The sequence below is a fragment of the Oreochromis aureus genome, linkage group 14 (genome assembly GCF_013358895.1).
Source record: "Oreochromis aureus strain Israel breed Guangdong linkage group 14, ZZ_aureus, whole genome shotgun sequence".
NCBI classification, from domain to species: domain Eukaryota; kingdom Metazoa; phylum Chordata; class Actinopteri; order Cichliformes; family Cichlidae; genus Oreochromis; species Oreochromis aureus.
In genome coordinates, this window is record NC_052955.1 from 18,862,727 (window position 1) to 19,114,447 (window position 251,721).

The following is a 251,721-nucleotide window of genomic DNA, read 5'->3' on the forward strand; positions in this document are numbered from 1 at the left end:
TATGTGGCAACAACCTCGACAAAACTGTGATTAGATAATCACTTATTACAATAATGTGCAGAACTATTTTCCTCTGACACAGTTAATCCTGATTTTCAGACTGATTTCAGTATTTGAACTGATAATCTGTATTACTACTAGTGAACAGTCATTGTTACTTAAAGACTTAAATGACTAAACTGCATTAAGTAAATCAGACATGCAATATGAATCTAAATTGCAGCCAGTTTGACCCCTTTGGTTTCCTAGACAGTGTATTATATATAATATCAGGAAATTACATTTGGTAAGTAGAGGAACTGTATAGCTCAATCCTTTAAATTTGGGACAAGGTTAGCAAGTTTTTTAGGCATGTGTGAGATTTAGTGCCTTTCTACATGCAGTTTTTGTGTATCAGTGACATTTAAAATTAAAGTTCACTAATGATGCTAAATAACCGCCCAAATAAATGCGTAGTGGTGAGATTTTCTTCTAGAAGTGCAATGCATTTGCCATTCTTTATTATGTCAGATCATAAAAGTATTTTTACCATTATACCAATATAAAAAAACTCCACTTAAAATACTCCACATGGTCAGCGGAGGCGGTCTCGGGTTTCCAGAGTGTGTATGCTGCACATCGCTAGTGCAGAGAGCAGATATATGTGTAATAATGACTCAGCAATATGTAGTGACATTGCATATTTCAAAAAGATAAAATGCATCAAGGGTAAGGCACCACCTACCCACAGCAATGCTGAAAAGAAGATGGAAAAAGCGGGATTAGAAAACAGATCAGTCACACAGTTGTTTATTCTTCAAGCCCATGTCATTATCTACACAAAAGAGCTAGTGAACAAGCACGGAGTAGGAGGTCAAAAACGAGACACGGCGAGAGAGTGGGCTGGTGAAAGAGAAAATTCAGAACGCTGTGTCATATGTATCGTATGACTTCTAAAGCAAGACCGTGCAAAGGAGCTGGGAAAGGGAGGCGTGACAAGAAGGGAGTGTTGATCTCAGCAAATCAGACCTCTCACTTGTTCAGTCTGGTTTGTACTGCCCAGACCTGGATGTTCCCTGCAGATGTCCTGTGGGAAGATTGGATTCTGCCTATGTTTTTAGTCTACAGGTTGGCTGCCCTTCTAGGACCTCGTATCTCATCTAGCTCTCTAACTTGAACCCCAATGTGACATTCTGACCAATGGTTAGAGAGACTCTGTCCCCTAAATGGAATGCTGCAGAGGAAAATCATCTATTTATACTTGTTCTTTTTAAAAATATAAGACACAACAGACCTGTTAAAGCTCTGATTTTTTTTAGATGTACATAAGAAAGAAATTTGCTTATAACGGTTACATTTTAATAAGCTGTACAAGGTCAGAAATATTCTATGACATCAACCTCCAGTCAGGACATTTTAACTGGGTGATCTAAATGACTTTGTATAACCTTATGTGTCTGTAAATGAATCAACTTGACTTATTCATTTACAGACATAGTCTTGTTTATGTATGAGAAGAATGTTCCTTCAGATTTTTCCTGCACATGATGTCTGGCACAGGAAAAATGATACGTGAGCTCGACTTGATCTGCTGTTTTCTGTGCCTTATTCTGATACGTGTGAGGTATGATCCCTGGGGCTGACCTTCAGTGCAGCCATCTGTAAGGGTAAGCATTGTGTAAATAGTCTTAATGTGTCTTCATTTCTCTTTTTTCCTGTTTGAAAACATCAGAATTGCCTCTAATGAGTTCTCAGAATGATTAAAGAATGAAAAGACTACAAGCTACATTGTCTTTGTTGCAGTAAAGCAGTGGTTCTCAAACTTTTCACAGTGAGTACCACCTCATAAAATATATGGCTCTTGAAGTACCACCCTTACAGTAGTATAAGCCTATTTAACACCACATACAGTTTACACGAGACAATTTTATTTCTCATATGAATGTCATTTATTTTAACTGTCATAAAAAGGACGAGTGATAATAATAACAACTGTACTGGCATCCAGGCGACAGTTCCCGACTCACCGATGACATCTCCCACACCTCCACCGATTCTCCCGGGGGCCTTCGACTCATCGATGGTGGCTGGGATCACGGCACAGCGGCACCATGGGAAAAGGGCTGTGTTTTTACCATCAGTGTGACGGTGCCGTGCTGCCTTTGCAGTTTTAAGGCCCAGGAAATTTCCCAGAATTTCCCAGAGGAACCCACCTGAGGGATTAATAAAGTTTTATCTTATCTTAAAACGAGCCCGCCAGTGCTCTGTAGCGGCGATAAGGAAAGGCTGCTCTTCATAGAGGACTCACCCTCGGGGAGACGTTTTCTGGTTGACTCCGGTTCCCAGAAGAGCCTCGGGAACTCTTGTGTCGTCTTTGCATACCTCCATAATAGTATATTATTTAATCTTTAAAAAAAAATTGGAGATTTCCTGCGTACTACCAGAGAGAGCCCAAGTACTACTAGTGATACCCGTACCACAGTTTGAGAACCACTGCAGTAGAGGAGCACTGCTGCAGTGGCAAAAACAGCTGCACTGTCCTCTGTGGGATATTGATTGATCTCAGCTCAACGTGGGTCATTTATTTAAATACTCATGGTGAAACAAACTTAAGTGGGCACAATGTGGTTATGCTATGTACGCACATGGCCTATGTAGTATAATTTGTTCTTGAACATTAGCATAAAAGGAATGCTTGTGTGGGTGCGAACAAACAATATGACCTTCCTCAGGTAACTCAGTGCACCTAAAACCAACTGACAGACGCAGAGAGAGAGACAGGGCATGCAGATAGATTAGATTACCGAGCTGTGAAGAGAGACAGTGCCAGAAAGCCTGCTACTGTATTCTTATCAGACGATAAAAAAACATGCAAGTTTGAAGAAGCACAGGTTTTCCAAAGGTATTTATGTAAGTAATGGTTAACAAGAACTCGCATGAGCACAGTGTTGAATTCTCCTTGTTGGCTGCCACAATCTATGGTTTAAAAAATCATCAATTAACTCAGCAAAACCTGTCAGACTCAGCTAGAATGCCTCACTTGCTAACAGCAATTCAAAGTACGCTTATTCTTTAAAACAAGTCTTAGCATAAAGGCAGGCAAAGGGGGAAAAGAGCCAAGGGAAGAGGAGTGCATGGTTAAACACTTAAAGCTAAAACACATGGAGTAAGACAACAGCTTTCCAACACATGGTGCATTTAAGTACAGCCCATGTGTGGATGCACACACTGTGTGGGTAATTAACTCAGAATGTAGCTTTATCTTATATAGAGGAACAACAAAATAAAAGCACAGCTATGTAATGAAATGCAGATGTGATGAATGAGCACCTTGGCCATTCAGCTTTGTAAAAAAAAAAGAAATGTTTAAAGGAAAAGCTGGAGCAGCGTATTTTGTTTCACAGGTGACAGAAAGTCAAACACAGTTTACTATCCGAGGACAAACTTGACCTCTGAAACTACTAATGTTAAAAGAAAGTGATTGGACTTCTACTGTTAGAAATATTTGTCGTCCCTTTAACAGCAAAGATAAGCAACTTTTTCATCAATACATCTGTGAGGACCAAAGACCTTTTAAATCACAAAAATCCCTCAGAAATTCTCGTTGGACTGTTCTCACATTCATTTTGCAGCAGTGACAACAAATGTCTTCAGTGACCAGGTGTCCACAGAACCCTGGTCACGGTGAAAGTAGAAAAGCAGCAGATTTTAATCAAACACCAAACTCCACCCATGAACCTAAACCTAATTCTTTATTGGTAAATGTTAAGAGATTTTTACATTTACTTACTTTGATAACTTTTATTTTGCTTAAGTATAATTTCTTGTGAGAACATGATGTGCCTGTAACCTACAGATTAAGGAACAGAAGCATGCGTGAGGAAGTTACAAAGTCACACACTCTCAGGCAGAGACAGTTCCAACCTGAAGCTGATATGACAAAAGATACTAGTTCCTCTTGTCTTATGGATAACGGCCACTCATGCGATAACCATATCTAGAGATGTTTTTCTATTACGTATGCTCCACCTAGAGATGCTGTGTAATCTATTCTCTGCTATAAAATAAAGAACGGACTGAGGCTCTGCGCGACTTGCCTGTGTCTTGCCACGCAGTAAGCCTCGCCCATGTACATCCCATAACTTGAGTTTGTGTTTCTTGCTTCTCTAAGGTTTTTTCCTTTGACAGTAAACCAGGTAATGTTAAAGGTTAAAATATTTAACAGCACATTATTTCCAAAATTACATCAAGATAATAATATTTTTATGTAAGATTATTTTTGTCCCTCAGGAAATGTCGTAGACTAACAGTCGGTCTAGAGAGTGAAACCACAAAAGGCTGAAAAAGGAAAAAGACGAGTTCTTTATCTGATGCTAAAGAGCTGATGAGCTCTTTGAGTTCTCTTTTCATTCGTAATGACTATGCTAACTGGCTCCCTTCGTCTATGTTTTGTCCTGCTACCTTTTCTTTTCTTTTTCCTTTTTTTTTCTTTCCCCTCACCCCCCTACTGTTCACAGCAGATGGCTGACCCACACAAGCCTGGTTCTGCCGTAGGCTTCTTCCTGTAAAGGCAAGCACTTTCCCACTGTTGCAAAGTGTTTGCTCACAGGGGTCGCTTGATTGCTGAGGTTTTCTCCAAAATACAATATGGTCTTTACCTTACAGTATAAAGTCGAGGCACTTTAATGACTGTCATTGTGATCTGGGAAGATCGAAATAAATCCTCTTTTATGCTGAATCCATCCAACCATTCATTCATTTTCTTCAACTTATCCAACCATCCAAAGCTGAGAGGTAGGATACACCCTGAACTGATCACCAATCTACCGCAAGGCTTTTGTCCCGAATGCTTCTCAAGTATATCATTTAGGATTAAATGTTAAGCAGTACACTCTTGTTGAATAATTGAAAGTATTTCACATTCAAATGGAAGTCCATTTGTCATACATGGAGGATGGCTCTAGGCACGGCATGTGAGGCTGACTGCACAGCGCATATCTGTAAATAAGTTGGGGAGGCCCCTTCTGATCACAGAAGGCTTTAAGAGATCAGACAGGCTTTAGGGGGCCCTCTCATCACTTTCGGGCTGCAGGGACAGTAGTGACAGCGAATCTACACATGGCACATGCATAAGGAGCTTTTTTGTAATGAAGTTTGCTTTGCAGCATTGTGAGGCTGGCCTTTGTCAAAGCAGCGCTTTGAGCCAAAATCTAATGTAGAACACGCACGCTAACACTTTTACTATGTTAGAAGTGTACAATCCTGAGGGTGACAGTCGAGATACTGTTTCACTGAAAACCACAACTTCAGTTTTCTTTGACGTAGGGTTCTCTAATAAACACTGGAGTATAAAATGCACGCTTCACTTTTTTTTTCTAACATAATAATGAACGTAGAGCTGTTCAGGAGTCAGGATCAAAGTGCCATTTCAACAGTGTTTTGTATCGCTGTGCACACACAGTGTATGATTGAACAACACACCTCACTTATCGCAAAGCAAGAAGCGTAAATGTTTGTCTCATAAACATTATGTTCTAGCAAACAAAGTTCGAGCCTAATGGCCTAATGGCATGGCTTTCCTCATCTCACTCTCTTTCTTGGTTCCTTTTTTCAAGTTTACCATAGTTTGCATGAGTATCATTCCTCATTCTCTTTGAATATTCAGTCTTGACATTTCCCCTCAAAGGTCTCAGTGAAAAAAAAAAAGATATTATTTCCAGACTTTTCCTCTGTCCAACATTCCTTTTAGATAAACATCCTGGAATATATTTTCATCATGACTCTGCGTCTTATCATAACTCAGTACCTTTCACCATGAGTCAGCACTTTGTCGACAGTGTAGTTTGTGAACAACTCCTCTTAATTTTGTATTTATTTATTTATCTTGCTGGAAAAACAGCTTGGATTGAGTGGAAGTGTTTTCATACTTCACCCTGATCCTGCTACATGACCGCAGCAGAGCAGGATAAAAGACAGGGCATTGCTGCACTGACACATTCAGGTGGAGGGGTATCAAGTTTCCTTTCAGCCTTTCTCATTTCTTTTCTCCCAGTCTCTCACTTGCTCTTCTCACGATACTTGAGACAGCAACGTTTTGTTGTTCACGTCCCCATTTCATAGGTCACATGAATTGCCCCTGTTTGTGCGCCGTGTCCTTATTCAGGCTTGACTATCAAGCATCAAACACACTGCATTTTGAACATTTCACTGTAGAAAAAGAGGGAACTAAACCTGGGGCCAGATGCCACATGATGATCAATGCTAATGTTTACAGCTGAAGTGGTGCTGAATTTGCCACTGCCTTGGTTTAATGTGTCAGTGTTGAAGTCCTTTTGATTCAGCTGAGGTTTTCTGAACATATCATAACATATTTATTCCATTTTTAAAAAATAAAAAATAAAACCACATCTCCAAATTAAGTCAGTTACAACTGGAAAAACATAAGACCGAAGTAAACACTCTTGGGCTCAATGAATATTTAAAAAAACACTGCAATTTTAAAGTGCCAAAGGAAGCCTTATCCTTATCACAACGCTGACTGAGATGTATAAAAAAAACCTCTCCAACAAATATTTACTAACCTAAGTGCTGCCTAATAAAAGTCTTATATAAGTCTTATAACAACGAGCCAAGGACACTGGTGCTATTGAACCTGTTCGAACAACTCTCCACTACAACTTTACTGAAACACAGATGTACAACAAAATGCTACATCGTTACAATGTACTCTACTTTCTTTATGTGGTCAGAGGGTAGTGAGTCATTTAAAAACGCCAGCCTTCACATTGAACTAAAGTTGAACTAATAGCTCTCACCCATACACGTGTTATCATAGCATTGCTGTTGTTCTTGCTCTAAAATATGTGCATTTAGAAGTCAGCCATTTAAGTTTTAATACATTAAATAACAGCAGAAACTCATCTTCACAGCATGTGCGCTGTGTGTTGTTATAGATGGGGCCATTTCAGCTCTTGCACGCTAGCTGGCTTAGACATTGAAGTTGTCCTTTCTCACAGGGTAATGCACTTTTCACAGAATCACGGTGATTCCTTCAATCATTCACACAGTCGGCGGGAGCAAAGCCTAAGCTTGAGATAACAAACTTGGGTCACAGAGGACAGCTTCCTACCAGCCTGAGATCTGGTCCTGTGGGCATTATTTGGTGTTAAAGGTGTTTTTCCCACAAGTTTCAGCCAGTGGGAGTCTTTAAAAAAAAGGACTTGAATTGTTGTTTGACTGTAAGCTATCCTCAGTATGTCCTGAACACTGACACATAAATTATAAGCAATCAGACTGTAGGCCTCTGTGGCCCAGACAATGAGTCTGTCTCTTATTACATCTTGGTGCACACCTAGCCAATGATTGGAAGTCAAGATACTAACATTTCGTGGAGGTTTTAAGCCTTTATTTTCATCTCAAAGTTGCTTTCTTACTCAAAACTTTCTTACTCAATTTCATTCTTAACTGCTGCCAACACATTTCCAAGAAAAACACACGGCCCGTTGCTTCACAGTCATTCTCTCATCACTACAACTGGGTGAGAAACAATTTGCAAAGGACATACTGCTCCTCAGTGGCCATTCTTTTCCATCCAGACACGCCAGATGTCAGATTAATGTTATTACTGCGCTTGTCGTTCCACGTGCGCTACCCTTTCATGTTATAAGAGGTTTCTTCTTCGTTGATTTGTGACTTGGGGAGAAAGCAAATAAACCCGCAGAGGAGGGAGGTCACATCAAAGCCTCAGTGGTTTCCTCCACAGCTGTAGAGACGAAGCCTGTACCTCTCCTCCGCTAATGTGCCCTAGTTTAACTGCTGCTCTAATGAAAAGAGGTAATCTGGGAAGGGATTAAAGTTGACAGATATTCCAGTGGATCTGCATCATTTTTAAATGTGCCACACCCTTATTTAAGAGCCCCAATACAAAGTAAATGTAAATAGTTGTTCTCACTGAAAGTTGGAGTCTTGAAACTGTATCGTCATGTGGGTGTCACTTTCAGTCCATGCCCTCAATGGAAGTGTTCTGATGTCACCGCATGATGCAATATATGTTGCTTGTTTCAATCTAGTGAACACCACACATCATAAAAGCATCTCATTATATAATATGAAAGTGCTGTTAATATCTACAGACTTTCTCTGTGCTGTAACCGATGTTAAAGCTACAAAAAGGTCTCCTTACAGAAGCACTGCTTTTTCACAATCATCCAGCCAGAGGCCCTTAAATATGAAGGATATTTTAGTAAAACAAAAAAGTGTAGGTTGAAGGTTTATATACATGTAGACGCCATACACTATGACAACAATCAGCATTGCATGTTGACTTGGGGGTGGGGGGGCGCCCTAAGCATATTCTTTATTCTTTCTTTCTTTTATTAATGTCATGGAACATGTCCCTGTTAAAACATGCCAAAATCTACGTCAATATAAAAAAGCAAGAACATTTTCTTTGTTGATGTCTGAGTTGATGAATGCAGCAGCAGGTTCCACACCCTGTGCCTCTTGTCAGCTCATGTGATCTAGTTGTTTAACTGATGAAAGGTAGTAATCTAGGAAGGGATTAGAGCTGGCAAATATTCCTGTAGCACTGCATCATTTTGAATGTACCACACCTTTAATTAAGAAACCCATTATAAAGTTAATTTAGACCTTTTTTATTTATTTGATAAAAGTTGGAGTCTTTTAAAAGTCTCCAACTTTAGCTTTTGCACGTGGTTGTTATTTTCAGTTCAGGTGGTTAGGGGAAATTTTAATGCTATCTTGCTTTTAACAATGCATGATGCAACGATCGTCTCTTGTTTCAGGGTAGTGAAGACATCGAGCATAAAAGGCCTTGCTGCTAAATCAGTGACGATTTTTTAAATAATTAAAATAATAATTTTAATTTTTAAACACGTTTCCATCCCAAAACACGGTTTTTCTCAATCGTTCAACTAGAAGTCATCACAGTGAAGAAAGATTTGCCCGTTCACCTTACATCTGCCCTTACAAGCAGCGGCAAAAACATGTTTCATTTTGGTCGTTATTAACGTACCGTTAATAACGACCAAAATGAAACGACAATCAAAAATTGGCAATAATTACATAAAAGAAAAGTAAATCAAATTAAAGCTGTATGTGTGTAGACTCAAGTCTACACACTCCACGTGGTACTGGAGGTCTTTGAGGCAGCAAATGTGGTATAAATTAATCTTACATAATCTCTGCACTCTGTAACCTAAAGGCTTAAAAGAAAAGCATTTTGATGTGAATAAAACCTAAAATACGAGAAAAAATACGAAAATTCGGTATTTCCTTTTTATAATGCTGTCACGGAACGTTGCAGCTTAGACACGCCCGCATTGCGTAAGAGGTGGGCGTGAAATACTTTCCCGGTAGATAAGAACCCATGCGGGACACGTGGAGCATCGTTCACTAATCGCAGGAGGAAAGTAGTATATTGTTGTCTTAATTTTAGAAACTTCTCCTGCCACGTTGCTGCTAGTTTTCAGAAACGTTTTCCTTCGTTAAGTTTTAGGGGAAGTTTAAACACGCGTCATGGCCTCGACGGTAGACATGATAGAGAGCAGGAAGGAATCCAACGGTGAGGCTCACCTCGACGAGCCCATGCCCAACGGGCTGGACATCCCCAAGAGGAGCACCCCGGAGACTTTGTCTCAGCGAGTGCTGAGGATCGTTAGGGCCAACCTGCTGGTGATTCTCACCGTGGCCGGGGTTATCGTTGGTGTTTTTATTGGACTTGGTGTGCGTAATGTAACACTAACGAGAACCCAGGTGATTTACGTCGGTTTCCCAGGTGAGATTCTCATCCGGTTGCTGAAGATGATCATCATTCCTCTGGTGGTCTGCAGTCTGGTGTCCGGAGCGGCCAGCATCGACCCTAAAGCCCTGGGCAAACTCGGCGGCTTGGCTATGCTCTTTTTCCTGATCACCACCTTGATTGCGTCCTCGATCGGGGTCGTGATGGCTTTCATCATATCGCCGGGGTCTGTGTCCGTCTCCAAGCCGCCCTACTTGGAAGAAGAAGTGCCTGCGCATAAAGAAGTTATAGACTCCTTCTTAGATTTGATAAGGTAAGAGAAACCCCAACTCTTGCTCACACACAGTCCGTCTAGAAAACTTTTTTTTACAGTATGTAACTCAACATGTTATTAGGCATGTATGTAATGACGCGCATAGGACGCTCCAAAGATCTAATAAGAGTAGCCAAGTTACAGTGAGTAACCTGTTGTACTTGTAGAAGTAATTGTAAGAACCAGATCGGGCACATGTCTCAGTTAGCCACTACAGCCGGACACCGGCAGAGCCGCAGTGCTGTAATGCCAACAGGCGGTTGCATCAGCTGTGTCCTCGCTGAGGGTTAACTCCCCGGCACAGTGCCGAGTGCCGGTTGTCCCTTTTCGGACGCTTTATGAAAAAATAAATAAATAATAATTTCAGGACAACTAAACCCATACAATGACCTATTTAATAATATTCCACATCTTGTCCAGTTTGACGTTTACACGTGGAGTCAGAAAACGTGCGTGAAACTTCTTCCTAATCGCAACTGTGGTTCAAACACTTCCTGCTGGGGGCTCGCGTTTGTACTGCTGCTACACGTGTTTTATCTTTAGTCTGACTCGCTTTACGCTCACAGGTTTTCTGTTCGCAACTTTTGTCAAAGTTTACTTTGAAACACATAGCGTGACACGGCGCCACCGAACATGGCACAATGTCGTTTAAACTTGTTGAACTTGTTAAGTAAAAATTACTTCCGTCTGTAGGTCTGTAGGTACCCATGCGCCCCTACCCGCCCGACATTTTTTTTTTTAAATCAATGCGTCATGTTCACAAGGCATTCATGACGCATGTGTCACCTCCATGGTGTGGGTGAGGGGGTACCCGGAAGGATCTATGATCATTGTAAACAAACAACTGCGTCAGAAGGACTTGGGGAGATGTTCCACGTCATCTAAAGAACTATTACATGTTACTATTGATGTTGGTCCACTGTGCACATGTTTCCCCTGTACCTGCTATGTTTTGGTCTGACACAAATTGAGCGTGGGGGCATTTCTTACATGTCAACAGCAATTCAGTAGAGGCTTAAGTTTTTATATTTTTGGATATTTTTTTTTTTAAATTTTAAAGACATTACTACACAGCATGATGCAACAGCGTGGTCTGAAATAAAGTATCGCGTCAATGTCTCTCATCATAGAGGTTAAAAACATGTTTAGAGTGTAAACAAGAAGACTTTGGGTTTACTGTTTGGATCTGTAATCTAAACCACGAATCAAGTTAAGCTTATTTGGTTTGCCTCAAGTAGATGAGATGGAACACAGACAGTATTAATACACCTGTAATTCTGTTTACATCCAGTCTTAATAATGCTTGCAACTATTGCATCATTATTCCTGGTTAGTTTGGCTGGTCTGTTCATGGTTTGCTCAGTCTGGCGCTCAGTGAATCATGGAATTGTGCGCTATGCAAACCAGAATATTCCACTCGCCACCCACCCCTTGCATCGTGACTTAGCCTTGGCAACGCATCCATAAAACAGTCCTTGTGCCCTGATGCAGATTAACATTTTTACCTGACGTTAATTAGGACGTTACATAACCACGATTTGATGGCACTGATGGGGGTGGGGGGGTAAAGACAAGAGATGATAAATATGAAACAAGGGTAATGTTTGTCTTGTATTGGACACATGCCACCGTTCCTCATGCGCACACATTATCCGAATAGAAGACCCGTGCCTCTCATCACAGTGAGCCTGGTCAGCCGGTGTCCTGGTTACTTTTGACAACAAAGGCAGCGCAGAACTTACTGGGTGGAACTGACTGTTCATTAAAGCAATGATGGCCTGGTCATTGTTTGCAGACGCACACTCATACAAAACAGAGCAGGGGAAAAAAAGACAACACACCAGCCTGAGGACAACTATGGTTGCAGCCACTCCTACACATCCTTGTTGACATATCTTATCGGATGCATTTTTTCCTCTTGACCTACAAAACCTGCAGGTGATGGCTATCAGTCTGTGAACCTAGAACATGTTTGGGTTGTTTTTTTTTTTGTTTTTTTTTTCTTCTTAGAAGATCTTCATATAACTAAGTTTGCTATCTTTGTCGTCCTGTCCTGAGCTCAACAGGCCTTTGAGATGCTGGGTTTCATTCCCATTCTTTAGAACCATGATCTATTTTTCAGCTTTTAAGTGTTTTGTCCATTTGTCCACCTTATTAAGAGTCCGGAGTTTCTCTTGTTGGGTTTAATACTAAACGTGTACTATTTTCCCAAAGCAGCTGAGGGATAGTTTAACAGGATAATGGGAAGACGTCAGAAGATCTGAGCACAAACAATTGTCAGCTTGACATAAAAGAGATCCACCTGCCTAATAGGCATGTGATGGCCCATTGTTTTCATACCAATATTCCAGTTATACAATAAAATCAAGTTTATTTACATTCAAGTCGCAAGTTCACCTCAGAGTGAACAGTTTCGAATGAGCATGACGTCCACATGTAGACTTGATTAGGATAATAAGGTGGAAAAAAAACCGAAACATTGTGTTCTTTTTGTTTTAAATTTCATTAGCACTGCGGTTTGTATATGTGCCAAGAATAAGTAACCACAGCAGAGAACAAGGAAGTGGAAGTGATCGAGTGAGTCAGGCTTGTACTCGGGATTGCCATCTCTGTGCAAATTTAGAGTACGTGTACATACAGTCAGGAGTCCTGCCTCCCATTGATACTATACAAGGAAGTGATGCCATGTAAGTTATAACAATGCTTGAAGTCTAGATTCTCTGTAGATTCTACACACAGATTATTATGCTGATCACTCTTGTTCTAGGAATGCTGATGAAACATGAAATACTTAAGCCTCTTTCCTCTCGTGATCTTACTACACTCAGACTATGCCAATCCATTTGAATATCCAAATGGTGTGAAAGCTTAGCTGCCGTTTAGTCCCTTTTCATGGCTGTTTGTAATGCAGCCGGTTTTCTAGTTCTGCCACGTCATGCAGTCACATGACGCTTAAGCTTGAAGCACTGCCGCGCCAGTGGAAGGGACTGAATGACCGGAAAGAGCTTGAGGAGTTAATGCCTTATTACTCTAAATCTGTTGCAGACAGCTGAGCACAGGGGTAACGGGAGCACTTTGGGTTTTCGTGTGTTCTTGGGAGATTTAATATGCAGCTGTACCTACTCTGTGGAAGCCAGTGTGTATGCATGCACTCGTTAGCAGGTGATGGATAAGGTCACGGCAACACGGGCTTAGAGGGGGAAAAAACAAGATTAACAGTTAAATTCTCTGAGCTGTTTTCACATGGCGAGCCTTGGGCTTCTGTTTGAGCTGTCACTGATAATTAGAAAGCACAACTGCTATCTCTTCAATGTCACAGGATCAGTAGTATCTATAGTAACTCAAACTCAGTAATGAGTCAAAGCAGGTCAGCCTGTGGTTCTTAAATTGATTTTCCACGCAGCTCATGTGACATTACTCAGTGTTCCTATTCTATGCTTTTTATTTTTATTTTTTTTATTTTGAGAACAAACCCAAACAGCCAAACCTGTTTTCTGCACTTTAGTTCCCCAAACTGTCGTTTCTCTGCTCTCGATTGCAGCCAGTAATCCACTTCACACTGAGCACAAGGATTTGAATGTATTGTATGTTTTTATCCACAGAAACATCTTTCCCTCCAACCTCGTGTCTGCTGCTTTTCAGTCTGTAAGTATTGGATTTGAATGTATTGTATTTTTTTACATAATCGTTCCTCTGAATTACGTAACAGAACTATGTAGATAAGCTGATTATGTGCTAATTAGTCTACTAAACTAGCAATTTCTTGCCTCCTGTACAGTATGCAACCTCCTATAAGCTGATGAAAAAGAATGGCACAGATGGAATCACCAATATCACGGTGGAGAAGGTGAGCACAGTGACTGGTTCGAAAATGAACTATGAACACATTCAAAACTATCTGACTGTATTCTTAAACTGAGGGCTGAATAAATGTCTTTTCTCACTCTGTGTTTGGTTTTTTGCTTTTCAGGTGCCTTTTGGAACAGACCAGGATGGCATGAATATTCTTGGTCTCGTAGTGTTTGCCATCGTGTTTGGGGTGGCTTTGCGGAAGCTGGGAGAGGAAGGAGAGATCCTGATCAAGTTCTTTAACGCCTTCAACGAGGCCACCATGGTGCTGGTGTCCTGGATCATGTGGTAAGGAAACCTGGATGCCTTTTGGGTTGGGGAAGGAATAAAATAACAGAAAATGTTCACGTGTGAAGAGCAAAATATCTAACTACAGCAAAGTGCTTTTTAAAGAGGACCACGCTGCTAATTTGAACCTGTTTATTTAAATGAACAGAAGCGTCTGCATCCTGCAGCTACTGTGCATGTGCACATGACGTTATGGCTTTATTAAAGGTGTCGACAAGATCCCCGTCTCTCCTAACATTAGAGCACTCAACAATATCCTTGCTAATTCTTATTATGGATGCAGTAAACCAAGACAAAATATTAAAAAACATTGTGCTACGTTTCTGGCTGGAGTTGTGTATTTAATGGACAGATATGAGAGGAATATTGATCTTTTAATCTAACTCTGCTTACTCAGTTTGCTCCGTTCTTTAAGTGTGCTTTTATCCAGAAGTGCTCTGTATCAGAAACTTAAACTACATCACTGTCTCGTCTCTTCCCTTGCAGGTATGCCCCAATCGGTATCATGTTTCTTGTAGCTGGGAAGATTGTGGAAATGGAAGATGTTGGAAGCCTGTTTGCCAGTTTGGGGAAATATATTGCCTGCTGCCTCATTGGACATGCCATCCATGGAATACTTGTGTTGCCAGGCATCTACTTTATCTTTACAAGGAAGAACCCTTACACCTTCCTCTGGGGGATATTCACGGCTCTAGCCACAGCCTTTGGAACAAGCTCCAGGTAATAAACGTGCCTCTCAGGTTGTTAAATACTTAATGACTGAGATTTCCCTCTTCCAAAGCATATCTACAAATCCTTTCTGCACGCTCACGGCCATCGTTTCTTGCTTCTTAGTTCTGCCACGCTGCCCCTCATGATGAAGTGCGTGGAGGAAAAGAACGGCGTATCCAAGCAAATCAGCCGCTTCATCCTGCCCATTGGAGCAACGGTCAACATGGACGGTGCGGCTCTCTTTCAGTGCGTGGCCGCAGTTTTCATTGCACAGCTGAACGACGTTTCCCTTAACTTCATCCAAGTCATTACCATCCTGTAAGTCCCAAAGCCACCGAAACACACCTTCAGTTACACAGTGACATGTAATAGTAAATCAACTGTACCACTGGCTTACTTGTCAAACAGTTACATAATAATAGAGGTGATTTCAGTGTCTTTTATAATGATGACAATAGATTTGTGTCTAACTGCTACTGTCCATGCTTTTTGTACGTTAGCGTTACAGCTACAGCATCCAGCGTTGGAGCAGCAGGAATTCCTGCAGGTGGTGTTCTGACTTTAGCTATTATCCTGGAGGCAATAGGACTCCCCACCAGCGACATTTCTCTTATCCTGGCTGTTGACTGGCTTGTGTGAGTATACAAACTTTGGACGATGTTTACCGTGATGCCCTAGATTCACAATAATGTAGGGCACACAGCTGGCTGTAAAATACCCTGACATTAAAATGGCGTGCCATCTGTTTTGTCTTTCTTCAGTGATCGTACCTGCACGGTGCTCAATGTGGAGGGTGATGCTTTCGGCGCGGGGATCTTGCAGTTCTTTGTGGACCGAGATGCCAAACGAAACGGAGCTGAGCTGACCGAGGTCCGGCTGGAGGCCGTGCCCGAGAGCTCGCCACTCATTAGTAAACGAAGCGATGCTCAGAAATCAGGTTCTGGTGAAAAAGAGTCAAGTATGTAATGCGACTGCCGATGTTTTCAAGAACTCCTGGCTCAGTTATTTGATACTTGTGGGGAAAAAAAAAAAAGAAGAAGAGAAAACTGAACGTCAAGCCCCTCGTTTCCGTTTTCTGCTCTGAAGAAAAGAGTATAGTGAGAGACTGGACAACGCCAAGAAAAGTTCTGACATCAACACTTTTCTAGAGGGGTAGCTGAAAATTCACATGGGGGCATTTAATGACTTTTTTTGTAGTGGGTTTTTTTTTTTGTGTGTGTGTGTGTGTGTGTGTGGATGAGACGGTATTGTACACTAGACTGGCTGCTTTCACTCCAGTCTGATGTTGCGCTCAATTGGTCCTCATCAGCTGTCATGTCTGAAATTATTATCATGTGACAGAACTATGGAGATAAGTTGATGGCAAACACTGTGTGTTTGTGTGTGAGCATTTTATCAGATTCTTTACTAAGGAGGAAAGAATCTGATTGGTGAGTAAGTTTGTGATGTGACCAGTGCATCCACCCACAAAAGCTGGACCAATGAACTTCTTCAAGACGCAATAGGCATGATATATAAATAATGAGGGAGCTTAAGTTACATGAATGCACTGGTCTGTCACTAAAGTTTTGCCCAATTTCATTTGTATCATTGAACCTGCGTCTTAGCAAATTACTGGCAAACACTCCACGAGACAACACAAAAAACCTCTGACTTTATAAGTAGAGGACCTCCATACTGTTTACTGCACCCACTGTGTCATATATATGTTGTTTATTGGGTTCTTTTTTTTTAATTATTGGAATTTGTCAACTTCAAACATGTTTTGGCTACTTTCATGCAGAATTCATCCAGTGTTGTGTTTTAAACTGCAAGTACTTTGTATTTGAGTTTAAGTGCATTCTTTACACTCTGCATGAAAGTAGCTCTGACAAAATCCAGTTGGTTTTTTTTTTTTTGTGTGTTTGTTTTGGTGGAAGAATCCGTTAATCTTTTATTGTGTTTAAGGTTATTATGTGAAATGACCTTCTCACCGTGAGGGGATGAAACGGCAGTCGATCTGTCCTAAGACTCAGTTCGTCTTCTGAAGCACACCAAATGAAAACACGTCCTCAGTAATCACCCAAACTTGAATGAAGGCCTCTTTGCTCATGGACCTGCTATATGTAATAAACCATGTGGAGAAAAATGCTGCGATTACCAACACATCCTCAGGTTTTGACTTTGGCTGGAAGACTTTCCTCTGCGTGCTCCTTAAAATACTCCAGGACCAAAAGTTAAATAGACTCGGCAACAGAGTTCTAGTCACAGTCTTGCTTTGCTCTTGTGCAGGTACAAGTGGTTTAACACACACTATGCAACAATGACTGTTTGATGTCATAAATTGTGTGGTGTCACTACATGTCATATATGAGCAACCAACTTCCTTACACTACAAGGATGTCTCTATTTTATAAGAAGAGAGAGGTGTACACACCTAAATAACTTGGGTAAAGGGAGGAATCTCATAATCTGTTTTGCCTATAGTGGGCATAAACACGCAGTAATAGTTAGGTGGCCTACACCCAACTAAGAACTTCTGGTAGTAATTTCTAAATTCATATTTATTTCTTTAAGCTTCAAAGACATTTGTCATATTTAACTTTGTAAATGCTAATAATTCCAAACTTCCTTTTTCCAGCTTCAACTCTTCTCTTAGCAACTTGTTGGATTTGGATATTTTTAGTTATCACAATCTCTTCTATTTGGTGTGAGCTACAGTTTTAAATGTATTTTTTTTTTTACTACTTCTTTTAAAAAATGTTTATATCAGTGGGGAAGACTTAAGGCTCTGGAGACAAGTCGTTAGATCATTGATGTTAAAGAGATACTGTCTGGTGTGGCGATGTATCAAAGAGAGCAAATACAAGTCCGGCTGGCCTGGAACTGACCCCCTTCCCTAATAAACGCCTGGCTATTGAAGTACCCAGATACGGTTTTTAAATTAATGAAAGTAATATAGCACAATATTATATTTTTCCATCCATATCAACTGTTAATCACTATCTTATATAGACCTGAGTAGGGCAAATACTGTTAAATCCAAAACCAGATATTTTTTTAAGCCCGCTTTCCTTGTCAGCCTTTTCATTAGCTTTACAGAATTTAAAAAGACAATCATTTAACTGCAAGCTTGAGGTCTTAGCATTTCTTATGTCATGAAAAAATTCTTCTTTTTTTTTTTCCCCGCTTGTTCCTTTTGTGGTGCAAGATTACTTCCTGAACTCTTCCATTATGTGGCTGTCTGGCTTTGTTTGTTTGTTTAAAGTGGGCTACGACTGTAAAATAACTTATTGTCTGAATGTACTGTCAGCAACCTTTCAGCAATAAATGTTTTTTATATATATAAATAAGAGGATGTGGCTTTTTGTTGACAATAAACCCTGTTTTTAACTCTTACTGCAGAGACTAGTCAGAAGCACACAGTAATACAAATCAATAAAGACACAAAATACTTTGTCTCTATGTTTAGAGATTGTAAAATAATGCAGCCTCTCACTGATACATAAGCCTACATTAACCAGGCCATATATGAATACTAGAAGCAACAAAACTATGTAAACACACCTCTAGGGATACAATATGTAGAGCAACAACATGGGAGAGGCTTGATTGTAATGCTAGTTTGCGTCACACGTTGGGTTTGTGATGAACATGTGAGCCGTGTTCCTGTAGAGTTGCATTCCTGCCTCTAGTGAAACACTCCACCCTTTGGTCAACACAGCACTTGGTGTTAATTTGGTGTGTTGCGCCATCTAGTGGCAACTGCTATTTACAAAATACATGAAACTGTTATTCTTTTATTGTAGAAGTACTTGAAATGATTTGACACCCTAATACATTAGATACAGGAAAAACTACAGAAATCATGTGGCAACCAGGGGAACTGAGTAGTATACTGAATTAAATTTCCTTTTCATAGTATTTATTAATATGTAATTATTTATTTGAATTCTAAGGCCTGGTAGAGCAAACGTCCATAACAGCATGAATGACACAGGTGTGCTTCTCATTTCACTAGATGGAAGTCTGCTCAGCTGCAGTTACCAGCTGGCTCTACTACAAACTAACATTCACTCATAAACTGAGACGTGCAAAACAAGGCAACAGAGTTCAAAAATCAGAAAATACCTGTTAGGCTAAAGCCACTTATTTAACACACATAAGTCTGTATAATACCTTAAATCCTGCTTAAGATAAAATACATTTTAGTTTTAAAAAATCGTTTTTTTCAGTTATCTACCTTTTTTTTTTTAATTACAGCAGTAGTAGTTCAATGTTTCTGTACAACACATACACACCACAGCCTTATGTCAGTACACTAGTGTATGGATTTAAACTTTTCAAGTGTGTCTTTCAAACAAAACGCTACCGCTCAGGCAAATAAATAACGTGTGTTCAACATTAGACTTTACATCCGAACCACAGGAAGAACAATCTAAGCATGCAATACACCGTCTTCTGATACACATGTGGTGAAGGTAACAGTAAATGCAGTCGTTTTGGCACCGTATTAAACCTTTTTTCACACATGAACTCCAGAAAATGTTGAGACGATTAGATGTGGATGTCACACAGACACGAGGTGCTCGACCATTTACGGTCAGATAAGACTGTGTCGGACATTTGTGCTCTCACGTGAATCTCAGTTTGGTAATGTCTCAAAGCATTCAGGGCTGCAGTGCATGTGTGAAAATGGCTTTACTTTCCAGACAATATCTTTCACAGAAAATTATTTGAGGCAAGATTTTCTTTGTATGTAGGTAAACCTAAATGGGTCTGTAGCCCTCCGGTATGACTCATAATTTGCTTCTGTCCAGTCTCTTTTTTGCAGGGTTGGGATACTGGGGGTTCTCAATCACCCCCTCTCCAAATTTAAGTTCCAAAAAGGCTCTGTGGTTGTTAGGGCCATAGGCAGTGATGCCAGCAAAAGGCATGGGTACCAGTGGCTGCAGGAAGTGTTCTGGGAACTCCACATCTTGTTTATGTTCAGTCCACGTATCTTTGGTCATGACGCCATTACGTGGATAGAACGGCCAAAGGTCAACGTGCAGGTGGTTAGCCTCACTGTACTGGACCCTGTAAAAGTCTCCTTCCACCGCACGCTCCCACACATAGCCATTAGCATCCACCAGAGAGCCTGAGTCCAGGTTCTTTAAATGATCGCAGTTGGGTACATCCTCCAGGTAGATACCAAGGTCTACATCATAGTCCCATGGGATGATATCTTGATGGCGAACGGCACCCAACAGAGTACCTCCCTCTAGCCAGTAGCGCACACCTGAGCTCTCCAAGATATTGATAACATACTTGGTGGTTTCCCTGAGTGCTCGCAGACAGCAGGGAGGTGTCCAGCGGTCCAGATAAAGATAGTCTGGAGTGTCATCCTGCACAGTGCCAAAGCAGCGTGGTGTCTCTTTGCTGCAGCCGTACCACTGTTCCCTCCCATCAGGCAGCAGAAGACGCTTCAGACCAAAGCTCCTCATTAGATTCCCCGTGGCCTCCTTCAGTCGAGTGTCAGCCTTCCACTGGTTGTGAGCAGAGCTGAAGAGAGGCCGATGGTTTGCAGAGAAACAGGGGCCTTCCAGGAGTTTGACCTTCCAGCCTCTCAAAGAAGTCTGGATGAAGAGTGAGGAGAAGAGAGGCCGTCCAAGAGGGACAGAGAGGTTAAAAAGATCCTCGGTCCGAATGAGTACGACTGCATCTCCCTGTAAAGCTGTACATACACTCCCACTGCTCCCTGATGCAGCTGTTGAATAGATAGCTGTCCACTCTCTGAGGTTCACCCGCAAGTGGAGACACTGCACAGCAGATCGAGCCAATACGGGCGCAGCTACTAACCTCACAGGCCCTCCACCCTCTCCTTCCAACTCTCTGATTAACCTCTCAATAGCCCTTGGTTGCTCCAGCTCCACTCCATCAGGCACTAGCAGCACAAACTCTGTTTGCACATGAAACTCAGGCCTGTGAGCTTGTGGTGGTTGGTCTGGGCTGGGGGACAGCACGAGAAGCCGAGCACCCTCCGGAAGCGCCAGTGGAGGGTACGGTGATGTGTCAGCTACAGCCAGGAAGGGAAGCTCTGGCCTCTGGTGAAGGAAGGAATTAGCAACATCCCCGACATAGTTTTCAAAATGTTCAAATTCCCGAAGAAGAACAGTTACACGTGGGCCTCGACTGTGTCCCTCCACTCCAACCACTCCAGGCTCACCTCCAGCTCCTGCAAGTAACCCTCCGAGACCAGAGGCTGGTAGGGCAGCCCTTCTTGTGCCCCTGCCAAGTTCTTTCCTCTTCTCCATCATTTGCTGCTGGGCTCGGGACACATAATAGAGAATGAGGAGGTTGAGGATGATGGCGACAGTTAACAAGCCTTGACAGAAACTGATCCGCATGGCAACTAATATTTGCTTTGCAGTTTATTTCAGGAGAATAACTTAAGTTTGAATCAAGAAATCCAGTGGCTGGTCTCGGACCCCCATCAGTGTAACCGAGAGTCGCATGCAACCTGTAAATGACAGAAAAATGTTGCGTTTTGGTTCCAATACCACAGGCTTACGTATAAATATAATGTATTGATCTGCATATGTATATCAAAATTCGCACACAGGATATTTAATTTAAACAAAGTAGTCAGTGAATGACCCAAGCCATAATCACATTCTTGTGGAATTAGGACATGACTGCCCCATGACAGGTTTTCTTTTATAAATAAAATGTGTCTAGTTGCATTAGAAATGAATGAAAATAGGATAGTAGCAACTCACCTTCATCTGAATGCATCTGTTTTATTTCATATGAGACAATCGTTTGCAGGGCCATCATATCATTCAGAAGTTAACAGAGGCTTTACCAACGTTAAGCCAATTATGCCCGTTATGCTCGCTATATGTGGATTTCATGATGATCTTTTGGAGCTGGTAGCGTAGTAGCTACCGAGGTTGAATCGGCAGTGGCAAACACAGATATTAACTTGAGTTTAGCTCATATTTGTACGGCTGTAGAAGAAATAGTCTCCAATATTTTTGGAAGAAACTCACACTTAATGGTCAAAAGAATATTTCAAAAGCGCAAGGCTTAACACAATCCCAAACAAGAAACCCTGCTGCACGAATTTAGCATGAAGCTATCACGCTGTTGCCCGCAGCAACAGGACAACTTCCGGTTGGAATCCTTCAGAATAAAGCTATCGTAGGGGGTGTCCAAATTTGGAAAAATCTATGGATTTAGCTATTCAATGAAAGGCACATATTTTACGCAATAACCGCTTCAGAGTTATCCCAGTTACCTGGCGTCTATACCTAATCTCTTACCTTTTAAAAGAAGATAAACATATTGCTATAATATAAAATATAAGATATAACTACAAATGTTATTGCATACGTTATAAGGATATAAGCAATATAAAAAATATAAATATAAATATGATATGAAGAAAAATTATAATTCACGTTAACTTGTTATATATTACAAATGTGTCCTCAAGGCTTTTTTATTGTTGTTTTTGGTCTATGGCTGTTTTCATTTCACAATTTATTCCCCCGCACCCACCCCCCAAAAAATCAAAGATAAAATCTCGACCGGAAATAGCATTGTTGATTATTGTAGCTAACTTTATCGTTCCCGAAACCATTCCTGCTCACAAAATGGCAGGAAATTCATTCCCCTAGCGACATATTCATTGTCTATTATAGAAAACATGGCCCTTTATTTGTCACCCGCACTGGGCATTTCACGAGGAGGAAACTGATCTGGGATCCGGGATATACAAAATAAGAGCAGCAAAAAAAAAAGGGAAAAAAAGTTAACGCTTATTTTCAGGTGCATCACATTTAATAAACGCTGTCTGTTGTTACTTTATTTTGATGTTAGTTTTAAGACTGGACGTAACACTTTTTGTGAAAAGGGATTTGTTACAAAATCAACGGGGCAACGATGTTACACTGCGGTTAGATTGTGTTTTGCGCTGAAGGTTTGGAAGCGGAAGTGTATTATTTTACCAACAGAATAGTAATTTTTCTCTGTGCGTGTGAGAAAGGAAGAAAGGAGGGTAGCTTATAGTGAAGTGGAGCTGGGTTTGGAAAAGGGCACGGGGTACTTTTTTATATTTTTATTCGTCCATTCTGTCCGTTCCCATCTCATTATCCTGGCGAAAGGTTGAATAGTTAAAATGGAGGCGGACAGAACCGGCGGAGGATCTAACCCGAACTCCGGAGGCGGCGGCGGCGGCGGCAGCAGTGGAGCGGGGCGCAACCCAAACGGGCCTAAAGCAGGACCGGGCCAGGCGACATCAGCTGGTGGGACCGGGGCAATGGCAGCGGCCGCAGCAGCAGCCGCCGGGGCCGTCTCTGGACCGTTGCAGCAGTCACGGGAGCCGCAAGACGGGGAGTCGGGGATGACGCTTCCTGGGATCCTGCACTTCATCCAGTACGAGTGGGGACGCTTCCAGGCCGAGAAATACCGCTGGGAGGCTGAGAGAGACGAACTCAGGGTAAACGTATTCATCATTAAACCCGGGTTTATGTAGCTGTAACGCCAAGAAAGGGCCTGGAAGGATTTCACCGGAGCTCCTCCGGTGTCGCTTCGCGGATGTACACATGCCCTGCTATCGGTCAGTTAGAGGATGACAAAATGCTAATAAGCTAGCATTACAGTTGACCAGGATGCGTTATTACTAGACAGTAGATGATAATGTGGGAGCTGTTTGACCTCCAGTTGAAAGAAGCCACCAATACTCTTTTAAACATAAAACATTTTTTGTGTTAAAAAAAAAATAGATATAGATATATATATAAAGATATATAAAAATATATGCCTCCTGGGCTTCTAAGGTCGATACAGTCAATACAGATACACACCACAAGATTAGATAATAGACTTTTATGTCTTCCCGGAATAGCAAGCAAGCTATCGTGCAAATAAAAAGGTAGGCAAACAGTTTAGGTGTGGCTATCTTGTCTTTCCATATTATTTCATGCAGGTACACATGGAACTCACGCTTTCTGTCACACGTTATTTTAAGATTTTTGGCATTTTACTAGGATGTGCAAATACACGTTAGTTTGTAAGGAGACACTTATCTGATTTTTCGTACCCCACAGAGACAACTCAAGTGATCTGTGGGTGTGTTGTTGTGGTTAAAAAAATGATAACAATGCTAACCAGCTGTGATTTCCCTTTGCAATTGCTGCATTCAAAATAATAAATGAGTAAGCATTCCTTAACTGCCCTTACTTAAGACAATTCTCCCTAAAACAGTAGTTTGATGGCTGTAATATGTATTCATAAAATAATTTGCACAATGAGACACAATGATCAGTTTGACCTTTGAACTTAGGCACACAACACAACTAAATCACACTGAGATGAAGTTCCTGAATGGATCATGCGTTGTGATCTGTAGTACCAATGCCTCCATACCTATGGCACACACACAAATTAGCATTTTGAGCTAGGACCAGTTACACACACACACACAGTCAATCAGTTGTGTGGTGTATCTGTGTCTATGTATATATGTATGGAGTAAAGTTGTATTTTCATTAACAATGATTAAAACATGAGTATTGATAAATAACAAGTGTTAGGATGAAAATTTGTAGTTGTCTATCTGCAGCCAAACTTGCGTTTGTATATTTTATCTTTACTTTGTATAGTGTGTTATTAGTGTGTATATAATGACCTTAAAAACAATATATCTGCCTATAGGCTAGAGAAGTGGACTATCATCCTTAAAGGTAAATGGTTTATAGCTGTAAAATGCCCCCCCTAAAAAAAAAAACAAACGAATGTGAGCTTGTGACTCTGTGCCATAGGAATTCCCATGAGCAATACCTGAGTTCCCTGAAGGTCCTAGTTATTCAGATGCCAACAGCAAAAGACAGACGTTGTACTATTCACCTCATCTGCATGCATAAAATTAAAAGGCAGAGCAATACTGGGCAAGTTTGTGCATACTCATCAGATTTTTCCAGGATTAAGAAAAGTTAGGAAAACATACAAACATATTTTAACTCTGCGTTTGGACAGTTCATCTTTTCATTTGTGGTTATCCCTCAAGTAACTACAGTGTTTTTGGTAATAAGAATGAACTCCCCTCTCGAGTTCATGAGTTTGACAAAACCACAGGAAAAAACCCCTCAAAAAACCATAAAATTTCCCTCTCCTCTGTCATTGTGCTTCTCACATTGCCCCTAACTCAAACATACATAGTTATAAATAGTGGCTTGATAAAATATGAATGAACAATAACAAATGGGCAGCGCTTGCTGCTTTTATAAAAACGAGGGATGAGTGGGAATGGAAAGCAGAAACAGCGGATCGCTGTGTCCAACATGCTATTAAGTGCTTGTTATGGAACTTTGTTTGCGTTTGTACATTGGCTGCACATGGTCTGGCTTCACGGGTACAATTAGCACCACGCTTGTGCTGAGAGAAAGAGAAGATAACTGGAGTGCCATGCTGAAAAACTGACCTAGCTTACATTTTAACACCCACAGGCCAAAGGCCTCTGGCTTTTGTTGCCAACTTGCTTGCAGCTCTCCTCTCACTGAGCCAGTTATTGTGCCCCCTGGTCATAACCTGAACAGTTAACATGCTGTAAATGTTTCCATAGTGTAGTTTGCTCACATGTTGCCTGCACATGGTATTTTACACACTTTATTTTCAAAGGCTTTACTGAGTCACATGCAAAATTAACTCACAATCACTTGAGATCTGTGTGACTTTGTGTGCAACCTAGTAGATCTCTTCATGTGGAGCTTAGCATGTCTCTGCGAGATCACGACACGTGTGCCGCTACTGTGACCGTGTTGGTGTGTAAAGCCACCTGTGGTGCTGTGTCTTCACTGACAGGTGGCAGTGGCTTTTGCCTGTCTATAATTCAATCACTTAAGAAGCCGCTCTGGCAGCAGTCTTGTTTCTAACTAGGCATTGTTTTTGCATGAGCACAATTCTAATTTAATCTAAAGACTATTCCTCAGATAGTCATATATTCTACAGGGAAAAGGGATGACCTCAACCTGTTCCTCTTTAAAGTGTTCTAATTTCCAGCCATTTCATTTTATTAAGCATGTCAGTAGACATGTAGAATAGATTACTGGTGACCCAATTTACATCACTTCCTGTTTGGTGTAAGTCTCGCAGTCCCTGGATACATATCTGTAATTAATAGCTCTGTGTACTCAGCCGTGACACACATATGACATCCATGTGTATTGTGTTGTTTCACAGCACTGCTCTTGCAATTGCAGTCTTCAACTTGCAGCGTTCATCTTTTATTTTCCTTATTTAAAAACTAGCATTCCCTTCTCATGAAATTTAAAAAAAAACACACACACACACACATATATATGTGTATATATATATATATATATATATATATATATATGTATATATGTATATATGTACTTATATACTGTTTGTCTATCAAGCATGTTGTAAGCTAATTGGGATGTCATTATCTGTCTAGCTATCACTCTTGTACTGCACACACACTCACTAGCACACTCCAAGCACACTGTCCCAGAAAAGTTTATTGCTCTACTTGTTTGCTCATGGATTCTCTCACGGGGGGCAAAGGGATAAAAAGATGGAGGATAGCCAGTGGAGGAGGAAAGCTGCCCTTGACCCTATTCTGCAGCTAGTAGAGAAGGACTGACAGAATAGGCTAAATGTGGATGTGCTCCATGCGACAGCAAACTGTGGAAAGGTCAGCGGCAGTCGGTCATATGGAGGAAAACCCACCCACAGGAAGGCTAGATCAGGTGGCGCGACAGGTTTGCTTGCCCCGTAGGCCCTTTGTACTTTAGCCTTTGTTAGTTTACCAACATATTATGAAGAAAGTAACCAAAGCATCTTTGTTAGCTGGGCTATGATAAATGACACCATCGTGGTTACCTGGTTACCAGATCGAAGCAGATAGTTCTTTAGCTTTTGATATTAAAAGCAGTGATAGGTTTCTATCTGCTGCTCCACATCTGTTGTTATTGTCTCAACAGCTTCTGTTCTGACGTTAAGTGACAGTCTTGCGATAAAAGCACCTTGACTAGTGGATGAATAGACGACCTTGTCTTAAAGTTTCTGCCCTCACATGGGTGAAAACAAGAATTTGAAGCAGGCAAAGGGCAGAATGACAGAGACAAATGAAAGTGAAAAACAGTGCAGTTATTACATCCCCTTATGTAAATGCACAGTCTGGTGTAGCAGTCCTATGGTACAGCTTTTGTTTTGTTTTTTCCTTGTAGAAGTTTTTAGTTTTAGGACCCTATTTTACTCACAAAGTCAGACATTGAAAGCAGCATTTGTTCTATTTTTAAAGTGAAACTGTAGAAAGGAAGAGCTGTTGGTAAGCCATGCATAAACACTTCCATATAACAATAAACCCTTTGAACCTGTATTTTGGTTACCTTTATGTATTAGAGAAAGGTTGCTCTGGCATTGTGCTTGGGGGTGTGTGTGCATAAATGCAGCCTAGTCTCTAACTTCGCCAACAAGACAGTGTCAAGGCTTTGAGGCATGAACCTGTCCTTCTAGGAGCACAGGGTGAGACTGGTACACAGGGGTGTGATGGTTATCTGTGTCCAAAGGCAAGCTGTAGCTCGTCTGTGTGTGAGTAAGAGTAGAAACATGTGTCTTTGCCCCGCGAGGGTGAAGTAAACACATTGATTTGATGCCTTATTTTTTTACACAACTGATCAAATTTACGCCATTAAAAAAGTTAAGTCATTATTCAAGAAGAGATTTACTGTTACTGTGTCTGTCTACAGGAGGCTGCTGCTGATTTAAGCACTTTTGTTCACTGAAGTACAAGTCTGGCTTATAATTAAGTTCACAAAATTCATCTTTCTGCATCTTCTGTTGTCTACATAATTTTTAGTCACAGTCTTTTAGTAGGTTTTTAAGTAGGACTTTGTGTGAAGACTGTTAAGAGTCACTACATTAAAAAAATCTGTCTGAACAACTTGTTTGCATACACAAAACCTTCCTCAAAATTCTTCAAATACTGACCTCTACTTAAATAATAGTACACAGAACTGCTGATGTAAAACAATAATAGTATTTAGATTTGAAGTTGGATTTTTTTTTTTTTTTTCCAAGTTCGGACTGCATTCCATCTGTGTTCAGCCATTTATAGTACACAGTATGCAGTGTAGATGCTGTGCCCACAACATGACATCGCCCAGCTTTGCCTATCTGGTAGTTTAGTTAGTTTATGCACATTTACATCTGATTATGTTGCTCTAAAACAAGTGTTTTTGCTTGCATGTAATGTGCAAAATACATCTTCTGCATCTTCTATTACAGAACCCAACTGCACAATTACTGCTTGCATGTGTGGGAATGCAAGCCACAGAAATAGAACAAATGCGTGAGACTGTGTCTTATGGATGGCTAAGCTAAACTGGTTTTCATTTCATCTCAGTTAATGGCTTAGATGTTATTTCAGATTAATTCATCTACTTGTGAAAAAAGACTTGAGATAATGTACATGTACCGACCTGCTCCTCTTAGTTTAGGCCAAGAATAACCACATAAAGTATCTGTATTTCATGCCCCTATTAGCCCATGTCTACAGTGTTCATGTACTAGCTTTGAGAGTTATCTCCAAAACTCTCAGATAAGCATATAAATTCACGTTGCATTAATCAGGATTACTCAGCAGCAGTAGCAGCAGTAGGAATGTTTGCTTGGCAGGTTATCCTGTGTTCCACTAGCCCTCCTAGCTGGTTACATGACTCTGTGTGTATGTGTGTCTGTTTGTGTGTGTCTGGATATATATGTGCGCTTTTTCTCAGAGATTGACTACCCTTCCAAGCAGACCAAGTGTCTGCCCCATGAGACGGCGTTTTTAGACTGTTCTAGTTTTATAGAATTGCGTATGTGTGTGGGAGCAGACTCGTGGACAGACAGGGGCGTGCAGAGGAGAAATGGGCTGTAAAACAAGCTGTATTAATGCTCCAGCACCACTTGGCACAGAGAGAGAAAATGCCTGTTGTGCTTGCAGTCACCATCCTGGGAGCAGAGACAGAGTTAGGGCTTTTTAACCTACTTCTCACAGGGATCACTGTTTAGTTAGTTAGTTGTTTGTTTGTTTGTGTTGTTTCTCCTCACTGGGGCATTTTTTTCTCCTTCCAAAAGCAGGCAGGATGTTTGTTGCCTGATGTTAAATGGGATTTGCACAAAAGTTGCATACTGTGAGCGGGCACAGCCGGGTTGAAACCTGCATTAGCAATCTTTGTCATTAGCTCTGGCAAGTATTTCACATTTTTGTCAATTCTTGCATTATGATGGCTTACTCAAGGGAAACCCTGTCTCGGTATAGTTCTTGGAAGCCGTGTCATCACTCTGTAGTCTCTTATTACCTTTCTATCTCTCAGAACTCATTGGTGAAAAGTCAGAACAGGCAGAACATTTCTTTCCTCAAGGTAAGAATTTTATCAGCAGTGAGGAAGGAAATGGACAGGAAATGAGAGAGGAAACACAGCAAAGGATGGGTCTTGAAAGAGGGTGTTTGAATTTGGCTGCTCCATGTCTTGTTTTTCCTCCTTTGCAGATGCGCAGTGAGGCCTTGGTTAGGAAAGTTAAAATAAGAGCCCTATTCCACAACCCTCTACTTATTGCTCTTGGCTTTCAGAAGTCTTTTTTTCTTTTTTCTTTTTTTTTGCACAGCTAGTCACATCAAACCTTTTTGTTCAGTCTCTCATTGCAATGTTTTGTTGATATTGAATGATTTACTTTTCAGCCCAAACCGAGACAGTGCATGCATTTTGTAACCAGTTCTTTTCCAGGTCCCAATTTATCTTACTTTTGTTTATGCTTATGGACAGATGTGGGGTGTGTGTATTTGTGTGTTCTCACCATGCTGTGCATATGTGTGTTTCAGGCTCAGGTGGCGTTTCTTCAGGGTGAGAGGAAAGGACAGGAGAATATGAAACAGGACCTGGTGAGGCGAATCAAAATGCTGGAGTACGCCCTCAAACAAGAGAGGTAAAACGAATGCCTGAAAAACCCCCCTTTTCTGTCCTAGTCTCCTTATGTCTGTTATTCTTTCAGTCTGTCCTGGCAGTTTGCATGCTCCAGGCATAATGATTCTGCTAGTGAAAGATTTATTTGTGGAAGCTCAAAATGTTGCCCTCAAGTGTTTCTTTGTTGCGTTACAGGGCTAAGCACCAAAAGCTGAAGACAGGAAATGACCAGAGTCCTGGGGACAAGAAACCAGAGACAGAGGCAGATCAACGTATGTTTGACCAAGTCCTTATGTGCTCTGTAATTTGGATCCATTATGTTGTCTGCTTACATTTAGATTCCTGTCGAACGTTGAGTGCAGTTCGAAGTTTCTGCTTCTCTCTTTTTCTTCTTTTCTTCTCATGCCTTACTGTTGCATCACTATTGAACAATCTATTTTCTGTAGTTCCCAATGGGCCGGCTGAGTCAGATTCAGAGCCAGCCAATCAGATGTCCTGGAAGGAGGGACGTCAGCTACTACGCAAGTAAGGCTTCATCGTCATCCGTTCCTTTTTATCTCAGTGCCATATTAATGTGTTCCATCAGAACTTTATCGTTGACATTAAAATTCTAATCTAGGCTTAAATGATTCATTTATATGACCATGTGTGTATGTGGATGTAGATATCTTGAGGAAGTGGGTTATTCAGACACCATCCTGGACATGCGTTCTAAGCGCGTGCGCTCCCTTCTTGGGCGGAGCAGCCCTGAAGCTAACGGGCCCCCACCCAGTGAAAGCTGTCCTGAGCCTGAGCCACGAGCAGGTGGAGAGTCCTTGTTGGTCAGACAAATAGAGGAACAGATAAAAAGGTGAGACAGTGGAAACACACGCCCCTCTTTGATCTTACACCACAGAAGAGCTCCAATGTGAACATTGATGACAGAGTAAACATTTGGTTTTTGCAGCACAAAAAGCCTTTTTCTTTTCTTCTTCTTCTTCTTTTTTTATAGATGTACTTGATGTAAAGCTACTCCTTAAAAACTGAACTTTTCACTGCTGCTTGTGAAAGGCTGCGACTTGTAAAAATTTGTCTTTCACAGAAAGCATTTACTTGCAGTCTCGTGCCAAACTTTACAGACAAAGTGTGATTTTTACATCACTTCATAACCAAACTAATTCACTAACATGGCAGACGTACATATGAAGCCATCCCTTAACCTTCCGACAAACACTTCTTACATAAAGTGTATCTGTGTTTGACCTCATATATCAGGATTTGACCTTTCTGACTATTTTCCAGTATGGTAGTAGTTCATGGTATCCTTTTATAAACAGTGGACATTATCCAAATTGTAAATCCATTTGCCTCTCGGAAATTTATTAAGCAATAGGTTGGTGTATGAGATAACTGTCACTGTATCATGAGACTGCTTAGTGAACAAGATTCATGTGGAATCTTTCTGCACAAGCAGAAACGTGAAGATGGTGAAACAAAAGCACAGCTTAAACTCCAAAACTGGCAAAATAACACATGACAGAAGAGGTCTAAAAGTGAGGGGATTCTTCATCATGCAAGTCAGGATTTTTAATGAGCACTGGAGGTAAAATTAAGATAGATGTCACTGAAGTGCGCAGAGAGGCTCAAAAGTAAATTTTATGGCTAAATGTGGCATGTTTCATTTTTATTTCATGATAAATAGGGAGTTAAAAGGTCTGGAGTTGATTCTAAGTATTAAATTTGCATTTGATGGCTGTTCATGGGACTCTCAACCTCCACTTTGAGTTAAGGAGGCCACCATTCAGCTGAAAATAAACTGTACCAAATAGCAGAGATTTTAGCACTAACCAAATCAACAAACTGGTACATTCTTAAGAAAGAATGCAGCATAAAATAGCCCACTGAAAACAACTAAAGTGGGTGATTGCAGAAATATTTCCAGCCAAGTCAAGAACACTGTGGAGAAGGTAGTTTTCAAATCTAGAAACACCACAAAAGGGTTTACCACAAGATGCAAACCAGTGGGAACACACAAGTACAAAAGAGCAGACTTTGAATGGAGAAAACCAACATGAACTTACACCAGAAGAATTGGAAGAGAAGGAAACAAAAGATCAAACCGTCTTCCGTTTAAATACTCTGTGGCTCGGATTGTGTTGTCCAGAGGCTACTGTGCTGCCCATAATTCACAGGTAGCTCACAGCTGTTGCAACTATGGGTTTTGAAATAATTTAAAAACAGTAAAACAATGTAAACAATAAATATATAAATAAGCAGTCCTTCTGTTGATCTTTGAGTGAAACATGTGGTCAAGATACTCAGCTGTGCATCTCTTTGTAGGAATGCGGGCAAAGAAAGCTCTAAGGAACGTGTGGGGGGTTCGGTGCTGGATAAGATCCCCTTCCTGCATGGCTGTGAGGACGATGATGAAGACGACAGTGACGAGGAAGATGAATTCCAAGGCATGGCCACCGATTGCATCGATGGCCCGCGCAAGAACAAAAAGTCTCGAGTGAAGGTACGGCAGGCTAAATAAAGAATGACCAAAAAAATGAATAAATAAACAACAACCTTGCTTCTGCTGTGTTCTCAGATGGGTTCGGAACCTATGACTACAGATCTGGACCCTGAAGACGAAGAGGACGAGGACGACTCGGAAGACGCCCTCAATGAGTTTGACTTCCTGGGCTCAGGGGAGGATGGGGAGGGGGCGGGAGAGGCCCGGATCTCGGGGGATGGACGGGAGTTAGGTACGCTGTTGCCTTAGCAACGTCATGAGCACAAGCACTGCCAGGATCACTGCCATAAATGTATCTGTCTTTATTGCCCCTATCCTTGCTCATCTTTTTTTTCCTTTACTTCTCATTGTGTCTTGACATCTCTTCTTGTCAATAAAACCAACCTCTTTTCCCAACCACCTGTCTCTCTGTCCTGTTTCACAAGCTGTCGGTCTGTGACTCCTCAGAGCTGTGTAGCTGTCATCTTTGTCTCTAGATGTACTTTCTGTGGTCCAGGGCCATTTCAGAGGTTACCACGCATGCTGCCTTCTTTTTTTTATGTGTTTGCATTTCATACTTTGAATCATATTTGCACTGTAGATGTGCTTTTGTAAATAAAATTGTACAAGTGTATGCTGTCATTATACGTAAAGAATGAAGTTTGCCTTTTAGCTTCTTTCTGCCTTTGTTTGTCTCTTATCTGTCCAACTGCTGACCTCACCGTCCTTCCTCGACCTCTCTGCATGACGGTATTGTGTCTCTCTCCTCTTGCTGGGTTCAGAAAACCGCAGGAACAAGTTACAAGGAATGATGTCAGATTTCCCCCCTAAACCTACCCCGCCCCCTTCTGTATCCGGACAGTCTCGCTCCGGGGAAGGTAAGACTTCCCTACAAAATATGCCAATAAAAACATAGATTATTCTCTGCCGAGCATTCTCTTTTTAGTCTTCCCCCGTGCAGTTGTAGCTTAGTTGCTGAATCTCAAATTTAGATGTTTGCGTAGGGGTAAGCTTGCAAGGTTTCTCCTGCAACTATAAATATTTCCTGTGGTACACAGTGTGGGAGTAGGGAAGTGGAATAAATGACACAGTTCTACAACTATCTAGGACTTATCACGATATTTTAAAGTGATCTCACCATCCTTTTCTAGATCCCTGACATTTGTCAAGATGAAATCATATCTCTTGTGCTTTTCCACTTACAACCTCCAGGTGGTGCCCTGGGTTTCTCCTCTGATGTCTTCATCATGGATGCCGTTGGCGGAGGTGACATGAACCTGGGAGAGCTGGCTGATCTCACTGTTGCCAATGACAATGATCTTTCCATGGATGTAATTGCATATTTTGTTCTGATCAATACAAACTATACAATACAAGCTACATGCGTACAATAAAAACATTTGAATGTTCCCTCTTTTCAAACGTTGTGTCTCGTCAGATGCAGGATAACAGAGAGGAGTTTAAAAAGACATGGAACCCCCGATTCACACTACGCAGCCACTTTGACGCCATCCGTGCTTTGACCTTTCACCCCAGCCAAGCAGTGCTGCTCACAGCCTCTGAGGATGGCACGCTAAAACTCTGGAACCTCAACAAGGCGATGCACTCCAAAAAGTAAGAATCCTACTGGTGACGAAGTTTTTGAATGAAGACGTGTTATTCTCTGCCATGCAAATATAAACTGAAATCCAGCTGAGGAAAAAAATCCTGATCTAATTTTAAAAGGGTGTCTCTCCACAGGAATGCCGCCTTGGACGTTGAGCCCATCTACACATTTAGAGCACACAGGTGAGTTCAGCCTGAGAACAATAAAGATGCTGCAATTTTTTATCTAAAAATGAATGATTAATGCAATCATTTTCAAATTAAATGCTGTGTTTTAAAAAAAAAAAAAAAAAAAGTATGAACACGATTTTGTTGTTGTTGTTGTTGTTGTTTTTTTAAACGGTGATGTCATTTATGCCTGCTTCTCTCTTGGTCTTGCTCTAGTGGAGCTGTTCTTTCACTGACGATGGGTGAAGATGGAGAGTCCTGCTACAGTGGAGGTCTAGATGGATCCATCAGGTGTTGGAAGATGCCGGACCTGAATGTGGATCCCTATGATAACTATGGTGAGTCATTCTTAACTGCTGATTATATAGCAGAATCGCAAAGGTTTTTTTTTGTTGTTGTTTTTTAATTATGTGATTCTTTATCCAGATCCTGGTATTGAAAGCAGTGTACTAGCAGGCCACGAGGACAGCGTGTGGGGTCTGACTTACTCTGCAGTTCACCATCGTCTTGCCTCATGCTCAGCAGATGGCACCATTCGTATCTGGGATCCTCAGAACTCCTCCCCCTGCATGTCTGTCTTCAATAAGGAGAGAGGTAGACATTTGTCTTGACTTTGTGGGTTTGTTTTGGCACTTTGTTGTCTGTTCAGATCCCACATCCTCATCACGTCCCATTGTTTGTTTGTTTTTTTTATGTGTGTGTGTTTTTTTGTTTTTTTTTCCTAGAGCATGGAACACCCACCTCAGTGGCATTTGTGGCCACTGATCCCAACCAGGTGGTGGTGTCATTTGATGGTGGTGAGACCCTCCTGTATGACCTCAACACAGAGCAGAGCGTCACTATGCTAGATACACAGACCAAAGATGGTATGTTCTGGACGCAGTCTCCAACACAATGTGCAACACTTTTTTTGCCACAAGTAATAATTTGGTGAAAAATCATTAAATTCTTCTATTAGACTGAATATGATGTCTTCCTTTGCAGGCAGTGAGCTGATCAACCGTGTTGTCAGTCACCCATCTGAGCCCATCTCCATCACTGCACACGAGAACCGCACCATCCGCTTCCTAGACAACAAGACAGGTATGTGCAGGAGGTGTACTGACGATCTGATGATTCCCTCTGGAGACTTACTGAAATGTGTTTTCTCACATGCATCTGAATAAACTTTGTTTGTGCAGGTAAAGTTGTCCACTCGATGGTGGCACACTTGGATGCGGTCACCTGTCTTACTACAGACCCTAAAGGCACTTACCTCATCTCTGGCAGTGAGTACTGGGCTTTATTGTGTGCTTACTTAGCCAAGTATCCCAGGCTTAATTTTTAAAATGCTCCTCTGTACACTGAGAAACGTCTGTTTAATATCACCTGAAATCTGTATATAAGTAGCTTTTTAAATCACAAATTAATTGATATTAATAGCAAATTTTAAACAGGGGAGTTAAATGAGTTGTTTTTTGTTTTGTTGTTTGTTTTTTTTGAAGAAGTAGGAGATTATTTATGGCTTATATGCAAAAAGTACCTTAAGAAATCCTATAAAATCTGTAGTAACTGCAAAAAATAACATATCACACTGTAGAAGAGGCGTGTAGGTTGTAAAAGGATTCCTTTACATTGTTCTCCGCAGTCATCTCTGCCCCTCGTAACACTGCTGTCTTTGCTTCCTCCCACTCCTCACCTCCTACAGGCCATGACTGCTCAGTGCGCTTATGGATGCTGGACAACAGGACATGCGTGCAGGAGATCACTGCCCACAGGAAGAAGCATGATGAGGCCATTCATGACGTGGCCTTCCACTCTTCCCAGCCCTTCATTGCCAGCGCCGGCGCAGATGCACTTGCCAAGATCTTTGTCTGACATCACTGTCGTTGTTCTGGTGAGATTGAGGGTGCCAGGAAAGAAGCAGTATGGGGCAAACAGGGAGCGGGTTTTTCAGGAGTGTTTTTTTGTGAGGATCCATAAATAATGAAAAACAGATGGCAATGTCCTCTTGTTATTTACGAACAAGAAAACATCCTTTTATAGATTGTTGGATTTTTAAAATCCTTTAAATACCAAATTGTGCTTCTGTTGTCCCCTTTTTTTATTGGTGTTTCGAGTAGTTCTGAAAAGCTGCTTTTTCCCCCCCCTTTCTACTTTTAGAGTCCTACATCAATAACTGGGCCAAAAGAGACTGAAGACTACAGTGGATACATTTCACCTGCTCATACACACACACACACACACACACACACACAATTAGTCCTGCACCCCACTGGCTGGGTCATCGACACAGGACGTCAACCAACAACTTCCTCCCCCTCCGCTCCGAAAACTCCTCACAGTTCTCTAATGCCTCAGTGACTTCTTGTAATACTAATCACATCTTGTAATGCTTTTTTATAACTTTAAAACTCTGGCTGCTCTGTTTTCAAGTAATCATATTTGGAGTAACACTTTTCTACACTACAATATTCTGTTCTTTTTTTTCCTTTCCTTTTCGCAAAGCACTTTGTGTGTACGCTTGTGCACTTCAAGTGCTCACACAATGCTTGCATTTATTTCACTGAGAGCCGAGGGGGAAACACTTGATTTTAAATCTTTTTTTTTTATTTTTAACAGTTGAAACATTGCTTGTGGCTAACACACATATGTAGGCTTGACTTAAAGGAATAACAGTTCTCGGCATTGACGGAAAACACCTGACCTAACCTCTGCATTGGGAATCAATGTGTTGCATTCCAAAGACTCGGTGTGGAGGATGTGTGTGTGGCGTTGGAGGATGTTTGACTTAGTCGTGTGTGCTGTGAGGAGGCACTAGAAAGCTGAATAGTGTTGATTGAACAACCTAGTTTCATTGTATGTCTGATTGTTATAGCGTCCCCATGATTCTGCCTCTACTTGTGCGTGCGTGTGTGTGTGCGTGAGATTAGATGTCACTTAGATAACTCTCACAAACTTATTTCTACAGATGTACAGTGCATATAGAGTCTCTCACACGGCATGAACCAGCTTAGGATGGATATCACTAAGCATAGTTAAAGTCTGTAGACTAGAGAGGTGCGAGGCTGGTCTGGTGCTTTTTACTGTACAGAGGAGTGTATGTGAGTGTGTGTGTGTTTGTATATGCACTAGTTCAACCACGGTGCTATGAAAGACTTCATCAGTCTTGAGTCAGAATCAGGGACATGTTTTGTGAGTGTTTCTCTCTCACTGGTCCGCACGTGTACGTTCAGTAAAATCCTCGTTCGCGTGACATTTCGCTGTTGGATCATTTCATTAACTGTGGTCAAATTTCAGAATCCATCCTAGTCATGTTTTTCATTAGAGGGATGTGCATATGGTCGGCTTTGATTGTCTCAGGCTCGAGCAGTGCATTGAGCTGGTAATTATTTTACAGTGGAGGAGCTCGGATGAGAGATTGTCTCTTTGAAGTCAGTGCCAGTTTTTTTGCAGGCTGCTCCCGTCTCCTGATTGTTTTTATTTATTCAGGCTTTCACAAAAGCCTGACATCACCTTTACTCGAGTGATGAGGTGAGGATTTCTTCTTCTTGAATGATGAACACAAGTGGTACATTAGCCACAGAACTAATATAGTGAAGCGCGTGTCATCTTGCTGAACAGGGATGCTGGAAGGGTTTAAAAAAAAAATCAAAAATACTCCATTTTAAATTCAGCCACACAAAAAAGCGTCGATTTAAGACGTGTGACTCTGTTTATGAGGTAACCTGTCCTGCTAATATGTTATAGTTCTGCTATTTTGAACAACCTTTGGCTCAGCTGGAAGCATTGTTATTTTGAGACCCATGTTTGTTGGTGTCCTGCATTTCTGCTGTTGAGTACAGGACAGTTTGTTTGCTTTAAGTTGCCTCTTCACAGCTGACCTCGCCCCAGATTATTTTCTCATTACCTTTAGAAAACCTCTAAAATCTGCACGTGGTTAGGCGTCAGCTCTTCAAGATTACACACTGTGTGTCACATTGTTGGTCAGATGACAGCTTAACTCTTTACCCCTTGAAAGCCTACTAGAGGTAACCCTTGAAGCGCTTTCCTGACTGAGCGGTCTGCTTATAGAACAAAATGACTGAGTTTGCATCAGAGGTTTATGAGGGTGGTCTCTGCCTATGCAGCTACCCTTGGAAAAACCCAGAACTATTCTAAAGGTCGTCAAATCACACCTGCATCGATATGTACTGAGGCGGCAAAGCTTCTCATTACAGGGGAGGTCGTCTGATGTTGTCTTTATGGGGGAAAGAGTTAAAGTAGGCTGGAGGTAAACACTTTTAATCACTGGTGACACTAGCATTCATAGTTCATTTATACATATATTTAGTGAGAGATTTTTTTTCTCTCCAAACAGGGTGGTGGACTGTTGTGTGAAATTAGACAAGATGTCACACTGCTGTTCCTTTGACACAAGTCTGTCAAAGAAAACAACACGGGGCAACTACATTATTATACTGCTGCTGGGCATAACGTCCTATTATCACGTATTAACTATTTGACCCCTTGTTGCACTATATCTAAAAGTGAATGCTTTACATTACAAGAGGATAGACAGGGTGCAGAAACGATGTATTTGATCTGAAGAGAATACTACAAACGTGGAACTGTTGCTGTTCACGGTTATATGACAGCGGGCGTTACTGACACTTTCTTCTCGCTCTGAGCTACTATGTCCCCTGTCTGAGAATGACGACAAATCAGTGTGACACATCAATAAAAGGAAAAAAAGAAGAAGAACTCGAAGCAGAGGTTGTAAATGATGGTTAGAGTTGCCATTATGTGCTGTAAATGTCCATCATTTCTTTGTTTTCTTTCATTTTTTTTCTCTCCTTTGGCTATGAATATGATTATTAAGATGTAAGAATACTGTAGTATCATAAGTGAATCATTCTTCCTTGCTAGGCATAGAACTTGCTTGTGATTGATAATGGCAATGTAAAACTTGTAAAAAAGCAAAACGATTAAAAAACACGAAAAACAGACAAAAAGACGATTTTAAAAAAACAAAATCTGTTACCAGTCGGAGGCCAAGGTAAAGGACTCATTTCTTTGTGTTTTTATTTTTTTATTAGCAATTTATCACTGTGTGATATTTTGTACATCATATTAAACTGTATTCAAACAATTTCCTCCAACTACAAGGGATAAGAGACCTGCTTTTTATTAATTTTGTTTTATGATATATTTTTGAACTGCATTTTAGCTTGTATCAAATGACTTTTCTCTTTTTGTTTACGGGTCCCCTGTTGTATGTCATTAAGGAAGAAAAGACAAAAAAATGAAAATTTTGTACAGTGAATTGAGAGTTGAGTTTTTTCTTGTCTGTCTGTCCGTCTTTCTTTCTACTAAAGAATGTCGTACTTGGAAAGACATGAAGATACATGAAGATGTGATCACCTACACTACAATACTTAATTACAATGATCCAGTATAGAAGTATGGTGCATGAATGACTACTTCAAGGCTATTCTCTAGGAATTTATTTCCCAGCTTTCACACAAGTTAAAGAATGGTCTAAAAATTTACATCAGAGAATTTCCTGACTTTCAGTCCTTATGTATACAAACTCCACATGTCCTATAAGCTTGCTTGATGTCGTCTTTCACGGGGCTCTCAGTGTAACCTCATAATGAGTTAACTCTTCCTGAAACTAGTGTATAAAAGAATTTGGGGTTAGTTTTAAATTGTAAAATCCTGCAGTTACAAATGCACTGAGTGAGTGTGACTGTTCATTATTACTTGTTCAACTGCATAGTAACACAAATATCTAAACAGCCAATCACGTGGCAGCAATTTACAGCATTTAGGCATACAAACATGGTGAAGATGGCCTCGTGTCAGCAGAAGGGAATAATAAAAGTGGTTTAAGTGACTTTGAGCAGTAAGTATTTCACAGATCAGTGATCCGCTGGGACTTTCCAACATAACCACACAACAGGATATACACACCACTTCATTAGGTACACCTCTCTAGTGCTGGGTTGGACCCCAGGACGGCCTTAATTCATCATGGCACAGATTTAACAAGGTGCTGGAAACATTCCTCAGAGATTTGGTTCATATTGACATGATAGCATAACACAGTTGCTGCACATTCATGATGTGGCTAGCAACAATACTCAGCTAGACTTTGGTGTTTAAAAGAATAATCAGTTGATAGTAAAGGGCCCAAAGTGTGCTAAGTAAATGTCTTCCACACCATTACAAGGCAGGATGGACCCAAGCTTTCACATTGTTCTCACTAAATCCTGACCCTACCATTTGAATATCATGGCAGAAATTGAGACTCCTCGGACCAAGAAATGTTTCCAATTTTCTTTTGTCCAGTTTTAGTGAAACCTTGCATGTTGTAGGCTCAGTTGTCAGCTGACAGGAGTGATACCCAGTGTGCTCCTCTGCTGCTGTAGTCCATCTTCAAGTTATGATCGTGTTTAGCATTCAGAGATGCTCTTCTGGTTGTAACAAGTGATTATTTGTGTTACTGCCTTCCTATCAGGTTGAAGCAGCCTAGCCATTCTCCTCTGACCTCTGGCAAAAGCTTTTTAACATAGGGAACTGCCACTCTCTGGATAGTTTCTCTTTGGACCATTATCTGTAAACCATAGAGACAGTTGTGTGGGAAAATCCCAGCAATGATGCCACTTCAAAGTCACTTAAACCGCTTTTCTTCCCCATTCTGATGCTTAGATTGAACTTAAGCAGTCTTGATGTTAACCATAACCCTAAGTGTACTGAGTTGTCTTGTGATTGGCTGGTTATTTGCACAAACAAGCATTTGAACAGGTGTGCATGTGTGTAATGAAGTGGATGGTGGGTATAAAAATAAATAGAAAGTATTTATTGTTTGGCTAACATGCAAACATGCACATATGCATTTGATGCATACTCATTGTGGGCTATAGCATGTTCTGGTCCATGGTGGTTTAGTTTCATGCCCTCATTCAGTGGTTCTAAAACTTGTTCTCGTAGTTCACACCTCCTGTCCCATATTTTTTAAATAATTGTTTTAAAAAGTGAAAAAAGATTGATTTAAACAACATCACGCTTCCTCCTAATCAGAGAGAAGGCGTGCAATTAATTGGGGAGCACTTGCCTTTTACGGAACATCCTTTAACATCATCACACACCTAATTATCAATTTCCCCTCAAGTCCCCATGTCATTTGTAACCTAAGATTCAACCTGCAGCTTAAATAATGCTTGGGAATCAAACGTTTTATATCCAAATCACTCATGGTTTGTAGGATCCGATTTTATCCAACACTGCCCCCTTGTGGTGGCAAATGGAATCAATTTAGCGTTTTGTTTTCTATCTTGTTTCAACCAAGTCTAACTCGTCTTATTTAATTTGTATGGAATGAACATCGAGAGATGCCTTCACAGATATAAGCGCGACAGTGGCCCTGTGAAAGAAACTGCACACACTTTTTTTTGCATAACCAATCAGAGCGGTTTATTATAACTTCAAGTAGGAAACCACAAATTACACAGGCATTCTTTCTGTGTTAAATGATTAGATTACCAGTGAGGAGTCACAGTCACGCTGATGACTTCAGTAACCAAACCTTTAAAAAAAAAAAAAAAAAATCTGCTACATACAGAGTGTCATTGTCCAAACCCACCCCAAGTCACCACTCAGGCCATTAAACTTCTCGATTTTTCTGAAACCTGCAGCATGGAAAGAACCTTCCATAGGTGCGGTCCTTTTTTTCTGCAGTTTATGAGAGGCGTGTCTCACCAAAAGCGCAAAGAGGTGAAAAAAAGTGCAGAGGAAAAATAAGGCAATTTTAGGAGAGACAGAAGGTGGCTTGTGAACTTAAAGGAAGGACGAGGCAGCGGTGGGAGGGGTTTTAAGCGTGAAGCAGCGCCCTGGGCCATGTATCTATGCTGTCTCCGGCTACAGGAGGGACCAAACTAGACAAATGACCCTAAACTAAGGAAGGGAGCCAGAAGAGGAAAGGGAGGAGGGGGAAGTTTGGGAGTCAGGACTTTCTGAATGCCTATTGGCTTCAGGGTGTGTCCGTCATTTCACTTCCTCCTTGTTTAGCGTAAGATGCGAAGGCAGGAGGGAGGGTAGAGGGAGGTACCCTCAGACAGCGCTTTTCGCTCTCTCGCTCTCTTCTTTTTCACAAAAAAGACCGAACAGGGGTTGAAACTGAAACAGGGCAAGGTCTCGTAAAAAGGAGTGCGGTCTCTAGCTCCCCTTCATTCTCACGGTTTCCTGTTTAAAGGAGGCCATTTTGTAAGTGAGCCTGGAGAAGAGCACAACAAAGTTTGGGCATTGTTGTTGTTTTCTTTCTCTCTCTCTCTGCCCGCGGCGGAGAGTTTCACAACCAAGTTTGGACTTTCTTCTCTGCAGAGCAGCGCCTTTTGGATGCGAGAAGTGAAGGAGGGGTGGAGGAGAGAAGGCTGGAGGTGTCGTGTTCTCAGTCTCTTTACTTTGTGAGTGTTTCTCTCTCACACACACACTCACAGGCGCACACCGCTCACGCCTGCCATGCCCGAACAATAAGAGAGAAAAGAAGTGCTCCTTCCTGGATAAGGATTTTCTTCCTTGAGCCGCTGGAAGGAAGCGGGTTTGACGCGGGACACGGAGGGAAGCGGAGTCGTCCACTCAGCGTGCGTGTGTGTGTGAGAGAGTGTGTGTGTATCCATGTTTCAGCGTGTGAAGCCCTCCGCTTGAATGAGTGTAGCTTTTCCGAAAACTTGAGACTGCACCTGTGTGTTTGTGAGAGCCAGCGGACTCTGAATGGCTAATGCTAGCCCTTGTATGCCCTCGGGGGCGACGATGGCTCAGGTCTTCTTCCCCCCAGGTGGCACCTTACCACCGAGCTCAGCTATGATCCAGCAGGGGACCCCCATCGCCATGCACTCTTTGCCCACACCGGGTGGCTTTCCTGTGATGGAGCTGACTCCAGGGCATGGTGGTGGTGGGGCTGTGATGCCCGTGATGCCCGTGATGCCCACGATGCCCCAAATTCCAGCAGGGGTGTCCTTCATCATCCAGATTGGTCTGACCAGAGAATCTGTCCTCATGCCCCAGGCTGCTGACCTGGCCTATGTGAAACAAATGGCCTGCTCCATTGTTGACACCAAGGTAAGAAGCGGGTGGGTGTATGTGGTTTGTGTTTTCTCCAGATGGAAACCTGTTTAGGTGCAAGCCCTTCGTGGCATGTGTAGTTTTCTTACCTGTCAGGTGAACAGTTTTTGTTATACCTTTCACTTTCAGCCTGTGTGTGTGTTGGTCTTGCAACAAACTCTTTGCGCGCAGTCCATTGTTGTCAAAGCGTAATGAAAGTGTTCCAACATTTATGCAGACAGAAGTCACTAGAACAAACAGCTCCGAGGACAGCGATTAGCATTTTTCCCCCCACACTGGTTAGACTTTAATGCCACATCTAGCAGCACACGTATGAGGCTGCTTGAGTGTCTAAGACGAGGAGACTTCACAGGAAAATTACCTGTTTAGTCTTCCCTTATTCAGCGTGTATGTGAATACAAAGAGGTGGAGTTTTGTCACTTTTATCAATTAGTTTCTTTTCCATTGCTTAAAAAGGCTGATTTAGTGCAGGTTGGTGAGATCTACATTTATACATTTAAAATTAGACTTCGCCCATCTACTGTGACCTAGGTTTGTAATGGTCAACGTTGCTTTCACTTCTCCTCAACGCAGCATCGCAAGTTTTGCATGTCATGGCATACGAACACATTTGGCCAATTTTAGTTCTGTGCCATACGCTTCAGTGATCTTTTTTTTCTTCTGCTGTCAGTGATCATTAACACTTGTTTTTGTCTTACCTTGCACGTACTGTTTTCACCTTAATGACCTTAATGTGATTTTTTTTTTTTTTTTTTTTTTTAAGGACTTGTAGCCTTCCCCTGTTTTGTTTTGGGGTTTTTTTAATGTTCAGTGGGAAAAGTGTAGATTTCTTGCACAAAACCCCAAAAAACACCCTTTTAACTGAAAGAGAAAACCTCAAAAAACACACGTGCAGAGAAATGACTTTGGGGGGGCGGGCAGTGACATCCTCTTTATAACAGGAAGCAACAAGTGTTATGGGAAATATGACATTTTTTTTTTTTTAAAATTGAGAACTCTGTGCTGATTTATTCAACCGTATAGTGTAGTTCCAGAAAACTGTTTACATTTTAGTGTGCATGTCCACACGCATACAGGAAATAACATTATCCATTCACTTAAGGTGGCAGTTTGAGCAGTTTATACGTTTATTTGCCAGCTAGGCTGTTGGGTGATTAGCAGATTTCCACAGCCTTCTCAGGGCCGTTCTGTAAAACTCTCCATTACTGAAAATGTTCCAGGAAGCAGTGGTAACTCTCTCCAGCCAGTTTACCCTCTTTCCTAATCTGTTCCTGTGCACAACAGTCTTTGTTCTCCCTGGTCATATGAGTGGCTCACCGCCATGCTCTTGGTATAATTTGGAGACAGATAATTCAGCAGTGCATCTGCATCTGATGCTTTATTTGTATCAGACACATTGTTAGTCCAACTGAAGAGCAATTTGATGGTAAAAGATGTGCTGAGTAATGTAAAGAGAGGCTGTTTCCTGTACTCTGTCTGCTATTTTCACACTCAGTTTAGCCCTCAGGTATTTATTTTCTTTGTCATGCTTTTGCCAATTTCCAAACTATTTCCAGGTTACGTGATTTTAAAAAACCCCTGCAGCTGTTTCACGGTACATCTTTCCTTGGAGTCGTTAACAGTTTTCTGTTGTTAAACCTGTTTAGTTGTTCCTCTAGCTGATTAGTCAGTTGCACAGATTATCTTGGTGTAGGGCAGTTAAAATGAGTTTGGATCAGAATACCAGTGAAAAACGTACTGCAAGGAGGGAATGCTGAGAGCTTGTCATTTCATGTGTGCTTGTAGCAAGGCTGAAACCTCATTTATTTTTCTATGTGAACTAGGTGGCACCTGTGTCCGTTTCTATGGGATTCTTCATGCGTGTTTCCCCTTGCATGTACTTTTTCTCTAACTCCAAAGTGACAAGCCGGGGAAGCAGCCAGATGTGAGACAGGAAGTAGTGAGGTGGGAGTCACGAGCATAATTTGCTTAAATGGTATATTTGGTTGATTAGGTTAATTGCCCTTAACTGAGCCTGGTACTGCTGGAGGTTTCTTCCTGTTAAAAGGGAGTTTTTCCATCACACGGTCACCCAGTTCTCGCTCCAAGCGGGTTTGATTGTTGGGGTTTCTCTCTTTTTATTGTAGGGCCTTGACCTTACAGTATAAAACACTTTGAGGTGACTGCTCTTGTGATTTGGTGCTATATAAATAAAATTGAATTACTGAAGAGGCTAACAAGGCACAGGAGCTGCAAATGAGGTGTTCTGCAGGGCCTGTGTGAAATAAATAAATTATGAAAATAATTTATCAGAGCTACATTTCCAGAGAGCTTTTCTAATATGGCGACTGGCAGCAAGGAATTGTGTCTGCTTTTTCTGACAGAGAGAGGAATGTTGTTTCCACAGCAGAATGATAAATACACATTTGGGTACCACTTTGTGGTTCTTGCTCCACAGCATAAACTTTAGAAAAAAAGTTCCCATTTAGTGCAAAAAAAAAAAAAAAAAAAGCAACTTGGCTTCATTTTTTGCTTTGCTTCAGTCTTGTTGTTTTCAACATCTTTTGTCAGGCTGTCTAGGCTGAAAGATGGCCAATGTTGAGAAGATGCATAAGCTTCAAAGCATCCTCCAAATGATTTAGTAAAAAGGTGCAGCCTTAAAAGAAGGTGTTATACTTTAAATATTTTCCCTGCTGTAAATGGGACATATTCTTTCAACAGGGCATTGGTTGATTTCAAGCTTATAACCCAAGCTTGATAAGCATGGTTTACTTTATTTACATACGGTAGTGATGTGTCATGTCAATTGTAATATAACTGCACCTCTGCTTAGATTGTACTCCCACACGGGGCTTTCCTGCGTTTCCTTTGGATTGTCCATTTCTTCCTCAGTTTACTCCTTAAAAGATAAAAGGTAGTGCATGAGGATGTTCCCGCCTTTCTTTTGACCAAGGCTCCAGCCTCAGCAAGCTGCTCCTTTCTTGTAAAAGTTGTAAAGATGTAGTATGAAAGAAACTCTGCTGTTCAAATGTCAGTGTAAGGGATGTTGTACAGTAATTGCTGGTGTTTCAGCCTCAAGTTTATATTAAAATTAATATGAATCTCTGATCGAGGGGGATCAGATGATGTGTGCATTGTAATGTGTTATTTCTCGTCTCTGCCTGATGTTTACTGTTTATTTTTATATAATAGAGAGAAAAAATCTGAAAATGTAACAGAAACAAAAAGGATCATGTAGCCTGATCTTTGTCAGACCTTATTAGTTGAGCCTCTCTCTCTGACACACACACATGCACACACTTAGAAATCCCTGAAATCCCCTAAGCACAAAATTCCTGTCCCGTTTGGAGCTGCTGCTTTAGGTGGGAAAGTTGGACAATGGGTGGTTTGTCTTGGCTTGGCCAACACCACCAGTGTAACACATGAGGTGGACTGCATGAATGCCTACAGTGGTGTGATTTGGGAGGTAGTGAAGGTAGTTTGGTACCCACACCGCCACCCCCACCCCCACCTACGGTCATCTCTCCCATCCCAGAAAGGGTGAGTCATAGACTCTGTTTATTCACAGGATCCCTCCTTGTGTTCCATTGACACATTTTTCCATTCACTTCTGACTGGAGAAGCACGCTGCGCTTCCAACACAACACCCCATCTTAATTACAATTCTACTGCTTTTTCTAGTCTCCAGATCGGAGCATTAACCTCAGCAGTAACACAATTCTGCCTTTAGTCACAAGCAGTATGTTGTCTCTAAACTTTTCCAAACAGTGCTATGGCTCTAAAATCCTATGTAGTGCAACTCCTCTACTCACTCCTGATGGAGCAAGAACTGATAATGTGGCCTGGAAATCAGAAGTCTGTCTTCATTCAGCCATACGGTGTGGTGGCACTCATGCATTTGCTCTTGTTGGACAGGCCTCAACCCCTTTCCTTTTTGATCTTTCATGATTTACTTTCCCTTTTCCCTGCATGTTTCTGCCATCTTTTTTAAAATTATAGACAGAACTACTTTCCTTTCGTAACAACAGCTGTTTCTGCTAACGATCTTCAGGGTACCAACCTCCTGGACTTCTTCCCTCTTTACCTTCTCTTTTCATCTTGTATTTCCTCTCTTATCCGCTCATCTTCACTCCCTGCCTTATCTTCAGCTTCCTGTCATGTTCAGCCTCCTCTTTCCCACTGCATCCCATCCACCATTCATTCACTGTAATCTCTTTGGGTCCACCTGCCACTGCCTCTACCTGCAGGCTGGTCTTTTTATTAGGGTTTTTGTTTGTTTTGTTTTGTTACGTTTTCTTTTTTCTTTTTTTTCTTTTTTTAACATTCTGTTTTGTCTGCAATAGGAGAATAGAGGTTTGAACATGCATTCTTTCTAGGAAATAATGAGTCAGATGTCCTACACTTAATCTTTAAAAAAACAAATCATAATCACAGAAACTGCATACAGTACGGTAAGGTCCTGTTACCCCCCCCATGCCTCCCTCATTCAGCTAGTTTGACAAAAGGCGTGTCGCAGTAGTTAAACGTGTCTTTTCTTCCAACGAAAACAATTTGTTGAATTTCGTCATTAAGTAGATGCAGTACAATCTGGCTTGACGTCACTGGGTGTGTAACAGTATGTCGTATGTCAGCATGGGAACACAAGCGAGAACCTGTTGAGCCCCGTCAGTGTCGACTGTGTCACATTACCGGATTGTTAAACACGTCTGTGATCTAATCCGCGGTGACACACTTAACACGCAGTGAACAATGTGGGATCCAGCAGTGTTTGCAAGGAATCGCGCTGCTGTGAAATCTTTTAGATTTGTAGGAATTACTGTTTACAAAATGCTAGACGGCAGCTCAGGGTGTCTGTAGGTGTGACAGGAAACAAGCTGATTAAATGTTTCTCTGAAGCGAAGTGAAAATATAGCAGAGATGTTGCTTTTATTTAGTTGGTGAGCGGGTCACCTACCAATCGATGGATTGATTCCCAGCTCCCGTCTGTGAGTTGAAGCGCTGTTAAAGTGGTACAGATAAAAGCAGTGCATGAATGTGTTTGAGATTGGGCGAACGAGACTTGTAGTAGAAATGGAAATGGCTTTGAGTGCTTAAATTGAGTAGAGAGTTGCTATTCAAGTACCAGTCCATTCCTTAAAAACAGAAAGTATATGGAAGTACATGCAGGCCTTGTGTGTCACACATAAAAAAATATACACACATACAGCTGCAACTGAGAGCCCCAGCCCTGGCCATTGTTTCCATCTCCGTTTTGGAAGGGGCTGCTGCTTTATCTCCCTCCCTGGAGAAGAAGTTTGGCCCTGGGAATGGGATCATACACACCACCTCCTGTTTACCTCACTTACTTATACAAGTATAACACACACACACACCAGTATAAAGTAACTCAACAGCTGGCCCTGATTTTCAAGATAAAGGTCCAGTGTGACAAACAAGGCCATATTGCTCATATGAAATGGCACAGTTCCTTGTTGAGCGTTGCTGAAGGTGAATGCAGTGACCAGCCTACAGTTACACGTTCATTCACTGTAGTGATCTAGTGTTGTGGGGGGTTTTTAGCTTGCTGCTTAGATTATTAAAAAGCCTCCCATATGTGTCTGAGCTACTGGGCAAATACACTCTGCTTATCAGAACAAACCTTTGTTGGTCTGTGAATAAATGCCTGTCAATTAGCAAGACACTGGCTGGTGGACGTGCAGGTGGAAGAACAAACCCGGCCTTACGACATTTAATGATTGAGTGAAAATAATGCAGCAGCTCACCAGTTTAAGCAGTTTTAGCCAAATGCTCTGATCTCACTGTGACCATTATCAGCTAAACCTTTATCGCTATGAAGGAGCTAGTGTTTTCAAAGGAGTTTACCTGCAGTAGTGACACATATAAAATTCACCTTACCTAAACCCATCGCTCTCACCCCCCTTGATTTGCGTAGTAGCGGAACAGCTTTGCATCACTGACCGTGCCTGGTGTCTCCTAGCTGTTGCTGGTGTAGGGGAAGCTTAGCCTGCACAGGAGCATTTGATTATTCAAAGCACATGCTTTTGCCCTGCAGTGCAGTGAGGAGGATAGTTATCAGAGGGAGAAGATGAGAGGTGGGATGAAAGATGGAGATTTTCTTTTTTTTTTTTCATGTGCGTTTGAAACCTGATTTTCTGCTGAGATTGTTCACATGAAAGAATAGACAATGGCCAAATAAAATCAAATCCATCTCCTGGTGCATGAGACAACAAATTCAGATTAGTAGGTGTGATTGTAATTGCGAAGGTTTTCTGTCTCTCTATATTAGCCCTTGATCAGATTGGTGATGGACACCAGCACCCCTATAACCCTCTTAAGAATGAGGGAAATAATTTCAGATTATTAGGAATATAGTTTCTTTTTGCCATAATATAAGAACGAGTTTGTTCTCAGTAATGAGTCCTGTCTCCAAAAGTAAATAAAATGCATTTGTATAACAATCACAAAGTGCTTCACAATAAAACACAAGAAGATATATAAAAGGTTAACATATCATACCATCGTAAAGCAATAAAACACAACAAAGTTCTACTGCCAGTAGTTTCCCAGTGCTGTTTCAAAAGAAAACTTCCTTTCTACTGGAACATGTATTTGCAAAGTTTCACAAACACATGTTCTTCCTTTTCTGTTGTAATTCAGTTTCAGGTAACAAATCATATATTAAATGGCCTTCTGGTAACCCTGAAAATGAAGGAGAAGCCTTTAACATGGTTTACTTTATGGAAGAGTCTAATTTAACCCAACCGTGATGTTTGGGTAAAGTCCTACCTCAGTAGGTAAACACATGACATCAGTACTGACGGGTTAGTGTCACTGTAAGAAGCACACAGTTCTTAACATGATATATATGGAGAATATACAGTATACACTGAATGCTTTATTTGTGCCCTTTATAATGATCACACCTCAATCATTAAATGGATATTTTAGAGACAGTAGCAAGCATTAATGATCATTTACAGGCCTTTGGCCTTTTCATGCACACACATGAATACTATAGTGGTATAAGAACTATTTGAAATAATGATAATAATCAGGATAATCATAGATTTATGAATTTGAGTTTGATAGATGTCATTGCAGTCATTTAGGGTGCAGAATAGCAGACTGACCCATTGCACGTGTCATGTGACAAGTAGTGTGCATACAGCATGTGGGCAGAGCAAATAAGGTTTAGTATGTTGAAGTGGATTCTTGATTTGTTTTATTCATTTTTATCAAAACATTTCAACAAAAACAGGCTTTGTAAGAGCAGAAGCAACACCAACTCATCTCTATAAATGTGTGGCCACACTTTTGTCATATGACTGGAGTTCAGTGTTTAGCCTCTGGCTTTTTCTTTCTTCTCCTCTTTCACTTCAGCACTAAAGCCGTGGAACACATGGGGAGAGGAAAATGGGAAAAGAAGAGAGGAGAGGGGACAGACAAAAAAAAAAAGAGGAGGGGGATGACTCAGAGCACAGTAATGTGGCCCATTGTGGCCCTCAGCATGCAGCTTTGTGTGTTTGTGTCCCCATGGCACTCTTGGCACATGGGGAATGTACAAACAGTCCTCACATGGGCCATTGCATGTGTGCTTTTCTCTGGAGAACTTCTTAAGGTGTTTTCAGATCAAGTTGAGTAATGATGATCAGCGAAACTGACTGTAAAGCGGAAAGAAAAGGAGAACAGAGGATCGCTGGTGTGTCAAGGACAGGCACAAGGTGGTGTTCGGCATCAGTTCTGTGACGCACCCTGATTTTACACAATACTGGGATGGGTCTCATTCCTGACATGGGGACGGTTGTAAAGGACCCCCAGCATACAGGGTTAATTATGCAAAGGGGCTGGTTAAACCCAAACCACGATCTTTTTCTAAACCTAACAAAGTAGTTTTTGGTGCTTAAACCTAACGAGAAATAAAAGTAAAAAGAGTGACAGAAAAAAACAAGTCGGTGAGTGTAAAATAAATTAAACGCAAGCCCAAGCCTTGGTTATGAAACTTATGACTTATTCTACCGCTACGCCTCTAACCTCCAAATGCGGACTTTGACCCACATTAAATATGAACTGTTACGTCTTGCTGTCCAGTAGCTACAGCCATTGTGACAAAGCAAAAAGCAAAAAAAAACAACAACAAAAAAACCCCACCTTGTGCGTGTCTCAGTGACGGTTCTGTTTGACACACTGGAGTGAGAATGCATCGTTTCTGTCAATATGATTCACACGTTTGCTGTTGGTGTTATGTTAGAGTTGGATTTAAAGGAGTTATCTTTTCCAGAACTTTGGGGGATTGTAGCACGCAGGGAGATGCTGGAGTGTCACACTGTAATTCAGAAGCAGTCATGCACAGAAATTCCCAGCTTTCCTCCTATTCCGACATGATTATCACTGTGAATGAGTCATTTCTTTCAGTTATGTGGAGACAATGTGTGACTTAACATATATGCAAGAGCTAGCTAAGCTAGTTTTTCGTGATGCTCAGAAAGGAATCTTCAGCTCTGTCCACTTTCAGTCTAACAATCTTAATCAGCATGTAGTTAAAATACAAACAAACGTTTGTTTGCATTTTCATTTTTATTTACTTATCTATTTTAAAATTTTTTGAGGCTCTTCCTTAATGAGTTAGAATTGGCTATTTGAGTCATACGAAGGCCTGTTTTCTGCCGCCCCGGCTTCTTGTCATGAATCAGTAAGTTGCACGCAGAGTGGATTGGGTCCGATGTTTCAATCAGCTTACCTTCCCAGACCTGTGCCAAGGAAAGAGACAGGAGGAGGAGGAGAAGGGTGGGGGTTGATGCAGACAGGAGCTGCTACCAACAAAAGACTGGTTCAGAAAGAGTAGGGTGCGCCTCCTTTATCCCCAGACCCCTCTCTCATGCCTGGTTACGGCTCTCATATTACCTCTCCATCCTCCGTGATGCTTGGAGCAGAATGAGATGCTTTGTCCCTGCGCTCCTGCTCGGGACTAAGCTTCTTCCATTTACTTACTAAGTACATACACACAGACACACACATTATACATAACCTTTTACCATTTTCGTTTATTTTAGCTTGATCTACATGCTGCTTGCACTTTTAATATCATGCACAAGAGTGCTTAACAACAATTTTTTGTGCGTCATTAGCTTAATGATTTTTCCGTTATGAATCTTTACGATTAAGTATTTTCTAACTTTATTGCTTGTATGTCATAAACTATGTGCTTGATGTGTGAATGTGATGATACGCACTCCCTCCCCTTCCAGTTTCTCTGGTTTACACAGAAATCTGTGGTATTTAGAAACCAGCACGCGGGGAATGTAAACTTGATGGCTTTGCTCTCCAGGACTACGGGTACACAAGAACACTTTACCAGAAAAGCATGAGTCAGGCAGTACAACCGAAGCTATACTAATTCAGAAGCTTACATTAAGTTTTTGTTGAAAATCCATGCTGGGAATCAGCATCTAATCAATCAGCAATCACCAGTAATTTTACAATGAATCAGCAGTAAGTCATAGCTGACCAAAAAGACTGCGTGAAGACTACTACTGCCTACTTAAAAATTCAATCTCACAGATGACTTAGTTTTCTAGTTTTTAAAAGTGAATTCAGTAAAAGTAAGAAAAGTATATGGACGTCTGTGCAGAACTTGTTACTTGGAAGAGATTTCTTCAGTCATTTGTTTGGCAAATCTCGCCCTACTTGTTTAAGCAGCCACTCAGACTGGCACAGATTCACTGCATTTTCCCTGTCTTGAATGTTCAGGTTCATGCAATAAATAAAGCAACTTTTGTTTGCCAGTAGATGTTTATTCATATTAGGTTACTCTATGCTCAAAAGGCTTTCCTAGTATCACGTTTCAAACAGGAAACTTATCAAATCCAGGAAGAAAGAAGCTTTTGCATCTGACCTTCAGTGCGCCTTTTGCAGAGATCGTGATAGTAAAACGATTTCCATTATTTCCACTGATAATCCTGATGCAAAATCTCTCGACTTGCTTTGAATCTTTTACGATGTGTGTGTATACAGTCACATTCACACTTTAACAGTTAAACAGACGAGACTTTCTAGAAGAAACCGGAAATTTCAGATAATCCGCCTCTGTTCACAAGTGATTTACTTGGACGTAATTCTAGTGACGGTATGAGGACATAGTTTACTTTACTGCGTTATTTACATTTCATTTGTGCTTCTTTCACTTATCCTCGTTTTGCTTTCCTTCTTTATGTCTGCCAAGCCCAGCGGTTAGCTGACGTCATGGGTTTTACTTAATTCCTTGTAGTCCTGGCACAGAGCTGTCAGTCACTCCTGCAATTTATTACGTGACGTATGTGTTTCAGAGACAACAGCTTTGTTTTCTTTAAATCCAGCATGGTGCACAGTACAGTCTTCGCAGGTGACCGAGGACACTGTAAAGGGCAGTGATGGTTATCGTATTTATTTATTTATTTTTTTTGTGGACTCAATCTTTTCACCAGCATGTGACCTCACTGGGGTTAAAAATAGAACAGCCAGCGCAGTAACGTGTTTGTTCCATCACGAACGCTGTCAGCACAAAAGGAAAAATTCCTGCGCTACACCAACTTGTTGTCAGGATCTAATGAGGGCAGTAACGTTGACGTCTTTACGCGCCCGTTACCATGGCAGCCCCTCATTAAACACCTCATCATTTTTAAAAAGGTGGGGTCCTTACAGAGTCCCGTGCCTGACATGTTAACAAAGATGGTGGGATTTATGGTGCAGCCTCAGGGTTGTGTCTGGCAGTCAGAGATAAAAAGCAGAAAGTGAAGTACAGGTGTACCTCCACCCATTATCATCCTCATCCTCAAGAGTGTGGCGTCCACGCACACGTGCACTTTTTTCTTGGGGGGGGTTACATAGCAAGATGTGGATGCTCAAACAATGTGTGTTGTTTGAAGGGATACAACATGTTTCCTGTCTGCTATAAAACGCCTGGATCGGGTTCCTGTTGTGATAGCCAGCTTCTGCTGCAGAAACGCATCACTGTGGAGGACCATGTAAGGCTATGGAGGTCACACTGTTTACAGAGCTCAGCGTGCGGTGTACACAGCAACGCTGACGTCCAAGTTCTTGTCACTGGAGATTGGCCCAGTTAATTCTGAAGAGCTGCAGTGTTTTTTTTTTTTTAATGTTGTGTGTGTTGCTTTTAATGCTGTTTTGAAAATTATTCATCCGTGTTGCCAAAAGGTCACAACTGGTGTTCTTTGCATACGCAGCTAGGGAAATTCGGTGGCTTTTATGAACTGGATGTCTATAAATGGTTAGTTTTTTTTAAATAAAATTGGAAACTTTTTGTTTTGTCTTTGACTTAATACTTTCATTCGGGAGGGAGTGTGTGTGTGTCTATGTGCATGCATACGTGCGCTTGTGTGTTCAGTGACAACTGTAAGTGCCTTATTTGAACATGTCTTACTCTCCTTCCTCAGGCCCGTATTTTATGTTTATACATATGTTCATTTACACCTTCCAAAAGCTATAAACCATATGCTCATGCCAAGTTTGCAATTTCCTGTTGTGGCGATAACAAAAAATTGAAATAAATGGATAATATTTCTATTATTGATCTTAAAACATTGCCACCTCTTATTCGTTTAATCCACCCAGTTAAGCTTACTTGGAAAAATCTGCAGTACTAATGTAAAATGATTGATGCAGAGCTCCCTGCCTTAAGGTAGTCAGAATAGTTTTTTTTTTCTTTGATTGTTTGTCTGAGGTTTTGCAGTTTCCCCATATTGTCTCACACAACATTAACAATCATCATTTCTCGCCAAGCAGCCGACAGAGTACAAGTTAGATCCAAAGCATCTTGCGCATTCAGTAAATTCACAACATCAAAGTTTTGTCAAATGCAGTAAAAGTGAGGAGGATAAAGATCGAAATTTGCTGCTTGTAAGCTACATAGCTATGGCTAGCTGGCACTGAAGAGGCTGCTGCATTCATTGTGCATGCCCGAGCATACATTCTTGCGTGGCTTGGTGGTCGATGATGGCTCGTGCAGAGCTTCAGGAGGGGAAGTGATGGGGAGGATGAAAAGCAGAAGCAACCAGCGAACTCAGCAGGACATAAAAGTCTCTGTTCTTCACACATGCAGTGCCTTTTATATAAAGAGGGTCTATATTTAGAAGCACTGTTCTGTAGCTGTTTGACATAACCTCAACTTTGAAATGGCGCTGACTGAACTGGACATCAGTGGTAATGATTTACACGTATGCAGTGATGCTTTGGTTAAATTGTAATGACCTGTAGCCGATGTGCTTACTCAAATAAAACAGGAAATAAAATCTACATTCTGCTGCTCCTACTGCTGTTTTAGCATTCCTTTAACTTCATCTTCTATTCTCTCTGAATAAATTTTAGCTCGTCATTCATTCATTCCTCAGAACAACTCATCATTACAGGAGGCTAAAGTAGCTGATGTGTACGAGGAGTATCAAGTTAAGCAAAATAAAGTTTTCCCTCCCTTCTAGAGTTTGAAAAAACTTGTAGAATATTTAAAAAAATGATCTAAACTGCCTGCACTTGTTTAATGTCAGATAAAAATCTCTCTCTTTACCACTGTGCATGTGACCTGCTTTATATGACCAAAGACTGAGGTGACAAGGAAATAAAGTAAGAGAGGAAATGGCAAGCATTGATGTGACCTCAAGTGTGCATGTTTTGTTTTGTTTTGTTTTTTTTTTCCCCCCCAAGCTAAAATTTCCCAAAAGCCAATACTTTGATGGTATCTGTGTGAGGGCACAAACGGAGATGATGTTTTGTGTATAAAGAGCACATCACTTGTTGTGTTTGAATCCGTTTGTGTGAGTCTGTGTTCCTGTGTAATCTGGTTTAAAAAATATATCTTGCTCTCATTAAAGTTGAAAGTTGCAACAGCACACAAAGGCCCACATCAACAAAAAAGTGGCACTTGTCATTGTTTAGGGTGACAATGGTGACGTTTGCTTGGGTTATGAATTTAGATACATGGCTGTTCACGATTGCCTTCTGAAACTTTAAAGTACTCGAACAGCTTCCTGTCAACCACATCTGTTCATGTATTGCCACCGCTTACATGAGAACAGCAATTGATCCGTCCGAGGTTGCCTGCTGTTAGTTTTTGATTGAAAAAAATGAAAACATTTTTTTTTTTCTTAAGACACTGTTTGTTATAACAACCTGTAATAACAATCTACAGATGTGCATCAGTAGCATGTTTTAGATGTTTTCAGTCAGTGACAGTTTAGGACTGCAAGGCAGCTTAGCACCAGACTTACCATGAAGCCATGTTTTTTTTCAAACATGCAGAATATAATTTGGCATTTTCTTGCAGAAACAAATATCTGTCATGACACCGTTTATTACTCAAAAGTCCTTGTTGCTCATTATTAATGGTGCCTCCGTAGAGTTGAGTTATGCGTGTGTGCTGAAGGCTTGAACATCACAGATATTCGGTATTTGTTTTTTGTCACCATTACGCATGTTCTTTGGATATTGTAACAATATCATGCAGGATAGACGTTAAAACACTCTTCTCTGAAGCCTGTATTGAGAAACTTGAAATTGTTTTTTTTTCCATTTAATTGTTACCATTGTGTAATGGAACAAGGGTTTTGCCTTCAGGGTAAAAAGAAAGTACACCCTTATTCAGTTGTAAGTAAACCTATATTTGTTTCATTAAGAGAATAATTAGTCACCAGGTCCTGCTAATCAAATGCACTTGATTGACTGACCATCAATAAATGTGAGGGTTATAACTCCATCGTTTTATAGTGAGAATGCCGTGAAGAGTGGAGAGCAGTCAGAGTGGTTGCCAATCTTTCCAGTGGACTGCTACTCCTTTTTTCTGCTGCTCTAGGAATAGTATAAGATGGAGGCAGTTGATCCGCTGTAGCGAACTCTTCCCAGGAGTGGACATCGCAGGAAATTCATTTCAAGGTTAGACCATGCATTTCTCAGAGGAATTGGCAAAAATCCTCAGATTCTACAGGGCTCATGAAAGTACAGTTATAACAACACTGACCAGATTTGGGGTTTTTTGGAAAGGTTTCCAAGAGAATATGGCAGCATAGTTTCAGTTTGCAAAATTGCATTTGAAAAAAACCACAAGACTTCTGGAACAATGAACTCTTTGAGCTGAGGAGACCAAATTGGAGATATTTGGCCAGAGCCATGTTTGGAGAAACCTAAACACAGCACATCAACACAAACATCCCACACCAACTGTCAAGCACAGTGCGGGAAGGGTGATGATTTGGACTTGTTTGGCAGCCACAGGACCTGGGGACCTTGCAGTCATCGATTTGATCATGAACTCCTTTGTATACCAAAGTATTCTACGGTCAGATGTGAGGCAATCGGTCTGACAGGTAAAGCTTGGCCTAGATTGGGTGACACAACAAGACAATGAAGCCAAGTATGACATCAAATCTACAAGAGAATGGCTGAAACAGAAAGAAATAAAGGTGTTATAATCGCCCAGTCAAGGTCCAGTCCTCAACCTGATCAAAGTCCTCTGGTGGGACATTAAGAGAGCTGTGAACAAACAAATGGCTGAATTGAAATGATGGCATAAAGAAGAGTGGGCCAAAATCCCTCCACAGTGTGAGAAACTGATTAAAATAAACAGAAAATTTATTACTTCAAGTTACTGCTGCTAAAAGTGATTCAAAAAGCTGTTGACCTGTAGGGTGTAGTTAGATTTTCACACACTGCTTCTGCATTTTTTGGCTTTCTTTTTGGTAAATAAATATGTGATTTTATTTCTTTTTTGTAGTTTATTTCAGGTTGTTTTTACTAACTTTTAAGACCTGTTAAGGACCAGATTATTTTTATTGTGTCCATAAAATCTTAGTATTGAAAAGTTATTTATTTTTTACCATAACTGTGTGCTATCATATAGTCTGTTATTTAATAATGTCCCGGTTAGATCGCGATCGCGAACAAAGTGATGAAGTGAGAGATCTATCTTCCAACTTTACCATGACATTACCTTGTGTGAGAGGGTGTGAACCACACTAAAGACAATGTTGGCCTTTATTAGTTTACTTTATAAGGCAGTTGCTGTCCTGTTTCTCATCAGTGTGTAGACAGGAAAAAAAGGAGGAAGGAAGACTAATCAATAAAAGAGGGCATTAGAGGACAGTTAGTATTGAAGAGGAAATTAAAGGTGACGGGAAAACAAAGGCAGGGGACATAAAGAAATACTAGTTCATAATTCATTTCACTCATAATGGCTTCATTGACCTGAATAGTAGAGGGAACACTGGGCAACCTGATCCCTGGTACCTCAGAGAAAGCAGCTACAGATCCACCCCTTTTGCAGGCAAACCTCATCACACTATACTACACCTAACTGATTATAAGACAAATGATTAAATTTCTCAGCATGCTGACATAGATGAAAATTATTTGTGGTACTTATTCTTATTCCACCATTACAAAAAAAACTAAATGAGTATTTTTCTTTTATGAGGTAGCAGTGGTTTTTCGGAGCTTGGATTTTGTGCTTTTCAGCCGAGCTGTAAAGACTTGTGGTGTGCAGAGACGTGGCAGCTGCAGTTATGATTATTGGATTGTGTATGTTTTGGACGGTAGAATGTGCAGAATAATATGACTAGCTGCCTTGAATTGCCTGCTAAGAGGCGAGCTGTGACATCAACAGCGTGAGGTTAATCGCAGAGAGGCTGGCATCAAATAGCGCCACGGGGCTCATAGAAGACGGCTGTCTGTGGATTTGGAAAGAGCTTGGAGTCTCCTCTGATCTGGGCTCTGTGGGTGTTTTGTAATTACTAATGGCTGCAGTTGGTCTTAGTTGTGGCAATCCCTGGTACCGATGCATGTAGCTATTACATGATTCACTCCCATCAGACATCAGTCTGTGTGTGATTGTGGGTTTTTAAGTCTGTACTTGGGAAAGGTTGGAGCCTCTGCTCATTTGTATCTGCAACGTCTGATTGACTCAAAACCAAAAACTGCTGTGCCAGAGCGTTGGGATTAAAGGGCCATTTAACTCAAACAAAAAACTGAACAAACAAAAACAGAACCATAAAAACATTAAGAACATTAAGATGGCTTTAATTTTATCTGGATATATTCTGAAATTTAATATTTGTTTTTCACAGAACTTTTTGCAACATTTGTTCTGTAATCTGCACGCTTAATAGACTCAGACTAACTGAACAGACATGAGATGTACTAGTAGTAGTGATATTAGTAGTAATGATGATGATATGGCTATGCTTCACTCTTTTTACTGAACCTCACATACAGCTATGCAGAAAGCTTCCTGCTTTCACCACTATTGTTGTTGTTCAAGTAGGGTCCCACCCTCACGCCAGCATCCACTTGGTTAGTTGACTAAAAAAAAGGACCTTTAATCCGACCCCTGGTAAAAGCTGCAAGCAGCTTCACAGCCTGTGAAACTCGTCTCTTCGTCGTTCTGAGGGCCCTGTGGTCAATTTCAGTCAAGCTTCCTCAGTTTGGTGAAGAGAAAAAATCCACACTGACCACACGCTGGTGGACATCTCTCAAAATTCTGTAGGTATTTACTTTTTTAAAAATCCACCGTTTCAGTGTATACATCAACACTGAAACTTTAGAAAAGGTTGCCCCATAAAAACCAAAACGACAGCCATGTGAAAAAGATTTTTTACATGCACATTTCTGTGAAAGCGAACTACCGGTAAATCCCATGATTTAGTCACTTATCGAAAGACCTTTAACAGCAATAACTTGAAGTAATAATTTTCTATGTGGCTTTTTGAGTCTCTCACATTGAGGAATTTTGGACCACTTTTCTTTCCAACGTTGCTTCAGTTCATTGAAATGCTTTGGCAGGACCTAAAGAAAGCATAAATGTGCATAAATGCCTGAAATCCTCAGTGGGGTTGAGGTGTGGGCTTTGACCAAGCCATTGCAACACCTTAAATCTTTTTTTTTTTAAATTTTTCTGCAGCCACTCCATTGTTTCAAGCTTTATAATAGTTTGGTATCAGAGAAGTTCATGGTCTGCAAGTCGTCCAGGTCCTTTGGCTGCAAAACAAGCCAAAATCATCACTCCCTCACCTCCGTGCTCAACAGTTGTTGAGTGCTGATATGCTGTGTTTGGTGGATCACGGCCACACAACTCCACTTTGGTCTCATCTATCTGGGGGACATTGCTCTGGAAGGTTCAGATGCACCTTTGTAAAACTAAGCTGTGCTGCCTTGTTCTTTATAGAGAGATGATGTTTTCTGATTGGTAACCCTTCAAAAAAAGCCATACTTGTTCAGTCTTGTTCTAACTGTACTATCTTGAACATTATTCTGATTTTAAGGCTTGTGGCTTTTTTGTTTTAGTTCACTCTCACCACTCTTATCACAAACAAAATCTTAAAAGCTCCTTGCCTAACATGAAAAGGCAGAATTACAGCTACTTTTTTTAATCAAGGGAAAAATGAGCTAAAACAGAGAGAACTTATATTTATCAGGTTGCCTGTAACAGCTTCAAGTGAGTGATGTGATAGTAGAATATCAAGTGCCATTTCACTTTCATAAGTAGATGGAGAGAGACAGATGCAATGCTGAGCAAGCTGGGTATTATTAAGGGTTTTATTGAAATGGCGACACTACCCTGATTTAGAGACACAGCACTATGTGTGTGCGTGCATGTGTTCATTTCTAATGTTAAAGCCCTTATACCTGTGACTTTTCTGGTTGCAGTGGATGCTGGAGACCTTTAAATGCCACTATATGTGCTTTTTGTGACTTTTTGTTGACTCTGTGGTCAGAAGCAGCAGGCCAACGTCTGGGCGTGGTGAACTCACTGTGTAGCTTGGCAGCAGTACAAACCAGGCCTGGATTTCAGATGTGGTGATGTGGAGTGGCTGTTGGGGAAACAGAGGCAGACTGTCTATGTGCAGAGGAGGGGAAAAAAAGGGAAATGAGGGGGAGAAGAGAGGGTGTGTCTGGTGGTGGTTTGTGTGTGTGTCATTGTGTTGTTTCAAGTTGGAGACCTGGGTTCCCTTTTCTATAAGCGATTAGAGCTTACCCAGAAGCGGGAAAGCTTATAAGAGTGTGTCTCTGTGTTTATTTTTTATACATTTGTTTCTCTTCATCTTTCTGGTTTCATTTATGCTTACTTAAAAAACAAATTATTATAAAAGCACACAAAGGTCCTGCTCCCTCTCTTTCTCTGTGGTGTCCTGTGTGGTGTGGCCACTGAAGTGAGCCAGACTGCATTAACTATTCAAGAGAGCAGGGTTTCCCTATGACAGCCTCCCTCGCTCTGCTGACTTCTGATTGACACGCTCATCTCTCATATCTCTGAAAGAACTTCATGGAAACACCTGTGCGCGCTTGTGTGTGCCATTGTACGACTGACAGGAAAAGGGGATAAAGTTTCTCCTTTGTCTTGCCTTCCACGTCGACCGACTTGCTTGATTTGTGGAAATCAGCTTGTGTTTCTTGTTTAACAGTGATAGCATCAGCATGCGTTTGCATGTTGGCGGTTATATATCCCTGCAGCGTTACATAGCAGAGCATGCGAGAATTAGTTGGAGACATACAGTAGAAGTTATGCTTGAGAACATGCATAGACATGTTCATACTTTATAATAGCGGGAGATTCTTATAACAGATCTTGTTACTGTTAATGGCAACTGGAATGAGGTGACTTAAGTTGTAATTTTAAATACATAATGGACTAAATTTGCATTGCTTGCAGAAACTGTAACAGCCATCCCTTAGATACTTTCTTTAGTAGCATTAAAAATACTACTGTTGAGTGGTCTGTGTTGGCAACCATGTTGGCAACCATGAGGCCTTCGCTGCTTGAAATTCAGTCGTCTGTCTTTAGAGGGGATCAAAGTGGACACAATGTTCAAGATTTGTTTTCCTTGAAGGGTCATAAAAATGCTATCCTTGTATATTATATTTAAAATTAATAAAATGGAATGAATAAATAAAGTTGGTCTTTTCCTACAGTAAATGTCCGTTCATCATCTTTCTAGTTTCAAGAGCTGAGTCATTTATTAGTCATTCATTATTTTCAATGAAATATGACATAATCAGACTTCTGCCTTGGCTGCAGTTGATTCTCCTAACCTCTGTTTTTTTATTTTCTAGTTCCCAGAGTGCGGCTTTTATGGCATTTATGACAAGATATTGCTGTTCAAGCATGACACATCTACCAACAACATACTACAACTAGTTAAAGCTGCCAGCGACATCCAGGAGGGAGATCTGGTGGAGGTAGTGCTCTCTGGTAAGCTCTTCTCTTCTCTTCTCTTCATAAGATAACCATATCAAAAACGAAATCATCTTTCCATTTGTCTTATCTATCTTTAATTACTTCATTGCTTTCATCCTTATCTGCTTATTTTACTACAGGTCCTACTTTACACTACCCTAATCTGTTCTTTCATTGTTTCAAACTGTAATTCCGCTCGTGTCCACGGTCAGAAACTTGATCTATTTTTCCATCTCGTTTGTATCTCATTCATCTAATCGTTTTCCATTTTGCTCCCTTACAATACCGTGATTGTATCTTGTCCTAATGTGACGTGTTATCTATTTTAGCGGCAGCTACGTTTGAAGATTTCCAGATTCGGCCCCACGCGCTCAATGTGCACTCTTACCGGGCCCCGGCTTTCTGCGATCACTGCGGAGAAATGCTGTTTGGGCTGGTTAGACAAGGACTCAAATGTGATGGTGAGGAAAAAATAGTGAGAAGAAGTGTGAATAGCACTTGACACTGATATGGTGAAACAAATTTGAACACTCAGTAAATATGCTCCATCTCTCTGCTCCCTCGTTCTTGGATGCATGCTGCCCCCTGCAGGTTGCGGGCTAAACTACCACAAACGCTGTGCATTCAGCATCCCGAACAACTGTAGTGGGGCTCGCAAACGCCGTCTGTCCACCACGTCCCTGAGCAGCAGCCAGTCCCTGCGCCTTTCCACCACTGAGTCAGTGTACAGCGTTGGGACAGCCTCCACCTGCGCAGAAGAAGCGAGTCTTATTCGCTCACACACTCAAATGGTACTGGTGCATTTATCCACACAATGCTGAAGTCACTTTTAGAATTCTTTTGACTGCCACATTTTCTGAAACACTGAGTAGTTTCCTCAGACATTCCTAATTCCCAAACAGTTTTCATTAAACTTCATTGAGCAGTATTTTTTTTCCTTCTCTGTGTACGCAAGTAGTCTTGTCGCGTTTGAGATATTCATCTGAAACTCTTCCTGTCTGACTGCATTCCACTAAAGGGGCATTGCACTGCAATTTCAGTGAACTTTAAGTAAACAGATTAGGTCCGTTGAGGCTATAATACTTACTGCTGCTGATTTCCCCTGTTCATCAACTCTATTTGCAAAGAAGATGTAGAAAAAACATTTAATTAGATGGGTAGTAACACTTATTACTGAGTGATTTCCCCTGGTTATTTGCTCCCAATTTAAAAAGAAGTAGGAAAGCCAACTAATTGGAGAGACCACACATGCACACACGTACATGCTGACACGGACACGCATATATATGATGTACCAGATAAAATCATAAACATATGAGGAGTTAATTATCACCCAAAACTACAGCTTCCTGTGGTGTTTTTTTTTTTTTTTTTTTTTTTTTTTAAGCCCTTTTCAGCTGGAAATTTAGTTACAATAGGAAGATGTTTTCAGAGAAGGAACTGAAAACAATGTAAACACTCCGTCCAACAACAAAGAACAGACTGATACACAGCGACTCGAAGGTGAACAAAGTTTCGCATTTAACAGCTAAGGAGTCACATATTTCCCTTGGGTGTTGTTTGAAAACAAAAACAGAGCAAAAAGAAAGTGATTATAAGGGACTTTTGTGAATAGGGAGAGCTAAAAAAACATAACAGTGTGGCTCTGTAATTTCTAGATGTGAGTAGCTGGATCATTCCATATACACCTGCAGCATCTGCTGATTTATTTTCTTTTTGGGGTTGTTTTTTTTCTTTTTTCTTAAGTTAGTGATTACAGGTCCTCAAAGTAATTAGTGCTGGCCTCACATTTGGCATCTGTTAAGTTGCCTTTTTTTTCCTCACCAGTTTTTTTTTTTTTTTTTTTTTTTTTTTTCCTAGCTAGCTAAATGAAATGACTGAAAGCTCATTTAGGGCCTCTTAGAACTGCAAACAAATCTGTTTTACAGCACAGCTTCAAGTGTCCAAATCTGGTAAACCTCACACACATTTTACCTCATGGCCACTTTAATACTGCTTCTACTGTTTACATAAATAATGTGGGCTGTAGGAGGGTAGATGGGATGGGATGAGTCACTCCACTGTTTGCTGACTAATTCACTGATCAAATCAACAGTTATTAATTAAGGTTAGGAGCCTATAAAGCAAAAATGAAGTAATTAATTACTTTGGCTACAGGGTGAATAGCTTCCAAAGGTTTTGATTTAAGCACCTCAGCAATCGTTAGTGTCACTAAAAATTTGTTTCCTTTTTATTCTGCCAGCCACGGACAGCTAGCGACGCCCGGCGTTTTTACACGGGGCGACCAGTTCATCTCGACAAGATGCTGATGAGCAAGGTAAAGGTGCCCCACACGTTCGCTGTTCACTCATACACTCGACCGACGGTGTGCCAGTACTGCAAGAGGCTTCTTAGAGGACTTTTCCGACAGGGTCTGCAGTGCAAAGGTGAGCGCAGCTGAAGAGAGTGTCTTCTTTGTATGAGCTTCAGTGAGATGCAGAATACTCACTGGTCTTACTGGTTTACCTAAACTGTTTCTGCAATCTTCTCAGATTGTAAATTCAACTGCCACAAACGATGTGCATACAAAGTTCCTAATGACTGCCTTGGGGAGACCATTGGAGGTGAGTAAAGATGAATGTACTAGCTTTTGTGGTGTGTGTGTGTATATAACTCTGTTAACCCTGCATGGATTTGATAACACGTTTCCATTGTCAGAATTAGATTACTTGAGAGTATTGAGAGTATTGAAACACTTTATCTAACGGCTCCGAAACTCACTATACTAATCTTTTTATCTTCTCAGAAAACAGAAGTAACTCTGGTAAGTATTCTTGGTGTTGGTTTGCATGAAAGTCAACTAGCTTCTATAGCATGTTAGAATTAGAAGTTACGGCAGAAGAATGATAATAGCATTTGTTTCATAGTATATTTAAGGCTAAGCTGCACTTAACCCCTTCTCTTGTTTGTTTTTTTGGCTCAGACATGTTGAGTCCCTCTGCGGACCCTGAGGTTCCAATGGACTTTAGCAGTGAATATGACGGCTCTGACAAGTCTTCAATAGATGACTCGGACGAGGCCTGCAGCATCCCTGGTTCCTTTTCACCTGACAACAATCAGGACGGAACTAGTGGAGATCAAAGGTGTGAGATGTTTTGGAGTCCTGTTAAAAATATTATAGACAGACTGATAAAAATGTAATTAAACTCATATTTTACCTGCTGACCACCTTAATGCTGTCCTTTTCCTTCTAGTGTTTACATCCCTTTAATGAGGGTGGTACAGTCTGTGAGACAAACAACCCGTCGATCCAGCACAGCTATAAAGGAAGGATGGATGGTTCACTACAGCAATAAAGACACACTGGTAAAAACACTACCCATGATTCCTGTACTGCCCTCTTTCTAAAACTATACATGAATCACTCTGCAATTCTGCTGAAAAGTAATGGAACACTTGGAGACTTAAGTAAATTTATTGTAGATGCATAAACTCACTTTCTTCACTTTCTCTTCTATGATTTATGGCAGTAAATTCCTTCTAGACATCTATTTTCTCCGTCTAGCAGCTTGTTTTGCAGCCATTTCCACCTTGATGAGGTCTCTGCTTTTATTGCTTCCTTTTCTGTAATATTTCTGTGTATGAGGCTGAAGCTCCTTGAAAACATTACAGCACTCAGCAGATGGAATAATTTCAACCTAAAATCCATTTCCTGCCTTCTTTCTCTTAAGATCTAAAGTCTATATTTGACTTTTTAGGACAATTTATTTGCCTTTTCATTACTTGTTTTGTTTTTTCCTTGTTTCTTTCCCCCCGGGCTGGCTGAACTAACACTCTTCGTGCACTTTTTTTTTTCTCTCGATTCCCACCTGTTCATCTGGTAGCTTAAATTCCTTCTCATCCTTCTTCTCCTTTGGCATTTGGTGACATCCCCTTTAATTCCTGAAATTTACCCCCGGTCCATGCCCTATCTATTATACTCTGTCCTCGCTACACCACGCTCATTTTTGTTGTCCCATCCCAACATCTCACCCTACTCCAACCCCCAACAGAGAAAGAGGCACTACTGGCGTCTGGACTGTAAGTGCATCATCCTTTTCCAGAATAACACCTCCAACAAATACTACAAGGTAATGACAGCTTTTGTCTTAACAAGCTAAGATTTATTTAAAGTGTGCAGCCCTTTTCTTTTGCTAACCCATTCATTTATTCACCTGCAGGAGATCCCTCTTTCTGAGATCCTGGAGTTGCGTCCTGCTTCTAACTTCAGTCTCGTCTCCCAAGGCACCAATCCCCACTGCTTTGAGTTTATCACAGCCACTATGTGCTACTTTGTAGGGGAGGATCCCAACACCCTCCCCTCTGTGACCCAAAGTCATCCCCAGACTGTCCCACAGACACCTCCCTCCCCAAGCCAGGTGGCGCCAAACAGTGGCATCGGACGTGAGGTGGCCAAAGCATGGGAGAGCGCCATTCGACAGGCCCTTATGCCAGTCATCTTTCAGGACGCACCGCCAGCTGAGGGGAATACGCCTCACAGTAAGTTGAGAAACAGGTTGATGAAATTGTTTTGTGGAAGATTGTATCGCCAAGATAAAAAGACATAATTTAGAACTATTACACTGCATAACCTATGCTTTGTTCCTATCACTGTTTTTCTTTTTCAGGACAAGCTTCTATCAGCATATCTGTGTCCAACAGTCAAATCCAAGAGAATGTGGTATGATTTGTGGTCAAATTAACTAATTTCTGTCAATATTTACATCAATTATACATTAAGCATTATGCATGAAATATTGCATCCCTACAGGATATTGGCACAGTGTACCAGATTTTTGCTGATGAAGTGCTTGGATCTGGGCAATTTGGAGTAGTGTATGGAGGTATGGAGACCTACATCCGACAATGGAATTGATCAGTCCATTGATTAGATGGTTAAAGTGCTTTGCTGGAAGCAGTGGTGTCTAAAGTTTGAAGCTAACAAGAAGCAAGATTGTATTTCACAACCTCTGCAAATCATGCACTGTGCTAAAATGTGTTTTTAAAGTTGACCTGATTTGACACATAATAGGCTGTTTACAGGTCTTAAGGAGGACTGCTTTAGTCAGTTTTTACATGTGATGTTTCTCATGCCAGCATTAGTCCAGAGTAAAAGTTAGAAAAATAAATAATAAAAATCTGTGTGTGTGTAGAGATAAACGTATATGTATCACAAGTTAGCATTTTAAATGTTAAAGTTTATGACAACACAGTTAGAAAAGACTGAACAAGTATGGTGTGCTAGGAAGGGATGCCAGGGGAAAACTGTATAAAAAAAGAAGAAAGCACCACCGCTTAGGTTTGCAAAGTTGCATCTAAACAAACCACAGGAAATCTGGAACGATGTCCATTAGACAGACAAAGCCAAAGTGGAGATGTTTGGCCATAATGCTCAGCACCATGTTTGGTGAAAACCAAACACAGCACAAACGGCTCATACCAACTGTCAAGCACCGAGGTGGAGGTGTGATGATTTGGAGTTGTTTTGCAGCCACACAACCTGGGCACCTTGCAGTTATTGAGTTGATTGTGATCTCCTCTGTATACCAAAGTATTGTAGAGTCAAAACTGAGGTAATGTGGCCAAGCTCTAAAGCTTGACTGAGACTGATTAATACAACATGACCCTGAGCATAGCACAAAATCAACAACAGAATGTTTGAAGAAGAAAAGGCAACCTGACTGAAATGCAGTGGCAGGATTTCAGGAGGTTTTTAGCAAACCTCAATGAACTGAAGCGATATCTTAAAGACAAGCGTGTATGTGTGTGTGGTTGTTGGGGGCGGGGGGGATCTGCCACAATGTTATGGATGGAGTCCTCAAAAAATTGTACATGTGTGTATATTCAGGTTACTGTCTCAAACAATCTGTTACTTGCACACACTCCCTTCAGGAAAGCACAGGAAGACAGGGAGAGACGTGGCCGTCAAAGTCATCGACAAGCTTCGTTTTCCAACCAAGCAAGAGAGCCAACTGAGGAATGAGGTGGCCATCCTGCAGGTAAACGCACACATTTCACTGGATTTTCTCTCAGAAGAAATCATGGTAATGATTACGTCTAAAAGTGTCTGTGTAGGTTCTCAATCATACAGGTCATGGTAGTCTAAGAAGCTTGAAAAGAAAGCGACTGCACTTCTCATCCAAGAGCCATTTCGGTTCTAAAACCACTTGTAATCATGTGAGTCATTAAATGAGCCAAGGTGTGGAAAAAAGGCAGGGTTCATTGCTAGCAAAGGTTTTGGGTGAACCCACTGTGAGACCAAGAGGTCAACTGTCCTACTGAGGTCACCTTTTTGCACCAACAGTCAGCCACCCAAAATAGTCTTGAGATTCCTTCCCAGGCACCTCAAACCACACTCACAACCTGCATCAGGTGATCTCAACAGGTCACATGATACGATGGTTTTACCCGAAACCTTTGGTGGCAATGACGGAGCTTTTTTTTTTTTTTTTACACCTCGGCTCATGTGATGACTCGCACGATTAATTGTGGGTCAACGACTCTCTTAAGGGACGACCCCCACTAGGGTTTAAATACCTGGGACTCTCCACCGTTTGGTTTTAGAACTGAAGAAGCCTTTTGGATGAGAGGTGAAACGTCTCCACAAAACATAATCCAAATTCTTCCTTTCCAAGCTCATTATGTCTGAAAGAAAGTAAAAAACATTTATAATATTAAAAACTACCATTAAACACATTGAGACAGTAATAATGTAATAGTAATCTGTGCTTTGCAGTATCACAATAGCCAGCCACTATTAAAAAAGATCAGTTTTGCTTATTTAAATTATTAATTTGTAATTATTTTACCTCGCAGTCATTGACAGTATTTAAATAAGTGGTACTGTTTTTCCTTTCCTTTTGTGATCGTAACTTCTGAACAAGAGCAAAAATGAAAGTTTACATACAGAATTAAGACATTTAACACTTTCATTCATCCCAAATATGTGACAGTGAAAAACTACACATCAACACTGTCTGTTTAAAATATATTTTTTTGAAAAAGTAACAAAGTATGTTTGATTTCACCTTCTTGGGCGGCAAACTTTTCTTTAGCTTGGGTTTTTTCCCCAGCAGATGGAGGTAGTGGTGCACTAGTCAGTCTGAACTTCAAGTGGTTACCCACTTGCCATTTTACACAAATGCAGTTACGCAGTCATTGTTATTTATGGAACATATGTCATATGTGTGACTTCTGTGGAATATCTATATTGTTTGCCAAAACTGAGTTTATAAATTTTCTATTCTTTGCTTCCTTCTCCTGTGGTTTACTGTCTGGTTGTCACGGTCTGGTCCCTTCTGTTTATCCCCTCCTGTGACGTTCTTCCTGTCTTGCCCAATTTATATTTGCTTCTTGAATTCACACTCTATCACAGTTTATGTCTGGTATTTCATCTTTTTACACACAGCACATTTTTTCTTATCATCCACCTTCCCCCTCACATCCCCTCACCCTTCTGTTGTATCTCTCAGAGTTTACGTCACCTGGGCATTGTGAACCTGGAATGTATGTTTGAAACCCCAGAGAAAGTGTTTGTGGTCATGGAGAAACTACACGGTGACATGCTGGAGATGATTCTCTCCAGCGAAAAAGGCAGATTGCCTGAGAGGCTCACAAAGTTTCTCATTACGCAGGTGTGTATGGGTTTTGAAATAAGTCCCATAGCGGTCTTGTGGTTACTTGCGTAGTAGAGGCCCACAAGCCTAAAATGGCATTCTGATGCTGCAGTGTTTTGGTGTATGCTTCCTCTGCTGTCATGGTGAATATTTACTGAACCATTCTGCATATTCTAAAATGAAGCTTTGCTTTGTTTGTTTTTTGTTTCGGATCAACTTGGTCCCATGGTTTTGGGTATGCACATGACGTTGGTGTGCATGCAGATTCTTGCAGCTCTGAGGCATCTGCACTTTAAGAACATTGTTCACTGTGACCTAAAACCTGAAAATGTGCTACTTGCCTCTGCCGATCCCTTCCCACAGGTACACACACACACACACACACACACACACACACACACACACACACACACACACTTGCCCAACCAGTTCGTTTGCAACACATGTGGTTTCTGCACTTGCTCGTATACATTTCCTGCCATTTAGTTATTTTATCAGATGCCTCGCAGTCATGTGTCTCTGTTCTTGACTGTTTTCTTCTCTCAGGTGAAGTTGTGTGATTTTGGCTTTGCCCGTATCATCGGAGAGAAGTCATTCCGTCGTTCGGTGGTTGGCACACCTGCCTATCTGGCTCCAGAAGTTCTGTTAAACCAGGGCTATAACCGCTCACTAGACATGTGGTCAGTCGGCGTCATTATGTACGTCAGCCTCAGCGGGACATTCCCGTTCAATGAAGACGAAGATATCAATGACCAGATCCACAACGCAGCCTTTATGTATCCTCCTAATCCCTGGAAGCAGATCTCCAGTGATGGTAATCTCAGAGTGGGAATCAGCTAGAGGAGATTTCTCCTATTGCACACACCTTGAGATGGACGTTGATGTACACTTGCAATACTTGCAAAAGCTATTGCATTGGTTTTTGTAAACAATATATAAAATTGTTATCAAACATCAGTTTTGCCTAGTAGTGGAGCAAAAAACAAAACATGTGAGTGCATATGAGAAAGGGCAGCAAAGAGTGACTAGTACTGAATGTTGTTTGCAGAATGCAACCAATCTGATCTATGATAAGTTACACTGCAGTTTTACCTCAACTAAACTTGGGTTTAGTGTCTAGACAAAGAAGGTATGATAAGAGATAAGAGGGTATGATTTTATGTGGGGGGGGTTTCCTCAAATTTGTTTTTTGTTGAACCGCATGTGTTTGTTTCCAGCTATTGACCTGATCAACAACCTGCTGCAAGTTAAGATGAGGAAACGCTACAGTGTGGATAAAAGTCTCAGCCACTCATACTTACAGGTACTATATTAATAAACTGCTCACAGGCACACATTTGAATGAATGAATGACTGTTCCACTCTATTGTTCCTACAATGTTTTATCCATTATTATTGGCTGTTAAACATACAGGAAAAGGCCCCCTTTTCATTTGTAAATGCTAGTAACTTTAGTTTCCGAGCAGCAATTTAAGTCCTTAAAATTGTTGTTTTTAAAGAAAATTGCAACAATAAAGCCGAGGTCTATGCACACAAATCCAAGCGTTGAAAGGTCAGCTCAAGGCCGGAGGTTTTTAACTTCATTGAAAACATAACAGAAAGGGGATTAGTTAAAAAACATTGTGTTTTCTTTGACTGCACTGCTCTTAAATGCCTGCTTCAAAACAAAATGTTTAGTGGTGGAAAAACAGGCCACTGTTGCTGTTGTTTTTTTTGTTGCCAGAATGTCAGTGGATTAATTAATATTCAGTGTCACGGTAGCCACGAGTGGGTTGAAAGCATAATTTATCATTTCAGGGTCATTCTAGTTCTTATGTACACACATGCACATATGCTCGCGCAAACAAATGCATTTGCGTGTGATAAACCCAACGCCTTCAATAGCGATCAAATCTTTGCGATTCCCGACACTCAGATTTCATCACCGTGTTTATTCCTGTTTGTCATTTCCCAGGACTATCAGACATGGCTTGACCTGCGGGAACTGGAGACTAAGCTCGGGGAACGTTACATTACCCACGAGAGCGATGACAGCCGCTGGCAGATGTACGCCTGTGAACACACTCTGCCATACCCTGCTCACTTTGTGCCGCCTCCTCCGGCGCAGGCTTCCGATGACGAGGACGGCGGGGAGGATGCAGATATGCAAGGTCTCACAGAGAGGGTCAGCATACTCTGACCACAGAGAGGCAGAGGACTCACGCTCATTTAGGAAGGATGAAAGAAGCGGGAGAAGGGGATGGCGGCCTTGCACTCTAAAAAGACACACTTGCAAAGAATCGTGGTTTTTATAAAAAAGTGTCTGACTGATTAGAGCTGCGTGAGAGCACTCAGTTTTACAGCTATAAATCCAATTTCTCTCCTCCAGCCCGAAGAAAACCTTTAAAGCATTTACTCTGCTCGTCTTGGTCCTCTTTCATCTTTTGAATTGTTGAATTTCTTTTATGATAAAGACTGCTCAACTGTATTTCACATTCCCTGTTCAGCTGTTCAGGGTGCCTTTACAGATAAAAGTTGCGGGGTTAACCGTAAATCCAAATTTGTCAGAGGAATGAAAAACAGCATGTTCCATCCCCCTCTCAGTGTAGCGTGCCTCCGGGTAAACCAGGAAATGGCATTTTTCTATCACAGGTGCAGATAAGAATCAAAGAGTTTGCTATACAAACAGTAGTAGCTGAAACTTTACAAAATTAAAAGCAAAGCGAGGCTTCTTTTTTTTTCTTTAATATATTAATTTAATGGGATTGACTGGAATTACAGAAAATTCAGTTCAATCTCTTTTCAGTGATGGAGCTCTTTACAGCAACAAAAGACTTCCTCTGTGCTGGTAATTACTGAAGTGAGTCCACTGAGAAAAGCCATCTATATTCACAAATGCATTCCCATAAATTCGTGTTCTATAGTGAAAACCAAAGGTATCGATCTGGCGACAGCAAATCCTCCAGTAATTACCACAGGTTTGCGGCCACAATGGCCTTTTAGAAAATTATATGTAATTAAAGACGCCATTATGAGTTTAAATGAACTAGTGTGGGGGTAGTTTAATACTTGCACTGACCAGGCAATTTTCAGCCGTGAGATTTCGTATATCGGTGACAACTCTCCATAGCTACTGCTGAAAATTGCTTTTTATTGTGTTATCACCCGTTGTCACCCGTCTGAGGTCAAGCAGGTCACTGAAATGATTTGTACCGTTAATGATGAGTGGATAAATGAACGCATCTTTCAGCAAAAGCAGACATTCCCCTGTGATGTAAGTGCATGGGTGGACAGTGTGGGTCACTAAACTAGTTTGGAGAACTTATTTAGTACAAGTATTGACTACCTTTCATGTCAATGTGTTACATGTTTCTGTGAAGTAGCATTATCTAGATTCATCATTGAACATACTGTAGTTACTTTGGTCTGTTTTATGAATGTATAACCTGAAGTTTATATAGCTGTCAAATATGTGTAGACTGTGTATAACATGTTTGAAGGATGATCCTGGCTTTTAGATAATACAAACCTTCTACAGCATTGTATTTGTCTTGGAAGTTTTATTTAACGTGACGTCCGTGCGTACATAACTGGGACCTGCTCATTTTCAGCTGCTTCCTGAGAAATTGCACACAGGCCTGAGCAGATATGGATTTAGTCCTAAAATATTTGTCAGCCATATACAGATTATTTGCTTTTTCCCTATTAATATATTTATAAAACAAGGGCCATTACCGTGCCTTAGATTTTCTATGTAAAAAGACGTGCTTCATTTAAAGCATAACAAAAGAATAAGGACGACTTGTTCTGCACCACTAGTTTTCTACTCACAGCCTGACAGGCTGTTATTTCTTTTACTCTCAAAAGAAGAGCAGATTTTTTTTCCCCAAAAAATGCTGCTTGGTACTTTCGTACAGACGTAGGCAACATGGACTAAAAAATTATGATGGAATTGGGTATTCATGTAACCAGAGACACACAAAAAAGTACTCCCAGCTCTCAAAGCACAGACAGTTTTTTGTTTTTTTTGTTTTTTGGTAACACCCCACAGTCTGAGTGAGACTCAAGAGGACCCTGTGGCAATGGAGGCAAAGACGCTGAATTTTTTTCCATTGTGAGATGAGTACTCTTCAGTCAATGGAAGTGCACCCTTGTTGCTCCTACCCTACACCCATCGTCATTATCAAACAATGCCAGATGATAGACGCTTTCTCTTTTTACTTCTCTCCTTTTATTTCTTTCAAGTGTCGGTAACTTTCATTCTATCTCATCAGCTCCAATCTTCCAGCCCATTGTTTTTGCACTATCATGTAGAGCCCTCCACTTAGTAAGCAAAAGAGACAGGCCCAAACCTCCAGAGAGATGTACCTGGCACCAGAAATTACATTTCTATTGAGCTTTATCTGTGACAAGCAATATCAGTCTAGTTAGAGTAGGTGGAAGACGGCTTAAAAATATTTCGGTTTTCACTCAAGATTTCCACTGAAAGCAAAAAGCAGTCAGGCATTACTGAGCTTGTGCTTCTTAAATGAAAGTGTTCTTTTCAGCTGCAAGCACTAGGTTTAGCAGTCTATATACACACACACTCACTGGAATAACTGATTGGCTCATTATATAACAGAGTTAATAATCAGATGGCAGGAATCCAGTGCATTTTGGCCCATAGACATGGTCAGGACAACCTGTCAAAAGGAGCATAAAAATGGGGAAGAATGTGACATGGTTTCTGGTATCTAGCCTGAGTGTTTTAGAAACTGCTGGTCTGCTGCAGTTTTCCCACACAATTATCTCTAGTTGTTACAGAGGATGGTCTGAAAACGAGAACATATCCAGTGAGTGTCAGTTCTCTGTGTGAAAATAGCTTGTTGATGTTAGAGGAGAATTGTCATTCTGTTTTAGCGTGACAGGAAGTGAACAGTAACTCATATGACTGCTCATGTAGAAAAGGAAAAGGTATGCAGAAGAGCATCTGACATGCTGAACCTTAAAACGGAAGACAACACCCAGTACCACTCCTATTAGCTAAGAACAGTAAACTGATGCTACAATTCACACTTCTTACCAAAACTGAATCATAAAAGATTGGAAAATGTGCCTGCTTATGAGACTTAATTTCTGCAGCAACATTCAAATGGTAAGCACGGATCCATCCCTCCTTTTATGAACTGGTCAGACTGCTGGTGGTGGTGGTGGTTTCTTTGCTGACTTTAGGTCCCTCTGTACCAAATTAGCATTTCTTTTAAATTCCCCAGACTGCCTGAGTGCTATTGTCCACCATGTTGATTCATATATGACCACAGTGTATCATATAGGAATGTATATTTCCCATCAACTGATGGCTGCCTCCAGCAGGATAACACACTGTCATAAAACTCAAATAATCTCAAACTGGGTTCTGATGATGAGTTCACTGTACACGAATGCCCTTTACAATCACCAGATTTCCATCCAGCAGAGCATCTTTGGAATGTGGTGGAACAGGAGATTCACATCACTGTTTGATGCTATCGTGTCTGTATGGCTCGGAATTTCGGAGGAAAAATTCTAGTACCGTGTTGAATCTTTTATGAGGGCTTTGGAGGCAAAAGGGGGGCCAGTGCAGTGCTAGAACAGTGTACCTAATAAGGAGCTCAATGAAGGTATGTGACTGTCTAAACAGTGCATTCAGGAGGGATTTTCTTTCTGCTGCAGATTAATATAACACAAAAATGTCTGTCCATGTGTTGGTTGTGAATTAACGTGTAACCTAGTTCTCATCAGTGTGCTCTATTGTCTTTACCATAGACAGTTTTCCTTAGGATTAGTTTGTGGTGTGATAGAGTGGTGCAATAAAGAAGCCATCTTTAAATACACATTCATCACACCGCAATTCTTCTCAACCCCTGCTTCCCAGTGTTTTTAAACACGGTGGGCGTGATTGTGGATGCCGTGCAGGTGCGTCCACACGGCATCGCCGACCACGCCTCACCACATAGTTCTTTTTGGTTTTGTTTTTTTAAAACCAAGAAAAATATTAACAATAATTGCAACATGATACTTTAATAAATACTCAGAAGTGTAATGTGATCTTTGAACTTTTATTATATTAGCGTCGCTTCCATACGGAAAGAGCTACTGATTACTCATTTCCATAGCACGTTTTGTCATCTAAACCTCTGAGACCTCCCAGTGCTCATTTCTTGTCAGCTTTAGTGGAGTCTGTTTTGTTCTGCAGCTCTGCTTGGGGTGCACGCACACGCATGCCAATTGATTTTAGCCAGTGGGTGCAATTCCATTTTCTCTCGGGCTTGTACAGAAGTTATCTGTATTAATGAAGTCTGTGGGAGAAAGTGCTGTTTTTCCTCAAAATTCAATTGGCTGTGTGCTCAAAAGGTTACCAGGAGCGTTCATAACTCAGAGTGTCATCTTATTTATAGCGCAACTACTAGAACAATTGCAATTAGCACTCTCATTTTATAGCTGCGCCTCATCTGGAAACCACATCAGGTTTTCTTTAAATACAAAAGAAAGTAGTGCACTTACGTGGAATTTCTAGATAATGCTACACAACCAAAATAAGAACTGATGTTGGAGTGTGAACTTATGTAATCAGTGTTTTCCAGGCTTTTCAGTCATTTCCATTTTCTTGTTATCTCGTGCTTCTCGAGATAACGATCCATGTAAACACTGAGCACTAAGCCCACAAACCATCATTAGCTCTGGAAATGTTTTGTTTGGGATTGTGTAACATGATCACAAATTCTGATTGCACTTTCCTCCACTTGGTATGACTGCACAACCGATGACCTGCAGCTTGGCCATCAAGTACATTAAAAGGCTATACCAGCTGCTGAGTTTGCCCCTGCACTTAGGCATAATGCATTTTGAAAGGCAATAGATCAACTGTGTAAAGCAATTTGCAAAATTACAGAAAATTGCAGAGCATTTCCGGTTGTCATGTTGATGCATGACCAAAAAGGTACTAAATCTCTTTCTATATCACACCACTGTGCCATGCAAAAAAGCTAAACCCTAAGCTTAAAATCCACTGGGAGGTGTGAAATACTTGCAATCTTACCATTATCATAAAATGTCAATATCTGTATTTATATTACATTACATAAGACTGTTTTTCTAAAATGACTTTTAACAGGAATTTAAGAGATAAATAATCTGTTAAACGCTTTTTATGGAAAATGTATGATGGCAAAATTTACTGTATGCTTTCCGCTCTTCACTTCTGCGCTCTCACAGCTGTTTCCTGTATAGTTGACTGCTCTGTCTCATTAATGCCCTCTGACTCTGCTTCATGTGACCGCAAGTTGGATGCTTGTTACCAAACAAAAGCAGGTAAACCAACAGAGCAAGAACATTTGTTTCCTATGTATTCAATAGACCTAAAAAATGATTTTCTTTGAGGTGATGGAGGTGAAGCACACAATGAGGCAAGGAAACGGTTACAAGGAACTGAAATGCACCAAACATATGCCCACTGCTTTGTCTTGTTCTCTTTTCCCAAAAAAGCAAAGGATTTTCCATATGTCAGTGTCATACTAAGGAATGAAAAAGGGAAGTTGACAAATTTAATATCCACATGAACAACTTTTAAAAAAATATTCACAGCACTTGAACTTCTTGGCGTCACATTAATGGCACCAAGGGCATAGTCATTAAAGAAAATGTGTAAAAGCCACAGCAGTGACAGATAAACTTGTTTTGTATTTGAGTATAACATTTGAGCATAAGAAAAAATAGGTTAGTAGCATAGGTTGGTAAAATATTAGATTACCAACATGGACTTAAAAAGTTTTTATACACAATTAATGTGGTTGCTAAGTAATGTAAGCTCTGTAAGACTACATTACAGACAACAAGCTGGATCTCTTAGAAATGACAGACAGTAAAGGCCTGAATTCAACAGGAAACTGTATACATTCATCTAATGTTATTTAATCATTTGTTTATTAGAGAAGAAAATTAAAAGAAAGAATACCAATAAAAAAGAAAAGTACTCATTCTTACTCGTATTCTGCTGAAATGCAGTGATAAAAAACTGAACTTATGGAACAAGGGGATGACATCAAAGCACTTCAGAGGAAAGAAGAAACAATACTTCAGGTGGTGGAAAATCAGAGTATCTGGAAATTCCCTTTTTGACTATTTTATTTCCATACATTTATCATTTCCTCTTCAATAATCATCTGCTTTCCCTTTCCTTTTTCTGAACGTCATTTCAGGATTGTGTTCTCGCCGACAACATTCACATCTGTACACTGATGGTTACTCAACGCATAACCAGGGCAACCTCAGGGTTTTGTCACAGATTCCATTTATAAACATGTGAACAGTCTCGCCTGAAACCTACACAGTGCTGAGACCCAGTGGTCACATCACCTGAAACAGGGCAAGCTTCTTTATCTTCTTCGTGTTTTACAGTGACATGATTGACGCATTTTGGTTTTCTTCTACTGAACCAGCCTGAAAGTGATTAGCCAAACTGAAAAAGACATTCAAACCAAAAAGCCAAAAAGAGGAGTGAATGACACACCCACTAAGACCTACAACTACAATGATGCAATTTAAACACTCACTGTAAAGTAAAAGGGGAAGACAGGACACACGCTAAGCAGTTCACAACCCATAAATGACAAATTTCCCTTAAATGTCAGAGGAGGGGGAGGGGACTTTTCTTTTGTTGTCAGAGGGTCATTAACGCATGATTCATATCTTTTCTATAACCGTTTAATTTTTGCCCAGCCCTGAACACTTCCTGCACGCACGTGTGCAGAAGCAAACCTCCCTCCTCCTACGTGTGTCTTCCCCTTTCTGTACTTCACCCTTCCACACTTCTTACTGACATTTCAGCTGTGTCAACGGGAACTAGCAACGAGAGCAAACTACACAGTACAGAGAAAAACAACCTCTTGCATCTGTAGCTATTGAATTGGCTGTTAATGATCTGGCTCAGCATTCATTTGAGATCATGAGGAACTGCAGTGGCTTGGCTGCATGTCAGCAGCTCTGAAAAGTCTCTTCTGAAGCTTTTTTTCTGACCTGGACTGAACTCTGCTGAACCTGAAGCAGGTCTGGAATGCGTCTAACACTCTTCACCCACTGGACAGCTTTCTACAAGATACACCTTTCTATCAACAAACAACAGGTGAGGTCATTCATTACTGACTGGAGTTCTGGAAACCAGATTTATGTAAAACCTTTTGTAAACTGCCCTAGAAAAGGAAAATTTCAAAGGTAACTTTTATTATGTTTGCCAAGTTCTTAAATGTAGTAAAGGTATTCATTTATTTTGAAACCGCACTTCATATGCTGGGTTTTCTTTTGTCCCCAGTGGACTGTTGTCAAGGGAAAGATGGCATGCTTGAGGCGATGTGAGTAACCATTGTAAAAATAATTAGGTTTGAAATGTTGATTCTCTGGAGGGTTGAATGTTTTCTGTAATTCTCCCAGCGGTGGTCAGCACAGCACGCTGGAGAGGGCAACAGAAAACTGCTCTGCAAGAAGAAACTGTGGACTGCTATACCTTTGAAACACCACTTTGGTATGAGGGAGGCAAGTTAAAACGCATATTTCTTCTTTTTGTTTTAAAAGGGGGGATTTGACAATCACCACATTCCCCCTCTTTAGAGATAAGGCTAAAATGCTGCTCTTTTAATAATTCACTGACTATGACAATTTCTAATGACAACCAGATTTACTTCAGCACATAATACTAACAAACACATAGTTGGCTCAGATGGAAGGAATGAGCGAACAAAGCCCTGGCCAGCTGTGCAAAGTAGTCGTTTGTTTGGATTTGAAATGTACTGACAGACACAGCAAAAGAACAAAAAGATGTATGCAAGAGGAAAAAAGAAAAAAAAAGTATTGTTTTTAAGAAGGACCCAAATAGGACAAATTAACCATTACAGGCATTAGAGATAAACTCTCATCTTTGTAATAGGGGAATACCTGTTTGTCGATAGTCATAGTATCCTAAGTGCTGACTAACAACTGAAATATTTTAGAAAACTTTTGATTTATGAGGAAAACCTTCCTATAATGCACTCACGATAAGTCTCCCATTTTTAACATTTTATGAATAATCCATTAAATCAAACCCATTTCAAACACACCTGCACACAGGCACATGTGCAGACGCACATTATCATTCTCCGAAGACGGTCTGTCTCCAAATGGCTTCTCTATTATTGAGTTTTCTGGACGTTAATAGCATTAGATGCTTCCCGAGCCTATAAACACACCAGGGTCAAGCCTGGAAGAGAGAGAGGGAACAAAACAAAGAGCGGAAACAAATATCAGCGAAAGCCACAGAAATAACGAGCAAAGTTTGATCTCCTAATGCTGAAATTTTATACAGGAAATGGAAAGAATAAAATATCTGTACAAAAATATTTTAGTCTTGCGGTCTACATTATGAAGAGCGTGATAACCATGGGTTCCATTACCTGGTAAAATAGTACCGTTTTTTTAATGTGGGTTTTTTTCGGTGGAACACAAACTAAACATTAACCCCTTAATCGTCACAATGAATCGGTGAAGTTTGTACTGATGGTGTAAAGATGAATAAATACTTCAGTTATTGTGATAAACAGTGATCAGTGATAAACTAAAAATTTTAAAAAAGGTTCAAGGCTGATGATACAGTTTCACAGACCAATAGAAAGCCTATGGTAAATGGGCTTTCTATAGCGCTTTACTAGTCCCTAAGGACCCCAAAGCGCTTTACACACCCAGTCATCCACCCATTCACACACTGGTGATGGCAAGCTACGCTGTAGCCACAGCCACCCTGGGGCACACTGACAGAGGCGAGGCTGCCGGACACTGGCGCCACCGGGCCCTCTGACCACCACCAGTAGGCAACGGGTGAAGTGTCTTGCCCAAAGAAGAATTAGTTTTGAACCAAGCTGAACTCATGCTCGGTCTGCCCAGAAACTGGGTAAAGACTCTAAAGAGTTCTACGATGCTGGTTTAGGAGATAATGGAAAGATGTATTCTTCTTAGTCAGAATCTAAACATGTCTGTTTAACAGGACTGTTAGCATCTGTAGTCAAAACATGGCCATGCTGTAGGAAATCCAAATTACCCCGAATAAACCACTAAACTGTTTTAGCTGTGCACCATCTTTTGTATTTTTAATGCATTAGTTATCAATTATGACTACACATTTCAAACCATTTTTAGGTTTCATATTATTTATTAATGTGTCAGAATTTAAAACATTAACAAGAACGCGTGAATAGTATTCTTCTGTAACAGTTAAGCATGTCACTCTTTAGCTTTTACATTAAACAGAGTAGATTAAAACGGGGGGACAAAAGTCCAAAAGCTGTGCATTACTGGAAAACAATTATGTCTGTTATGTTAAGAGATGGTCATGTCCCACATGAAATGTGTAGGATTTCATTGAAAACAACTGCACTCTAATAAGTGAAAGTTGAGTGAAATCTATTTATTAGTACTTTGAAAATTGTATATTTATAAATGAGATGCATAATTGAGTAAAACATAAAAATATTTATCATTTATACACATTAATGTGTTGCAAGCCCTATGATGGAAGTCATTTTCTGTTAAGCCTGCAACGTGCTGCACAAAACTCATGCGACACGCCTGTAATGCAACTGATCGATATGCCTACAGGATAATATGTATGGGATATATAAACGTCATACATAATTGACTTTGTTAAATGTTAATAATAATGTTTTGCTAAGTTATGCACTGTTATGGATACTACCTAATTTTTCAAACAAAATTGACAACTTCATACATCACAAATTGACATGAAGAAAAACAATTAGTATCAAGTGATCATCTACATGTGTGCTCCAAATCATATTTTTTTAAAAATCTAGAAAATCTGTATTTCAAAAAAGTCCTTACGCCGTTCAAAAGGCATTGTTTGCACCCCATACTTGTCTCAGTCTGCAAAATAGGTAGACCGATCAGTATCGTAGCTTTTTAGTTATCTTTTCTGGACATAAAAAACTGAAAAAGCAGGAAATGCAAATGTGTTCCATTATCATTTCAATGATATTGTCAGTCATAGAGCAACCCTCCCCCCCCTTGTGCTAGGGTTAGCACAAGCTCAGCTGGTTAGCACAAGCTGAAATATCCCCATTCGCAAGATTTCTTCCCTTTTTTTTTGTAAGTTTACAACTTTCATCCCAAAAGAAGATTTTCTAAATTTGAAGGCCCTAGTCCAGCCTCAGCCTGCCTTTTATTTTTTTCCCCAGGAGGTAGTTTACACGGCCTTCAGTAAGAACTGGAATCTGTTCATGTCCTGTGCAGTGAATTATGCTTCTTCTTAACCAAGCTAGTTAGTGTACCAGCATTAGCATTATAATAATAATAATAATGCATTTTATGTAAGAAAGCGCCTTTCAAAACACTCAAGGACACTGTACACAGCAGCATAGAGACAAGCAATAACAACAACAAACATAACAATTTACAAATTTATAAGGATAAAACATAAAGCAAATAAATAAAAGAAATTATGTGATAATCCATATTATGGGAAATAAAATGCAGCTCACATGCTACAAGCTACACACTCCTTGCACAGTAAGCTACAACACATTGTTTGCGGTTATGCTAGCTTGGCCAAAAAAAGTGTATTACACACACACAAATCTCTCACCTTTCAAATGTCCAAGTTCAGTCGAATAGTTTCATTTTCTCTCTGAAACTGCACTGCTAACTTTACTCTCATGGAAAAGCAGATTTCTTCAAAGAGGAAAGGTTCACCTCAAAATAACAAAACCAGTCTCACAGCAGATTATTTGACCTGCTCTTCGTCTTTTATCTTTTCGAAACAGAAAGTATTACTGGATTATTATTAAATTCATTTTGAAATTCTTGTCTCTGCTGGGTTACGCAAATCTTTAAGATGTGTCTGGCGTGAAATACACTCAGAGCTCTGTGATGGACCAGGTGTGATGGTGCATCTGCAGATTAAATCAGGGAGAGAATTAATTGATTCATTTATAGAGTGCATGAAGTTCACATTACTCATTCTTGAGGCTGCAGTAAACAACTACCTTCGTCATGTCCACAACTGTTTGTAACGTCACATTTAAACTGGAAATAACTGGTCCAACTCACTATATGACTGCCAACTTTTTTGTCCCCCAGAATTGCAGGCTCTTATTGTGCTGAGAAACAAAAAGTAACCTGTATTAATCTGTGATTACTGTAAAATGCAAATGATCAGTTTGCCTGTACATTCTGGGCGATCCTCGCCTGCAACTTAGACCACGCAGGAGAATAAGTGCAGCAATTTATAGATAATTTAATAAAAAGTTGCATTAACAATAAGTAATGTGCTCAGCTCAGGGGATCGAGTGCAGAAAGTTCTACGTCAAATTAATCTAAAAGGTATCAGTTCCTTAATGCTGTCTGTTTCCACAACAGCGACAGCTTACCTTATGACGTGTTCTCCATACAGTGCAGCTGAGGCAGGGACTTTTGGCAATTTCACTTTCTATTAAAACCGTGGGTGCAAACTGTTATCATCAGGCAGCATGACTAAACCCATACTAGGAAGCGGAGGACTCCCATCGACACTATGCCTGAACACCATATAGTGTGCAGAATCAAACTATCTCACATTGAGAAACATCAGGACAACCAAATTATTTTTTATCTCTTGAGCTCAGTCAACCATGAAATAGAATAGGGGATACAAAATATCCAAGCTCTATTATATGTTTTTAAAGTATTATGGTGAAGTTGATTTACCATACAAATTGTTACTGTATTTATTTTAATTTCAGGGATTTAATAATGTATTTTTGTCTTGCAGGTGAATTTTTAACCAGGGGAGTTCCAGCTAACTAAAGGAACCATGAACTCCACTTTAAAACCAGAAACAGGCAACAACTCAACATGCGTTAAGATTGGAGAGAGTGTTGTCAGTGACTTTCTGATGTCTGTTTACATACTGGCCTTTGTTTTTGGTTTGATCTTCAATGTACTGACCCTGGGCCCCATCATTCAACAAGTGAAGCAAAAAAATGTCCTGGGAATCTTCCTGCTCAACCTGTCTATCTCTGACATCCTTTTTGTCATCACTATGCCCCTTTGGATAAATTATTACCGGTTTGACCACCGCTGGATGCTAGGTTCTTGGTCCTGCAGTGTAGCTGGCTTTGTCTACTACTCTAATATGTATATCAGCATCTACCTGCTTTGCTGTATCTCTTTGGACCGCTGTCTGGTGGTCAGTTACCCACTCCGCTTCAAGACACACCGAACGTCTTGCTACGCCTGGATGCAGTGTATCGTAGTTTATGCGGTAGTGGTGGTGATACACATCATAATGCTGGTCTCTGACAATCTCAAAGATGCCCATGATGAGAACAACAATAATGACCGTTGTTATGAGACCTACCCCTTGGAGAAGCCTATTGCTCTATTCAACTTGCTCAGAGTAGGCTTTGGCTTCCTGCTACCCCTGCTAGTACTGGCAGTGAGCTACTGGAGGGTGCTAGCCACTGTGGGCCAAAGTCCCGGCCTGAGCGCCCAGGCTAAGAGGAAGGTCCGTCTTCTCTCCTTTGGAGTCATTGGGATCTTCTCAGTTTGCTTTGCTCCATATCATATTCTTTTGCTCATACGCTCACTAGTATTTTATAACAACAATTTTGATACGAGTAACAATGGGAGTTACTGCAAGTTTGAAGAACAAATGCACTTCGTCTTCTCCTGTACGCTGGCACTGTCCAGTTTGAATGCTGTGGTGGACCCGGTGCTGTATGTGTTGGTGAGTAACGGAGTCTGGGAGCAGATCAAACTAACCTGGAGAAGCCGCAGACGGACAGGACAAGAAGACTGTGCACTAACTGCTTACAAAAGAGGAAAAGCTGCCACTACTACGACTACTAATTTAATATGAATAATAAGCTATATGTGATAGACAAGTGTACAACTGTATGTGTGTGAGTGTGCATTGGCAAAATATAGGATTTTGCATGGCAGCTTTTTCAAATAAAGTCTTCCTCTCATGAGTTAAGTAGCAGGATTATTTCCATCCCACTTGTGTATGTTGTTTTGTGTATGTATAAAAGGCAATCTTTGTGGTTACATTTGTATGTTATATCATGCACAGTGTTAGGAGGAAGCTGAATAATGTATGCATCTCAGTCCTGGTTAATGTGATTGTAGTCTCGGGTTCTGCTCTCCCACAAGTTCTTCAGTGGAAGCCACTTCTGGTTTTGTTTTTAGACTCTGTTGTAGCAACTGAAGAGCACTTGTATTTTTTTGTCCAATCTATGCAATCATAGCGTGACTGAGCAACCCTGATATAGTTAAATATGCATTACCTCCAATGCATGCCATACAAAGCCTTTATTAGCATAACTTTGTGTGCCCAGTGTCTAACATATTTAACAAGAAATAAATCAGTATTATGTCCAGGTGCTCAGAGTTTTTTTCACGCAGACAGTATGCAACAATTAACCCATACACCCAGTCTCTTAGTCTTCGCCATCAAACATATAGATAATTATAAATGCAACACAGCTGTGTGCTTCACAAGTGTCAAGTTGAAAAGGAAGGCAATAATGATGGATGTATATAAGTGTGTGTCAGGGGTGTGAGACAGAAATGGAGAAAAAGAATAAAGTGAAAGAAAGACCGCAAAAAGACTGAAAGAGGAAGCTTTTGAATCAACATTATGGCTGTTACTTGGTTCACAATTTATACAGCAGCTTCCTCATGCGTCAGCAGAGCTTTTTTTAGTACACATCATTACAATCCAAGATGAACATTGACTACATAGTATAAACCCTGAATAAAACCGGTTTTGTTTAATTAAAGGTCTATACTGCTGATTTCCTGAATTGTACAATCATGTATACCCTTCCATAAGAAGCAGTTTTGGAGGTTTGCTACTCTGGAGAATTCTGGTATCTGTTCACATGATGCCATAATCTTCCCATCAAATTCACCCTACCATGGAGCTATGCTCATAGAAACTACAAAAACCCCAAGAGCTACATTTCAGACTCTACAGGTTTCAGTTAATCTATGACAAATTGGCCACAAAAAGGAAGAACACAAGTGTTACAATAGTCCAATGTCCAGACCTCAAGTCAACTGAAATGCTGTGGCAGGAACACCAATAGCTGCGCATAAACAAATGGCCACAAACCTGAATCAACTTGGGCAACTTTATAGAGAAGAGTTTGCCAAAATTCTTCCACAATAATGTCAGAGAATAATAAATTTATACAAAATGACTCCTTTACATATTGTTGCTTTGGGTCTAGCAATGTGGTTTTTTTTTTTTTTTTTTTTTTTTTTAAAAGGATAAACAGAGTAAAAAGACCAATGAGATGATCCTACCCCAAAGTGCTGTCTCTGTAGATAAAGCCAGGCTTTTTTGCTCTGAAGTACAGACATGTTCTGGTTTCTAAACCTTACTTTATTTTTAAACCCTCATATACATCAAATTTAGAGGCTTAAAAAGCTTTGTTGGCAAAAAAGAAAAAATATATCTATAGATTAATGCCGGCATTTGAATGGAAGTAACAACTGGTGACGCTGAAGCTGCCCCATCAACTCCTTTCCAGCTCAGATGGAAAAGAAAGAAAAACCCGTGTTCTTTTCACCACAGTTTTAAAGCTTGCAGCATTTTGAAGAAGCGTTAGTAAGTTAATCAGGTTTAAAGAAATTAATGTTGCAGTCAATCATCTTGTGGCATTAGCTCCAACATCTTAAAGATCCATTTTCTCCAGACTCAGCTTTTAATGAGATAACTCAGGTAGTAGCCAGACTCATAGGAAAATCAATATGACTTCATTGATTAGCTGTTATGACTCATAGCATTGTAATGCAGGCTTGGTCTAAATGGACTATACCAACAAGCTATACTTAGATCTTATTTTAAGCATTTGGAGTCTTTGGACATATACAACAGAGCACTTAATAGAATGAGGTTTTTCATTTCCTTTTACCCTAATGAGCTGATTAATAATTAATATTTCTACTGAAACGCAGCAGTCTTCCTGCTATTTATATTGTGTATTTCACAAGAAAGAAGCTCTCATAATGACACTCATTTTCATTTTTTCTTTTCTATTTCTTTCTTTTTTTTCTACTGTCTATTTTTTAAAAACTATTTCTGCTTATTAAAGAATTTCTCACACCTATCTATACAACATTGGCCGTTATCCACTTTAAAAATGACACACTGTATTCCAAAACATCAGATCAGAAATCTTAATATTTTTATGTGGACCTAAAAAAAGAATATAATTGAAATATTTAAAAAAAAGGAAGACAAAAAAGTTATTAAATATACAATAAAGAGTTTGCGATTTACTTGTGCTGCATCACATCCACTGAAGCATATTAAATTAAATGACACTTAGGAGGGTTTGTCTCATCAGAGACTTGTTCATGTATATCTGTGTGAAGCCATTGTTCATATCTTAACTGTAACAACATCTTACATGGCTTATTAGTCAGAAGAGCAATTTACACAAGAGAAGAGGCAAAAATGCCCATAAAGGCTAATTATACATAACAGCGTACAACACCGGCAACATTTTATACACAAGGAACAAGGAAAAGTTTGGAAGTAGACTGGAAGAATCTGAAAACACAGCCATGCTAGAAGCTGTCTGGGCATACCACTGAAGATGATCTTGAAGGGCTCATTTGAAGAACTTTTTGGTCACACATTGTATACACAGCTGACTGATAATGGTTAATAAGACACAGTTAGCAGAATAAAAGCAGTTAAAAGATCCTACATACATTGGTTCCCAGTCACACAGGCCTAGACATGGTATGTTACCACAGTTGCAATGGAAAAATGTGAATTCCCTGACCTGTTGGCAAATGGTTGCTAATGGTTGTCACTAGATAAAATTAATCGCAAAGAGGTACAGGATGCTGCAACAAAAAAATCCTTGAAATTGTCTGGTTTCTAGTGGGTTGCCATAAAATCTCTGTAATTACATGGACGATACGCCAACTTCTCACTGAGCAGCAGTGAAACAATAGCATTGTTCTGTTTTTAAACAATGAGGCGAGCAACCTCGTTTTTCAGTTTGAATCACACATTTCAGCTTCACTAACTTTCAGAGAGAAGTTGGCAAGAGCTTGCAGATAAGTTGGCCTCTTCCATGCAAACTATGTGCTGCTAACAACAATAGCAATCACAAGAAGGATTTACTGCACTTCCTTCTTTGCAACCAGTTTAACAAGGTGACCAGCTGGTTGGGGTCCCTACAACTTCCCCATATGGAAAAGATATATATAAATCTTATAAAGTTTGTATCTGTCTTGTGTGAAACTTGTATGAAAAGCATACAAGAGTGAAAACAGATATACAATCCCTTGAAAAATTATGTAAATGAAACTTGTATGTTTTGGATACTTACTAAAACAATATATGAAAGTAATGAGAAAGTGGCCACTTTCATGAGTAAATCATATAAGCCTTATATGATTCACTATATGAAGTAGGCCACATCTTATGGAAGTCTTTTATACGTTTTTACTATTTCTTTTCCATATGGGTCTCTTTACCCTGTGCGACTGCTGCCTACGGTAAATGATTTAGAAAAACAAAACATAACAGATAACTACTTAGATGACGAAGATGAAAGCAGTGCTGCGAAAAGTGAAAGGTGGAAAGAATTCTTCTTAGGGTTAGCCACATTTGAGTGTGCACAAGAGAGTTTCTCTGGCTTAATACAGTCACATAAATAATGTCCACCTGGCCGCCTGGGAGCTGGGTCTCTTGACACAGTAGATATATTCCAGACTCCTCAGACCAAAAAAGGTTGCTTTGCACCCTCCAGTGCTTTCAATCTTCCAAAGCCAGCATGATAGCTAACAGCTTCCATTTCCCAAAGTCACAGTTACTCTCTGTGGGTGCCAGTTTTCTGCAAATAAAGGCTAACAGATTAATCTTGTTGTCAGCATTAAAATACTGGGGTAGCACTACCCCAACCCACATCTTCAAGCATCGACCATGTTGCGTAATTGCTTAGGAAGATTTCAGGATGACAGAAGGGCAAAATCCATGTTTGATAATCTTAAAAGCATGCTCTGTGGCTTTTGTCCAGTCTAAACATTGGTACAGCAGAGCAACGCAACAGAGCAGCGGTGATGTATATGTTAGCTGTAGCTGTATAATTTAGCAAAGCCCAGTAACGGTTGTTAGTGCACTAACTATGTTGTAGCCAATTAGGATGTGCATTGAAATTAGAATTATCTATGCCTCATGAAACAGAAAAACTGAAAAGAGAAAATGAAGTATTTAACTACAATTTATCTGTTTGTCTAATCTACTGATTAACTAATGTGACACAGATGTTACGAGACAGTGATGAGAAAAATACCCCAAATCAGCAAGTCAAACAACTGTGGATACATGACGTAAGTGATTTAGAAGTAAAAGAGGAAACAACAGCAAAGTCTAAGTGGCATTACGGTAGTGGAGAAACATTAAAACTCAGTGAAAGTTTCAAATGTCCAATTGTCATTCTGAAGGAAAAGGGACTTTCTCTAAATCACATCATGGCTAGACTGAAAGTTTCACAAGTGTCACCACACGGCATGCTAAAATGTTTTGCAGAAACTGGATTAATTATGTCCAACCACAGTCATGCACAACAAAAACGACCACACCAACACAAGATCAATACACAAAGCTTTGTTCACTGAGACACAGAAAAACAACTTGATCACATATAGAGAATTTACGAAGGAAAACAATACGTGATGCCAGTTAGCAAAAGTATTCACAAAAGAATTCTCTCTAGTAGCAGTGTCAGTGGATGAAAAGAGAAAAAGCAGAAATTTTTGTAAAGGTAGCGTACATGGCAGAGGTCTAGGACTGGTGCGCATGAGCTTGTTGTATGTGTACCTAAAATATTAAGCGTGTACCATTATGTGAAAAAGGGACAGGAGAAAGCACATGCAAATTTAAGACATTTATTAAACTTCACTTCAAGTTGCTGCAAATGAGGTTCTACAAGATATTGAATCATGGGGTATACTTAGTTTTTCACAGGAGTCTTTTGTGGTAAGTATAAGTACAGTCATACAAAAAAGCAAGTTTTGCATGACTAACTATACTTAGTAAAAAATACACACCTTTACCGTATTTTCCACACTATAAGGTGCACGTAAAATCTTTTAATTTTCTCAAAAATTGACAGTGTGCCTATAATCCGGTGCACCTTATGTATGAATTCTGGATGTGCTTTATGACCTCGAACCGATTTTATGTGGTACATAGCTCTCAAAAATGTGTCAAAAAATGTTTTAGTACAACTTTGGTAAGCTACGAAGCCGCACCGCTTGATGGATTGTCAGAGCATTACGGCTAGCGTAGTCAGGAGCCTCGCGGAGAAGTCTGGGTCCAAAACTCCGTCCGTTTCAGGTCCCAAAGTCAAACGAACACTGCACCATAACTGAGAGTTAAAAACTGTCTAAATTCTTTCATCTTTAATAAAATGATTAGTGTTGCTGCTTTACCAGGTGTAACAATTAGGTTTAACATCCAGGAATCCATGAAAACAGATTTTATTAAATTTAACGGAGTTAGAAGTTAGCAGGAAGTTAGCTCGCTAGTTTCTACCCAAAGATGATATAGCATGTTCTGACCGAGAGATTTCAGAAAAAATGAAAACGTACAGCTCTGCTATAACTTCCAACATAAATGAAGACAGAAAACTAAACAGCAGTGACATTTGTAGGGTTACTGAAGTTGGGCTAGCTGCTATATAATGATGTGCTACGTGATCGCTAGCGACACAGCTATGTTAGCATAACAAACACAGTGAAGCTGGAGGAGGAACTTTCTTCCACTCGATAAAAGTTAATGTGAGGGTTCCCGATGGTTACGGACAAATGCAATCGCATGGCAGGATGCTGTAAACGGACAAAACTTCAGGAGAACAACTGAGATAACCCATCCACAACACCAGGTTAGTCATTAATATACTGCAACAACACGGGAATAGAGCAGCTGCGAGAGAATTCAACATTAATGAATCAATGGTTCGGAAGTGGAGGAAACAAGAAGAATGAGTTGAGTAAAATTTGACTTATCTTACTGTTTTGTTTCGCTTAATACACCTTATAATCCGGTGTGCCTTATGGTCTGAAAAATATGGTCAAATGTGTGTGTGTCTTCTTAAACACAAATTAATATTACTGTCAGTTCTAATGTATTGATTCTATGAACAAACAAACATCATCCAATGAGCCTTACCATAGATCACTTCACTGCATTTCAGGCTGTTATTTTATAATGTGCAACATGTTGAAGTACATAGTTGTGAGAAATGGCACAGAAATGTTCAAGTTTTTTAATTCAACAATAGCCAAAAACAACAACCTAAACATGGAATTTTTGAAATTGGCTTAAATATATAAGACCTGGTTTTCCACCCATTACTCTGCTTGCACATGCATGGTTTTTCAGTAAATGAAATTAACATACAAAGCCACAGTTCAGTGTCTTTTTTTCTTCATTGACTTAGTCACAGATAAATAAAGTGGAAATGTTAGCCGCTTTTGTACACTCATAGCTTACCAGCATAATTTACAGTTTACAAGAGAATACTTGAAATGACTCATACTAGTCACACTTTCACACTGATACGTCATGAAGGTATCTTTATGGTTGTCAAGGGTATATTTTTTAATATTTTTTTGTTGTGGAACACTCATTCAAATAATAGATTTTTAGTGGGGAAACCGAGGTCCACATCTGATAAAGTACTGTCATATCATCTATATAACCAAAGTTTACATTGACAATGACGTAAATACATTCAGATAAGGAACATTGGTGCCATCAACAGACAGAGTGGGGGTGGGATCTGCAAGTGCCTATTATGTGTGGCGGTAGGGCATTTGGCGGAAAGAGATGAAATTCAGTTTAAAAAATACAAACAAGTAAACAAACAAACAAAATCACTTTTAAAGAACACAACAATAACTCTTTTAAATCCTTTCAGAAAAAGCATCAGGACAAAAATCCAATTGAGGAGAGGCAAATGCAGTCTCAAGGTTTACTTAGAGAGAAAAGCCAGAGCAACCAAGCTGCCAAGCAACAGACAGCAAAGTAATTTGATTGTTAAAAGGTGACAGTTGGCATCAGCGAGCATTGGCTGGGGAGCTGTGGCTCATTAGTTTGCACTAAAGGTACACTGGATATGTTTGAGCAAATGGTGTTTGCTATTTCTGAATGGGCTGATTAGATTTGTTGATGGACATTTTACCCTGCACTCTGATCCATTTATTGCATTTGATGCACTCTATCTATCTATCTATCTATCTATCTATCTATCTATCTATCTATCTATCTATCTATCTATCTATCTATCTATCTGTCCATATAGAGAGCTCTAAACAGATCTACATAGACAGAAATTAGCAGCAATGAACATTTTAGGTTTCTAATTAACTGAATGAACCAAATTAATTCTGCTTACATGCAATTTAGAGCACATTAGCATGTCCTCTGGTGAGTCTTCATACCCAGCCTATGAAAGCATTAATCATACTTGATGGTAAGTCAATGTGAACGGCATCAGCAGAGTAATGCTTTACAGTTATTGTTTTTGTTCGTGCTTTAATTATGTAATAATTAATTATTGTGCCAGTCTCTTTTGTCAGGTAGAGCCAGAGCACTTAACATTTAACTATGAGCACTCACTCAAGTAAATCCTTTATTAATTTGGTATTGATAAGATATAATTGAAGACGATTTCCAATACTGCTGCAAGGTGTCATATACAGTAAGATGCATTTTTATCATTATTGCACATACTGAGGTTTTGACCTGCAGAAAATGAAGAAACTGCATACAGCATGTATGCACAAACACAAATATATATTTATTACACATAAACACACTTAGACTGTACCACCTAATTACGTTTAATAAACCTAAAAATAGCCAGTAATTTGTTATTCAATAATATATGTAAATAATTGAATGACATTTTTGAAAGGCGGACATTCAGTGCTGTGGACAACATAAAACCATCGCATGTCTTTTCCTGATCCACGTCTGGTTTGAGGAGTTCACTGTACGGTCAGCTCCCTGAAGTCAAGTGTTTAATGTTTAAGCAAACCGGTCCCTGTAACCAGTGTTAACACCCATGATCTCAGCCTCAAGCATAAGTCTGCTACAGCTGAACACTGTTTATACCCCCGCTGGCCTTTTCAAAGCTGCAGCGTCTGCTTAGCCTCCGCAGCACTGCCATCTAAGCACAACACAGGGATCCCAGTGGACTCTTCACTGGTCTTCTTTCTTCTTTACCATCATTGGATTTTTTTTTTGTAAGCAGTGTTTTTTCTTTGTTTTTTTTAGCACTGCCTTTGGGGACGCTACAAGAAAGGACTAAATGCCATGACGTCACAAAATGCTGGTAAAGCATGGAGAAAATGGTTTAAATAAATGTTGAACAGCTGCATTGTATTCTCCTGGATGTCTCAGACATTAACGCTCATGCTGGGGTGCAGGTGCTAGCTTGCGGATAAGAATGGGCTCTGCATATCAAGAGCTGCTACAGTTGCATTGTGGGTTCAACTCCTGGATCTCTCCACCATCCTCCTCTGGCGGTTGTGGCAAGGACAGAGATAACCTTTGAGGTGCATTCGCACCTTGCTGTGCAGTGAGGCATAAATGAAAGGATTGTAACATGCAGAACTCATAGCCACTAAGTGGCAACATACTTGTAAGACATTTATGTAGCGCTTGCCCATAATATGGAAGTCTGGGTCCAAGTCCAGCAACAGGTTCAGCACCTACAAAACACAATGGATATAGTTGTTATTGCATCGAATCAGTGCTGACTTCTTAAACTATTAGGAACATTTTTGAAAAGTCTGACCAAGCTGCTCCTCCTTTTCTGCCTAGAAAATCACAAATTAGGAGGCAGCTTTAACTGTGGTAATGGATTTCAGAAATGTGAAATTTGCCAGTGTAATTAGATTTGGTTGAACGCTAATACTAAATCATCCCACGTCACAAGTTAAGTTTCAGTGTTTAGCTGCAGGATTTGCAACATGCCAACTGCAATTTATAAAACCGGATCATTTCACTTTTGACTCATTTGGACACGTTTCACTAGCCATGACAAATACCCTTCTCCTAAGTCATGAAGGAGCCTCGCAGGAGCCACAAATTTATCTGCAATTTGCATGCAACATTGACTTTAGAAATGCGACTCTACCAACACTTATGATCTGCATTTAAGCAGTGCATGCAAAGGCTCGGAGTCTTTGCAGCCATATCGCTGTGTCAACTTTTCCTTCCAGTTCAATAATGTGACAATGAAATCCTAATCTGTTAGCCTTTTACATGGCTCATTGTGGACATAATGTTGGTTTTGTGGACACAAATATCTGATGCTGGGTTTCCATAGTTAATGATGCATAAAATTGAATCATCCTAATAGTAGTTAAACCTGCAGTTTTGCATCATTTTGCTGCTATTGAGGTGAATTTCAAACAGATACATATAGAAAAATTAAACTTTCTTTGTCTAATGCCTATAGATAAGGATTAACAGAGTAATGGCTGGAATTCATCATTATCTTAGAATCACCTGGAGAGGCAGCCAACACAGGGCAAAGGCCAGCACTGAGGCCACCAGCAGAGAGAAAGTCTTTTTCCTCCTTTGGCTCCAGCGCTGCTGACTGTTTGATGGCTCCCCAGGCACTGAATAGCGCTTCAAACTGATAGTAATGGCACAGTAGGATACGCTAACTGACAGCAGTGGGATCATATACGAGGTTATTAAAATGAAGCAAGAGTAGAGAAGCCGCAGATTGCCACTATTTGGCCAGAATTCTTCACACACTACCAGGTCAATGCCCGTGGGCCGCAGGTCCAGGTAGTCTGTGTAGTAAGATGGAGGTGCGGCCAGGGCCAAAGATAAAAGCCAGACACCCAGAGTCACTGCACCGCAACCCCACACAGAAATCCTCCTCCGTACTGGATGAGCTGAGACAAGGAAAAAATACAGATATAGTATATATTAGGGAAAAACACTAAGGATGTTATTTCATACCTAAATAAAGTGGCCATGTATAGAAGTGTGTAAAAATTAGAGATGTCTCTAATTATTTTAGCTCAGTCATCTCAGTATCAAGAGACTAAATCTGAGTGGTGAATTTGCATTTTGCATTACAGAAAATACATTTTGGAATTATAGTAAGATTAACTTAAACGTAGAGTAAATGACTGCTAATCGTACTGGTAATGTCAAGTTCCTTACCTACAACAATATAGCGGTCCACAGCAATAGCAGTGAGTGAAAGCACCGATGCAAAGACTGTGGCACACTGCAGCAAGGGAACCAAATGGCAGAAAGGTCTTCCAAAAGCCCAGCCGTGGCTGTCGAAGGCGTAAGACACTGTCAGCGGAACACAAGTCAAACACATCAACAGGTCACCTGCTGCTAAGTTACCGATGAAAAAGTTGGTGGCATTGTGGAGTTTCTTGTCAGCCAGGATGCAAGCCAAAAGGAAGGAGTTTCCAACAACAGCTACTACCACAACAAGGCAGTACAAAGGCAAGAAGAGAGGCTTGTATCGCTGAAGGAGCTCTATGCCTATGAACATGTCCAAGGGGTCACTGTGGTTGAGTCCTTGGTCTTTGTTTCCTTCTATTCTTGCTCGTGGCGTTTCATGACTCGTGTTCCCAGTCATACTGAAATCCTTATCCATGAAGACATCCATGTCTATGCAGGCCAGCCTGAAAAAAGACACCATCAACAGTTATTCAATAAATACTGCATGAAAAATCAGCCATTGATTTTTGCAGTCTTCAGGGATTCAGTAGACTGACAACATAATAACGCTGAAGTGACAGAATTCAATTATAATGGGTAAAAATTCATTAACCTAAATAACTCTATGTTTGCAGCAAATGTTTTATAGGAACAATTTCTCCAGTGGCGAAGTATGTGTAATATAAACAGTGTTCATAGAGAGGTTTTTTCAATGCAGGTTTTCAGTGTTGCTAGCTGCATTTGTAAAATGCAATTTCCCATTCTGATAATGGCACATTAACTAAAAGTGACACATCTAGCTTTATCTAATAAATTATGATTGGAAAGTTGACTAAAACCATAACAAACATTGGCTCCTTTATAACTTTACTGTACAACCACAGCTCAGTTGTATCACTCTTTTCTTTGAGTCTATTGAGGCTGAAAAAAAGGCACCAGGACTTCTTTACGTTTGTGAAGATGTTTCACTTCTCATCCAAGAGGTTTCTTCAGTTCTAAAAACAAATCGTGGAGAATCCCACATAACCCTGAACACAGAATGTAGATATCTGTGTACTCTGCATGTTAATAAGCTAGATGACCTTGTTGCATACTGAATCTTTAATGTGAATGAGGTATGTCTTGTGGCTTTTCAGCTTCTCATTTCACCACATTGACTAATATGTTGTTTTGATCCAAAAGTCACCTGTTAGTGATGGATCTTGATCTAACGTGTACTCCTGTATATTATCTCTTAGCTCTAAGTGCCACGAAGGTGCTTATCTGTGACAGCAGTTAAAAATGGTGGATCTGATTCACCTTAGCAAATATGTCATCAGACTCATAGTTCATGATCTTCATGCCAGTGCAGAGATTTGATTTATTTTGTGCATGACTCAGGATACTAAAAACTCACCTGCATAATTCTTCTGAAACTGTTACAGGAAGAAATGAATAATGTCTAAGTTACTTTCTTGTGTATGAAGTTTGAGAATAAATGGCTTCTTTTGAGAAATGATTTAAAAAACTTACTGAGTTATCCAGTGAGCCATCTAAGGTGATGGACTTTTTTTTCCACGCCCCAGTGCCATGTAATGTATCACGCGCTAGAATATTATACACCTGCCTTTGCCTTCGGATAACTGACAACTCCCAGTTCTAAGCACCGCAAGCCCAAGTGCAGTCATTAGAAGCCGATTATCCACAGACACAAACTTTATTTTGCATGAATTTTAAGTCTTAGGTAAGTCCTTAATCTGTGATTGTTATGCATAGATGAGTGGTAATATGAGTGTGTTTTTAATCTATTAACAGTTTACTACACAACAGGGTGCGCGGACATGCCCAGACATCTCTGGGCTGATTTCAGGAATATGTCACTGAAGGTATGATCATGATTCAGGGTAATAATAACATATATAATACTGTGCTTAACAGTCTTTTCACCTTGGGATTCTGTGTATGTGTGTATGCGTACATGGCAAATCTTAATCTTGGAGATAATTACTGGAGTGAATGCTAGCAAAAGGGCAAGTGTTTTTTTTTATGTCTGCCAGTTTACTCAACACAGGAGTGTCACATCCTTGCTAACAAATTGTAGACCCCACCTTGCCTTGGGGCTGGCATTTTCCTAAGAATGATGAAGAAAAAACATGTGAATTTTAATTATTTTAAAATGTACAGTACTGTGCAAAAGTCTTCCCTTATTTCTTTATATTTTGCTTCTAAGCAAAATATAAAGAAAAATATTTTTTTTAAAAGTGGTCTTGAGCAGTTGTTTTCCAGGATTTCTGAAGGTCTTTCAGCAATTTGGTTTTTTTTGGTTTGTTTTTGTTTTTTTACATTTGCTACTTTTTCTCTCAGTCCAGTTCTTGTACTTGTTCATTCATAGAGGAATGTTTTTTGTGTTTGTTAAGCCACTTAACACTGATCTTTGAATGATTCAAACATTACGTAAACAAGGCCTGACTAAACAAGTGAACTCGTGTTGTGTCTACACATAATGAAAACTGAGGAAAGAGCCAATTTTTAATTATATCTTTACGCTCTTTGCTACTGCTAAAACACAATTTGTTTCAGTTTCTTTTTGTTTCTTTGATTTTAGAAATAATGACACAGTTTGACACATGTAAAAGAATATTATTGCACAAACAAGGAGACTGCCAAAGAGCTATTAACTGAAAGCTGAAGGACAAAAAAGAAAACAAGGTGGCAGGCCTAAACACTATCTACAGCAAATGAACAGTACATGAAATTTATTTCATGAAGAAATAGGAAAAATCCATCAAAGAATCTAACACAGGACTTGAGACATGTGTCTAGCCTTTAAATTGATCCATCTACTGTTCACTAAAGCCTCATCAGAAATGGTCTCAGAGCACCTGTGGCTTATAAGAAGCCATTTCTGAAGAAGGGAAACAGGGAGAAAAGGCTGAAGTATACCAAAATAAACAGGAATTAGACTGAAAATCAGTGGTAACAGGTCTTATAGGTTGAATACAAATTTGAAATTATTGGTTCAGATTGTTATTGGTATGCAGGGAGGAGGTCAGGAGAGCTCAACAGTGAGTGTCTACAGCCATCTGTAAAGCATGGTGGAGGCTTTGTCATGGTTTGTGACTGCATTTCAGTCAGTGGTGTTGAGGATCTTGTCAAAATGAAAGGGATTAAATTAAATGTGGGATTAAATGTGGAAAAGTAAATCAGATTTTGATCCACCATGCAATAACATTTGGAAAGCTAGCTTCATTGTTCAGCATGAAAATTATCCTAAATGCTTTTGAAAATGATCCAGGTATGCTTTACTGCCAGTACCATAAAAGCATACCTGGACCGAAAAACACTCAGTGGAACACTATTAGTCATAGATTAGCCTCCCCTGAGACCTCAACATTTTTGAAGCTGTGTGGGATCAGGTTGACAGAAAACAACAAAATGTAACCAACATCCAATGAAGAGCTTTGGATGCCCTTCAAGAAGCTTGGAGACTACTTAAATAAATTAGAAGAAGCCTGAATTTGATTATCGGCATTTTGTTTTTATTTTGTCTCTGTCTATTTTGTCTCTGTCAACACTATTTCAGAATACGACTTTCTCCACAACCTGCAGATCACACTCTCACGCAGTACCAGGCTGGAATAGCTGCTCCTCATCATCGTGTGGCCTTTTAGCTTTGGCAGTTAATAAAATAGCAAACTGCTGCCACAGCTCAGACTAAACCACTGCCTGCACTTGAAATGATTTTCAGATGTCTGTGAATCGTTTCTGTTAATGTCAGCTTCTCTTTCTTTTGAAATCAAAATTGCGACCTTTATCCACAGTATTCACTATATTTATACTGACTGTCAAATGGATTTCCTTTCAACCAAAAGATTTTTTTTGTTACATTTTTGTTTTTTCTCCCTCAAATAATACCAGATGCAGCTGAAGCACACATTAATAGAAGAAAAAAAATCAATAGATAATTCACATCACCCAATATACTGAACTTTAAGAATTCAGAATAGGCAACTTGCTACTTTCAGAAGTTGCAGCTTCCCGTGAGCACATGGACAACCTAAAAATATTATTTATTGGTGCCTGTAAATATATTTTGGGCTCAATCAACTGGTCTAATACACTGTGAGGACGGTCAGATTTCTAAGTGAGAATAGATATGGAAAATAATGCTGAAAACCTTTTAAAGATGAAATACTGAATGTCCTAGAAGCATATATAGTCTGTGATTTTCTCCTTAGCATATTGCCAGTCTTGATATAACTTAATACAGTGAATTCACAAGTTGTGTCATTTTTTTCAGAGTAATTTCCTCAGTGGCAGAGTGAACTGTCGTTTCTGGACAGGCTTGTATTACAGCATGTCTTATCAGTTACGTTGCTTTTTCTCTAAAAGACTATCAGACTGCACTGAATGAGACTCAACGCTTCCTCCAGAACTTTAACTTTTGACATTTGACTGTCTTGTTTTTGTCATTCGAGTAAGAAGTAAAGTACTGATTTAAATTGATTTGAAAAGATACCTTAGGACAGCAGAAAGATGAGTATAGCATGTCTTGTACTGATTAAACTTTAGCTGTGGAAACGAGTCTGATGTGCTATTCGAATTGGCATTTTCAGTAAGCATTTATAAAGGCTTTGTGTTGGCTGTGTCCTTGGCTATCATGGAAACGTAGTCATGCGTTACCAATGAGAATTTACAATATAATGCTGACATTTGACTTTTTTCTTGAACTAATCAGTTTTTAAAAATACAAATATACTTAATCATCAAAGGGATATCAATCTCTCCAGTTAGGAATTCTGACTACATTTCACCTGCTGTGATGAATTAAATGTGAGAATCGGTGCACAGGAGGGTAAGAAGAAGATAATGCCCCAAAACACATAGATTTTTGCAGGTGGTGGCCACAGATCATTGCTCTCTCTTCATCCCTCTCTGGTTTTGTTTTTTTCTTGTTAGTATGCATTGAACTAAAGGTAGCATAAGATGGTACTGCAGCCCATTCTGATTGCACATTTTGCCCAGTTGCCCAAGAACGGCACATCCATACATGCTGTAACACAAACATTTTCTTTGTCAGCCAGGTCACTCTCAAGCCTGGCAGGAAAAAACCATGAGATAAGGCTTTACACAAGAAGAGCTGGAAGGGATTATACATGAGGACTGAGTCAGCAGTGGAACAATAGCTCTTTCTTTGTACAGTGAGGAAGAGAGCAAAGATTGCCAGAGCCCAACAAAATGACCTCCAGTGGGTTGCTCTTGTGGATGTTTTTTTGTTGACCAAAATCAGACTCTGTTAGGGTGGCATTAAGGCCTATCATCCTTTAGTGTGATAGTCTAGCACCATGCAGTCTGAATGGCTTTTGCCAGAGAACACCAGAACTGGCACCTCTTCCACTGGCTCCCCACAGATATGAGCAGGTCCCCACTGAACATAGCTATAAAAGAATCTGGAGACACCGTGACAAACCTTACACCACATGTGTGGCACCTGTAAAGTGTGTTTTCTTTTATGCCCAAATATCTGCCAATGTGCTTTTTCGTATAAAGCTTTATTTATTTATTTATTATTCCACTTACACATTATTTCAGTTGCCGTGAGGGGCCAGAATAAGCTGTCAACGACACATTACTGCCAATTTTGAAGAAGAAGCAAGTGAAGCAGACAGCGCAAGGTGTGGGCGTTTAAGAGAGTCTGTGCAGCTTTACCAGCAGCGCACATGACAACAACTGACTAATGTGTGCATGGACAAATAAGTAGTGTAACTTCCTCATCCATGTGGCTGATCTGTGTCAGAAAGTCCTGTGTGCATGTCAGAGTGCCCAGTCTGCTCTGAAAGTATATTAATGACTTAGTTCAAAGCCAGGACCTCCAGTCCATCACGACAAGCTTGTCAAATGATGATGTCAGGGCTGAGATGAGGGTGGAGCTGCAGAATGAGAGTAGTAGTGCTAGATTACTGTTGCTTTGTACAATGAAAGTGAGAGGGTTCTAAAGATTAAAGCCAGATACAAAAAACTATTTACAGAGCAGGTTTGAAATTATGGCACAGAGTAAAAAGAAAGTAATTTTCTAATGAACCCTGTTTAGCAAACTAACTAAAGAAAACTGGGTATTTACAAAAAAGAGGAAGGTAATATTGCAATCAGGGAGTTTACAGATCCCTGCTACAAATGATCCAGTGTGAGAGAAAATCCAAAGAAAACTAAGGTGCTTTTAAGGAGGTCTGTCAGCAGGATCAAAGTGATCATATTTGGTGGTGATGTACACTAGGTAAAAAGGTGCAGAGCAGGATACAGAAGCCGCCGGGTAGCTGAAAGAGCTTATGAATGAGGGACATGTCATGACCTCCCAAAAAAAAGCAAAAAAGTCCTAAAATGACCCAAAACCAAAGCTTAGCTCACCCAGCGCTCATGTAAGTCCCCACAAAATGAGAGAAGGAATATTAAAAAATCCCCAGTGACAAAACAAAGGGAACGATTGTATAAATCATACAAGCCTTACACGAAACACAAGTTGTACAGTTGAAAATGCCTTGTTTTTAATGAAGAGTTGCTGGATATGAAAGCTGCCAGTGAATGAGAAATCCCCTCATCAGTGGGTATCAAGATCCAAAGGCTAAAATAACAGGGCCTGATGAGATTCCAGTTCCAGTAATAGTGAGTATGTACACAGTACAAAGACGAGTAATAGTGTCAATGAGGAGATATTGAATGAAAGAGAAAAATGACTTGTGATTTTGAAGGCCTTAGCCAAAGAGCAAGTGGACAATGCTACAGCAAATTCTCCCATTTGTAACATTGAATGACCAAGATTTACAAAATCAATTATATTTGTTATTCAGTGTGAAAAAAAGAGACTAAGACCATGAATTTGACAGCAGGGCAATTACAGAGGTCAACAAAGGAGGCTATTTTCCCATGAACTTGTATAGGACCGGAACTCCTTTTGCCATTACAGCTATTGCCATCTGGTATTTCTAGCACTCAAATGGGCCGTTACAGACAGTTTAGAGGCAGTGATAATAACCCTGTCACTTATGTGTTGACCGGTTGACCGAGCTGTGTGATTTTAACAGAACTCTGATATTCTGTACAGATGCAGACTTCCGGTCCTGTAAACCTGTGAATATGGGCTGTGCGTGTAAAGAACAGTGCTCCCCTGAAGTATAAGGTGCCATACTTAGTGCAGTTTAGACTCAAAAGCAGTGTGAAGTGGACTTGATGTCAGCTATTACAGCTATTAGCCTACACATTCAGGAGATAACAGCACAAAGCGAGCCACATATAAAAATAACACAGACTGAGTTCTTGCAAGTGCAGTTTCAGGACCCTGCCATATCCCATGTCCTCCACCTGAAGAAGTCTGGGTGGAAATCATACAGCGGTTTATAATGGATATGTTCTCCTTTTTTTTCTTTGACTTTTGGCTTTTCTGCTAAAAAAAAGACTAGACGGTGAAGAATTTGAGAACCAGCTATTTGAGCAGTTGCAGAAAGATTAAAGCATTGCATATTAACAAACAGCTTCTTATCACTCAGAGTGGAACGCAACAGAAAGATTTAATTGGATCTTGCTATCAATGCCATGGACTTTGTATAAGGAAAAAAGGGAAATTGCAGTGGCTATGTAAACAAAGTTGTACACACCCATAACTGCACAACCAGTGAAGCGCCTGAGTACTCTCCTTTTTATTTGCTTTATGATACAAATCACCATCTGCCAGTTGATCTTATTTTTTGCGATTAATGATGCGGAAGAGTGTAACTCTCAACTGCAATATCCTCAAAAGTGGCAACAACAAATGAAAGCAGATTATGACATCGCATCCAAAAATATCCAAAGGTCTACAGCAAGAGTAAAACTTTCACACTATGATCAAAGGAGCCAGAGTACAGTACTTTCACCTTTTGACATGGTCCTCATGTCAGAGCATTGTGGGCTTGGCAAAAGGCACTTGTACTGGGAAGATCTAATATATATTGTGATCTTGCGAATGGGAGAAAATGTGCAGTAAAGGCTTAACATAGTAGAGAGAGAATCTGAGTCCTCCATTGCAACATGAGCTTTTGAGGAGCGATTACAGAGTACTGGGAGAGAAAATCCTATGTTGAGCAAAAGAAAGCACATTATGCCAAATTAAATTAAATACCAGAGGACCCAGTGAGCTCAGATGAAATGAAGCATTACTAAGCAGAGGATCAGAGGTTTGGTGTCTTCACCACTAGCCTGGGTATCAATATGTTATGCCAACAGTAACTCCTGAAATTCAGGAAACAGCACACCAGCCTGATTAAACTGGACATCCAGTAGGTAACGCAAACTGTAGCTGTGCTAGGTGAACAGGAAACAGAACTGCCTGACACACGGTGAGTCATGTTCTTAGGAGACATTAACATATGAAACATAAGGCCTGCCTATTCATCGTGTGTTAGGGCTTCACACCAACCCACTATATGTGAACTCACTGGTAACAGCATATGGGCAATATAATGTGCCCAGGCCACCTCCCCCACACATGTTTGAAATACATTTGGTTTATCCTACTCTGTCCTTGTAGGATACTCCAAAGAGGCTGTTTAACAAGTGAATGTTGGTTTATATTGTCATTGATCATTGTTGTAAATACAGATGGAGTAACTTGGACTGTGAACTGAAATTATTCCCAGTGATTTTAATGTCCTCAAGAACAGATTGCAGGCAAGTTACACAGTAATGGTAGTGAACTGTAATTATAAAAACCTCTCTTGTAACGTAGAACAGTTTACTTGTTTGAAAGCTTGGCCATTATGGCCATTAGTGTCTGATGTCACTATTATGCCACATATTTTTATATTTTCTGCACTTACTGTAGGTTGTATAGTCAATACTGCATTCTGTTTATATTTCATGCATTCACAGTAAGGTTTGGGTTTATTTTGACCCTCATAATATGTGTCTACAACAAATTTTGAACTACAGCTCAACTTAGAATGTATAAATAACTTATCTGATATTAATAAATTGAGGACTTATTATTACTCAATGACGTGCTACTTTGATGTGATTACCTCACATCAAAGTAGCTGGAAACATCCTGAGACCTGACATGACATGAAGCAAGATGACCAGACGAACCAGCCCTGAACAGAGGGAGACAGAGGACTTAAATACACAGAAAGGTAATGAGGGAAGTGGAAACACCTGGGGAAACACAGCTGACACAAATGAACCTGACTCCACAGGGGAAGTGAAACTAAACACACTGAACATGGAAACACAAGACTTTCAAAATAAAACAGGAACACATGAGCTTGACACAGGAGTGGAGGAAAGGCGTAGACCTAGACATGATAAGACAAGCTTGACAACATGGAACACGCAGACATGAAACACAAGACAGACTGGGGAGATATGAAACACAAGAAGAGACACATGAGATAACGGAGGCACAAGCATAACTAAAAGTTAAACACAGAAGACGGGAAAAGACTCATAAACAAGGAAACACAGATGAAACATAAACTAGATTAAAACTCAACAAATCCCTAACTAAAAATAACACATGAACATTATAACAATATATGATAAGAAATCAAAAATACAAAATAAACTCATAATTCTGGATCATGGACCCAGCGAGTCTACTTAGCAATTGAATTAAACTGAATTGAACTGAAGAGGAAATAATCCAAATGCATGGCTGATGAAGAGTCTGTGCCCAGTGATGCTCTACTGACAGCTTGCCTGTTTTGTGTGGTCTCCACGGTAAAGTAATAAAATTAATTTCTTCTACTTCTGTAATGCTGTCATGATCTGAGTGGTATATCACATGCAGCCTAATCTAGGTTTGAGAGTGGGTCAATGATCATATGGGGTAGGATGTCCTTGGGGAATAGCCTAGATGTAGGAAGTGTTAGTCAACGGTAACCTCAAACCCGCTGTCAGAACATGTGCTGGTAATGTGGGCCCCGGCAGGACATTAGCTGGCCTTTTGTGGCCAGAGCGTGTAGGCTGTCCCTGGATGATGAAGCCATTGATGCCATTGACTGTCCCTCATGTTGCATAACCCTGAATCCAACTCAGAACCTGTGAGATGTATCAGTGCATTCATACAACATCTGTTCTTTATGGGGGCCGCAAACATCACCGAGCCACATTATGAAGCAAATTACTTCATTGATTTCAATCCCAGTGATTTCCATTTTTAGCTTTTTGGGGTGATTTTGAATCTTGCCCTCAAAAGGTTGATGATTTTGTATTTCCAGTGATATCATATTGCTCTCAATAAATTACATAGTCTTTATTAGTAAAGATTTTCAACTTGACTGTTTATTTCTTTAAAATGTGACGTACGAGTTCCCTTAATTTTTTTGAGCAGTTCATGACTTGTAATAGACTAGTCTTCATCTACCCAGAGTTTAGTATCCCTAACAAAAACAACATGCCCAGTTCCAACTTAATTGTTTGCTGTGGTTACTGAGTGCAAAGTGTTCCAGGAGACCATGCACACCAGGCAGGACAGGGCTTTCACAGAGGAACAAAAACAAAGCATCAGCCTCCTTCTGTGTTTTGTACGGGGAAACACATTACCATTCAGAACACTAACCCAAATATTTATGTGTCATACATTTTATTTGTTTTCCAGGAAGGTGCCTGGATAAACTTAAGGTTTTCCCTGAACAAGATGGAAGTTAAAACATCTGGTAGCTGATTGAAATTCTACTCAGTACTCTATGAATAAGGCATTTTTCAGTCTTTTATTGTTACTGTAGTCTGCGACAACTGTATTTAAACATTATAAATGGGGGTAAAACATTTTGCATTTAGGATAATTTTATTTATTGCAACTTTCCTAACTCTGTGTTCACACATAATGTAATGCAAATTTGTGAGGCATGTTATGGACTTGCACTTAAAGAACACTTAACTCTTGCTGACCATTCACAGCGAGATGAGTGAGTGAGAAAGTGAATGGAGCAATGCAATCAGGAGCGACTTAAAAATAGAATTCACTTCATCCACCGAAAGACATTAATCTCAAGTTCAGTGGCAGCCCATTCAATAGTTTCGGAGAGACTTCCTTAACTTGATGGTAACACAAAAAGCAAATATATCAAATCCTGATTCTTGCAGTGCAGTTTGTGCAGCTGAATGGGTTGATGCTTTTGAAAATGATGTTCTGTAGTCTGCATGCTGTAGCCTCTCCAGTCAATAGGTGTCAGATCAATTCAACATGGGCAGAAGATTATAAGCTGACATGTGTGACCTTTCCAGAGCATGTATTACTTGTACCAGCTTTAAAAATTTTGCAAAGATTCTTATTTCTGCAGCGCGCACACACCCATAAGTAAAAGATTCACCATCACAGCCAAAAGAAATCACAATTTATGAGTCACTTTTTGCCACTGATATTAAATCCTGTCTGACAATTTTTCAAAGGGTCATGATCCCAGTCAGGCTGAAATTAAGCCCATGGCGAAGCTGCTGTAGAATGCTAAGATCCTCAAGATGGAGTCTGCCTCTTAGGCTTTTGTATGAAGAATAAAGAACACAATAAAATATCAGTATTTTAATTAAGTCCGAGCTCTGAAAGGTGGGAGCACAGCTGAGCTATCTGTCCCTTCGCACCGAGAACAAATGATTCAGACTGTTGATACAATCTTTAGCAGAAAGATCCACTCTAGTGAATCAGTCAGCTCACTCAGCATGTTTGACAATTTTCCATGTTTAATTCAGAACCTGTTAGTACCATCACTTGCTTAGCAGCATTCACCACTTTTGAGCTGGCTAGACTCGCTGGCAGACCGCTCTGTGCTACATTTTCTAATTTGTTCTGCACGTGCCAATAATCAACAGCAGGAATATGTTTTCTGATCCCATCTGGCCTCACTCTATCTACCTTATCTGACAGCTTGAAAGAAATCTACCCTTGCCTAGTAACACTGTTGCCATGGCCTTTGTGGAAGCCATCCAGACCCTGCAGCTAATTTGTGAAGCGTGATGGGAATTGAGAACCCTCAAAATGCAAAACAGGAAGAACAACTCCTTTAGACTCTCTCGCACCCCAGTTTGTTTGCTCTCTTGTCCTTATTTTTCTTTACGTTGACTTTTTTGTGGCCTCTCTGACTCTACTGACATTTCCTAACCCGACACTTGTATTTCTGTCATTCTGAGGCTGCTGAGGCATCCTGAGAGAAAAAGAGGCAGAGGTTGGACAAATATGAGACACAAATGAGGTCAAGGTTGAGTCTATGAAATTCTGATGAGGTAGCTTAATGGTGTCCCTCATTATTTGAATTGAGAATGTAGGAGGCTTGCTCCTGGACTACATTATTGCCTGCTGATGATTCCAGTGCAGACACCTCAATGACTGCTGGACAAACAACTTTGGATGACATATTTGTGCCTCTACACACAACATGTTCTGTGTGAACTGGTGCTGTTGCGGAAGTCTAAGCTAGATCCTATCTTAAAATGTCTTAAAGCCAGTAACAGTGGAATTTCAAACAGCGGCATTACTGTCTTTCCTGGTCTGCAGGGCTAATGATTGACTCCTAAATGTTTATGGCTTTCTGACCCTTTAATTAAGAGAGGTCAGAGCCTGCCTAATAGTATTGGCTCTGTCTAGGAACAACTTAAGACATGTCCACACACACATATAACATTCAGTGATTGCAAGGGGGAGAAGAATCAACACTTGTACCTAATGGTAAGATGAATTTGAACTAAAAGACGTAACCAATTCTTTCCAGTTAAGAAGATCTTTTTAGAAGAGAGCATTTAGAGCATGTTATAGCTGACAGAAAAGATTCTATCTGGCTATTCTATTGGTACATTCATGCAAGGACTTTTGGCAGTTTTATTTCACAACTATGTGGTCTTGTTTGTGATCATAGTGTGTGTGTGTGTGTGTGTGTGTGTGTGTGTGAGAGAGACCAAAAAGATATAGTAGTGTTCAGCTCAGCATTTTTTATTTTTCCAAAATCCACACATTTTGAAATTCTGTATCCAGACTCATATTGGCTATTTCCACATTCACGCAAGAAGAGTTTTAGTTCCTGATTTTGTGGTCTTGTTTGCGATCGTGTGTGTGTGCATGCACATGCGTGTGTGTTTTTGACAAAGAAAATGTAGTACTGTTCAGCATTTGGCTCTGTAATTGTGGCAGTGTGCACCAACCACTCTGCATCTCTATTCAATTAGAGATGCACAGAGATGCAAAGTGCTGCAGATGCCATGGAGTACCAGATTTTTTTTCTCAAGGATTCCCAGATTGTGAATTTCTGTGCTTACACTCATGTTTAGAGAACGCCAGTGCTGATGATGAATTTTATTTCATCTAATTTTTATTATTTATTTAGTTTTTTTGTTGCAAAAAAATTAATTCCTCTGTTTTGCTCTGGATACATACAAGCATTATGCAAACTTGAATGAATACAGTTTCAGTCGTGTGAGCTGGATCCCCAAAACAAGCAACACAAAAATGAAGTCAAATCACTGAAAAATAAGCTAGTGCATTCAGTACATTTTTTACTTCATTTCCTATGACGATGACACTTGCTACACAGAAATCAGCATCTATTGGCAGATGCTGATGTTTGGTAAGTAGGTGCATCCCTAATTTAATACCTTCATTTTTTACTTTGATTGACCATAAATAACAGTGTATATCTTGTATTTTAACACAAAAAAACCCCCTGTTTTTTTGTGTGTTTTTTCCAGAAAGTTTGTAATTGTATTTCTGCAAGTTATCCTCATCCTAAATTTGTCATGCCCAAGACAAATGAGTTTGCAAAATGACTCCGTAGCAGTTCAGAATTATAGTTGGCTCGAAATCTTCATTGATGTTTTGCCCAAATACATTCATTTGAGACCCTGGACTGTGTCTGTGTGTTTTTCTGTTATGTGGATAATTTCTATCTTTGTTTTGTATAATTTCCCTTGATGTAAAATCAATAAGTAAATAACGTCATAAGTAAGTAAATTCATAGAAATGTCATCAAAACTCCCGTATTTTATAAAATGGAAACATTTCTAGTTTGCACCTGAACACCCTTGAATGATTGCTAAATAGAGCACGGACACGCTGTTCTAACACATGTATGCAGTCAGAAGTATGAAACACACCAAGTACCCCCACAGCCTGCAAAAATAGTGCACAATGAAAAATATCACCAGATTATACGATAATGATTCAGATTTTATGGCTGGCTTTCAGGACTAATAAGCACTGATGCGCCTTGTCACAGACGCCTTCCCTCTATGCCTCGCAATTTGCCTCATTCTCCCCTATAAACACTGATTGCCAGACTTCTTTCAAACCTGACCAATGGTCTTAACTGCCAGTCATCCTAAAGAGACCAACTTTAATGACAGCGTTATTAAGTGACTACGTTAGTACAGCATTTGAGCCCCTTTTCACAGAGAGTTCCATTTACTTTGTCCAATATGTTCCCTCTGTGAAGACTGCTTCATGAAGATATTTATAAAATATATATGCTGATAAAATATAAAAAAAAATTTAAATGACAGCAAACAACACTTAGAAGTTCTGATTTTTAGCAAATAAGACTAAGACACCTTATATTTATCCACACTCCTTAATTATAAACAATCAAAAATCAAATAAACCTAACAGAAAAAAAAAATCTGTAAACATTAATAGAAAAACATTAACTGTTTTTGTGCGTTTCTTTACTTGTGTGAATCTGTATTTGTAAATGTCAGTGCATGCAACAAGAGAGTGGATAGAGATAAAGCATCTTACCTGTGCAAATTGGAGGCACTTAGAAAATCCCTGTGTGGTATCTCTTCACTTCAGCAAATTAGGTTATTTTCTAGCTATCACTGTTACCCTTTTTTTTCTCCCTTCACGTCTTTTCTTTCTTGCCACAGGTCTTAAATCTCTAGAAACAAATGTCGTATTGCAAGCTACACAGAAGCCCACACTGGTATGAAGAGTCAGGCAGAGAGATGGTGTTTCTCACTCAGTCTGAGCGAGAGTGACAGAAAGAGGGAGAGAGAAAAAGGGACCTACATAACCTATCTCCCTCAAATCCTCAGAAAAAGTGCCCCCTCCCACGTATTCTCCTTTATTGTGTCTGCCTTCACACTCACTTCGCATGTGCACACTTTGCACGCACAAATGGATCCCTTGCAACATGCTGTGAAGACGTGTGTAGCAAGCTTTTATTTAGCCTCAGGGGTGAGGACAACCTATTCTTTCTGCTTTATGTGCTCTATAAAAGGCTTGATTGCTTACAGAAACTCCGACACCTCAAAAGGAACAAGAAAGAAAATTAGCACCAGTGTGAAAAAAGGGGGGGGGGGACATATTTACTGTTTTGTCTTCAGGGAGATGAAGAAGACTCGGTGTCCAGTTATTGCATCAACAACAAAAAAAAAGCTGCAATTCTATGTATTCAGTATAACCAGACAAGCAACTGAGTTTGATGTAAACTCACATACACTTGATGCTTCCGCACAGTTTATCAAACAATCATAACTTCATCCATTTATTGTTTTTTATGCCAAATTGACCCTAAACAAAATTAAAAGAGTATTAATGCTTTTAAAGTCACGTGCTGTCACTCAATTGCCAATTCATCTTGCTTTTGCCTTTTGTGATGCAATCCCACTGCAGAGAACTACCTGCTGACACATCAACATAAAAAGCATCAAGTAATCATTTGCTGCCTTTTCTCTTCCTTCATTTCCCACTCTCTCTCACTCTTACTCCCGCTCACTCTATATTTCTCTTTTAAAAGCAGCTCTTTATCACTATTGTTGGGTGTGTGATGAGGATCTAACACTTGAGTTCTGACCATTTCTCACTACATCAATTGAGGGCATCAATTCAATACAAGATGGGGCACTCAGTAGAACAAACTATTCTGACAAACCTATTGAGAGGTCTCACTATAAAAGAAAAAAAAAATAGCAGAGTAAAAAGAGTCAGATAAGGGAAAGCCGTAGATATGGATTGCTATATTTCAGAGGGACTTTATGCAACAGGTCTTTTTGAAGGTGTTGGTAAGAAATCCTTGCTTGATCTGTTCGAGCCACAGCTCTGAAAGCTTGCAAAGAAACAGAAAAGGGAAAAATAAACACAGAGCGTCACAAAGGATAAATGCAAGTTTGGCTGATAAAATGCCAAACATTTAGTTCTTAAAAAGTTTGACAGTTTTGGTTTGCCAGCTCCTAAATGTAACATCTTTCATACGTGGTCATGCATGGCTTTATAAAATGCCGCTCTGGTTTCTTAGACAGACTAAGTAATTATAGATGCTTCTGTTCTCCACTGATATATGAATAAGCTTTCAGCATTCAGGCTCTGAGGACATAAGCACACATTTATTTAACCTTGTTATCGGTGTGTCCCAGCCGTCTGTGTAATTGAAAGATTGCCTGTGTGTGAAATTACTTTGTTGTAGAGCCATATTGATGTGTCAAGGATTGTATTCACATGTAAAATTCATTGTGTGTATACAGTAAACTTTATATATATATATATAACAAGTTTAGCGTTAGGACATGTGGATTTGTCTAATTATAATAATGTTTTCTGCTTCCCAGCTCTGTGAAAAAAGAGACAACGTTGTTAATTTTAAATGTTGTTAATTGATTTGTTCAAAGTTATTCAGTCACTTTGCCGTAAATGAAGTAGATGAAGATGGTTGAGCATGTGATGTGTCACCTGCCTATAGTCCAATGTCAGGTGGCTTATGTGCCAGTCTAGTCCAACCTTGAATTGGCTGAGAGGTTAAGAAAATGAATGGATGAATAATATTAATACAACAATTCACGCATCAGTAAAATAAGTGTCATGTATTTCCTCAAGCACGGCCACTATCTTTATTCCTTCAGCAGAGATTCAGGAGGTTTATTCACAATGAAGTCGTCCTTGTGTGAGCACTGAGCGATGCCTGCCCTTTTGCACTTCCCTACAAAAAGGTCAAGTATATGATGTTGGCTGCCTGATGAATGCGTTGACTCAGCATGCCTGCGCAATGGTCAGGAAGAAAGAAAATGGAAGTGCAATTACAGTAGGAAAGCAATAATCATTATTTTTCTTTTATGGCTCAAAATGGTTTCATTTTGGAAGTTAACTACACAAAAATGGCAAAAGAAAATACTTAAATCACTATCCCAATATGAATGTAGTTGAAGAATCAGTATACTTAACACCAGTTAAGATATTGCTGAATCGATCACATATTAACAAGATTTAACCTTGCAATAGTAAGTAGGGGAAAGTAGAAAAAGTGTAAGTGTGAAAATGTACATCTAAACTTTCTTAAATACAAGCTCTAATATAATCCCAGGAATAAGAATGCATCTGTTAATGTTACATCTGTAGCCAGTGACACTGGAACAGTTTTGAACTTCTCAAAGTAAATACTTCCTTTCAGTAGGAACTGCAGAGGAACTCTGAGATTATTTAGGAGAAAGAAAGCACAGAAAACACAACAACAAAACAAAATAGCATTATTTCAGTTAACCTAATGGATAAAAAAAATATAAAATAAAAAAGTGAAAGGACAACAACAGCGAAGAAAAAAAAAAGACTTAAAAGCACTCAAATATAAAACTGAACATTTTTCCTGCACTTTGCAGAAACAAAGAGGACATATTTCTTGCCTGTGATTGGACAGACTGATGTCACTTCCCATTTTTTTTCATTTGTGTATCATATAAGCTAATTATGAGAGGATGGAAGAAATGAGTGTGCTAACCACCACACCATCCTGCCCTATTTTCAACATAAGACACTAAAAAACTTTCTCTTTATCGAAAGTTTAAGAGAAAGTCAGCCAAGTATTGTGCATGTGTGTCTATGGCATTGTGTCATGAGACAGGAAGTGGTCGTTTGTTGTTGTTTTTTTGTTCTTGTGGTGCAACAATTTCTTTTGGGTGTTATGTTTCTTTGAATTGCTGCTGTGTTTTGTGAAGTACTTTGGTGGTTTTCTTGTAGTTGTTGAGTTTGTGTTTCATCTGATGGGTTTATGTTTAGCACTCTGGGGCTGCCATGACCCCTCATGACAAAGTGTATTACAGGGAGACACTAAAACCCAAATTGTCCCCAACAGGAAGTGTGTGTGCCTCGCATGACGACTTGGTTGGTAATGGTGTGTCTGTGTGAAATGTGTGTATGTGTGTGTGCTGAAAGAGAAAGACATTGTGAAGCTCTTTGTGGAAGTTTAAAAAGTGCTGTTGAAGTGCAGTGTGTTAGTCTGGGCTTCAGGCAATTATTTAAATAAAGCCACTCGAGAAGATTGATGGTGAAATCACTTTTCGATGAAACTTCTTTCTCAAACATTTGAAACGTGACAGCGGTCCCCAACTATAAAAAGCTGCTGTTTTACATAATTTGTAGGTGTACTTTTAAACAAAACATCATGATCTTGGAAAAATTGTTGAAACATGAGAAACGCATACGTAAAGCAGCATTTCATAGAAAAATGAGAGCCCTGCTCAAGAGATAAATGCTGATTTTCACATTTGCAGCTACATTTCAAAACAAGGTTATTTCATGTGAATGTTTTTGATTTTGATTGCCGCTGAACTACGATGTTTCGAGGGTGTAGCAGTGAAGCATGCCTGCCTTGCTAAATGTCACGGACAGTCTAATTTCGATTCAGTTCCCCTTGAGGACACATTTTGTAATAAGCAGTCATGGCAGATAAAATTGTCTTTCACGACCTGTCTCGGTTCTCACCTCTGTATGTCTGTATTCACACTCCACTGAGGAAGCACTAAAGATATGCATCAGGGAAGGAGATTTTAACACATAACTCTTGTGGTTTGTTAGACTGCACCAAATTTTGTCTTAAAACAAGTCAATGCTGGAGGCTTGGGTCAGAATGAGCAGTGACCTGCCAGGACAAATTAGAATATCATAGTTGGATTGTGTTTGAGAACTATTGTGGTTTGAAATGCATTCTTATCTGGAATGGCAGTAGCTGGATGGGAGCTCTCATTTACAAGGACACAAAGTTAATGCCTTATCACACTGGCCATTTTTGACTGAAGCTGGAACTGCCTTGTAGTGCCTTATTGCTTTGTAAGTGCAACAAGCTGGCCATCATTATTGCATTTAAAATAATGTGAGACTGCAGATATTTTAATTGTGCTTTGACCTTCAGAACATATTGCTATTAGAAATGCACAAATTTTGGATGCTTTGTAAATATTATTTTAAATGTATCTACTAGGAAACGGAATCTTTTGTTCAAATTGTCATGGTTCTGAGTCATTCTGACCCAGTGTTTCTGAGTTTTTGTGTTTTGGTGTCATTTTATATTATTATGGTTTATGTTTTAGGTTCATTAGCAGTCTTTAGGTTAGTCTGTCTTGAATTTCTGTGTGTGTCCTTGTGTCATTTTCCCTTTTCTGTTCCTATGTTCCCATGTTCCCTTCCTTGTACCATGTTTATCCATGTTTCCCCAGCCTGTCATGTCTCTCTCGTGCTCCCTCTCTTGTCTGCCTTTCTTCCACTCCTGTGTCAAGTGCATGTATCAGCTTTGCATTCCATCATTTCCTGTTTTATTGTGAAAGTCTTACATTCCATGTTCAGTGTGTTTAGTTCTGTTTCCACTGTCTCGTCGTGTCTAATTTGTCTCAGCTGTGTTGCCCGTGTACTTCCTGTTCCCTCATCATTCCTTGTGTATTTAAGGCCTCTGTTTCCCTCTGTCCAGTGTCGCGATCTCCCTCATGGCTGTGTGTTTAGTTTCCTGTAATCTCCAGTTTAGTTTGTATTTTCTCTGTTCTATCAATAAGGCTGAGTTTGAATTTATTTTTGCCTGTGAATCTGCGTTTAGGTCCTATCCTGCTTGCTTTACACGGCTATCCATGACAGAAATACACACATTCGGTATACTGCTACAATGCTTTGTGTAATGGCGGTGACAATTTTTCAGGCCACATTTGTTTTCATTTATTTTCAGTTTGGTGTAAAAAATCAGCTGGCTGCTACTTTTGTCATTGCTGTTCTCAGGTTGGTAGACACTGTTCTGTCATCAGTTAGTCTGTTCTAGAGATGGACCGATCCGATATTACGTATTGGTATCGGTCCGATACTGACATAAATTACTGGATCGGATATCGGTGAGAAATTAAAAATGTAATCCGATACATTAAATATAAAAAAAAACACCTCACAAAACTTGCGACACGGCATAACTCGGCTCATAACCGTAGCACCTCGGAGCTGTGTGCTCACGTGATAGAGCGGCTGTGTGTATTTGTAGCCTTGCTACCAAACCAGCATTTCATCTCCGAGGAAGTTATCCCAGAGAGAAGTAAAGGAAGTGTGTAAGTTCATCTCTGAATGTTTGTAAAGCGTTCCCATGTTAAGCTTAACAACCGATATATGGAGCGACTGCCTCTCTCTCTCTCTCTCCCTCACCTTCCTGCAGCTACTTCAATCGTGAAACTGCTTAATGATCAGCTGATCGGCTTTTCTGTCGAGTCCATCTCTCTTCTTTGTTTTTGGCCCACTTTGCACCAGAAAGAGGAAACCAGCGGCGGAACAACAGCAGCACCTTTAACCTTGATAAGCTGTTGTTAGAATTTATTTAATATTACTTTCTACACCAGGATCCTTTTCTACGTAGCTGACTGCTGGTAACTGTGCAGGGGCGGATCTAGCAAAGTTTAGCCAGGGGGGCCGATAGGGCATTAACAGGGAAAAGGGGGCACAAAGACATACTTTTCTTTCTTATTCTCATTTAAAATGTCTAGCTTTTAATAAATAATTATCTGAATCTTACACCCAAAGTTTTAATCTGATGTAAAATGTATAGAAGTCCATTACTGTATATAGTAACTGTTAAGTCTAATATACCCTAGTAAGCTATAGTACTTTTTCCTTTGGGAAGATACCATCTGTGCAGTCTGCAATTCTGTTGAAGAAAGATGTTGAATCTATTTAATTATTCTTGAAAAATAATTTAATTCTGTGCATTTTTTTCACCCTGCATCAAATTAAAGTTGATTACATCGATTAAGCATCATGAGGTGGAGGGTGGGGGTGGTTCCCTATTTTTTTTTTTTGTTGGGAGTTTGCAACCCTATTAGTTAGGTTGCTTAATATTTCTGCTAAGTACTCTTTAAAATACCAGAATAGGGAGGATGGAGTAGGTTTAAGTTTATTAGATTGATCAGTGTTGCTGAACTATAAAATATTTTGGGTGCAGTGTATTTTTTACATACAGGTATAACAGAATAGCTTTAGTGTTATTGTTTATTTAAACTTGAGTATGAACTTATACAAAATGCAGCAAGATATTAAAAAACAGTTTTATTGATTAAAAACACACTATATCGGATTCATATCGGTATCGGCAGATATCCAAATTTATGATATCGGTATCGGTATCGGACATAAAAAAGTGGTATCGTGCCATCTCTAGTCTGTTCACTCCCACTCGCCTGACTAAAAAGGTTAAAACCTGTATGTCACAGGCAGTTTGTGGTCACAGTTGTCAGACAGCTATTTGCGACAGAGTCAAGGGTGAAAATCTGTCACCCCTGTCAACACCGTGAGAGGCCTCATATCGATGCCACTTCTTAACCTATTTGAGGTGTCAGCGTGACAAGATAACTCAGAGTTCCACCTCGAAGCTTTTGCAAGTGTTAACAAGAGCAACAGTATTGTTTACAAGCCTTAGATTATGCACCTTGCTACTAGCTATTATACTTTAAAAGCACAAGTATATAACACAAATGACTAAACAGGTAGTTTGTAAGAATTTAGTGAAACAGCATTACACAACCTAATTTCTTTAATAAAAATAAATTAATACAAATAAATTGCAGATAGGAAAATAAGATGGGTTGCTTTGTGCTCCTTACTGTATGCTCAGTTTTCCCTCCATTATCTCTGGATGTTTGTGTGTACCTCCCTTTTCCTGTTTATGTGTGTATGTGGAAACAGGGATTTAAAATGGCTAAAGCAAGCTTCCACTAAGACTTTTCAGCACTGTTTGGGTGATATAAGATATATATCTGTAAGCCACAGTGAGGTCTGCTTTCTCTCTCTTCAAACTCACCCTCGCTGCAGACCTGTAGTGCTGAAATATATTTGGAGAAAAAAAAGCTACACACAAAACTCTTTATCCCCCTCCTTTACCAAATTATTTGCAATTCTCTCGGGCTTGTTACCATTTACTATATGTGCCTAATTATTTATGTGTCTGATTTAGATTCTCCTTTATTACCTGTTCTATTGTCTCAGCCTCCCCAGATGTTATCCCTTTATCCATTTGGATCATGCTAGATAAGGCACATCTAGGGGAAATTTTAAATCCTGGTTTTGTTTAGTTTCTTCTGAGTTTGACAAGACACCAAACAGAAGGCTTAATCGATCTGGCAGGTAGAACAGAAAAAAAAAGTTCTCCTCATGCTGGGCTACAAATTTGCTGCGTTTGGCATGCAGCTGAGTGTAAAGCTTTGTTTTCTCCATCTGGCTGCAAGGCAGATCAGACCATACTGTGATTACTCATCAAACAGGCACAGCTGGAGGAGGTCATTCACTGGGAAAAATAAACCATGATGGCAGTTGGATGTTTATATGTCTGCTGTAAATAATTTGCATGAAAGCAGAGTTTAGATTATGGTCCCTTGCTAGGTATCTGTGTGTATTATAAATCCACACAGAGTTGGCTTTTTAACGAAAATCCATTAATTGATGCCATAACTGAGAATATTGTTCATGCTGTTGCATGTGGGTGTTATGATGTTTGTATGCTAAGTGTGAGGTGAACAAAAGCAGCTTTGTTTTTATTCAAGGATGAAACTATTTTGATATTTAAAGAAGTTGGGGAATAATTAGTGAAACATGAAAATTACTTTATCTGTGCTACACACCTAAATGTATACAGCTGTACAGTCATATGCAAAAGAAACTTTTCCCTGTATCACTTAATCTGTTTCTGACATGGTTTCTGATGCACTCATCTTTGCAGTGTCATTTCAGAGGTTTGCAGGCAGCACATCACAGGGCTGTGGTCTGCTCTTTGAATGGACCATTGCAACCATTTAATCGACATTACTGTCCTGGGGCTGGACAATGATTGTTGATTAATTTTAACCAAGGTTTAGGTGTCAGACAGATGAGACCATCTGACACCTTTCTAACTCCAGAACACTTTGGTGCACAGAGAGTTCATGATTGACTTGGGATCTGCAAGGTGTCCTTGAGTCCTGCGGCATTAAAATGGGCCCAAATAATCATCCCTCCACCACCGTGCTTGACAGTTTCAATGACGTGTTTGTGCTGTTATTCTGTGTTTGGTTTTGTCAAACCTGTTTGTTAGAGCCAGACATCTCCACTTTGGTGTCATCTGTCCAAAGGAAAGTGTTCAATAAATCTTGTGGTTTGTTTAGGTGCAACTTAGCCAACTTAATGAACTTTACATTAAACATCCTAACTGAGGGCTGTAGAGTCCGAGATGTGGCTCTTCTGTGTTTTGCAATTTCTCTGAGCATTGCGTGGTCTCACCTTGGGCTGAATTTGCTGGAATGTTCACTCCTGTGAATACTGTAGCATTGTGTTAACGCACAACTGATTATGCAAACTGCCAAAACCTCTGCTTCTTTGGAGGCGGTCCCACTTGATGATCAGCTAATCAACTGGATTTGATTAAAGACACCCGACTGCTACTTACCCAATTAATACCTATGGAAGTAGCAAAGGTGTACTTAGCTTTTTTTTCATATGGCTATAGGCACAGTTTTAAGTGGGTGGCAGGTGGGGGAACCCTAAAACCAGTTGAAAAGAATTACTTATAAATAAGTCACACAATAATTTATTTTGTGAGGCTGTGATTAGCTAACATGTGCTGCTACTCTGTTATTCACTGGTATTTGTGAGTTCAGCCAGAATTCAGCAAGATATAAGCAGATGTTTCACGGGCTGTATGGCTGATTTCCAACCCTTAGACACTATGGCATTAGTATAAAAGCTGAAGGTGCATGAAACTCATCAGCATCATCACCTTAAATATAAATTGGTGTCTGCTACCCTTGTAACCTAACACTGACTATAGACATCATGTCTGCTATGGAGTCCAGTATATAGGGAATCACTGGGAACTTGACCACAACATCGCAAACTAGCCAGTTAAACTGCACTTTACTGTTCCAAACTGCTTACTATGCCCACAGTACTTTCCTGCAGTTTGATTAACACAAGATTTGTGTTAAATGATTTAGGACAGAATTCTTAAATTTCTAGTTTAGCAAATGTCACTTGCTGAGCAGTCAGTGTCATTAAAAATAATCTCTAATTTCCCGCTACTATCCCAATCTTACACCTTTCTCCTTCTCTCAGAGTCCATCTCTCTCTCTCTCTCTGAGAAATACTATCCATTTAGCTAACTAGCAGACACATTTTGTGATAAACTGTGCAGAAAGAATTGTCTGTTTGGTGATATTTGTTGAGCTGCTTGAAAAACTGAAATTACCTCCCACTCAAAAATAAAGAAAAAGAAAAAAACGGTGCTCTGTTTATGCTTGCTCATCTTCTGCAGGGCTAGTTACTTGTTTGCACCTTGATTGCATCACAGGGATGAGGAGAAAAAAAAGCATGGCTTGAGGGTGTATATACATTAACAATATTATGCATTAACCTTTCTATCTGATTTAGCTGAAGGTGCAGGAAAGCTGTTACAGACAGCCCACTTCAAATCCCAGACTGTAGGTGGTCATCACCACACATTCTTTACAATGTATTGAGGAGAATATGCAGCAGAATGAAATATGTTGTTGGATTCCCAGGTTTTAAAGTTTGAACCAAAACATTGTGAACATTGTTTAAATCTCTGGATTCCTCCATCCTATATTGCCCTCTTGTGGATTTCACCATTTCACTTAACCCTCTATACATTTTCCCCCTTGTGATTCATATTACTGAGGCACAGTAGGGTGTGTACTATATGTTTTTTCTTGAATAGCCAAGAAGGAAGTTGCAAACATTAGTGTCATTAGAGCTTCTCGTGTGCTTTCAGACAAAGAGATAGTGTATGTAGCCTTTGAGATATAGTGCTTGTAAAACTTCACCTGCTAACACTTTACCAGATGACGAAATATTTTAAAATTCAGATGGAGGAGGTTATATCTATACTTACAGGATGAACATGACCAAATTGAGCAAATATCAGCAGGTGCTACCAAAGAGACATTAATCTTTTTTTATTTTTGGTTTATTTTTACATGACATTTCACAAATTCTCTTAGACTCTTGTCAGTTATGCTTCACTGTGGAGTGACATCATAATTGACATATCTGCATGTTATTTGTAAACTGTAAAACGTAGGATAAGAAAAAGTAATAAGGGAAAATATATTTGATTTATGTTGATAATTTTATATGTTATAAAAGTACATTCATAATGTGCTTCCTTTTCAACATAATGAAAAAATTAAAAGTTTTCCTGTTGTTATAATGTTTGTACAGAAATGTTGTTACAATATTATATGTATATTTCAAAGTGTATTTTCTTTTTAAAGTAATAATGAGTTGAACCTGTTACAAACAATAAATAACATTCAGCACAGAGCAGTCCTTCTTCTGCATCTATTTCAAATCAGGTTGGAAACCTTAAAACCCAACATCTAAATTCCATGGTTGAATTATGCTTTTTCACATATGAACAAATGCTCTTTCTTTGCTGAATTAAATGCAGTATTTTAAACACTTGTTCTGGTGAGGAACACCTCCTTCAGACTGTTTAAAGCCTGCTCCTGAGTGATTCTCCTCCATTCCTCAGGAATCTTTGTCGGCTCCCGCTTAAACTCCTGTGCAAACCTCTCATTGAACTTCACCAGCACATACCTGTAACGAAGAATTTGTTCATTTAACAAATTCAATATAATCGAATACTGACATGTAATTTCTACAATAAAGAGTGTTTAAGTCACACAGTACCTCCAGTAATCACTGGCCTTTGTGCTGTTTGTGTTGTCAGGAGAGAAGCTCCAGTCTGGGTAGAGTGAATGGAGAACATTGCTTGTTGTGGATGTATCATGTGTGTCCTCGCTCATGCTTTCAGGGCAACTGATGCAGGATACAGAACTAGAGGCATAAGGCAGCATGCCTTTAGGTCGATGGAGCAAGGCCTTGTGAACCTCATGCCCCATATCCTCCTCCTCACACGGGGCTCTGCAGAGAGGACATTGCTTGTCACAGCCTTTCACCTTTTTGAAGAGGTAGTCTTGGGGCTTAACTGTAAGGCAGTTAAGAAGTTGGGTGACATCCACATTTTTGGAGAACTCTTGATCCAGGTCCATCTGCATTGCAGCCACTGACTCCAGTAAACATTTAGCAAAACGGTTCCATTCTACAGTGATGCTAAACAGGGGTCCAGTCAGACAGGTCCTGATCACATTAACATCACCTTTCTCTAAAGTGAGACACACTCTCTCCAGCAGTGGCTTTGTATCATTCAGGACTCCACTGATACCTTCTGTGGATTCGTTCACTGCTTCTTCAATTTTTCCTACAACTTCGCAGAGTCTCTGATGCCTCCATTGTCCCAGGTTGGTTGATTCAGTGAGGTGAGCTGTCACTGTTTCCTGGATCTTCCTCAGTCTGAAGTTGTCATAGAAGAGCAGATATTCCAGAAAGACTTCGAACCGATCTTCTTTAATCATCTCTTCCAGCAAGCTTTGGTGGAAAGCCTGTGAGGAGTGATACTGCTGAGCTTTCCCTTGGATCTCCTCTACAATAGATATCCCCAGGGGTCTGTTGATGTAATCCAAGACTGTGGGTTTGATGACCATGGAGATGAATGCTTGGGCCACCCTTTGACACTGGTCTCTTTTCCTGAAGTTGTAGATAAACTTTGCCGAGTACATACTTTTTCTTTCAGTGATACATGTCAAGAGTTGTGCGTCTTTGGCATAGCGATTATGCAGGTTTTGAAAGTCTTGGCGAGAAGCATTACAGAGATACACTTTCAGATCCACTTCAAAAGCTGATCTAGTTGCCACTGATTTTTCATTTAAAGATTTTTCAATATTTCGTAACAGCTCTGTAATGTAACTGTCAGAGAAACCTGCTGGTTTGTTACACTTATCTGCTATATACTGTTTGCATTCCTCAACGATATTGTTTGCTACCTGCTGAGCTTCTACCTTGTGTTGTTTGTTGTTGTCTTCAAACATTTGCTTTAATCTGCTGCGGTATCCAAAATGCTCATCACAAACTTGGAAGTCGGAGTTCTGGTTCTGGCCAATCATTTCAAGCTTTTTCATGTGTTTCTGGAGGCCACGGCTGATTAGATTCTGTCTCAGAATATCTTCTACTCTTGGAGTAATATCTTCTGTTTCTGAAGGCCTGAATTCAAAGTTGGACAATATCTTACTCCAGAGAGCCTCAAATTCGTCCTCTATCTCTGCATCTTGCAGAAGAATTTTTGTTGTCTTGCTTTTTTCTACTAGTGCATCTACCTTGGATTCTTGCTCTGTTTCTAGTAATGCTTCAAACTTTTTAAGCTGTGTTGAAGAGTAATGGCTCTCATAGACTGCCTCCAACCTTTCCGTTATCTCTTCAGTTACTCTGTCCTGTAGGTTGTCAATATTGCTCTTTAGGATTGGCATGAATTTGTCAGATCTCATTTTCAGAGTTTCCTCTTTCATCACATATATCTCTGCTATTGACGTGAGTTTGTTCACCTCTGCTTTGACTTCCTCACTGGCTTCCTTCTGTAATTCACTGAGAAGGTCATTTTGAATAGATGCATCCAAAGCTTCTCCCTTTGTGGTAAAGATTTTTTTTGTTGCACCCATTAGCCAACTTTGCATGTTATCCAGTAAATTGTTTTCCCAGTAGGAAAATTCTGTGCACAACAAAGAAAATGCCAAAGCTATGTCAGTGTTTTGGAGACCAATGGAGAATGATTCCTCTTTGATCGCATCCCAAACAGAACACAAACGCCTCATAAATTCAGGCAAAACTGGGGCTTCTGCCTTAGCAGCACTCCTCTTCAATGCTTCAAAAAGGATTTCTTTAAACTTTAAAACATCCCCACTATAATCTGTATCAACTGGTTCAGAGAGGGACATTTTGTTCCATGGTCCTTTGACAGAGACTGTGCAGTTTGTGGTCTTTCCATCTTTTTCAATTTTGCTAGTTTGCAAAAGCACCTGAGAAACGTACCTTAATTGTGATGCTTGTAATTTGCTATTTACGTTTTCGTTCTGGACAAAGAATTGGCAAAAGGGCATGGAGCTATATTCTTTGATTCGCAGGAGAGCATTGACTTTGACACTGAGGTTTGTTTCAAAATCAGAACCAGAATCAGAAGACATGCTGTGCATTAAAAAGTCACTCAATCCTGTTGCCAAGGTAGCCATTTCATTGTCATCGATCAGTATATTTCTTTTACTGTCCAGTGAGACTGAGCAGAGACCTCTGACCTCAATTAACAACAAAACATCACACTTCATGTCCTTTCTGAGGTTTTCAGGAAGACCCAGGGCAACCATGTACACCCCTCTTGAGGTTTGTTTCTTCCATTCAGGGAATTTCACTCCAAACAATGCAGAAAGAATCTCTCCATTCCTTGCATTATAGTCGCCAAGATTTGTCAGCACTCTTGTCCTACACTGTTCTTGTGGTAGGCGACGTTTGAGCTCTCCAAAGACACAGCCAAGCCACTGGATGGGGATATTTGAGGCATCTCCATCCATTAGTTCAAGTGGAATCCCATAAAGAAGAAGATCTGTAGCTAAGCTAGGGAGACGTAACACATTTTGGCTTCCGCTGCTAGGGCTGATTTGTGCTAGCTCAAAGATTAGGCCCATCTCACGCAGAAAGTGCTCAGGACCTAATGCGCATGTATCAGGTTCATCAGAGGGATCAGCACAAACATCAAGGCTCATTTGTTGCTTGTCAGAGGTTGAATCGTCCATAGTGAGTGTTAGCTCTGATTCATTTGGTTTTTTCTCTTTGAAGCTCAACGTGCCATTTTCTCCTGACTCTAAAAGACAGCTTTGGGGTTCAGAGACCGAATTTAATACATTTTCTTTTTCATTTGAATTGATAGATGCCTCCTGCGCCATGATTGGGTCAAGGTGATGTTCTTTCTCTTGTGACAGTGGTTCTGTGGTCTTTTCTTTGGATTCTGAAACATTCAGTTGCTGGCTTCCTTCAGACTGTTGCTCAGAAAGTTGCAATTTTGGACCTACACACTGTATTTCTGTTCCCTCTTGAAATATTGAATCAGTTTCTCCAGGGGTGTCTTTGACTCTTTGTTCAAGCGTATCCAAATCTACCAGCATGCCGTCTTTCTTTACTGTCTGTGGATTTGTGAGCAGATCTTGCGTCTTGTTTTGTTTTGTAGTTTTCTTAAGTCTTAGAGTGAGCCAGCTAAGAAAGTAAGCTCTCTTCACTTTATCTTTGGTAAAGAGAGCATCAGTAAAGATCTTCATAGCTGGGGTCATTTTGTAGCTCCTCAACTCAGCCAAAGTGTCATTCTTTTCTTTTTGCAGCTGGGGGTCAATTTCTGTTCTTTCTTTTCTCTGTTTACTCTCTGCTTTTTCTAGCTCTGCTAGTTTGCTCCACAAAGGCCCCTGCAGAGGAAGCTGTTTATGCCTATATTCATCAGATCCCTCATCTAAACCCTTCAACACTTCCTCCACTGAGGCCATGGCTTTTTGACAAATGGCTCCTTCGTCCACATTTAGGCCTATCTCCACCGCAAATTTTGCTGCTTCCTCAAGCGTAATAACTTTCAGTCCGTCTGGTAGCAGATTTTTTAGAGTTTCACGCAGCTTACTGGCCAGTTCTTCCTCACTCAGACCTCTGCCCTGAATCACAGATTCTTCAGGAAGCTCCATGTACTCTTCAAGGTTCTCATCAACAAAACCAACAACTCTGTTCTCATTTCTCTCAGTGTCTAAAAGGTCAATGAGTATGAGTTTGCTGTTTGTATCCTTACAGGAAGCAAGAAGTTGTTTTTCCTTCTCCTTAAGATTTCCACAGAAAACAACTATAGCTGAAGATGCCTTGCATAAAAAGGTAAGGCATTTCTCATGTGCACTGGCATCACCCCGCAGATTGGAGAAGACCAAAGGGACTGGGAAGACATCTTTGGTGCTATCTCCAGTGGGTAGATGCCATCCAATTTCTACCAGGCCACCCGAAAGCCTTCTGGGCAGGTGCCCTCCTTCCATCCCTCTGTGGAGAAATGTTTGACAGGAAGATGTGACTCCATGTAACATATGGTTTAGCACCTGTGACTTTGACACACTGCAGCAACCAAGCCTGATAAATGTGACTAATGGCATGCATGTGCTTGCCAAATCCCCCTCTTGGATTCGCCTGCATTTATTTATGGGGTGAGATCTCCATTGGCCCTCAATCCCTCTTAAAGGCCAAAGAAGGAAGCAACTTGGTTCTTCTGGATCTTTGTTTGGAAGGACCAGTGGTATAGAAAACTGGCACTGCATCATCCGTTTGGAGATCTCTTGCTGAAGGAAAGTACTGGCAGACATATAGACAGCTGTGACTAGATCAAGAGGGTTGATGGCACACTGGCTATCTCCTTTAAAACTACTGAGCACCTTCCCGGTAGAATTGTTGTCATCATTTGTAATGAGATTCTGAAGAGACTCACACCAAGGAGTCCGGGCATCTTGCCTGAGCAGCCAAAGGCACTGGAGGAAAGCTTTTGGTAGATCAGAGGGCTCTAGAGGAGATTGGTTCCCCAGAGTCCAAGTAATAATGTCTAACATTGATGAGACATCCAGTGGTATAGTCTGGTAGGCCTCCAAGCCAAGCTCATGCAGAACCTCTGCCTGGAGATTATCCTTTGGAAATTCTAGTTTAAAAAAAAACAAAACAAAAACAATAATTTATGCTGTGGATTTGATTTTCCAATCTGGGATTAATTTACTTTTATCCATTTAAGTGCGACACAGACTTTGATAAAATAAGTAAGACAAAAAACAACTACAAAAAACTAGTCCAGTTACACAAAAATCTCCTTACTGTGCAAACGCTCCTCCTTTTTTGCTTTTATTTCTATTTAATTGTAAATTCTTTTACACTTATTTCTATTGATTTCTTTTCTTTTCTTTTCTTTTTAAGTAAAGAACATTATCCTTCAATCTCACTTTTCATTTCATTTGTGCTTTTTGAAAACAAAAAAGCAGTGTCAGCCGTAAACTGGGCATCCCTTGGTGCCTTTAACATCAGAATTTACACTTGCAAAAAAAAGGCAATTATCATTATTAACTAAACATATTGAAAAAAATAGTAATGCTGTGCTTTTATAACAGCACATTAACTCCTACCCAGGAAATTTTTAGCTCATATTGTTTGCAAAGTCTGAACAATAGGAGCCTTCTGCAACAGTCAGAACCCGCGTTAATGTCAGACAGCTTTTAATCATACCTCTGAAGATAAAACTGGACAGATTTCTTTTCAAATTAATATGTTTGTTATGAGCACCTTTTAACTTTGGCAGCTGAGAAGAAATCAGGGTTCAATAACAGTTTTTTGCAACAGTATCTCCAAAATCATTTTAGCCCCATACTGTTTTAGGTCACCAAATGAGGTTACCAAAGGTTATCAGACTGTACTATTACCTTTATGTCTCTTTGTGGGACTAATTGTAATAAGAGGTATGCATTCTTATTAAATTACATTTTACTCAAGAGGGCTCTGGTTATTTACATCAAAACACCAGATTATGCACAGTATTGGTCAAAAGTCTCATGTCATCCTTCGTTTCTTTACATTTTCTTCCAAGAAACCACGCTTACATTTTTTAAGCTGTCTTGAGCAATACTTGTCCAGGCTTTCTGAAGGTACTTCAAGGTTTTTCTTTGGACATTGACTGCTTTTTCACTTATTTTCGGTCCAGTCCTTGTACTTTACCATTTTCAAAGGAGTGATTTGTTTGTGTGTTAGCCACTTAACAATGACCTATGAATCATTCAAGCATAAAAGAGCAGCTAAATCAAGTGCTGTTTTATACATAACAGACAACTTAGCAAAGATTCAATTTCATATCTTTAGACATTTTGTTACTAATGTTTCAAGAATGTTTCAAAAATGATAATCATCTGTTTCAATATTTTAGCTGAATCTAAAATATTGGCAGACATAAAATGTTATTTGTGCACCAACAAGGTAATTCCCAACATGCTATAATAACTGAACACTTGTCATATCTCAGCATGATGTACATTAAAAAAACTGAAGAAACTGCAGGGCAGGAATCCTGGAGAACGATTCCTGACGACTTCTTCAAGAAATTACAAAAACGCTTGCCTAAGAGAGTTCAAGCTGTTTTTGAACACTAAAGGCAGTCATTCAAACACTGACTTTCAAACAATCAGAAGTGTATCTTATATGCTGCTTTTCCGTGTAAGTGTGCATATTTTTTAATAAATCATTGCACCCGTTTGCCATTTTCCAATCAAAATACAAAGAAACTAGTTCTTTAGTTATCCAGGTAAAAATCTCAATGAGATTAAAATCTAATGTCCAAGAGAGACCTGGCATCATGTCAGCAAATGACAGGTGACTAAGTTCAGTAGTGTAGATACAAAAAAAATCTTTGTAGAGCACAGGCACTGAGGCATCTAGTTTCTTTGGCGACTGTACTCACTCACTGACTTTCAAGATAGCTACACGATACCAACAGCATGTTCAAGTATTGTAAGTATGAAAAACAATGTTCAGAATGAAACACATGATAATGATGCACAAACCCCTGACAAACAAAACAGAAGAACAAAAAGGAAACATACTTTTCTTCTTGCTGCTCAGTCTTTTATGACGCTTGAGCGACATGATTGAAACTGATGAGGCTCTCTGCTCTCTTTTAAATGAGTTTTTCTTCAATGGTTCACCACATCAACATGTATGAAGTATTGACTGGAACCCTGTGTGCAAAACAAACAACAAACAATAACAGCAAAAATCATTACTGGTATGTAACCTGCAATGCAACATCTATATGGTCTAATTCCGCAAATACCACATGAGTAGGCATTGTAAAAAGCTTTGTTGTCTTAACATCAATAGGAGGGAAAATCTCAAAAGACGGATCATTTTGCAAAGTACAGAATGAACGTGGTTTGTCATGATTTCTATCGCCCCGAAATGCTTCACTGAAGCAAGACTCTCTTTCCTGTTTCATTTTTTCATTTTACTATGATAAAATTTGATCCTTGCCAAACTAAATGTGATACACTGATATAATGGCTTCGCCTCAGACAGATCTGTACAGTGTCAGAAAGATAAAGCATACTGCTCATAGCTCTTCACTGCGATATTATTGTAAAAATCTTACAGCATTAAGCTCATAACTCCTTAGATTCTGATCAGTTTGAGCGACTGCGAACGTCTGAGAGCTTGAATAGCAGCAGAATAATGGTGATATAAGATTAATAACAAACGAAGGTAATATAGTATAGCCTGCTTCATAACATAGTTTAGATAGTGGTTGTAAGGTGACATATACCAAGTGACTGCTAAGGCTAATAATCGATTACCAAGAACAATTAATAATGAATTATTTAAGTAAGCATGTAATCATCTGTTACTAAGTTTGTGATTTACATATGAGTTATATATCAGTTACAAGTAAATACAGATTTTTAAAGAGTTGTCACTCGACAGAGCATTTAGCAATATGTTACCTCATCACTGATTTACTGATTGATTGTGATTCTTATAATGCTGAATCAGCTGCAGCTCACATCAGAGAAAAGAGATTTAAGTAACAGAAGAGGAAGATCTGAAATACATTTTGGATGTAGTTGCTGCTTTTCAGCTGTACTCTTGCTATTCTCAACAGCCTAGATCCAGTTTTGTAATGCTGCTCTTCTTCCTTTATTACTCGTCATGTAGTAAGTATGCTTTTTTAATATGTAATCTCTCTTAAAGCAGGAAATATGAAGAAGTCTTTTGTTAAAGTTGTGAGAAATCCTAATTTTCTTACCAATTTCTCTTCACACGACTGCCTCTGTCCTGTAGATGTGACATGCAACCAGTTTGTCAGTGTCAGGAGCGCTCTTATACCCGTCTGTTCAGTGATAATACACAGTGATAACACATTCCTGCACCTTCATGTAATTCCACAACTACAAACTGAACATTCATTTTCATTCAGGCTCGTGGGACACATCGCCAAGTGTAAACAAGGGGCAAATAGTGATTAGTGATATAAAAATTCTTTACATGACAAGGTTGACACTTGATCTTGATAACAGCAGTGTCTTTCACAGTGCAGGGCCAGGCGAAATGTATTCACAGACACATGCCTAAAGGATTATCACTGGCCTGCAGGGGTTAGAGGCAACACTCCAGACAATGACGCACTCAGACCTTAGACATGTGTGATCTCACAGATAAGTCTATCTCATTAAGATAACCGCATAATTGTCATACTGATGCATCCGTTTATTCGTAGAAAACCACAGTTCCTGAATTTTAGTGTAGACGTCCTATCAGAAATCTCTGCCGGATGTACAAACAGTGCAACAATCAGTAGAGCATGGAGGCGATCAGCATTTTGAGTTTAATATTTTTTTCTAATTTTTAAAAGATCGTTTAGGTTTGTTGCTTTGACAATAAAAGCACAACTGATCAACTTGATCTTGATAGCAAGTAAGCGAAACCAGACATTTCATATATTTACCAAACTTGTTAGTAACACTGTCCAGGATTCTGGGTTAAAGTTGAAGCTGAATGAATGACTTGCACGTCAATAATAAGTTGTGAACAACTAATCTAACTGATTGATTGCCTAATTTTATTATTGCTCTTCTTCCTACAATGTATTAAGCATTAATTAAAAGATTACCTACATAAGAACATTATAATCAAGTAAATAGGACAAATACCAGGAAGAGGATTCATCCCAAGAAGGTCAAATATGATTTTTTATTTTTTTGTTTAACACAATTTCATAACATTTATTAAAGCAATTTGCTATGAAGTATAAACCTTTCTTTAAAAAATACCTCATTAGGAGGTAACTCTAGTATGTCTCACTATGAAGCTGTTGTTGTTCGGCTTATTAATAAGATTGCTACACACTTAACTAGAGGCTAAATTAAATTGTATGCATCCTAAATTATCAATAGCCTTTTTCTTTATAGATAAATAAATGCACGTCTGCTACAGTTACTGGAAAGGTGCAATGCACACCTGAGGGATAAGTGTTGTGCATAGGAAAAGATTACTGCTTCTCTATTTCTGTCCTGCAAAGCTCTTTAGCAGTCTTACCCTTATGTGTCAGAGACTGAGACAGTGAATTGAGTGTTTGTTCCTGATTGCTCGGACCTGTGCCTGTGTGGATTTTTATTTTTGTTCAACAGAACTGAAGACAGCAACTGTAAACGAAGAAGGCCCTAAAGGAATAGTGATCAAGATGTTGATAACCATGCTAACAGCTATGTATATGGTGGTCAAAGTGGTAGAAACGGTAAGGTGATTATAACGATAGCACTCTACTGTTCAGATCAGAAAAAGAATGATGACATTGATTATTAGCGCAAAGTAAGATGCCTTTTTTTTTCATTTATGGAGGATATCAGATATAATATAGTTAGTGTTTGTAGGTAAATGGCATTGACAACAGCTTTATAAAATAAGAATGTACATGTGGATCATGCTGCAACAGCTGGTTAGTGTAAACCACATTTATATTTACAGCTTCCAGATGTATTCAGGCAAGTTATGTTAGATTGAACTGGCAAATGCTGCCCTGTCATTGTTCTCTGTTTTCTCGTTATTCAGTGTTCACATTTAGAGCTGAGCCAGCTTTTGACCTTTGACCCATATTCATATGTCTAAGCAAAACGTCTTTTCATTTTCAGATAGGGGCGCGGTTTGCACGGGAACAGGAACCTTTGCCTTATGTGGTGTCTCAGCCTTTGCCTTGGCAGGTTCACTCAGTGTCTCTCAGCCGGAGGAGCAGCAAAGCAGATGAGGTTAGTTATAGCAAGACTGATACTGCACATCATAATGTACATTACAAACCACATCAGTTCTGCTCATATAGTTTCATTCTCTGTATGAGAAAACCGTTGGATGAAACCACATCCTCTATTCTTAGTATTTCTAGCCTGTATAAAATATCGTCATCAGATTATCATAACCTCAGGTACATTAATAGTAGTAGTATTTTTTAATCATCAGTGCTCATAAATGATCTTTTCTTATTCTTTGGTAATTAGTAAAAAGAAAGTCCAGTAGTTTCTCTTGACTTAGCATACAATGCTATAAGCTGGTCACGTCCTTTTTGTGTGCCTGAGAAGCACAGGACATAAAAGCAGAGGAATGTGTCTTAAAAAGGCAGAGATGGTTTGCCTCTAAACTCAGAAAGTAGCAGCAAAATAATATATTTTTAAAAAATAAAGTTGACTTTTGCATCAGACTCAGTTAGAGAATGCCCTTTTGGCCCTTGATGAATCAATGTCTGTGAATCAAACGATTCTAGTAGAGATAAACACCCTCTACATCTTCACAGTTCACATCTGATGTCTCCCGAAGGTTTCAGTATGTATCCCCGAATAAAGAAGCACATTTCAGTCCAAGTTGAAAGGGCGCACATCTTTCCGTAAAAGTGAAATTTTGGTTGACGGGCTTGTATTTTTCTTGTACCTTTTCTAAGGTTACTTCTGGCTAAAACCTTTATACAACTGAAACTTACAAATACATCGAGGAAAAATAGCTGGAGTGCTAAATGTGAGCACAAGTACTTAAATGAAAAGGTGCAACAGTCATACTCAAGAAGCAGCTCTATACCCTTATGTGCTACGGTTTAAATTCAGCAGACCTCATAGACAAGGTTATAAAGCCAACATGTGGGACTGAACATAGGCACGAAACACACAGCCAAATTGGCAGGTAGGCATGATAAGCTGGTCTGGTTCTCAGACTCTGGATTCCCTGCCGCTGCTCCGTTTGAGCTATAATCCCAATCAAGGGGATTTGTGTTTGAGGTCATTACTGTGAATGTACATAGAAAGAAAGCACAGTCACAGACACACATGTACTTTGGCCATTAGTTCCTTAACTGTGGAACATACTTTGCCGTTTAGTATTTTAGTAGTTTTGCATATGTTTAACTCTGAATGTCAGCCAGAGAAGATAGCACTACTGATTATTCTTACACATAATCTGTATCTGTTACATCTTGTGCACTAAACCGATACTTACTCTTCTTCCTGTGTGTGCCTGCACATCTATTAAGGCTGTTCTGTTTCTGTTACAGTATGATGGCCTCAGGAGAAACAGCATAGGCGTGTATAGAAAGAGTAAGTAACATTTGTAGGTAAATATTTTAAATGCAGGCTATTATTCTGCTGGCCCTGGAAAAGTTGTTCTGAATAACAATGAAATCCGATTTAAAAAGATTTTTTTCAGAAAAATAGCCTGCTTCAATAAAGGCTAATATATAAAACGTGCTTGAACTCAATCATTGCTACAGAGTTTCTCTACATGGCTATTTCCTCTACCTCCCTGGCTATTCCCTGTATCCTGTCGTGTTCAGACTCCAATGCCAGTAACGGGACATGCGCAGTGCCTGCTGTTCCTCCGCTCAGCCCTGTTGAAGTTGAGAAGGCCGCCTCTACCATCCAGAACCATTTCAGGAAATTCCAGCAGAAGAAACACAAGAACGGCAAATAGATGGACAGACCAGGAGAGTCTTACTACTCCAGCAAGTCTGAGAGACAATAGCAAGCAAGCTGTGATTTCATGTGATTTCATCAAAGGCTAGATGAACGCTGTGATGTCACTATTACATTCATATGAACACTTATATTCAAATATACATACATTTAAACTTAGTAGAGGTCCCAAGATTAGTAATCCAGATTAACATACAGCAGCCTACATCTCACACAACGCTTATGAAACCATATTTAAATTTCTATGTGAACAATAAATGTGAATATTCAGTAAATCTGAATGAACAGATTTGCTGTGCTGTGATGACAGAGTGATTTTAAGAGTGCGTGAGTGAGTTGTTATTCTGTAATTTATATATGACTGTTGTTTCCTGTATATAAATGTGTGGAAAAACACTGATGTCCCTTAAGAACCCCCCCCCCCCAGTCCATTTCAATAAACTCATCATCAGATTATGTTGTTTCACTGCCCTCTAGTGTTTAGAGGAATTTCTGCCTCACAATGTGTATGAATTTTAAGGTGCTTATTTAATTTGATGTTTTTAAAGGTTTAAAAATATATTAAAAGTTTGCAAAACACAATTAAAGTTATCAACAGAAAACAAAGGAACAAGTGACTTTATGTTCAAAACCTCTATCTAATGAGTTTGGGCGTGGCCAACCTGCTGTTTAGGATGTCACTATATCAAGTTTTCCTTACGCGTGACCAAATTAGTGCAATATTGTGATGATCTATTATGATTTTCTTTTTAAAATGGAGATTTGCATTTAAAATACATAACCATTTCTTGTTTGTACACAACTGTACAAAAGCTACACAAAAAGGGGCAGTTATTATATGTAGTAATGTGAAAATGTTCAAATTCATCAAACTGAATGTTCACTTCAGGCCAAAGTGATCTTCAGGCCAGCGATGCTGCCAGCTGGCCAGTCCACTCCTGATTGTGTTGAAGACGTATGATCTGACACAACAATAGAGCCAGACCGTATGTTAATGCAAAACCAATTTATATGAAAAGATGACGTGAAGAGTCGATGTGCAGTCAAACCTGAGTCCCACATCAGAAGAAGAGGAAATCCTGATAGAGAAGCAGAGGAATCGCCAATACTTCTGGAAAAACAGGTAGGTTATTCTGGTGTTCATTGGTATCGGACAAATCTTGTCAACACCACTACCAACTCTCAAAAACAACAAAAACATGTTCACTTTGAATAAGAAACAGGAGCAAAACAGGAGCTTTCCTCTGGTGTAAATAGCACTTGTAGAAAAATGAGCCACAGGCTGTTGCATCCAGCAAAAGGCTAAGTTGTTGTCAAAGAGCTAGTTTAAGTCAATGAAAGCAGACACTAATGTGATGAGCTTCTGTCAGCGTGGCTGCCCTGAGGTGAACTTAACCTTAGTGTGATTGCTTTTCTGCACATGAGATGTGATTGTATGCTGTTTCTGTGTGTCTCCTGGAGAAATTATGGTTTTAAGGCGGAAGTGCATTGCACTGCCCATCTACCCGCAGAGAGCGTCTGTTGTCAGATTGGGGCAATGTCAAAAATATGTGGTTTAGCTCGTCTTTCGACTCTTGCTTGTGCTCTTGTTGGTCCATCAGCAAGCTGTGGAGAGGAGCTGTAAGTTATAACATGCAAAGAGCTGAAGTGAAACCAAATGTTAAAAACAATGAAAAGTATCTACGGTCTGTGCTTTTCATTCTGTATTTTTTATCTTTGTGTTTTTTTGTTTTGTTTTGTCAATCCCTTCTCTGCTCTGGCCAATCAGCATTCGACCAACGTACAGCATCATAGACAATGAGCAGCCAAATACCTCCACAAACGATGAAGTGCAATTGCATAAATAAAACATGAAGGAATCAGTGACAATGCTGAATATTAGGCTGGTCAGTTTCCCAGGTTTGAAACCTATAGCAGATTTCATACTGAGAAATGAAGTTCACCCAGAACATGTCAGTAGTCTACCACAGAGTCAACCCAGAGAGACAACTATGAATAAATCCTTCTGGTTGGATGGTGCTTACATTTATTATTAACATGAAAACACTAAAATTGTTCAAGTCTGTCAAAAACTTGTTGAAAAACTTCTATTAAAAAAATTAGATTGTTATTTATTAGGCAAACAAACAGAATTTATGCTTTTATATCCAAATTTGAGCCTGTTCGCTTTAGGAGTCAGAAATTAAGCATCTTAATAAAAAATTATAATGTAATTGACTATATTTTTAATCATATTTTTATTTAAGATTAAATATGACAATTTATAGATAAGAACAAAAATTATATTTTAGTATCAAAAATATCATTTTAATTAAAGAGCTTGAGGGTACTGGTGGATTAATGTTTACATAATTTAAAAGAAAGTACTTTTAAATGGTCAGATTTTAATTGTGTGACATAAACCTTACATTGGGAAATGTATAAGGTAAATCTTGTACATTTTTTAAGCACTACACATTAGTCAAAGAGCAGTACTGGCTGTAAAAGCTAACATGCATGACTCCATATAGTTTAAAGGGGCTGTATGGAGATGCTGAAGGGAATAAGCATTTAAGTATACTTAGATATCAGGAAAGTAATTACTCAGGAACTGCAAAGTTTTCCAAATAATAATAATTACTTGTTCAGAGCAACATAAAAGCCAATCATATTACCTTGCTGTGTTTATTTTTTTTCGAATTAAGTTGGCTGAAAAAGACGATTCAACAACTTGGGCAGTCTTAAAAAAAAGTTTTATAGGCTATATTTCGTCTATAATAAAAAAAATTGTACTTTTCACCTCATTTCAAACTCCTTGGTTCTCTGGAAAGCTGAAGACAATTTACAATTTATAGTAATGTTTCTACTACTAGTTTACATGAGACAAAAGAGCACAGATTTCTCCAGGCTTGGTTCACATTTGACCTTTTTCACACATGTCTTGGGGCTTTGCAAAGGTTAAATTTGTCTGTTAACCTCCTCTACCCAGAACAGCATACATGTCCCCATGGCTGTAAAATTCACACTTCTTATGATTTTTTTTGTTAAACTAAAGAAATGCTTAAGATTCAACATTCAACAGCAAATCGCCAATAAACAATATCATCACAGTTTATAAAAAGATAGCTTTATTGCACAAGGTGTTGAGTACTCTTTTTTTCCGTTTTTGTTTTGTTTTCATAGAAAAGAAAATGTAGAGTTAAACGCAAGCAATTGCAAATTGAAGCAATGTTTCCCCATAAAAGTTTAAGGAACAACCTCTAAATTTTGAAAATGGTTTCAGTAATCCCCTTTTAAATTGGTCAATTCACCATTTTCCCTTTTCTTTTATAACCAGCAAAATTTTCAGTACATGCAATGCTGCTCCCCTCCCCACAAACGTGGATTAATAATTTATTAATAATTAAAAAAAAAAGCAAACTCTAAATTCTGTGACAAAGTAAAAACAAACTAAATTACAATAATATTAAAAAATCAACAAAACAAAAAAAGGAGACAACTCAACCAAATGCCCTGTAAAAGAAGAAAACAATATATTATTTTTAATTATGCATGGTCCACTCTGACACGTTTTAACTGGTCCATAAATCAAGATAAAGCGGTGTCTGTATAATTTTATAGTTTTGCCGTTAAGTCTTCTTCTGTTTCATTACAATAGCTTCAGTTCAAAGTTTACATTGTGCCCTGGTTTCTAGTGAAGATGTCGAAAATAGTACTCATTTATACAAAACACTTTCCTATGTACACAAGTCTTCTATTGTGGAGTAAAACATAAGCTGTATAAGTGGACAACGGGGAACAGTGGGGTGGAGACGGGGTTCTGATTGACTGGCAGATGGGGAAAACGTTGGGGAAGTGGAAAGTGTGAAGTTGGCCTTACAAACACAGGCAAAGTCAGTTTGAAAGTATGTTGTTGTATTTTAAGGAAAAATCCACCCCAGATGTTTCGTAAGCTGAAAAGCTGTCCAAATATAATAAGAGAAATAAGAATAAAAAATGAGGACCACTTTATCCAGTGGATTGTTTTTTTTCCCTTAATAAATGTTAGTGATTTTATCTTTCTTATACTCGCTATTTGATACATAAACTTCTAAAACTGATGTATTGTTATTAATACTAAAATGGAAATTTGAGTATGGTTAGCATTTTGCTTACTATGTGAGTATGCTTTGTAAAATGCATTGAAAGCAATTCAGTGTTCATATGTTTGGGTGGACAAAAAAATAAAGAACATCTGCTATAAAGTATCAAAATAAGCTAAATGTTGAAACACATATTAAAATGTTACATTTATGTCTTCCTACAATTCTGGAAACGTTGATTTATAATTAACCGCAATCACCAAATGTTTGGAGGGTGGAATTTTCTTTAAAGACAGACATTACATTTACTTTAAGCAAACTGACAGAAGATCGGTGTTATACGGTAGAAGCAACTTCACTGAAGAACTGGGGAAAGCAGGTTGGACAGAACTTTATTTCATCATTCCAACCAATATCCATACAACTGGAGTAAGGAAGCCCCTGGTTGTGAAAGCAGGCCTGCCCCATTCCCAAACTCTTGTTTTTCTGAAGACAAGTATTTGCATAACTTGAAACATAAAAGCTAAAAGAAAAGGCATCGTAACCATTAGCAACAAAAATTAAAAATACATATCTCTCCTGGCTAGTTTTCAAACAAAAGGGAGCATGGATACATTTAGAAGCAGTTTTAAAAGCCGCTGTGTGGTATGCTCATTGGCCTGCACTCCTGGAGTTTGGGAATGACTTGCTGTGACACAGGTAGGAAACAGAAATACTTGTTGGTTGGTTGTTGTCATTAATTATAATTATAGGTAATGGCATTGAGTTTGTGAACACACCTTCAGAAGGTACAATACAACATAATACAAGATTCTCACTGTATAGACTGTCCTCGTTATACTGTTTTCTTTTTCAACACCACACTTTCTGCACTGAGCCATAGACCACAGGTAACCAGCGACACAATCTCACACTATAATTTGACTTTACTGTGCTTGTCCTTTCAGCTGCTTCCTGCTGCACAGGCAGTACAGATTTGAACATTTACAAAATCACAAGGGGTTCAAACCTCAGTTTCACCACTTAATTTTCTTTCACACAACTTCCTTTCGCTCTAAGATCTTCTGCCCATGGTTGTGCTACCCGTTTAAACTTCCCTCTTCTTTTTCCTTCTTCTCTTCTGGCAATTTTTTCACTCTGAGCGATTGTCTTGTGATCTTTTATATATATTTTCAATTAGAACGGCTTTTATATTTCTCTGCATTTTTTTTTCAATATTCATATATTTGCTATATATTTGAATAGAAATATATATGTACATACTTTTGAAAACAAACATATATCTTTTTCTTTTTTCTATTGCGAGAGCCCTGATGTTATGTTCGACCACTGAAAAACATGTGGAGCAACTCTTCTTTTTTTTTGGAACGATCTTTGTTATGGGATTAAGCTTTGGGAGAAGAACTAATAGTAATTTAAAAAAAAAGATACAGTACCATGCATAAAGCTAAAAATAATTTCAGCAAGGTGGAGGGACTTGAAAATACTCCTTTTAGTTTCAAAGACCACTTATTTTTGAAGAAAAATCTCTCTGCTACTTCACATTATATTGACACTCGATCCCTCTGATTATACTCTTAAACATTACTGTCTGTTTATAAATTCAAGACTATGCAAATATGATTTTTCTTCATAAATCTCCATAAATTTGCTGCGACTTGCTTCTCATTCAAGCTGACACTACACATCAAATAGCATTTCTGCCCGTCTGTGCATATTAGACCTCTTCTCTCAGTCAGTCTGTCTCTTTGACCTGCCAGTAAGCTAGCAGTAGATCACAGTGACACTGTATGGATATGATGGTGGACCGGGTGGGTAAAGGTGAAAATGGGAAAGGACAGAAAGGGAGGAAAAGGGCACAGGTAAAATGGCTTAAAACAAAAAACATAATGGATATTGTGGCGCCATGATGAATCATATAATGGTCGCTTCCTTCTTGAGGAAGTTTAAGAGAAAAAGAGGGACCTAGTTCTTATAATCTGTAATAGCTCTCTTCTGAACCCACTTCTTTTCCTGTGTTTTTCATTTCCTAAGCCATGTCGTCAATCACAAAACAAAGTTCAAAATGCTGGACCGAATTAGGGTTGTTGCGTTACATCATCAGCATCGACCCATTATCCCCTTTCACAGGTACAAAATGAACATTTGTCAGTTTTGACACAGATGTCTGCCCAAGAGGTCAGCATACAGACTGATTTTAAAAAGGTCCATCGTTGGTGTGCCTGCCACATGCATACATTTATATACACACATATACACCCGCGCAAACACGCTTGCACACACACACGCACGCACGCAGGCTGTTGAAGGTTTCTGTTACTTGGATCCATTCTAATTTTCTCTTAGTGCACATGAGATTATATTTCCATCATCTGAAAATAAACAGAAAACTGATTAAAAAGAAAAAGTTTGGATTCATCTTGCACTTCATGATGCTTGAATTTTTTTTCCCATCTTCTCTGCGTTGAGTCTGTTTATAAAAGCATCAATTAAGACCACTATGCTGTATCATCCATTGCATGTATATGAAAATCCCTTTGTCTCAAATCTGATATTGAGACGACAGTCCGTCCACTGCCTCTAATGTACGAATCCAGGATGGAGTAATCTTTCAGAGCCAGTGTAACACCAAGGTTGGTGGTTAATGCATACAGTAAAGCATCCTGCCATGGCACAATGCTGTGATATGAGCTCCTTTCCATCAGAGGCCAAAGAAAAGCAACATTTTTAAAAACCTAAAAATCTTAATACACATCTCTCTGAAACTCAAGCAACCTGGTTCATTCTACAGCTGTCTTGATCCAGAAAACAAGACAGTGCACGTGGAAAGCATTTTGTGCATAAGTACTGTGTCTTTGCCAGAAAATCAAAATATAGAGTGAACAAATGTAAATAAATCATCTATGTTTTGGCAAGGATGTTTCCCAGGGTGGTGAAGTAAGAGATAAAAATGACACAATAATAATCAGGCAGAAAGAAAGGCAAACCCCTGTGCTGTGGAGACCCAACTCTGACCCCATCATATAATATTGTCAGTGGGAACCCAACCAGCCCCCTGCAGCCTGGCACAGCACAGGCACTGACGGGTAAGCTGTGCATCTGTATGTTCCTCACCCCAATTTTTCATAGAGGCTCTAGGCAAGCGATGGCTTGACCAGCATTCAATGAAGAGTTACAGTGACAGGCCGCAGTGATGGCAGGCTACACCAGTGTGTAGGACTTGGAGTAGGCCCCCGCCCCTCCATCCCTTTGCTTCTGTAGTCTGCCTAAGCCCGAGGAGCTGCTCTCCAGGAGAGAGTCTCTGGATCCTCCCATCTTGGAGGAAGATGAAGAGGCACCTCCAGGGGTCCCTCCTGTGGCCCCTACTGCTCCACCTCCACCGGAGGATGATGATACCCCAGAAGCCGCAGCAGAAGCAGCAGCTGCTGCTGCACTCTGGGCCCCTGCAGCAGAGGAGCCAGGCATTGTGAGAGTCCTCTGGGGAAGTGTGGAGCTGCTAGAGCTAGCAGATGCCCCTCCACTCCCACTGCCACCACCACCGCCTCCTGTTGCCCCTCCCGAGGAAGCCCCAGAGGATGTGAGATTGGACAGACCAGAGTGGCCCATGGTTAGGGCCTGCTGTTTTGCAGAGTCCATAGTCACATGACGGCCCTGGGTGTGGTATGCACGTTGGGCCAGGCCACGAATAGAGGCTTCACGTGGTGGGACCACTGGACACGGGTCATGACGCTCTGCCTGCTTTCGAAAAAAGGGATCTGACTTCATGTAGAGGGGTAGGTTGCAGTAGTCACCTGGAAGGGAAAAGTAAAATTTATCATCACTGCACAAGCTTATAGGATGTAATGGATATTATACTGTGCACCACAATACTTGCTATAAACTCATCTAATAATCAGAATACATGCACACTGTCTACAGTCTACAGTACATAGAAAACATTTACTTAGATGAAGTCTGATTTTCACAATACAATTTTAAGCCCTTGGCCACACTTTGTAAACTTGTTTTCAATTTAAAAATCCTAAGAAACAAAAAAGAATCATGCTTAGAGGTGACGACTCACTCTTGGCGCGATGCGGAATGGGAACAGCTACATTCTTGCCACGGTCATAGTCTTGGGGTTTAGGTGGCGAGGCAGTAAAACGGCAGATGCCGGGCTCTGACGGTGTGCTCATGGACGTCATGCTGTCTGCATTGTCGTTGGTACCTGTAGTCATCTGATCAGATGAGCTGTCAGAAATAAAGCACTCTGTAATCTCAAATTTAGCATGTTGCAGGTGTTCCTCCAGCTTGGCATGCTCATATGCTCTTGCCAGCTCCTCGTAGGTGGAGGAGGCACTCTCTGTTGACACCATGCTGTTGCGCCCTTTATCTGTGCAAAAAAATAAGGAAAGGAAATGAAGGCAAGCCCCTTTCATCCAGGTTTATAAACGCTGCTGAGATGTAGCCTACTGCAAAATCACATTTGCTTCCTGCAGATAAATAGCCTTAATTGTATGTACATGTTAATGGCTGTAAGTGTCATTTCACCCATGTACCAACCTGTGTCCTGCGAGAGGCTGGCACTGTAGCTGTCACTCTCTGTGACAGTGATGCCATGCTGGGAGCCAACTGTGCGCCAGTCTGAGGTGAGAGTACGGGCTGGCGTAGAGGCCTGGCACTTGGTCAGAGTCCACTGACTAGAGTAGCGGTTCCTGATGCTGTGGGCTGACTTAACACTCTTCCTTGACACTGGATCTGATGGTAAATGGATGAAGAAATAAGAAGGGTTGGCATATGCACACTGGATGTTCACAGCCGGAAAAAATCAACAAGAATTTAAAAATAAGAAAGACTGGTCTTCATATTTTGGTCCAGAGTACATCTGAATCATTCATAAAAAAAATAATACTAATAACTCAATTGAATTGAGCAGAAATGTTGCTTTAATCAGTTTAAACATTTAATGATATAATGGGGAGTGAGGAGTAAAAGCACATACTGGTTCCTGGCCGGATGTCAGACATGTCAATCAAAGGGCCAGTGTTCTGGATGAGGGCAGGATGATGGACAGACACACCAGTGCAAAAGCTCTGAGGGTTCCCAGTTTGGTTAAACTCTGTGTCTGTCACAGGGATAGTGGCCTTGTCCTCACCTATGACAGGCAGAAATATTGTGTGTCAACAAAATAACAAATAGCCTAACACCGCATTTCATGTCACGGTCATCGATCCGGTCCTCGGTGTAGATGTGTGAACATATGCGACAAGTCTGTCTTTCTCTCTCTTCCTCTCACCGATTTGCTTGATGCCTTCTTTGTCCTCAATTAGCAGCTGCACTCTGGGGATGTCGATGTGTAGCCGTGGGCCCTGAGGAGGCCCTTTAACCGGGGTGTCGAAGCTGCGGTTGTTTTTACTAATTCATAGATACAAGACAAGCACACGCAAACATGCATAGTTTGAAGAAAATGGGAAAAAAGTTGATTTTTGAGTGGATTTTAGGTTACGCTTAATAATATTTCAAGCTTATTTTGTGAGAATACATTCCAGTCTTACCTGATTAGCATCTCTGCTAAGCTTTTGGCATCTAAAGAGAACAGAGGATATGCCAATTTTTTATTTTTTTTTGACAAACAAATATTCTTAGAATAAATGCTCTGCAGGCTGAATGTAATATTCTCTCTCAGTTTCACCACTTATCTCCTCTCTTCTAATTTCTTCTCTCACCTCTCAGTCTCTTTAGTCTCTTTTCTTTGCGTTTCTTGCGAATGATGAAGAGCAACGCAACACCAAGTGTGACCAAGATCACAGGACAGCCAATGGAAAACAGCTTCTTGACATCGTCGTTCTTCTCCAGAGGGGATTTAATTGGCGGTATTGTGCCTGTGGAGATTAAGAGTTAATGTGCTTTCATAAGAAAATATCATAAGGTACCAATTTTAATGGATTTATCATTAAAACAATGCCATTTATCCAAAGTAAATGGCAAATGAAGATCATCTTGTACTCACTGCCATCATAGTCTAGAGTGGCAAACTGGGAGCTCTGGTTACCGCAGCCGGCACTGTTACAAGCTTTCATCTTCAACTCATACCAGGTGGCCTCACGCAGCTCTGCCAGGAACACATCTGTGGTGGCGTTGGTGCGCACATTCTGCCATGTCCAAGTGCCTGCACGAGTGCACACGACTCTTAATTACGATCAAGTTTTTTTCAAGCAAAAATAATATATATGTCTAAATTTGGTCATTTGTCCACTGAATTTATATCAGAACATCTCCAGTATTACCAAAAAATGAAAAAGGAGCCACTCACCTTTCGGTCTAAATTCTAGCGTGACAGCTGTGATCGGACAGCCTCCACTGGCCCAGCCTTGCAAGTTGAGGCGAGCATGGCTAGAGTTAATGTGGGTGAAGACAGGCTGGTCTTTGTTGAACTGGGGTTCTGTAAAGGCAGCAAAGGTTTGATGCAGAATATGCTCAGAATATTAAAACAATATTTGCTATGGCATTTCACAGGTAATATGGTTAACACAGGTCATCTTTAGCACACAACATTCAGTTAAATAAACTAAATAATATATTGATGCAGTTACAGCAAAAACTGAAGCAGCAAATTTTAGTATTGTATGTAATATGTTTGTATAATCTCTAAGAGGTTAAATATGCATTTTGCAATTCTTTGTTAGTTAGAAAAGAGCATTAGTGTGGCAACAACAATGACTACCAAATTTGGAACTGGTCTGCACTATAAGAAGTTTAATGACAGCATAAGCCAAATATGTTCAGTATACAGCACACCATCCTGCTGGTCAGTCATATCACTGACCATAAAACAAACCTTTTCCACTGCATTTTGAAAGCATTGTACATTAATTTAAAGCCTTACTAATGACACGTAACCTTGGTCTGGAGCCATTTGTAAATTAAAAAGCATTAAATGTATCAAATGTTTAAATTCTGATATTCAATATTGAAACTAATTTGATATCATTTGAATAGACTGAAGCGTAGATGAAAGAAAATAACCCTCCTGTAATACAACACATAATCTATTCGTAGATAATCTATTCATTCACATTTTTGAAAAGTCAATTAAAATTTTGAGATTGTGGAAAAGGTACATTTAAAGGTGCATTAAACACTTTCAGTTGACTTTTTTTGTTGACCTCCTCACATGTGACCTGCTGTATTTTCTGAGTGTTATCTAGAACCCCTTTTCAAAAAAAATTGTATTGTATAAAAATATGTTTCTTTTACTTGTCTGCTGTATATATTGTTTAAAGTCCTTTTTGCCACCTTCTCACCTCGCCCGTGAGTCTTTGCCTCAATGATCTCGCTGATACGTCCGGCACCGACGCTGTTCTTGGCAGCCAGCTTGACTTTGTACCAGGTCCCACAGCGCAGGTTGTCCAATTTGAAAGAGCGCTCGCTAGAACTGATGAAAACATCTTTCCATTCCTCTGTGTTGTCTACAGAGTACTGCAGAACAAAACCTGCATAAGAAATGAGACATGCACAAAATAATAATTAGTTTTTTCTCAGTTTGACGCAAATCCCTCACTAATATAAAGTCTACTGAACTTTCAGACATTGGTACCACTGCTGGCCACTAGATGGCAATGCATGATTGCACTTCCCTTGTCCAGTTAAGCCCCAATTGGAGGATGGTGTAGCTGCTCTCTGTCTATGCCGCCATTAGTTACCTACAAACCCCAAGACTGGGATGGCGCTGACTGAGCATCTATGCAAATGAGGGCATGCAATATGGTGACTGTTTTTATAATCGGCTGCCTTGAAGAGCCAACTCCCTCCCACTCTGAGACACCTTCCATCTAATCCTCTGTCTGTCTTTCCTTCTGCCTGTATATGATTACGCATATATGACTGTCTCACTCTGAGTGTTTCCTTGTACTCTTTGTACCATCTTCATTTCCTTACTCTCTCTCTTTCTCTAACAGATGGTGCGATGGAGTCCAAAACGTTAAAAAGGGTTAACATGCAGATCGAGCAGTGTCTGTAAGTTTTATAGTCACCCTCGGTCTGTCACAGAACAGAAGAGGACACAGCAGAACATAACAGAAGATAGCACAGGGAACAGTACAGAACAGCACAACAACAGGCTAGAAGAACACTATGACTGACTGCTGTTATACAGAATATAAGATTCTCAGTGAATGAAACCAGTCTGCAACATTTGGTGATTCATCTATTTAGAAATTATTTTAATTTTACACAAGCTGAAAATGGCTTTATTAGTGCACACTAGCATGTTTTATCTGAAAGGGAATCATATACAGACATCAGGGCAGTGATAATGCAAAACAGGTGCGTGACAAGGAACTACTGCTGACAATGAGCCGATGGCTTTAGCGACGGGACATTCCGCTATCACACAAGTTGTACAGAAAAGATTTATGGACATATAAGACTAGATGCTGTATGCAAATACTGGCACTATTTGAATACCAAGCTGCACATCCAGTAGAAGCTGTTTAAGTTTATGCTTTACATCCTGTTTCGGTTTTGCATAATGCATGCACGCAAGAGTCTTTCTTGGGTCATCCTGGCAGCACGGTTTCCAAAAGGAGTATATTCTATTCAGTTTTGGAGGCCTTCATGTGCTGATTACAAGAAGCTATTACTAAATGTTGTCTACTGAAATTTCTCTGGTTTTATTTGTTTGTTTTCATTGTCATTTATTCAGTAATCAGATAAGGTAGAATAGCGGCTTTACCAAAACCATATATGGTGCTTGAGCGTGTCATATAGAGCAGTAATAAGTTAAACTGCCACAGCCTGACTAAAGAGAGAGACCCAGTCACGCACACTGTGGCCATAGGTCAATACAGACACTACCAATAATGCCAGGAAGGAGACAAGCTGAGGCAAGACAAACATGTCAGCTATAGACAAGAGGAAAGTAATGTGAGTACACAGGAGGAGAGACAGATATACAGCTTTCCTCTGAAAAATTATGCACCTCTTATAGAGCTGCCGCCATTGTCTCCTGGTATCCAAGCCAGAGTGATGGAGGAGGTGGAGGTGGTAGAGACGGTTAGACGCGGCTGGTCTGGAGGTACTGAGGATGAGGCACAGAATCTTATAATACCATGACTTATATTATCAAAGACATACTTATGATGAGTTATGTATTCATTTTGGCAAATCGTATTGTTTATTACGTAAAAAAAAGTTTGCTAGTGTGTCATTATAGCCATTCGCTTACCTTGCACCAAAAGGTTGACTATAATAGTGTCAAAGCCAAGTGTGTTTGTGGCTGTGCAGGTGTAGTAACCAGAATCCTCAGCTTTGACAGAGCGAAGCACCAGAGTCCCATTAGCCAAAATGAGACGCTGCCCATCTAGAGAAACTGGTATGGCTGTGTCCTCACTATTGAAGAGAAAGAGACACTGATAAGAGGACCTTCAGTCTATTATTAGGGTTAATTAAGTATCAGCAGCCATTTTGAAACACCTATGGTCATAAAAAACGTATTTAATATAATAAAGGATTAATAAAATTGATATTTCTCTGATTAACAATGTTAATGATTTATACATTTTTTGGTATATTGTTATATGTTCTTTCGTCTTCGTTTTACTGGTGAGGATGGACTCCAAGGGGACACAAGAGAAACTGGGACTTTTGTGGAGAGCTGCAGCAATAAGACGAACTCAGTTCTGTTCAATATTAACTTTATCTCATTATAACCTTACTGGTGGGCCCTCCACAACAGTCCCAGCTTCTCTCGTGGCCCCTGGAAAAAATGAATTGCCCACTCCTGGTTAAGGTGGATATCTTGTGTTAAGATGTAAGTTAGGGTCTGACTTGGTGTTTTGCATAGTTTCTAGTCTGAAGGTTTTCATAATAATTTTTAATTGCTAATCCAACCGGGACTACAATGAAGCTGGAGGCTATCCCAAATGACACTGGCAAGAAGTGAGGTACACTGTCTGCACATTACCTTAGCATGTGCACTTAATTCTCTGTAATCAATTCTCAGAGGCATTACAGCAGCAAGCACACTCTGCTTCAGTATTTCTAGGGTGGATTCTCACCTGTCTTTGGTCCATTTTATGGTAGGTGTAGGTTCTCCTACTGAGCTACAAGGCAGTCGCACCTCTTTCATCCAGGGAGTGGTCACAGTACCGCCAAATGAGATGATTTTAGCTGGGGCTGGTGGAGGAGAGGAATGAAAAAGTGAAAGGTGTATAGAGGCAGAGAAATTTAATAAAAAGACCATTAGAGCTAATTGCATTAACACTCAAGCAGCCCATAAGACCAGCTGAGCAATAGACTAATTAATATGCACCAATCGGATGATTTTGCTGTTGTCAAATAATTTTCAAATCCAATTAACAATCACTTTGTTTTGAATCAATACATCGCAGTGCTAATGCATGTGCATACAATGATTTATCTTCTTGCTAGAATTCTTTTAATAAGCACGATTAACTGAGAGGAAATGTGTACTCTCTATAATTCACATTTGAAAAGAAATCGGTGTTAAATGTGACACTGGCTGGAAAAAAATAGAACATATATATAAAATTATAAAGAATAGAAAGAATGAGAAGAGAGGATATGAAAAAAAAAGTCTTTCCATTCAGGCACATAACCCTCTCATTCTCTGTCACTCCCCTACACTCTCTGTCTCGCTTTCTTTCCCAAGCTTGGCGTCTTAATGCTAGTGCTCTAGTGCACTTATGTTAAGGTTGAATTAAGTATTGAGTGAGCAAGCCTGGAGGACACTGTCTATTACAGCTGCCGATCAGCAGCACACTCCGATATGAGCACACATTAACAAACCTTTGCACCCAAGTCAAAGGAATGAACAGATAAAGAAAAGGCACTCTATTCATTCTTACGCCTTTATTCAACCTGGCCTTTAATCCACAGCCTATTGATTTAACTGCCATCTTCATTTTCTTAAACACTTTGCCTCTCTATTGTCTTCTATATTAGTTAGCTCTGCTATTTTTTCCTCCACCTGCTGTCCTCTCTGTTGCTCCCCTCTTATCATTTCCCTGGATGAGGGCAGTTTATCTGGTGCCCTCTGAACTCTAAAATCAATCCTGCACCTCTGTAAAGTCAAAGCGAGCAATAACACAGAAATAAAGAAGGAAACTAGGGGCTGTGGAGTAGAAAAAATAATATTGGGAATAATTACATCACATCTACTATCAAATAAAAACACATGACATGTGCTGCAAGATTACAGTCCTTTACGGCGTAGTGTGTTACCAATGGTATTCTTGCTGACTGCAGTCCCAAATGCCTTTAGATCACTAACAAGCTTCTGCCGTGTAGTTTTCTCATGATCATTCTCACCCCATGAGGCAAGATCGGGCTCACACAGATTGGCTTGTCAGTCTGTGTGGCTGGGTCTGGGATCAATTACTTATTTCACAGACAAATCAGTGTATAACTTTCATGTAATGTGCGTTTTTCCTGGATTTTTTGTCTCTTTTCATTAAAACGAAAACTTCCATAAAAATTAGAGACTGTTCATTTCTTTGTAAGCAAGCAAACTTATAAATTCAGCAGGGGATCAAATAATTATTTCCTCCATTGTATAGCGAACGTAATGCAGTAAGAAGATGATGGGGGATGTAAAGCAAAACATCCTTTAAAAATGCTTATTTTTAGTTCATGAGTGGTGCAGTGGGGTGAAGAATAGTCGGAGAGAAAACGAGTGGTTTGTAGAGCAGCACCACTCTAACAGCAGATGTATCCTAATAGTTCCTGAGAGAGAGGACAGAAGCGGGGGAAAAATAAACAGGAAAAAGAGGGCACTGTTTGTTTCTTCCACCAAACAAAAAGTCGGTCAAAAGATTACTTCACAAATTTAGCATTGAACCTCGATAAAATGATCAAACTTAAATTTTGAGGGTCTTTAATCTACAGTGGGCACTTCCACTAATCATGGGTCTCCCTTTCATATTGAGGGACTCACCTTTGGCTGCTGGCTCCACAGTGACCTTTTCGCTGAAGTTACCTCGGCCTGCAGTGGTGACGGCTGCAGCCCAGATCAGGTACTGCTGGCGGTGGTTGAGGTGTGTGATTCGGTAAAACAGCAGCTCTGGATTAGCTTCATATTCACTTGGCAGCTAGGGAAAAACGAAATGAGAAGAGAGATTGTTGATTTGGAAGACTAAACTTGATAATGTCCTAAAATCATTTCACTTGATTAAAACTGTTCGACTACCTCTCACTGCAATTATCTAATCAGCCAATGGCACAAATTCATGCATTTAGATATGTAGACATGGTCAAGAAGACCTCCTGAAATTCAAAGTGAGCATCAGAATGGGGAAGGTGATTTAAGTGACTCTGAAAGTTGTATGGTTGTTGGTACCAGACAAGCTGGTCTGATGATTTCAGAAACTGCTGATCTACTGGAAAGGCGATGGTGTAATGGTGCAGGGTATTTTCTTTGCAGACTTTTTATCCTTTAGTACCAACTGAGTATTGTTTAACAACACAGTCTAGCTGAGTGTTGTGGTTGACCATGTCCATCCCTTTATGACCATCGTGTACCCATCTTCTGATGGCTGCTTCCAGCAGGATAGAGTGGCATGTCACAAAGCTCAAATAATCTCAAACTGGTTTCACTGTACTCGAATGGCCTCCACAGTCACCAGATCTCAATCCAATAGAGCACTTATAATAATAATAATGGATTGGATTTCATATAGCGCTTTTCAAGGCACCCAAAGCACTTTACAATGCCACTATTCATTCACTCTCACATTCACACACTGGTGGAAGCAAGCTACAGTTGTAGCCACAGCTGCCCTGGGGCAGACTGACAGAGGCGAGGCTGCCATATCGCGCCATCGGCCCCTCTGGCCAACACCAGTAGGCGGTAGGGTAAAGTGTCTTCCCCAAGGACACAACGACCAGGACAGAGAGGCCGGGGATCGAACCGGCGACCTTCCGGTTGCAGATACGATTCCCAACACCCTGAGCCACGGTCGCCCCAACGCCCCTTATGGGAAGTGATAGAACAGGAGATTCACAGGCCCACTTCGGAGGTGGGGTGCCCTCGGCCTCTCGGCCCGGGGCTCGGTCATTCAGGCACAGCTGGCTGCCGGCGGAGCTCACGGGCACGTCACTGCAACCCCCCCTGACTTCTGCTCCGCGGCTGCTGAGTGACCCCTCATCTGGGACTCTCCTCAGCTCTTTCTGGGATAGTGGCGCGGCTGCCCCTATGTTGGTCTTCCTTGGTCTCTTGTGTTCTGGGGGCCTCTGGATGTCTGGAGTTTTGATCTCCTCCATACCTGCTTCATGCCCTGGAGGACGGGGCAGTGGCCCCCCACACCCTCTAGCAGATCATTACATGAAGGAACGTTTTAAAAAACAAACAAACAAAAAAAACAAGCGCGTCCATGCTCACAGGTGTACACACAGGTGATCACACACACAAACTACACTCTTTTTGGCTCCTACCTCAAAGCACACTGTGCACTGTCGACCTCACGTGCTGCACAATAATGTTTAATATTTAGTATTTACTGTCATATTCCCATATATCATTGTGATGTTGTTTATTACTCTCGTTTTCTTCTGCTTGCTTTCTTTTTTTCTTTCTCAACAGGTGATCCAGGTGATCGATATATGTATTTTTTGTCTGCTTATTCTGTTGGTTTTTGTTTTTTGCCCTTTTCCCCGTCCCTCTTCTCAGCTGTTTTTCTTTCCCTCTTTCTTTCTCCCTTTCTTTCCCCAGTCAAGTCTGTCCCGTATTCAGCAAGTGAAAATAAAATAAACAATAAAGGTGAATCAAATGGACCATTACGGCAAGGCTGGGATGGTCAATTTGGTAAAAGTAAATCCGTTGGGCATCTTTCTTCGCCTTTAGACAATAATTCTGATGGCAAAAGAACCAAACGGGACAGGTTAAAAAAAAAAAAAAAAAAAAAAAAAAAAAAAACAGGAGATTCACATCATAGATGTGCAGCTGACAAATCTGCAGCAACTGTGTGATGCTATCATGTCAATACGCACCAAAATCTCTGAGGAATGTTTCCAGCACCTTGTTGATTCTATGTCATGAAGAATTAAAGTAGTTTTGAAGTCCAAAAAAGTGCACAATGAGGCAAAATGGGCAATTACAATAAAAAAGAGTCTGGATTGGTTTGGAAACACGTAGCGCTTTAACGGTACCTTTTCAAAATAAAAAAAATATTTTATAGCATTTCTCAGAAAATTTAAAGTATATTCAAGGTAGCATAAGGTAAAATTTTGGGGATGCCAAATACAAGATTGTTTGGAGAGGCAGGTGATGTGATGAACTGAGTGAACATCATTTTAATGTGAACCAATTATTTTCTTCTTCATTTTGTACCAGTAAAACAGAGACCAAGATGGGCTAAAAGTTAGAGAGGTTCTGAGACTTATCGTAATGTGGTAAGGCAAAACGGTATGAAAGGATGACGCTGGAGGGAGGGAGGGAAGAAAGGCAAGCGATGCTTGAGGAGAGAGAGGCGAGAGGGTTGGATTGGGGGAGTGAATCCCACTCCCTCGCCTTCTCTGTTCTCCTCGGGGAGGGCAAACAGAGATATGAGAGAGGAAGACAATAGGGGACAGACAAATGAGTCAGTCAGAGATATCATGAACAGTCATACACTAATGAGGCCTATCTACTGCAGGCATCAGCAGTGATGGAGAGGAGAGGAGAGGAAAGTAACACAAACAGACAGAGGAAGAGGAATGGTTACCCACAAGCACCATGAATACACACCAATACATATGCATGAACGTACTGAAACACAGGCATACACACACACACACACACACACACACACACACACACACACACACACACACACACATAGAGCCGCATACATGACCTGGAGGTGGATGTGTAATTGCAGTGTGTTTAACCCAGCCATGTGTCTCCTGTCTAGACATATACGCATCACTGTCCCCTTAACACACACACACACAGAATCTTTCCTTTTTACTGCCTGCCAATCGCTATTCACCTACCCACCAATTATACCTGTATTTCCTCAACTCCTACTCTTCACCTACTCCTCAGGTATCCCAGCAGTCAGCTATATATACACACACCTGCAACTCTGGCTGTTGCTGTGCTGCTGGCCTCAAGTAATAAATAGTATGAAAAAAAAAGAAACACAATCAAAAATTCAACACACACACACACACACACACACTGCACTGTAAGGCAGCACCTAACATTCACTCGGCACCCTCTAAATCATATTTTACTACAGCCAAGCAGTTTGACACCGTCTTACATTTGTGACTGACAGGCACACATGCACAGATGAAATGAAGACTGCGATACAAGTGTCAAATAGCATGAACAGTCAGCGAATGTGCCAGACCAGTAAAACCTGCGAAGACACTGCAGCGTTACTGAGCTCTGTCCTAGCCTGCTGGGTTGTTGTCTGCAGAACGGTTTATTCTGTGCAAACAGATTCCAGTATTCATGTTGTTTTTCACATTTATGAGCAGGTCGCCATGAAGGAATCCACTGAGCTTTTTATTACTTCACTATGTTCCCTGTTCATCATCCATTCCTCTTGCCTCTGACGCTCTCTCTGTTTTTCTCTCCGACTATTCTTCACCCCACTGCACCATCCTTCTGTGCACCCCCCCATGCCATCACTGTTCTTCATTTCTTTATCTTTACATTTGTCTGTCATCTGTGGGCCCACTCCTTGCTTTTTCTTGCATCTATCCACCAATATACACCCCCCCTTCCCTTCTATTTTACATTGTTTTACCATTCCCCCCCCCGACTCTCACATACGCATCAGTATCTTCTTCTGCACATTTGTCTCTATACTCTCCACTGCAAGCTGAAGCATGGATGGAGAGATGGATAGATAGATGGTGGGATGGATGTATGGGTGGGTGGGTAGATGCTAGGAGGAAGGGAGGGAGGGAAGAGTGACAGAGTGTGTGTTGCTGTAACGGATATTAAAATATTCCTCCGGCGTGGAGATAGCGGTGATCCGGGGAACGATAGAGCGAGATAATGAAAAGAGGAACAAAAGTACTCCCCGCGCGGTGTGTCTGACCCCCCCATCCCTCCTTCCCTCTCTCCAGTCGCACTCATTTACATAGTAATCATGCCGAACTCTGCATGGGGGCTTCAGAAAGAGATAGATAGATAGATATATAGATAGATAGATAGATGGATAGATAGATAGATAGATAGATAGATAGATAGATAGATAGATAGATAGATAGATAGATAGATAGATAGATAGATAGATAGATAGATAGATATAAGGTGTGAGTGATTTATGAATGAGGGACATTAAGGAAAAGATGTATATTTCTCAAAGGGAACATTTATATAGTACATGTGTATGCATGTGCGTGTGTGTTCAAGACTGCAAGCAGGATATATTTCTTGCCTTTAAATTCACACTGTTATAGAAACATGAGTTGCATATATGTATGTACCTCTATATCGCTCATGTAATACATTTATGAGTGTGTTTCTGTGTGCGCGCGTGTGTGTGTGTGTGTGTGTCTAAGCTAAAGTGTGTATTTGCTCTTGGCTTGTTTTCTGCCCTCGTTGATGAACAGATGAGGTTGTCCTGGCAACGTGATGAGACGCAGATATGTAAATGAGGCTGGAGGGTGAGTTTGCACGCACACACACTGCAGAATGAGGAGAGCTCATTTCACACACGTATCTCGCTGAGACTGCAGCACTAGACCACACACACAAAAACACACCCCAACACACACACCTACACACACTCACTCACACACACACACACACACACACACACACACACACACACACACACACACACACACACACACACACACACACACACACACACACACACACGCAAACGCTATAATTAAGTCAAATGAGTTTTATCTCAGCAACATATAAAATGTTTAACAGAAGCTGTTTTCTGCATAGAAAATAGGATCTTGTCCCCTTCATTACCAAGCTATGCTGGGGGTTGGTCTTTTTGCACTTTTCCACTTTAATTCATTTATTTATCCTGAAACTCTCTGCACCCCTCTTGTAACTCACCGGTTGGCCTGACCCAGGGCTGGAGCAGTAAATGGTGTACTTGCGGATGATTCCATTTGGCTTGTGAGGGGGCAACCACGACACTACGACACTGCTGGCAGAGGAGGGCACAGCTTTGATGCCAGCTGGGGGTCCGGGGTCTAAAAAGAAAGAAATGGAGGGCTGAGTAAAATGTGAACCACTTATATTTCAATGTGGTTACAGTAAACGGGAAGTAGCTTTCCCTTTCATCTTTATTATTTGCAGTAAATTGAACATCTTTGGGTTTTAGACTATTGGTTTGACAAAACAAGCAGTCAGAATTCAATTCAACTTTCTTTTACACATCAGAACAACAGCTGTCTCGAAGCGCTTGTTAATATTATTAGGTAAAACCCTACAATATTAGAGAGAGAACTCCAGTGATCAATAGCCTGGCTTATGGGAAAATGCAAAAGGAATATTTCAGTATTTTCTGCCATTTAATAGAGCACAGATAATGATGTTAAGAAAATGACTGGCAGTATACCAGCTGCTCTATATGCATACTAGCCTGCATATAGTAGTGTATTATTATACGTTCTAGAAGTATATTGGTTCTTTATTATCATTTATAAAGGCCTAAAAAATGCCTTATGCTGCGTGACTGTATTCCTCAACCTCTTCCCAAATAAAGATTTCTCCTCATCAGCCCCGCTAAGTATGAAACTACTGGTGAATTAATTAAGTTAAGACCTCACTTCTATATAAATAACATCCTACTGGAATATCTTCATTCGGACACTAGTAACACCTGTAGCTTTACATACATTTAGAACAGACAATATGTCTTAAGTTTCATAAAGAGAAAATGATTATTCTCTGTTTACTATCACCATTTAAGGCTCATACTGAGCAAAAAATATAAAAATGCATAATCTATAACAAGAATGTATGATATGACCAGCAACTGCCTTACTTAGTGATGTCCAGAAATTAGGCTGTTTTTGATGGAAATTTGTATTTGGCCGAGCACCAGCAGAATATGACATTAGGATTTATTAATATGAGAGGTATTTGTGTAACACTTAAATATTATTACGAGATATGAGTTCATTTAGAGTCAAAGGTCAAAAAATCCTGAGAGAACTTGATAATATTGGAATTTATACCAAAATAGCATTCTTAGCATAAAATCCACAAATGAAGACATGTAATCACACATTCAATGAGCCAAATACTGTGGTCCCCTAGATATAAGGCTGAAAAATTAATCCTGGTCTTCAATATTCTTATGCTTGCTGTCTTCTATGTTTATGCATGTAAGAGACGGAGGCAGAGAACGACAGACTGAGAACTGGCTGTTTGCACAATTGCACAGCAAACACTTTTCCATGTGCTGCGGACAGAACCGAGGGCAAAGGGAAAATACAGAAAACGTTGCGCGTTTGTGAAGAGGTTGCCCCTGGACACAGTGTCAACCCACATCAGGGAAAAAAGACACACTCAGTTTGCCCCTGATAAACACGCACACTCTCACACACGCACACACAAAGACTAACACAATAGACATATTTGAATAGCAATTGCAGTGGGGCCAGCTCATAAAATGGAGATATGGTGGTGAAAAGAGAATAAAGGCCTTTTCTGAAATGACACTTCTTAGAATCTCTGCTCCCCTCTCTCTCCTGCACTCCCTCTCTCCCTCATTTTCTTCATCTCCAGACGCTTGCCTTCTCCTCTGCCTGGCCCCAGGGAGGTGGAGGAGAGGCGGATACGGATGTAATCCACAGCACCGCCAGTGTAAGCACAAAATTAATTCTCTCTAAGCCACAAAGAATTAATCCCTCTCCTTGTGCTGGGTGCCGGGGTAGACTTGCACACAAACAATAGCGCATGTACACACACATGCACTCGTGCATGCACGCCAACACAAAGCCATATACACCTGCAAACAGACAGACTTAACCCCCCACCCATCTCCACACACTCGCATGCACAGACTGACACCCTTAGGGTCCTTAACCACACACACACTTTTTGGCTTCTTAATTCTCATTAGCACTGGTAATGGCACATCAGAGCACAAAGAGGTTTTAATCAGCAACCTCAGCCTTACAAAGACCCCCTCTACCCCCGCTGGCTCTCTGCCTCCCACATTGCTGCCTAAACCAAGAAAAAAAAAACCCCAAAAAGCTTAAACCTGCCCCAAAGATGTGAGGAAAGTAAATGACTCCTCCTGACTGGAGGTCAGTTCTTCATTTAGTTTATCTGTTTGGTCAGAGCTAGTAAAATATGGACTCACAGTCTTCACGGGTTTGGATATAAAGGACATTGCTCCGGACGCCATCCCCAGCCTGGGTGTAGGCCAGCACTTGGATGCTGTAGTTAGTAAACTTTTCAAGGCCTCTCAGCTCCACTTGCTCTTTGGTGGTTGTGATGTTCTGCATTTCACCCCACTCTGTTAGACAGTAAGACAGAGAGAAGATTAGAATGCAAACCTGAGTCATATAGTGATCGCAATTTAACCTGGATATAACAAGACAAACTCAACACACCTCCATCTGGGAAAACAGCCCAAAAAACAACACGATATCCCTTCAATACACCGTGAAGTGTCAGTCTTGGAGGCTCAGCCCATGTGATAACTGCTTCATCAGATGTTACAGAGATGGCTCGCACATTCTGAGGAGGCTGACTGGGTACTAAAGACAAAGACAGAGGACAAAAGGACAGATGAGTTATCCAAGCTGTGAATCGTCAGGTATATAAATATGTAGCGCACCTTTTTAGTAAAGAAGGTCTGATCATTGAATGTTGGAAAAACAATTACAACTCATTTGACTGAGTGCAATACGAAGATAAAATGCAGAAAATCCAGGAATTATTTACTCTTAAATATCTGGTTTATCATTAGAAGATGATTTCTTTCCATGCTGTGGAACTGGATTACATTAGGGGAGCGGTTCTAAAACTTTTGTTGGCATGTCCCAGTTCAGAAACTGAAAAATAATTCATGTCCTTCACAACACAAATTTCATATTTTATTTTATAGAGTAACCATAAACAGAATGCAAGTTGAGTTTGACTTAAATAAAAGTTAGTGTAACAGCATGAATAAACACTTTTTTCCCTTAAAAAATCATATTGCTTGAACTTATTTTCATTCCATGCTTTTTGTCCAAACGCCACAGTGCTCAATGAACTTAAGAAAGCTAATGGAGATGCAGATTTTTCAAAATAGTCCCGAGGTCAAAATGGGAGATGCCCCCAAGGGTGGTGGGGAATGACCGAGCTAAGATCCTGTGGGACTTCCAGATACAGACAGACAAAATGGTGGTGGCTAACCAACCGGACATAGTGGTGGTAGACAAACAGAAGAAGACGGCCGTAGTGATCGATGTAGCGGTCCCGAATGACAGCAACATCAGAAAGAAGGAACACGAGAAGCTGGAGAAATACCAAGGGCTCAGAGAAGAGCTCGAGAGGATGTGGAGGGTGAAGGTAACGGTGGTCCCCGTGGTAATCGGAGCACTAGGTGCGGTGACTCCCAAGCTAGGCGAGTGGCTCCAGCAGATCCCGGGAACAACATCGGAGATCTCTGTCCAGAAGAGCGCAGTCCTGGGAACAGCTAAGATACTGCGCAGGACCCTCAAGCTCCCAGGCCTCCGGTAGAGGACCCGAGCTTGAAGGATTGACCGCCCGCAGGGGTGAGCGGGAAATTTTTTTTTTATGTTTTGAAAAATATATTTCAACTATTTTGAAAAACCAGCGTCTCCATTAGATTTCTTAAGTTCATTGAGGTTATATGGATATTGAGTTTGCAGGGGTATCTGCAGCCTGAAGTTAAACATTGTGCAGATTATTTTTAAATGAATGCAAAGGGGTTGACATTTTTGTTTTCAAAGATATGACTTTGGTAGTTAGTTTATTAACAAATCTATTAACAGACCTTCCTGAAACCCTAAAATACATTTCCATATCAAACTTAAAGTGAGTAAACAGGTGATAGATGAAAGGCCATGCCATGTGTCAAGCCTGATGTATAGGACCATTTCTCTTTCTCTGTACAAGCCTCCCTCTGTCCCTGCCAGTCCAGGTGTCCTTTCTATTGGCTACCACTGACCACGAGTCATTCAGGCTTTGAATAAAGACCACTGTTGAAGATGAACAGAAGTCAACTTGTGAGAGAAGGAAGCGCAGGAAGAGAGGAAGAGTGCTGACTGAAAGACAGAGTGTAATGAAAGAGAAGGATTGGGCCAAGTCCACCAGGGAATTTCTCTGCAGCTGGTGAAGAGAAAGGAGGAGGGAGGAGGATGGAGGACTGGAGGGAAAGGAGAAAGGAGGATCAGAAAACCAAAACATGGTTTTGCATGAATAAAAACTTTAGCTTCCATATCTAAATAATGAGAATGCAACTAAACACAACCCTATTCCCACCTTTACAAGAAGAAAAATAAGACTAAAAATGTGATCAAGAAGCTTAGTGGGTTCAAATGGGTGTCTCTAATAGGGCTTGCTTATACAGATATTTTAAAATTAAAACACAAAACAAAACAAACAAACAAAAAACCCTTACATAAATGACTGCATTAATTTGGGGAAAATAACGATGATGAACTCAGGCTATAGGGAGGAGGACACGCGGGTGATGGGCAGAGGAAGAAGGGAGGAAGAGAGTTAAAAGCAAGGGGAGCAAGGGAAGGGCAGAAAAAGATGAAAAGAGGGATCAGGGAGACAATGCGCTCAGCTGTGGATAATTACAGCAGGAAGCTAGCACAGGGAAAGAGAGAGAGACAAACAGAGAGACAAGCTAATTATAATTATTTTTAGTATGCTTGTTGTTATCACTATTATCATAATGGCCATCAATATCACTGTCGCCACGGTGACAGCCACAGGAAAGAACTGGAGGGCTCTGTCTCTTCTAGACCAATGAGGCTCAGCCAACTGTTCACTGGAAGGACAAATATGTATGTGATTGGTGTATGTGTGTTTGTTTGTACATGGTACAAATATGCAAATGTAGACTGAATAGTTTGACTGAGACTGAGATTGAGAGAGATAGTATGTAACAAAGATGGCTGTCTGCATTTAGCATGAAGATGAACTGCCCAGTGAGAAATGACAAATGAGAACACAAGAAGTATGACAGATGCAGCCGCCTAGTCCAAAAACTGGAGCCGAAGAGGTGATGTGTCAACTTTCATTCTTTCGAATGGATGAAAGCGAAAAGAAGTCTGTATAGATGTCTATAAAGAAATTACAATACTTCACCTTGATGTATGTTGTCAGTAAACCGTTTGGTCTTAATTGCATAGCTTAATTTAATATGATGTGATGTTGATTTTTTTTAAATTATGGTCAAAAAGATGATATACCAGGATACGATAAATGGTGACTGCCATACTGCTAATTTTGAGCATAACAACTGTCAACTTGTCGTGGTTTTCATTTGTTTTATCAGTAGCCAAAAGTACGGTGGCCCTGAGAGGCCAAACGGACTGCAACTTAAGAACCAGCAATAAGAAAAAAGCTGCAAAAGCACTCAAAACACAACGGAAATAGGAAACAACAAAACAGAAATAGGAAAAAACAGATTTCCAAAAGCACAAGGGAAGTGTTTCTGGGGAGACAATAACCCGACGGACCAGTTGCAGGAACCACAATATGCTAAGAATTATTTAATCCTATTTCTGTTTTTGTTTCTCCTATTTCTGTTTTTTTCTTCCTATTTCCGTTGTCGTTTTTTCCTATTTCCGTTGTGTTTTGTGTGCTTTTGCAGCGTTTTTCTTATTGCTGGTGTTTTCTTAAGTTGCAGTCTGTTTGGCCTCGCAGGGCCACCGTACAAAAGTCAATTAATGCAGTCAGCATAGAAACCAATGCTTTATATAAAAAAATAAATGAATAAATAAATGATAAAATATTTTATTTAAAAAGGTGCCTGTCCTTGCAGTATAAAGTTTAGCTCTTGAAAGTCTGGTTGAAAAGCTAAATGGATCAGAATTCAAACACAGGACAATAAAGAAGGACAAGGACTCATTGCTCTACTACGATTGCTCCATCAGTTTACTACACCAGCCTCTTCCATCTCTCCCAAACTGCTTTTAAGCTCGTGTTGCACATTTTTGTCTTTTTGTTGGTCAATTTTTGTCATCAGTGTTTTTTTCAAAAGTATCAACGATTCTCTAATGTGTTTGCTTGGTAAAATATGAATCTTGTGCAACACTTTCCAGCCTAAGAAGAGGGTTTTGCTCTCCAAGTGCTTTTTGTGTTTTAGTCATTCATCCAGTCAGCATTAACCCCTCTACCCACTAATGATCGGGACGTATTGCAGTATCTACACTCTGTCTACACTCACTTTACATGAATCACAGAGGTTCTCTGTGAGCTGGTATTTATAAGAGGGATTGGAATTTCAACAGCCAATATTCATTCTTGCTGAGGCAACAGAGCGAATGTAGTAATTTGAGGTTATACAGCACGGCATGATTTGAAAGAGACCAGACTGCAAAAGCAAGAAGTACAATGGCATGAGAAATAGTGCAGAGGCTGATATTTCATATGACTGACTTTGTCCTTTTCCACTGCACATTTGCACTTATTTGTTTTATTTGTTCCAATATTGCTACAGGTCATTAAGGTAGCCAACATTTACCTTATTATACAGTCCTACAGACAATTAAATCTCTTTACGCGTATGTTGACACAGTTATGTATTGCTCACCGTCTTCTAGTGTTGTAGCATTGATCTCTGAGCTGGAAGGTCCTGTGCCTGCTCTGTTGAAGGCTTGGACAACCACACCATACTGGGCAAACTTCTTCAGGTTGTCCAGTGTGTAGACCTCACTGTCTCCAGTGGCCTTCATCTCCACGATGCTGTACTGGCCATTACTACCCGGGCCGTTTTCTCTGTAACCGATTTGGTAACCGCGGATGACACCGTTCTGCAGCTCCTTCCTTGGAGCCTAAAGGTTGCCATTAGAAAAAAATGTTCTCACATTAGAATCAATATTCATATTGCGAGATTGTGTAATGACATTGACACCTCCACACATACATTAACACAAAAAATAAGTTAATCTGAAGAAAGAATGATAAAATAATATAAGGTAAATCTGGTCAGGAGACAGATCCTTGAAATGCATTACCTTCCATGTGACCCTGATACTCTGAGATGTCACAGGCTGCAGGATGACATCCATTGGAGGACCATCAGGCTCTATAACAAGAGAGACAATGGGACTGAGTGGAGGCATTTCACTAATGTCAGAAAAACATTAACGTTTCCACGTTTCATATTTTTTCTCGAATATTTAGATCAAAACAAGTTTGTTTCAGTTTTATTGAGACCAGCATTCAAAATGATTAGTCAAGGACAGATGTCAGAGTCATAACAGATGCAAACGCTAATTGCTCATACAACAAGCAAAAATAAAATATTTGCCTACATTCAAGCGAGTAGAAAGCAGTGCTGTCAAAAGACTTACGTGCTTCCTCTGTGCTGATAGTGAGTTCCTTGCTAGCCTCGCTCTTGCCTATAGCATTGTAGGAGTACATGCGGATACTGTAGACAGATGCAGGATGAAGATCCACTATGTTGGCCTGGTTGTTGGTTGGAGAGATATTTCGGGTGGCATGCTTTAATTCCCAGGAATCTGACAAAACAGAAGAAAATAGCACATTTTACTACTTCAACACTTTGGATGGACATGGGAAGTTGGGAGGTTGGGAATGCTATTGGCATTCAGTTTAAAATAGCTTCAAATAAAGAAGCTCAAATAAAACAAACACCAACAGCCTAGCAATTTTCAGTGTAGAATATACTGCTACTTTTAGGGTTGACTCCTTTTGCAATACATTAATAAAATAAATCATCAGACTTGACTTTTACTCACCTGTCTTGTTCTTGTATTCAATATCGTAGGATGTAATTACGCTGTTCCCATCAAATCTCTGTGTCCACCTGAGATTCATGCTACGATCTTTCACTTCTCGCACCTCTAGCTCTGGAGGGTCTGGAGGCTCTGAGGTTTAAAATTAGACAAAGTGAACAAAAGGAGGCAAGAAAAAGGAGAAAAAAAGGACCACATGACAGAGTTCAAAGGTGAAGAAAGAGCTTTTATGGAATTAAAGTGAGGATGGTACAGTACGTGCATTTGCACATGAGTGCTTACCTTGCACAGTGAGCTGGATAAGGCCTCGTCCCTCTCCGTAAGAGTTGATGGCATGACAAGAGAAGAAGACTGAATCCTCACGCTCTGCTGGCTTGAGCTGGAGTGAGAAAGGTACAAAGAAAAAAATGTCAACGAGAGAAACAACTCTATGTCTGCATAGACAAACTGTGCAAAGCTTTGTGACGAAGAAGCGCCTTAGTGACAGTTTTTGCTTGACCATGTTTTGTTTGGTATTTAGGTGACTCTGTTCACCTCACTGAAAGGTGTAACAGAAAACAGACACCTGTACACTCGGCACCCACTGCAGTTTGAGTGGCAAGAATCAGTTTTTGCCTAAAAAACATTTGGTTGGTGTGTGAGGTACACATACACCGACAAAACATACAAAACACTTGATCATCGGTGAGGTTGTGACACTCTCTGAATTCAGTGAACACAAAGTTGCTCCTCGTTTATGCGTCTCCCTCCATTACCTTTTGTTAATATCTGAAAAACATGGCATCAGCAGGCTAAAAAAGCTCCGTGCTTTCATTTGAGCCTGGCCAGTGCAGAATTTCAGTTTTAAATGAATTAGGAGACAACCCATGGCTGCTATGACAGCCACGGTATATTAAAGGAAAATTAAGACATAGAGATATTGAGAATTAGAATTTCTGTTTTGAAGCTGGGTTAAGTATATCTATTCTTATATTCCGATAAATTAATTTAATAATAAATTAATTTCTCTTACACTAACTGATCGCTAAATTTGTGGCCAGCACAATTTAACAACAACCCCAAATACACACACTGGTTTTGCTATCTTTGTTCTAATCTTAACCCTAACGCTATGAAGCACAGACAAGGAAGGTACAAAAGTTGACACTGTACCAAATAGTTTGCTTTGCATGGTGAAAGTTACAGCTGTTTTCACACGTGAACTCTGAAATCTCTGGAAAATCACCGTGTGATTTTCCGTTTTGGACCGTGTCTGAAGTTGCACCTTCTGATCGGTTTACTGCGTTACTGTCCCATGAGCGCAATCAGACATTACAGGGATTTTATGGTGGGGAGCTAGGAGGACAAAGACCGTTTAATGTCTAAATTAAGTCTGTCATTAGTGTGCGCACGTACAATGCTGTCGGGTAATATGTTGAAAAATTCAGGGTTGAAGTCTGGGTGTGAAAAAGTAAATCAGAAGAAAAGATTTAAAGCTCATGCATCTGTCAACTGAATAAGAGTCAGTGAGACATTAATGTCTCATTTCATCAGAAATGATCTAGATCTTCTACTATATATAAGTCTTTTTTTTTTTTTTTACCTTGAGTGTTGACAACACCTCATCAGTCTTTTCATTGGGACTGGTGGTAATGGAGTATCGGGGGTTGCGATCAGGGTCGATGACGGTGTCACCCCTTTCCCAGCGGATGATGATGGGCCATTCTCCCCTGGCTGTGCAGTTCAACTCCTTCAAGTGACCCTTCTTAGCCATGGTCGTGTTGGGGTGACTGGTGATCATTGCTGGGACTGGAAGGAGACGGGAAATGGAGTGTGAGATGAAGAGAAGGCAAGAATAAATGGGGTGAAGCAGGCAGAAATGGTAACAGTAAACAGATTGATGAGAGGGATGTCAGATGACAGAAGCAGATAAAAGAGGGGAGAGGGAGGAAGGAAAAGAAAGAGTAAGTGGATAATAAGCAGGGTTTAAGTGGAAAAGCAGAAAGAAGGGAAATAGCAGAGAGGAGAAAGGTGGGATAACTGGCAGTTGAAAAAGGTGGAGTTCAGAGTAGCCAAGTTCCATTGGAGTAAAGTAATGAAGAGCTGTGGTCAATGAGGTAAAGTCAATAAACCTCCTTCCTCATTCTCCAATAGTTAACACTGGGGTCTAGGTGAATGAAGAGGCAAAAACGATACACTCTACCTTTCGTGTACACTCTATACACAAAATCCCTTTACACACTCAATCTTCTCTCTCCAACAGACACACGGGCACACGCACTCATTTGCACACACACAAAATATCGATCTGAGGAGGCTTCTGCTGTTTTGTTTTCATCACTTATTCATCTCACCCTCCCTCTTTTCCTCTTTTCCTCCCTCTCCGCTGAGTGAAACAGACAGAATTGAGGGAGGCAGAGGAGAGGAACGGTTCAATCAATAACACTAACACCAGAAGGGGAGAGAGAAAGAGAAAGGGAGCGAGAGAGAGAGGGAGAAGGGGGCAACCCTGTGATAGAAAAACATGATGAAACTAGTAGATAGATTTATGTGCAGCTTGTTATATGTGTCTGTGTGTACAAGTGTCAAAAGGTGTCAGAATATTAAGCCTTGACATCTCTTGATTACAGATTTTTGGTCAAGGTCAGTGTACTGCATACTAAAAAATATATTGGCATCATATAACGCTCTACTAGATGCTGACGGTCAGTGTGTCTGTGTGTGTTTGCATACATATTCTCCCTGTGGAGTTTCACATTAGATTACATAGGGTGTTACTGACGTCGAGGGCAGGTTGAAGAGATTGATTGCAGATAATGGTTAAGCTCAAAGTCATTTTGATCGTCTGTAGACAGATCCCGAGAGTCAAAAGATCAATCGCTGAGTTGCTTGCTTTGTCAATGTCTATCGCAGATACACACACACACACTTTTTTCTCATTCTATACTGTATGTTTTTTCACTTATGTCCACGGTCACCTTTGCTCTTTGAGTCTACGATGGTGCATGTATGTGCGTGTACGGTTGTGCCGAAAGAGAGAGTGTTGCGAGCTGGCTCATTGGTTTGACACGGTTAGTGAGTGCATGTGGATGAAGACCGATAAAGAGGGAGCGCTGGAGCATCCTAGATGGCCTCACTGCAGTCGTCTGCGTAGCGAAGAAGTCATACCCTGCTACATTAACCAGTGCAAGTTTGTATACTCACTCTTAACTGTGAGCACCATGCTTTTGCTGATGTCTGAGCCCACGCCGTTGGAGGCCTGACAGAGGTAGAAGCCCCGATCCTCTTCCAGGACATGTCTGATAAGTAAAGAGCCATTATTCATGATCTGAATACGGCCCGTCAGAGGCACAGGGTGGTACTGCTGTGGGTTCCCAATACCCGCTGGACAGAGAGAGAGTGAGCAAAGGAACATGAGATTATGATGTAGTTAACTAGCAGCATTTTACTTTGCACAGAATAGATATGACAATGTGCAGAGAACAGCTGACGGAGGCACATCGCAGTACATAAATAAAGAATTTAGGATCGTATAAAACTCATGTACCTAATGCACCTTTGGCATGCTTCCACATGACCTTAGGAGGAGGGTATCCATCAACAGAACAGTTCAGGATAGCTGACTTCCCATAGATCCCATCCTGGTTATTGGGCTGCACCACAAACCGAGGAGGCACTGGAGAATATTAAACATGAGATTGATATTTCTGTTATTATTTCAATAACCTATAATGTTTAGTGAGGAAATGGAGATGAGTATGAATTTAAAAACCCAACATATACTAAGAGTTGTCCTTAGTTGAAATTTTGATAGCTGATGATGATGGAGAGCGCTGTTTAACAAGTTAATCAATTGAAATGAGACTGCAAAGGCCATGGAATATAATTCATATACATTTTAAACTCATCAAACTATTCAGTCACCGTTTAAGTGCCTTCACACCGCAAAAGTATCCCTGCATCCTCTCATCGTGCAGGTTACACTTTTTACCTTAATTTTTCAAGTTGTGCAAAAAAAGGCTTTGTAAGAGGTGACATAGACTTCACCCAAAATAACCCTTTCTTCAAGTGTTAATGTGCTGATAATTAAAGAGAGAAAAATCTAATGTTACTTGGGGGATGTGGAGATGTCCTGTAATACTTTAAAAATCTTATCTTTTTTGTGTTGTGTTGTGTTTTGAAAAATGTGGCATTAAACCAAAAAGGTATTGGAATATCAAAATTAGAAGTGAAGGATCCAGTGCAAATCAGTTCTGCTGTTTGATTTTTGACCATTTTTATTTTTATCATCCAGGTCCTCCATCTTTATTCAAGTGGAATACCAAATTTCCAAAGTGCTCCTTTTTCCTCCATTTGTCCTTCATCCCTTTCTAAATATCTCTTTCATATTCTCTCTTTTGTGCTCTTTCTTTTCTTACCTGTAACTGTGAGCTGCCTCTCTGTGCTGACAGTGGCAGCATCATTGCTGGCAATGCAGGTGTAGTTGCCATTGTGCTTGAGCGACACCTTGGATATCTGGAGGGAGCTCATGAACTCCTTCGTGTCGATAGTGATGCCCGAAGAGGGCACGATCTCCTGGCCGTCCTTGCGCCACGTGATGCGTATGGGCATGTCTCCAGACGACACCACGCAGGCAATGTACATCAATTTACCGATGGAAGTCGGAGGGAAGTCAAATGGCTGGATCAGTGGAGGAACTGAGACAGGTAGAAAAGATAGAGAAATTGGATGAAAGAGTCCAAAAAATAACCAAAACAAATAAGAGAAATACAAGGTCCAAGGTATAGTGGGAAGGGGAGGGTGAATAGATATGCAGAGACAAAGTATGGGAGAAATAGTGAAATGAAATAAAAGAAGATAAGTAAAAGAGATAGAGCGGTTAGATGAAAGAGAGTGGAAAATAGAAAAGGCAAGGGTACATAAAAAGGCAAGGACAGGCAGCAGGGTGAAATAAAGGGTATATAGAGAGAAGTCAGTATAAGGCAAAGAGAGAATGGAAATAAAGAAAAAAATGAATGAAAACAGTTAGAGGGCTGTTTAAATGAGCAGGGTGAGTAAAAGGTGAAGACACAGATTTTAGGCAGATATGAATAAATGAAGTATAGAGAAGAGAGACGGAGTCAGATGTGAAGGCATAGAGAGGATATGGGCAGACACACAGTTTTGAAGATTCAGGGGCATCTCGAGGACATGGAGTGGGAGAGTGAGTGGTGCAAAGGGAGAAGAGGTGAAATGAGAAAAACAGTGAAGAGATAAAAAAGACTGTGTTAGACTGGGCATGGTTCAGAATCTATCATTTTCAACTGACAGTCTGATTGGTAAACTAGTGGTCCAACTGTCTGTGAGACTGCGGGAGATCAAAAACATGATTTCTTGAGTCTTTCATCTAAGCCTTCACTCCCAAAAGCTTCTGCAGCCCGGCCTACTAGCCCACTACCCACTCTGCAGCCGCCTGTGCCCCCTACCAACCCCTCCACTCCACCCTACCCTGCCCTGCTAAAACCAGCCCATAATAGCTGCTCTAATTAGAGCCCCATCCACAGGGGGAAGAAGAGTGTTACCATGGATACCGGCAGAGGTGATGGTGGTGGTTTGGAGTGGGGGATGAAGTGGAGGTTGTTGTTGGTGGAGGTGGGGGGGGGGGACTACAGCTGAGACATCTGGGGGATTTAATCTGGGCCTCGTTAAAATTCATCTAATTAAATCAAAGACATGACAAGCACACATTCATACAAGCACATACCTAAACCCGGCAAACGTGTGCATGCACCCAAATGTGCCTGTATACTCACATGTGCATGTATGCACAGACCACTGAGCCCCTGAAATTTCACACATCATGCCAATGTCAAGCAGACACACACACACACACACACGCCACGCTTATACTCGACAACTTCCTAAAACAAACACATTGTTCTGTTGCAGCTGAGAGCAGAGACAAATAACATACAAGGTGACATGCAAAATACACACTCATAGTCATCTCTCGCACACACACAGACACACACATATTATATATATATATATGCATGAGTATGATATGCGCACACACAAATCGTATACAATAGCTCTCCTGCTCTATGTAATTGCTGAGTGGTTGAGAGCTCACACTAGGCCACTCCGCCCCTTAATCAGGGGTTATTAGAGGCAATGCATACAGCTTTGTTCTGTCTTCTCCCTCTGCTTCACTCACACCATCTTGCTCTAAACCAGTTTTGCTCCCCAGCATGTCTCTTACAATCATTCTCATTAGCATTCATAATTTCTTTTTTTTGTGACACAGTAAAACAAAGTCAGATTACTATAAATTCTGGTTCTATATAATTTTGCTCGTAGTATATTCATCTCTTTTTTATTTTCAGAATTTACATCACTGAGAGAAGATTATGTGCATACTCATGTCATAATGCCCCTGCTGTATGCAGCTACCCAAAAACAGATACCGACCAGCGGCTACTGTTTCAAAGCTGTGACCTCTGTGACTTACCTTTGACAGTAACATAAACAGTCTGTGTGATAAAGAGCTGCGGTTGGATGAGCACGCTACAGACATAGGCCCCCTCGTCCATCCCTTTCTGAACATCGCTGAGCTTTAGAGTCCCGTTCTCATACACCACCTGGACAGACATCAGCAGCATTGAAGTTAAAGAAGAGGATGATCACACATATGAGACATACTTCCTTTGCAAATTAATTTCTTTCCCTTTTTTAAGGATTTTCCAGATTCCATACAGGAATTTTTTCTGTACACTACTAAATCAAATAGGACCAAAACAGTGTAATGTAACAGGCCTGTATCATACAATAAAAAGTAACAGCGATGCCACTGATCATTACGTCAGTGTTTCAGACAGCAAAATCCCTTTTTTATGGTTAAACACTTGCTTAAGCTTTCATTTTAACAAGGATGTATAAAGATCACGCTCTATGTAAAGCCACACTGTCTAAAAATAAATTAACAATTTTAATATATATATATAGATATATATACATACAAATTTTTGTAATTTTGTCCAGCTATGTTATTCTAAGTTATGAGATTCATTGTTTTTTATTTTATACGTACAGTGAATATGCAATATTTCTAAATAACAGCTGTTAAACGACAAGAACACAAGCCTTTTACAGATAATCTATACACACAGTGAGAAATATGTGTATAGATTAAATGCTTTATAGTGCTGTATGAAAAACCAATACCGAGATATATTTTTATTTATCTATTCATTTATTTTGGAGCAGAAATGGAGAGCACTAACTCTACCTGGCGATGGTTGTCAGGCAGTAGAAGTCCCTCCTTGTACCAGTTTATTGAGTAATAAGGGTACCCAATCACACGACAGTTTATGAAAGTGTTTCTTCCTGCTACGGCGGTGATATTCTTCATTGGCCGAATCCTTGGAGGACCTGATGTAGAGAGCAAGCAAATGGGGAGAGAAATGGAAAAACAGAAAGAGAGATGGGTTGATCAGAAAGAAGAGAGGGGGAAAAAAGAAGTGTATTAATTGACGGTGTCAGAAGCAGGTCACGGGAATTTTAGGAATAACGGGGAGGGTTGTAGGGGAGGGGGGCTGGGGAGGGGGAGTGGACAGAAGAGGAGAAAAGCTTGCAGAGGAGAGGGAGAAAGAGAGGTTAAAATGGCCTGCCGTAGTGTTAAGTTTCTTTTCTGATGGAAACAGTTTCTCACCCAACCTTTAGATGATTTCTCTGGAAAATATATTCACACCATTTCTCACCGATGTGGGATCTTGAGGAATTTTTTTAGGTTTATGGAGATTACATATACTAAGACGTTTACTAAAATAACCTTATAAACATGAGCTACATTTTTTTTCAGGTTTAGGCAGGGCATAAGTTGGATAAAAGTGGCTCATGTCTTTCTTCCTTTGATAATTTGCACTGTTTCTTTTAGGAGAAAGCAGAAACTAGAAGAAGAAAACACAGGAATTCTGCATTTCAGACAGCAATGTTGTTGTTTACAGGTCAGACTGGGCTAGAGATGGTAATTTTATTTAATGCTACTGACATTTAAACACACCGGCATTTAATATAATTGACTGCATGACATCTCTAAAAAGAGAGTGTGAAATACAGAGAAAGGGAAAGCGAGTGGGTGAAACCAATGGGGAAAAAAACCCTGCTAAAATGACACTTGACTGTATTCTGTACTTCATTTAGAGGCCTTCATTTTGTGAGAAGATAGCACTTTTACATATGAGCCCAGTAATAACAGAGTTTTCATTCATGCTGACCAACCAATTCTGATGGTTTCAAAGCAAATCTTTGGGTGTAAAAGCCCGCCCTTGTTTGTGTCAGTGTCTGAAATGCGCTTTATCTTTTCCACAGTTCTAAACTATGACAAACATGTTATTTAAATGTTGTGATCCAATAGTGACCACAACAAGCAACTAGTAAAAAGCTCAACTACCTCAGTATAAAGTATTGCCAAGAGGCATAGAAAGGCTGAGGACAGGTAGACAGGCAGTCAGGCCGATACAAAATGTGTTTCTGTTTAGCATCATTGGAAGACACTGTGAGCTATCACTCAATCATCTGTCACTTCTTTGTTGACCTCCTCGCCACTGTTCGTCTTGTATCTTTGTTTTTGTCTCTCCTTCCCGTCCCCCTACCTCTCACTTCTCTCTGTCTCTCTCCCCTCCCTTTCGCAGCATGTGCCAACCTTTGAAGTCGCAGCTCTGACGAGTCAAAGATGTATTATTCAGCAGCACCGTGTCACACAAACACAGATACCGTGTTTGTGTGACACGCGTGTGCTCAACTATGTCTGTGTGGCTCAGAATGCTTGCTGTGGGTCCCTCGCTGAATGAGATAAGTTGGGCGTATCACATTTGAGTGAGTGGATAAGCATAGCGCTGTGCTGCTGTTTCATTTCTGAATGTCTGTGTCCATGTATGCGTCGTGGCTGTATTTGTGTCAGTTTGTGTTGCATGTAGGCTTGAAACTCTCTGGCAGCGGGGCTCATTCTCACTCCAATGATCGTTCTGGCATGTCTGCTTCGGGCAGGCTCACATGTCACAACTACACATCTCACCAATGGACAATGAAAGCAGAGAGAGTGTGTGTGTGTGGGAGAGAGGGAGATGGAGACAGTGATACAGCCCTGTTCAGTGGTGTCACTCCTCATTCTTGTTATCTCAGACGACAATGACATCACCTGTCCTGTCACCAGAGTTTACCATCACTCCCTCAACATACAATGCCACTCCCCTTCTCTTATTCTTCTCCCATTTCATGTACTCTGTCTCACCTACTTCTCTGTCTTTCTGCGCCTTCTTAGGTTTCTTCGTTTAAGTCTCAGATTACCTTAATGTCACGTCCTCTCCATTAACAACTCACAGTATAAAGCTGGAAAGTTTCCATTTGAATATTCTATCTCCCTGCAAGCAAGCTTATGTGTGTACATATTGATGTGAATACAATTAGATAAATTTGATGGATGACTTGGTGTATTTGCCTTATCTATGCATGAGTTTACACCAGCACATATGCAGCTGGAGGACTCAAACTACACATCAAAGAAGACAGAAAGAGACAGAGTATATGGGCTAGTGAAGAAAAAATACACTCCCTTGTAAGATTAATGTGTAGGTAGAAAGATGGACAAACAAATTTAAAAAAGGAAAAAAGAAAATTTTGAAAATATACATATATACGAGGAAGCAAAACACACATACAGAGAAAGAGGGAGAGATATAGAAGGGTACAGGAGAGGGTGGGGTAGGGGTCAGGCTATGAGAAGCCTCTGTATGACTGATATTGAAAAGTAGACAGGCACCTCTTACGTTTATGCGCGCTTGGTACTCAGCACTACCGGCTGAGTTTCGTGCGGCGCACCGATACACTCCACCATCACGAATCTGTGGGTTGCTGACGTTCACATGGCTCACGGTGCTGCCGTCAGACAGGGTGTACTGACTGGCTCTGACACGCGACAGATCTCTGGCCACAGGCTCGTCGTCCAAGGTCCAGGTGATGGTGGGTGGAGGCGCTCCTTTGGCAGCACACATCAGGGAAAACGGCTCACCAGGGACAACCACCCTCTCACTGAAGGAGGCAACAATACGGGGTGTGCCATCTGGAAACAATCACAAGAGATGTGAAGTGTGAATATGGAGGAAAAATGTTACTTTTGCTTCTTTCTAAGCTAATTTCCTGAGTTCAATCTTTAAGCCCACTCTCTTCTGATTTGCCCCTAGCAAAGAGAATTTGAACAGCAGGTAGGCGGGGCTTCTGTGCTTGTAGCCAGAGGTGTGTCCCTGAGATGACCCTATTAACGAGTTCCTCTTTCGCTGACAGAGCAACAAAGTCTTTAGAGTAGAATGAAGCCTGAAACACAGTGTATACAAGAACAACAGAGTCAATTTTAACCAGCTTGAAAGTCAATATCTGATATGACTCGTAATTTCTTCAGATAGTTTTAAGCAATAGTTCTTCAGACTTTTTGAAGCTTTAAAACTCTTATTTGGATGTTGGCTGCCTTTTCACCCATTCTCTGTCAAGATGATCCCCCGCTGGTTCAGTAATGTTGAGGTCTGAGCTCTGGGGAGGCCAATCCACGACTGATAGTGTTCCACTGTGTTTTTCTATCCAGATATTTTATTGCATTAGCAGTTTGTTTGGGATCAGTGCAGAAAAATCAAGACACTTTCCAGATGATATTGCATGACGGATCAAATTCTGATGGCACTTTTCTGCATTCATAATTTCATCAATTTTGACAGCCAGTTCTTGTGGAATACCTCAGCCTTTTCTCCCTGTCTTGCTCCCTTAAGAACAGCTTCTTGACAGCCACCTTTCCACTGAGACCATTTCTGATCAGGCTTTGGCAAAAAGTATATGGATCAACTAAAGGGCCAGATGCATCTCTCAGGTCCTGTGTCATGTCTTTGCTGGAATTTTTTTCTTATTTCATAAGAAGACGGTTTCCAAGTCTTGTTCATCTGCTGTAAACAGTTTTCTGAGCCTGCCACTTCTTCTTTTATAACCCACTTTCAGTCCAGTTTCACATTGCACACCATACAAAAATATGACACTTTTTCTATGGCGTTATTTTTGTGCCTCTATTCTGAGTGCACGTAAAAAAATTTTTTGCAAGTGCAAATGTTGCATTTTGAGGATAAAATTATTTTGAGCAAAGAAACGTTTAATTTGAGCGAACAAAATTCATTGCTTGTGCAAGAAATGTATTTCAGTGTTTGCTATTATCCATATCCACACACAATAACAGCCCTCTCGCTCAGTTGTTGGCATTTGCTCTTGCTCAGATCTCTGCTCTGTGCGCTGACGGACATCTGCAGACCTGCTCAGCGGAAAATGGCTTAACCCAAACATACAAAACACATTCTTCTGAAAATGGCCAGGTACAAGAACTGGTCTGAATATGGATAAAAAAGCAGCAAAGAAATCTTGAACAACTGTTGCTCAACTGTTACAAAAAAATAAAAATTTCAAGTCGGGCTCCTTGTAAGGAAAATATAGGGAAATTAGGAGTAGCTCAGGACTTTGTGCAGTACTCTACGTTGAGATGATTATGTAAAACGCTGGCAATATTTAACCCACATAGGCCCATAATAGTCATAGCTGGTTACTCCAACCCTTATGGAGGAAAGCAAAGCAGACTTTTTGGGGAAAAATATGGATATGTCTTCATGTGTAAGTTGGAATGATTACTTTCTGTGACTTTATGTAAGAGAGCGATTCGATAAAAACTAAAATGATATATTCTGATTTCCTAGGATTAAGTATGGTTGTGGTTGGGGCTGGGATTGTCAACAATGACTGCTTAGACTTCAGAGGGTTAATATGAGTATAGACCACTGTAACAGTATATGCATAATAGTAATTAACAAAAAGCTGTTTGTTGTTTATTATTTTTTCCTTTTCTATATGTGAACAGTTTTGAGTAATAGACACAGACAATTTCTTACAAATATTAGAAGCATAAATTTCCATACCTTCTAGGAGAATGATGGAGAAGTCCTGGGCAGTCTGGCCTTTGCGTGTGGCAAAGCACTGGTAAGCACCCGAGTGTCTTTTTTGTGCAGCAGAAATGAACAGCGTCTCATTGTGAGCACCCTGGATGGAAAAGTGCTGATCAGGCAAAACAGGTTCTGTGTTGCGGTACCAGGACACCATATAGTGAGGAGAACCTTGAACAGCACAGGAGAGGATGACTGTACTGCTGATCCCTGTCTTCAGATTTTTGGGAGACAAGGTGACCCGCAGTGGCTCTAAAGGTAGTAGAAGGAACAGGTAAGGCAAAGTAAATTAAAAAATGAAAAGGGATGAAGCGGTAAGCAGCAAGCAAGCACAGAAGCCAGTTACTAGCCAAATATTGAAGGTACAAAAACTGGTGCGTGTCCCTCAGGCACTAAAAGGTGTATTATTTGCATTGCTGAACAAGAGCAATTTTTATTGAGCTATGCTGTGCTGTTCAACACAAATAACATGTTGGTATAATAAGTCTGTGCTTCCTGTATGTATATCATTTTTCTGTCTTTTTGTGTGTGTGTGTGTGCGCACGCTCTAAGCAGTGAGGAAAACCGAGACAGAAAGACAGAAAGGGGAGAAAATGTCAGTGAGCAATAAAGCAGCTGGTGTTAGGTGCTGGAGGCTGCTGAATGTGTGTGAGCATGTGTGTCTCTGTGACAATGAATGTGTAAGACTTTCTTCATGGGCACTGAGTGTATATACTGTATGCTTGTCCAAATTTGTGTGTGTGCGTGTGTGTCCCACCTTGCATGCCCTGTCACTTGAGGTTTGCAGGCTGTGCAATGATGTGCCCTGTGGCCAGTGTACTCAGTGTCCACTAACTCTTCTCAAGCCACCCTCAAATTTCATCTCCAATCTTTACCAACTCCATAACCTCCTCTAAGTGTTCTGTGTCTTCTATGTGTGTCACCTTTTAACATCTCTTATATTAACATTAACGTTACTGTATATATTCCATAACCTTCTCCTCTCTCTCACACACCCATCGGAAAATGGAGCGACGGGCCTGCATGACCACTGTTCTCTGTCACTGTGGAGACGCTTCACTGCGGTTTGAGAACACAGTGGGGGAGCAAGCCATCCTTAAATATCAAGCTCATGCTCGACCTAGACGAGGGTGGCCACGGCAGAACCGACAGAGCTTAAAAGATGTCTCTATTGCGGTTTGTGTCCTGATGTCACATTTACTACTTCTGCCTATTGCACCCAGTTGCTGTTTGAGTGGAACACTGGAGGACAGGACAGGAGAGGCAAATTAAAAATTTACCCACCTATCACGTTGAGGTGACCCGTCACCTCTTTGGAGCCAAAGCTGTTGGTGACCTCACAGATGTAGTTGCCACTATCCTCGAGTCTCAAGTCTGAAATGGTGAGACCAGTGATGCGCCGTGTCCAGCGCGAGTCTGCTGGTAATGGTCGACCATCCTTTAGCCAACGGATGGTCGGGTTTGGATATCCAGAGGCGATGCAGGGCAGCTCCACATTATGCCCCACCTGCACCTCACCGGACTGGAAACTGTCCAGCACTGACGGGGTGGACTCCGTAGGGTCTGTAGGTTATAAAGGTCACAAAAAGGTTTTGCTGATTTTAAACACCAAAAATCTCAAAAACTAAAACTTAAACACAAGTCTCTTTTTCATAGAGTAACTTGTTGCTTACCCAAAACAGAGAGCCTGGCTCCGTTGCTCTGGCGAGTCTCTCCACTGTACTTGTGCTTTGTGATGCAGCGGTAGGTGGAAAGGGCGTCTTCCTTCTGCACTTCTGAGATGTACAGCGCGCCAAATGAGGTCAGGAAGAATCGATTGCCTGTGGAGGAGAACAGAACAGGAGCGGGTCAAAAAATCATACATGCTTTTTATGTATATCCTGTTTTACCTTTTGTAGGACTGAATAATAACAGCATGTTTTCCATTTGATCATTTAATTACACATGTATAAGTTCTCAGGATTCACAAAGGTAACCCTATAAGCACTATATGGACAAGTATTGGATCCCAACTCTGTCTTTGAATTCGGATGTTTTCAGTCCCATTGCCACTGCTCAGCAGTCTACCTTTACAAACATTTTTGTGAAGGAACGGGTTTTTCCAAAGAGCTCACTGAATTTGAATGTGGCACTGTAATAGGATGCCACAGCCCCAACAAGTCGGTTTTCCACCCTAGATTTTCCATGATCAACTGTGAGTGGTATTATTGTAAAGTGGAAGTGTTTAGGAACCACTTCAAAAGTGGCAGGCTGCATTCAATTACAGAGTAGACAAAGTATGTAAAAATCACCAAGTCGATAACTGCAGAGATCCAAACCTGCTCTGGCATTAACATCAGCATTAAAAACTTTGCACCAGCAGCTTCATGCCATGGGTTTCCATGGCTGAGCAGCTCCTGTAGGTGTTAAGGGTAGGTGGCCCAGAGCTTTTGTTCATATAGCATATGTGTGCTGCTGAAGAGTTGGGGCTACTCGCTTCACCAACACTGAGCATATTTGTAAGGAAAAAAAAATCACAGTTTTTGGAAGATAAAAAGCACTTCTATAATATACATGTCATCAAAAGACCCGATCACGGCACTTAGGTGAACACACGGGTGCTTTTAACTGACTCTGTCCTGTTCTTTTATTGAGATGTACACAACGGGAAAAAGACATTTGAGAGGAACGAGAAAGAGAAAAGAGAGTGGGGAGTTATTGTAAGCGTTAATAATTGATGTGTCGGTGCGTGTTATGGTAACAGCAGATTAGCGTCATTTTCATGTCACATCAGTGACTGCTTGGACTGGCTGTGATTTATCTGCATGTCAATAGACAGAGTATCTGCACATGTGTGTATGTGAGAGTGAAGAAAAAGAGAAGGAAGGAAAGGAGATGAGGAGAGTGTATTTCAGTGTTTCATTCTTTCCGCTTCTCTGAGTCTTTTTGTATTCTGTTCCCCCCAAAGGGTTATTTTAGACAGTGTGCACTTCAGAGTTTGTAGTAGATTGCAGATTGTTTGGTTATGTGAATGCTATTACAGTGTGTGTGCGCGCATTTGTGCTAGTGTCTGTGTGTGTGAGAGTGTATGTGAGTGTAAGAACATGGTGACTGTTGTTTGCCGTACACGATGTTTCAATGTCTCTTTGCAGTGTTGACAAGAGAGAGCTTTAGTAAAATGCAGGTGCATTGAATAGTTGAATACTAGAAATATGTGCCAAGCACAAAAAAACACTCTTACTCACTCACACACACACACACACACACACACACACACACACACACACACACACACACACACACACACACACACACACACACGCACACGCACACACACACACAGCTCCAAGCAATAGGTCAGCGCCTAGTCATAGCAGAGCATTATTATTGTTTTTTAGGGGTTTTTTTTAGAAACTCTTAGGCTGCTAGCAAATCAATTGGTTTATGGAAAACAGCTAATGTAGTGTTAAAACTTTATTGCTACTGTTTGTATTTTATACACTTAAATTGTAAAGTTCTAATCAGGAACATAGCTAATAATCATATTACTGCCAAGATGATTTACATAATTAATCGTTTATGTTTTTATTCCTTTATTATGTCTGGCAAACAGTGAAAAATGTGTATAATGAGTATATGCATATGTTTAGTGTGTATTAAGTATCAATAACCAGCTTTGTATCTGTCTATGTGTGTGTGAGTGTGTGTGTCTCCTACCACAATGTGTGCAACAAAATCAATGCATTTTATGGCTGCACAAGTCCATCCAAAGGAGATTTATAAAACAGAGGAGACTGACCTGGCTTTCTGCCACACACACACTAACAAGACTGAGATATGGCGGAGAGTCGCCGCTGTACTTCTTCACCACAGTCACACCTTGGCATTAACCTTTGGTAATAAATGCAGTCCATGGGGTCTGTTTGCAATTGTACATCAATTCTTTTCTGTTATCTTGGTTGTTAACACAGTTTAAAAACATAAGTCAAACATGGCTCACAGACTTGTCAACAAACATTTTGTTAGAGTTATTGAAGTCTACAAGAAGACTCAGATGACCTTTCAACTTGTTTGGTGTATTTATTCATTATTTGATGAGCTATATTCACCTGGATGAAATCTGATCACAGTACCGTCCAATGCAATGCAGAGCACTTTGTGTGTTTTACATAGAACTAATTCCTTTTACAAAGACTTTTTCTTCTTTAGGCCTCAGTCGCACATATCTAGAGACATGTCAGTGACCCCCTCCAACCTCTGGTCGGTAGGTAAGGTGTGTTCCCTGATGCTTACTAGCATATCACTATGGCCGCCTTTAGTTTTCATTCAAGATGCTGACTTGCCCAAAAACACTTGATCAAAGCAATCTGCTAAAATAAAGACTGCTGCAAATGCAAGTAGGTGCACAGCATACTTCTTTGCAAACAATTTCACCTAACAACTGCCAGCAACTTCCAGGACTACTTGCCCACCAGTTGGAGACTACACTTTTTTTCTCTAATAACAGGGTCTTGCCAGGTGGTCGGTTGGGAGGGTGGGGATTGCTTTGCTGACCTAGGTCACTAGGCCTGTGTGTCTGGGGCCTTATACACTGTCATCCAATTACAGATTGTTTGTCAATACCAGGCATAAATTGAGTGATTTATTTAAGACTAGTTTTGTAAGCCAAATAAGACATCATTATAAAAGTTGCTTTATATAACCATTTTCTTAACTAGGGTCAAAAGGCCACAATACCAGCTGATAATAGGCAAAAGACAGCCTGGAGAAGTCATGAGTCTATCACAGAGCTTACACAGAGAATGAGAACCATCCAAACTCACATCCACTACAACCAATTTGGAATCATCAATTATAGTGACATTTAGGTCTTCGGTCATGAAATGGCAGTTAATTCTTTTTTGGCTGATCAACTAGTCAATTAACACAAAACAGGATTTAATGCATTTGAACTAATCGCGAAAGAGGCATTATAAAATCTTTGTGTGTGTGCAACTAAGCTGTCAGATTTCTGAATATGCATACACACGGCAGTGTCATCTTGTGCATCTGCATGGATATATGAAGTTCACACACGCGTGTTTTCATGTGAGTCAGACTGTTGTGCTGAGTGCTAAGAGACGTAAGCTATAATTTCCAAGCCTGCCCTTTTGTTCCAACCTAGGTATTAAGCCTTACAGGATAATATGCACTTGGTGAGTAGAACCCTGTATAACACACTGCTACACCCTGTCACAACATGCCTGGAGAGAGAAAGACAGACCAGAGGGGGGTGACGGGAGGGAAGAGTGGTGGGTAGAGTAAGAAATGGTTAAGAATGGAGGAAAGGAAAGTGATGCAGGGGACCTTAATGAAAAGGAGCTTGTCACTGCTGACTGTGAAGGAAACTTATGCCAGCCTTCTCACTATTTTTCTATACTCTGTTCTTATCTTGTGTTTTTTTCTCTCTTGTTCAAACTGCATAAGGATCCAAGGAAAAGAATTCGTCCTACATCATTTTTTTTCTGTGTAACCGATTTATTTATTCTGTAAATTAATAAAGATCATTAAATGTTACATTAAACATCAAACTTCCCCAAACCAAAATAATAATTAGAAATTAACATAGAAAAAAATCATAAAGTCAGTAAAATGCATATTTTACACTAACTATAGATTGTTTTAGCAGTAATGATGAACAATATTTTCGATTCTTATTAATATGCAGACATTTTGTATGTTTTAAAAACTATTTAGAAAAACAAAAAACCTTCAAAACCAGAAGTGACTTTAAACAGCAAAAACCTCAAGGACATATACAGGATGCTAACAGATGGCTTTTTTTGAGAAGCCTAATTTACTTTTTAATCCCATTAGATGTCCAGCTGCAGCATGATCCATAAGTAGGGCTGCAGTGGTATTAAAAGTGGACATGGTATAAAAACTGGGAGTTATCATTCACTATGCATCTTATTATTAATGTGCTTTTTCAAGCCAACCTGCATGTACATATCTTCTTTCCTTTTCAACTGCCTTTCAGTCATGGTCATTGTAGCTGGTAGCATTAAAAATGATTTTTTTTATATACATGGTGAACATGGCTAACATTTGGTCCTTCAATGCTGTGATTTAAATGCGTATCCAGTGTGTAAAATTAAGATAAAAACAGAAAATGTAAAAAAAAAAACCCACAAAAAAAACATGCTCTATTTTCCCCTTGACTGCACTGACCAAAGCTTTCTACCACTCCTCCTCTTCTTTCACTGCTGATATTTAATTTCTAGCCACTCTCTGCTTCCCTGCTGTCTTTGGAGATGTGACACACCTAAAACAGTGAAGAGGGTGCAGGCAGCGACGGCGAGAGGCAGTGGAGTAGCGGAAGGGTCTGGACCTACAGGGAGGAAGACGGCAGATGGAGATTGATGGAGGGAGAGATAGGGAGATAAAGAGAAACATGCCGCTGGGAGTGACAGAGAAGGGAGTGAGAGTGAGAAGGATGAGGGGCCTACAGGCCTGAGAGCCATACATGGGTAAAAACAATTCTTCTACGTCTTTCTCCAGCTCCCGTTCTCTCTCTCCCTCCTTGCAAGCCTCTCCTTGTGGGAGAGGAGATCAATTCTCGTCTAGTCTGCCTACGCCTCCAGGAGTTTGTTGATGTTGTTTTTGAGTGTGTGTTTGTATGTGCTTCTGTGTCTGTATTTTATTTATTTATTTTACTGTAGGAAGCAGGATGAGAATTTTGAGGTCTATCCTACACCCAAGGGAGGCGCAAAATCCTCTCACTTCCTCCTTATTTTCCAACCTTTTCTTCCCTTTTTTTGCTCTTTTTTCCCTTTTTCTGCCTTCTGCATGGCATCTATTCTCCATCCCCAGTCTCTCTTCCACTCATTTCCCCTCTGCCCTCCACCTCTTTCTGTCTCTGCCTTTTTCCCTCTTAGTCTGTGCTCCTCTTCCCTCTCTTTCAGGGGGGTCTGTAAGTAATGGAATCAGTTCAGCTGATCAGCCTGAGGCATCAAGTCAAGCCAAGTGCAGAAGCTGCTGCTAGATCTCTGTGTGAGCGTATGCGCACGTATGCCAAAAATTCCACAGGCAGACACATACATGCAAATAACGAGATGCTGAGACGGGGGGGCAATGAAAAAAGGATTAAGGAGCCCTGGAGCATCACTTGTCTTCCGCAAAGTTCCCCCAGAGAGAGGACACTCCTCTTTTTTTTTAAGATGTAGTGAAAAGGGGAGAGGAGTTGGAGGCAGAAGATGAAGGGATGTAGGAAAGGTGATGCTAAATATATTCCAGTAGTATATGGCTGCCATTTTCAACAAATTATTGTCAAATAGAGGAGGAAGGAACGGTAGCATGAGAGCTCATAAAAAAGGAAAGCAGTGAAGAAAAAAATGATAATGTTAATGTAGTGATGCTGTAGCCACAGGAGAGGCTCGGAGAAGGAGACGAACAGATCAGACATGAAAAAAAAAGATTAAAAAAGTAACTAAGAAGAGATATACATATTTTGAGATGTTGACTAGACCACGGAGATGAGGAAAAGATAGAAACAGATAAAATGGTTCAGGAAAAAGAAAAAAAACGTGACTCGGAGAGATACAGAGCGAGAGAGGAAATGGCGTAAGTAAGGGGGTTTGTTCTTGGTGCTGCCATGCAAATGAAAGCGGTGCTGCAGCAATGCTAACTAACAGCAATTCACACTGTTGGACTCATCACTTATTAATGCTCCACAGCTCCCCCCTCCCTCTCATCTCTTTCTCTCTCCCTCTCTTTACCCATTCCCCTGTCCCCTGCTCTCGCCAGGATCTCTCTTTTTTGTTCACTCTCTCGCTCGCTGTTGCTAGGGCCCGTGCACTCACGTGATAACAGCTGGGTAGGGGGCGCTGCGGTAGCACACAGCGACGTGCAAGTGTGCGTTTCATGTGAGTTTTGTGTGTATATGTGTGTGTCTCTTTGTGTGCGTGTGTGTGCGCGCACATGGTACCCTTCATTAGAGGTAAAAACGAAATCAGCCATTTAAATGATGGCAAACGAGATCAGAGGAGAGGAAAGGAACTGCTGAATGGATCTGTAATTGATTCACAAGTCTAGGCTATAGGCCACAGAGGAGTTCACCATATTTCTCTGTGCATCCTGTCACTTTATTTTTTAGGCTGCACTAGTTAACAAAACCACTGATAACATCGAGGTTTGCCTTTCAGATTTTGGGCTAAATGCACTGCAGATTTGGTACAATACAGGCCAGTAGAGTTGGACAAATGGACTTCTCACAAATGCATTTGCTCACAGACACACACTAACACACACACACACAGCGAGAGACACTCACAATCTGTCTAACGAGCTACACTATTCTTACTCCCACTGTCTTACAATCCACATTTGCAAAGTGCACTCAACAAACTGTGAGTGTGTGTTTGTGGTGAGTATCCTCACTACAGCGTGTCGCAGCAATGAACAGACAGTGGAGTACACCTACACATTCCTTATTTATTCACCTCCTCCTGATTTACCTTCTCATTTCTATCTTCCTTTTCTTTTCCACTCTCTCCATTCAAATCGTCTCCATCTACCCTCCATCATTACAATGCTACTTTTAATGGTCAGTCTCTCTTTCAGACACACATAAGATGTCACATATGCTACAGTGACAATGAAAGATGTCTACTTTGTGTGTATGTGTTGTCACAGACAGGGATTTAAGTGTGTGCTTTAAAATGCTTAGCCGTTTTTATACAGTCCTCCATTTTCAGAGGCTACAAATTAATTGGACAAACTAGCATAATTTTAAATATAAAGATTGCTTTTAACACTTGCATGAAAATCTCTTGCAATCAATGAACCCATGAGCATCACAAAATTCTGTGTTTCCTCACTTGCGATGCTCTGCTAGGCCTTTAAAGCAACCGCCTCCATTTGTTTCTGAGTCTTTTTGCATCCAGTTTTTTCTATATAATACTGAAAAGCATCATCTGTTGGGTTGAGATCAGCTGTCTGACTTGTCCATAGAGGAATATCCTATTTTTTTACCATGACAAATTCTTTGATTGCTTTTGCCTTATGGTTAGCATGATTATCCATTTTGCGCTGTTGAATCAGTTTTGTAGCATTTGGCTGAATGTGAGCAGAGTGTACTGCCTTGTACACTTTAAAAGTCATTCTGCTGCTTCTATCAGCAATCACAAAATCAATAAACACTAGTGACCTGGTTCCACAGGCTGCCATAAACGCCCATGCCATAACATTGCCTCCTCTATATCTGACAGATGATGTGTTGTGGTTGCACAACTTGTACAAGTTAATCTTGTCTTCTTTTCTTTTTTCAAAACTGTACAGAGTCATTTAGATGTTTTCTGGTAAAGTCTAATCAAGCCTTCCTGTTGCTGAGTGTAACCAGTGGTTTACACCTTCATGTAAGTCTTCTGTGTTTGCATTCATAAATGCAGTCGACTTTGACAGTGATATGCCTGCTTCCTTGAGCATGTTCTTGACTTGGTGAGATGACGTGAAGGAGTTTTTCTTAAAAAAGGAGATAATTCTGCGATCATCCACTTGTTGTTTCTGTGGTTTTCCAGTCTTATTGGTGTTCCAGAGTAGATTAGTGCTAAAATGAATGTAATGAATGTATACTGGTTTATTTTGCTTTTGCAGCCTGATGATGGCATCATTCACTTGAACATGATAACATATAACTGTCCTACTTTGGGGCCTGGAAATGGGGGGTTATAGATAAAAAGTGCTCTAGGGTTAATGTAATATGAAGTGTAAAACTCTGCACACAATCATATCTTGATTTAAATCATCTTTTTTGAATGCAAACCCCCATATTAGTGTACAGACACAAAAATATATAACTGTGTTTTAGTCAAAAAACATATGGCGCTATCAAGGTTTGCAGACACATCATTACTGGAGTGAAAAAATTCTTATGTTCCAAAATGTAGCTATTACTAAGCCAGTGCAGTGTTGTTACCGCAAATCCATTACCACTATTAAGAGACAGTGTGTTATTTCATTTGGTTTGATGCCCTTTAGTCCCAACTGCTTCACTTGGAGAAGATGTTCTTTATTCATCTAAACAAGCAGAAGTGCAGAAGTAAATATTCTCGAGTATAGTAAAACAGGAGTGCAAAAGCATGCAAAGGCTAAAACTGCACCTGTGTGAAAGGCCTCCTCGGCTTTCCATTAAGCCCATGATTTAATGAGCGCATTTATCTGTTTCTTGCAAACTATGAACTATATATTTGTGTTGCGATGGAGTAAAGCCAAAGGACGTCTGTCTAAAATATGTTTAACTGGGTTATGATTAAGGCTAACATTGTAGGGTTTTCTCACATTGTACACCCTTCAGTATGTAGAGACTTTTTAACAAGCTAGAAAGACAATTTACCTATACACAAGTCAGCGCAAATGGTATCTTCAAGAACAAATATTGAGTCACTACATTAGATCAGAACCATGCATACTTACATTTTGCAATGCTCTCAAATAGTAGCTGAAGTAGCACCATGGACAGCTCTGTTGCTAGAGCCCAAAATTGTCACAATCAAACTATGTGCTTTCCTTCGATAATCCTAGCTATAGTGAATACTGTCTCTGAGCAATAAAATAATAATGTACAACACTTTCCATTGGTATTGCCCAGTCCATCTCCAGTCACTCATCTCATGACCACATGATTCTTTAACCACCCATCCACATTAGAAGTACCATTTAAGAATCAACACTTCATCCCTACACATGCGTATCTATTTAAATATTACAAATTCTAATACATTTGTTGAAATGTCAGATATTTTTTAGCTCCTAAATAATATGGGTTTGGGGAGAAAAAGGCTGAAAATCAATGGTTTCTTTAACCTGTTATCCTACTGGAAGCGTGCTAATCCTTAATTTATCAATCCATCTCAGCTGATGAACACCATAATAAAGAAAGAAAACATGCCCTAAACTACAATAAAAACCAACATGTATTTGCATAACAAAAGTATTAAATTACACCAAGATGCCTGTCTGACAAAATTATATAAATTTAGGTAAAGCGTTTTAACAGGCAAAGACAGCTATGAGAATGAAAAAGAATGAAAGGAGTCAGCCCTGATCCCTCCCTCTTCCTCCCCCTTCTCCTCCTGCTCTCCCACTCTTTCCCCTGGCTAATTTATTTGATAATTACCAAGGGCCCATTATGGCTGATTTCAAGGAGGCACTGGGAAGGTCTACTAAAAGCTATTTCATTTGAGCTGCTCATACTGTATCTAAGCTTCTTCCTTATACACGCGCACACACACACACGCAAGCACACATACACACACACACAGAACCCTTATTGACATGACATATTTTTCCTAGCCCCTTACGCCTAACCATAACCATAACTTAACCCAACCCAATTGAAATTTATACTCTAAAACCAAGAACCCTCAGCCAGCTCTTAGAAGTTGGGTTAGAAAGTAAATCAATCCATTTTCCTCCAGTTATCCAATTCAAAGTCACAGGGGGCTGGAGTCTGTCCTAGCTGTCACAGGGCAAGAGGCAGAGTACACCCTGGACAGGCTGCCAGTCAATCACAGGACAAACACAGAGAGACAGACAAGCACTCAGAATAGGAAGCCAGAATACCCAGACAGAACCCATGCAAGCACAGAGAGAACATGCTGAACTCCATACAGAAAAGCTCCAGCTAGCCAGTGGATTTGAACCCAGGACCTCCTTGCTGGCTATGAGGCAGCTGTGCTAACCACTGTTCCACCGTGCTGCCTGGGTGAAAAGTAAAGGCCGCTAAAATTGTCCTTATTTTATAGTAATGTCCTCACTCCTGCTGCCTAAATCTCAAGTAGAGCTAGACATACAAGAAAACACAATCACGAACACAAAATAAAGCATTATTTAGTCCATTCAGACCCAACATGTAATTACCACCCTGACCCCACTTTCACTCACATTTAAAAGCATTATGTGTCGGCTCCAACAGCCATCCTTCAGTATCAGTATTTTCTTTAGTTTAGTTAGTTATCTCTCACACAAACATATTTACATAATAACACACAATGGCACATAGTCTTGTTTTAATATTACCTTTATTTAAGAAATTTATGACCCTTGTTTTCCAATATGAGTGCACACATGTAATAAACAGCTCTGTCTCATGTTTTGTGCTGAAAATACTTACTTCTTGTTTTTACACTGAGCTCCAAAGAACTAGTTAGGTGGGTGAGAGGACTTTTATATAAGACAAACATGTTAATATGTTAATCTTGTTGCTATGTTATATTAGGGCTGTCATTATTGTTTGTATAAGTGTTCTCCTTTTTGTGTCTTGTAGTCTAGCCTGTGTCTCTATGTGTTAGATTAGGTTAACTCACCTGATTGTTAGATTAGGTCAGTTAAGTTAACCTTGTCTTTTGTTTAGCTGACCTTATTTTGGGACGGACTAGTGGCTACTTTTTGGATTTCCTTTGGATTTTATGGATATTGCTATGATTTGTCATTTGGGTAGCATCGAAATGTTACTTTTTTCACCCTGACATGTTTGTAGATGCATGTGGTATGTGCACATGTGCATGTATGCATGATGGTTTTCTGGTGAGCAGAGGGGAAGGATAAAAAAGACTGGATTCTAATAAAATGCTCTCATCCTCCTAAATCCCCTCCTGCCCTCTTCCCGTACCTGCCATATTAACACACCCATTACAAGGGCAGATAAATGAAAATGAACAGCGCTGTGGTGTGATTCCCTTAGTGTCAAATCAATACTGCTCCCCTCCCCTCTGTTCCACTCCCGCCTTCCAACCCGCCCTTTTTCCTTTCATCTTTTTTCTCTGCTGCTATCATTCTCCTATTCTCCTCTCCTCTGTTGGGGCTTAAGAATTGGCATGTGTTTGACAAAGGGAAATCTACACGTACCAACAATAGGCTCTCTCCCTATCTGAGCCCCCCCTCTTTCTCCCTTTTGCTCTCTCTAGTATGAAATGAATGATGCTTGCTCCTATTTCCTTTCTATTCACATTCAAAGTAGTCTGTAATAGTTAAGTGCTATGAGAACAAGCCAGACATAGAAAGACCTACAAGGACGGCATATTACTGCCACTTTTTTTTTTTTTGAGTAAATCATAGACAAAAACTTTAAAAAAAGACTGGGGAGAGGTTATGTCAAAATAGCAGAAGAAGGTTATTAAAGAAGAATTGTGTGAATTTTTATAGAGTTTGCCTCTTTGACTGTGCATGAGTGTAGGACACACGCAGTTACTAGAAGCAGAATAATTGAAGAGGAAGCACAGATACACATTTACTCTATTCTTATCTCTCTACAAGTGTTCTGGTTTTTCAGCCCCAACCCTTGACCTTCGCATCCTCCTCTCTTCCTTTGTTCAGTCTGTTTTCCAGGTTCAATGTGATGCAGTGATCTGAGGATAGGTATTCAGAGGACTAATGCACTCATTAAAAAGGCATGCTTCACCGTCAAATGCCAGCTGCTGCCCTCCCCAACACCACCACCACCACCACCAAGTCTCTTGTTTTCTTTGTCTTTCCCTCTCACAGTATCTGTTTCCTTGGTTTCTCCATACTTCTCTCTTCCTGCTGCTGTCTCTCTGTTTCACTCTCTTTCTATATTTGTTGTTAGAAGGTGACACCCCATACGCCCACACACCCCTCACCCTCTCTGAACAACTCATGCTTGGGACTAAAGAAATAGAAAAAGAGAAAGGAAGATGGAAAAACAAATAAAGGAAATGAAAATATGCATTCATCCAAACCGAAAGAAACCGAGAAGGAGAATCTGTTTTATCATCAGCCCACCCCCACATCTTTATCTCAGACTACCCTCTGCAATGGTTAAAGGCCTCTAACACAGTTAAGAAACCTTAATTGGAATGGCCATAAATATTCAAGCAGCAAGATGGAAGTAGTTATGTATGTCTGGATGAAGAGAAACAAAAAAGGAATGCAATGCAAAAGTCAGACTAAGACAAAACCATCGTCATATCCTCAGATTGTCTTTTCCTCTTAAAATGATGGTTCTGTATGTCAGAGCACTCATGCAAACACGGCACACACAACCACAAAAAAGACTTCATCTGCATTTATCTTAGATTCAATTCGGTCACTGACACTCATGCAAACACATACGCTAGACTTGTCAACATGTGGTGCATTGTGTTGCTTTTGTCTTTAATTATTTAGTCTCATAGATAATAGATTGAGACAAGCTCACCAGTCATGAGAATGATAACAGGACATATCTAATGCATTATAAACATACATACAGCAGCGCAAAGTAAACTCTACTACAGCGTGACCTTCTTTCTGCCGTGGAAAACACAAAAACAACAGTGCATGAAGGGTCTAATTTCACACGCCGGTCCCTTTTGTTTGATTGTCATACATTATGAAAAGGAAGACAAGGCAAACAGGGAAAAGACTGATCATGGATCCTCTGAAAGCGCCACTTGGACTTTCTGTTTAGATATTGAACTTGATTCCATTGTGTGCTTGTGTAAATTCAACAACAATGTACTGCATATTCATATGTGTATCCAGACACATATGGTGCTGCCTACAGTGTTCCCTCTGTATACATGAGAAGGGGAGAACAGCGAGTGTGCTGACACACATGCGATAAACTCTCTCACACAAATCAATAAAGCCTTGCCCTTTGTAAAGCCATGTTGTCCTCAGTGGGAGTACTACAGTGCCACAGCGTGTAAGCAAGCGTGCAGTGACACATACTGAATCTCAGGGAGCAGGGGGTCACCGGGGAGCAAGGCCTGTGTGCGGATGAGTGCACCTTGCATGAGGAATGGGGAAGAGAGGAAGGAGGCAGGGAGAGAGATGGCCTGCCATTCTCCTAGGCATGCCTTTCCATGGCCTCCAACCCCCATCGTTTGCCCGTGCCACCGTGATGATGCTCCCTCACCACTGTTGCTGGGCATCTTGGTGACAGAGACCCAAAAGAGGATGAGGAGGAGGAGCCAGAGCAGGAGAATGACATAAAGGATGATGGGAGGCAAAAGAGCTGCAGAGACAGATGTTGCAGATAGGAGTGGAGTAGTGGTGACATGCTAAAAGCGGGTCCCCCAGACGTCGCGAGGAGGCCTGAGGGTCCAGGAGTGCCTGAGGTACGTTCTCGGAGGAAGCGGCACTATGGGGAAGGTGTGGGGTGAGGGCACAGCCACAGCAGAGCAGCAGCGGTTCTTCCTGCCTCCCTCCCTTCATGACTGTCTCTCTGTCTCTTCTGCCTCAATGCCCCCCTACACTCTGTCCCACTTTAGCCCAATGTCACTGTCTCAGCAAGGGGGAGGGGACATGAAGAGAGAGAGAGAGAGAGAGGAGGAGAGAGAGAGAGAGAGAGAGAGAGAGAAAGAAAGAAACAAAAAAAGTAAAGACAAACTGGGGAAAAGAGAAGAGAAATAGATGAAAGAAAGATCACATTAAGGATGAAGATGAGGAGGACGCTCAAAGGGAGTATTGAGAGTCCAGTTAAGATTCCATCACTTGCTGCTTTCATGTATGAAGATGTTCTCTTTCCTTCTCTCCCTCTGTCTCTTCCTTGGGAATGCTTTTGTCTCTTTGCCACACAAACATACCTCGCTCAGTATATGTAGAGCTACACACGCAAGCAAGTAAAAACACGTATGTGCAGACACACATCTGCATGCACACTGAAGTCAGCTAGTCAGGTGTGTTTTTGGCCTTGTCAGCTGATCCAGCATTTCCTGGTATGATTTTTAGATATGAGCATGCTTAACAGGAAAACAGTCCAAAGTCACTGTGAGAAGATGGTTTCTCTGAGGCTTTGATATGGTTAAATCACATCTGCAAGTACAGAAAGTGGCAAACAGCTATAGAACGGTCTTTACAGAACAACACATAAGTAAAATAAAGACAATTAAGGTGTAGGGAGGGGAACAAATATGGATCTTATTAAAAGAGGAAACCCCAAAAATTATACTTACACTCCTATAACAGAGTCATGATGATCTATATAAAAAAAGCTCCAAATCCAGGTGCCTGTGCAATTTAAGCAGTAACAGCTTAATTATAGATTCAGTTCAATTCATTTCAATTGATAGTATGACAAAATAATAACAACAGTTATCACTACAAGATCCAAACTTTACAATTGTTTAGACAAAAGCAACTATTTTCCCTCTGTGCACCAGCTGTTTAGAGTGGGAAGGAAATATTTCCTTCAAACAGGAAGAAACCTCTAATCAGAGTTAGGGTTGAGTATTTTCCTAAGGGATAAACAGAAACCATTTCAGAAACTATCAATAAACATAAGGTCTACTAGGTTCAACTGTTTCTAACTCCACACCCCCAAATTTTCCATATTCAAATTTGTACCCTTCAGCTCCAACTGACACTGACTCATATGACAGCTCCCTTTAGAGGTACAAGTCTTTGCAAAACACATTTTGATAAATGCAGAAGCTTTCACAAATATCTGTAAACTGACTTTAATGTGCAAAACAAGGGATTAATGTCACAGGTTTCACAGTGGTGCAGTGGTGAGCAGTATTACTGTTCATCTAACTGATTATTCTAAGTTAGCCATAGCTGTGGATGTGAGCGTGAATGGATTCGTGTTCCCCCACTAATCAGGGCTCGACAAGCAAATGTGGCCTTTCTAAATCTAAAGTAGAAGAAAGATTAGACAGATAGAGCATATTCGGTCACTCTGAATATGCTCTATCTTACACATTAAGACTCAGAAATCAAATCCACCCCGGAGGCCTCTGCAGTCTCAAACAGAACCTAGAAGCGCTAAGGACTTCGAGTTTGGGGATTATTGAATGTAACAGATTTGGCACAATCAATGTACTGCTGCTCTCATGTCTACACAAGACCAAGAATGTATCTGCTAACCTTGCCATTTACAAACATTTTCCTTAGCTTCTGATTTGCTCAAATGTCAGGGGGATCAATAGGCTTTCTTTACACTGTGAGCTGTAAACTGGGGTAGTCTATGCTATACAGCACTTTACCCTTAAATTATATCTTAAAAGAATAAAAAGAATGAACAACTCTAAGAACATATTATTAGTCTTTGAGAGCAGGCATGTTTATGAAGCCTGATTAGTACTGGATGTTATTCTGAAAAACAAACAGATACTTCAGTTTGAAAGAAAAATCAGGCAAAGGGCAACATTTATCCTGACTCAAATAATGAGATTATGACGAGCTGAAATTAAGTGATATTGGAAGATAACTGAGTGCTGATTGTTTTAATTGGGAATTTAACTTATTGTTCTTCATGGCAATTAGGTGTTTGCTCCATATTTGGTAAAAAAGAGAAGCAAAAGGGACAAAGACCCATCAACCGTGACGAATTTTGACTAATTTTTGTATATATGCACAGAATTAAGGAACATGTTTAAATTTGGCATAAACTTCACTGTGCACAAGGCCTGGTTACGTTTGATTCTATTATCAAACTGAAAGGTACAGCTTGAGGTGTAGTTTGTATTGCATGACTGAATACTTCAACACAGTGTAGTCACGCAAAAGTCTACATGGCTAAAAGAGGCCGTGATCACTTCTGAACATTTTCAACAAAAGACACGTTCATACACTAAACACCAAACATTTTAAATATGAATTTAAAAAAAGAAACAACTGTAAACCTGTAACTAGTGCTACAGTAAAAATCAATTTCAAATTGTTGGAAAAAAAGATATATTTTTATAATTTATTCCGCCATGTTTTAACTTCATAGGTTTCTCTACTCTGTCCATTATCTTTCCATCCTCTGTGTCTCAGTCCGGCTGATCCAGCCTGTCTTGCAGCTCAAACAAATACTGTTAAATCCCATCATCTCTGAAACCAGACCCTCTAATCTCACTTGAGACCAATTTAACAGGTGCTATCACATCATGACATTGGTTTTTTTTTCCCCTCAGTCCAGCTCAGGATATAACAACGCAAACACACTCAAAATATTATGCTGACATGGGTTTACATTACAGCTGCTTGTGTTTGAAATGGTTGCAGTAATGGTTGGGGAAATCTCCTGTAAATGACAGGCCAAGCACATCAGCGGATGAACTCTGATTAAACGTACATATTGACCCAGCCTTACAGGGCAGAGCAAGATTGTGAGAAACACCCCAGAAATCTCCAGGTCCCTGTTTTACAACAGAACCCCTCTCTTCCCATTAGTCCAACATCCAATCCCTGTACAGCCATGTAGCACTCTCCCTAAAGAGTGGGAGGTCTCATCAAGGGCTGGCACTGAGATATGGCAGTTTGGCAAGAGGTGGCATTTGCCAAGGTCATTCAGCATGTCTGTGTGTACCACCATCTCTACTGCACGACCATATTTAAACATATTATACTGGAGTATAAGAACAGCACAGATGGGCAATTTTTGTAGTTGAGCTTATAATGCAGTATGCAGAGCAGAGGCCATCTTATGAGGCTGACTGCAATATAAGGAAAGGCAAGGCTTGCTGCTGCTGTTTGTTTTTTAATGGGCCAGCAACTGAAGCTGAACCTCAAATCATCATAATGAGAGAGAATGAGGTCCACATATGCAAGGGGGAGGAAAGGAAGGTAGTTAAGGAAATCAAGTCAAAAGAGAGAGAGAGAAAGAAGGGAGACCAGAAGAAACACAGAGGGTGGAGAGGAAAGGAGAAATAAGGGGAGAGGAAAGAGGGTGAGAAATGAGAGCGAGAGAGAGATTCCTCTGCATCTCTGATTTGCTTGGGTGATATTCATCAGAGCGACAGAGCATAGGGAGGAATAGATGGAGTGAGGCAGCAACAAGGGTGAAGGGAAAAGAGAGAAAGAACACAGAAGTATTTTTTGTCTCTATAAGCCATTTGTTTTTATTAAGCCTCCCTGCCTGTCCTTGTAGCTGTTTCATGCACTCTTCACTGGTTTGTATTTGTTTATGTTCAGTTACAGGAGCATGAACATAGTGGTATTACAAGCTTAAGGTAAAGTGTTGCAGTCAAAACGTCTAGTTTTTTGCATTTGCTGTACAAAGTAAAGAAAAAAGGAGAGGACAGGATGCTAAAAGAGACCGCAATTGGAATTTAGCCTGCCTAAATACTACTAATTTTAAGATGGATTTTATTGCTCATGGAGAAAGTCACATATTCCTCCACAAATAACACATTTCAGTAACGAGGCCTAAAATCTACAGCACATGCCTCCTTGGGCCACTCAGTCACCAAGTATTAAGACATATGATAACATTTTTTTTTCTGCTGGCATTTAGAAAAAGGATAATGCCACAATGTTTAACGTAAAATGTGACTTTTGTTGTTTTAAACAGAACCCTCGCACTGCCGTCGAAACAGACTGGTCATTTGGAATAACAAGAGCTTCTGAGTAATATGCAAGATGAATGCGATCATAATAAATGTTGCCCAAAAAGCTTCACGCTGTGAGAAAAAGCAAGACTGAAGAATATTAAGAGCCTGGGCGCAGCACAGTGAAGAGAGGAGAAGAAGCTGGGAGAGAATGAGAGGGATGCGGGGAGGGAAGGAGGGGGGATGGAGGCAGAAGAGAGGGAATGTGACAGAGTGGTGACAGAGAGAGAGAGCGGAGCGCTGTGTGTGTCAGGACTGTGTGTGTCTCTGTGCTTGTGTCCCTAGGCGCAGGCAAACATTAGCTGCATTAAGTGAGCTGACAGGTCCCTCCCCATTACCACTACTGGTGGCCGAGGGAAGGAGAGAGAGACAGAGCAAGAGAGAGAGAGAGAGAGAGAGAAGTGTGTGTGTGTGTGTGTGTGTGTGTGTGTGTGTGTGTGTGTGTGTGTGTGTGTGTGTGTGTGTGTGTGTGTGTGTGTGTGTGTAGGTGGGGGGGCTGTGGTTTTTACCAAATGTCTGTACAATTCAAAACACATGATGTGCTTCTCCTTTCTGTGCACATGGAGGATATTATCATGACACATCTGCATATAAACGGTGCCTGTACAAAACAGCTTTCATACGTTTCTGAAAGAACACCACAATTACACGAAAACTACACCCTGACACTCTGATGTGGAAAAAATCACTTGGAAAATAAACACATTTTACACAAAGTCTTTACCTCTTGGATGTACACCACACACACACACACATATGTATTCCCTCGCTACATGCAGAAAAGCAAACTCTATATATCATGCACAGTGACATCCATGCCCTGTCTCTCATAAGAAAGTGTCACTGAGTTTACATATAGTGCACGCCGGCCTCTGTGTGTGCATGCGTGCAATGCATCGCTTCTTTTCTGCTTAAATATTGATTGTTGTCTTGTCTGGGGTTCAGGGTTAAAGACCATCTGCTGCCTCCACCCTTCAATTATTCAGTCACAGCACCACCAGCCCCCTACTCCAACACATACACATACACAGACACAAATTAGTCCCTGGGGGCATATTTTCTGTTTCTGTGTGTCATGATAGCCTAATACTGTGTGCTTCTGTGCCCTGAAAAATGACTGAGTTATCGGTTACTGATATTCGCATTCATTCAGTCTCCTTCATCACATGGCACAACTAGAATAGAACTCACAAAAGCACAAACAAACAATTCATAAGTCCACAGTGACCGTCAGTTTAACCGCTCACGGCTGAAAGACAGGAAGTCAGCCCCTGCTCTTTAAGAATGCAGTCCTCTGTGGGGGGCTCAGAGTTAACATTACACTGTGGTAAGGCCAATTCCTCTGCCTGAAGAAGAGCACTGAAGACAAATTATAAGATGAAGTGGAAGATTGACTGCAGGATGTACAGAGAACAATGCAAGGATATTGTGTAAAAGAACAGACGGGAACGACAGAAAAAGTTGTGCAAAGGAGTTAAATAGTCGTAAAGACCAACTGTGTGCGAGAGAAGCAGTGAAAGACAGAGAAGGCAAGAGAGGTTGTTGACCTCTGGCTTTGAAGCTTGTCGCTATAGTGCAGGCGGGGTGGGTGTGAGAGGTAGAGGCTGAGGGAGGCAGGGGTGGGGGGTGGGGGCTGTTTGTTAGCAAAGATGTTTTTCCTCAAATACAATGTCTCCATGCTGTGGTCTGTGAACATGCACGTAGGTATGTCTGCGTCTGTGTGTAATCTCCCCGGGCAAATCCCTCTTTAGCCAAAGCAGGGAAGAATAGAGAAGAAAAGGAAAAGCCATCTTTATCCAAATCCAATTGCAGCTGGAAGGAGAGAGTAGAGTGAGCGAGGTGGAGGAGGAGAAAGGAAGAGGAGGAGAAGACGCTGTAATTTGTCTGAGGGATTACAAGAAGTGCTGGCAGAACATGACTGCTGACTGTGTGCGTGTGTGTGTGTGTGTGTGTGTGCTGTGACCTAACCCTATGAATTCAGAGCACAGCCCCATCAGAGACAGTATTTTTGTAACAAAAACACATGTTTTTGTAAGAAAAAATCCACGTTCTGCTAACTCAGGTAAACATCAAACCCTTTATTGACTTAGAGGGTGATGATTGGCCCTCTGTTAGTTCAAAGTCATTATCATCTATTTTTGCTTTCGGGGTTTCCTTGACTTTACCTCTTTCACATACTGGTAAAAAATTAATTAAAAAATTTAAAGTAAATAAAAAGCATGTAGTTAAACATGTACAATATGTGGCTCTGCTCCATTGTGCAATCTATATTGCCAGTTTATATATAGTTTATTTTATATTGTTTTTGTTTTTTCATGTGCAGGAGTACAATTATTTTTGACTAAACAGTCCAATGAGCGCTGGATTCAATACTGAAATCAGATAAGACCAACCAGGCCTTAAACCCACCATGTGACTCAGGTCAAAACAAATCAATATAAAATGACCATAAAGCTTTTAAATGTAAGTATTTAGTAAGGTATTTTGATGAAACAGGGATAGGAGAGAAGAAAAAAATGAGGGCAAATATAGTGGGAGAGCCAAAAAATGTTGTGGAGCAGAGGAATGGGCTGTAGGCCAGTGTTTGGGTGCCACGGTTTGATGTGATATGACTGTACGACACACAAGAACGCAGATATCTGCCTGGAGCAGGGTAAGAGTTAAGGACAGTGGAGTCAAATAAGTGTCAGTGTGAACCAACATCAGTGTCTTTCTCTGTCTCTGTGAGTGACAGCGATACGAGGCAGTCTGCCCCCATACGCACACACATATACACACACATACGCACACACATACACACACACACAGGTGCCCAACGGCTCTGTGCAAGAACAGCTGTTTTGCTGTGACACACAGCATACACTGCACATCACATCTGATACACAGCAGCTCCTTACCCAGAAACTCATAGGCTACAATGACACACACACACACACACACACACACTGCTGCTTGTTTCACCAAATACTGACACACTTTTTCAGGCATTTTTTTACTGTCAGGTTACATTTACAGGCTACGTCTATGTACAGTATTATCCTGCAGTTTAGATAAAGTAAAATGGATGTATGTATAGTACATATAGTTACAGCATAGTTACAGCAGCTATGGCTGTTGCTAATAAGGCAATGAGTGCCTTGCGCCATGTTATTGTTACGCCCCTTAACACTCCCAGTGCTCTGAGTGACTTTATGGTGATGAGACATGGGCTTCATTGTCTTAATTGTCTTGACCAATGAAAGCCTGTCGTAGACGCCACTCTCTTGGGGTTTCCTTGCCTTTAAAGCCCATTTTTTTGCTTAGGGATATCCTATGGTTTGATTTTTGAAACAATACCCAATACCAAATTGTCAGTAACTATCAATCTAAGATCAACAAATCTCAATAATTTTATCTCCTTCAGTTTTTTCAACCCCAATCTTATGGAAGTGTTTTAATTTGTTTACTATAACTGGCATAAATTGGGCTCAGTGTAGTAACCTGATACTTACATATCAATAGCAGCTCCCTGTACAACCTGATATATATCATGACAAAGCGTGTAACAGACACGCCGATCCACGGTGTCCATTTCACGCTTTGCCTCTCCAAAACGTGAAATGTGCACGCATGCAGAAGTTGCAGTAATCTGCAGTAACGGCAGAGGGAGATATTTTTTTCAAGACAACATGAAAATAATAATCACGATAAAGTGTTTAAACAGAAATTATTAACACATTTACATGTATATCCATATCAGTCCCCTAGTTTAATCGATTCATTTTGGGGAGACAAAGCGTAAAATGCCTACGGTGGATCAGCGTGTCTATTACACGTTTTGCCATGATACCTGGTTGCACTGTAGTCAGTCACCATGACATCTCGATACTCTCCATGCACTAGGAGTATAAGACTTGAAAGCAGCCTAGATTGCAGTGAGAATCAGGCAGTCATAGTTGAAATAAGGGAGATTATGCCCTCCCATAAACCAAAGGTTCTCTATTATTTAAACATATATGGGCTTATGTTTGCACATGGATATAAAGTACACACGTGCATACAAGACATATCATGCAGATGTGTCTTTGCAGTGTCACAGCACTCTTCTTGTATTGGAATTTAATTAAGTGTAGTCTCTCTTTAGATGTGTGCTCTTACACAGAATTGCTTAAAATGAGTACAACAATTAGCACAAGCTCCAGTACTGGTTTCAGTATGATAGGAAACAGCTACAACTATCTTCCAATAAAGAAATTCCCTGGAAATATTCAGTCAAATGAAGAGATAAGAAGTTTAATAATAGGATAAATGACAAGGTAACGTGAGGTAGGTCATCAAAAAGGACATCATTAACATATGATGAGAAGTTGAAGACACTTGTAGACAGTGTTATTTCAGACAGGCTGTGAAATCAGCTTGGCCTGGTCCTTGCATAAAGTATCAAATTTCTTGTGTCATGAGTCTAGAAAGTACTGTATAATCTATTGCCAGATCTACATGACAGTTAGAGCTGCATCTTTTGAAGATAAGATAAAAAAATATCTTATGTCACAGATGATTGTGTTGCTGATTGAGCCCAGTACACACACATTACAGAAACCATCCAGCTTAAGCAAAACTGAACCTAAATAGTTGAGTGTGTTTCTGCAGGACAGCCAATCAGTAAATCAGGAGCCCAATAATGTAACTTTTTGGCTTGTAACTTAGGAATATATTATATCTGTAAAAATCATGTTTTTTCTTGAGTAGAGCTGCTGAGCTGATTCTTTTAGTCAAAACACACCAGGTTTGAATGAATATTTGCCTTTTCCCCCACTTTTCAATAAATAATAATAATTTTTCATAAATCAAAATCTGTTTTAATCTCCTTTTTTGTGGTTCTCTCCTGTTGCTTTAGTAAACCCATGCTTTTCTCTCTCAAAGCCACAGGTAGTCCTTGAAAGACTGGAGGAGGTTCTGAGTGCTTTTCAAAGTTTTCCCTCTCTGCCTCTTGTCTTCTATCAAATGGAAGAATGGAGGTGAGGAAAGAAGTGCGGGAGAGGGTAGAACAGAGGGAAAAGACAGAGAATATAAGCCCCCAAAGCAGCACTTAAAGTAAGTCTGCATTATTGATGTGGAGACAAAGCGAAACATTTATTTATCATCAAGGATGTGCAGAAGCTAAGCCGATCCCCGCAGAGCTGGAACAGAGAGAAAAAGAGAGAGTAAGTGAGGGTCAAAAGACAGAAAGAGGCCATGCTGAAAGAAAGATGTCTAAGGAGGCTTCAGTGTGTTTGTGTGAGGATACAGTAGAAGGTCAAGTCTAAGATGTGTCCTGCGCATTTTATCTAGTCTGCTGTGGGATTTCCTCTGGGCTGAAGGATCAAGACCAGGCCAGAGAATTATTTATGAGTCCTAAACATGCTTCCATACCACACTGTTTAACTGCTGCTGTTAACCCCCCTACACAAAACTCGATGTCGTCGCAAGCCCATTATTTTAACATCTTTGTTCTCCTTATTTTAAGAATACAGCTGTGTATGAGTGTCTTATTTGGGATTTAATTGACTACTTTTTCAATTATTGATTCCTCTGTTGTAAAGGATTCGAAGAGAAGTGCCCATAAAATGTGCATTACATGCCCCCATGTTATCAGCACAAGCGCACACATACAGTATTAGAGATGTTGACTTCCTCCAAAAACAGAAGGGATTGCAGATTTCCTGCACAGTAGGTAAACGAGAAGCAGATGATGAATGAACAAAGCTTGCATTGCGCGCAGTAGTTAAGACAACTCAAGCATTAACACTAGTTACCATAGTGATTAAGCTTTGTATTAGCAACTCAAATTGTCACCTGTCGCAACAACGGGGAACCCTTCACTGCATGTCAGATTAGCCATAATGTTTGGCTTAAATAATGCACATTGTTCGTCTGTGACTGATGGATTTGCAGGCAACCGACGTGTGAAAGTGGCTGAGCACGAATGCATGAATAGTGCGATTTCATCGGCATGGCTGTACATTGTGTGCATTTGTGTACGTGTGTTTGCGTGTAGGGGAGGCCGTTAGGGGATAAGCACTCAATAACAGCTGACACTGAGCTGCCCTCTGCTCTCGCTCACACAAAGGACTATGATTATATTACTGTTTGACTGCCTATCCCTCTCTCCCTCCACCCCCCCTTCAGACCCTATACTGCCAAGCTCTCTGTGCACTCAACGGCTAGGATAATTACCACTATTGTGTCTCTCTCACACACACTCACACACACACTCCCATGCAAAGTGTGCCACGTGCTTGCCAGCTACCCCATCTGTCCTCTACTCTCTCCCCCTTTTTTTCTTTCTGCTCCCTCCCTCACTTTTTATCTGTTTATGTTTCTGCACCCTGAGACATTTGTCGTCCGGCAGAAAAGGGGAAATCCATTATTGGAAGGGAGGGGTTGAAATAAAGACATGTAATTTTTACTACTTACACTTCTCTCAGCACTATACAGTGGACAGCAGGTTCTTTTCGAGTGGCTAAACACCGATTCAGTTGTGTAAAATGTGGAATAGAATAATGCATCATAGTGGGACAGACTTATTACTGAATATCAATATTCTTCCCAATACCTGATCGTCTCCTCTCTTTATCCCTTCTGAATTCTTCAGCCTTCTGATTTAGCAAAGAAAAAGAAAAGTGAACCGCAGAGAGTGAGAGGGTAGCGAGGGAAGAATAGCATGTGTGACAATACTGTCCCCTTTATTCCTTTCCTTCCTTCTTATTTCCTCAACGAGTTAAACTTTAATGTGTTTTCCCGCTCAAGTACTCAGGGAAACTCCTCAGAAATGGCTTTGGTTGCAGAAACACCAGAGTGGTTGTAGTGTGGCTTCTGTGTGTGTGTGGTGGTATTGTGAGAGAAGTAGATTTAAGTGGTAAGTGGCTGTGTATGTATGTGTGTGGTGGTAGATGAGTGGGGTGAGGTCACAATATGATGCTGGAGTCGTGTTTACACGAGGAAGCGAAGCTGCAGACAAATGTAGCCATTAATACCAAAATCCTTTCCCACCATTTCTCCATCTGCCTTTTCTTCATCCCTCCATTCAGTCTCCTCTGCCTGCAGGAACAAATGCATACCTAGAAAAATACTTTCTCACTCTCTCTTTGTGTTAAAGGTTGAGGTGACCACCTTGAGAGTGTATAATTGCTTAATAGCCTGAAAGCTCCCATGTCTACTCCAGAGGCCTTTGCTCAGTGAAGATCGATCAAATACTCTGGCTGCCAGTGACAACTTCGAAGATACATGTACACACACACACACACACACACCCATGAAACATAGGGGCTAACAATGAGTGTGGCTCAAGAAATGGACAGAGACAGTTAAAGGAAAAGAGAAACAGAGAGTGAGAGGAAAGAGGAGTACCTCCCTTAGTGGCTGCCATGTGGCTTTAGCCATCTGTTGGCAGAGTCTAAATTAATTAGCTCCACTCATTACTAGTTTGCAAGAGGCCTGCAGTCTAAACCAGACACCAGCTCTCCAACTTCCCTTTTTTCACAGTATCTTCTTCTTCACCCTCTCTTGTGACTAAAAAGCTTCCTAGCATAGATTAGACCTTGTGCTGAAATGTTTAACATTATAATGCACATATTAAATTTAACTTGTCATCAACAGACTCACTGTCACTGTTTTATTTTTACCTTAATCACAGGGATTGGCCAGGCTTGTCTATCTTAAAGTGAAATCAGAGAGAAAAACATTCTAGGTTAATGCTGCTGATGGAAGAAACTCTTGATCTCATGAGTTTCACTTTCTGGTTCAATAAAGGCAAAACGTTCAAATGTTAGACACGGTGATATCATATACAAAGTCAAAGGAAAACATTTAGGTGGGTGTGAATTTGATCATATTTCATGGTGAGGCATTATGAGTGTTTTTCACAAATGTACAGATCAGAGGAAATGAAGGGGGAGGATATCAGAGAGAACTGTAGTTCCTGGTGAGCTGTGAGATCAGTCACAGGCTAAACCAAACACGAAAACACAGCCACTGTTGCACATTCATTGTTGTTGGATTACAGGTAACGTCTTTACAGTTGGAACTCTTCCTATTTGGGTAAATGAACAAAAACCACTGACATACACACCAATATAAATACTATTTTAGCCCTAAATTTGATCTCTATTCACTGAAAAATTAACAACTCTTGCCCATCATGTTCGTTGTACCTCCTACACTTCTCTGCATGTTTAGGAGACTCAAAAATGAGAGCTCAACACATTGAAGTTCTCTCTTGAGAGAGAACTGTCTTGGCAAAATATGAACTTTTCTTTAAGCATCTGAAAAAATCAACTATCCTACTATAACTGCAATAATTATTCTCAAATAAAAGACTGGATATTGCCCAAATCGGGTAAGTTAAAGAAACAACTGTGTGCTGCATGTGAAAATGAATCCAAAACCCTCAGAAATCTCTTGGACCTGGAATCCAGGTCTGTAGCTGGAGACCTTTAAAGCCCACAGTGTAGTGATCAGCTGTGATACTAAATTCAGATGTGTAAAACAAATCTTCTATTCATACTGAAACAAAACCACAACCACAAAATCTCAGCGATGCTCCATCTAAACACACCTTCTCTCACCCTTCGCCCTCCCCTCCCTCCTTTTCTCGCCCTGCCCTCTTATCCCACTTTTCCCTCTCATCCTTGGGGAGTGCTCTGTGCCACCGCAGAGACGACAGATGGGGCTCAACATCATCCAGAGAGTGAGAGAGATGGAGGGACAGCACAGGGGAAGGTTGCATTCATTATTTACATCACTTGGTATTGGAATATTAATGCTAAAAGCAATCGGGTAACCCTTCATTAAATTAACTGAAGATGTAGGGAAAGAGAGGAGAGGGTGAGATGGAAGGATGGGGAGTGAGCGAGGCAGAGACAGTGGGAGAGTAGAAAGAAGCACACTCGGTTAAATGGGCCTTAAAATTAGTGAAGCAAAAACACCTCCATTAAGAAAGCCTGCATCTCTCTTTTCCCTCTCTTCTTCCACTCTAACTCTCCCCTTTTCTCCTCACTCCCTTATTTTAAACACCTCTTTGTCTTTCATAAAAATCACTGCTTTACCCACAAGCGCCTGCTCCGAACCTCTTTGAGAAATATGCATTTCTATGCTGTCCCTCTTAAGTGCCTGTTCAAAATTTAAACATGCTTATGGTGGCAGAAAGTGTCTTTGGTCCCCATGTGCAGCATATCTCTGGAGAGTACTCCTCTGCCTTTTATTCTCTCTATCAATCTCTCCTTGGCAACTTCTTTTTTCCTCTTTATCCTGCATCTTTCTTTCATCACTTATTCTTAGCTCTCTTCTTCCTATCTCTCAATTTCTCCTTGAGTCTGTATCTCTATTTCATCTTCTTTCTCTCCCCAAAGTCCAAAATTATTGTCCCACATATACTTCGAGTGTGCACACATGGAAGAAAAAGCAGGCGAAAGCGTAAGTACACAAATGCAAAACCATGCATATTCATACTTAAATGTACAAATTCAAGCCCACAGATAGGACACACACAGCACACAAACACACACACACACTCTAAGCATGGCAGAATGCTTCTGTCCTGCACAGCAACACATTGCGTATATGCAGAGCCACTCTCCCTATTAGTGGAACACTGCTACACGCTGTTGACTTCTGGAGAGGAAAACATACAGTCATATTCAGAGGTTATCAACTAATGTTACAATTACCCACCCACCTCCTACACTGAGCATGTGCAACATCCACGTAATAGGTAGATGGCTTCCATACAGGCCAAACTAAAATAATGGCTAACACCAAAAAATTGGGTCATTTTCTGCTGATGGACGAAGAAATTTTTGATTTTTTTAGATGCAAATGATGCCCAGTTGACATCCAATTTTTTAATATGAATTAACAATATAACTTTTTAAATCAGTTATAACTACACTAATCTAGCTAATCTAACTATTTTCAGCACCACAACTGACTGTTTCTATTCATCCATATCTTGATCCATTCAAGCATCAATACCCTCTTAATTAAGGTTTACATGAAGATGTACTATAAAGTATTTCATTTACTTTATAGTAAGAAAAGAAAAAAGCAGCACAGCCTTTTTATCTGGCTTAGGAAAACACAATAAAGATTTTATTTTGCAGATAGTGTGTTATCTCCAACGACACTTCGATAGGACTCACTTGTAACCTGATACAAATGCATATTTTTAACCAGCTTTTACATTTTAATTTTATTCATTTGAGAGAAAATATTTAATGGAGATTGTTACTGAAGATTTAACTTTCTTCATTGGTGACTTGAAAAGAAACAGAAGAAAACGCGATGCAGCAATGTGCTTCTCCGTATGAAGCAGAAATCTTTCAAATCTTTCGTGGTGGGTAAAATATGCTTGTTCTGGTTCAGTCTGAATTGCAGAAAAATTGGGGCTCTGTGCTTTGGTTTTGAACCACTATTGATTAGTTATGTCAGTGTGTCCAGGCTACTCTTCCACAATGCTCTTTCACAGTTTATGCATTGATTTGATTGTGAATTAAGGACTATTATAATTAGAGAACTGCTTAATAATATTCAGATATTGTGAACTAAAGATAGGCTCAATTAAATGCCTTTAGATAGCTACAGCTTGAGGTTACATGGAAGTTTATGCCGTTTCCATAGCAACTGAAACTAACCTGAATCCGGGATGCCAGGCATCAGAGCAGCAGTTACTTGGCTAATCTGCACCTAACTACTTGTGCAAACACACTGTGTATGCACATGGAGGTTTTAAAAATGTGTGTGTTTTTTTTAAAAAAGCAATCACATTTTTGCATGTTATACATTATCCTGCACTTACCCTCTTAAAAACAGAACAGAATTTATTGCATGCCCAGTAAAGTGATGTCAAGTTCCACTTATACCCACATCCTCTAGGGTGATACCAAATGAATTGGGGGATCAGTTTATCAGGTCAGTGTATCAGGCGGATAGAACTGCACATACTGTTTTCAACATACATTCCATAGTGCCACATGACTACAGTCTATATAAGCTGCCACAACATGAAGATAAGTTAATGTTAATAACTGTGTAATAAACATGAAACTCTTTTTTTTTTTTTTCTCTCATCTGTCCTATAGCTGATTACTCTATCATTCCCACCTATGTTAGTATAAAATTGCAAAAAAACAGATGGGTAATGAGAAAGAATTGTAGGTATAAGGGACCAATAGACATCTTTTTTTCAGTCAACAGAAATAAACAAGGCATTCGCTTGTCAGCCTGAAGGAAAAGGGAACACTGTTTATGCAGAGAAAAAGAGACATGCTCACACAGACGCACACACACAAAGCAAATCGGGGGATGCTGGGGATGGATGCTATTGGTGAGCGAGAGTGCTTAAGTCAAAATATCTGTCTACAGTGTTGACATTGCAAAGAGCGCCTGATATGTAGCCTTGGCAGGTTTAAGGCACAACAGTGTCATTAACTTCCTGGTTTTCCAAAATCCCACGTATACTGTTAAAAGGCCAAAAAGTTAAGGCCACTGCTCAGAAAGACTAAAAAATCAAACTTCTAAAGTTTTTCACTTGGACACCTAACACAGTTTTAAAGCAGCTGTGTTTTTCTTAGGATACATGTTTTGGAGGAATGTAAACGCAAAAACAAGTTTGGCGCCCACAGGTTGTTTTCCTTCCTTTCTTTCTTTTTACCAGCTTTTATTCCACCTCATTTCATTTCTGTATTTTATGTATATAAGTTTAGATTAGTGTTTTATAGTTGGTTTACACAGCTTTATGTATGTATGTGTATGCATGTGTAATGTATATATAGACACGTGTGTGTGTGTGTGTGTGTGTGTGTGTGTGTGTGTGTGTGTGTGTGTGTGTGTGTGTGTGTGTGTGTGTGTGTGTGTGTGTGTGTGTGTGTGTGTGTGTGTGATTTACATTGCTGTGCTTGAGAGCCACCATCTACCAGAACCAAATTCCTTGTATTTGTCTGCACATATACTTGGCCAATAAACACGATTCTGATTCTGATTCTGATTTTAATGTCGTATTTGTACGCAAGCAATTGTAGCCACAATAGAAAACAATATGTTTTATTTTGTAGAGAGGCTGCATCTGACGCATCATTCATTTTCAACTTGGCTGCAGAGATGTAGTCAACAAGGATGAATGAGCTGTAGTGTGAGCACTCAACTGTCAATCTGTGCTCATATACAAGAGCTTTGTCCACAAGTGTGGGTGGGGGAGTGTGTGTGTGTGTGTGTGTGTGTGTGTGTGTGTGTGTGTGTGTGTGTGTGTGTGTGTGTGTGTGTGTGTGTGTGTGTGTGTGTGTGTGTAAAGCTGACTCCAGAGAGAATGTACCAAGGCTAGAATGACTTTCAACCGAAATGTATATGAGATTCAAATTACATTCTCTTTTTCCACTATACTCTCCCTTCCCGCACTCCTCTCACCCTTTCTTTGTCTTCTGGGAGCCTTAGTCAGCTAAGCTTAGATGTAAAAAGATTGCCTTCTTTCTCTTGTTCTCTCACACACCAAAACACACATTCTTTGTCAGAGGGCAGCTGGATGTAGGAATAGTATTGAAAGACAAAATATAGTCAGGTTATAAGAAAGCTTCCTTTAAAAAATGACCTGCAGTATGGCAGCGCGTTTCTCTGTGCTGCATTCAGTGACAACTGGTAAATGAAAGTTTCCAGTGTCTAGGAAAATTCAAAGAAAAACAGTTCAATGTATTGCTCTTTCTAAGTCTTGATGTTATTCCACATAATGGCACTTTGGACAATAAAAATAAAGTAGAGCTTCTCTACGTATGAGTTCAGCTGAATGATAATTAATTTAGTCCTTTAGCTCACTTGAAACCGTGGCTGTATTGTCACAATTGATTCAAGCTCTCACTACTAGCTTAACATTGTTAACTTTACCTCATGTGCAACAAAGCAAACCTGGAGGAAGCAAGGTTTTTCTCATGGCTTTGTGCATTGAACACCTGGAGGTTGAAAAGGACACAATTTTGAGTTGTGATTTCCCACCTACAAAATGTGTCACTGCATTGAAAAACAGCTGAGAAAGTTCTTTTGACTTGGCATAAAGTCTAAGCCAAGTCAAAAGCTGTTTCAGTGACTGCTCAGACAGTCACTGTCCAAGAGAAAAACATTGCTCACAAAACACCACAAAATTGCAAAATTTGCCAAAAAGTAAAACATGAGAAGAGGCTACATTCATTTTGGCACCACAATTGTTGGCTAGATGAAGCATGAAACATGAAATACGATAGTGTCCACAACTTCAGCATAGCGTAGGCTGAAATACAAGGGCATGATGTCGGCCGTGAGCTGCTAATACACCTGGGCAGCTAATATAGATGGTGCTGCAAATGCAAGTTTGTAAACCAAAGCACTTAAACGGAAACACTTAAGGCTTAGCCTAAACATACTGCAACAATTACACAAAAGGCTTTGACTCTGTTCTGTCACTTTAACGCAATAAAACTCAGGAGTTTTGTTTGAAAAATCAGATACACCCATTACAGTAACGACAAACTAAGCAGAATGGCTTGTACACATTTACAAATATGTGCACAACACTGCAAGAGTGTATTCCCATTAACTGGGGGTGAATTCTGGAGAGGACTGGGTTCTGTTTTGGGGACTTAGTAGTAGTTTTAATGACTTTATGTTACGGATAAAACGGATAAATGCTTATATTTGAAAAAGGTGCATTTTTAACTTTTTTAAAAGTGGATTTTTAAAACAAAATGTTTAATTTTGTTTGTTGACCACACCAAAAATCGGATTATTAATAGCAGTATCCTTTATTTAGTTTGGGTGCTTATAAATGAAAAAAGTTGGAGGATTCCTCCAAAGACATTTGAAACTCACATTTCTGTTTTCAAACAATGTCCCCAGTGAGTGAGAGGAACAAAAACCCAGATTGCCCTGGGCATCGTAAAACAATGGCTATGCACATGAACAAAACAGACAAAAAACAAAATGAAAAAAAGAAAAAAAAAACAGGCTGCACTTTCAAAATACCAACAGCTAAGGTACAGAAAGTGAGCGCAGAGAAAATAGGTAGGTGAGGGAAGAATAGGAAGAGTGCAGACACTCTGAAAATAGCAGAATGTGAAGAAAAATAATGATGCAAAACAAGAGGCGATCAAGTGGGCCTGATAAGCGCTTGAGAGGAATAAATGTCAAGTCAAGCAGTAAGAGAACCCTAGGAGGCAGAGGTAAAACAGAAAGTGAGAAAGAGAGAGTGCATTTATGACACAAACAAACCAGATATGGAAACATGAAGGGCAGATGTGAATCGGTCTATAATGGATCTGAGCTGCTTGCACCACTTTGTTGCTGCAGCTAAATTAAAATACGAAACAAAAACTTGAAAAAAAAAAAGGTATTGACAAAAAAAACAACAACACCAACTCTAAATGTGTTACACTCCACTGACTTCTATGAGCTATTGATGTGTGTGCGCTGATACGGAGGCATATGTCTTATGGGAGTCCTCAGGCCATCTCATAGATCCCAGAGAGCTCATTGATTAGCTATTAATAAAACACAGAGATGGCACTGCTGACAAGGGAGATCAGTGGGCTCACACACATGCGCTCATGCACTTAGACACACACAGGCAGATGCACATTTGAATTTAACAGATATGACAGAGGTGATGTGAGGTTAGAGGGAAAGAGCGGGAAGGGCGGGAAAGTCCAGAAATCCAATAAAAATGGCAAGTGTCAAAAAGGGTAAAAGAAAAATTGAGAAGGACTAAAAAAAAGGAAGTGCAGGTTAAATGTGCTAACCTGTTTCACCTGTCTTCTTATTCTACGGCTATCTCGCTGTCCTTTTACTTTGAAGCTCTCTGTCTTTCCCTTACTGCCTCTGCTCGTGTCCACTGTGGGCTGCATGTCATGGGTCTGTTGGCTGTCGCCATCCTGTCTTTGATTAACTGTGATCTATCAGCTCAGAGAAAAGAAGTGGATCCAGAAAAGTGAGTAAGAGTGCCAGAGGCAGACAAAGAGAGGTAAGAGGAGGAGCTCCTCAAGCAGATGGACACGACGCTGGTCAGACCGAGACGTGTTCCAGAGAGAGAAAGAGACTGGAAGGACAAAGAAATAGAGAGCAATGCATCAAGCAGAACACATTTTCATCTCTTTTCTGCTTTATTTGCTCCAATTTTCATCCATTTTGTTCCCGGTCCCACACCCCTCTGCTTTCCTCCTCCTCCTCTTCCTCTTCAGCTACCCTGCCTCCTTCCACCCTCCCTCTCTCTCTTCTCCTAGCATGTACATCTTCAGGTCATGGGTCATTAAGTCAGCTCCAGCGGGGATGTGTTGGAACAGGATATCTCTCATATTGCCCTGCCCCCAGCGCACTACTAAAAACACAAATACACAGAAACACATGCATGTCTACAACTACAGATGCACATAGGAATGCTCTGTTTTCTTTCTTTTCCTTTGCTTATGTAGCCTTTCTTTAACACAAAGTGCAACGACTAGACACGTTTTTTGACCTGCCGACACTCAACTTCAACATTATCTGCTGAGATTACAGTCCTCAAAGTCATCATATTCATGACACCGAATGAAACATTTTCAGTGTTTGATGGCAACACTGCACTCTGTACACAGCAGGGCTGAACTGAAAAATATCACTAATGATAAAGCCTCACATTTTATCATTAACCGATTTTTCCACAAATAGCAGAAAATTGTCACAACATCACAACTTCTAAAAGTCTGCAATGATGCAAAGAAGAAGCAAATCATCTTCTATAAAACCTGTTAGGAATTTGTGGTATTTTCATTTTTTCTCAAGAATGACTGAAACCATTAATCAATTATCCAAATCGTTTTTTTCTTTAGTTTAATCAGCCGGTGGTGTTTATGGAAGTTTATTTCATCCATTAGAAAGAAAAACAGAATTTTCAGTTATTATATCCAAATTTTGACTTAATTACTTAAAATTTCAAGTTACTTTCTCAGAGGTTTTTAGTGAGTTAGTTAAAATTTTAAGATAATAGCTTGAAATGTTTACTTAAAACAGGCTTCTGTATGGTTTCACTAATCATACACTATTTGATTTTTCAAGAAGAGTTCCAGCTCATATTTTCTCACCTACTTAAGAGTGCAGTTCAACCATTTAAAGTCAATGCATGATGCAGTTTTCTTTTTTCAAATAAAGGTAGAATAAGTAAGTCGTGTCAAGCACAAACGATGGCGTTTGCCTACTTAAAATGAGCAGCAGACCAACTTAAGGAAAGGTCACACAAAGTGAATTCACCCTACAGCTTAAGCACATGTGACAAACACTGTCACTGCAAATTCCTGGTTGCAGATTCCAGTGCACGCACTTACACACACACACACACACACACACACCCAGCACACACACACATACACACAAACGTGCATACAAGTGCAGCTCTTCACCATGGTTTTTGTGCACTGTCAAACAACATTAGATCGCAAGGAGGTGTCAGTGGGATAATTAGAATAACACATCCACTGCATTCTTCATTATGTGTGTCATCTTCACTTACTGGCTCTGCTTCCTCACTGACACCACCCATACTCCCACCCCTGACAAACACACACAATCCTAACCAATCTCACAAGTGACGTGCTTTTTTAGGCAAGTTATGCTCCCCATTAGTGATGATCTGAGGTAAAAATCTAATTGTCTGAACCTCTATCATGTATTTTTTCCCCTAATTAGCTTCTTGGGATGGAAGAGGAGGAGAAAGGCAGCAGCGATATACGAAGTTAAAGCTCCGGCGTCACTACTTGAGGAAGAAGTTGTTGGCGAGATCATGGTGGGTGATGAGTAATGCTCTGACGTCGGCTCTGCAATTGGCACAATATCTGACAGCAATTCTGTCTGCTGGCATGTACCTAGTCAGTATTGTTAGGATATACGTGGAAGGATCCAGGGCACGTATCCAGTCAGTCATAAAGATGCAAACCTCATGGGAGGTAGATCTGCAACAAAGCCTATATAACAAGGAACATACAGTGTAACATGAAAGGCACACCGGTCAACAGGTCACAAACACACACACACACACGGACGCATGAGAAATTCGCTTGAATGTGCTTCTGAACACCTTGTGCTTAATGAATAACTAACTAGCTGAGAGGAAAAGGGAGCCATCTTCTCTGAGTAACGCCAAATGAATTCGCCGAAGCGCTATGCAAATGTTCCCTGGGCTAACGAGACTGCCTGCATGATTGGAGTGCCATTGAAATTCTCCTCGTGCACAACCCTCTCTCACTTCCTACCTCCCTCTCTCCCTCCTTCAATCTCCCTCCATCTCTCCCGCCATTTCAATCTCTATGCAGAACATCCATGTTCCTGAGCATGTACTTTCTATCTATCTATCTATCTATCTATCTATCTATCTATCTATCTATCTATCTATCTATCTATCTATCTATCTATCTATCTATCTATCTATCTATCTATCTATCTATCTATCTATCTATCTATCTAGCTGTCTATCTGTCTATCTATCTGAAATCTACAAATTAGAATTTCTTTTCAATATTCAAATCATGTTATCCACAAAGACAAACACAGCGGCCCTATCAGTGCCTGGACAGCAGTGAATGCCCCTGTGTCTGACTCTCTTTTTGTCTGTCTCACTGACACAGCTAGCACACACACGCACGCACGCACACATGCGCACACAAAGTCCGCTCAAACAGAGCAAGCTCAGAGTCACTCTGCACCTGTTCTCTCTGTAAAACATCCAAACACGAGTGCTGAATAAATAACCCAACCTAACATGCATCACTGCCAGAATCGGACACACACACACGCACACAGACACATGTGCGCACGCACACACACACACATCACAGCCCATAAACACACATCAATAAGTAAACAGCACCCATTTCCCCTCCACAGTTACCCCTCTGCCTGCCCTCTTCCCCCACCTTTACCCTAGGTATGAATGGTAACCATTCTAAAGACAAACACACATAGATGTGCACCATGTGTGTAATGGTTAATGGTTAGATACTAACAGGAATAAGTAAAGAAAGTCTAGAGAAAAATGAGAAATGGAGGGGAGAGGGGAGGTAGGGGAGCATTAAGCACTTGTCAGATGCATCTTTAATGGCAGGCCCCACTGGCTTTAAAGCCCCTGGCCTTCTCTCCCTCCCTGGGGTGCTGGGGACAGCAGGAAATCTCAGCGCACACACCTCTTTCTTTGTCCATCTGTCCAACCCCTTATATGTCCTCATACACCTACCCACCTCATTCCATCATCCCTGGATCCTATGCCCACTTTCCCATCTGCATAATTTAACATGTCATGCTTTTGTGCCACTTTGTCTCTCTCTTTTTCTGCCTATTCTGCCATTTTTCAGCCTATCTGTTGTTCACTTTCAGGCCTGATGGAGTGGAAGAAAAAAAGACGATGCTTTGTCACTTCACTATTTCCTAATAAGTGCCTCTAGAAAAGAAGGGCGGGAGAGGGCTAAAGTTAAAAGTGGAAAGACAGAGGGGTAGGAAGAGTACAGGTCCTCTGCGGAGTGGCTACAAAATGGAGACTGGGACAGAAGCTACTGCAGCTGTGGTGACGCTACACTTCACAGAGAGAGAGAGGCAGTGTGTGTGAAAGAGAAGGGGGATTAAACAGCCTCAATCAATGCAAAAAACACAGACGTCACACTTTTCCACACCCTCTTCACCCTTGATGTTTACGCTTTCTGTTGTTATCTCCCGTGATATCAACTAATCAATCACTTAGTATTGTTCCGTGACTCTATTTGCTCGTTCAAACTAATACAATTTTCAAAAATATTCTCTTCTTTCTTATACTAATAAAGATAGTTCTTTCAGGAGCCATACATTGTTTAAGATAAACGAAAACAACTTAATTGTGTGTGTTAATCTCTTAATGCCTTACCCTGGTTTAATGCTGTAATATGACTCACAATGTTCTCATTAACATTTAATGAAGCATGCTACTCAGATGCCACCTGAATAGTTCATTCAACCACAGTATGTAAATGTGTAATTCAAATAAGCTGTAGGTTTTTTGGCTCTAACGAAGCAAGCACATTATATCTAAGTGTGAACAGTTTGCAGAACTGACTCAGCTTCCTCACAAAAGAAAGGAACATTAAAGAGACTACACTGACTTCATGTGTAGCTATTACATAAAATCAAGACCATTCCTGTAAATCTTTTTTGGCAAACTTTGATATTTCCATTTTAACTTCAGTACTTTATGGTGATATTATTAAAAGCGGGTGTATAAGAAACATAAAATCCTCAAGATTGGGGTTATGTCTATATCATGGTCCAATCACAGATGCTGATGACATTGTTGAATGCGTGTACTTTTCCTTTCTCACAAATACAAATTAAACACATGGAAATCATTTATTAAAATTAAAATTAACATTTAAGTGTGCACATTGCATTTTTTTTTTTCTTGGTCTGTTTGAGTCATGCAACAAGTGGTATGGCCCCCACAGAGGCCTGATGTAGAAATCAGGGACACATTCTGGGATTATAGGAAAACATACACAAGTGAGAAAATGTGTATAAGTTACAGGGCGGCAGGAGAAAAACTGATCATCTTTCAAAGGAAAAGTATGATCACACCATATAGAACCCAAACTTTTACAGTGTAAACATGTAAAATTTTGTCATGCATTTCCAAAATACTTAAAGTAAGCTGACATATACTTGACAATTCTGCTGTACAGCTTTAGGTCAGTTATTAGCTATTCTCGATAACAATACATGCATAATATGTATCCAAGGTGTGTTTGTAACTGAACCTTTAACAACCAATCATGTTTAAGCAGGGTTTGATTGCATGCAGGTAGAGAGCAAAAGTGGGATTGCACTTGTTGACATGTGATCTTGAAAGAGTTGGCTATTGTCTGTGATTTACACTTCAGTTAGCTTTGTTAATGTGCCTGCATTCATAAACTCTCTGCTGGACGGATTAGGAAGTGTTGGCTCAAATATCTGCCTTCTACACTGGAAGCTCCTAGATATTGGCTGTTGTCCCTGTTAGCAGAGTGGCCAACAGGTTTATTAATAATAATATGTATATCACACAGGCACATAGTGTCACCGACAAGTCACACGCAGTGCTTCATTATCCTAATCCAGACCATGCATGATGGACTATACAGTTTGTAATGCAGGAAATGAAGAAAGAAAGATGCTACATATGCTGATATGTCCTCTATGTGTGTGCGTGCATGCACGCACATAGAGGTGGAGATGAACCGTGGTGATGCACTTATAAAAATCAGGCAGCGATGCATCCTCACACCTTCCTCATTCCGCCCGCCGGATCGCACCCGTTACCATGGTGACCAGATAAAACTCACAATGTTTTAAGCTCCAACTGGAGGAGGAGAGCGTTACTAACAAAGTGACACGCAAACATTCACACATACACACGGATGAAGTTCCTTCGTACACATGGCTGTCAGAGCATACTCTTTCAGTTCCCTAACTGACAAGCAAACAAATGTTAATTTTCTAACCGACAGCAACACCAGCAAACCATCAATTAAAGGGAGAGGCATGGCTAGATAGAGAAGTAGCACGAGAAGGGGAGGAATATGACAAGGGAGTAAAATCCACGATAGCCAGTCAACACGCAAAGCTCCGCTCTGTTTGACTGTCTGCCTGTCTATCTATCTGTCTACTCCCCCACAAATCGCTCCACGAACAGGCCTCAACGCAAACAGATTTGGCTGTCAAATAGTGACATGACACCCAGGCAGGGTCGTCTCACAGTGAGGCCAGCTGTCAGCAAACACCCTCCTGCCTCTTCATCAAAGCCCATTCAAACTCAGCTTTATTGACCAACACAGCCGTCTGTTTGACATGTATCATCCTGTCAAGCCAATACCTTGGCATACAGTGTCCCTAATAAATGGCAAACCACTAGAGCATCTCGAGCGCTATCGAAAGACTGAAAGCTGTACATGCCACCAGAAGCTGATAGATGAAGTGGATGGATAGATGGATGAGGTGCGTGGTGGAGTGCAAGTGGGGTGGGTGGGGCCTGCACATGCACCCTCTGTGTTTCTGTTTGTGTGTGTGTGTGTGTGTGTGTGTGTGTGTGTGTGTGTGTGTGTGTGTGTGTGTGTGTGTGTGTGTGTGTGTGTGTGTGTGTCGTTACGATGCTGACACAGGCCACCAGTCTGTACCAGGGAGGGAAAGAGTTGAGGAGGAGACGTCAAGCCAAAGATGGACAGAAAGAAGAAGAGATGCACTGTCTCACTAATAAAACGTATTCATCAGGACAGAGAGGAGAAAAAGTAGAGAAGAGAAGGAAGCGAAGGAAAAATGGAAAACAAGAAAGCTCTCAAGTATTTTGAAATGCCAGCTCAGATATTTCAGGATGATTATATTACTTAATAATTGGAAAATCAATTAACCATTTTGTTTAAAGACGCCTTATTAGACATCTTCATATGTGCAGAAATGTAAAAGCGACCATTTATAATCATCTAAAACAATAAGAACAAGAGAAAATCCGAGAAGAACAAATATGTGGTTGCTTTCCAATTATTTCTTCATGAAAGTTATGACAGTGATCATTAAAATAGTGAAAACTGATAACCTGTCTGATCATTTCACCTTAAAAATGGTGTTTCAATTATTGAAAATGAAACAGATTATTGTAGTTCATGCAGTAATAATTCATTCAAATGAAATCAATGGAATGTATAGGTTTTTTCTTAAAGATTATGGATAACATGGACTGGTCACAGCTGAAAGCTCAAAGAGCTGCTCATTCAAATATGTGTGTGTGTGTGTGTGTGTGTGTGTGTGTGTGTGTGTGTGTGTGTGTGTGTGTGTGTGTGTGTGTGTGTGTGTGTGTGTGTGTACATACTTTTGCTTGTCTATATGTGCATGTTTTACCAAAGGCGTCCATCACTCGATCAATAACATACTCCCACTGAGCTCTTGCACACAGCCATGATACAGTGGCTTTAGCAAATACACACACACACACACACACACACTTACACACACACAGAGCTATGAGTCAAACAGACTGGCCCGGTCTCACCACTCTCACACTGAGGGATCCGTGACAAGAGAGAGGGGAATCCAACAGCAAGCTTTATCGATCCAGACTGGAAACCCCCCTCAGGCCACACACACACACACACACACACACACACACACTTACTATAGTTGTGCCGGATCAATGAGTGCTCCTGTGTGAAGGACAGAGCAATATAGAGAGGCACACAAATACACAGACACCTTTATAGATACACTCGCACACAGTGTTGAGAGATGAAACAGGCAGTCTGTATCAGAGAGCAAGATAAGGGGCAGAGAACAATACGTATCATCTGACCTAAACAGTCTCATCTGACACCCTGCAATTTGCCATTGCTCCATGGAGCAAATGTTAACACTGCAACACAAGCCTGAACACATACTGTAGATACACACGAGTGCCAATGCACAAGCATAGCAGCACGCAGGAGGCCCATACTGATATTTTCACTCTTCAGTTAGACAGTGAATGATTTGTTTAGAGGATCAGATGAAGCAGAGTGAACAACACCAGACATAAGAGAGCCCTAGAGGTGTTGCTGCTCTCTTTTAGGTGACTGTGATAACATCAAATTAGATCCCCCCCAGTCCACACACACCCCTCGGTCCTCCTTTTTCTCTCTCTCTCTCTCTCTTGCTTTCTCACTTTCTCCCTCTCTCTCACAAACACAAATAGCACATGTCTGCTAATGTCTGATTTATCCACATAACACAGCTCTGAACCACAGCAGTGACAGTGACTGAGCAGCCGGGAATGTGTCAGGCAAAGGCCATTTCATCAGCCTTATTTTTGAATGAATGAGGCATTCTGTCATCTTCTCTCACTGGGACCAGTACCAGCAACACAAATAAACACAAATAGATTGATTATTATTGATAAAGAGAAATCAACAATCACAAGAAAGCCCATTACGTTCTGAAAGCAAACCACATTTAAAAAACAAACAAACAAACAAATAAAAACCATCCCTGGATTTAAAGCTTGGACTTCATTTGCAATAACAGAGAAAATTCTTATTTCTCCACCTGCAAATATTCCATTTATGTAGTGGAATGAGATTAGATCATTTGCTTTCCATTATTAACCACAGACTACACAAACAGAGTGAGCATGAACTTGGAAAATGAACCTGAAGCTTTTGTCTGCAGTCTTAGTTTGGGTTTTTTGATGAATCATTGATTATGAATGGCTGAATCTCCTACCAGGGACAATGGCGACGGTGTCTTTCTCCCAGGAAACAACGCTGACATACTCCTGGACAGCTGAGGGGATGAGGCACTTGAACACGGCAACATTACCCCGCATGGAACGCTGGTCGGCCACACGGACTGTGTAGGGCTCCCTGAACACTGGTAAGTGAAGAAAAGAGCTGATATTAGTCACTAGATGTACACTGGGTAAGAGTGACAGTGGACACTTCAGTTTAATAAACCTAGATCTGATATTAGCAGTGATATTTAAAAATTACAGATGAATGCTGATATCATACATTGGGAGTCTGCACAAACTGTGATATGAGAGGTATAGTTTACTTGTATGCTTTAATTTACTCAAATCTGCATCTCTCAAATAGCTTTTTGTATACAATTTAGTCCACAAAGACTGTCAACCAGTCCACAAAAGTCTTTATAATGTTCAGTCAAGCAAAGTGCCACAGGATGGTTACCAAACAGCCAAATCATAAAAAAGGTTAGGATACTCTATAATAGAGCTCACACCCTTAAAGGTAATATGTAATTACAATGTAAGAAGAGGAAGTAAAGATAATCTATAACACAGCCCACAGTCCTAATAATAATGTGTTACATTTTCATTGAAAACATTTATTCTTCCCTCTAAATTAAGGAACTAGATTCATAATATTATATATATTTGCAATATTATCTGTTGTGTTTCTCTTTACTTTCTACCGTACATACTGGTATTTAGTCTAACATGTTACACAGTAACGTGCTACTGTAATCACATTACACTTTTCAATAACATGTTACTGTATTGCATTAAATTCAGTAATTACATTACATTTACAATTATGTTGTTATGAAGGTTCTTCAGTTATCTACAGGATGCATCAACAGAAACAATAAAAACACCAAACAGGACTTTTTCTTCCTGCACTTGTACTGAAATCCAGAGTAACCATAGTTTTTTTTTTAAATTTCCTAATTAGTTTTTTATTTTTTATTTCATTTTTACTTTTCATTTTTAATTCAATTTAACTTCATTCAAAGTGAATTTTTTAATATGTTTAGTTTAATTTAGTTTAGTTTCTTTAATTATTATCTTATAGAGGGCTTATGTCAGAGGTAAGATTTAGGAAAATAAGTATCGATATTAGAATAAAAACACTTAAGTTTTTGAAAGCATTACCTCACAGTCTTGTGAACATCCAGAGTTTCAATAAACACATCCATCAATGCCTCATTGGGAATGTTGTAATAATATTTTTTTTTACCAGACTAACAGATACTAAAACTCACTTCTGTTTTTGGTTTCCAAATTCACAATATCATTTCAGTTAGTTTGCATTTGTTTTCAAAAGTCTAGTTTTTACTTTTATTTTAGTTAACTGCAATGTTTTTCACATCTAATTGGAGATTATGTATCGGAATTTCAGGAGCGGGACCACACCTCTAAACACGCTCCTTCCGGTTGTCATCTATATATGTTCCCCCAGTTCTGCAAGCTGTTTATTCTCGTTTACGTGCCCCACCCTCCCTCCCTCCTTGTTTTCAATTCTGTAACTTCTTCACTTCTATTTAGTTCATGGGGATCTGCCAGGCCCAGAAGCCATCGCCAGTCCCCTTCAAGGCCTTCCCCAAACCGCAGCTCAATTCATGTCCAAGCATTCACCTTTACCTACTAAAACGTTGTCAAACCTAAAATGAGGACGTGGGCCCAGCTAGTGAATTTTAGTTTTTAGGAAAAGGGTGGCAAAGTCTACATCTATAGAGGAGTGGGGATTCGGGCACTGCGTTGATTTTTATTGCACACAAAAAAATAAGAATGCAGTAGTAAAAGTACCAACTACATCCAGGACACAAACAACTGCATTATGCTGCTAACACAATGTTGAATGTTTCCACATAATGTCGATTCTTTGACAAACAGAACAGTAAGACAAAGCTAGAGAAGAACCCAAAGTAAGTGCATGCCAGCACCAGACCAGCAGCTGGAGTCCTTCAACACGTAACAAAGGCTGTGAAGAACAGTCAGGCCTGTAGCTCTGGAGTCTGTATTTTTACCTGTTCACGTTCCTGCAGGAGAATCGCTGTGATGAACATGGGGACGTCGCTTTCAGACGGTTTTCAACTTTGAATGTAATCACGAAAAGTAAGATTGTACAATTGTCCTCACTAAGATATTGTTTTGCCTCAGTTTATAGAACTGTAGGTAATTATGCGTGACAAATAATAAAACAAATTACTTATTTTGGAGATTAATTAACTAAGGTAATGAATACATTTTAAGAAAAGTAACAAGGAATGTGGAACACTGAGCTAACAATGCTGGCGGTGAGGCGGTGAATACTTTTAGGTATTGGAAATTACAACCTAAAATATATCTTAAATGTGTGGAAATTCTTTATTATAATATTCTTTATTCTCTATTATTCTTTATAGTCACTCTGTATAGAATCAGAATTCATTAACTGAACTCAAGAGAGAATTTTTTTAGTCATTATTATCAAGATTTGACATTCGGATATAGTCACATTCCTGATTTTAAGCAGTGATATAAAAATAATAATAAATCTAAAACAAACAAAAAAAAACAAATATTTTTTTCAATTTTTTTCACATGTTGACAATTCACAGCTGACATCTGTCCTGTTCAACAAATACTTAAAGCAGGGTGAGTAAATAAACTTGTCTGGTGCTCTGTTCAGCCACAGCTTTAAAAATCACGGGGCGATTGTAAGGAGGACCGACTCGGAGCTGCATTGAAGGGGATACGTAGCGAGTTGCCGCTGGCCTTTTAAAGAACAACGCCACAGATGCTATGAGACGGCAAGGAGTGGAGGGTTGCACAGAGCCGATGGAACTGTCACATGCAGGCGCCAGGCATCAAAAACACACCCTCTGCACATGGCATGCAGAACACTAAACTGTGAATCTGTGCCAGTGTACAGAAAGGATGGTGGTGATTAAGACAGGCTTAATGATGAAAACACTAGCCTGTAGCAATAGCCTGATTGGTGAAAAATGTGAAATGCTGAATCAGAGCATAAATTTTCATTAAATAAATTAAGTGAAATTAAATTAATGGATTATTCTGGTAAGAAGGACAGACAGGTAGTTCAAGGGCATGCTAGCTCGAGTGAATAAACAGTGAGCTGTTTTATAAACTGAACTGTGTGGCCTTGCCTGCTATCTTCATCTCATTTGTTTAAAGGTATGTTGCCAGATTTTTCAACATAGACAATTCACATTGGACGCTATTTGACTTGAATAAGACGAACCGAAAAAAAAAGTTACAGAAATCAGAGAGGGTCTCAGAAAGGCTGATATTGGGGAGTGTTTCTAGCAATCTATCAATGCGGGCTCTCCTTAGAAATGAGGGCAGTAATGACTTAACAATGTAAAACACACATACACACACAACAGAGGGAGTGGCCCTGCACTCCTGTGTGTTCGCTCTCCCCCAGCTCTCCAGCGATATAATTAACGCCTAGCCTGAAGGCCAGTTTCCTTGGTCATTAATAATGCTTTATGCCAGCCGCCACTGTCACTGGAACCCAGTGGAACCAAATCCAGTGTCCTTGTCCAAACGGTGGGGAGTCTTTCACCTTAAAGTTCGATGTTTAATTTCCTGATTCTTTGTCTCACCATGTCTATTTCTTTCACACTAGCTTACTTTATCCATGATCATCTAATCCTTGGGCCTCTGACTTGTTAAGGAGTTAAGACTGGGGCAGACTGTGTCAACACCATGGAAATTTCACTTTTTGACATATATATGATCCTGCCAAAAACAGATGATGCATATTGGCTATTGAGCCTTGACACTGGCAATTATGGCGCTCCCATGCCACTTTGGACCTTAATTGTGCCTGGTTATTGTTTCTTACTTGGTCACCTGACTCACGGGCGGCTAACGTGAATTGAAGCTTAATTTGTAAATAAATCAAAAATAAAACACAATTAATTCCAATCAGGTCCTCATCTCAGTTTTTCATTTAAACAGCCCTTGCTTTTCACTGAAGCCATCTACCTCAGATCGATAGCCTGGATCGACAGAGTGGCCTCGGCTGTTGTGGCCGAGCCAATTCTTTCAATCATTTATTTACTCTCTGACTGACCCTGCTGCCTCTTGTCAATACCAAGTAAAATCCCCAATGCCCACTGAGCCTCTCATAGAGTGTTTAAAATCGGCTTGGCAGCTTGTAAATGTTTGGCGTGATGATGACAGTGGTCACATTTTAATACAGTAGAGGTGCTAAACCAGTCAAGGTCAACTCGGGTTTGTACTTCCTGTCAGTGATCCCACCTTGTCCTACACTTGATTCCTTTTAAGAAAGTGTTGTTTAACCACTCGTTACCCCATTAAAATCTGTCAATCAAGCCATGTATGGCGACATGCCCTTGGACACATCTATGTAACCGACCCCACTAAGAGGCAGCTGTTGTGATAGCATTGTCATTTATCACACGTTTCTCTTAGAAAATATGAAAGACACAGAGAGGAAAAAAAACCCATTACATATTCATCCTCTTAAGCCTTGTGACATGATGCAAATGGTACCCCAACTGATTTGTGTGTAAATTGCACTCCCCCTCATCGCATGCGCAGCAGAATCATTAGGATGTTACTGATGCCTGACTATATGCAGCCTGGTTGCCTAGATACGAGTTAAAACATGGGTCTGGGCGACTGGGCGCACTGGGAGGCAAGTCCTGTATCACTGTCGCTTCAATAATTAACGACGGAGAAACCAAATACTGCATTTACTTATTCATAAAGCAAGCATTAAAAACACAGCAAAGGGAAAGGATAGAAAAGGGGAAGTATAATGAAATACAAGAGAAATGAATGGATGCGGCTTGCATTATTGAATGAAAAGGATGAAAAAAAGCAGTCTATCAGGTTCAGGTTCAGACAGATATGAGGAGGGCAGATGGAAGAAATAGATCTAAACACCTGCTGCCTTGGCCCTGTCCTACGTAGGTTTGTGTGTTTTAGGTGGAACAAAGGGGAGATAGGGTGGGGCTCACCGAACAGGTCTACCCAAATCATTATACCAAGTTTGTGTAAAGACTTATGTGAGCAAAAAACGAAACTCTCAGATGCAATGTTTTTTTAAATTCTATCCTTCAAATGTCCTTTGGGTCTTTTGCTTATTAACAGACAGAGAAAAATGCTAAATTTGCTTTATGAGAAAGTCCCTTGATATTTTTAAGTTTTGAACTGAAGCTATAGGTTATGCTAAACGGATAGACAGATAGATATAGAGTACTTCATGAAAAAAGGTTTTCTTTTTTGGTCAGAGTTGAATTCACCAAATTATACCATTTATAATATAATATTGAAATTTTTGTTTAGTTAACTGGTGATTCTAAATTGGTTGTCGGTGTGGATTTGCCTCTCTCTGTCTTGGGTAGGGTGTACCCTGCATCTCTCTCTACGACAGCTGGGTTAAGCGCCTAACCCTCCAGTAAGTACAGATCCAGCTGAAGATGAAACTCAAGTTGCCATGCACACTCCAGTTTAAACATACATATATCAATAGCCTTTCAGTTGCCTCTGGATATGAGAATGTATCAAACTGTTTTACCAAAAATAGTTGCGTGCAAAAGACTGGTGTTACACTCGAGTGAAAAATGCACAGAGAAAACTAGATTTTTCAAAATGAGATACCCAAACAAAAACATATACAGGAAAACAAGCAGCCCACATACTGATTTTCATAAATGTAGAGCTATCCAGACAGGTGCTTGAGCTATTATTGGACCACAATCAGCATGCAAAGAAAAGGGTGAGAAATAGGGGGAGGGATAAAAAGAGAGAGAGAGGGAGATGTGAAGATGTGAAGAGAGAGAGAGAGAGAGAGGGAGAATGACGCAGGGGGAAGTGGGAGAGGATTTTTTTTAGGGGGGGTGTCACACTGTGAGCTGTCAGCTGTCATCATTCTCCTGCACCACCTGAGACAGGGCATGCCACACCCTAGCGCTCACGCCTCTGTCGCCCATGGCAACTACAGGATTTTGTGTGAGTGTAACCGAGCCTGTGTGTTGTGTACAACTCTAGGGGTAATGAGGCACACACATGCATGTGAGCCCTGGTTATGGAGCTGTGGAGTTGTGGTTGCCTCAGCATTTAATTGATTAATTGTTGTAATTATTTGGGAGGGAAGGTCATCCCAGCACAGAGACTGGCTATAAGGTCACTCTCACGCTGAAGGGACTGTCATCCTCTGGGGACCACACGGGCCATATGGGAGTGTTTGTGTGAGCGGTGGAGAGGAAGATGATCAAGCAGCATTTTGGAGAATGATTTTGTTGGTATACGTGTGTGCTAGGGAACTGCTGACTCTCTCTTCAGGTAGAATTGATAAACACAGTCAAAATGTCTCACTGGCTATTAGCATGACCTAAAAATCTACTTTTTTTTCAGGATTTCTTTTCACATCTTTTCATGTGTCACTCCAAAATCTTTCCTGCCAAACACCCTTACAAAGAGCTGGCGACTAAACACCATGAGCCAGCTTGAGGAAAATGGCTGAGCCTGTGTTTCTGTGTGTGTGTGTGTGTGTGTGTGTGTGTGTGTGTGTGTGTGTGTGTGTGTGTGTGTGTGTGTGTGTGTGTGTGTGTGTGTGTGTGTACACCGATATATGTGTGTCTGTGTTAGCCTGTGTGTGTGTAGTTAGGGGACTTTCCAGTTCATGGACAGATGGAGAGACTGGGAGACAGGAGGCTTGCTGGCATGAGCTATTCGCAGGCTGGTGTGCATGTTGGTATGTGTTTGTTTGTGTGTGCGCGTGCATGTGTGGGTCCGTGTTTGTGTACATGCGCATTAACATGCAAACGTGCATATCTATTGTATAAAGTGTGTATCACATGAGGTCATGTGCATGTGTTTTTTACTTTTTGTGGTGTGTTTGTCTGTGTGTGTGTCTGTGTTCGTGTGTGTGTCAGCGTGCAAGTGTTAAAAGATCAGTAACACCTTTCCTCGGTGTGTTCAGCACCTCTCTCCAGCTTTGACCTTGGCAGGGAGTGTGGACAGGTCACCAAACCAACTGTCTCTGTGCCTGCATGTGGGTCAGGGCACTCGGAGCTACTTAAGCCCCACAGAGAAAAGTTTGTGGTTTAAAATGACAATATGACTGTGGGCTGTTTGTGTGACCATATTTTCAGATGCTGGCTGTGGCTATGTTGTTTTTGTGATCACTTCAATGTGTGCCAAAAAAAAAAAACTGCCTCCAGCTTGGCACTTTTGGTAAGTATTTAGTGAAGTGAAAAATTTCAGAATGTCCACATAATATTATTTTATTGATAACCTTAGTGGTCTCTAATGGGCCCTCAACAAATTTAAAACATGAAGATCAGTTTTCTTGTCATATTCCAACGTACTGTACTCAACCATTTTGGTGGCACAAGAATTAGTTTTTCAAAACTTGAAGTACCTCTCCTGAAAAAGTTTTGCTACCTCTCTTTTTTTGTTACAGAAAATGTATCCAGTCACTGAAAGAGTCCAGTAGTGGATTTCTATAGTAAAGCTAAAAAAAAAAGTCAGTCTAGGAATGAACGAAAAAGTCTTTTTGTTATGATGGTCATAACATGGTCATAACAGTGGACACAAAATACTTATATCTCCATGTTAGTTTTAATAACAGTAACAACTACCGGGCAAGAAAAGCATGAAAAGGTAAGGTTAGTTAGTTCACCTACCCTGAAGTTGCACCTCTTAATCTTTGAATAGGAGCTCACTAAATTGAAATGTGGTACTATATTAACATGTCACCATTACAACAAGTCAGTTTGTGAAATTTCTTCCCTCCTAGATATTGCATGATTCTACAAAGTGATATTTTCACAGAGTGGAAGCATTTAGAAACAGCTGCCACTTTTCCATGAGGTCAGGGGTCATGTAAAGTTACAGAGCAGGTTTGCCAAGTGGTGAGGTTCCATATTACGTCAGCTGTTACCGCTCCGCTGACTCAGTAACTGCAGAGCTCCAAACCTTCTTTGGCATTAACATCAGTACAAAAACTGCACGCTGGGAGCTTCGTAGCGTGACTTTCCATGAGCAGCTGCTGTATGTGTAACATGTAGGTGGATCAGTACTTTTAATGTACATTTAAAACTGACCTTAAATACAATAACACTGATATCAATAATACATTCTAAATACATATAAAGAAGAAAAAAGGTAATAGTCTGCTGGTTTGGTAAGTAAGAAACACAGTAACATTCCAAGTAAATGAAAGTGTCCTTCTGGCCATTCGGTTTTAAGCCCTCACCTGCTTTGATGTGGATGCTGGGGCTTCGAATCTTGCCCGCTTGGTTCTCAGCAGTGCAGAAGTATTCGTTGTCGTGGATAATGCTGTTATAGGCGGAGGGGGAGAAAGGGTAGAGCTGGAGGGTGCCGTTGGCATGCACGTGGCGGATATGGGGCACGTCGTAAATGTCGTCTCCGGCAGCCAGGTACCAGCGCAGGACGGCATGGGGGGCGCCACCCGCGGGGCAGGGCAGGGACACCCCCACCGAGCTGGAGAAGGTCACCCGCTGCAGGGAGGCGTTCACAAAGTACAGCCGCGTAGAGACAACATCCTCACTGTTGACTGTTAGGATGAGAGAAGGGGAGACAGAGTTAAATAGCTGATATGTGTCAGATATAGAGCCAACATTCACGCCCAATATAGAATGTGCACAATCAAGGACCGAGGAGACTGAATAAAGTTGCATAGCATGATGAACTGCAACGGACTGCCAGTGCATTAATAATGAAATATACAGTATATTAATTGTACTTATTCACTTCGCAACTTAAACTTTGGGGAAGCAGATAGATAGATAGATGATAGATAGATAGATAGATAGATAGATAGATAGATAGATAGATAGATAGATAGATAGATAGATAGATAGATAGATAGATAGATAGATAGATAGATAGATAGATAGATAGATAGATAGATAGATAGATAGATAGATAGAGGTGTATCATGAACATCCACTCTTTCAGGCCTAATGCATTCTAGAGATGTATTTACAATATTTTACAGGTTTGTTAACTAAATCACTGTGATACAATCAAACATTAAACATAAACCTACATGCATTCGCATTCAACCCATAAGAAAGCATCTACAGGCTTCTAGGTCACCTTAACTCAAAAACCTCCTCACTGTCTGCCAAAAGGCAGACATAAATCTCATCCAATACGCATTACCCTAACATCTATAATCTAATATGTGTAAACAGGTAGTCCTTTAGAAACATGCCTCTCAACAGGAAAAAAAAATGGGTTACATAAGATGACCCCACCACCACTGTTATCTTTTCTGGAGGGAAAGATGTATACACATGGGTGTGAAAGCTAAGTGCTGCATATGTGTATGTGTGTGCATTTATGCTGGGTAGCATAGGAATTTGCCGTATATCAATACTTTTGTGGCACAGATGAAGAGTTAAGTTGTCCTAAGGGGAAGCAGACCACCAAATATCCTCTTTCTCACAATGCCCTCGTCAGCTATAAAGCAATGAGGCATCCTTTAAGATCTCTGTTTCTCTGTGTTTGTTGGGACTGGGGAGAGGGGTGTAGAGGAGTGTATAGAAGTGCTGAGCTCGGCTTGGCTGGAGGCCAGGGGAAGACGCTATGCCCGAAGCCAGAGTATTTTCTTCTCAGACAATGATACTTAATTAATCCCTTTTCCTGGATTTTGTCAACAATGCCTGGATTAGCCCTGTCTCTTTAATTCTCTGTGTGCTGGAAGAAAATAGGGTGTTAGCTATCAATGGAGATATAAAGACACTATCCAATGTCATTTAGGCTCTAATTTTTACAGATCCTCTATATCAATGGATATCATTAGTAGCCAGCTATAAAATGAAACACAAAGGCTGACTAGCTGCCTTTTTAACATCTGAATGCATGGTAAGAACAAAAAGGAATGGATGTTATAAAGGCTATTTTTATATCTTTTCTGTCTAGTATAAATAGTAACATGTAATGACATTAATAACATGACATAAATAGGATGGGTCACATGAGAAAAGGCTCAAAAGTAAAATGCAGGGATTAGCCTAAACTGACATAAGGTGATTTTCACTCTCAATTGTCTGCTGCCTGCCACATAATGCACCTACCTGCCTTCCTTTCTCTTATCTGAGCAATAACTCCTCCTTTTCTTTCTGTTTCCCATCATTCCTTTTCCCCCTCCAGATACCCCTCAAAAGACACAAACCTTGTCTTTTCCTGCCACGTTAGAGAAAGGCGATGTTACGTGATTGAAATCTGTATGCCAGACACAGAGAGTTAAACCCACATAATCTCCTTTCACATTTAACACACACATAGTCTATCCACTCTGTAATCGCACTGCTGTGGGAGGCTGATGTCCGACTTCCCTCTTTTCCATGCGTGTGTGGGTGTGAAGCGGAAGGGAGCCAGGCAGGAGCGCAATATTGTAGACAGGATATGGGTGGCTGGTTGGGGGAAAGGTTCTCGGGTGCAAAGGTGTTCGGATGCAACTGAGTGACCGAGCGTGCATCTCAGTGTGTGGTAAGGTGAAAGGGATAGAGAGGTTAATGTTAAATGACTGCCTCTGCTCTTGATGCCAAACTCAACCAACAGCAGAAAGCTACGATCACTTGTGCATGTGCAGAGCGTGTGACTGTAAATGTATGTGTGTACGAGTACGGCAGAGAGGAGATAGTCATTGTTGGAGCAGATCCTCTCTTCAAAAATCTGAATTTAGGTCAAGTTCAATCCATGCTACCGTTTGAATCCATGTCAATCACTTTCACAGGCTGCTAGGCTTACTGATCTGCACTTTCAGCACCACGGAGAGCACCACAATGTATTTCTGGGGGATGAACACAGAAGTGCTGCCATACTTGGAAAAGAAGGAGAAAACTATTAGCAGGTGACACTATTTGGAAGTAAAATATTTTCATGATAAAGTACTAAGTATTGGTTAAAAAGTATTCATAATTACACAATTGTTCACTATTGCCATCATAATATTAATGTTGCCCTTCAGCTCACTTCGAGTTTACCATAGCCTGCTTTGCGTGTCAGTACTTTTCTCCTCACACACCTCGCACTTCACAATTGTGACATAGTTGTCTTTAATCTTAAGGTCTTACCAAATGAATTCAAACAGTATTTGAGTTCATAGCTGTTGGGATGAAGTGATTTTTGTGGAAATGTTTGACAGTATGTATTGCATATGTACACTATGTGGACAAAAGTACTGAGGAACCTTTACATTATCTCTACAGGAGCTACTCAGCCATGGAAACCCACGCTATAAAGTTCCTCCCCACAGAACACCACTTTTCAACAACAGGGGCTTACTAAGCAGGACAATCCACTATCCATGAAAAACTCACAACAGAGGTTTGACCTGTCTCCCATACTCCTGATAACAAGCCAGTTTCAGTGCACATGAAATGTTTACAAAATATTTATATTCTCATTTAAAAGGCAGTGTCCTTAGAAATGTCACGGCTGTTTTAATATTTAATACAAAAATCCCTAAAACGCAAAGACTGTTGGGCTAATATATATCACCTAAAAAATAGCTTTCTTTTTAATCTTATCAGAATATATCTGTTTGAACGCATGAAGGCTATTCCATGCAGGAAATTGCAAGAAAACTGAATATTTTATACAACAGTGTGTATTTCTACCTTCACAGAAAAGAAAAAACTGGATCTAACCAAAGCCAAAAAAGAAGTGTGAGGCTCTGATGCACAGCAAAGCAAGAGAGCAAGTACAACTTGTTCTGAGAATCAAGAAACTCACACATCCTCAAATGCGAGATTCATTGTATAGTACCTGCAAAAATAATTTTAAAAAAATCTCAAATCAACAGTGAAAGACAGCTCTAGGTTTGTGGCCTATAGACAGAGGCCATAAGAGGCTGGCCACTAAATGGAAAAGATTAGGATGAGTGAATGAATTTGGATCTAAAAATGAGATGTAGAACAAATAAAAGATGCTGGAAGATTGACTGCCATGTAAAACAGTTTTTGTAAAGGCTAAAAGAGATCTAAATGACTGGAAGACTATTCCTCCATTTTGAAATGCCACGCCTAACCTTGTCAACACTGTTTGAATAAAGTCTCTAAACTCCTATGACTCCTGTAGTAGAGCTGTTTCACTGAGCTTCACCTCTACACCAACAAATTTCAGCTTGGTGGCCTTCAGGAAAAACTCTAGTATTCAAGTTGCTTTAAATATAATAATTCTAAGTGTCATTTGGCATTGCAATAACTTGGTATTGGCAGCAGTGGGCACCAAGAGAGAACAGTCCTGATTGAAAGAAAGCAACAAAGCCAGATAAGAACAGTGGCACTGGTGCATATCACAAAAAATCAAAGGAGACAAACAGTTTGAGTCCTGCTTCATTTCATTTTGTTTTTTTCTTGCTCTTTAGTTTTGTTGTTGTTGTTTTTATTAATATTATTGCTGTTTACTTTTGCTTTCAAATATTGGTTATTTCATTTTAAGCACCAAAACTTTGCTGGACTTTCACAAAGATGATGATATAGAATAAAATATGAGTTGGAATCTATAACCTTTCTTTCTGTTCAGTATATTATTTTACTAATAATTTTAATTACTAATAATTTTACTAATTAATTACTTAATTAATCTGGGGAAGCTAAAAATAGATAGATAGATAGATAGATAGATAGATAGATAGATAGATAGATAGATAGATAGATAGATAGATAGATAGATAGATAGATAGATAGATAGATAGATAGATACCCAAACTGCCAACAGGTACACTCTTATATAGTGGTGGTTTTCTTTGATTGCTGTATTTGAATCATTTCTAAAGGGTCAAAGAGGTAAAAATTTCCAAAAAAGGTGCCATATGAATAAATGAACACATGAAATGAAGCCTATAAAGGCATTTATTCCTTTTCAAGACGTTTAATAACTTCCCAACTTCTGAGATTTGGTATATGAACACTTATGAGCTTCCTGAACCCCAGGCAGTGAAGCTCTAATACAAGATATCCTGTTCAAGTATAAACCAACCTTAAAAAATCAAAATCGTGATGAATCAACAAAGATGGCTTAATTTTTTTTTTTTAACAATTCACTTAAATTTAGAGGGAAAACCTCTTAGAAATTAGTAGCATAGGATAAACGGGCTAATTGTTTTATTCTATGGTATAAATCCAGGTCACTGAGTTCACACACATTCATGCACACATGCAAAAACACATGAAAGCAAGCCCAGGCCTTCACTGCAAAAATGACAGCCTCCAGCAGAAAAGACCATCAAGATGATAGTGGCAACCACGTGTCTTATGGCAGTAATGGTTTAAAGCCAAGTACAGAAAATTAAAAACATACAAATAATAGCTGCCAAAATGAGGTATCTGCTTTAAACTTATCAAAAGTAACTCTGTACTGGTCATGGGTATCACACAGATACATTATACATATGGCGAAGAGCTCTTGTTTGCTGTTGGGCTTCCCTGGAGCCTTGACCTCTTTAGGATATCTGACAGGTGAGATGTTCAAATTGGACAGCAATTACAGAAATTATTGTGATCTAAACAAATAGCAGTTAGCTGCATTATACCGCATGATCCATGACATACTGTATACTAACTTCCCAATTCAAAGCTTCTATGAAATGTCAGTGAACTGCAGACAACCACTGGAAAACTAAAGAAAAATATCTTTCTGTCAAATATTATAACAAATTGTTAATAATTTGTGTAAAGTGACATATAAAAACATGGGGTACAATAATCTTGCTTTTCCTCTTTATTTGGGTAACATCTAACCTCAGATGTTATCTGAGTCCTTTCACTGCCCCAGGCTCTCTTTTTCTTTTTCCCAAGCAGAGGAATAAGGAGCCAGGAAGCAGCACTCATTCATTCATGAACAGTATTTTGATTTTCTTCTTCAAGCCTCGATGCACTGATTACAATGAAGAAGGTCAAAGTGATTTTGGGTGAAAAATCTTTCCTGCTGGATGAACCCTTCAATATTTTCCTCATTTGTTCTCTCCTCTTGCCCCCTTTTTAAATTCGTACTTTTCTTTTTGTCCATGTATCCCTTTTGGTGCTTCTTTTTAACTCCAGTCCATCTCAGCAATAGACTTAAATACATTTTGCACTTTCCTTCCATGCTTTTGCAGTGGATATAAAACTGGTGTATGAATATGTATGCTGGAGAAGCAAGAATATTGCCTATGGTGAACCGCTATGCATAATGCAGCCTTTTCTGTCTCGTCTACATTTATTCAGACACACACATTCATACCATCACGTGCACAGAGAAACAGGGCTATAAATTCCTCCTTCTCCCTCCCTCTTTAACTCTTTCTCCCCATAAAACAGACGCACGCAGAGTCACATAAATACATTCTTAATTGCAAGTAGATTTTCAATATGCAGCACTACAGATAACGGCCCACAAAACCATTCAGGTCAAATAATAGCCAAAGCAAGTCTTTGCAGTGATGATGCATGCAAAAAGCAAAACATAAAAGACATAAGACATGATCATGTTTGATGGAGGGGAGGGTCTCATTTAGAATAAGATATCCATTATTGCTGCATGGCAATGTGTCAGTATAGTTTTGCGTGCAGTCAGTTAACAGTGTCTCATATAGTTTCATTAAACATTGCAGTTAAAAAAGAGAAAGAAAAATTCTGGATTGAATATAGGTGTGTGTGTGTGTGTGCTGAGGTGCAGGGTGGGGGGTGGGGGGTTAAAGCCCTGCATACAACTTATGTAGTGTCAGTGAAATATTAGGCAGCCATTTCAGTATTTGAAAATTCACATCTCACACTTCAAAAAGATGATTTCCGCTGTTGAAGTGAGTATCAGAGTTGTGGTGATGTGTTTTTTTTTCTCCTCTCCCTCAGAGACAGGGCCATAAGTTGTTTGATAGTAAGCAGAACACAAGAGAGAGGCGGAGTGAAAGAGAGTTGATTGTTACTATGGACTGTGTTAGTTTCACTGCTTTTAGGGGGGGGGCTTACTTATGTCCTAAGACATGAAACATGGCTTTCTGTCAGGGAGAAACGGGCTACCGGACACTACTTTGAGCAACCTGTGTAAGCGGTCAAAATCGATCTCGGTGTGACTTGTTTACTTAAAAAAGACCCTCATTATCCTTAACCGAAAGCACAAATCACCGAAATCATTTCGATTGGAGTCCAGACCTCACTTGTCGTAATGCTGAAACTTTCACCTCGCACCAACTTGTCGACGAGGTTCATGTGTTTCAAAATACACAAAATGGCACAATGTTCAGACTGAATATGAGGCCGAATGGCTCGTTCGGATGGACGTGAGCAGAGCGACATTTGACAGTGAAACAGCCAAATATGACACGCAGTCCTACAGCTTTAAACTGTTGAGCCGTGTGTCTCCGACAACACTTTAAAGTTGTGTAGGCAGAGCCGGGAAAATTAGACGCAGAGCTAATTTTCCAAGTGTGACTTGGAAGAATTTAAGTGATATTTGACATGTGCATCGTAGATAGACTGGAAAGTGAATTCCAGCCATATAATTAAATCCAATCCGGCAGAACTGCGTGAACCGTGTACCAATAACCTCTGATGTTGTGTTTAGAGGGGTTTTAAAAAAGAGAAGGGGTGCCAAAGGAGAAGGTCACCTTTGAATGTCCTTCATTACCACGATTCTGGAGTAAAAAAATATATATATATATATGGAAAAAAAACTTAATCGATAAATAAAAAAACAGAGAATAAACAACTCCAGAGATGGTGTCTTACTTCTATCAGCCGCTAAGTTTTCCAGTCCAGAAACAATACATCCGAGTCAATCGTGCGGGTGTAGCCGAGAAGCCACCAGAGTCTGACTCATACCGCAATTACAGGGCTCCCCCTCCAAGCACTTCTCCACTAGTCGGTGACTGTTTTGTTTCCAAATTTACACACAGCCCGCGGTGTGCGCACATCAGCGGCTCAGGCCGCTCTCAAGAATATGAAGGTGTCCCAAAGGAAGGCGAGAACACTGACAGGTGATCCTCTAGCAGATACCCAAAGGAGATACCCAAACTATTCTTCATACTTAACTTGTGTCGAAACACTCTTTATATGTCGTACACCAAGTCAGAATGTAAAAACAGTAAAAGTCAAAAGTGGCATAATTTAATATCAGAGCGCTCAGACACAGAGCAGATAGGGACACACTGCATTCGACTCTAAAGGTTAAGAAAGAGAAACACACACGTTTAAATAAAGTTCTGAAATAATATATAAGTCTACGTGTTTTATAGCTATGTGGGAGGAACAGCATGATGCAGACGGTTAATTTTACGTGTGTGTTGCAGGAGGCCTGTCGACCAAAACTGGATAAAACCGGAATGACGTTAATTGATGAAATAATTATAGCAAGAGCTTAGTCCGTGTCCATGTCGATCACTACATGGCGTTTTCCTTGCAAATTGTAGAAATACTGATCGAAATTCCTCGAATTCCACTCTGTACCGTGTGCCCCATTTCTAACAGTTCTTTTTAAATGTATTAATTGCAATAATGGCTTCAGCCCTTTTCCAGTTTCCCGGGCCCTATTATGGCCTGTCAGGCCTGACAGAAGATTCCCCCACAGCCCTCAGCTGTGTTTGTCTCAATCTTATTTCCATAAAATGACAAGCAGCCTCCCAAATCATGACAAAGAAGAATGGCTGTACTCCCCCTCCCTCTTCTGCCTCTGTCCCCCCATCCATCCATCCATGCATCTATCTATCTATCTATCTGTCTATCCCTGTTCTCTCTCCCTTCTCTGCAGGTGTGCTGGGGGGGGACGCCAAACCAACAGTCAAGAATGACTGAATGAATGTTTAATTAATGAAAGAAAGAAACGATAAAGTTAAATATCTCACAAAATATCATAACATATAGCGAATCCTCATAATCATGTTTATAAAAAATAAAAAAGACAAATTGTGTGCCATTCTTGGAGGCGCGGCCGAGCCAGCAAAATACGCAGTACTAATGCATATGCATGTATGATAATAGACCTACGCTTTCCCTTATTTTATAAAAATCAAACATATATAAAACACTCAGCGACCCCATGAAACAACAAATCACTGTTGGATCGTGCACAACGATGGGAACATGGCGTAGGAAAAACAACGGAAAAATGGAAGTTTGTTTTCCACCGCGTTATCTACATCTCTCCCATCTCAAGCACTCTTTCCGCTCCAGTGGCTGTTTGCAGCCCCCAACCCTTCCTCCCCTCCCCTCCACCATACACACAGACACACACTCACATCTCGTTCAGTCACGGGACAGGGCGATGTACAGTCTGTATAATCGAAATAGACCCTGTAATCCAATTACATACAACAAAAACAGCACAGAAGTCCTCGCCGCAGCTGCAGCCTGAAAGAGGGCACTGCCAAGGCCAATCATGGCGACTGGCATGAGCATGAAACAGGCGCACTGCCCACAGTTATAAAGACATTTTTGCAACTTTTCTTTAATTTGTGAGATTAAAATGGTTTAGAATCACGTGTATTCGGTTATAGACCTGTGCGTAAAGGAACGAAAGAACATTTAGTGTAAACACTAAACACATTATTTCATTGTGTGGCTTTCATGAAGTGTTTGGAAATTAGTAGACAAACAACAGAAGATTTTTTAAATTTTAAAGGGAAAAAATGAATCATTACTTCGCATCTGCAGTATTTAGAGCGAAGCCAATCAGTGAAATCTGGTGCCACAGAAAATGGTGGATGAATAATTAGACCAGGGGTGATAACAACCGAGCCTGCACACGCTGACACTCCTATATTTTGCCAAAGAAAATAAACGCTAGTATATGGCATCGTATTTTAATTATCCAACTGGGGCAAATTATCTGCAAATTAAAGGCCAGTGGTCAATACCCAGTTCACACGTCTATCATAAAACGTATTGACCCTTGTTGCCTCGCACCCGCATCCAACCAGCACACAACGATGTTTATGCAATAGTTCAGCGTTCATTCAAAAAGAAACTGAGAAAAAAGATTCTTTAACCTCTAGGGACCCCCCTTCTTCCCTCCTCCCGTGTCACCTAAGCTCCCCGTGTGCGCATTCTCGCGTACACAAACTCACACCCTAACATCTTTTTTGTGCTTCGACGGGACAGCAAAAAAAAAAAAAAAGTCAGCAAATATATTAAACTCCTCTGCCTCCTTGGACTTTTGCGAGTAAACAGTCTACAGCTGTGTCCAGCATCAGCGCTCGAGGTCGCCCCTTTATCCGTGCGCGCGCCTGCAGATCCTTATCAGTCTCTCCTCCTATTCAACAGCCTCCATATTCACGACACCTCCACATATTCATCATGCAAAATGCAAATGCCGTTATCTTTCTTATCTCAACGAAAAGCAGTGTGCACTTCAGAGATCTTTGTGCTTTTTCTCTATTGTCACCCGACGGCAGGGCATGTTGATTTTATTCTCCTAATGAACCCCCCATTTTTTATCATTTTAATAATATCATCAGATAATCACAGTGAGGACGTGCGATGAATCAGCCATCATGTTCTCTTCCAAAAATCATGGCTGCTCAGGAAAGCATCTTCGCCAAACATAAACAAAAAAAGTTACAATTCTTCCTCTGACGGCAATTTTGGAGTTTGAGTCATTCGTTTTAGACGTTAATTCGTTTAGTCCAACACAATTCATCACCCGGACAACGTAACAAACATGCACAGACAACTTCAGCATTGCACTGGTAAGGGGACAACATGCAGATGAGCAACACTTGAAGAGACACAATTCAAGCCTACCTTCTTGCAAAGAATACAGCAGAAGTAAAGTTACAAGCCACATGCCATTAAAAGCAGTTATATTTCACAGGAATTTTGTGCAGTCCCCAAGAAGAGTGCACGGCGCAGCGGTCGACCAGGCGAGGCTCCGTGCTGGACTGGTTCTGCTGATGCTCCCCGGCGGTCTCTCCAGCCCTGGTCCCACACTCTCCAGCGCCGAGAAAGAGGCAGCGGAGAAAGTACCGCCTCTGTTCCCTGTACTCTCCTCCCCTTACCGGGACAGGCTGCCGTTGCCCCACCCCCGGTATCCTAATGATGCGCCGTGGTGGAGAGGTGAGCCATAAGTACTAAATGGGGACCAAACGAAAACCACTGGCACCGCTGTATTACGCGCACTGAATAGATTCTTTAATCCGGTGATGGGATGGAGCTCCAAGTGCAAATTTCAAAATTCCCCGACATACAAGTCATTCAAATTTTGTTTTCAGGCAAGGGACTTGAAATAGAAATGAAAATGCTCGCGATTTCCCATGCAAATCAGCCTAAGAATTTCCATAAATCGCTTTTTATTGTCGTTACACTGGTGCACTTAGAAAGTAAAAGTAAATTCTCCACAGGATCAGTTGTGGCATTGGGAAAACAGGAAACTCCATTGGCAAGCGCGAATTCCACACCCGGAGGAGGAAAAAGAGAACAGAGAAGCTGCAGCCTCCATATCCTTCTAGAGGGAAGTGGGAATGATGTGCGCTGCGCACCTGCATGTAGCTACCAACAGTGGTGGCGCTGAAGTCACATTTGATACTGAACAGCAGACTGATATTATCTGCACTACACCTCACCACGGCATTGATGGATATCTCATTAAAAAAACAAATCTGTGTACATGCGCCTTTCTCTCACTGTAACACTCAGACACACTGAGGAGCTGCACTTGAAGTTGCTGTTATTGGTTTGTGACAACAGGTGTTTCTGAAAGAGGGGTCCAATACATTCATCTATCTTAACTACAGCTATTAAGCTGATGTATTTACCAAGCCATTTAAATGGCATGGTAGCAAAAAAAGTTGTGAAAAAAGTTGTGACCGGGGAATGTTTACCACTGTGTTGCATCACCTCTTCTTTCAACAACAATCTCTAACTGAGGAGACCATCTGACGCAGTTATGAAAGTGAAATGTTTTCACATTCTTGCTTGATGTAGGGCTTCAGTTGCTCAACAGTTTTGGGCCTCTGTGGTATTTTCTTTTCATATTTTTAGCAGTTTTCAGCTGAACAGCTACAGTCAGAGCGGTTCAGCTGTCTGATTCTTTTATTAAGAAGCCAATTTGTTTAGCATTGTCTTGCTGATATAAGAAAATGTTTATCTTAAAATAATAACCTGGATGGATGAATACCATTTATATAACACGCTACATTCATGGCACCTTTACACATGAGATTATTATCTATACCATGTTTTCCACTATAGCCCTGCACCATCACAGCTGCTGGCTTATATATGTGTGTGTGTGTGTGTGTGTGTGTGTGTAATTTATTGTTACTTTTTCCCTGTAACAATAAAATAACAGTTTAAAGATACACATATATTTGAACTGTGGTACTCCAGAGGACCCAGAGAAAATCAATCAGCCACATGGAATGACAAAGGTGACAGTTTATATGTATATTAAATACAGGGTGGGCCATTTATATGGATACACCGTAATAAAATGGGAATGTTTGGTGATATTAAAGTCCTGTTTGTGGCACATTAGTATATGTGAGGGGGAAAACTCTTCAAGATGGGTGGTGACCATGGTGGCCATTTAGAAGTCGGCCATCTTGGATACAACTTTTGTTTTTTTCAATAGGAAGAGGGCCATGTGACACATCAAACTTATTGGTAATATCACAAGAAAAACAAAGGTGTGCTCGGTTTCAACATGACTTTATTCTTTCATGAGTTATTTACGTTGAGTTTCTGACCACTTATAACATGTGTTCATTGTGCTGCCCATTGTGTTGGATTGTCAATGCAACCCTCTTCTCCGACTCTTCACACACTGATAGCAACACCACAGGAGAAATGCCAGCACAGGCATCCAGTATCCGTAGTTTCAGGTGCTGCACATCTCGTATCTTCACATACGACGACCAATCCACTTTCCAGGAAACTGTTCATCTAGGAATGCTCGGACCTGGCACCCATAATGTGGTGGTGCACCATCTTACTGGAAAAACTCAGGGAACGTACCAGCTTAAGTGCATAAAGAGGGAAACACATCATCATGTAGCAATTTCAAATATCCAGTGGCCTTTGGTTTCCATTGATGAAGAATGGACCCACTATCGTTGTACCCCATATACCACACCAAACCATCACTTTTGTTGTTCCAACAGTCTTGGAGGGATCCATCCAATGTGGGTTAGTGTCAGACCAATAGCGGTGGTTTTGTTTGCTAACTTCACCATTCACATAAATGGTGGGCTCTTGCTGAATGAAGCTAGGACAGCCACTGACGTTTCTTCATTAGTGACAGTTTTCTTGCGTCCACATTTTGGCAAATCCAACACTGAACCAGTTTCACAAAACTTAGCAAGCAGTTTGCTAACTGTAGCATGGGAGATGGGTGGTCTCATAGGGTGTCTTGCATTGAAATCTGCTGCAATGACCCGGTTACTGCGTTCACCAGATGTCAACACAATTTTGATCCGCTCCTCACGTGTTAACCTCTTCGACATGTCAATGGCTGTGAACAAAGAGAAACTTGTAAATAACTCATGAAAGAATAAAGTTACGTTGAAACCAAGCACACCATTGTTTTTCTTGTGACATTACCAATAAGTTTGATGTGTCACATGGCCCTCTTCCTATTGAAAAACAAAAGTTGTATCCAAGATGGCCGACTTCTAAATGGCCACCATGGTCACCACCCATCTTGAGGAGTTTGCCCCCTCACATATACTAATGTGCCACAAACAGGACTTTAATATCACCAACCATTCCCATTTTATTACGGTGTATCCATATAAATGGCCCACCCTGTACTGTTTGTTTAATTGAAATAAAGTAAAATCTTTAACTCTGGGATCTTATCTCATTTCCTTTTGTATTTGACCAAACATAGACGCTCTAAAGACACCAACCTTTTGGCCTTTAAAAAAGTGCACAAAAGTAACTTTAAGTTATTACAGTAATTAGTCTTAAGGTACAGATTATAACTGTAGAAATACAAAACGATTTTACTGTCTCTATGTCTCTGACAGGCCTAAAATTCTTGTCCATTCAGTACTGGTTTTTGGCCTTGCTGCTTGCATTCAGTGACTTCTCTGGATTATCTGAATATTTTTATGATAAGTAATGGAAATGATGAAGTGCCAGCATTCATTCCCATTTTATATTAACATGCGTTGTTCTTAAATTGTTCAACTATTTACCCAGGCAGTCATTCACAAAGCACTGTGCCCCTCACCATCTGTATTTGTGAAAGACTCTGGATATGAGACATTGATACCTTCAAATTCAAAAACTGTTTCTTAGAAAAAGGAAAGTTCTTAGTTTCAACATTTGATGTCAACTCTTTCCAATTTTCAGTTGAACACGGGGTTTTCAATGATTTGTAAATGATTAACTTCTACTTTTATTAATATTTTAGCTACACTTTTTGTAAAACAGGGTTGTATTTTGTCATATTAAAATCGCAAGTAAAACAGAATTATTATACATATGCCATAACCAAGTTGAGCAACTGTGTCTCAGGAGGTTGCACTGGTCGTGGGAAGGTGGCTGGTTCAATCCATGGCTCCTCCACACTGCGTGTCAAAGTACGTGTCAGTGGGAAAGACACTGAACACAACCACTGCCCCTCAATGTTTTGCTCCAAAGAAAACTAAAAATCATTATATAAATGCAGCCCATTTCAAAAATACGATTACCATTGTTCAGCACACTATGACTTCACACTACTTTCACCAGCAGATATGAAAAAGGATAAAGCTGTGTAAGACATTTTGCAGTTACACAACCATGTTTTGCATAAATTTACACTGAAGCTCAGCACAACCTAAACATACAGCATCAGAAATTTGGTTGTCCAACTAAATGGATCCTCCACTGATGTAGTGTCACATGCACCGACTGATTTACTGATAAGTGTTATTCATGTTTTGAACCACATTCTTGAGTTGATATTCTTAAAAAAAATGTTCAAAATAATTTTAGGCCATTATGTACTGTATTTAACCCTGTAATAATAATAATACTTAAAAAATTATACCAATATGCATTCTCAAACAAGATTTACTTCATCACCTGACTAGTCAGCACAAGCTTGGCTTACTGTTGTTTACCCATTTCAGACCAACCACAGAGGCCCCACTTGAGTCCACTCAGTTGTCCTACTCATCTAACATCAATCACCTTCTACTTGACATGAAGAACTCCCCTCTAACCTCTGCCATCACTCTTTCTGTGTCTCTCAGTGGTGCAATGTGATGTTCTGAGTGTCTTAACCAAAAGCAGTGCTACTTGTGGAAGCTGAGGAAAGCTGTGGCCTCTCTCCCTCCCACTGAAGAGCCGCTGTAGTGTGGCAGGCAAGGAAGCACACTGTGCCTCCACTCTCTGTTATGTAACAGGTGGAAACACACACCCACGCAACCTGTCTCTCTCTCACACACAGACCCACAAATATGAACACACTAACACCACACAACAAGAAGGAATTTTTGTTGAGAGCGCACAGTGGCGCTTTTATTTCATATTCTGTGTATCCCGATATGTCCTTATGTGAGTACATTTTCCGCTTTATGCATTTCGCTAGTTGAACATTTACAGCCTAGAGTGCACTGTGAGTGAGATGGGCTCGCTTGTTGAGAAATCCGACAGCCCTCAGAAAACATGATCTGCCTCTGGATCATGTATTCTGAGCCTCAATAGACCTGCTGTCCTAAACCAGCACCTAACACATTAACACTTCAACTAAGCTCTTTGTACACACAAGTCTCACCCAGCTGCCCTATCCTAACATTTCAAGGCTCCGCCAGGACTTCAAAAGGCAGTGTGGCAAGCTAGTTAAGGGGCTGATGTGAGCTGGCCTGACAACACCAAGCAGGTTATACTGTATGTCAGCCAGTGATCATCATGGAGACTGACAGGCTGAGGCGGGCCAGCCAGGCCAAAGAAAAAGCAAGCAGCTCCCTGACAGCTCTAGTGGCTGTCACTGTGGACAGGATCCAGGACAGGCTGCCACCACACCGCTAAAAACCACAGCAGAATGTGACTCATCTCCATCACTCCTCCATCGCTGCCCGGAGATAGGGAAGAAAATGGGAAGCAAGTGTATTAAGAGAAAGAGAAGAAGAGAGTTTGGGCGAGGAGGGTGGAAGAGAAACAGAGAAGGCTGAGGGAGGGGCAAGGTGCAGACAGAGAGTGATGAGGCAGATGAGTTAATGTCGATGTTAATGTTAATGTTCAGACAATCACAGCTCCCCTCAGGCCCTGACTACATGCTAGGATCATATTAGCGTTAATGTATCCAGTATTAATGCACAGCCCCTCAGCCCAATGAAACCTTAGAAAGGCTAGAATTAAGAAGGAGGGAAGAGGGTACATGGCATTGCTGCTTAAGCCTGATGCAAGGTCACAGGGATCAAAATGAGCAGAGCTGCAGGAAAACAGATGATGGGGTTAAATTATGTTTTGAGGATCAGGGAAAAGCTGCATTTGGTCATTTGTTGATGGGTCAGTTGAAGGAGTTATCCTTTAGAAGAGTGAAAATAGAATTTAAAAATACCAAAACTACAGTTTCCATTAAGAAGCAGTTCAGAATATGGTCAAAGTTAACGGGCGTGCTTTAGAACTATACCTCGGTGGAGCAGGATAACTGGATCTGCATGCATTTTTGTGTGTGAACAAGCCTCTGCATTAGGCTAATATGAATCACACACCACAATGCTGCAGTACATTAACAGGAAGCTGCCAACCAATGGAGTGTATTTGCCTTAAACCGAGCATGCGTGATTGTTGTAGCAGATGCGTTAAAGTGTATCAGCACATCAGAGTGCGTACGTGACCATGCGTCTGCATGACGGGAAAGCACAGGACATAGAATTCTGGCTGCCATCCTACCGTGCCGCGCTTGCATTGCTAAGTGTTTGCATGAGTGTGAATGTGCGTGCACGTGTGTGTGTTTTTGCATGCGAGCACATGCGCATGCACAAAATACACCAAGGGGTGCTAATTTATTCAAATGAGCTGGGGAGGATAACGAGACGATAGGGTGCAGGGCGGAGGACGTGTATGTGCTATAAGGGGGGACACCTTCTTTGGCTGGTGGTTCATCTCTTCAGCCCCCACCCCTCATCCACCCACTTGTTTTTTTAGGTTTGCAAATGAGACTATTTGCATGGCTGAGACAGAGGAAGGCAAGAAAGATGGTGGGGGAAAAAGGGAGAGACAAATATCGGAGACGTGGAACGTTGCGATTCTGAAGCAGACGGAACGCCTTCAGACAGAAACATACTGTGCCAGGGCGATACCACCACTTTCAAGATGGCTGCCGCTGGAGCCGTCCTCTGTGGGAGCAACCCAGAGACCGGCTACTCTTGCTCCATAGTGGGTGACATACAAACACATTTTCTAGCTTTGCGTTCCTGAAGCATAAAAAGAAGGAAATTTGCATAGCTCAGTAAAGGATTAACATCATCATTTGAAAGTGAATACATTAAAGACTTCAGAAAGTCAGCTTTAACAGAGATATTGATCAGAGATATCTAGTGACACCCAGTGGTCACAATTAAAGATGTTATCATTAGAAGATCATATACTGCTCTATATCCTGTATAGGCTGGTACCAGCAAACAGTATAGGACCAAACTAGTAAGTGACTCAACCTCAAGACGTTGGTCCACAGATCAATAACATGTGGCTCAGTGATCTATGCTTTTGGTTACGCTTACTGTACAAAAATGTAGTTATTCAAACAGTTTAAAAAGTAGTTACTCTAATTTAAATTAGCAAACTTTAAAGTAGCAAAATTTTAATTATGGCAAACATTAAAGACACTAGTATTCACATAGTGGTTTTATAGTTTTACTGACAATTTAAAGCTCTTAAACTACAAGCCACATTTATCCATTCACATGGTAGTTTAATAATTTCAGATACTTTATTTATCCAAATCACTCAATGTTGAATGCAGCATCTTTCCCAAGGACACTTCCGACATGCAGACCAGAGGAACTGGAAATCGAACCACTGACCTTGGGATTAGTGGATGACATGCTCTATCTCCTACCCAAAATCTTAAAGTCAAAAATCACATGTTCTAAATTTTCTTCAAAGTGGTCATACGGTGGATGTTTTTAAATGGACTTTTTCATCAAATTGCAACAAAGTCACAAACAGAAAACCTTGAAATAGACGGTACAAGTCCATGACTGGTATATAATGATGATTTTGCTTGGCTAATGAAAACCTTGAAGTTGTAGAGTAAATAGATAATACACAGAGTGCAGCAGTTAGGCTATCAGGAAACTGGTGAAACTGGTTAACCTAAAAAAACCCAAAACAACATACTCTAAAACTGTAAATTTGAATTTTCACTTAAACATTTGCTGTTTGTTACTTCAGATCATGTCAGCAATAAACTGATGCATAGCACAGAGAGAAAATGAGTGGTAGAGAGACAGTGAAAGAAGACAGAGACAGAAAAATAGATATGGCAAGTGTGCATGTGAGAGCAGGTGTTGGTAAATGTAATGAAGTTTACCTAATACAACATTTACCTTTAAGAAACATATTTGTTGGTATGGTGACTATGTGAGCTGCTACGATAAGACATGCGCTCACTGCAGCCAACTGGGAAAGAACCATTGAGAGTACTGAAAATATTCTGATAATATTCTGCTTCACTTATTTTCATTAGATATCAGTGGCAGAACAAAGTCCTATTTCAAACAGGTTGTTGGGAGACCTGAAAACAGCTGGAAGTGTTGAAGTCTTTAAATGTCAACATAAGCTACACGTTGGTCTAGCTTTTGAATCCTAACTCCAAAAAAATTGAGACACTGTGTAAAATATAAAAAAAAACATAAGACAATGATTTGCGAATCTCGTAAACCTGCATTTTATCGACAACAGAACATCGAAAACATACCAACCAAGAAAATGTACGATTTTGTGAATTAAACAGGAGTTATCCTGTTGAGACACTATCTCATTTCGGATAGTGTCTCAACTGTTTTGGAGCTGGGGTTGTACTTTTTCTTTTCTTTTCCTGTTGCATTTGTTTTTGTCCTGTCTTTAGCATGTCACTCATGATTTAAGCAGTTTAATTTTGAGTAGATACTTCATGCAAATGAAGTACCTTGCTCGTGCCAGCTTGAGTCTGCTTTGCTTTCGGAACTACCATAATTCTGCATGGTATAAATTTAACAAGGTGCTGGAAATGTTCGACAGAGATTTTGGTCCATATTGACCAGACATTATCACACAGTTGCTTCAGATTTGTTGGCTACACTTCCATGATGTGAATCTCTTGATCCACTGTATCCCAAAGGTGCTCTCTTGGACTGAGATCAGATAGCTGTGGAGGCCATTTCAATACAGCAAAGTCATTGTCATGTCTATGTAGAGGCCTTGGAGCTTGAGGGTCCTGCGCAGTATCTTAGCTGTTCCCAGAACTGTGTTCTTCTGGACAGAGATCAATGTTGTTCCTGGGATCTGCTGGAGCCACTTGCCTAGCTTGGGAGTCACTGCACCTAGTGCTCCAATTACCACTGGGACCACCGTTACCTTCACCCTCCACATCTTCTTGAGCTCTTCTCCGAGCCCTTGGTACTTCTCCAGCTTCTCGTGTTCCTTTTTCCTGATGTTGCTGTCATTTGGCATCGCTACATCGATCACTATGGCCGTCTTCTTCTGCTTTTCTACCACATCTATATCCGGTTGGTTAACCATCACCATTTTGTCCGTCTGTATCTGGAAATCCGACAGGATCTTAGCTCAGCCATTCTCCACCACCCTAGGGGGTGTCTCCCAATTTGACCACGGGACTTCCAGGCCATACTCGGCTCTGGATCGTCCTGGCTCCCCCTTGCATAGCATGTGTACCTCGTCAATCTGTAGCTGTGACAGCAGTCCCTTCTTCCGAATGTTGGAACACTGAGCTACTAGTTGTTTCGCTGTCAATGTGGATGATGGGTATCAAAGTATACTATATCTATCTATCCATCTATCTATCTATCCATCTATCTGTATGTATATATATATATATATATATATATATATATATATATATATATATATATATATAGAGATGGACCGATCCGATATTAGGTATCGGTATCGGTCCGATACTGACGTAAATTACTGGATCGGATATCGGCGAGAAATAAAAAATGTAATCCGATCCATTAAATATCAAAAAAGCACCTCTCAAAACTTGCGACACGGCGTAACTCGGCTCATAACCGTAGCAGGTCGGAGCAGTATGCCTCACGTCATAGAGCTGCTGTGTGTATTTGTAGCCTCACTAGCAAACCAGCATTTCATCTCCGAGGAAGTTATCCCAGAGAGAAGTAAAGCACGTGTGTAAGTTCATCTCTGAATGTTTGTAAAGCGTACCTGCGTTAAGCTTAACAACCGATATATGGAGCGACTGCCTCTTGCTCTCTCCCTCTCCTGCCGCTATTTCATGAAACTCCTTAATGATCAGCTGATCGGCTTTTCTGTCGCGAGTCCGTCTCTCTTGTTTGTTTTTGGCCCACTTTGCACCACAAGGAGGAAAACAGCAGCTGAACAACAGCAGCGAGTTTAACCTTGATAAGCTGTTGTTAGAATTTATTTAATATTACTTTCTACACCAGGATCGTTTTCTACGTAGCTGACGGCTGGTAACTGTGCAGGGGCGGATCTAGCAAAGTTTAGCCAGGGGGGCCGATAGGGCATTAAAAGGGAAAAGGGGGCACAAAGACATACTTTTCTTTCTTATTCTCATTTAAAATGTCTAGCTTGTAATAAATAATTATCTGAATCTTACACCCAAAGTTTTAATCTGATGTAAAATGTATAGAAGTCCATTACTGTATATAGTAACTGTTAAATGTCTAATATACCCCAGTAAGCTATAGTACTTTTTCCTTTGGGAAGATACCATCTGTGAATTCTGCAATTCTGTAGTAGAAAGATGTTGAATCTATTTAATTATTCTTGAAAAATAATTTATTTCTGTGCCTTTTTTTTCCACACTGCATCAAATTAAAGTTGATTATGTCGATTAAGCATCATGAAATGGAGGGTGGGCGGTGGTTCCTATTTTTTTTGCTGGGAGTTTGCAACCCTATTAGTTAGGTTGCTTAATATTTCTGCTAAGTACTCTTTAAAATACCAGAATAGGGAGGATGGAGTAGGTTTAAGTTTATTGGATTGATCAGTATTGCTGAACTATGAAATATTTTGGGTGCAGTGTATTTTTTACATACAGGTATAACAGAATAGCTTTAGTGTTGTTGTTTATTTAAACTTGAGTATGAACTTATACAAAATGCAGCAAGATATTAAAAAACAGTTTTATTGATTAAAAACACATTATATCGGATTAATATCGGTATCGGCAGATATCCAAATTTATAATATCGGTATCGGTATCGGACATAAAAAGTGGTATCGTGCCATCTCTAATATATATATATATATATATATATATATATATATATATATATATATATATATATATATATATAACTGATCAGCTGACCCCAGATTTTGTTTGGAGTATGTTTAGTTAAAAGTTCAGAGAGGTAGAGGGAGCTACTATCCATTTAGAGACTTAAAACAAACCATAAAATCTTAAAACCAATTCTATAACGTACTGGCAGTGTAAACGAGCCAAAACTGATGAAATATAGTCACGTTTACGTGTGCCTATCAAGAGTTGGGCTGCCGCAATTTGAACAAGTTGGAGACAAGAGAGCAGAGCCTGGCTGATACCAAAATAATGGGCCTTCTGGTGGAAGAAGAGAGTAGTGGAGTTTTCCAAAGGGCTAAGGTAACCCTTAAGAGAAGAACGAGGGTCAGGAGGTCCAAATAGTACAGCTTCTGTTTTTTGATCATTCGCATTTAAAAAAAATTAATGCCAACCATGATTTTATGTCAGCAAAGCAGTCCAGCAAAACGTTTTAAGAAGCTGTAGAATGCTTTTTAAGAGGAAAGTAACTTTGTCAATCATCGGCATAACAGTGAAATGAGATTCCATATTTCATGTTCAACAAACCAATTTAAGTTGGTTTCACCTTTATGGCATAGGTGTGTTATTTTGCTGACAGTAGTCATCAGAAGACTGGTGCACTGTAATCATGAAGGGAGGCGCATGATCAGCAAAAACACTCAGGTAGGCTGTGGTGTTTAATTCATGCTCAATGGTACTAAGGTGCTCAAAGTGTGGCAAGAAAATATCCTTTACACCAGAGGTCTCAACCTCCCGGCCCACGCACTTTGTTCAATTAGGTAAGTGCAGTGTTTGATGCAATCGGGGCAGATAACATGAAGCAGGAGAAGAAGAAGAAAAAGTAGTACTAGCAGAACAAAAAGAAGCAGAAGTGGATGAAGAACACAGACAATTTCAAGAAAGACGCATACTGCAGTATTTTTTGTTGAATTTTATGGAAATGTGATGTGCCTTATATGCAAGCAGAAAATTGCTGTGTTGAAGGAATATAATCTCAAGTGTCATTATGCAACTAAACACAAAGAGCGTAATGAGAATAACAAGGGAGAAGACAGAAAAAAATAGCAGAGCAGCTACAAAGACGACTACTATCCCTGCAAGAACTTTTCCACAATTCAGTAAGGACATTATGCGGTTAATGAATTAATCGCCAAAGCAGGAAAGTGATTCACCGAAGGGCAGTTTCTGAAGGACTGCATGTCGCAAGTTGCTGATATTACATGTCCTGAAAAGAACAGCTTGTTCAACAACATCGCTCAGTTGGCAAATACTGTGGCAGCATGAATGCATTATCAAGTAACATATCAAGTAACAGTGGAGTTACTGTCAGTCAGCTCAAAGCATTCCTGCCCATTCTCCTGAGAAAATCTGAGTAGATCAGCAGTTTCTAAAATACTCAGAAACCAACAAGCATCAACAATCACTTTTCTTTTCATTCTGATGCTCAGATTGGACTTTATTAGATTCAAGATTCTTTATTTACCTATTCTTTATTAGGTCTTCTTAACCATGTCTACATGGCTAAATGCACTGAGTCACTGCCATGTGATCGACTGATTTGCTATTTGGGCAAATGAGCAGTTGAACAGGTGTACCTAATGAAGTGGGTAGAAGAGAGTATGAGAACACAGGAACACTGCACCAACTAGAAGAAAAGACGTTTAGTTGAAAACAGCCAGTCTATGTGAGATCATAGGGTAGCTTGGTGCTAGGCGTTTATCAAGAATAGTTCAGGTTACTTTGTCAACACTTTCCCTTAAACTGTTTTGTCAAACTTTTCCACCCTCTCTCAGCAGTCACCCCTGAGTGCTGTCTCAGCAGTTACCAGCAGTTACTCTAAACGCTTATGAGAACAGTATCTGATCAGCGTCTAACACCTGTCCGGCATAATATGCATCTGTATGTGTGTTGTTCTCCAAACCTCTTCTTGGTGCAGAGATGTTATCAGTTCTAGTGAAGTGTGAGATAAATGGCTTCTCATGCTTACCTCAACCGAAGCCCTTATGTTATGGAGAGCAGCTGAACCAAGGCCCGGGGGATCCAACTGTTAAAACTGCCTTCCTCACCGCTTAGCAGTAAGGGCGGTAATTTTTACAGCTCGGTATTTTTCAGCAATTTCTGGGGCCTGAATGGGAAAAGAAAGGGAAAAGGGAAAGAGAGAGAAAAAAGAGCGCAGGGGGTCCTTGAGACTCAGCTGGTTGACAGCTCCTGTCTCTCTCTGTAACGACTTATTTATTCAGGGATAATTAATCAGGCGCAGTTTTATGGCGGTATGATTAATGCGCTTTGTCATTTGTGCTGCAGCGATGAAAATACAGTACCTATGATGCCGCTGCTCGAGTCTAACTGGCTCAGATGAAACGGCAAACAGGGGAAGTCCTGTTTGCCTCCCAGCAAGGAGCCGTGAAAGCAGGCCTAACTTTTGATGTGTGCATTCTCTTTCTGTAACAAAACAAAAAAGGAAAAACAACCACGTCAGGGAAATTTTTTCATATCCTGCACTATTTAAATACAACCTCGGGGCCTCTATTTATGCTTTGACGTTGACGCTGATGTAATCTGCAGAATTAACGTTCCTCGAAATTTACAGTTCGCGGTGTTATCTTTCAATGTAGTGCATTTTCCCCACACTTTTTGAATGTCTTCTCTTTAGTCAGCAGCTCCCTCCTCACGGCCCCGTCGTGCGAGTCCTTTAATCGTCATGCTGATCCGAGTGCGCCACCTTGTGGTTGTTTTTGTTACAAAGTACATGTGAAGTTCAGACGAATTACAAGTGGAAACCTGAACTATTGACCTCTGTCGAAAGAGGGATTTTAACGGCTCTCTTACGGGACTTTTTGATTGCTCAGTTTTTGGAAGGAAGAGTAACTGCAAATCAACACAAATTAGTTTCAAGTGAGAGATTTCCCGTAAACCTATGAATCACAAGCAATTACTAAAACAGAAGAAATTTCGAAGAACGCTCTTCCATCTCTCCACCTGAGGTCCTCGTGGAATTAAGACCGCGGCGTCAGAGCTGTTTTTGCGCTGTTTATTTGTGTATGTTTCCTCAACTGTCAGGAGGTTTATGCAAAAAAAAAAAAAAAAAAACTTGTGAAACTTGTTGGGCGGGTGCCTCATAGGCAAAGGGAGGATTTATTACAGGTTTGTGTGAGTCTAGTTCATTTCCTGTGGACTCTATAAGGCTAGAAAGGTGTCGTAAAAACACTGTCCACTTACCATTCTCTTTATCAGAGTGTAAACTTCATACAATTCTGCATACAGCCTTTTATATTATGATGGGGAGCTTGTAATGAAACCACTTCCAGGTTGGCTACTGAAGAGACGCTGTGCCTGGGATGGGCGTTTCCTTTCCGAGCAGACTTATTTTTGTTCTTTAAGGTGTCAAATGTCAGGTGATTCTTTTAACTGGAAGGCTATCATTCTCTGGATACCACTTACTTGTTTTTATTCAGTATGTCAAACACAAACAAAGCGTGGTGGCATACACTTTATTATTACAAAAGCCTTACATTCTTACACACATAACAGCTCACGGCAATGCCGTGTATTGCAAAATATTGGTTCTTCTCGGATTAGTAATCTTCTTCATCACCACGACTTGGCTGTTGACAAGAAAACAAATAAGGTCATTTTTCATGTAGGGGTTGCATTCGGTAATGCCTTTTTCATGTAATGTTAACATTAGCTTTATGAAGATTTGCACTATGGAGAAGTTAAAACCGAGCACTGTTTCATCATTTAAACGAGTTATTGTTTCATAATGACCAGCAGATGTCACTATAAATCTATCCGGCAATATCTTACCTTGGATTTGCCACAGTTTTTGATCTTGTTGCCTTGAGAAAAACAAAACCAAGTGATAGTTAGTTCCTAGCAAAACTTATGGATACTTTAAAAAAAATATTAATTAACATTAGAATCTTGTGAGTGATGCTGAAAAACCTATTCATACATTTATTACTTCTAGGCTGAACTACTATAGTTCATTATTATCAGGATTGTCTAAAAACTCCCTGAAAAGCCTTCAGCTGATCCTACTGCAGTGACAGTACTGACAGAGACAAGAAAAAGAGAGCATATATCTCTCTATCTTCACTGACTGTTCACACTCAGCCAAGCTTTCCAACCATGTCCTCGCCAATCCTCACCTTAGCTGTTCCATTTGTTAGGGCCTTTGTTTCTATTTACCTTTCTTTTCAATTGAAACATATAAAATCTTATACAAACACAAAACACAACACATATATGATGGGACTGCTGTCTTACCTGCCAACAGAATGATGGAAAGGAAGACAATGACCCCGGCAAAGATCAGCCCTCCAAGACGCAGAGTTTCATAATCTACAAATTCACAAAGCGCTCTGTCACTACACCATCACTTTCCACTCCTATATAATGAGTTTTCTTTCATTCACACCTCTTTACCCCCACCCCCCACCTGGTTCTTTTTACTTTTCTTCTTCCCCACAGACCCCTAATCCTAATAACAGAAATTGCCTATATCTTGCTTTCTACACGCTATGATGAGATACACTTTTTAAACACGTAGTTGCTCACCATATACAAAGTCTGCATCAGGGTCAACATCTGCACCTATTGAAGGACAGCGAGTGGAAAGAGATACACAGCTAGTAAAAACAGTTTTCTACAGACACATAGCTGATAGCTGCATCAAGCATAAATATTTTTGCTATTTTTCACTGTGTTGTGATTTGGACACATTCAGGGCCCAATTCAGTGTTTAATTTTGTGCATGTTGTGAAAACAGGGTGACAGTGTGAATTGGTCCATTGTCTGAAGGTGTGCACAGAAAGCAGGCTCTTCTGGCAGATCATAAGTAGCTTTAAAAATCCAAATGTTTCTTGAAATAATGATTCTGTACTCCATTATCAGTCCTTAAATTTGTATCTTATTTTACCGCCTCCCAAATGCACTATCATCTAATTTATTATGTCACCTTATTACCAAAAACCCAGAGGCATACTAGTAATGCAGACATTCTAAGTAAGCATGATTGACTATACCACAGTGCTTAAATGCCAGAAAGTCATATTTTCCATGACCAGTGTTAACCTTTGTATTGTTGTTCATAATATTAATAACAATAAAAAAGGGAACTTTGCGTTCCCCTGATATATGACTAACATGCTCCCTTGCGGTTCTGACTCAAAATCACAACAGTAAGGATAGTTATGACCTTGCAAATGTTATGTCACTCGAATGCGTCTGTTTCCTTGCCCCGGTGTTTGTTCATAATGAGCAGTTCAGCTGCTGTGTAACCCACCTTTAGGAGAAGACATGTTGTCTTGTCTTGTTTGTGTGTTCAGCTGATCAAACTGCAAAAAGATAATACAAACAGGTTTTTTGTAAAGTATGTGTGTGTGTGGGTGGGTGAGTGGGGGTGCATCTACCAGCCGGCGATCCACCAAGGTCCACTGTTTTAAATTATTTAACCCAGAACTTTGTATTAATAGTATTCCCACCATTGGGTCTGGTATGTGAAAGCATGTGTGGGTTAAAAAGTTTGTGGGTATTTTGTTTCTACAGCCCTTCTCTTGTAATAAAGTTTGACTGTTCTAGTAGCTAATTTAACTGGGCTTATTCGCTTTAGATGAGAGGCAGTTGAAAGGCTTGGAAACTTTATATGTCCTGAACAAATTGCTCTGTGGGTTGCCTACTGCAGTCTTAATGGCAAAGCGATTGCCTTGATCTTCGCTGAGAGGTTAATGGCAGTATTGATTCTTCTTCCCCACCCATTCTGCCAACATCTTTCACCGCCCCTCCCCACCACCAAAACCACACGCATTCCCACAAACACGCGTTTCTTGTTTGATCTCCAAGTCTTTAATTGTTAACTCAAACAGATTAACGAACTGAGACTTTCCCTTGCTCTCTCCACTTACTTGAAGCATGTCATTGTGTGCATTGTGAGCCTTACTTCTTTAATCCTTTATGCGCCCAGGCCTTTTCAGTGCACCACTGAG

General features: G+C 40.3%; 9 protein-coding genes and 2 long non-coding RNA genes across 18 annotated transcripts; 6 read left to right on the top strand and 5 right to left on the bottom strand.

Moving 5' to 3' along the window:
• The first annotated feature begins 754 nt into the window (after window positions 1-754).
• LOC120443588 lies at window positions 755-4,064 on the top strand. Its single transcript, XR_005615508.1, has 3 exons — window positions 755-1,646; window positions 1,783-1,810; window positions 1,988-4,064. It is a non-coding gene; the product is annotated as an uncharacterized LOC120443588 (long non-coding RNA).
• A 5,300-nt stretch (window positions 4,065-9,364) lies between these two features.
• Window positions 9,365-18,229, top strand: slc1a5 (solute carrier family 1 member 5). The gene is made up of 8 exons (XM_031732835.2): window positions 9,365-10,052; window positions 13,655-13,697; window positions 13,831-13,899; window positions 14,023-14,189; window positions 14,676-14,909; window positions 15,024-15,218; window positions 15,401-15,535; window positions 15,662-18,229. Exons 1-8 carry the CDS (start codon window positions 9,517-9,519, stop codon window positions 15,864-15,866), a joined length of 1,584 nt encoding a protein of 527 aa, XP_031588695.1. The 5' UTR covers window positions 9,365-9,516; the 3' UTR covers window positions 15,867-18,229.
• A 437-nt stretch (window positions 18,230-18,666) lies between these two features.
• Window positions 18,667-22,042, bottom strand: LOC116314730 (fukutin related protein). Its single transcript, XM_031732834.2, has 2 exons — window positions 21,641-22,042; window positions 18,667-21,381 (listed from the first exon to the last, which is right to left on the bottom strand). Exon 2 carries the CDS (start codon window positions 21,266-21,268, stop codon window positions 19,679-19,681), a length of 1,590 nt encoding a protein of 529 aa, XP_031588694.1. The 5' UTR covers window positions 21,269-21,381; window positions 21,641-22,042; the 3' UTR covers window positions 18,667-19,678.
• An 811-nt stretch (window positions 22,043-22,853) lies between these two features.
• Window positions 22,854-39,372, top strand: strn4 (striatin, calmodulin binding protein 4). The gene is made up of 18 exons (XM_031732836.2): window positions 22,854-23,364; window positions 29,758-29,861; window positions 30,035-30,111; window positions 30,286-30,364; window positions 30,504-30,689; window positions 32,159-32,336; window positions 32,412-32,568; window positions 33,098-33,193; window positions 33,528-33,646; window positions 33,754-33,929; window positions 34,056-34,103; window positions 34,305-34,426; window positions 34,515-34,682; window positions 34,814-34,954; window positions 35,073-35,171; window positions 35,270-35,356; window positions 35,776-35,964; window positions 36,231-39,372. Exons 1-17 carry the CDS (start codon window positions 23,044-23,046, stop codon window positions 35,943-35,945), a joined length of 2,328 nt encoding a protein of 775 aa, XP_031588696.1. The 5' UTR covers window positions 22,854-23,043; the 3' UTR covers window positions 35,946-35,964; window positions 36,231-39,372.
• Window positions 39,373-42,021: 2,649 nt separating this feature from the next.
• Window positions 42,022-73,514, top strand: prkd2 (protein kinase D2). 3 transcript variants are annotated; one of them, XM_031732838.2, is made up of 20 exons: window positions 42,022-42,314; window positions 42,432-43,169; window positions 62,238-62,376; window positions 62,691-62,822; window positions 62,953-63,152; window positions 64,604-64,787; window positions 64,893-64,964; window positions 65,147-65,164; window positions 65,324-65,483; window positions 65,595-65,706; window positions 66,393-66,470; window positions 66,561-66,879; window positions 67,008-67,060; window positions 67,151-67,223; window positions 68,272-68,378; window positions 69,852-70,013; window positions 70,260-70,358; window positions 70,542-70,809; window positions 71,213-71,298; window positions 71,950-73,514. In XM_031732838.2, the coding sequence occupies exons 2-20, from the start codon at window positions 42,822-42,824 to the stop codon at window positions 72,172-72,174; spliced, it is 2,835 nt and encodes a 944-aa protein (XP_031588698.1). In that variant the 5' UTR covers window positions 42,022-42,314; window positions 42,432-42,821; the 3' UTR covers window positions 72,175-73,514. The 3 variants fall into 3 exon arrangements, with proteins under 3 accessions (XP_031588698.1, XP_031588697.1, XP_031588699.1); XM_031732837.2 differs by having other exon boundaries at window positions 42,022-43,169; XM_031732839.2 differs by lacking the exon at window positions 65,147-65,164 and having other exon boundaries at window positions 42,022-43,169.
• A 5,233-nt stretch (window positions 73,515-78,747) lies between these two features.
• On the top strand, window positions 78,748-85,392 carry gpr184 (G protein-coupled receptor 184). 4 transcript variants are annotated; one of them, XM_031732845.2, is made up of 4 exons: window positions 78,748-79,113; window positions 79,300-79,339; window positions 79,419-79,520; window positions 83,782-85,392. In XM_031732845.2, the coding sequence occupies exon 4, from the start codon at window positions 83,824-83,826 to the stop codon at window positions 84,868-84,870; it is 1,047 nt and encodes a 348-aa protein (XP_031588705.2). In that variant the 5' UTR covers window positions 78,748-79,113; window positions 79,300-79,339; window positions 79,419-79,520; window positions 83,782-83,823; the 3' UTR covers window positions 84,871-85,392. The 4 variants fall into 4 exon arrangements, with proteins under 4 accessions (XP_031588705.2, XP_039478178.1, XP_031588702.1 ...); XM_039622244.1 differs by having other exon boundaries at window positions 79,434-79,520; XM_031732842.2 differs by lacking the exon at window positions 79,419-79,520.
• A 5,903-nt stretch (window positions 85,393-91,295) lies between these two features.
• si:dkey-202l22.3 (7 transmembrane receptor domain-containing protein) lies at window positions 91,296-110,196 on the bottom strand. The gene is made up of 4 exons (XM_031732863.2): window positions 109,979-110,196; window positions 95,236-95,714; window positions 94,564-94,961; window positions 91,296-93,761 (listed from the first exon to the last, which is right to left on the bottom strand). The coding sequence occupies exons 2-4, from the start codon at window positions 95,696-95,698 to the stop codon at window positions 93,540-93,542; spliced, it is 1,083 nt and encodes a 360-aa protein (XP_031588723.1). The 5' UTR covers window positions 95,699-95,714; window positions 109,979-110,196; the 3' UTR covers window positions 91,296-93,539.
• A 10,202-nt stretch (window positions 110,197-120,398) lies between these two features.
• Window positions 120,399-123,623, bottom strand: si:dkey-202l22.6 (interferon-induced very large GTPase 1). Its single transcript, XM_031732846.2, has 2 exons — window positions 121,142-123,623; window positions 120,399-121,048 (listed from the first exon to the last, which is right to left on the bottom strand). Exons 1-2 carry the CDS (start codon window positions 123,568-123,570, stop codon window positions 120,904-120,906), a joined length of 2,574 nt encoding a protein of 857 aa, XP_031588706.2. The 5' UTR covers window positions 123,571-123,623; the 3' UTR covers window positions 120,399-120,903.
• A 6,207-nt stretch (window positions 123,624-129,830) lies between these two features.
• On the top strand, window positions 129,831-133,288 carry LOC120443487. Of its 3 annotated transcripts, XM_039622284.1 has the most exons (6): window positions 129,831-129,841; window positions 130,020-130,102; window positions 130,555-130,661; window positions 131,056-131,169; window positions 132,456-132,498; window positions 132,672-133,288. In XM_039622284.1, exons 3-6 carry the CDS (start codon window positions 130,608-130,610, stop codon window positions 132,869-132,871), a joined length of 411 nt encoding a protein of 136 aa, XP_039478218.1. In that variant the 5' UTR covers window positions 129,831-129,841; window positions 130,020-130,102; window positions 130,555-130,607; the 3' UTR covers window positions 132,872-133,288. The 3 variants fall into 3 exon arrangements, with proteins under 3 accessions (XP_039478218.1, XP_039478217.1, XP_039478219.1); XM_039622283.1 differs by lacking the exons at window positions 129,831-129,841; window positions 130,020-130,102 and having other exon boundaries at window positions 130,542-130,661; XM_039622285.1 differs by lacking the exons at window positions 129,831-129,841; window positions 130,020-130,102 and having other exon boundaries at window positions 130,542-130,661; window positions 132,735-133,288.
• A 2,669-nt stretch (window positions 133,289-135,957) lies between these two features.
• On the bottom strand, window positions 135,958-224,830 carry LOC116314750 (Down syndrome cell adhesion molecule-like protein 1 homolog). Its single transcript, XM_039622218.1, has 34 exons — window positions 224,556-224,830; window positions 216,298-216,444; window positions 175,456-175,602; window positions 175,067-175,345; window positions 173,759-174,034; window positions 171,580-171,879; window positions 169,048-169,190; window positions 168,271-168,400; window positions 166,199-166,477; window positions 165,328-165,456; window positions 164,985-165,164; window positions 163,384-163,589; window positions 162,084-162,180; window positions 161,805-161,933; window positions 161,397-161,564; window positions 161,058-161,128; window positions 160,634-160,874; window positions 156,465-156,611; window positions 156,212-156,367; window positions 153,949-154,088; window positions 148,870-149,023; window positions 146,972-147,089; window positions 146,140-146,303; window positions 145,894-145,992; window positions 144,218-144,406; window positions 143,227-143,355; window positions 142,924-143,082; window positions 142,640-142,795; window positions 142,469-142,499; window positions 142,210-142,328; window positions 141,916-142,068; window positions 141,477-141,671; window positions 140,998-141,306; window positions 135,958-140,725 (listed from the first exon to the last, which is right to left on the bottom strand). Exons 2-34 carry the CDS (start codon window positions 216,398-216,400, stop codon window positions 140,136-140,138), a joined length of 5,886 nt encoding a protein of 1,961 aa, XP_039478152.1. The 5' UTR covers window positions 216,401-216,444; window positions 224,556-224,830; the 3' UTR covers window positions 135,958-140,135.
• Window positions 224,831-237,700: 12,870 nt separating this feature from the next.
• LOC120432832 lies at window positions 237,701-249,313 on the bottom strand. The gene is made up of 3 exons (XR_005608112.1): window positions 248,056-249,313; window positions 247,722-247,859; window positions 237,701-237,757 (listed from the first exon to the last, which is right to left on the bottom strand). It is a non-coding gene; the product is annotated as an uncharacterized LOC120432832 (long non-coding RNA).
• Between the last annotated feature and the right edge of the window lie 2,408 nt (window positions 249,314-251,721).

Excerpts from the sequence above, each read along its gene's own strand:
- LOC120443487 (XM_039622284.1), top strand. The coding sequence starts at position 130,608 with ATGTTGATAACCATGCTAACAGCTATGTATATGGTGGTCAAAGTGGTA. Across the intron at positions 130,662-131,055 it reads TGGTCAAAGTGGTAGAAACG|ATAGGGGCGCGGTTTGCACG; the intron begins GTAAGGTGATTA and ends TTTCATTTTCAG. Across the intron at positions 131,170-132,455 it reads GGAGCAGCAAAGCAGATGAG|TATGATGGCCTCAGGAGAAA; the intron begins GTTAGTTATAGC and ends TTTCTGTTACAG.
- LOC116314730 (XM_031732834.2), bottom strand. The coding sequence starts at position 21,268 with ATGCGGATCAGTTTCTGTCAAGGCTTGTTAACTGTCGCCATCATCCTC.
- LOC116314750 (XM_039622218.1), bottom strand. The coding sequence starts at position 216,400 with ATGCGGGGTAATGTTGCCGTGTTCAAGTGCCTCATCCCCTCAGCTGTC. Across the intron at positions 166,478-168,270 it reads TGTTTATGTTACTGTCAAAG|TTCCTCCACTGATCCAGCCA; the intron begins GTAAGTCACAGA and ends TACCTGTCTCAG. Across the intron at positions 147,090-148,869 it reads TGTGGAGCCAGCAGCCAAAG|CCCCAGCTAAAATCATCTCA; the intron begins GTGAGTCCCTCA and ends CTCCTCCACCAG.
- prkd2 (XM_031732837.2), top strand. The coding sequence starts at position 42,822 with ATGGCTAATGCTAGCCCTTGTATGCCCTCGGGGGCGACGATGGCTCAG. Across the intron at positions 62,377-62,690 it reads GGTGGAGGTAGTGCTCTCTG|CGGCAGCTACGTTTGAAGAT; the intron begins GTAAGCTCTTCT and ends TATCTATTTTAG. Across the intron at positions 66,880-67,007 it reads TGAGGGGAATACGCCTCACA|GACAAGCTTCTATCAGCATA; the intron begins GTAAGTTGAGAA and ends TTTCTTTTTCAG.
- gpr184 (XM_031732845.2), top strand. The coding sequence starts at position 83,824 with ATGAACTCCACTTTAAAACCAGAAACAGGCAACAACTCAACATGCGTT.
- strn4 (XM_031732836.2), top strand. The coding sequence starts at position 23,044 with ATGGAGGCGGACAGAACCGGCGGAGGATCTAACCCGAACTCCGGAGGC. Across the intron at positions 23,365-29,757 it reads CTGAGAGAGACGAACTCAGG|GCTCAGGTGGCGTTTCTTCA; the intron begins GTAAACGTATTC and ends TGTGTGTTTCAG. Across the intron at positions 33,647-33,753 it reads ACAATGATCTTTCCATGGAT|ATGCAGGATAACAGAGAGGA; the intron begins GTAATTGCATAT and ends GTGTCTCGTCAG.
- si:dkey-202l22.3 (XM_031732863.2), bottom strand. The coding sequence starts at position 95,698 with ATGGATGTCTTCATGGATAAGGATTTCAGTATGACTGGGAACACGAGT. Across the intron at positions 94,962-95,235 it reads GGACCGCTATATTGTTGTAG|CTCATCCAGTACGGAGGAGG; the intron begins GTAAGGAACTTG and ends TCCTTGTCTCAG. Across the intron at positions 93,762-94,563 it reads TGTGTTGGCTGCCTCTCCAG|GTGCTGAACCTGTTGCTGGA; the intron begins GTGATTCTAAGA and ends TGTGTTTTGTAG.
- si:dkey-202l22.6 (XM_031732846.2), bottom strand. The coding sequence starts at position 123,570 with ATGGCTACCTTGGCAACAGGATTGAGTGACTTTTTAATGCACAGCATG. Across the intron at positions 121,049-121,141 it reads AAGGCCAGTGATTACTGGAG|GTATGTGCTGGTGAAGTTCA; the intron begins GTACTGTGTGAC and ends TCTTCGTTACAG.
- slc1a5 (XM_031732835.2), top strand. The coding sequence starts at position 9,517 with ATGGCCTCGACGGTAGACATGATAGAGAGCAGGAAGGAATCCAACGGT. Across the intron at positions 13,698-13,830 it reads TGTCTGCTGCTTTTCAGTCT|TATGCAACCTCCTATAAGCT; the intron begins GTAAGTATTGGA and ends CCTCCTGTACAG. Across the intron at positions 14,910-15,023 it reads GCCTTTGGAACAAGCTCCAG|TTCTGCCACGCTGCCCCTCA; the intron begins GTAATAAACGTG and ends CTTGCTTCTTAG.